The 230,852-nt window shown below is 50.7% G+C and overlaps 3 protein-coding genes across 11 annotated transcripts; 2 read left to right on the top strand and 1 right to left on the bottom strand.

Annotated features, from left to right (window-relative positions):
- Window positions 1–8,819: 8,819 nt before the first annotated feature.
- On the bottom strand, window positions 8,820–107,822 carry OPHN1 (oligophrenin 1). 5 transcript variants are annotated; one of them, XM_057404829.1, is made up of 25 exons: window positions 107,819–107,822; window positions 71,286–71,447; window positions 52,301–52,396; window positions 47,944–48,005; window positions 45,208–45,279; window positions 36,862–36,963; window positions 35,747–35,857; window positions 34,938–35,042; window positions 33,836–33,965; window positions 32,427–32,527; window positions 30,291–30,382; window positions 30,087–30,165; window positions 28,962–28,995; window positions 26,552–26,614; window positions 25,490–25,564; window positions 23,461–23,545; window positions 23,157–23,215; window positions 21,620–21,725; window positions 20,073–20,232; window positions 15,877–16,024; window positions 13,413–13,712; window positions 11,813–11,978; window positions 10,679–10,729; window positions 9,846–9,896; window positions 8,820–9,529 (listed from the first exon to the last, which is right to left on the bottom strand). In XM_057404829.1, exons 2-24 carry the CDS (start codon window positions 71,437–71,439, stop codon window positions 9,854–9,856), a joined length of 2,394 nt encoding a protein of 797 aa, XP_057260812.1. In that variant the 5' UTR covers window positions 71,440–71,447; window positions 107,819–107,822; the 3' UTR covers window positions 8,820–9,529; window positions 9,846–9,853. The 5 variants fall into 5 exon arrangements, with proteins under 5 accessions (XP_057260812.1, XP_057260811.1, XP_057260814.1 ...); XM_057404828.1 differs by lacking the exon at window positions 107,819–107,822 and having other exon boundaries at window positions 71,286–71,453; XM_057404831.1 differs by lacking the exon at window positions 107,819–107,822 and having other exon boundaries at window positions 13,413–13,709; window positions 71,286–71,453.
- YIPF6 (Yip1 domain family member 6) lies at window positions 71,968–77,283 on the top strand. The gene is made up of 6 exons (XM_057404837.1): window positions 71,968–72,279; window positions 72,796–72,874; window positions 73,280–73,322; window positions 74,303–74,428; window positions 74,537–74,694; window positions 75,290–77,283. Exons 1-6 carry the CDS (start codon window positions 72,079–72,081, stop codon window positions 75,406–75,408), a joined length of 726 nt encoding a protein of 241 aa, XP_057260820.1. The 5' UTR covers window positions 71,968–72,078; the 3' UTR covers window positions 75,409–77,283.
- On the top strand, window positions 92,087–147,303 carry STARD8 (StAR related lipid transfer domain containing 8). 5 transcript variants are annotated; one of them, XM_057404824.1, is made up of 15 exons: window positions 92,087–92,438; window positions 95,801–95,834; window positions 133,996–134,067; window positions 136,248–136,329; window positions 138,656–138,719; window positions 139,591–140,960; window positions 141,948–142,121; window positions 142,601–142,760; window positions 143,071–143,269; window positions 143,397–143,607; window positions 143,849–143,963; window positions 144,314–144,529; window positions 144,942–145,159; window positions 145,328–145,504; window positions 146,084–147,303. In XM_057404824.1, the coding sequence occupies exons 1-15, from the start codon at window positions 92,394–92,396 to the stop codon at window positions 146,199–146,201; spliced, it is 3,255 nt and encodes a 1,084-aa protein (XP_057260807.1). In that variant the 5' UTR covers window positions 92,087–92,393; the 3' UTR covers window positions 146,202–147,303. The 5 variants fall into 5 exon arrangements, with proteins under 5 accessions (XP_057260807.1, XP_057260806.1, XP_057260810.1 ...); XM_057404827.1 differs by lacking the exons at window positions 92,087–92,438; window positions 95,801–95,834 and adding an exon at window positions 124,874–125,150 and having other exon boundaries at window positions 139,591–139,671; window positions 139,800–140,960; XM_057404823.1 differs by lacking the exons at window positions 92,087–92,438; window positions 95,801–95,834 and adding an exon at window positions 101,886–102,022.
- The last annotated feature ends 83,549 nt before the right edge of the window (window positions 147,304–230,852 follow it).

Raw genomic sequence — 230,852 nt, 5'->3', positions numbered from 1 at the left:
GTCAGGTTTGATGTGTGATGGGGCAGGAGCTTGGGTGAGGTGCCCCCGGCCAGTGGGCAGGAGCCAGCCAGGCTGTCACCAGTGAGCACCCCAGGGCTCCACTGTTCTCGGGTGGGCACCGGCCTTACGTTCTTTGTCTCTTCAGCATCAAAGCAATCTTCTGCAGCTTTTACATTCTGAAGTTGACTTCTTATGACATCGTTAGAGTGGTGACTGGAGGGTTCAGGAACTGGGATCGGGAGCAACTGTGCGTGTTTGCAGGGGGAGTTAACACTTCCCTTGTTTGTTTTCATGGACTGCTGCAGGAACTGCATCAAAATGAGGCTTAAGAAATACCAAAGTCCAGATCCTGTCATCTATCTGTACTTTATGTTCTCTTCTGCATTTTCTTGTCTTCTTTTGCTTTAATAAAGCAATGAAAATTTCACCATCCTCACAATCATGTCAGTGCTGTCCCTGAGGCTTCCCTTGGGATGGCAGAACCCCTGGAGGGGGGACCCCTTTGGCCTCGCTGATTCCAAATCCCACCTCAGATTCACCGAGGTAGATACCAAGTGAGTCGGCCCTGCGGAGGGGAGGCAGGATGCTCGCCACCTTCACCACCCCGTGCTCCTTTTGTTGCTCTGTTGGGGTCATTGCCAGTGTCTGCAGGGATGCTGAGGTGGTACCTGAGGTGACCACTGCCTCCCATCAGCTGGGCTCACTGCCCTCCCCTGCCACGTCACCACCAGCACAGGTCCCTGCAGCAACCTGTTCCATCAGCTGCTGCTCCGCTTGCTGAGCTCTCTCCCTAGATGTTTCAATGCCATATGTTAAATGTACATATATACTAAAATAAAAGCATGCCCCACTTTATATTGCTAAAGAGATCTATTTAATATAATGCTCTAAGGGAGTTTCTTTTCTGATTGCACACTGCAACTAACCACTCTTCAGGAGACGAGTCAGTGTATGCCAGTAATAATGGAAACATTCAATTTAATGTTTTTTCTGGTTAGGTATTGCCCAGTTTTCAAAGGTCCATCTGTTCATGGCAGGAATGGGGCATACACTGGTGTAGTCTGGTGTCGGTATCTGCTTCTCCAGCTTTCTTGTAGCTGAGACAGGCGTAGTGTTTGCACTTGAGGGACAACAGAGTGTCCTTTGTTTCTGCCCTCTTTGACTGCACAGGGTCTTTGCACTTTTGGGCAGAATCCTGGAATTACGGCGTGGTAGCTGTTTTCTCACTCTTTCAAAGTAGACTTCTGGAGGCGCAGAAAGCCTTTCACGTGCCGTAAGGACGGGCCAGGTTGTGCTCAGCACTGTCATGACCCAGTGCCCAGCCTCAAATGACACGGAGTTCCTGGAGAATGGCTGTTGGGCAAGATGCCCCTGTGTCTGAGGGACAGGCAGAGGTCACCAGTGCTGCCTGCTGGGATCCGGGGCAGGTTGTGGTGTGGCAGCATGGAGCTGGAGCTGCTCTGCACCCACCTACTCCCATGCAACACGGAGGGGCTTATGCTCATTCCCTTTAGAAATGGCAGGGGAACCTGCATTTGTGATTCAGAAAGTAAACATCTGCACCACACATAAAACCACGGCAAATCTATAGTGAGCTGCTCTCTGTGCTGGATATTTTGTGTTCTGTGGCAATTTTGTGCTGGTTTTATTTGTTAACACGTCTGTAATGAAAAGAGTTCTCTATATTGATATATTTTATTTTCTTTGTAATAAGCCAAAAAAGCTCATTGCTGGTGCCTTTTTGCCTGGGGAGGACTCCCAGCCCACAGCTATATTCATGAATGTAACAAAGCATAATGTCTCTGCAATTGCTTGTTTCACCATAGCTGAGTAGAGTCATGGAGCAAACACTGCAGGATTACCAAAAGAAAAAGCTCAAGTAGCCTACAGAATGGGCAGAAAGACTCTTCAGCTACAATAAGGGTTATTTCCCCAGGCATGGTTCCAAGGCGAGGGCTGAGCTTTCAGCTTCCTCCTGTGTGTGACACAGAAGTCTGTGCCCTGGTGGGACATTGCTGCGTTGCGAACCTTTAGCCTCTGCAAGTAATGCAGTGAGGCCAAAGCATACACATATCACTTTATTGCGGCTGCAGCCATATTACGGTTGCAGCGTTTTTTCAGTCACCTTTCAGAAATGGCAGGATTTTGCCCAAATCAGTGGCGTCTGAGGCCAAATTCTGCTTCTAGAGAAGGACGGTAGTTGGACTGTTGCCTCTGTTTTGTTTTGTTTTTTAAATTGGAACTGAATGCTTTGAATAAGGCAAATGGAGACTTACAACGTTACGTTGGCAAGAGTGGAGAGCAGTGATGTCGCTGCCTTGGCCAGCGAGGTGTGTTGGAGGATGCCCAGGAGATGACCGTGACTCAGAAGTCACCATATGGGACTGAGGGACGTTTATTCTCATAGCCAGAGGGAAACCTGCCTGGCATCCGGGATAAAGACAACACCAGTTACGCTAGGGGAGATGAAAACATTCACTTTTTGACTGGTTTACTCCATGCTTGGGTCCCACGTGAGCCCTCACCCTGTGCTGTACCACAGAGCAGACCTGCACGCTTGGTGTTCCGCTCTTTTTGTAATCTTAAAATCTGTTGTTGTTCTAAGTACAATAAAGGCAGAATCTTGTTTCTTGGAACGCTGCTCAATGTGTGGTTTTTGGCTTTTGTTACGGTTAATGTGCATGAAAACCGTTACCCAGTGTGACAAATACTAGCTGTTGAAGACGCCAGGAGAAAGCAGGTTATTTTTCAGTGGGTGAGGCTGCATGTTGGGGCATTCATAGGTTGGTTTTCACAGTCAGATTTTGCTATTAATCACATATCTGAACTGTTAATTCATTTACATATCAATTGATTAATCCTTTCATATGTGCCTCTTTGGGTCTTTTAAATTGAATTTCGTTTGATTATTGTATTTCTCAAAGCAAGCAGCTAATAAAGGCCAGTGTCCTCCTCCTCTTGTTGTTATTTTCACTATCTTTACGAGCAGTTGTAAATCCATTGTGCTGGAACTTCATAAAATTAACCTATGTTCTCCCAAGTAATAAAAAAAGACTGCCTGCTTTTTAATTCAAGGCACAGATGTGAATGCTGCACAGGGTCAAGATTCTGTTCACTGTGAGACGAACCAAAGAGCTTGGGAAAAAAAATAATACCTCATTAGTCCACAAATAGCTGGCAATGTCTAGTGTGTAATTGCGCAGCAGCGGTACACGTACCAGTGCCCTGCAGCCTGAAAGCAGAGTGTACCGAGTGGTACAAAAAGCCTTGCCCACGTGGAGTAGCATCCTGTTTAGTCATCTGCAGAGAATCTGGTCCCATGCCTCTATCTGAGTCGGTTGCCTATGAATGTCTGTTCTCAACATTCACCCTTAACTGACATGGAGAAACCCATGGCCGTTCATGGGCTGTGGTGCTGTCTCAGATACCTGTCACCATGTTCACCCCACTGTCCCCCATCAAGCTTTTACTTGGCCACCAGTGTCACCTAGGGCATTCGGGAGCTGCTGGTCCAACACATGAGCTCTCTGTTGCTGGTGCTGGCAGGGCTGCCCCATCTCTGCCCCACAACATCACCACAAGCTGAGGACAGGACGCTTGGTGCCACCCAAGCAGGGGCCAGGGACCATGTTCTGGGCACAACCAGGCTGTCAAGTGTCTCCATTGCCGCTGTGACTGCAGAAGAGCAGAGCCCAAGCTGCCAACCCCACTGTGCAGCAGAGCCAGGGGCAGCCCAAAGTCCTGACCTGGGGGAGACCCTCTCCATTCCAGCAGAGACAGGAGCTCAGGGGCCTCAGTGCAGCTCAGGGGGAAGGGAGAAATGCTCAGGCCAAGTGCTCTGTCCTTGGCAGTGGACACAAACCTGCATGATGTCCATAATAACCATTCAGCTTAGAAGCAACACCCCGCAGGAGGAAGGAGGACTTGCTGGGGGGCCCGAGAGGGCTGCAGAGCTCTGCTGCACGCTGCCAGGTCTCTGCTCTGGGCTCTAACCCTGCTGGCCCGGTTGGCAAATAGCCTCTGTCCCAGGCAGGCTGCCAGGTGCCTTTACTGGACCTTTGTGATAAGGATGCAGCTGGAACCTTTTTCTGACCAACTCCATCAGATGGGGCTGCTCGGAGCCTGGGCAGCACTTGGGATGCAGGAGGCTGGACTGAGGCTATCTTCTGTGAGGGGGACTGGAATGGCAGAAACTGAATCAATCTTACTTTGTTTTGGGGTTTTTCTTGGCTGAAAAGATCTCAAGCGGACCTAAAATGGTTCCGTGCTTTAAAGCAGTTTGTTTGCCTTTGTCCTTAGAACAGCCAGTGGGAACACTTTAAAACAAAAAAATTGCTCCATTTCCTAACCCAATAATGACTTGCTTTAAACACACATTTCGACAGTGGTTTTACCCCCCCAGGGCCCCAGGAGCACTGTTCACACTGATACAGCTGCACTGGCAACCGGTTCCCTGCAGCCTTCTGGCTCTATCAGCCTTGGGGTTGCACTGACCCTCAAGCTGCGCCAGCACAAGCCGGGGAAAGGAAATGCTCTGCATGTCCTGCTTGTTCAGATGTGAATGAACCATAGCCCAAAGCATGCCAACAGTGGGGACCCCCTGCAGGACACCCGCCTGCAGCCACCCATGCCCCACATTGGCAGCATTCACCTCCTCCTCCTCTGGCCGCAGGCAGTCTCCCCTACCCACTGGTCCTTTCTCCATTGAGTGAAGGATGGTGGTGAGCCATGCTACCGACAGGCTGGTGCCTGCACGTGTCATGTCTCTGCATTGCTCAAAGGGTTCAGAATCCGGCCACTGAACTGTCCTGTGACTGACCCGATATCTTACCCAGTCAAGGAACGGAAACAGGACCAGGAGCCACCAGAGCACCAGCTTTTCACAGGTCTAAAACTGCCCGTAGAGTACTTAAAGCAGTTGCAGACAATGCGTGGGACTACAAACCAGACGTGAAGGATTCCCAGCCTTGAGATGTGACAGGGCCTGGTCATGAGCAAATTAACTGCTTATTATGAAAGTCCTTTAAATTTAGGTTAGTTTCTCCAGGTTGTGTAACACAAGTTTTTGCAGCTCCCTCTGAGACAGACTAACCAGAACACCAGGCTTCATCTGGAGCCCTCATCCAAAGTGGGAATGCTGGCATCCCACTGCCCTGCACCAGTACTGCAGCTGTGGTCAGGGCTGGGAGAGGCACCGGGAGCTGCTCTGCCCTCCCCATGCAGCCGCAGCCCTCAGCAGGGTCACGCTGACCCGCGTGCTCTTGACACGAGGAACATCGGCCAGCTCTGGGGTTTGCATTCCTGCCGCCTCCCACCGCAGCCAGCAGGGAGATGCCAAGGAGAGGGCGAGCAGAGCCCTGTGTGCCCTTGTCCTCACCAAGGCAGGGTGACAGCAGGGGCATGGCATGGCAGCGCAGTGCCGGGATGGCAGAGGCACAGAGCAAAGGATGCCTGACCTGCAGGAGGACAAAGGTCCTGGGGGCAATGCCTCAGGGAGAGGACTGTATTTCCCTAAGCCTCCATGGGAATGGCAACACTACATATATGGATTCAAGCATCTCCAGAACTGCCTTTTAGGAGCGCTCGGAGAGTCCGACAAAGGCTGTGAAAGCACTTCTTCCAGAAGGAAAACAGAGAACACTGCCGCATTCCCTGGTTCAGAGCATCTCCTGACTTTTTAAGCCAATTGCAGGATTTTTTTTTCTGGTGGTCTGACTCTGTATGGATGCATAGGCCAAGTAATGCTGCTGATGGCTGCCAAGAAAATGTCTGGTGTAGAAGGCTCTGATCTTGCAAAAAGCCCTGTGTGGGTGGATTCCTGAGCCATCGTGGGTCTCTGCGCAGCACATAAATTCAAGATGTCTGTGCTCCACTAAGCACATTTCAATGCTAAATTTATCATACAGATGTGTCTACTGAAGTTCACCCTTAACCTCTCCAGATTCTTCTTCCTCTGGGAAGTCCTCACTGGGGCCCAGTCTCAAGCTTCGAAACGTCTGGTTGTGCTGTCTTTTCTCGTATACAAACCTACAAGGTTTTGCTTATGCTGAAGAAGATTTCTTTCTTGCTCAGTTAGATCAAAACATTCTCCACTACAAAATAAACCACGCACCTGTAGGCGGGGACACCAGAATTGTTGGGATAGTGCCCTGTTGCATATTCCAATTTGTAGTCATTTAATGTGAGGGCTAATGGGAAAACAATTTTTTTCTCGCTGTCATTTTGAAGACATCCATCCCTGGAAAAATTATAGCCCCCAAAGGAAACCTTTCAGAGAAACAAAAACAGAGTGGAAAAAAACCCAAAAAGCTCTCAAGTTGCTGCTTGCCATCACAGAATGGGATGGATTTGAAGCTCACGCAGTTCCAACCCCCCTGCCACAGGCAGGACCATGCTCGGCAGGAGCGATGCTTGCTCAGGGACTGCAGCCAGGGCAAGCCACAAGCCTGCAAACCTGGATTCATGCTGCAAAGCTCAGCAGCCTTATACTAGGGCTGGGATGGTGTGAAACAATTGCACAAGGACACGGAGAAGGACACCAGGCCCAGCCAAAGACCCTCACCGACAACCAGAGCTGAATTCATCCCTCTCAAACCACTGGAGCAGTTCCTGATCTGCAGGTTTGCCCAGCTACACGATATTAGGTTAAAAACATCAAATAAATTCCCCAACAAAGCAGTGAGCACTTTATAAGTAGAAAGATGTTTGTGCTGGAAGCGGCAGCTGAACGATCTGGGGAATCCAAACCACACAGTGGAGCTGTGGCTGCAGATGCTGGCAGTGAGGAGGGCTCCGTCAGCCCCAAGGACACACAGCCTTGCCTTGCCGTGTCCCTGCAGTGCTGGGACAGGTCCTGTGCCGCCCATGGGACCAGAGCAGTGGGACCTGCGCAGCAGAGGATGCCTGCAGTGTGGCAACACTTGAGCATTGCTTAAAGATGGAAAGAAGCACGCTTGGGCTTTTTTTTTTTTTACTTCATGGAAATTTTATAAACACTTGAAGTAAACTATGCTTTTACACGACAAACCGGCTCCGGGGGCGGATGCGTGGGGGCCCTGCCACGCTGCACAGGGTGAATGCCGTGTTCCTGGCTGTGTCGCTCCTGTGGCGATGGCAGCAGGGATCGTGCCCCACAGCTCTCCACCAGCACAACCCAGCACCCTGTTACTGCTCCGCTGCTGGTCCCAGCCTTCAGCTGCTCTCACAGAGGAGGAAAAACCAGCACAGACACTCATGTGACAAATGCCTAAAATTACACAATGGAATACGTTTCTAATAAGCTGCTTCCCTCCATTGTTCACAACACCAGACTTAAAACCAAAGTCCCTTGGTTCTTTTTCTTTCCACAGCCCCAGCTCTGTCCCACAGGGTCTGCGCTGGGTGGTGAGCATGAGGCTGCCTGTACACCAGCAGTGTAGGAGATGCAACAACCATTGTTTCCAGGTCCATATGCAGAGGAACCACCAGAGACACCCATGTCTATGCAAGTCCGTGTGCTTCCCAAGCCAAGAGCCTCAAGGAGTTCTCAAAGCACAGCCCAGAGAGTGAAATGCTGGCCTTCTGTGGATGAGCCCCTGGCCTGACACCTCTGGGACAGCCATCCCAAGAATGAAGCCACCAAAGGGCAGGCTCAGGCACCAGTGCTGCCTACAGCGGGATACCTGGGACTGGTTTCTCTGCTGGGTGGCTGGAGAGGATTCCCAGCCATCTGGGCTGGTCAGAGCACCTCTCCCCTGGCTTGCAGCTCCATCTTAACTGCTCTCTTAGATACCTGATCAGAAAAACACAATGATGTGCTTTGTTTCAGCACTGCTCACACCTCCCAGCCACTTGCCAGAGGGTGCAGCACAAAGGGTTCACCGCAGCTTTGAAAAGCCCTGAGATGCCAGAGTGTGTAACACAGTCCAGATGTTGATACCACTGGGGTTTCTGTCTTTTAAAGCCACTTTTACGTGCCACTGTTCAAAGCACGGAGGGGTACAGGAGTGAGCGGCTGGGGCACCACCAAAGCCCAAGGGAGCAGAAGCACCATTGACACAATACATGTGTGTCCAGTGAACACCAGAATTACATTCAGCAACAGAACAGACAGACACTAGCTATACGCACAAGGCAAGGTCAGGAGGCAGCACGGGGAGGACCATGGCAGCATCCCACTGGCAAACCTGCGCCAGGTAGGACACAAAGTGCACTCAAGAGGACGGAGGGCCCGGGAAGCAGCTAATGGGAATGTTTGGTCACTGGTTTGGGAATGCTCCCAGCACCCAAGGAAAATAATTCAGAACAGGGAAGTCACCTTTGGGCTGGTGAGAGGAAGCAGGGAAACTGCTCATTGCCTATTTACAGCTGAGGAACTGAGCCCGGGCGTCAACTGGAACCACAAACAAGCTTTTGCTGTTAACAGGGGTACCAGGTGTGGTCCTGGCTAGAAGAAACCTTCCAGAATGAAGGGCATCATCTACAGAGCCACTGCTGAGGAAAAGAGACTGGACATCTCTTGCACTGGAAATTAATATAACAAGCAAACAAGAAATTGGGTGCCTGTTAGGAAAATGATGGGCTTTGGCCCATATTCAGCAAGTATCAGTTCCTCACCACCTGTAGATCTGGTGGGATAATGGCTCACATTGGAGGAGGAAGAGGAAGAGGAGGAGGAGGAGCACCGCCTGCTGCCTCCTTCTCCCAGCTGTGCTCTTGGAGGCTGCTGACCTGACCAGTGCTGACTGGAACGATGTGATCAGCACCAACTGGAATGATGTGATCAGCACCAACTGGAATGCCAATGCACAGGCAGGGGATGAGGCAGGCAAAGCCCCCCTGGCACAGCCGTCTGCCAGCACAGTTTTCCAGGACAGGGGCAGGCTGATGCCAGGGAGGAGATAAAGAGATGTCCTGCAGAGCTAAGGATGATGGTCCCCCCAATTCCTGTCCTGCCTGCCTTAGCACGGCAGCATTTCCAGTAACAGATGCTGCTCTCCTACACACTGAAAAACACACTATAGCACACTATAGCTTATTGAGCAAAAAAACATAACATAAAGGGAAGGAGCTTCTTGAGGCAAGGGGCCAACCCAAACTCCAGTTCTCTACCCTTGCATCCAAGCCTGAGAAGTTAGTCCCTTGTGTTTTGACTCCAACATCTGTCTAAGGTCACCCTTGCCAAGGTACATTTCCCCAAAAGTGAGCAGGTAAATAGCCACTCTAGTCCAGGCTGTGTTTCCACAGCCCTGCCAACACTGCTGAACACCTGTAAGGCCACACATGAGCATCCTTCACAGCCTGCGGGAGAGGACAGGTGGAAGGGCTGGAACAGTTCAACACAGATGTGTGGGTAAGGTCTTGTCTCCATCGTTGTCTCCCTCTCTTCTAATTTCTTGAGCCACTTATGACAGCATGCTCTGAAATTATCGTCCGGTAAGATAGCTGCTCTCCAGGGACACTGGAACTGGAAAAGTCTTAGCTGTGACACGTCCATTTCACAACCACAGAAAATCTCCTGGGTCCAGCTGGGCTGAGACGGCTACGAAGTCTAGAAGAAGATAACAAGCATGTTCTATACAGCAGTGTAAATTCATCAGCGATTGCAAAACCACAACCAGAGCAAGCCCAGATCTTGGCACCACCAGCTGATTTACTCCACCCTGCCATAATACCCCTCGAGCATGGGCCACTTCCAGTCACTACCTTTCCTTCTGCAAGGTTCTCCTACAGGAAGGACGTTTCTCCTGATCTCTCTTTTGAGATTCCCATAGCCTCCACTGGACTCCCACCACCCTATACATGCCAAATTTGGCTTACATGTGTGCTTTGGGTTTATTACTTGGTTTGTTGCCACAAACACTTACCTTTAGTCTCAGCTCTCATCACCTGGGATCCTGCCTTGTGGTGATGAAGAACTGTACAGAAGGAAGTAGAAGAATATAGAAAAAAGTATTAATGCAATAAGCAAGCTCAAACTCAGACCCAAACCTAAATCAAGGGCTGGGTAACAGTCATGTCAGGGATGTATTCTGCAATATAGCAAGTGAACTCAACATTTATCAGACTTACACACAAACCTGCTTGCACTTTTGGCAGAAGCTGGTGATCTTTAATGGCAGGAAGCTGAAGCTTATTTGAGTAGGTATCATTACAAATGAAATTTGCTGCCACAAAGCACAATGCTCACAATCCAAAGCTCCCCATCCCAGCCTAGCCCAAGGGCATCCATGCCCAAGCTGTCACTCCATTCCACCATACCTGTGGTGGAGCTATGCCTGTACATACAGTGTGTAGGACCAACCACCCTCTGGTCACGCATCTCTGATCAGCTGCTTTGATCTAACCAGCCCTCTTCATCTCTCCCATGATCTTATCTCTGCTCTTTGCAAAGGCTGAGAAGTACACTGTGCACTCTACTGCTTAAATGCACACACACGATAAAAGGAATCCATAGATGTATTTATCACTTAGCTGATTTACATTTAACTTCTCAGGTCTGTATCTGGATTCCCATTTTACACTTAGTGCTCTTTGTTTAGTTCCAGCACGTTGGCTGAGACCCATCTTCTGCCCATGAGTAAAAGGCAAGAAAGGTGGGTCTGGGACTTCCTGAGCTGACTTGCTTTGCCTTGGAGGGAGCACCCCATGCAGTGGGGCTGCAGTTATTTACACGCCAGCTTCTCCATGCCACGCTTACTTGCTTGTTCTTCGGGAAGCTGTCTCAAAGAACTTTGTCCTAGAGGCCACCCTGCAAAAAGAACAAAAGAGGTCACTCCAGTTATCTGATAAGACGAGTTGCTAATTAGATCTCATCTATGCTAGGGAAAAGAGCAGTAGCATTAGCAGACACAGAAGATGATCACCTTTGACCGAGGTCTTTTCTGCTGAGGCAGATCCTGTGCTCCTTATGCTGCCAGCTCCATTCCCCTCTATCTTCCCACCGCCCTGGCCTTGCAGACCTTCATCACTTTTGGCTAGACTGCTTATTTCCGTGCTCTTGCTTATATTCCTACATGCTGGTTTATAAATCTGCATTTATCACCTTTTATGGCCTCTCCTTCAGTTTTTCTGTACTCCATCCCTGCTGGGATGGCAGAGGAATGGAATGTGTGTCTTTGCTGGATGTGCAGCAGCAGAGAGCTCCTCAGTGGACCCAGGTTACAGCCTCCCCACCAGCCAGTCCTGGCTGCTGGGCTGAGATCCCTGTGTATTTAGTCACCCTTTTTCTTTATTTTTTTTTTCTTTTGATTCTCATTGAAGCTAGCAAAGTTTCTGTCTCTTTAAAATCTGAAAGAAATCTGATGGAGCTGAACTTCATACAATTTCCTTAAGAGAGACCCAAGCTGGATCTTGTCCTTCCCAGGGAAGCATCTCCTTTGAGAGGCTTGCTCAGAGTCAGGCAGAGAGGGATTTTCCAGCTTCACCACAGGAGAGAAGGTGATGGTCCAAAGCTCAGTCCCAGGGCTGTACTTGAGAAGGTTCAGAGCTTTGTTTTTGCTGCATGTGCTTGTCTTTGCTGTGACCATGGCTCCCCTCCCAGGTTGTGCCCTCTGCACAGCTTTCCAACGTGTCATTCAGACTGCACTCGCATGGGTGTTGGAGGGGATGTCCACAGGCTCCAGCTATTGTACATCACCAGCACTGGAAACCACTGTGGTATTTCTTGTCCTCCTCTCCTAAAATTGCCATTAAGTGATGCCAGCTTCTACTCCTGCTGCCTGGGCTGATCTCATCCCCCTGCATGTTCCCCAAGCCCACTGGGGTCGGCAGCTCCCTTGGGCTGAGCTGCCCACCCCAGGTACCACACGCTCACCAGGGGCTGCTGACTTACACAGATGAAGGCATCTCTTCTGCTGTTCCCCCTATCAGATCTGGCCTCTGCTCCAGCTTTGGAGGGACAGGAGTCCTGCATGGTGGATCTGGAGGTCTCACCGGGGGACGCATTATCACGGGCTTATCGCCATGGGATCGTGGCTTAGGGACACCGTCGCACTCCCCTGCAAGTTTGAAGTTTACGAACACTGAGTATGAAGCTTTGGTAGAGGGCTAGATGTTTATGTAGAGGCATTAAACAAGGTAGCGGGCTTAATTCTGTCTGTCTATCTGTCTGCCCCAACACCATCACTCTGATAGTGGCTAATAGCCAGAATTTAGGGAAAGAGTCCCAGAAAAAGGCAGTTCCCATTCTGCCCACCCCAGTACAGCCTTCCTGGCACTAGAAAGAGGGCCTGATGCTGAACCTTGTGATGACAAACTTGATACAGTTGCTGATTGCAAAGATGATATTGCCTGGGAATGACAAGCTTTCTTAATCAAAACCTGTGCAGTGCTGCTCTTCAGAAGCAAGAGGAACAGCACAAATTGCTGATCCCTGCAGTCCAGGGCCGCTGCTCCCCTGAGTTTTTATCTCAGACAGTGGCACTACCTGTCCTCTCCCCCAGCCTTCTGTTCTGCTCGCAGGAGCTCCTGCCTCAATGCTTGTCTTCCCCAAGATTCAGCCAACCCCGTTTTCACTTCACCCTTGGAGACTTTCAAGGGTTAAGCAAAAAAGGAATAAATGTCACCCCTGGTGACCCAACACCTTCCCTCCAGTGCCTGAGTATTTTATAAAGCTCAGCATCAAATACCTGCTGTTACGGCAATGTGTGCTGTCCTGCAGACAGCTCCCCGGTGTCTCTATAAAGCTTATTAGAATACAAATAATAAGTATTTGTATTTAACACCAATGGGTGAATCATGAAAATAAACATTCCCAGTAAGGCCTCAATAAACCAGAAACTGCGTCACAGGCAGCCTGACAGACACAGCCCTTAGAAATTAAAATGTGAAAGTGACTTTTGCCATTTTCCTCATCCTGCTGAGGAAAGCACTGGCAATCCAGAGTGCTTATAGCTAGTTAGACTGGATACAAACTGCTTTGGGTTTAATGGTCTTTATATCACCATTTGAGCCTCAATTTTATGAGTCCACTGAGCTAGGTTGAGCTTAGCACAAGAACCTCAGCTACTGTACAGAAAGCCTGACTTCATCTGATGCTGGTGGCATCTAATGGGCTCAGCAGGGATGGCACAGCACCAGCACCAGCACCAGCTCTGAAGGCTGCCTCGAAACCTGGCAGCAGCTGCATCCGCAGTAAGCAACACAACAAAGGTACCCACTGTCTGGAATCAACTAGGACAAGCCAGGAGGCCAAGACCTGATCAAACCCTGGGGCTGTGGGGCCTGTGCCCACATCTCAAGCTGTTCCTGTGCCCCGATCCCTCTTGCTGAGCTACATCAAGAGGACTCAAGGTGAGAAGCCCCCCACACGTCCTGGTCAATCCAGCGCATGATGTGCAATGGGGAAGGCTGGTTTGGGTGCCTCGGGATTTCCCCAGGAGAACGGCATCCCTTGTGCCTTGCCTCAGCTAGGACCACAGCCCCAGGCTCACCCTCTCTGCCGCATATTCCTGGTCGGGGAGCAGGTCTCTTGGCCTGGAGTGTGGAGGTCCTCAGGGCAGGGCTGGCCACCACGCCGTTGGCTGCCTTACTGGCCGACTTCACTCCTCCATCCTGCAGCCTGGCCACCATCTTCCCCACCTCTGCCTCGGCGCGCGGGTAAGGCCGGCCCTCGGTAGGGGAACGCCCCGGCTCATCTCCCCCCAGCCGGGGGGCAGGCAGGCGGCTGCGGTGCAGTGGCTTGGGGACCTCCGTGCTGCTACTGCCATTGGGGGTCTGACTGTGCCGGTCTGCTGTGGAGCCAACAGGACAGACAGACACTGGGTTAGGAAGCAGCATGGAGGCATGGTGGTCTGCCCCAGAGCCACAAAGCTCCTGTGGTACCAAGGGACAAGCATGTGTGTGTGTGGGGATGGACAGACCCTCACCCTGAGTGAAACACAAACAGCGAGAGGCTCACACGAATGCTGAGGCATGCAGAAAGCTGAAACAATATTACAGAATATACTTACGGGTTTCTTTTAAATTTCCAGTGCTCTTGCTCATGACAAGTTGTGTACCATGCTTTTACATCCCTCCAGAAATGATTCAACTCATCCCTTTTGCTGTGCTAGAGGCTCAGGCAGGGGATGCAGAAGCAGTGCTGTGAAACCAATGGCACCCTGCAGCCTTGGAGCATTAAATACTAATGCTTCTGCTCCCAGTTTGGAGAAACATTTAAATGTAAGGCCATCTCTCACTACATGAGCAGTCTTGTGATTTCCATGAGCAATCTGCATCAATCATGTTTTGCCAGTGCCAGAAAGTACACTTGTAGCATTAGGCCTAAAATATCATCAAAGCTCTGAAAACTGTAACAGAGGAAAAGACTTTGTCTCTGATGATGTGATCAAGGGCACAGCATGCGACGACAACTACAGAAAATCAGGTGCAGAGAGAAGCATGGTGTGCCCTTCAATATGATAACAAGGGCCTCAGTATTTCCTTACAATCAAATGAATTTAACAGCTGAGTTGTACTTGGTCTAAAAAATACTATCACTGGGTCCTGAAGAAGTTCTTGCTCCAGATGTACAACCAGCAGGGGCAGAGCTGGCCCTGCCATTCCTCTCAGGACTGCCATGGTCTACTGGGACAGGGCTCCAGCAGCAAACAGCCTCCACTCATTCCACCACCCCTGCTCCTTGGCTGCATTTACGTCAGCGGTCGATGTTGGGACCAATCCTGTTCAACATCTTTGTCGCTGCCATGGACAGTGGGATTGAGTGCGCCCTCAGCAAGTTTGCCGATGACACCAAGCTGTGTGGTTCAGTTGATACCCTGGAGGGAAGGAATGGCATCCAGAGGGACCTTGACACGCTTCTGAGGTGGGCTGATGCCAACCTCATGGGGTTTAACCATGGCAAGTGCAAGGGCCTGCACCTGAGTCGGAGCAATCCCAGGCACAGCTACAGGTTGGGCAGAGAAGAGATTCAGAGCAGCCCAAGGAGAAGGATTTGAGGGTGCTGGTCGATGAGAAAATGAACATGAGCCGGCTTCAGTGTGCGCTTGCAGCCCAGAAAGCAACCGTATCCTGGGCTGCATCAAAAGGAGCGTGACCAGCAGGTCCAAGGAGGGGATCCTGCCCCTCTGCTCTGCTCTTGTGAGACCTCACCTGGAGCATTGTGTGCAGTTCTGGTGTCCTCAACATAAAAGGGACATGGAACTGTTGGAACAAGTCCAGAGGAGGCCACGAGGATGATCAGGGGCTGGAGCACCTCCTGTATGAAGACAGGCTGAGGAAGTTGGGGCTGTTCAGCCTGGAGAAGAGAAGGCTGCATGGAGACCTCATAGCAGCCTTCCAGTATCTGAAGGGGGCCTATAGGGATGCTGGGAGGGACTGATCATTAGGGACTGTAGTGACAGGACAAGGGGTGATGGGTTCAAACTTAAACAGGGGAAGTTTAGATTGGATATAAGGAGGAAATTCTTTCCTGTGAGGGTGGTGAGGCACTGGAATGGGTTGCCCAGGGAGGTTGGGTTGTGAATGCTCCATCCCTGGCAGTGTTCAAGACCAGGTTGGACGAGGCCTTGGGTGATATGATTTAGCGTAAGGTGTCCCTGCCCATGACAGGGGGGCTGGAACTGGATGATCTTAAGGTCCCTTCCAACCCTAACTATTCTATGATTCTATGATTCTATGCATTTTTGCCTCTGAAGCAAAACCTCTTAGTTTAGCTAATGGAGAATGCTGCAAGTAATGGGGAAAAAAAGTTCCCAAGGAGTTTGAGTTGTGAGATGATGCAGCCTATGTGTGAGGGGTTTTTTGCTTTCTTTACTCACTGAACAACAAACCTCACTTCCCTTATGGCCTGGGAAGTGCAGTCCTGCGATTGATATCTCCATTGCTCCCTGAAAGGTGCTAAAAGAAACAGGAGGGATGAAAGGCAGTAAGGCACCAGTGAACAGCTGGACTGACCTCCACTTTCTTCCACAGAAGCACCGAAGAAGATGGGTCTTTCCCTCAGAGGACGTTTGGAAATGGTGATGGGTTTATGCCGCCGGGCAGCTACTCTTGGAGGAGGCACCGGTGGGGCCGTGGTGTCTTCTGGTGGGCCAGAGTAGATCTGTAAAGGCAGATACGTTTATATGGCCTGACCTGAAGGGGCTGGTGCTGCACCTCCAGCCAAAGGTCCGCCTGCCAGCACAGAGAGGGATGGTGGCCACCCTGGACACCTTCCCCATGTCCCCGTAGCTCCAGCAGTGCATGGTTCAGACCCCCCTCCCCAGCCAAGCACCATGCCATGCCGGGCAGCTCTCTGAGGACAGCACACCACACCAGGCACAAAGACCCAGCTCCTGCCTCGCAAGTGCCCACCCACTGCCTATGTCAAGGGCTGCCCCAATCCTCTCTGCTCTGCAGCACGCATAGAAGCGGTCTGTGGCTTGATTCAGCCCTGGCTGACCCCAGAGGGCTGGAGAAGCTGCTCCAAACCACACTGACCAGCCACAGCCCACAAGAACCTGGAAGGGCCCTCACACCCGTTTACTCCAGCCCTGTGAGTCTCTCTGGAGGGGGACAGACAGTGCCCACCAGCTGCCCTCAAAGGTCAGCAGCACCCAGGAGAGCCCCGGCTGCTGGGGCTGAAGCAGAGCCGGTGCTTTAGTCACAGATCCATACATGTGTCCCACTGTTGGCATTCCTCCAGTGAGGCTGCGTGCTCTGCACCTTGCACACCTCCTGCAGCACTGAACTAATGAATGCAGCAAAATCACCAATACAGACAAAATGTGTAGGAGCAAATTATCCTGGAAGAGAAGAAGGGAGCTTGGAAGCTGACAGTTTCTGAGAAACATCAAGATTTCCACATCAGTGAGGCGATACAATCTATGGAAAGCACCCAAACAAATTGGTTTAGATTTAATGCTAAAAACCCTTCAGCTCTTGGCTTACAATGAAGTGTGTGGCACTATGAAGTTATCTTGGATGAAATACTTGCATAAAAACAATGCTGCCAAGGAGTTTCATCTTTTTCTCACTGGTGCTACGGTACCTATTTGGTTGGGTTTAATTGTCAGTGCTTTTTTTAAGAGATGAAAAAGAATTAAGCTTCCAGGCAGTTTCCTGAAGATCTGAACCACCACATTAAAGACCCAACCCAACTGCTCTTGTGTTTTTCCCATGAATATTAATTGAATTTATATCAGGTTTAGAGTGAGTTACTACAGATGGGGTGGCATGAGTTGTTGAGACCAGAGGCTGCACAGTCCATCTTGGAAGAACGTGGAGCTGGTCCCTTCCTGCTGTCGGCAGGAGATGGCTCAAGTTCAGAGGACAAGCATGAGTGCTAGTCCCACCGACAAGCAGGGTTGCTGCTCTCTCAGTGCACGCTTTGTTGTGGAAGAACAATTTTATTATGTCACTTGTAAAGATTTTAAACTGCAGAAATTCAAGGTTCTGATTTGATTGAGCATGACATTTTTGTAACTCCAATTGAAAGCAAACTTTCTTCTCCCAGCCAAAAAGCAGTTCTGGGAAACCAAAATGGGGATGAGAGAGAAAAACACGACCCATTTTAACCTTCTTGATCTTGAAGACCAGGGACCTGGTGTACTGTGGTGAGGGTGGGCACTGGCCTCCTCACCTGGGGAAGGGCAGACCTGAACTGCACCCAGCCTGGTCTGCACAGGCTCCCCCTCAGCAGGCTCGGTACAAATACCAGATGCTGATAGTCAGGCTTCTCTCCTGACTTACTCTGCCTGAACAGAGGAGGAACAACACATCCAGGGCAAAGACCCAGCTGACCCCAAATGGGTCATTTCAGCTGCTTTTCTTTCCCTATTTGGTGACACATGGTGGCTGCTGATGCTTAATGCCAAGAGGGGCTCTGCCCTTTGCAGGGGTAGTACATTTTCTCGGCTCCAGAACACAAGGTCAGGTGCATTCCCCCTGCCTGGATTCAGAGGAATCTGCTGTGACAGAAACAGCTCATGATTTAAAAGCAGCAGCTCGTGTATTATTAAAATAGCAAATGATACCTGCAGCAGGGCCATTTTTTTCGAAACATCAACCTCAATCCTATATATTGACAAGAATCCAATATTGTTTTGTAAAGAAAAAGAGTAAGTACGTTCCTCAAGGATGGTTATAAAGATATCACAGAATGCTGCTTTCACAAGATGCTTTTCCACATCTGAAACCTGTGTTAAACCCCACTGCAAACTACTCTTTTTAAGATGTGGCTGCAGCCTCTGCTTTGCTTCTGCCTCCTAAATGAAAATCCAACTTAAAAAACTTGAAAGTACAAAGATATTGACAGATCCTCATATTCAGAAGGTTTGTACAGCGAAGAAGGTATTTCCAGAATCATCAACTTCTTTAATTTAACTGAAATATGAGCTGTGGAAACAATAATTACCCACAAAGACTTCACGAATAGTTACTTTGTCCTTAGAGTCTTCATATCACACCATATAAACCATATTCCCCTCTTCCTTCAGACTCATTTAAAGTGTTTGCTCATGTGTGAGCTGAAGACACTTTCAGCTGTGAAGCTGAACTTACAAGCTCAATCTAATAAATGTTACTAACTTAACCTTATCGTTGAAGAAATTAAAAGCAAGCAAAGAGGCATCTGGCTTAATTAAAGATTTAATTCCATCTCTTAGAGGCGGCAATATAGATGATGATGTGTTGACTCAGCCTGCACCGTGGCTGTACAAGAGGGAAGGCAGAGGCTCAGCTCTCAGCAAGTTGTGTGAGGATCCCAGCACACAAACAATTCACTGTTTTGCTGTGGGAACTTATTAAAAACATTAACAAAGATCTACAAAGAAACTGGCTTGTGTTTTCCATGAGTTTCTTGTGTGGATGCTCAAAAGTCTCTCCTAGTTCTTTCATCCCATTTATCTCATTTCAATCCTCAGCACCACAACCAAATCCCACACCAGCCATCTGGTCCTTGGTTGGTTGTTCCAAATCCACATCTCCTTTTGCAAGAACCTTGCTCTTTCAGTTTCAGCCTCCTCTTCCCAAAAAGGGAGCTTCACCTCTGTAGATGTGCTGCCCTGTCTGCTGAGAGCGCTACCCCAACCTCCTCACAACAAACAACATCCTTTAAAGGATGGCTTCAAACTTTCCCTACTCTAAGACATAAATGTTTGGACATTCTGTAAAGTATTACAAAAAGCTGAAGGACCAAACTCACTCCTTTGAACCTAGCATTGTTACCAGGAAAGAAATCTGGAATGCAAATCCTGCTCAAGTTTTTAAATCTTAACATACAGCTCTATCATCCTCCAGCCACCCTGAAAACCCAAAGTGATTGTATCAGATAGTACAAGGAGGAAGCACTAAAACAGGAGACAGCAGAAAACTCTGCTTTGCATCAGGAAACAAAACGCCACACAATAAAGCAGCTGTTGTCTATACTTAAGTCTTCAGCACCCACCACAGCACACTAAGCCAGGCTGTGCATTCAGGCAATGCTCTCACACAAAAATGTTTAGCAAAGGTCTCATGGAAGGCAAATGCTGCTGGAGCCTCACTGGGGTGCATTGCCCCATGCTGAGCACTGCCCCACACAACAGGACCTGCTCAAGTCTTTCTGATAGCTCCACCTCAGGCAGCAGCTCCTCTCCCCAGGACCTGTTGCCTGGATCTCAGGAGATCGTAGGCACTGCCGAGTTATTTTCATCAACCTTTCAATACTTGTCTGCTTTGGATTTTTCTCCCCTGTATTGCAGAGTGTCTCAACTTGGACTGTGCCTGTTGAAACCCGTTATGCGCAGTTCTAGCTCCTGTCTTCAGAAAAGGAAAGCATAAGGTCCTGAAATGTCCAGATATAGAACAGGTTTTGGGGGGTTTTTAGTTTTTTTGTTTGTTTTAGTTTGTTTTTTTTTAAGTAAAGATTCCTCTTATTTAAAAAGAAAAGATCCTAGACTCAGGGTTTCCTTCAGAACTAGCTAAAGGCAATAGCAAGAAACATACCTGCTACACTTTGTTTCCTTCTGAAGCGTTTCTGAACAGTGCATTACATAAAACCATCCCAGCCCCTAAGGAGACTCCAGAAGAAGGAGCCAGAGCTCTACATCGTTGCCACAGCAACAGCTTGCATGAACAGGATGGAGCAGCCAGGAGCTCTGTGGCGCTGCTCCCGGGACTGCTGCCTGTACCTTCCCGAAGTGCTCAATGAGGATCTCAACCACTATGTTTTGGAACTTGATGTTCATCATCGCTGCTACGGTGTCCTCCTGTGCACGCATGAGGGTAGGTCCAAATATCACCCCCATGTTAGACGGTGACATCAGGTTCTCTCGGCTGTGCTCACATATGCTGCAGAGAGGAGGAAAAGAAGGAATAGGGTTTAGTTTGGTTGGTTGGTCTATTTTTTTTCAAACAGATCTTACTCCAACCAATTAAAAAATGACACAGTAAGAATCAGTCGCTCAATTTTCTTCATTTTGTTTTAGGAGAATTTGTTTCCCAACCCTTCAGAGGCAAATCAAGTCTTTAGTTCTGACATGCACATTTGGCCAGGACAACAGTCTGGAAGAACAACATGCTGACAGCACTTTTATTTGATCCTTTCCCATTCCCAGCTCCTCTGTTAGGTCTGCAATCAAAAGTCATCTGTGCAACATACACACAAATGGAGTAATTTAAATTGGAATATCCTATTTATCCAGAGCTGACTTTTGCTTTACTTTTCCTACTCTCTGAAGGAGAAGGGCTGAATGCAGGGAGCACACTTTGGAGTTTTGCAGTAAATCTCTACACAGCAACTTCTTCTCTGAGGGAACCACTGTTTTCACAGAGCAGAGCTCTCTCTGGCCAGGACTGTGAACACCTGCAGAGCAGCACCAATCACTGACTGAAATACTGACCACTTAGGTGAGTACTTCCTGTTTCCAGAAGTAGATCAAAGGAGAGAGACTCTGATGCTGACACGGAATGAATTCTGAGTTTAATTCTGGGTTTGCCCTGCAGCTCTGGTGTTAAAGAAGTTTCTGTCAGCATGAGAGGAGAGGGATCAGAATTTAAGCATAAACACTTGAATGAATAAACACAGCGACCACAAGCACAGTGTTAGCTTCATCAGACCGCAGCTCTGCCATTTACACCAGGTTTCTGAAAACCACACAAACATGGGCACAAAAGGCTGGAACCAGGATCCCCAGCCAGGTCTCCTTGCCCCAAAGACAAGGCATGGCACTGACAGCCAAGCACTTACCTTTGAGTTTCAGGTTGTGACAACCCCAGATCACTCCTGCTTATTTCTGAAACAGTCCCATTTGGAAAACAACTCCAAAAGTCCCAAGCAAGCCCTGTTATACAAAAGTCATTGATTCTGCAAGCCCTGGCCCTTTCTCACCTACACACAGATTCCTCCCTTGCTTTTGAGCTTGAGACCTAATGTTTGTATTAACAAGAGTGAGAGATAACAATTTATAGTTATGCTGTCAAAGGGTATTTTCACGCTAAAATAATTTCCTGCTTGGTGTGTGTCAGAAAGGGGATGAAAGTGGCAATTAGGAAGAAAAGCATCACTTAATGCAGCAGGCCTCAAAGGTAACCATGCCATCTGTGCAGTCCAAAAGTAAACTCCTAAAGGGACTGTGGTGGATACAATTTTGTAAAGCTGACACAGAAAAAAAAAGGGCTTGTTCTGCTGAATCCATTACTCCCCTTGCTCTGGCTTTAGAGAATAACTTCTGCTTACTTGACAAGATGCTGTATGAGGAGCTCTAACATCTCTCTGTTCTTGTCAGGTAGCTTATAGACCAGCGCATGAATGGCTCCCAGCCTGTAATCCAGGTTCTCAGATTCTGGAAAGGTAACACAAAAAAAAGTTTGTGCCCACCACTTTCAAAGTAAGTACATAAGACAGATAAAGTCAAAACCAAAGAAAATCCATGGGAGCTGTTCTTTCTTCAGCATACAGCTGCTTGGCCAAACGCAGCAATAGGAGACAGAAAGAAAGTGCGATTACATAGCAACAGGGTAAATCATTGTGAGAAACAAAATGAAGTGGATAGTGGAAGAAACAAAACTTGAGAATGGAAGAAAAGAAGCCAGTGTGGCTGGGGAAACAGGCTGGGCATGGCTGGGACCTGCCCTTCGCACCCTCACCCCACACACCAGCACACCTGGGGAATGCACAGTCTTATCAGCCCAGAGAGCTGTGATGCTGAACAACATGGTAAAATGTCTTGCAGGGAAAAAAAATGAGTTCCTGACTCGAAGAGTTCACCCTTAGAAGCATCAATAATCAAGAAACAATAAAATACTCAGTATGAAAAGAGTAGTGTGGGATCTCAGTAGCTGGGAATCTTAATGGAGAGAGTTTCTGAGGGAGGGTAGAGAAGGGATTATGGTTTTGCACATACCCAGGCACCACTGGTTTAACCAGTAATGAAACTACTAAATCTTGGACTTGAGCATAACCAATAGTGGTGGAAAATTTTCCTTACCAAGAAAGAGTGTTATTAATTCTCTAGAGGTCCAAGCTTAGGAGAGGTGGGCACTCTCCTACCTTCCTGGTGAGTTCAAGGAGGCATGGGGGTGCGAAGGATGCTTTAATCCAAAGTGTTTCCAAGTGTGCCATGAATTTCCAAACACCAGTACTCTCATGCTGAGGGAGATGACCAATTCCCTGTATCCCTCTAGTCTCCATCCCATCACACTGGCTCCAAAGATGCAACTAGTTCATAATTATTATGGCTTATTTGAAATGGCCATAACAACAGGACAGCCAAGGACTGGCCAGTTCCACACATACTACTTGGCTAACCTCTGTTAATAGTGGTAGTGGCTCAGTCCCAAGAGCTGCAGCAGAAAAATGTCTTTCATATACTGGTAGAAACTTTGGATTCCACATTCCAGGATAAATTTCACAACCTAAATGGTGAACCTATCTATCTGTATGGCAACAGCACATCCCATTCCCTCACAGGTTTTAAAGTAAATACATTAATACTATTGAGAAACAATTCTTCTGGGGCACTTGTGCTGATTTCATGTTAGTTGACATGCCCTGGCTCTCCCAACCCTCCATGAAACCCTGTTGGAGGGAAGAGCACTGCAACAACAGCGAAGGGAAGAAATACCACAGTTAAACGCTTGAAAGAGAGTTTCTACAGGGGAAAGTAGCCAGACACCCAGTGCTGGGCTGGCAGAGCTCTGTCAAATGACTTTGATGGACACTGGTCAAGGAGGGCAGGGCTAGGGACTGGCGGCAGGGCGGCGGCGGGACTTACTGGCAGCCAGGACCAACTCTTTGTGGAGCTTGTACGTCATGACGGGTTCTGACAGGTTCCTGCAATAACCAGAAAGAAAACAGCTCTGGCAGGGCAATGTGACCCACTCCTGACTGAGCCTGAAGGACCGACAGGCAAACCTGCTCACTGCCCAGCACCACCAGTTCCCCGTGGCATCTTGATTTGTCACTTCTCTACCCCTCCCAACAGCCAGGTGTTAACATCTGGCAGTTCACTCCGCTTTTCACCACATCAACCCCAAGTTCCTTTGCCAACTTGGGGCAGGTGAGACCTGCAGGACTACCTGAGATAAAACTTCAGTGAGCTGGTAATTGTCTTGATGTCCCAATCACCACTTTGGAGGTCCACATCCCCTGGACATTTTGGATCTGAGGGAAGAACAAAATGGCTTTAAAGTAAGGTCTGTCCTGAGGCTGTTAATAAATAGCATGTTTTCAGGGAGGGAATGCTTTTGAGACAAACGAAGCCACAGCATCACAGTAAGAAAACTGCTGATTCTCATGGCTGAAGAAGCAGAACAGCAGTACCACTGTTGGTATTTTGGAAAGCCTGGGGAGCAGTGCTAAGTAAGGACACAGGAAGAAGCAGGAGGTAAACTTTAAGCAGCGGTGAAAAGTTAGTGAGGGAATATTTTCTACAGTTTGTTTTTTCCCCACCACAGCCAAGCCTGGCAGAATAAAACATTTCCACAGATCCAAGACAAGCTTTCTAGTATCCAAAATAACCTAAGTGTCCAGCTCTAATCCCTCCTTCACAGCTGCTGCCCTGAAGGCTTTTCTGGAAACATCCCCTCTTGCTGCCTGGAGAGGAAGTAGCTTAGAGAAGGAGGCATGGAGGTACCTGTTGCTCCTACCTACCCTCACCAAACAGCCACATAATTTCTGTGATATGACGAAGGACATGGGTGGAGGATGGGGGTGGCTGGACTAAGGAAAAAAACTGCATGAGTTATTTTAAAAAGAAATAGGACTGAAGAGAAAAGAAATATCTATCTCCTTCCTGAAGCTCAGGATGAAAGCCTTCCACAGCAGTTACTTCTGTGGCGTTGGGCTTTCCATCCTGAGCTCATACACAATGGGGTGGCAAGTGGTTAACCGGACCAATGCATATAAATGAAATGGAAAAGCCACTCACTGGTGGGGTTCAGAGGAGAAAACCACAAAGCTACTCACAGGGAGGGTGAGAATCAAGAAGCAATAAAAACTCAGCCTTAAAGTAATTAGTCATCAGGCAAGCATAACCAAAAGCTGTCTGAAATATGGCTCCATGGGAATCAGCACAGCTATACATCAGCACAAACCACAGTTTTAATAAACAACAACAATAGTAAAAGCAATAGTAAACAATAGTGAAAAACAATAGTTTACAGAATATATCAATGTGAGGTGTCTGTGCAGGGAGCTGGCATGAGCATGAGGAACACGTATCAATGTGAACCTGCTTTCTGCCCTGTGCTCCAGCCCTGTGGGGCTCATGTATGGCTCCCCGCCTGTCTGAGTCTGTGGGAACCATGAGCAGGATGGTCTTAGCCAGATTCCAGCCCAGGAGCACCATGTCCCCACACACAGCAACGCTGCTGAGCCCCACAACCTGCTGCAGGGAGTTTAACCATCTCTGCTATAAAGAATACCCTCCAATCTACCTGCTTGTATGAAATACAGGACTCAGTGCACAGAAGGGCTTACAGCAGAAAGCCATACCTTGCCTTAGTAACATGTACATTGCTTATGGTGAGGTATCCCAGTCCTTCCAGGTGAAAACCTCAAACCACAGGAAAGGCCTCTCTGCAGAGGCCACCATCCCATGGGGTATCTCCATGATACCCCATGGAGGAAAAGGCTAACCTGTATGCCAGACCCATGGGACATGGCAGCCCCCCACAAACAGCCAGGCAAGTCCCCAGCACTGCAGGAGGGGCAGCAGGGCACAGGGCAAGGGCCAGGGCTCATCTCTCCTTGGCCAATATCCTGCATCACAAGCCTGCAACAGGAATGTGTCCCCAGCATGCAATTCCAAAATGCCTGGATATTTTTAGTACACGATGGAAGAAGGCTTGTGACCATTGCTCCAGGGTCACTGACTCCCTTTACCTTGCTGCTGCTGACTTAACTTTAAACACAGGTTGCACCACAAACAAATAAATGCAGTTGCAGCAAAAAGCCCAGAAAAGAAGGGAAAGATGTGCATCGAGAGGCCACAGGGACCAAAAACCACAGTGGACATTTCTCACTATAAAACCCAATTCTCTGTCAATACAAACCAATACAAACCCAGGATAATCTAATTGTGCAGAATAATTAATTAGTTCTTACCAAAAAAGGTGTTCAGCAACTTCTGCACCTGAATATTGCTGCCAACAGTCCGGTAGATGCCCTCTGTAGTAATTCCTAAGCAGGAGAAAGCCAAAGTGTTAGGAAGGGTCTTCCCCAGCTAGTGGGAAGTCCAAAGGCCCCATCTAGTGGAACTCCTGTCCTGGCTGTCGGGTGCTGGCTCAGCAGAACCGCAGATACACCCTGAACTGCCCCAGGATATTCCCCACACACTGCCCAATGGGGTGCTGTGGGGCACAGCCGTTCATGCAGCAGGACTCAGACCTTCCACCGGATCACATCATGGTCAGGGGAGCCCAGCCAACGAGCAGAACATGTGCTTGAGCTGGCAAGTTCTACCTGCCAAAAGGTGCCACTTCTGGAGGGTGCTGCTTGACACAAACTTGTTCAAATTGTCACAAAAGGCAAACACGTTTAAGCAGATTCTTTGAAAATATGAGCCAATGTTAGGAAAGACAGAAGTGCTGGATTTGCCTGGCTCTGAGAGGCCGGTCTCATTGCCCTGCTCCTCCCCACCTCAGCAGAGCTTGGCTGGTCACATTTTCCAAAGTTCTGGACATTAAACCAGGCACCTTTCCCTGTGGCAGCCTGGACATCCAGTTGTTCTGGAGTGATCTTTGTCCTTCAGCCTTTGCTGGCCATGTGTGCTGGTACGGGTTTCTTTCATGAAAGACCAGCGGTGAGCTGTCAACCATCAGCCTGCTTCTGTTCTGCTACTTCTAACAAAATGGGTCTGTACCCCAGGTATCCCCTGCCTGTGCCCCAGTACAGGCAGAATTCCAGAGCTATCTGTTTTCTAAAGCCAAAGATAAGAGAGCAATTAATGAAAACAGCATAAAGGTGGAAATTCAATCCTAACCAAATGTGGTACATTCTGGACCACACAAGATTTCTGCTCCTCTGGCAGGCATTCTTCAGCTAAAAGTCAGAGTCTCATTTCTTGGACTAACACCACTACAACTGCTGAAAACACAAAACAACTCAAGGCCACGGGAAGCAATGCCAGCACAGCAGCACCCCCGGATGCCAGGGCGAGCAGCTTACCTTTTGTTTCCACAGCATTGATGCACTTCCGCACAAACTTGAAGCCGACCTCATTCAGCTCCACTGTTTCAAAGAAGGGAAGCAGCGTTACCTGCCTGAACACCAGCATGGAAACCCCCATGGAAAACTGCTGGAAAAGCCCCTTCCCGGGACGCTGTTCAGCACACAAAGCTCAGGGCCCCCACATGCAGCCAGGTTCACACACACATTTGCATCCCATGCGTCCCTTCAGGAAAACACAGGCATTCTTTAAAACCTGACAAGGAATTATTAGTTCTGTACGCTGGCCAATTTTCCTTGAATTCACTTTGAGTCACAGCACTGCTCCTTATCCTCTTTCTGTCTTTAATTATAAAAGCATAAATCAGAGTCCAGTCACATGTGAATTTGTGTCTGATAAGGAGCTGATTAATATTTCCAGAGTGCTGCAAAATCTGCAGTTAAAGCTCACCACATCATAGGATCGTGTAATTTATGCTTATCTACTTGACTAGATTAAAAAGCAAAACCAGTACAGCTGGACGGACTGAGTAAAGCAGAACACTGGCTTTTGTTCCACCAATTAACCCCAGGCTGTCTTCGTGCCTGCCATGCAGGCATCATGAAGCATGTAGGAAGTCAGGATTTTTTTCTAGATGCAAATGCCAACTTCTGTAATCACACTACTACTTCTGCTAATTTTTCTGGGATACCCGGAAGGACTGTTCAAGCCACACTGTGAAATATCTTCCTGTTCAGTGCCAGCATTTATACTGAATTTCTCGTAAATGACTATGCTGTTGATGGTTTGGAATTCTGGGGGGTTGAGTTATTGGGGGGGGGGGGTGTTTGTGGTGGTTTTTTTAATTGTTTTAACATAAAATAACATTTTATTGGAAGAAACAGCCACAAGACACATCTGGACTAACTTCAGCACAGTTGTCACAGCACAGGCCATGCTGGTGAATCCTATGAAATCACTGTATTTTCAGCAAGATGTTTATAACAGATCTCTCTTCTATGAGCAATGGCAATGAAAAGCTCTAACACAACAATGAGTAAAGGCACCATCAAGCACAGACCCACTTGGTACTTGATACTGAGTGGTATGATACAACTAAAGTAAGTATGATAAGCCTTTCTAGCTGTAATCTATTAAAAACAGCATATTTACTCTTGTGAAACACTGAGTCACATTCCTTCCAAGCGTGTAATGCAAAGTCAAACGACAGGTTTCATGCCTATGCTTCTGATAACACTACCTCTGTGCTCATTAAAGTCAGCAAATTTATGTGTTGGTAAAAGTAAGCTCTAATATAGGGAACCCTAATGAAGCCCCAGTGTTTCCCACAGCAGCACGTGCAGCCACACCAGTACATGCTTGGCCTTGCCAGGGCTGTGGCACAGTGGGCAGGGTGCACCCTGCTTGCAAAAGGAAAAGTATGGGATGAGGCAGTGGGATGGGAGCTTGAGGGAACTGAATGCCACCTCTATTTTTCTCTTATAGTATTTGCTAAAAGAAACAAGACATTAGGCAGAAGCTCTTCCCTGTGAGGGTGCTGAGGCAGTGGCTCAGGGTGCTCAGAGAAGCTGTGGCTGCCCCATCCCTGGCTGTGTTCAAGGCCAGGTTGGACACAGGGGCTTGGAGCAGCCTGCTCTAGTGGAAGGTGTCCCTGCCTGTGGCAGGGGGTTGGAATTGGATGAGCTTTAAGGCCCCATCCAACACAAACCATTCCATGATTCTTTGAGACGTCCTCAGAATCTCCTGCTGATCTTTTCTTCCGTCTGTTACTTTGGGGTTTAGAGGTGCACATTGAACTCTGCATCCTGCTAGTTCTGGCTAAATAAAAACTGCACATTACAATCGATAATCGATAATGCTGCATGGAGACCTCAGAGCAGCCTTCCAGTATCTGAAGGGGGCCTATAAGGGTGCTGGGGAGGGACTCTTCATTAGGGACTGTAGTGACACGACAAGGGGTAATGGGTTAAAACTTAAACAAGGGAAGTTTAGATTGGATATAAGGAAGAAGTTCTTTCCTGTGAGGGTGGTGAGGCACTGGAATGGGTTGCCCAAGGAAGTTGTGAATGCTCCATCCCTGGCGGTGTTCAAGGCCAGGTTGGACAGAGCCTTGGGTGACATGGTTTAGTGCGAGGTGTCCCTACTCATGGCAGGGGGCCTGGAACTAGGTGATCTTAAGGTCTTTTCCAATCCTAACTATTCTATGATTCTATGATAACTTTTAGCATTCGCAACTCATTATTATCTGGCCTCAGTATCAGACACTGCAATGGAAAGGAAAGGAGTTCCACAGAGAGAACACACAACCTATTCAGGAGAAATTGAGGACGAGTGTATCTGCAAGGAAAACCACTGCCCAACCTCCAGACAGCTTCAACAGCTTAGGGAACAGCAACAGAAATTACTCACTTTCTTCCTGTTTTGTGATGGGACTGTGGTAGATCTGAAAAGGGGGAGGGAATGGAAGAGGAAGAAAAAAAAACAAACATGCAATGTTATTCAGTATTTATTTTCTAAAGAAAATACAGCATCCCATAAATCACCTGAAGCCAATCACAAACAGTAAGACAACATCCCAAAGAAATGACATTTTATAATTAGGCAAGGTACCATTACCTACACAATAAACTATTCTTTTCTGACTTTCTACATTTCACTGGAGCACCTGAACTGGAAACTTTGTCTTTCAGATGCCCTGTAAAGAGGGAAGCTGGACAGCCTGGCACACAGGGCTTGTGGGCTTTCTGTTTGTTTGCTCGCTTTTAAAAATTCAAGTGTCAAGACATTCCTTCATGCCATACAAAAATACATCTTGCATTCCTTAATAATCAACAGTGAGTGCCATTCTTGATAGAAAATCAAAAATCCTTTATACGCAATAACACGCTGTGCAAGCTGAATGAGTCCCAGACACCCTGAAGTGACTGACTGTCCAGCACGAGCACACTGACCCTTCCCGCTCTCCCATGTCCTGTCATGTTTAAATGAGCAGGAGAAAAGTGCTGTGGAGTGTGCCTGAAGACAAGGGGAGCTGCCAGAAATGGTTTTCCCACACTGCACATCATGCTGCCCATTTAGAGGAAGACTGATAAAGTGTGAAGGCCAGTGCTTTGTTTAGATTGAGGGAAGGAAACACCAGTAGGCACAGAAAGGTGGTGAACATGGGGCAGGGTGGCTGCTTCCACCTTTCCAAACGCTGCTTAGAGTGGGGACAGAAAAAGGTTGGAGAGTGAATTGTGAGCAACACAAATACAGAGCATTCCTGACTCTATACGGCCATAGTATTTAGGCAGCCTAGCACAGCCACAGTTGTACCAGAGCTTTAAAGGAGGAAAACCAAAACCCCCATTGCCAGCTGTGCCCAAAGAGCAGCACAATGCCCTGTTTCAGATGTGCAGTGGCTGAACTAACGACTGAATTATGGGTAAGTGGGAGCTGTACCAAAGACCCTGCTGTTGAGCTGTCCCAGCCCAAAACCCGCCGGCAGAGGACACTGCTCGGCAGCGTATGGGCAGCAGCTCCTGGAACACTTACCGGCTCCTTCCCGTCCATGGCTTCCATCCACAGCCTTCGATTGGCTTCCGAGAGGGCCTGCAGTGTGATGGTCCCAGACCTGTGCAAAGTTCACCCGGGGAGAGGCAGGAAAATGAGGCAAAATTTGGTTTTAATAGACAGCAAGGAGCGATTTCATCCAGGTTTGCAAGGTTTGGAGGCCATTTGAACACTAAAGCACCTCACCTTTCATTAGTTTCAATGTCGAAACAAAACCTTTTGTCTATAGAGTCAGTCTTTCTCCTCACACAGGATTTCAGTGTCAGGTCTAAGGTGCCCTAGGAGAGAAAATGAAAGCTAAGGTTAGAGGAAAGAAACACAGGAGAAGATTTCAGGTTCCTCAGCACCTTTAGGTTGCAGCCTAGCCTAGCACTGCCCACAGAGCACCAGGCACCCAGAGGTGCCCTGCAATCCCATGGCACTGGTACCAGGAGCAGAGACAGTCCTTCCCACCATCAACAGAGATTAAAGGCTCTGTAAGCCTGGCTTCCTCTCCTCAGCCACAAATTGTTCTAGATGTCACAGAACTCTCCTGCAAACAAGTGCTAAATATCCCAGTGACGAGCAGTATGCTTCCACAGAGCAAGAGCTCTACTATAAACAAACCTCACCAGGTAGCCACTTGGTCTTTGAGGCCAGGACCCTGCTTGTCTGCTATCTGACACAGCTAGGTCCTAGTTTTCACCAGTGCTGATCAGTTATCCATAGCATTCATGGTCCAGAGCTTTGCACGAAATACCTTGTAGGAAAGGAATACTAACTGGATAAATCTGGAGTAGGTGCACCCTGAAGAGAGGCCAGTGCTGTGGGACTGAGCTCCGGCCCTTCGTATTCATGCCCCATACTCCACATCAGAGTCACTGCAATGTGACCACGAGGTCTCCATGACTTTGTAGGAGTCTGTGCAGCCAAGCAGCCCCCAGGATGAGTGTGCAAGCCTGGAACGTGTTAATCACCCTGACCCTCACTGCTGCTGCGTCTGCAAGACCTCCAGCAGAAGTGGATCAGGCAGAGCATGGAGCAAGAACGGCCTCCGACAAGATTACCTACAGTTTACATGCCGTGATGATAATCTCCTGGCTGTACTTTGTGTTGGTTGGTTGGTATTTTTAAGAGAACTGCCTGTAATCGCAGCATTTAAAGCTGTGCGGCCAAAGGTGCAGATTTCCAGATTACAAGAGTTTGAGAAAGGGACTAATTTACATTTTTACAAGCCCCTACTTTCATTAATTTGCCCTACCAGACATGTTTATGGCAGAGATGAGAACAGATCCCCTCAGTCAATAGTTTGGATGTTTCTTTGCCAAGGTCTCTGCCAAGGGCTTCCAAAAAATACATTTTATTTTATTGCTGCAGCATGCAGAGGGCTGGCAAAGAACAGACCATGAGATCACAAACTGGAGAACAGCACGCCTGACTGGGAGTCCCCAGGGGATGTTACTCCAAGGCAGAGGGGGCGGGTGGACTCAGCTGGATGCACTTGCTGTGCTCTGTCATCTGTGCCTGCATCTTACCCCTGCTCTATCATGCTGAAGAACTGCAGGGAACTCCCAGACACAGTGGTAAAATCCTAAGCATTTTGCCCAAGAAGCCATTCCCAGACCCCCAGATTCCCCAGCCATTCCCCTTACTGCAGTTTAGAGCTGCAGTGCTGCCCTCTCCTACTCTCCTAACGCTGGTCCCACTCCCATGTAACCAGTTCCAAGAATAGAAAATCACAAACCAGTGACTGTGCCAACACGCAAAGACAGAGAAATACCCCTTTTGGAAGCACTTATCTATGACTCGAGTGATTCAAGTACTTGAAATTACTGCCAGAGGGCTAGGGGCAAACCAGGCTGCAGGTTCACTGCCCATGTGCATGGATAAATATAAAAATTAGCTTGTCTGGAAAGGCAGAAATTTCACACTAGACCAATTTGCAAGCCATCACTTTCCAAATACTGCTCATGTTACACAAACCTGCATCTTTGCTGCCAAACCCTGCAGGTCTTCAGGCTAATTTTGGGAGAGAGCGAGGTGAAACTTCTCTTCACAGAGGTGTCTTTCAGGTTGCACCAAGCCCCCTGCCTGTGTGACCAGGCAGGAAGGGGACATGATGCTCTGCTCCATGGCCAGGAGTCCTTCCACAGCTGCAGGCTCAGGACCTAGCCCACTGGTGCTGCCAGACAACTGCTCTGACAGCAGGGCTGGCCTGTACTGCTCTGGACATGGCACCTGTTCATCTGTTTGCTTATGGAAAGAGATGATGTGGGCAGACTGAAGGTGAGACCTGATGGCTAGGTCAGTGTTTGCAGACATCCCTTCAAGAAACCAACTCACTTGCTTAGCTCCAGGCTTCTGGTCCATGGGTGTCATCCGTAAGGTTTTCGCCTCTTTCTCGTACTGGCAGTAATATTTCACCCAGGAGATGCCCAGTGCCCCTGCAGAAACACACAGGAACCTGGAGTCAGAGACAGTGCCTCAGTTGGATGCAGCCAGCAAGGCATGGCCCACATTACCCACATGTCCACACTTCTCTGGGACCAGACACTGCTGGCCCCATGGGGACAACTCCCTTGCCAGCATCTCCACTGGGAAAAGCCAGGAGAAGCAGGAGGAGGAGTGAGGCTGCAGCTGCCTCCAGTGGCCTCCCAAAATGCTGCTGGTGAAAGCGCATTTGTGGTACTTTGGTTGGAAGCCAAGCTGGTTTGGCCAAGTCCAGCCAAGACTGGCAGGATCCTGTGTGGCTGGAATGCTTGCTTCACACAGACACCACTAGTTTTTCCTGTTGATGAAAACTTGGTAGTAAAAACAACAGCCTCTTTAAAACACTGAAGCTTAGCTCCTCCGTATATCATGCTAGATTTATCAGCACTTTTCTTTGTTGTCACCCCTTTATATGAAATACTTCAAATAGCATTTTTTTCTGTGATTTGTTTTTAACTTGCAGTTGTCAGGAGGAACAACTGTCTTCATATTCAATTTATAGAGGAAACATAAATAGAGACAGCAAACAGCATTCAGGAAAATGTAACATCTGTGGTCTAAAATTACTGTCTGTGTGTCTTCTTTTAAAAGCAGGATAAACACACATATGAACATCAGTATAAATGCATTTGTATCGATAATCCAAAAATGTGCGCTAAGTAAGTTGTTTGTGGACCCAGAGGCTACAGCTCTGCACAAAGGTTTTTGTCCCCTGAGCTTGCATGGCCATGGAAAGCTACAGCAAGTATTTGCAAAAGACTGAATTTGGTTTGATTTGATACTGCACAGAATGGCAACAAGTTTCTCTCTCAGCAGTTTAACTCTGAGAGCTGGTTAATGCTTCAGTTGTGCTCGAATGCCCTCAGAGACAGGGCGAGAGGGAAGCTGCGCAGGACACCAGATTTGTTCTGATAAAATGCAGCCAAGGTGCAATCTGCCAGAGCTCTGGTCTCCCCAGCAGTACAACAGAGTAATAAATCTCATCCAATTTGAGGGCAGGGCAATTAGCTCCTTGCTTGCATGGCTCATGAAACCCAGAGAAAGCTCCGTGCCACAGCTGAGAAAGCTGGCAGCTGAAGCTGCTGGTGATTCCCTGTGCACTGGCAGTCAGTGACACCCTGTGCAGCATCGCTCACAGCGCTGCCATGACTAAATTGGCCTGGACACAGCAGCCGAGTGCAGCCCCCACCACGGGGCCATGAGCACAGCAACCCAGGCTACTATGTGTTTTAACACATTCATGTGCATATAAAAGACATTACATTTCTCTTGAGTGTACAGATAGCCCTCAATGGTTGGCTGCCCAGGTAACTTGCAGGTTAGGGGGGCTTCCTTCATCCTCTTCTTCAGGTCTTCCAGCTCCTCCCGCGTGCTGGAAAAATGATTCCTTGTCTGTTGAGAGAAAGCAAAACCAAGCACATTTGAACATAAGCGAAGAGTGAGCTTCAAGTATTCCTGGTCAAACTTTTAAGTGCTTTGGCAGAAATGAATCAGTCCCCAAAGTACTAAATGGGGAATATTATATATTCACATGAAAACTCCAGCTATAGAAACAAGTGGACTCTCAAAGATGATTGAAGAGACACGGTTTAACATATCATGCGTGGAAATGGTGTTGAGGAGTCATGTCTGGGAGAGACACTTGTTCTTTCAATAAAAGAAACTTAGCACATTTTAAAGCTAGGTGCAGCTGAAGGAAGTACCTGAACTACTCTTTGCACCGTTGTTTAGGTAATGGGTGCATTCTTCTACAAAACTTTCTCAAAAGATCATGCTACACTGCTTGGTAGGAGAGTCATTTTAAAGAGTCATGTCAACACAGGGTACAAAATCAAGGTATTTTTATGGAACACAATTAACGAGCTACCAGCAAACTCAGCTTGGCACAGATTTATGTCTGTTGTTCCATGGGAATGTGGGCCAACCATGGAAGATGGAGTATTAACAAAGCAGGACATAGATATTTTACCCCATGAGTATACTTAGCCAGCACAGGAGCTTACCAAAGCATGTAGTAAGCTGATACCATAAAGATCAAGATCGGAGGCCTTTTTAGAAGATGTGTACCATTTCTCATGAAGTTGGGAGAAATCCTGAGGCTTGTTTATGCACAGCATTAAATGACATAATTGCAATTGCCCCTTCTAGACAAAGAGAGCCACTATAATAGCACCTGCAGACTCTCTCATGTAGGAGAGGAGAAAATACATGTGAACTGAGAAGGAAATAACTTTATCTGCACCTTCTACAAGGCAAACACAAACAGTCTGTTTTGCAGGGAAAAGCCTTGCCAGGAGAGGTATTTAAATACAAATGAGAATAGAAGTCACATGTGAAAAATACTTGAGCTGGGCAGGAACTCACATTCTGCAGGCTGAGCTGAAGCTGCTGTTTATAAGGGAGGAAATCCTGCGTGAGCTCAACTGTCAGGTTGTTGTAAGTAAAGAGGCTGTGGAGAAAAGCCAACACCTGGAAAAGGAGGGAAAGGACACAGGTTAAACTCCTCTTCTATATTTCTAACCAGAGGGAAAATAGAAAGTGGGGTTTCAGAAATTACATATACAAATTCTTTTTTTTCTTCCAATGTCGAAATGATGCAAGTCTTAGTATGACTTATCCACCACAGTGTCCCTAAAGCCCAGGTCTACCACCCATACAAACACACCCAAAATGAAAGACCCTGCTGGGAGAACAAGAACAGATCTGCAGATTGCTCGTCCACAAGATCTACATGATCCCACATTCAAGCACACCCAGCTCCAGGGCAGAGCCACTCGTCCAGGGCAGGGTCCCTGTACACAGACATGAGCTGGTACCTCTGCAGCCTGTGCCGTGACAGGTAAACAGACCAGATAACAACTCTCTTCCTTTGAAGGCAGCTAAGACTTATCAAACACAAGGTGTCCAGGACAATTCATAACAAGACCTACAGCATCCAGCCTATTCTCAGGATCAACTTACAGACATGAGAAAAGAGTCTGTGGTTTCATGGTACTCTGGCAAGCACTACTAAGGCTGTTAAACTGCAGCAATCCACGTGTGCAAGGTTAACTCCATCACAAGACTTCCCAGGACCAAATCCAGCCTGGTAACCCATCCCTTCCTGTGACTGTCAGAAAATTAGCACATTTGAGCATCAAACAGCAAGGCCAGGAAGAAAAGGGAGCTCCTACCGGTTCAACAATACTGAATTTCTTGCTTTCCTGTACTTCCTGGATCTGGTACACATACTCAAGGGAAGACTCAAAGAAATTGTGTCTCTCTTTGTCAACCTGAAGGTCAGCCTGGAAGAAAGAGGGAGAGGAGGAAACAGAAAATACATCGCATCTAGCTTGACAATATTTGACTAGCATGTCTTGTCAGCCCACAAACAGTCCTGTCTTTGCTTAAGAAAGGCCTATGAAAAGTGTCCAGCTCAGGCTTTAAGCACTTGGCACAGAACCAGATGACTGGAACACTGGCTTGTCTTCTCAGGTCTGCCCTTTTCTAGCTCCCTTTCACATATGGATCCAGAAACTCCCTCCACTCTGCAAGGCTTTCCCAAAGCCTATTTGTTATTTCAGCATAAGCACTGTTTCTACCCACAGCCCTGCATTGATGAGGACAAGGCAAGGCCATTGTCATGATCCTCTTGCCTGACTCCAGCTGCAACCCAAAACCAGCAATTCCAGAGCTGCAGCACCAGGTAGGACAACGCAGCATTGATGTGTTATCACAATAACTTCCACAGATTTTGCCTTGCAAAGATGCTTGATCTGACAACTGGTTTGACAGATTTGATTTCATCCAGCTCCTATGATGTGGGCTGGAGCAGCTGGGGCTTGTTGCAACATGCTTGGCAGCAACAGGGCTGGAAGGGGCACCTCCTCTGCCTGCTGCTCATGGCCACTGTGGTCCTGCTGCCACAGCTATCCCTGCAAATACAGGAGCTAGATAGGAAGCTGTGCTGGCAAAACAATAGTAATAACTAGTTCTTTTTCAGCCAGATCAGTTCCCTGAGCCAGGTGAAAGGGAGGCCAGTCCCCAGAGGTGCCAGTGTAACTGGCCCTGTACCATAAGGGTAAGCAGCTCTGACAATGCATAAAGTCATTGCTACTGTTCAACACACTAAGGAGAACCATGATATTGATTTTCCTGGTTTCATCCAGAGAATCTAGGCTTTAGTAGATTTAACTGCGTATCAATTTTAATCAGTTACTGAAAGGGATGACTTTTGTCCCTTTTTTAAGATCTAAAGCAGCTGGTGATGTTGCTTCTGGACCCACTCTGAAGAAAACTCCATACATACCTCCTGCAATTGGGATTCCTTCTTCTTCGAAGACAGATGCAAATGGCGATCCAGCATAGAATAAAACTTCTCACCATCCTTCTCAAACTTTTTCTTTCTTTCCTGCAGGAGTTGAAGCAGAACCAGTTATTGGCATTTTCCAGATAAGAACATTCAACAAGGCCAAGATCTTTTGTATAGTTCACGTTTCCCATGGAAAAACTCTAGTCAACACAACCAGAACAGAGGGCCCCTTTCCAATTGCTCTGATTTCACAGTCCATTCTAGTTCCAACTAAAGACCAAGCTCTGGCAATATTCTGTAGCACAGGCACTTGAAGTATTTTGTTATGTTAGAATCATGGTGAAAGCCTCATCAATGAGGTATTGCACCCCTTCTCAATCTCTTCAATGTCAAGTAAAACCGAGACATACTAGTACACCAAAAACCTATTCACCATTTGTTCACATAGTTCAGAAACAACTGGGCAGATACTTCAATGTCAAAGACACGTCTGGGATAAGAAAAGATCCGTTAGGAGTTCGGCATTTCTCTGTTTTGAGGCTTTTGCCGTGTGTTTCTGAGAAGTATTAGAACAAAAGCAGAAAACTGGAAGCACAAGACATGGAGAGAAGTTGTCATCTCTGTATCACGGGTGGTGGAAGGAGAGACTGCAAGCCTTGCAGGCAAAACTTACACAAGCTTTACTGCAGAGCGCCCAGCCTGAATACAACCCAGAGGAACACTGCCTAAAACACAGATGGTTTACAACACACACCAAGAAGACTTCACCTCTTGGAGGTCCCCTGCGGATGGTCTGGTTCTTTCTGACCTACTGTACGTCTCAGACATGCCTACCACAGGCATGCAAACATGAAGCACAGACTGATTTGTTAAGACAAAAAAGACTTTGTGAAGGAACCACTGTAATAGAAAAGAGTTGTTTGCACTGGAAAACCTGAAAGAATTAATGTCTCTTTTTTTCTCATTCTAGACATTAAAGAATAAAACTCCACAAGAATGCAGGGAGACGACAAGCTGAGGACCAGGCTGTTTGCTTATGCCTTACAATAAGTGTGAAGCCACGGAGGACTGTGGCAGTCAAGAAATGATGATTAGAAGCCAGGCTGACAAATATTCACATCAGATGTTAACAGACATCAGTGACTGCTGAGAGGCAGCTAAATTGCTAAAAGAAGAAAATCCCAGCCTGGCAGCAGGCTCAGCACCAGGTCCAAGCAGCTGAGGACTGGTGTATGCACACTACAGAGTATGTACAGGTTGCCCAGATTCTTTGTTTAGTTTCTGAAAGCTCAAGAAAGTGGAAAGTGAAGTAAGAGAATCTCAGACTCCTGTGGAATTAATGATCTCTTTCAACAACTACCCCGTAAGACCCCTGAAATCCTGTTCTTTTGCCTCAATTCAGAAATTCATGAATAAGCAAACACACACCAACGCCACCACAAAACAGAGCAGATGGACTCTGCCAGACTGGTCGAGGTGCTATTTCCTCATGAGATCAGTAGCAACTGCAAATTTTGAAGCTGTGTTTCCTGAATAAAGTCCTTTCTTTTTAGTTGGTTCTCCTGCTATGAAGTTTTGCTTCCCTATTCCAGTTCCACTGACTATTCAGCCTGTCTAATGGAGTGTCCTACACAGCAGGATGCCTGGGGGTTCCCAAGCTGGTACTTTAGATAACCATGGTTAGCCCCTGCCTGACAGTCTCCCTTCTTCTGGCCCCTTGCTCACAGCAGCTACTAATGCATTGCCTCTGGAAGAAGAAAGGTTATTTTCTGGTGGCGCACAGGGAGACTCTCGTAGGTTGTTTAGTGGAACACATGAAGCTCTTACAGGTCCCCTCCTTACACACTGTCAGTAGCACAGGCTCTCATGTTCCTTGGCCTTTAAGCAAGGAGCAGCTTGCCATCAGCACCCAGACTCACGCTGGTGGACACCGGTTCCTTACAGGCACCTCGGACAAAGGGCAGACAAGCTACCTCCCTACAAAAAGGATTTCTCACCCCACCAGAGTCCTGTTTCTCTAATCCTTGCACACTGCTATTGGGAAAGCACAGTTACCATGGAAAAATGCAGAAGAGACACAAACTCGAATATCCCTGTTTATATTTAACTGGCTTAGACCTGCAAGCCTTTATACCCCAGTAATTACACCTACTGCCCTACAGAGACCCTGTAGTTACAGGACCTTTGAAGGGAAGTATATCTTCTGGCATCATCCTCTTCAATACCATGATATGAGAAATCTGTATTAGCAAATTCATGTTTCAGAATAAAAAAGAGATCCACATCAAATCCAGAAGAGCAGAGAGACCTCCAAGGGTGAAGCCTAAATTAAGCAGCACTGCAGCTGCAGAGCAGATGCCAGGAAAGACTGTCAAAACAAAACACCACCCTTGTGACTAACACCCCGATAAGAAAATCCAAACTCAGAATCAAAAGCATTTGAGAAGCAGCAGTTATCATGTCCGTAAGGTCACACTTCTGGATTGTTTGCTTGTGCCATTAGATGCCACATCTAAGGCAATCAGGACCCTAGGCTTGTTTTCATTTCTGTAAATGAGGAGTCACCAAACCTCAAGGCCACAAAGGGGGAGTGAAACACACCTGCAAGCCCACACCTCTCCTGCTTCTGGCTTCTTGCATCTCAGAGAGGGCTATGCCAGCAGGAGGTCCCAAAATCCCCCAGTGAGGGAAAGCTGGCTTGAACCTAACCATCTCTCCCCAAAGAGGTGGCACACAGAGGTGGCAAGGGACAGTGCCAGCCACATTCCCTGGGAGAGCCTGCAGGGCGACACGGCCCGTTCTCCAGCAGAGGATTATCTCTGCAGTAGAAAAGATAGATGAAAAGAAAGAAAATGCCTGGGCAAGCAATGGGACAGTTTTTACTACAGCAGGAACCCAGAGGCCAGCAGCAAATCCTTAAGGGAGTGCCACCTCCTCTGCCAGCACCCGCTGCGGAGCACTAAGCCCTCCCTGGGGATCAAAGGGATTGGGAATGACATCTGAGATGGACACCAGTGTGTGAAACACGGCTTGCTCCTGCAGAACTGCTGCCATACGGAAACAAACACAGCGCAGAACACCATTTTTGGCCACCAAGGGAGTTTGCCAATCATTTCCCACTCGGGTTAATTGACATAGAACTGAAAAGCAGAAGGATGAACTACAAATCCCTCCTGATTGTCAAGCCAAGGCTTCTAACAGCTTGTTGGCTGCTGAACAGAGCAAGCTGAGACATAAAAAAAAAACAACACAAAAAACCACCCAGACTGGAAACATGAGCACAAATTAGTTCCTCATGAATATTCAGCAAAAGACAGCATTACCTTCCCAATAAGATTTGCCAAGTCCAAGAGCCACCCAACTTACTTGCTCACCGAGAGACACCGAGGTGATTTCACCTGAGTGCAGGCAGAGCCACAGAGCAGTGAAGGAGGGTGCTCTGCTCTCCAAGCTTCAGCAGATGCTGCTTTAACCAGAAATGATCAGGAGTCCTTGGGAAAGCACAGTGGCCCAGCCCAGCATCTGATGCATTGGAAGCATTGGCTCACTCTGCCTGTGAGGGGTCCTGCACTGCACACTGGCTGCTGCTGCCAGAAGCAGGGCAAAGCTGGAGTCCCTCAGCAATGACTCAGACCCGGCTTGAGCAAGAGATGGAGCATCCAAAGCCTACAGGGGAAAGGGGGCAAATGGACTTGCCAAAACTCTCCCTTAACCATTAGTTGCTAACCAGCATCTTCTGACATGGCCATCCTAAAAAGGGGCAGTGAGCTGCAAGTGAGGAGCTCAGCTCACATGGCTGCTTCTCTTTAAGAAAAATGAAACAAAACACACACTTTACTTGCTGGGAGCCTCCACTTTGGAGCACACCTGCAGGAGCTTCACAGGAGAATCAGCACCCAGCAGGATGTGCAGCCGGCCATCAACAGGAGATGGCTTCATAGCAGCCTTCCAGTATCTGAAGGGGGCCTACAAGGATGCTGGGGAGGGACTCTTCATTAGGGACTGTAGTGACACAACAAGGAGTAACGGATTAAAACTTAAATGGGAAGTTCAGGTTAGATATAAGGAAGAAGTTCTTTACTGTGAAGGTGGTGAGGCACTGGAATGGATTGCCCAAGGAAGCTGTGAATGCTCCATCCCTGGCAGTGTTCAAGGCCAGGCTGGACAGAGCCTTGGGTGACATGGTTTAGTGTGAGGTGTCCCTGGCCGTGGCAGGGGGGTTGCAACTGGATGATCTTAAGGTCCTTTCCAACCCTATCTATGATTATACGATTCTATGATTTTATGATTCTATGATTCTAGGGGCATGCAGCCAATGCCGGGTGCTTCCGGGCTCCCCACTGCCTTTCTATTCCCGCACATACCTGGCCCTGCTGACTCCTCCAAGCAAAGCTGCAACATGGCCCCAAGCAGAGCTTGGGCAACACTGCAAGTTGAAAGCCTGTAAATATTAAATGCCTCTGTTTTCACTGCATTTCCCACCCCGTTTTGATGAAAGCAACAATACTGCTGAAATTGCTGCAAAGCTACTGTGCTCACAACACAGGTGCCCAGTAACAAAGACAAATGGTGATGTGCTCACTGTCACTTGATAAAGAAGACAGCACTGAAAAACTTCAAACCCCAAATCAGCTTGAGGAAATGGCAAGCTGTGGCTGGAAAGGAACTGAAGGCACAAAATAGGAGGCAGGTTCTGTTTCAACTGGCAGCCTCATCCGGCAAACAGCAGAGGGATAAATGGGAAAAAGAGAAACATGTTCATACAGAAAAAAAATGCTTCATGCCTGAGTTTCACTAACTTGTATAAAGCATCAGCATTTATACAGAAAAAAAAGGTAATTTATAAAAGGAAAAATGCTGTTGAAGGCTGTAGAAAGAATATTTCTGTAAAACCACACTCAGTTTAACCTGGGCTCTTTCTTTCACCCCCTGTGTTCTCTCAAATGCTCCTTCGATCTTACTCCCACAGAGATGAAAGCAAGTAGAAGTTACTGTCCTTCCTTTCTTTTAAAATTATTCTTAATGTAATAACAGAATTAACTAAGTGCTTTTAGGAATACATGTTACCTGCTTTGTAAGAACTTTTTGAGAAATGCTGCATTTATTCAGCATCCCAGGACATAGTAAAAGTTCCTCCCGCAGCTTACAATGAGTCCAAACAAATTTCCCCCCCTCTGGCTTTTTTGTTTTGCTTTGTGTTTTCATTTTTGTTTTGGTTTTCTTCTTAAAAAAAAAAAAAAAAAAAAGAAAAACCAACCAAACAACTTTCTCCTTCCAAGTGGAATTGGAACAAAACTTTTCCTATACAAATCCTACTAAACATAATGACTGCAGCAAGGCTCTTAACAACAGCCCCCCAGTCCCAGAGCAGGGCTCGCCCACAGTGTGAGCCAAAAGCCAAGGGCGTTGCTGCGAAGGACAGGCACCTCCTTGTGCGAGGCCCCAGCACCCTGAGCTCCACGGGTCTGTCCTGTGTGAGGGCAAGCAGACGCTTCCTCAGGCTGCTGCAAGGCTGCAAAGCACACGCTGCTCTGCCTCACAGCGCTGTAGATCAAGAGAAACTTGCACCATTTAGAGCTTCAGGCCACAACTGGTCCTACCATGCTGCTTTGCTTTCCCATTATCAGCAGGCACATCCCTCTAATTACCCCCTGCTAATCAAGAACTCCACCAGCCCATGTGCTACTCTGCTCATTTTCAAACCTGACAGTCAGTCACGGCTTCACCAAGCACACCTGGGTCTCAGATTGCTTCTGCCAAAGAGATGGCACAAAATCCACAGGGTCCACAGACTACATGGACCGAGCACACCAGCCCTGCAGCTTCCGATCAGAGCAAGGTGCCAGTGCCAGGGCTGAGAAATGGGTCAGCTCAGGCAATCCAGGATCCTCCACTTTTCTCCTTGATGTCCACACACACAAACATTTACCGACAAGTCAAGGGAAGTGCAATGATCCCATAGGTCTGGGGTTAGCAAGAGAAAGTGGCTGGAGGGGGGCAGCTGCGGTGGGTCCCAGTGACACCCAGGGGCTCCCCTATGTGGGAGCACACCATCTGAGTGAGGAGACTCCATTCAGCCCCGGGAAAACGGGTTAATGCAGACTCAGATGTCTTAGTCAGACTGACTGGCTGCTCTCCAGCCAGAGTCACCACAAAGCCTCAATTCAAAGGCTCTTCCTATCTGGCTTCAGCATCTTGCAAAGAGAACAGAAAACATCTCATAGAAGGCGGCTCTGCCAAAATCTGGGAAATGAAGCAGAGGGCACAAATTCTCTGTGTCATGTCACTGGGCTGCTCCACAGCCTGGCCCCAGCCTCTCTCCCCTGGTGTAAATCAGGAAGGATCACAGGGTGATGCCAGTTAGTAGAGGCACAGCAGCAATGGAGAGGGACCCCCTTACTGACAGAGCACCATTGTGAGGAGTCCTCATTTGTATTTCATGCCTTCTGCAGACGGATGTGAATGACCCGGAGCAGCTCTGCAGGCTGGCAAGTGAAGGAGGGCTTTGTGCCCAAGGAGATATTCAGTGTCCACAGCCCAGTGGCGCAGTGTCAGCTCCTCTCAGAAAGCTTCAGAGGTGATGGCAAGGGTCTGGAGCAGGGTGGGGCTTGCTCTGAACCTCAGACCCACTCCAGGCTGCAGAGTGGTGTCAGAGAAAGCGTTATCTTCCTATGCATCCCCTGTCAGTGTGGACACAACCTGCAACACAGCGGGATGCAATATGCCCTGCTGCAAGCTCCTTGTGCAAGCACTTCTGCTGAGCCACACAGAGCCCCCTGAGGTGCCACTGACACCTCTGCAGTTTGTGCTTCTCATCAGAAACAAAATCCAAAGCCAAACCATAAAGACCTCTAAGCCACCTGCAATGAATCCTTACTTTCTGCAGCCTCTTAACTGCTTCTGAACAGCATTCTGCCACCGCCCGATGCCTCCACCTGGGGTACCCGCCCCACCAGTGGGGACTAAGAGGGGCTGCAAGCTGCCAGGTAAATCTGTGTCAGTGCTTGGAGCTCCCTGCTGCTGGGACTGTGGAACCAACCAGGCACCAGCCAGCTCCAGAGCAGGAGGCATGCTATGGGACCCATGGGTAGGAGGTGGCATGTGGCACGGCTCTCAGAGCAGAGCACGCTCCGGCCTGTAGACAAAGTAATCCTTACACACCTGAAGAGCTATCCAAGAAGAAAACAGCCTAAAGGATGCTTTAATACTGTAATCTTAACATTTGCAGACTGTTGCCCTCTTGACTTAAGTGTTCCATAAACACAGAGGAGAAAATCAGCTTGACCTTATCCCCATGACTCCTTCCCCACGACACTTTTCTAAACATGTGCTGGCCCTATGGTTAATACAGGCAAATCCATCAGGAGGAAGTTTTCTCTCAGCCCTGGGCACATCCACATGCTTGTAACACCAAGGCCTGTTGCAAAACCTGCTGCCGGGGAGGCTTCACCCCTGTGCCTGTTCACCAGCATGAGGCCAACAGCCACGGCGCTGCCTTCACCACGCTCACACTGCTGTGGCTGCTCCGAGGCGTTCTGCACACATGTTGTACTGGGGGATTCTGAAGGGCAGGACGGTGATCAAGTATCTTTGCTCAAATCCTGTATTTATTAAACGTCACAGACTCCAGATGGGCTGGGCGGAATCCAAGCCCCAAGTGTTCTCCAAAACATCTCCATTTCTGAGCTGGTTCAGAGCCAGCCCCATTTCAAGCTGCCACCGAGTAATGTGGAACCTGGACTTCTCGATAGTGGACAAGGGAAAAATAATATTTCCTGCTCAGCTTGTGCAGGATTTGCTTTCTATAGTGTGTTTCTTTAAAAGTTTGGTCCATCTGAAAGACTCGTTAGATGCTTTACGTAAATATTTCATAACAAAAGGCCTGTGACTTTAGTGAAGTTCTGACTGCCAAACTCTGCTGCTCTCTCCCTCTCCTGCTCTAACACTCACTTAGCTGAAGAAAGTGTTTTATTCCCAATAGCACTGAATGGACAAAGGGGAGAGGAGAGAAAGAAGCAAGGATCACTGGTTGTAACAAGCACTCCTTGCTCAGGATGGAGAAAGTGCTGGAATTAGGCCAGAAGAGAACCCAAAGAATTCAGGAAAAGGTTTTGGAGCCTCTTATGATTGAAAAATCAGACTAAAAGTCACAGCACAGGCTCTCTTGTGCCAGCAGCTGAAAGCCATCATTAAATAGGGAAGCTTCTGAAAGCATGAAGTTGAAACATTGTACAATGATTGTTTAACCTTCAAAAGCAACAACGACAAAAGGTAGAAAAAAAATGCATTAAAATATAGTAACAGAAAGCAAGTATGTTTAAATTTAAAACAAACAAGCTTTACCTTGGTGAACCCTATTTGTTCCTTCCGAAAGTTTTCCAAAGGTTTGATCAGCAAATCACTAGCGTTCTGTACCTATGGCACAAAGAAAGAAACAGTTTAATTGCAGGATACAGATTGTCTCCTAAATAGAGGCTGAATAGGATTAGAAGCCAAGAACTCTTAGATTTCAATGTCTTTGACTGCAAACTTGTCCTCCGTCTGTAGGTAAAGCTGCTTAACCACCCATACCCACTTTTCCCTATCTGTAATACACAGAAAACCCGAATCACAGGACACAAAGCTTTGGGGACACCCTGTAGATGACAGATGGGTTTCGCCCAGCCCACCACCTTCCCTGCACAGTGAGCCATTGCCCTCTGCCTGGAATGCTGCATTGCTGCCACCAAACCCCAAGCACCAGCCCGCTGGAGCAGCAGCCCTCCAGGACACCAGTTCCCCTATCCTGTCTGTGCCAATGCAGGCTTCGCTCCTGCCGGCCTCTCCAGCTTCAGCATAATGTTAGGCTTGCCCCTCACAGGCTACAGCACTGTCACTGCACAGCCCTGGCCACCCAGCCCAGCCCTGCATAGCTGGCATGCTGGAGCAAGCTCCCAGGGCAGCACAGCCTGTGTGGCCCCTGTAACACATGCTGTGTCAGGCTGGATGATCCCGATCCCATTGGTAACAGCACTTGCCAGCCATCCCATTTTAAGAGAATCACTGTCCCTCTCTAACACAGGAAGAGCCGAGAAAGTTGATGCTCCACTAGCACTAGCAGCAGCCCCAGGAGGCAAGGCTGTTTGCTTATCTCTCTGAGAAGCACAAACCAGAACCAAATATATTCTCAAAGCCCACTGGGGACTGCTACTTACTTGTCAGCTCAGTTGGGTCCCTGCCTGCAGTGAGCTGCTCTGTCTGCTCAAACAGCAGGGAAGGGAGCAGAGAAGATGTGCTCCTGCAGCTGCTTCCCCTCTGCCACTGCTGCTGGCCCCTCTGCTCCAGACATCCCAGCCGCACTCCCTCCTGCCACCTGGGCACAGCACCATACTAGCCGTGCCTTCCACAATGCATCCACCTTTGTCTTCAATGTAAAGCCGTGACGGGTAAGATCTGAGGGGCAGGGATGTGTGGAGTCACTAGCATCTCCCAGCAAACACAGCAGATGTTGGTGCTGGTGAGTGCACTGCCAGAAAGTGGCTGCTGCAGCATTGAAAGGAGCTTTTTTCCAATGCAAAACATCTCTTAAGAGCTCAGCAAGGCTGCAATGGGTAGGAGCTGCTTCTCAGAGAAGGTGTGAGGAATAACCCAATCTCACATGAGCAGAAGGCAGGACTGGGGATGGCTCCCTGCCATGGCTTTCTCATGGCATGGCATTTCTCACCACAGACAGCACTAGGCTTGATGGCTCTGACAACATGGCTCTCAAATAAATGACGGACTTTCCTTCTCCTTAAATCCAGACAGAAGAGGAATGACAGCTGGTTATCTGTCACAGCAGGAGAGTAACGATAACAGCTATGGAAAAAGGAGAGTCTGCACATGGCTCTTCCAGTCTTGCAGATGTCTGAAAGATGTTTTCCTGGGACATGCTCTGCACTGCCTCTCCATGAATCCAGAGGCAAATTCACCCCACTTTGCACTACTGAATCCAGCTCCACCCTGCCAGTGGAACACAACCTGCCATCTCTTCCTGTCCCCACTTGTGCTGTGACAGGCTCTCTCCCCAGCTCCAGAGAAGGGAGAGGGGAGAGAACGGGTTATGACGCTACACTGCCACAGCTCTTTCAGGTAATCTAAAGCTGATGAACATAGACAAAGCATGAAACGTTCTGAGCAAGCCACTGTTAATAACTGATCCTTCAAGCAGAGCAGGGGGAAAATAAATAGTAAAAATTTAGAGGAGCTGGAGAGGATCCCTAAAAGCATCCATGATCCCTGAAATGATCCCCTCCACCCACTTACCCACCGCCAAAGGAGCCGTTGTACCTGGATGGAATTAACAAAGAACTGTCATACTGCTTTCCTCCCATTCCCTCCCTGCTTGCGGCCCCACAGAACAGTCTGTGGTGTCCCGCCGGCGCAGTCACCGCTGCAGCATTGGCCTAGCCGGCAGCCTGGCATGAGCTCTCACTGCTGCACGAGGCAGAGGAAAGCAGAGCCAAGCAGCACATTCCTGGCATGCTGTAAAAGCTCTCCACCGAGCCTAACCTTCGTGTTTTTCCTGGACATAGGAGTGAGATGGAAAGCCAGCACTTGCTCTGGAGGAGCTCTGAAGAGGCAAAGCGCACGCCACAGCAGGAGGCTGAAGGCAGCACATCACTCTGCAGGAGCTGTGCTGGCAAGGGCAGGGCACAGGAGGACCCACATGCTCTCACCCGGCAAAAACGAAGCTAAAAATACGTTTGGCTGCTTATCCTTTAATAATTTGTTATATCACAAAACCAGTTTGTTACAAGACACACCTGGCTTTGCAGAGCAGATCTGCTGCAGAGGGCCGGGTCCTGTGGCTCTATGACTGCCTGGCATGCAGGAGAGATGTCACACACTGCCTGGGACAAGCTGTCCCCATCCATCCCTGACCAGCGCCTCCCCTCTGCTGCTAAGCGCCCACAGCAATGGACAAGATATGGTACAAACCACAACGTTCCTGGGGCTCCCAGCTTCCTTCTGATGGTACATGGTGCTGCTTGGCTGTGATTTAGCATTTAAATTTACGACAAGGCGATAATTATGACAGCACAGTTTAGATCATCTTACCATCATGGACCTCTCCAGCTCTACTTCATGGAGCAGCTCTGCAAACTCCTTAAAGGACTCAGCTGTGAAAAAAGAAGAGGCTGGTCAGTGGGGCTAGGATGTGGCATAGGAGCATGGGGCACATGCCAGGGTACCCGAATCTGTCTGCACCCCCAGCATCGCTGTCTAAAGGCTTGCCAAAAACCAGAGAAAAGGTGGTCTCTATGTCAGAAACTTGAGTGAGGCCAGGGCACCAGTAAAGGCTGGCCATGAGGGGTATTTATTTGCGCAGCAGAGAGGGACTCCTGCCCGAAGCAACGCTGGAGGCAACACCCTGGGAAGGGAAGGCAACATTAACCAACTTCTATTAGGAATTGTAGTACAAAGCCAGTAAGGCAGGTGGCAGGGAAGGGGCAACCACCAGCACCAGGGACCACAGCAGGATGTGCTCTGCCACAGTAGGGCTGCCTGTCCTACCTCGCTGCCTGCCAGCAGCACCAGAATCGGCCCAGCACCTCTGCCTGAGCTGGGAACTACTGCAAGTGCATTCTAGGACCAAGACAAGCCTGTACAATCAAAACAGTCTGGAATGACAGAGATTATGTTCAGTGACAAGAAGCACAAAGTCCATGTACCTACAAAGGAAAGGCAGCAGATGCAGAAACAGTCACAGACATTGACACCATTCCCCAAAATGTTAAAAATTAAAGACATCTCATTGATCAGCACTTTTCTTGGAGTCCAACTTCAACAAAAATCACACGAAACCTTTCCTTTAACAAACTGAAACAACAAGGTTTATTTAACCTGGGGAAAAAAGACTAGGTGAGAATAGCTGGCTCTCTCACACCAACAGTGTTACCACCAAAAGGGAACACTCTGCCCCTCTCTGCACCCACCGAAGAAGAACATGGGAAGGGGCTGAATCTGTAGCAAGGGTAAAAACCCTCTCACCAATAGAACGGAACAAGGAGCACTGCAAATGCCTCTGCTCTCCAGGAGGCTGTCAGACAGGGCTGGGCACACATCTGGCTAGCATGCTGCATGGCTGTGCGCTACATGCCTGCAGGGCATAATCCAATTGCCTCAGTGTACCTGGGAACTACCTGGGAGCTAGCTGGGAAAGGTTCCCACAGTGCCACTCATCACTTTCCAGCAGTGGGAGCCGCACCCTGCTGGGAGCAGTGTTTGAGACAGGTCTGGCAGCCTCACTTGGAAGTACAGAACAGCTTTGTAAAACCTACAGGAGTCCTTGTGCTTGCAGTTCAGACCCTCCACTCGCTGTGAAGCGTGTGGAGGCTCTTGATCTCTGCCTGAGAATGAATGAAAGACCAACAGAAGTGCCTGGCTGACACCAGAGCTCGTGAGCAGGGCAGTATCCAGAGCTTGAGTACACCAGGCTTGGCAGGGGTAACGCAGGAGGGAACACAGCAGGCCTATAGGAAGGAGCATAAAGGAATTGCTCGTCCCACAGATAAGGGGAGAGGATGAATTTCTGTTCCATGCGCAAGCTGAGTGCCCTCTCCCCTCATCCACAGGCAGTACCTAGAACTACCTGCCCTGCTAAAAAAACGCTGTAATGCTGCCACACAGCCAGCAAGTAGGAGCTTCCACTGTTACAGGATTCTCTCTGCAGTTGCTAAGAAAGACACAAAAAGGAAAAACCACAGCCTCGTGACACAGTCCCTCAGCTGGCATCATCAAAACATAACCTTCTTGATGAGTCAGTAACTTCTGAGTTCTCTTCCAGAGCAAGAGCTTCAGAGCCCAGCACATGCAATGTCCTAATAGTTTATTATGCTTGACCACAGGGCCAACACACTGACTTTCACTGTGGTTTCTCAGGACAATGTGAAACCTGAAGTGCACACAAACATCAGGAGACGAAGCCAGAAAAGGAATTATCAAGGGTAGAAATAGAGTCCAGCCCTGAACTTACAGGGAAAATGCCACTGCTGAAAATTGTCACTAGATGTTTTTTTCCTTGCTCTACAGGAAAAGCCCAGACGCACCATTTCCTGGCTGCAGTTACACTGAACTTGTCCCTGCACCACAAGCACGTGGCTCAGGCTATACCGTGCTGCCAGACCATCAGTGTCTGGGAGCACTGGGGTGGATCCGTGCTACCGGCCTGGGTAAAATGCTTGCAGAGCAGAGCAGGGAGGCTGCAGATGGAGACTGCCAAGCCACACCTGCGAACTACCCCGGAATGACTCAGCTGGCCGGCTAGAAACACACCAGGAATGTCAGCAGCTTACAGCCAGAGGATTTCAGGTGCCCATGCCTAGGAGAGAGGAACACACCATCCCATTTCACTGCTCCATTCATCTCTGATGGAGCCGTTGATTCAGGTCCCACCCAGGTGACCCGTGGAGGGATAGCAGCCAGTGTGTAACGCAGATATTAACATCCTAGAGGGAAGCGCTGCTCCTGACAGAAAACATCAACCCAGCATCTGTATCCTGACTCACGCTTGCAGAGTTCAAAGCTACCACCTCACGTGCAGGGGTGTCAGCCTCCTGTCTGCCTACACAAACAGAAAGATGTGCGCCATCAGCTATATTTACAGATCAAACATGTTCCCTGAAGTACGATAAGAAGTGTTTGTGAATGTTTTGCTTCATTCCCATATCCTGCACTTCAAATGAGCTCCTATGCTCCCACGCAGATCTCTGGCACCCTTGCAGGAGATGGAAGCTGCTATGGAGATGTCAACGCCCTGCTGCTGTTTCAGGAATAAGGGAGCAGTGCAAAGAGGCTCAGCCCCAGCCCGCACCACAGGGATTGGTGTAGTAGAAGGAACATAGCACAGGCTTTTTCACAGGGGAAACCAGGGACCTCTTCTTGAAAAAGCAAAACAAATATTCGTCAACAAAAACAGATAGTAGGGAATGCACTCCTTTCACCATGGAGTGTTCTACATTTGCTGTGATCTCTTCTTGCTCTCCTCCACCCACCATCTCCCCATTCAACCTCTGCCATTCCTAGCAGCCTTCCTCGCCCACCAAGCGCCATGGACTCACCACCCCACCCCACTGCAGGCAGGCTCTGCTCCCCTCCCACAGCCAGCACACAGAGGCAGGCAAAGAGGCAGCACAGGGATATGGGACATCAGAGCTTTGTCCCTTCCAGCTGAGAGAAGGGACACTCCTTTCCTTGGGCAGCTGCTCACTTCAGATCCCTCTGCTCCCAGAAGGGGCACTTATAAGGCAATGTTTTCCCCTCCCTTTTCAGATGTGTTTGGAAATTTAGCACCCCTACTGCCATAGGAGGCTGACTCATTTCCAGTGGGTTTCACCTAGAGACTTTCCATAAAGGAAAACAGATTTTGAATGGTAAGCTGCAATCTGCTTTAAATCGCTTTAAATAAAATAAACCAAAGAACAGGCTTTACTTCCTTCCCCTTTCAGCGATGGCTGAGAGACCTGACATCAGCAATGTCACACTTTCAGTTGCTCTTCAACATCAGCCTGGCAGAAGCTTTTGCTTTTTTGTTCTTTTTTCTACATCCAGCCCCTAGGAGCAGCCTGGCTTACGCCCTGAGACCCCCAACAAGGCAGCGCATCCCCTCAGCCCAGGGTTTTGTCCCATGGGCCAGGGTCAGACCCATCCCTCCTGCCAAGTGCCACCCCTGCAGCACCATACCCCTGCACCAGCCATTCAACAGCGCTCACTAAACCAACAGAAGGATTAATTTGAAACGCACTGGATTTAGGGCATTTAGGCCACTAGGTTTAGCTCCCCGGGTGCAGCTGACACTTGTGTAATCTCCACAGTTGCACCAGGCTGGCTGGGATGGAAAACGGCTTCAGGATTGCTAATCCTGAAACAGATGTGCAGGGAGTACTACAACAGTTGTGCCACAGGCAGAGACGGGCGATTATTTTCTATACAACACCACATCCAGCACTTCCTTTCTCCCAGCAGCTTGCAGCCTGGTTCCTTTTCCAGGGCAGTGTGGGACTGCTTTGTTTTCATAAGGCGTTTTCAGCAGAGCAAAAGCAGCTTTGGGAGCAGCACCTGCCTGCATTGGGATACATGGCTGATGCTCAGCACCGAACACACTCCCCCTCCACCTGCAGCACTGGGAACAGGACATGCTAGGAGGCTCAGCACTGCACCACCATCCCCTCCAGTGCCTGGCAGCACAGAGCAGGGCTGGAGCTGTGGAAAACCCCCACAAATTATCCACTAAATTGGGAATGTGAAATTCTACCCGTGAAAGTTGAACTTTGTAGAATAGGTTATGGAATAGCTGACTGGTATCTGAGGAACCTGCTCCTGATGCTGTTTAAAAAATACCAGCGCAAAGAAATTCCTAGAGAAGGAAAGGCTTTCTCAGTTACTGAAAGATGGCATCAAAAAGAAGAAAACTTACCAATATTGATCTCATCATCTGTTAGCGTGTCACCAATAAAGTCGAATTGAAAGGACTGCAAAGTCTGGGAGAACTTCTGTACTGCCGATGAGTAACCTGGAAAAGGACAGAGCGGTAAGGCTGAGTATGTCTGCAACCATTACACAGAAGCGGCAAGACAGCCATTTAGCCTGAATGGAACAAAACTATAGTGAGGCAGTTAGCAAAATCCATAGGCATCAGGAATTCCAGCACTTGAGAAAATGCTGCAGTTGTAATAACAAAGCTGATAATAACAGCTGATCAATAGCCTCTTATTCTGCTGTGCACAGGAAGAGCAAGGAGGCTGTCAGGCTTGCCGCTGTTCAAAGTGGTTTTTTTCATTATATACAAGAAAAATCTGTAAAGTCGGAAAATAAATGTGGGGAAAAAACAAAGGACTCAAAATAATTGCCCCTCTTCAGGGGGTCACAGACACAACCAGGCTCTAAGGAAGTAGGACAGTGCTGCAGCTGAGCGCAGGGAGCCAGAGGGCTCAAGCTGCGCTCCTCAGTGTGTCTGCAGATGGCCCTGGGACCTGCTCCTGCCCCGCTGGGGGAGAAACAATCAGTCTTGAAGCAAAGACACTTCCTGATGGTGGTTGGTAGCTCAGCCCGAATTATTTTTGGACTTTCCAGAGAAACTTCTAGCCAAAGGATCCTTTGTGTCTCTGCATCCTGTGTGCCTGATTCGCAGCTCCATCAGTGGCTCCACTGTGGGAAGGTGTCTGCTGACACTGGCAGAGAAGTTGCAGCCGGGATGGGGACACAACAACACAGCACACCCTGACGCCAAAATCACCCACTCATGACAGCTGTGATAGCCACAGGAAACACTTCACCACAGGAGAGACCAAGTCCTTCCTTACTGGCAGAGCACAAGAGGCAGATGTGGTGGGTTTGGCAGCCTCACATCAACCATACCTTCCTGCCCAGAGATATGCTTTTTAGGAGGTTAGTCTTTCTCCAGGTACTTGAGTTACAAACAGGAGGCTGAACTTGCCTGACCTTAGGGAATAGGATGTGGACAATAAAACAAAAGCAAAGGAACCATTTTATGCTCTGATTTAGATTGCTGTTTCCCTAATTCTGGACCCAGGTTGGATTCCTTTGAGGGGGTGCACCAGAGATAGTGCTTTCTGAAATTCAGGAAGCTGCAAGTGTGGAATACATGACGACATGGATGTTAACATGCAACCAGCTCACACAGCCCTGCTTTGCCAAACCAGGGAAAGGACTGCTGTAACAGAGCAACTCTGTTTATGTGGGTGGTGTTTTTTTGTGGGTTTTCTTTTCATTTGTCTGTTTAAGAAAATAAGACATGCACAATTACCTTTGGCAGCAGTTTTTAAAATCTGGAGGAGATAACAGCCAAAAAGGAAGTGTGAATTAGTGAGGAATTGTCTCTACACAGTATTGACTACCCCCCTTCATTTCTAGCCTGAGGAAAATGGTGATCTGGGTGTATTCTTGTTTGTTCTTTTCCACAGCACATTCAGTGATAAAAAACCTTATCACCACAGTGGCAAACATGGGTTTTTCTGAAATGCTGCTACAAAGGGGAAAGAAAAATTGGACAGCACTAAATTGGACATTGGGAAAAGAAAGCAAGCAGCAGGTCCCCAGACAGCTCTGCTTCCTCTGGCCCTATGTCAGGAGCACCCTGGGATGCTCCGGCTCTCCCCAAGGCCCCTGAATAACAGTGGCATGTGGGGACAGCCAGGTCCTTGGCTGGGGAAGAGAGCAGCCTCGAAGTGCAGACAGTCCCCACTCTCCCCTCAAAAGCCTTGCTCAGCAGTTTCCTCCAACGGGTCAAACCTTTGCTCCTGAATGGGCAGATTCAGGCCTGAATGTCGCTATTTAAGCACAGCTGCTGGAGGGGGCTGAGAGCACGTAAATGGGTGAACTCTAGCAGAGAACGATGTCATTGATTTGATGGAAAACCTCAGCAAGTAATTCACTCTCGGTACTCACAGCATTCGCTTCAGGCTGGGGTGGGAGGCTTTCATTCAGTTGTCTCTCAGGGGAATCTTTCTTTGTTCCCCTGAAAACCCTCCCCATCTTCCCTGGATGCTGCTGACACGCCCTGCCAACCCCTCCTTGCTCCTCAACTACATTTGTTAGTGGGTAAACTTCAATCATTCAATTTAAACACCCATCTGACCCAGCACTGGGTTGCTGAGCAGCTGCTCTGAAAGCCAGCAGCACCCTTACCAGCATCCCATCCATCCATCCATCCATCCATCCATCCATCCATCCATCCGTGTGCACTGGCTGGGGGACAGGGATGAGGCCTCAGCTGGCTCTGGCTGCGTGTGTCCCTGTGAGCCAGGAGCACGCACAACCCTGTTTTGGGACAGAGGGCTTCATACACTGGTTTTCCATTGCGTCTGTCAGTACAGTGTTTAGCCCCAGCATCAGAGAAATGGTCCTTGGCGAGCTGCTTGCCTTTTTATTTTTATAGAAACAGGGGGTAAGGCAATAGCAGAGAAAAAGCCAAACACAATATATTTTCACCAGAAAAAAAGAAAGGGTATAGCTGATTTAAATTACATTTTCCTTTCAAAACGTCTGGCCTGAACATTTATTTGCCAATTATCTATCTGAAGGAAATCGAAATGGAAGTGCTATAAACCACATCTCACATTAGCTTAACAGTGAAAAAAACAAAATGAGCACCCTTTAATTAGTCCCGTGCTGTTTGGTTTCGCTCGGGACAAGGAATTTTTTTCATAATAGGGAGCCATCCTCATCCTCACTTTCAGCCAAGTTGGTGTAGGAAGCCCACATCATGCTGCCCTGCTGCACAGGGCTAACACTGTCTGAAGGTGGGCAGCCATCCCCCTGTGCCATGCCACAGTGGTGGGGTGGCTGGGAGCTGCTCAGCACCACACATGGACTCATCCATAGAATAACAACTGTGGAAGATGCAGGGTTAGGGAAGGAGAGGACAAGCCAGAAGGAGAGCCAGTGCTGTGAACGCCTGGCATGGGTCCTGAGGAGCACTTAATGGGAACCAGACTCCTGCGGACCAGTGTGACTCGTCCTTATACACGTACAGAGCCTTGGCTGAACACTGGCTTCTGACAAGCCCTATACACTCACGCAGGACGGACAGCTTTGGGTACTGCTGTGGTATTATGGGTGCTGTTATGATGGTGGGGTGTTTATCGGCAAATTAACATTGGGGTGACTCTGGCAGCTGCTCCTGCCACCGCAGCGCCCACTGGCACCAGCCACTATGGGATGAGGAGATGCTCACACCTGGGGGCTGAGCCTCTGTGGGGTCCAGGGCCAGGACTCAATGCAAAGCATCACCATGCACTGCTCAGAGGTATCTTCGGCACCCAAACAGTGGCTTATGACACCAGGGGATGGTGCAGGGAGGGGGGGATGGGGAGAAAGGGATGAGCCACAGCCACAGGAAAGTGCCTTGACAGCAGGAAGGGGCCACCATGGTCAGCAGCTGGAGCAGGACAGGAAGAGATCAGCTGTGTGGAACAACTGGGCTAAGCTCATGCGAGAATACAGACACTTAGAAACCTTTTCCTTCCTGATACAACCACACAGCTACTGAATGCCCCCCAGCTTTGCACACCCCAAGCCTGCCAGGAGGGAGAAGGGTGCAGGCTGGAGAGCTGTAGCTGGCAGGGTCTTGCCCTGCTCACACAGGGACGCATGCAGAGAGCCAGGCTGTGCTTCCAAAGCAGGGAGATCACTGCAATCAACGTGCCAAGTCCCACCCGCTAGCAATCCCGAAGGACCCAGCCTGCTCTTGTACAGCTCAGCCCGTTTCAATGGAAACGCACCAAAGCGAATTCGATCAGGATTCCTCTAGGACTCTTCCTTGCAGCATTCAGTAAGCAGTGCCAACTCTCACAATTTGTGGTCACAATAATTTACTCTCCTAGTGAAAATCAAGTCCCATCTCTCCGCTCAGGAAAGCTCCAGCCAAGCTGCGCCTGGCAGGAGAGAGAGAAGCAATGCCAGCTCCAGCCACAGCCTTAGGAGCTACACAAAGAACTTTCTGGTTGTATTTATGTATATGTAACACACTTCCAGAGACTGCAGCTAGTGAAGGATGTGTCCCACAGCCCGCTCAGCAAAGTCCTAGCAGGGATTCCCATTTCAGCCTTTCACAGCAACCACAGGTAACCGAAGACCACAAACAAAAAAATCTTGCTGTCTTTGCAAAAGCCACAGGCCTCTGAAAAAGCACAGATTATACCCAGGGGCCCTAAACCAGTTTGTGGTTCTGCTTTCTGCCCCCCAGTGCTTGCAATTTAAAGTGGAAGGAAACCACCAGCTGCAGGACAGACCCCATGGGGGCCACAGAGGTGCCACTCAAGGGTCCATGAAGCTCGAGGTGTCGCAGATGCACATCTTTAGGGAGCCCTGCATGCACTCCTCACGGGAGGGTCACACTTCTCTAAGTCTCTGGTGACTGCAGTGGTCCTCTCTTGCTGGGAGAGGAAACAGTGTTCCTGAGAACACGGAAATGGAAGTGCCAGTGACTTGTGCACATGCTTGGACCACCTCATTTAAAACCACAGAGACCCAATGTGACGTCGCGTGTAACAGAGCTTCAGAGACAGCAGAGTGATTTTTAGAAAGAAACGCTTTAAAAAACAACAAAAAACCTCCGACAGGGTAAAAGAACAGGTCTTTGGCTAATCCTCAGTCACACCCTGCTCCCTGTGCATCGTACTGCAAACTAAGGGGAAAAAACAAACAAGCAAACAAACCAAACCAACCAAATAAAAAAATACACCTCATCACCACAGCAGTCATGGGCCAGGGACATTTCTTGAGCAAACAAAGTCCTTAATTTAACTTGACTCCAACTGGGTAGGTACAGCAAGGCATGAACAGCTGATCCGAGATCAGCTCCCATCCTGACCCTGGGAACCGTGCAGGATGCCTACGTGGGAAGGTGAGAAGCAACTTTAGCATGCCAGCACATGGGCTGCAAGGGGAAGAGCATCCCCAGAGACTTCCATGGCAGAAGGAGCCACTCGGAAGCCTCTGCATTTGCCTGCAGCATGGAAGTGCTGCAGGGAGCCACTTAGCAACACCATCAACAATCCAAAAGCAAAACCCAAACTGATTTTGAGCTAAGTCAATGCAAATAAACAGATCCAATGTAAGGAGGAGCTCCATGTTTGTGCTTTGCTTTCTTCCTCTCCAGCTTGAAAACAGAAATATCAAAACCAGCCACACACTTTTTTTTTTTTTTTTTCCAAATAAGCAAACAAAAGACAATAAAAGTTCATCCTGTACTTAAATAAGAGCATTCTAAGCCAAGGACAAATTTTTAGGGTTAGGATCTAAACTCTGGAAATACTTCTTTTTTCAGGGAAACATTGCAAGACTCTGAGGATTCACCTAAATTTCTTCACAGTGCTTGGTCAGTATGGAACATTTTCTGCTTCCTCATGGACAGCTGTGCAATGGGACATGCAGAACATGAGAAATACCAGCTTTCCTCCAACATGCAAAAGAGAGGGCTGTGGTCCCTGGAGGCAGAAGAATGTGCCCATTGTTACCAGCTCCCATGGAAGAATTTCCCAGGGACCTGCGTCATGAAGGAGACGCAGTTCAGTTCATCCATGCTGCTACCCCGAGATGAGATTCTGGATGCAGGACACGACCCACGGCTTCCAGGAGATTTCTCTGCGCTTGCAGCAAAGCTTTAAAAGTGTTCGGCCAAGAGGCTGGATTCTTCTCTGAGCTGTTGTATTTACGCAGTATGCACTAACTGCATGCAGTCCCCAAACATTGTCCCACCAAAATACCTCGACTCTGAAATCAATGAAGCTGCCCCAGCTGAGCCCAGATGTGCATTAGGAACGTGAGTAATGAGTCCTGACTCACCGAACACTCCTAAATACTCTACAGCTGCTCCAACACAAAAACATCTCGATTCTTTCAGATGAGGGGAAACAATCATCTAGGGGGTAGCCTTCCAGGTAATCCCAAATCTACAGACATCGTGCAAGGAGAACGGCACTCCTGGAACTCCATAAAGAGATGCTTACTATGAGGCAATTAAAACTGGCCCAGTGCAGCAGAGAGTGCTCGGCATTAACCCCTGGCAAGCTGTTCCCAAGTGTCCCAAAGGCTTTCTGGATGCTGTGGGGATTCAGAAATACTGACACATTTTACAAAGGCCATTTTTCACACACTGACACAGGTTTTCCACTTGCCAGGAGTAAACGGCCAGCACGAACTTCTAAAAATAACATGCTATATTTAGCTGTGCTTCACAAATCTCTTGCAAAGGAATTTACTGAATGTCTAATACTTCTGTTACACATTTATCTTTTCTAATCAGTTCTTTATTGACAGAGTCTTTCATAAACTGCCATTTCATTAGCCCAGTTGATCCAGCACAGGCTCCAGGGAGAAAAGCAGGGCTCTGGTTCAAGTACAAATACATTTTTCAGTAACTCTCTCTACCTGGAAGCCTTTTGCTTTGCAAGCTGGGTATCTACCCTCTGTACCATTACCTTAACTTACACATCACCTTTCCACTTTTCTTGCTGTCCTAAACCTAATTTTTTCTTCTCATAAATTCTCCTTGCTTGAGCAACCTTCTGGTAAGTGCACAAACTCGCTCCACAGGCTTATTTAATTAATTAAAATACATACATATATAAAAGACCAACACAGCAATTCTTCACATTTATGATACATTCCTTACGCTTGTCTTATCTTCCTTATTCACTGATGGAAACATGCTAGATATACTGTCCTGTCGTACTTGAGCAAAGCTGGCAAGCCTTATTACACTGGATTGACGATCAAGGAAGTTGAATGCACAGAGAGGCTTTTCTGGCTGCCATGAACAGAAGGAGACTGCAGGTCTCCTCACCAGCAACTCAGAAGTTGGGCAACATATCAGCTCCGAAAAACAACCAAACCAAAAAGCAAGCAAGGCTGAAAGGAGAACAACGTTTGGGGTGCACTGGTCTGGGAGTGAGGCAGGTTACAGCTTCTGGGGAGATCGATGCACTCTCCCCCCACCTCTCATTGAGTGAACCCTCATTATCCAGTCTAACTTTTCTTCCTTGGACTTTCACAGTGACAGATACCACGGATAAGGAAGACAAGCACGTAAGAAAGCCATGTTTTAAAGCAAAGACAAGGACATATCATTCTCCCAGTGACTTGTACTGGCTTGTACTGATTTCCTGAAGAGTGGCACTTGAGGCCACGTTTTTTATGGTTTTATAAAGGACAACATAGAGATTCATTTTTAAGGATTTTTGCTTGTGAAATGCCAGGACAACCATGATCTGAAGTTCCCATAAAGGGCAGGATCCTCAGCACAGCCTCATGCCCAACAGGGACAGCCCACACAGGGATATCTGCACTCTCACGATGAACAGCACCATGTCAAAACTACCACTGGCATCAGTGCTTCACCTAATGCTCTTCATGATGAGCAAGAGGTAAAACTACACTTTGAATGCCTGAACTCTTCAAAGGACAGTTTTTCACCTCTGGCATTTTTGGGGACTTTCAAACTAATCTTGCAGCCCTGCAAAGCTGAAGGAGTTCCTTCAGCAAAACTGGAAAAAGACAAGAGGCAGGGAGCCCAGAACATGTGGCTGGCTGAGATGGAAGCTAAAAAGAGATTAGCAGCCCTAGAAATCAGCAGAAGTGTTCAAATGCACTTTAAGAAATAATACAAGTATAATTTCTCTCAATCATGTATGTCCTGACATCCATCCACTATGTCAGGATCAAGGAATCATAGAACACACCAGGTTGGAAAAGACCTTTAAGATCATCGAGCCCACCACTAAACCATGTCACTAAGGGCAAAGTGATCTCCCCTCATGATCTTCAGTCACAGCCACCCCTCATCTGCTACCTCACAGTGGCCCCACACTATATAGCTGCTGCCCCTACCCCTCCTGGCCACCCCTCATCTCCCCTCAAGGTCTCCCTTCATGGCCACCCCTCACAGCCCATGGCTGCCCCTGCTCTCAGCTATTTCCCCTCACAACTGCCCCACCACTCCTCTCATGATCCCATCACGATCTCCCCTCTCCCCCTCCCACAGACCAAGTATTCTCCATTCATTAATTTTAACTCCAGGTTTACAGGCAAGTTGTCTTGAAGAAGAATCCCCCACCACCCCAGCAGACCAAAAGGGCTGCCAAGCACCCCTCTGCCAGCAGTACGGCTGCAGCCAGCCCATCTCACACACGACTTCACCCCAAACTCCACAACAGGAATTCCTTCATTTGTGATTCAGCTCCCAGCAAAGCCTGACCGTTTAGGAAATTGCTATTTTTTGTACTCCGGTTGAGTTAAGGTGATGCAGAGGAAAACACATTTCATGAAGACCACTTGACCACAGGACCCAAAGGTGCCAGGAAGTGATGCCTGTGAGCGCTGTGCTCTGCACGGCTCTAGGACAGGGGTAACACATTGTGGCCGCTGATGCCAATGGATGCAGGGATGGCAGTGCCTGGTGAGCCATGGCTGTGGCAACTGAGCATCACTGCCAGGACCGGGACTGTAATTCAAGCAGGTGGCCAGATGGAAGTAGGGTGAGGCTCTGTCTGCTGCACCAGTTCTGTACCTCTTCCCCATGGAGGCCAGCCATGTCTTCTACCAGCCTTCCCCAATCCTGGGGACAGAGCTTAAGGTTGTTGAATAAAGGACAGACTGTCTGCGAAATAAAACCACCACTAAGATGAGCCACGCGCAGCAAATGCATTTTCTCCTCCCTCAGGAGGAGCAAGCTGTTGAGGAGGGGTAGAGCAGCCCATCTGCTGGGGTGATCAGGACAGCCTCGGCCAAAGCAGCTGGTTGGTAAAGACAGGGCAGAGCTGCACAAGTCCTTGTGGTGCTTCAGGCCACCCGGAGCTCCCCGGCTTTGTGAGCAGCCAAGCAAGATTTTGGCACGGCTGCTTTGGTGTAAGCGGCAGGAGAGGGTGTGCTCCAAGAGCCGCGGCTCCCTGCTGTACAAGCAGTACGAACACAGGCAAAACAAACACGAAAACAACAGACTCTTATCCGGGGCAGAGCATTAGCAATCTCCACAGAGATATCTTATGATCTGCAGAGCTGTCAGATGCATCTCATTTCAGCTTTCCAGCAGCCACCCTTCCCAGGGTGAGGGAAAAGCAACCGCTTTTGCAGGCGGCTTCAGGGAGTGAGCGGAGCCAGCAGCTCGCTCGCTCCCCCAGCACGCGATGATTTCAGAGTTTCCTTCGATAAGGGCGCAGGGAAGGAGGCAGGAGGCCAGATGAGTCACACACGGTGCAGGGGGAACACTTGTGAGCAGCTTACAAGCGATCTGAAGCAGTTCAGCACGGGGAGGAACATGCATCCCTCCTGTTCCAGGGCTGGGAGCCACTGCCAGCATGGACATGGCCCATCCACTGGGAGCCTCCCAGGCACCTCAAATCCAACCAGCATCCTGTGGAGCACTGTCAGTAGGGTTTGCCAAGAGCTACTGCCCCTCTGGGAGCTTCTGCAAGATCCCCACCCCATGAGTGCTTCCACTTCAGAGGGTTCCCCGATGCCCTGCAGGTCTCCAGTTCAGGCACAGGAATAGGTCATGTCTCTGTCTCCATTTTCACAGCTAAATGTTTGGTAAGATTAATGAAATTACTCTTGCTTTAAAAATACCTTACCTCAGCACTTCATAACCAGTCTCGGCTAGAGGAACAGGATAAAAGATAGAAGACTGCAGAGAGCATCCTGAATTCTGGGCTTTATTTATAAACTTTATCTCAGGCTGTTCAGCTGCTCTTATCATCATTTGAACATGTGACTGCACATTCACCTGCACAGAGAACTCAGTGACAAAAAAGAACACCAGCCACAAAGGCAGTGTTGGAATGTGTCCCAGAAAGGAAAAGCCAGCACGACCTCGGGATTGTCACTCCTGAAGGAGAAGCTCAGTATGGAGTCTGCAAGGCAAAACAAGAACCAATGTGGAAAAGTCACCATCACCAAAAGAAAACTGAGAAGCTTCCACAAGCTTTTTCCTTCATGTGTGTCAGAAACTCAAATACAAGGTTTACACATTTGAAGCATTTATTTAATGCTTAGTAAGAAAAGTAACTGCCTCCTGCTGTATTTCACCAGCACTTCCAAAAAAGATTTTGTTTTGGCATGTTCAGCATCTGTAAAACAGCCCTGCTTCTTCTCAGGAAAGAAGTTCGTCCTTTTTTTCTGACAGTTCTTCAAAGTGCACAAGAACTCTGTACTTATGATAGCCAGTGCTGATGGCAGTGCTCCTGGCAGTGCAGGTACCAGCTCCTTCTGTAGCACAGAGTATCCACAGCATGTTCTTGCCCCTTTTCCCTCCAGGAACAGGACATCTTGGCACTTTAGCTCTTCCTTGAAGACTCGATCCATGGCCAGGCAGCCAGAGATTGGCCATGGAGCCATGTTCTCCAGGCAGGTACAACACAGCAGATGGCTGAGGAGCAGCATGGTGAGGGTTGTGCCACGGGGAGGTTTCTGGCTGCATGTCATGGCCCTGCTCCACAGTGATGGGCTAAACACAGCAGGGCAGAAAGCACCCATGAAAAGCTTGTGGTTGACCGTGGGATGCCACATCTGTAGTTACCAATGCGCCACCAACAGAATTAATAAATAAAATATTCAAACAATTTCTCAAGAAAAAAAGCCAGAAAAGCTGAGTCTTCACTTGGTGACTCAAGAGGAAACTTTGGTCAGCAGCCACACTGCTGTGAGCCCTTGGGCTGTCAGACACATTACAAAACATGGATAACACCCACATCCTCTCAGGGAAGGAGCCAGGAAAGGCAACAGAAGATGGATGAAAAGCTCTCTGCATGTCTCATGCCTGGCAGAAGAAAAAATCTACTTACACACATGAAAACAACCTCTTGATATGGCCCGTTGTGCCATTGCATGCAGCTGAGTACTTGGGAAGCACATCAGGGTGCTGACACACAGGGTGAGAGAATTGCTCCAGCCTGCAGCAAAATCTAACACACACACATCAACGAGCCCTGAAACCAGGCATAAGATATTCACTACTGGAGTAGAAAGATACTGTGCATTCTCCTTGGTTTTTCTGCCTGCATCTGCAGATATGGCTTGAGCTGTGGGCAGGGTTGGCTTTTTGGAAGTTTTTTTGTTCTGTTTAGGGTTGTTTTTTTTAGCTGTTGTTTTTTAGCTTCTGGTTAAAGCATGTCTGGTTTAGATTTGCACCAGCTTGGGGCTCTAGATTCTGTGTACAGGACCTACAGCCCAGGAAAATGAGCTCCTCTGATGGATGCAAAGAGGCCTCCCTCTTCTTACCTGTGCTGAGAACACCCGCAGAGGGTGAATGCTGGCCAGGGAAAGCAGCACTAGCAACACGTGAGCTGAAGTTCACTGTGTTTACATACACAGAAACAGATTTGAAAGGTGAGCATCACTTTGGAGCTGCTGCAGTGGACAGGGAATTTAATTGCCACACAGAGACACAGGCCCATACAGGGGAAAAATGGCTGTGTGATATTTTCAATGGAAAGAATCCCATTTGGCAGATATCATTATGCACATCCTATTAGGTCAATGATGCCAGAGTAATTCCAGTATCAGTTCTGTAAATGGTATTGTGTGTTACCAGCACTGCAGAACACCATGGTCTCTCCCACATGCAGATGCACACATACAGTTTATCTACTCAAGGCCTCCCCGGGGCTCTGTTGTGAACAGCTTCCAGATGTTCCCATTATCGCCTTGCCATAAGATGGTGCAAAACACAGCCCACAGTGCTATGCAACAGTGATACTCAGGAGCACATAGGTCTCCAAATCCTCAAGAAGACGTTTTCATTCTATTAATCCATGCTTCTCTTTTGCAGAGGATTGTGGTTCCTGGCTAAATTACCATGTCCCTAATGTCTTTACCTTACCGACTGTAACTGGTTTAGGAGGTGTCTCAATCCATACAACATCACCCTAAAGCAACTGATTGTTTTTAAGCTGGATATAGGTCTGATGTCTCCTCAGACAACTGGAGCTGAGAATTTAGGAGAAAATTTTTAAAGTTATCAGCAGTAACTGAAGCCCTTACTGGATGAAACCCCCCATCAAGGACCAGCAAGGAGCAGACAAGTACAGGGAGAATACATTATTGCTAGAGGGGAATGACGTATTTTCCAGTAAGTCATTTTTCCCCTGCTGAAGTCCAGAAACAGCTTAACACTAGCTGCTATAGTATAACGTGCTCCAGGAGAGAGGGGGAAGGTGTCCTGCAGCAGTAAGCCATGCCCTTCTGGAGAGCCAGCCTGAGGCAGCTCCTCCAAGCACCACCAGCATGGGTGGAAAACCAGGTCCTCAGTGAAATGAAAGACTTCAGTGACGTTTCAGTGGGAAAGCATCAGGAGACAGCCCACAGATCTGTGTCTGTGTTTCTTTCCCCAACATCCTTCATTGGAAGGTGACTGACAAGGCAGTGGGGCTGGCACCTGGCTGAACTTGTCCATGCTCTGGGCAGGAGTGTTCAGTTACTTGCTCCATCTGCAGCTCCGAGCCCCCTAAGCTGGTGCAATGATAAACACCATCTCCAAGTGCAGGGACAACAGGTTGGCCAAGCTAATGAGGCCACTGAGACCTTGTTCAGCTGATTACACCTCACCAGGGACGATTCTTTGTTCTGACTGCTGTGCCTGCTCATACAGGGTCTGATCCTGAATCCATTCAAGTCAAGGCTCAGGCACTTACTGTTGCTGGGGTGCAGCACCAGGAGAGTGCAAGGATACAACCAGAGGAGAAGGAAAAGGACAGACCAATTTTTAAGAAGTCAGGTCTTTTCCAGCAGCTGATGACCCAGGCGCACAAGCAGCCTCTTCACACTCACCTGGCCAGTGGCACCAGAGGAAATGCTTACACAAGTCTTGTTTGGACCCTAGATTCCCCTGGTTATCCTGGGTGGTTTAATAAGTGACTTTCCATGAGACAGAAGGCCACTGTGCATCCACACAGATGATTTCTATGCACATCTTCATTAATGTGCCATGTGCTGGCTCACAACTAAGCTGTCTTTGTGAGACAGGATATTTTTAATGCAGGTGCCTGAATGTCAAGCTCTGCCGAAGTGCAGAGAGAATGTTTGCCTGGAGAGCTGCAGCCTTTCCTGTGCCAGCAGAAGGGCACATGCGGGACAGACTTATTCTTCTTCCCCCTTTTCCAGAGGAGCTTTAGGTCTGTTCTGACACAGGAAAAAAACACTATCTGGCTGTAACACACTGTAGTAGCAGATTCAAGCTTTTGTATCTGCAGACTTCACATGACCAGCACATGGGGCTTCTGTAGGGACTGGGAAGGCAGGCCACTGCAGGGCTGCTCTAATCTCATTAAACTACTGCATTCTGTTGACACTCTTGGTTTCTAAACTCTGAAGCATTAAAACCTCAAGCACCACTCTAACAGCACAGAAACTTGTCGAGAGCAGGTCTGTCACGCTGAGGACTGCAGTGCTGGACCTGCAGGGAGGGTAACAGCAGGACCTTGCCTGGATCCCCCATTCAACCCTGTTCCTGGAGAAAAGCCTACCCAGTCCCTTTCGCTCAAGACTGCTGTGTGCTTTGCAGGCATACATGCCTCTACACATTCCTTCATAATGTTATCTTTCCAGGATAAAACACTCGCACTGCCTGGGGAGGCTGGTTAACTGACATGCAAAGTCAGAGGCAACCTGTGAAGCTTTACACAGTACAGAAATCAAGTTCAAAACCACATTTGCAACACCGCATGAGAACTCAAAGCTCTTCCAACTTCAAAGGAGAGTTTACACCATTGCAGCGCTCATACATTAATAAAAAGAGCCTCAACCTGACATTTCTCAAACTTCATTTGAAATATAATTGCGAGAGAAGATCAAAGACTGGGGGAAATAGATGGGTTTGCATTACCACACACACAGCAGAGCACAGTGAGCAGGAGAGATTAAAAAAAAAACCAAAACCCAACATATTGAGACACAGAAAGAAAATGCTGTAAAGAAGTCATTCCTACAACTATGATGCTACGCAGTCATTTACTTCTGACATCCCTGCTTGCAGCCTCGAGCAGCCTGCAGCAAGTCTTGTCTGCAACAAGGCGGGTGCTGACCACCATGGGATGGGCTTGTGAGCTCTGAGACACAAACAAGCTGTCCCCATGCCGGGCCGAGGGGATGGGTGCCAGCCTGGTCTGCTCCAAGCAAGGCAGACCTTGCAGTTGCCACAGAGGCCACAAGTTCTGAGCTTGGCTCTCATGGGCAAGTGAAGCAGCCCCAGAACAGCACTGAGGAACAAGCAAAGACACCAGCCAGGCAGCCCAGCCCCAGGGAGCAAGGCTAACCTGCCAGCCCCTCTCCCTTCCCAGCTAGGGCCAGGCCATGGTGGGCTTCAACACCTTATGGGACCAACGTATGGGATCAGCATCATCACTTGGCCCTGCCAGAGACTGCATATTCCTGGCACGAAAATGAAAGCATGCAGCCAACTTTACAGTAAAAATAACTCACAGTTCTGACTCAAAGTAACTTGTTTGTTATCATTGACTTTCACACCCAAGATTATTATAAGTGAACAATATTTTTCTCTGCTTTAAGTCAGTGCAATTCCTCATTTGGCACAACCTTATACTTTGTCATCTTACGGTGTCCCACGTATAGTCATCTGTCATAGACAGTCGACTATACATCAGCTGACAGTCAACTGTCAGTCAGCAAGAGAAAAAAGTCCCGCACTTAAAGGAAGCAAGTTTGTGACTGCAGTTGCATGAGGACCCACATCAGAACATGGGGAGATACATGGCACTCAGGGGGGCTTTACACGCTGTATTTTATGTATTTCAGCTACTAACATGTTAGAGTTGTGTGGATGAGGTGGAACCAGTTTCTCTTAATCCCTTAAAGGTCAAGAGCGGTTTAAAGCACCCAAGTTTACTCCTCATTCAGCTAACCACTCCCTGCTTCAGACAAAGCCCCAAAGCACTACCTGCTCTGCAGAAGGAGAAATTGAGGCACGCAGGAGACTAAGGGGAGCTGAAGTCCCCCTTCCTGCCTCCCTCCTCCAGTGCTGGCCCCTGAACAACTGCGCCAGGCAGAGTACTCCCCCATGCTTCTCTCTGCAGAGCAAGGGGTGGGGAAGCCCTGCTGCCTGGGAAAGCACTCACCCATGGCTCCAGTCTCAACCTGGGATGGGGAAGGGAAGTTCAGCTTTTCATTAGAAACATGCAGGGAAGATGAAGTCAGCAGAGGGGCAGCACCTCGGAAGTGGATAAATTTCTTGACCAAGGCCCACATCCCCCTTGCTGTGGGTCGTCCCTACTGCCCTTTTGTCCCCCTCTGGGAGCTCATGAGTGGCAATTTCAGCTCAGTATCTAGCAGAAGCAATGCTCCTGAGCTGTGCTGACAAATGGACTCCCAGGTAGAGACAATCCCTGGCAGATTTCCACCTCACGATACCTCCTGTGGGAAGCAGGGACTCTCCTCTCTTCCTCTCCAGGACAGCAATGAGCACCCATGAGCAGGGTCCTCTCCAAGCCTTCACTATTCTCCAAGAGAAAGCGCCGCACACATGCACGCAAACACATGCCACACATGGGAATCACTTAGGGAAAGGGATTGAACAACACTTCATCCAGATCAACAGGAATTCTCCTCTGAGGAAGGGTCTGGGTGACAGCAAACCACAAGACTGCTGGGTATAACCACTGTGAATAAGTCTGGAGTAAAGACGTGGCTGCCTTAAAACAGCTCCCGCAGCCCATCACAGCCAAGTCACACTTGCAGTGATTCACCACTCACCGTCTCCACGGATAGGATGGAGTGAGTGGGTTTGAAACTGGGAAATGGAAGAGAGTATGTGCATTTGTAAAACAAGCAATCCATTCAATTAAAACAGCACACCTACCAGCCAGGCACACACCGCTGGAAGCATTTAGTATTCTGCATTTATAACCCCATGCTATTTGAAAGACTCATTTAAAAAATTTGCACTCAAGTTCATGTATCAATTTGCTACAAATACAATTGTGGTGAATTAAACTAGCAGTAAAAGAGCTCAAAAAAAAAACATCAAAAGATACCCAAAAATCTCCAACAGAAGTCCCAGAAATAGCACTTACTAGAGGTAGGATGCCTACATTGTGCTGCTGACACAATAAAGTGATACCAAGTGGGGGAGTGGGGGGGTGGGTTGTGGTGCTTGTTTTTAGGCTCTAAAGGCTCCGCTGGAACACTCCTAATATTTTACTACCCAGCAGGTAGGTTGAGACAACCTTAACTGGCCAGACGCTTTCAGCAAGAACATTGCCAGCAACCAAGAAAAGAACAACGTACATGTTCCTCATACCACAGACAACTCAAAATCACCCAGCATGTGAACTGCAGGACCTGTGGACTCCATGTAAAGTCACACTCACTTTTTTTCCCTATTACTGGCCAAAGGGAAAATAAAGACAACTTTGAGCAGTCTCAGGCTTTCAAGCCTCTGTGGCCTGGTTTTACAGCAGATCACATAAAGCCCAGCAGACCCTATCTTCCCGCAGTGGGGAACTGCACTCCTTTTCCTGGTAGCCTGCATGAGTATTGCTGCGCTCGCATAATTCACTTGACTGCGTGTGCTGTATGCAGACAGTCCGTGCTGCACACGAGTCTTTTGTTTCCATCACCCTGTCAGGCTGAGGAGCCCGCCAGCTGGAGACAGCAGGTGCTTGACGTTCCGATAAGCCTCAGCAAAACAGGGATTGATTTGCTTTCAATTTTACATTGGTGTGTACTCATTCATTAATAGGCAAACACGTAGAAAATATATACTTCTGTAAAGTCATCAGAGGGCTGGACTCAGTGCAGTGAATCAATGCTCTAGGACAGTTTGGCCAAAGGTTTACCTGGGAGGGTGCCTCACCCACTAAAGGGGTAGGGTGGAGGACAACACCTCTGGACAGGTAAGAGACAGGTCTGGTCAGAACAGTCACCATATTTAACCCTCTCTCCTTAAAGAGAACTCTCTCCTGGTGAGACTACCACCAGCTGTGTGTCACAGCAGCCAAGGGACACATCCAGCGTGCTGTCAAGTGGCAGAAACAAAACCAACGAGGGAGCAGGATTTACCAGCCACCAGCCCAAGGTGTTTAGGCAAGGGACCATGAGTAGCCCCAGATTCATGTCCACAGTTCCATATGGACAGGATTCTGAGAGGAGAGCTTAAAATTTCTTTAAAGTTATCTGTAAACTAAATGGGAGGGGGTGAATGCCAGGAGCTGATGGAAGCCCAGGCGGGTATCAGCTGCAACACCCTCCCCAGCCATGCTGGTTCAGACACACTCCTAAAAAAGATAACAGCACAAAACACCCCACAGCATATCAGGCAAGAAATGTAGGGTTTCTTCAGCTCTGGGGGGTTATCTCTGCTGTTCGGGTGTACTCAGTTTCCTTCTAGTTCTTCCCTTCCTCTTTGGCCAGTCTCACTGGTATGGGCCTGCTGATCCAGCAAAATCCCCTCACATCCCTACTCCAAGTACAGCATTAGGGTTTACAAAGACTAAAAAGGGAAATGGCTTAGACCAAAGTGATGAAGAAAACCCAAAGCATTTACATGAACAAGCAGGCTTGTTAAAATCCCTTTGATTTTTTATTTTTTTTCTCCTGGACTAAGCAGAGATTTGGGGTTGGTATTTTTTTAGGGTTGGTATTTTTTCAGGGTCTTGCAGCCCTGTGACGTCTGCGGGTTCAGTCCCATTAGCTTTTGTCTTCACTGTTTTCCAGACAGGCAAACACAGGCTATTCCAGCCACGGCCTTGATAACAAGGAAGCTCTGAATTATTCTTAACAAAAGGGCAGCAGCTAAACCTATTAATACTAACCGAAAACCCACCAGCTGGCAAGAAAAACAGTGTGTGATCAGAGTCTGCCCCGCTGGCTTTGTATTTGTCTTCACTTGGCCTGATGCAAGCGCAGTGCTTGTAGCTGCTGCATTCTCCTACACTTTTGGCCATATTTTAATGCACATTTATAAAACCAGAGAATATGTGAGAGACGACACAGGGAAATCGTATCTGAAGCTCTTGGAGGTAAATCAAATTCTAAACAAGCAGGTCAGTAAAGCGTTACACACGTTGGACTTCCTGGTTTCAGGTGACACAACCTGGTCCAGGGACTCGATGGTCTCAGTCACTACTTTAGAACAAGTAACTCCCTCAAAGCCAACACTGAAATTGACATTTAAGTGGAAAAAAAATCCCAACATTACTAAGAGAAAGAATAAAACACGCACAACAAATGCAGGTCTAAAGCCTGTTTCTGGACGGAGCCCTCTCGTTCTCGCTGCAGACCACCCTAGGGAAGCAGGTGAAGAGGTGACCGTTCTGTCCAGCCAAACTCCAACTGCACTTTAGTGAAGCAAAATAACCAAGCACCTTCCCCAAAGGCGAGATGAAACAAAGGCAATGCTTGGGAGAGCTCAGCCGGCTGAACAGCCGGAGCCCTGCAACGTCGGCAGTGCCAGCCCAGCTTACCGGGACAACGGATGATAAAGGATGAAGGATGGAGGCCGACCTGTCACCGAACAGGGCCAGCCGTGGACAGATGTCCAGGCATGGCAGGCGGCAGAGTTCGTTGCCCATTGCCTGCCAGCCCACCCCAAAACGATGCCAGCGACGAATGCAGCTGCCAAGCGCCGCGCTACGGGGCCATGAGGCTGGGTGGGGTGGGAGCAAGCCGAAAGCGGGCTGCAGGAACACGTCTGCAGGGGGGATGCTCGAGAAGGAGACATCCCGCTCGGCCGAGGCGAGAGCCGCTGCCTGCTCCCCTGCTCCCGCTGTAGCCCCGGAGCGACTCCGTGCCCGGACCACCTCCGGCACCGCCGTACCAAACCGCACATCGCCAGCACAGGCGGTGAACGGCTCGACAGGGCCCTCGGCCCCTTCCCGCCCCTTGGCGCTCCCCTTGGGCTGCATGCTGCCGCCGCCCCCCGCCGCTCCGCTCACCCCGTATGGCGGCGATGAGCGCGTTGCCGTCCTTGATCACCTCCTTGATGAACTTGTTGGTCCGCTCCAGCTCCTGCTCGTAGCACTTGAGCCGCTCTCGGAAGTCGGGGCTATCCAGGTAGCAGTCGCTGAACTCCAGCGGCGGGTGCCCCATGGCTCCGCGGCGGTGGCTGCGGGGCCGGGCTTGCGGCAGGGCCGGGCGGGGGGAGGCGCAGTGGCGCCGGGGCAGCTCCGGGGCGCTGAAGCAGTGGCAGGCCGCCGCTGAGGTGCGGGGCGCTGGGAGGCCGCCGCGTCGCTGGAGAGCAGGGACGGGGGGTTGGAGCCGTCGGGCTCCTCCGTGCCGCGTACCGCCTGCCCGGTCTGCCTCCGAATTTACTGCCGAGCTGGTGGGGCAGTTCTGTTTGCATCCGTCTCCGGGTGAGCGCTTTAAGCTCGGGTGGAGGAGATCAGTTCTGTTGACAGTGCCTTGACGCCGTGCTTGGGCGGTCGATATCTGTTCCATTTGTCATGCGTTGTTTGCCCTTGGAGCCCGTGGAAAGCAGTGTACTCGGGTGCATCCGTATAGCTGTACGGCTGTCGGGCATTACATCACAACACAGAGAAGCTTTTTACTTCCGTTAGTTGCTGCTGCCTAAATAAGATAGAGTGCAGGTTACAGGGAGTTACTGAAGAAATGCTTTGCTTATACTACTGCAAAATGCTTAAATCAGGCAGGCAGCAGCTGAACCCTACTGTTGTGACTGCGTGATTAAGTGTTGTATCTGTGAATTCTGAGCTTTCGCCCTAAACTCAGATGAAAAACATTCGAAGTGAATGTGAACTGGTTTGTATTTATTTCTTTCTAAAGGTTTTAAAACCTATTCAGTTTGCAGGTCTTGCAGATGTGTCAATATCCGGAGATATCCCAGTGGAAGGGGAGATTACTGTTCCTGTCGGATCTCGCTCTCCTGACGAAGACTACTCCACATTGGACGAGCCTGTTAAGGATACAATTGTGAGTCTGTGCCTCTGCCTAATGCGAAACACATGTTTTGCTGGTATCTTTGGCTAGCTGTTATGCAAAACCTGTATTTTTGCATAGCTTGACTTCATTGTAAGTTTGGGGATTTTATTTTTTTGAACTACCCATGTAAAACAAATCCTTGCAGCTCAAGAAATAACCTGAATTACAGCCGGAAAGTTTCTCTGTTGATCTTGAAATCTGCAAAGGTGACAGATGGACCTTGGGAGAAAACTCTCGTAACTAATGGGATTTTTCATTAATTTTCTTTCCTAGAGGAGCAAATTAACTGTTGTTCTTAATTGGGTGTTATTAAATGTATAAAATATTGTGGTTGTTAAGGAATGCACAAAAAAGTAGGCAGTGCTTGTTGTGAAGGATGCTGCAGTGATTTTTGGGTTGGATGCTATTTAGATTTACCACCAGTACTCCTTTTCTTCTGTCTTTCTGGTTTTAGTTTTGAACTGTAATTGTTATGGAAGGATAAATTAAAGAACTTCTTTGTTTCAGATGAGAGATCTCAAGGCTGTTGGGAAGAAATTTGTCCATGTCATGTATCCAAAGAAGAGTAGTGCACTCCTCAGAGACTGTACGTATAAAACGACATTCAGAATCTTCAAAGGATGTTTTGCCAGCAGGCTTTGCCTGCGTGGGAAGAGTTTAGTGGAACAGAGATTCAGAAGTGTCTGTTCCATGTTTTCTGTTGTTGTAGAATGTTGAATAGCAAATACGAAAATTCAGAGTGTTACCAAAACTCTTAAAAGTGTGCCACAATAAGCAGGGCAGTTTTCTTCAGCAGCTGGCGTATTGATTCATATAGTATTTGTATAAATTATATTGTAGAATATGGCATGCTAAATAAGAAAATGATAAGGAAGTGTGATATGGAAAATGGCACACTGGGAGTTGGAAAAGGTATTTCATTGCTCCCAGCAAAATGAAATGGAGTGTCATGCTATGATACTTATAACTTTATTTTTTCCTTTACTTACAGGGGATCTTTGGGGCCCTTTAGTGCTTTGTGTCTCACTTGCACTGTAAGTATTTATTGTGTGTGGATTTGGGTTTTTGTAGTTTTTCACATTTGAGAAATGAGAAATTAAAAATTCTGATTACATATGTGAAATTAAGTTCATCTGATCCTTTTTTGATCTTCTGCTAACAGCCAGTTTAGATTTTCTTATAAAACATGTTTGTGATGCTTTAAGCCTGTTAGGGACCTCCCATCTTTAAGATTAGGATTTAAGGGTGAACTCTTCCTAGTTCCCTGTCTTAAGAATGCCTGTCCTGAAAGGTACCCCTTCCAGTTCACATTGTCCTTGGTTCTAATGCATTTGGCTGACTTTGACCCTAACCTGCAGGCCAAACCCTTTGTCTCAGAGCTGCAGTGTGCGTGCTAAGAGGAGAGGCTATTGTAGTAGTTTGTAGATGGGGAGTGATGGTGACTTCACTGGAACATATGTGTGCAGGTCTGCCTGGGGTGGGAGGGAAGTCCTGGTGAGATCTGTCAGCTAACTGCAGCACACTTTTGTACCCCAGGTACAGAAACCATGCAGTAAAATGTTGGTAAAGCTTTAGCAGACATAAAGGGTGTAATTTAAATATTCAAGTCTGTGTGTGCTCACTTGTCCAGGCTTTGTGTTGCTCATATCTGGTAGTTACTACAAGCTTTCTGTAAGGCTTGTGGGTTTTATCATGTACTACACTGCCTGGTTTGAGAGGTTACCAAACTTTTGGTACTTCAGTTTCATCTTCTATTCTGTTCCCTATTTTTATTCCCTATACTTTTACACAGTCCTCAAATTAAAAAAATGGACTGAAATGCCCTCAGCTGAGCCACAGTCATCTTTCTTTCCTATACAAAATTGAAGATATTACTGAAAATAAGAAAACAAATAATGATTGGTCTGCAGCCTAACTGGGGATTAATATTTTGAGCTCATGTTAATCTACTCCAGGCCTATGAAAACTCAGTTACTGATGACAAGTGGCTCCTTTTATCTGTTACCTACAACAGGATGCTTCAGGGTGGATCAGCAGATAGTAAAGATGATGGAGGGCCCCAGTTTGCTGAGGTCTTTGTCATCATCTGGTTTGGTGCAGTTGTCATCACACTAAACTCAAAGCTGCTTGGAGGAACTATGTGAGTACTGGTGTATTTAGTAGCAGTTAAAATGCTCCCACACAGGGAGTTTCTGCAGTGCTTTGGCTTGACCATTTTTTTTTCCCCATTTCTGTCGCTCTTTTCCAGATCCTTTTTTCAGAGCCTGTGTGTTCTGGGTTACTGCATCATGCCCCTGACGGTAGCAATGCTGGTGTGCAGGCTGGTGCTGCTGGCAGGGTCTGGGACCATCAGCTTCATTATTCGTCTTATTGTAGTAGTGGCTATGTTTGGTTGGTCAACATTAGGTGAGTACTTTTGTGTGTTATAATGCCGTTGTGCATACTGGGTAGTGTGACACTTAAAGGGGTAGATCTGCATGCATTCTGTTGGGTAAAGCTAGTGGATATTGTAGTTCAAAGTGTTACTTAGGCTGCTGAAGCATTGCAGAAATAGTTCTTCCAGTTCTTGTGCTGGCAGAGATTCAGCCTTTGGCTGTGCTTCTGTTGATTTTCATGGTCATATGCAGATTGCCTTTGGCAGAAAGATGATAATTTACTATTAAACCACATGTGAGACTCCTGGGTGTTTTATTCTGTGATCTATATTATAAATACTATTGGAAAATGCTTATTTCATGCAGATGCATTTGCATTATTTTTCCGGCTCTTAATCTGTTACGTCTTAATTTTTGTAGAGTGTTAATCCGCATTTGTCTTTCTATATGATAAAGGAAATTTTAATTGGGGTTTATAGACCCGTTGGTATTGAGCAATGGATGACTCTTTTCTCTTGCAACATAACTGTAATGCAGATCCTAATTCAAAATTGTTAACATTTGCAGGGATCTTGGGCTTCTAGTTTTATGCTGCTTACATTTCAAGTATTTTTCTTTCTCTCCAGCATCTACAGCTTTCCTGGCAGACAGTCAGCCTCCAAACCGCAAAGGTCTTGTTGTGTATCCCATCTTCCTCTTCTACTTTGTTATCAGCTGGATGATTCTCACCTTTACACCTCAGTGATCTCCTGTCAGAAGAGACTGTGTAACACAGACTGGAGTTTTTTTCATGAACGCTGCAGTTAATCATTGGCTTTATCTCTTTCTAATTTATATATACAGAGAGATATTGTAAAAAGGCAGGTTATGGGATAAAGCCAGAGAACTGCAAAAATTGGTCATTTGTATGTCCCTCCTTTTGAAAGATACAGAGGTCCAGCTGCTAAGGGTTTTTTTATTTAGCCCTGCTCTTCAGTTGTGTTAAATAAAAAGTGTCCACTGTGACAGGGATTATTCCGCCTGAGGAACAGAGCGGGAGATCCTGAAATTTCAAGATGTTGGATAGATGAAGATGAAGTCATAGGATCATGCAACTTGGCAGAATTCTTGCTTGTGCTTGGATTCTCACTGAAGATGAATATGCCTTATGAAATAATAGACCTTCATTGCCGTTACATGTTGGCTAGGGCAGCAGTGTGACACCTTTTCCATTCACTTCTAGACTGCTGAAATGTATATAAAGGGCATCATAGGACTGAGCTTTCAATTTGAAATTAGATTTCAGCAAAAAATGTTGGATCCTTTTTGCAGTCAATTGGAGCTGGGCAAAGGGAACTGCCTTTGCTTGTATTCATGTGTTGTCTATTTGTTTTATCCCTTCATACACCAAGAAACAGTGTTTCAGCCAAATGCCTTCAACACCATAGTTACGCTGACTAATCCATGTATCTCGTGAGAGGGAGAGTATTTACACTGGACAGTTACAAATCTTTTTGTGTGACCATAGATTAGAGAGTTAGAAATCCTGGAGAACAGTCAGAACTGGTTTGCAGCAGGGACATGGTAATCACTCTGCAGGGAAGGTTGTCTGCAGAGCACCAAGCAAAGCATGTGTACACAGAGTACATGTTAAAGACTTGTGTGAAGTTGAGGTTTTGATACAGAAGATGTTTGGGTGCTAGCACACCACACCAGGAGTTACATGTCCTAAAGTTTTGAAATGGGTAGGAGGAAGGAAAGCAAATGATGATGAAACTGGTGGCTCCTTGAAGCAGGATATGAATTCTGGTCTCAGCTGCTTGTACGTGACTTTTATTGGGTGGTTTACATGGACAGCAGTTCACCATGAATGTGTACAAATTTGCATATTGTTTCTTTGTACTTACAATGAGATGTGAGAAACTTTTTTATAATTTGGGGTTGGTTGGTTTGCTTGGTTTTGCTTAACACTTTCTAAAAGGGAAGGAGGCTTTCTTCTTCCCCAGTTCCCTGCAGGCACACTTCTGTACCTTACCTGGCGAATTGCACTGGTGTGCAAGTGTGTCATTTGTATTTCAGTGTAGGGATTGAGACCTGGAGAATGGCTTTTTGAAAACTGTATAGAAATTATTTATGTTGTCCATTATTTTCATTAAGCAGCCCAAGGGGAGATCTTTGAGACATCTGGGGGTGAAAAAGCTGCTGTTAAAATGTCACTTTTCCTAACAAGGACATTTCTTTTTTCGTGTAGTAATTCAGATAGGCCCAAGATTGATGTATGTGGGTCCAGCTGAGGTGTAAATATGCCTAATTTATATTTATATATATAAAAGTGCAGTTTCTGCTCTGAACACTTCAGGTATTGGGTAGTTGGGATGGAAGTGTCTAAATGCGCAGATTAAAAGTACAGTTTTGCATTTCTGGGACTATGAAGAGGGAAAGAAACATCAGCTGCTCTCGGCAGGGAACTGGCTTTGCTGGTTGTTACCAGCAAGTGTGTGTGAACCTGAGGGCAGCATCGTCCCTAGACTTTCCTCCGTGGCCGTTCTGGGGTGCTGCAAAAGGAGCTGTAGAGTTTCACAAACTTGGCGATACAATGGAAATGGGGAATTTTAAAAATTCTATTAAATTATTACCAGTATGGAATGTGATTTTTCTTTAAAATGTGCAGTTTTCCATTCATTTAAACTTTTAGGTATCCATTAAATTCCATTTAATTTCCGTTAAATAGTTAAAATAGTTTAGCTTTATGAAGCTGAAAAGAAATATTCAAGGGAAGTAGATCTAAAGCTGTTGATGGCTACAGTGGGATTCTTTTGAGTCACATCTTTCCTACAAGAAGTCAACTGTGCTTTAGAGGAATCCTTGGAATTCTATCTCTCTGTCTTGTGACTTAAGTGGATAGTATGTCTGAAAGACAATCGGAGTAATATTTCATTGATTCGGTATCTTTTTGGAAAGAAGGGAAACAATTTTTAAGATAAATTCCAGCTTTTTCCTTTCTTGTTTATGACTTGGGTACAAGCCTTGTGATGGTTTGTTCTGTATCACTGCTCTTGGTTTACACAGGAGAGAGGAAAATTATTTTTATACTGGCTAGATTTCAGCTGGTGTTTGAAGATTTTTAGTTGAGAGGTGGTTTTAATCTGAAAGAATAGGCAGAAATACACCAGTCAGATGGTGAAGGTGAATTTTCTTTGGGGGGGGGATTTGGTTTATTTGGTGATATTTTGGGGGAGGTTGGGTTGTTTGTTTTTTTTTTTTTATTCATGGCAATCCTTTAGTGTGGCAGCCATCATCTAAGCTGTAAAATCTTTTAAGTGGGTCTATATCACTAGTTTGCCCTAAGGTTTCAGCTGGCAGGATGCAGGTAATTTTCATGAGTTTTCATGTCTCCGGTTGAATAAAGTTTTCTGTCTTATCAGCAGTGGGGGTTTTTAATCATTATTTCCTCTGGCAGAGAGTAGAGGATGTTAATGTCCTCAGCAAGGGATTTTGGCTGTTGTAGCTTATTGTCTGATTCACCTTCCCATAGCTTTTTGTCATGTGAGATCTGCTTGATGCTGGTACACTTAAAAGCATGTTGCATTATCTTAAAAAATAATTATTTCCCCACCACAATGTTACAGTTGGTTCTGGAAGAGCCTCACAAAAAGAGTTATTTGGGCTTTCGACTTTAAGGATGGTTATTGAAAAAGCCCTCTTTAAGTAGAGTGTAATTGATTGGGAAGGCAGAGAGCACCAGTGGAAATGAGCATCAGACTGATTTGTTGAAGATGAATGGTCTTGGGTGACTTGAGAAGCCAAAACTGGACTTTGTTCCTCTGCCAAGCCTTGATGTTCTGTACAGGCACCACTTCTCCTGGTCTGGCTTGTCCCTCAGCAAACAGGCACTTCCCAAAGCAAACTGCCCATGGGCACAGGAGAGCACAACTGAAAAGTTCCGTGTTTGGGCAAGCAAAATACCTTGAGCTTATTTGATGTTTGCAGGCTGCCTAGAATAAATGCCAGTGGTAGTCCTTTAAAATAATGCTATTCCCTGCAAGCGCTTGTTGGTTGAGTGCTGCGTCAGCTTGTTAAGCCTGCTCTGTAGCATGCACACCATGAACACGTGCAGGTGAGTAATCCTGCTAACAGCAGCATGTTTTAATCTGGTTTGAAAAGGTGCAAAAAAGCTTTCAAAAGGGAAAGAGTCTCTTCTTCCTTGCTGAAGGCCAGCCGAGGGAAAAATGGTAAGGGGAAAAGAAGATGTCCTGCCTTTAATGAAGTGTCTTAACTTTTCTGTAGAGAAAGCAGATTTTCGGATGCATAAACCAGGCTTTCTTTCCTACTAAGATATTACTTTAATGCTGTTTATCAGCTGAAGTTGTTCTGTGTGTTTGAATCTGAATTTAATTTTGATCCATTTAATACCAGTGAAAAGAAAATTAATTTAACTTCAAAACTTATAAATTAAAACACCAAAAGGCGCATGGGCAATCTGATGTGTGAATTTAAAGTATTGTGCACACTGTACTTGTGGCTGACCATGGTGGCAGAGTGTTGGTCCATGGGATCTCCCCAGACCTGGCTGCACTGGTGGGAGGCAGTACCCTAAGCCAATGGAACCTCACTATAGGAATCCTGCTAGCACTCAGAGAAAGGCTTTTTATACAGCCTGTGAGTTTGGAGCATATTAAAAGATGTTTTTTTCACAGCTGAATTCTCCTTTGCTGATGGAATGCTTTAGACATTTGATTTGTGTGTCTGCATCTCTGAGATAAGATGTTGGTGGAAGCACCCCGGTGAGGTACAAATCATTTTTCCCACCTCTGCTAGAAGAGTGTCACTGCTATTACACATACATGTCAGTGCTGCTCACATGTTCTAGCCAGTCATGCTGATGTTTTCTTGGTGCAAGGACTGGAGCAAGGATTTGGTGTGGGTACGCTGAGCCATTGCTATAGGGGATCAGCGCTCTTCAGTTCTGTAGAGGTAATGAACGGCCTTGAATTTCTTGTTACAGGTCCACAACAGAGATGACCAAGTGCAGAAAGATTCTGCAAGGATGAGACCACACTCGTTACCCATGCCCTGGGTAATTACCAGGGAAGCTATGCATGGGTAACAGCAATGATGTGGAGGGGAAAGCTTCCCCAGGCCCCTACCCATAGCAGGGCACATGCCAGAACTCATCAAAGCTGAGTCAAAGCATCAGTTTGCTCATGTTTTGATTTTGCCTGTAGTCCCGTCTGGTCATAGGCTTTGCTATGAGAAATGAGCAGCTGTGCTGGTTTACCCTGAGATTGGTGTTTATGTGGGCAAGCCCTCTCTGGTTTCCTTAACCACCTCATCAACACAAGTCTGCCCAAGTGGTGCTTACTGGGACTCTGTGATTCAGATACAAGGAGACTACATAAGGCATGGCTAAAAGAGTGGCACTGGCTTGGTAGGAAGGTGGCCTAATCAATGCATGGCAATTAGAAACCATCCCCGACCGGTACTGAAATTCACATTATGTCCTTGCTCCTGTAGTGTACCGGCAGAGACTCCTCAGCAGCAGCCTGGCACCGCAGTTGGGGAGCCTGAGCTAGGGCTGGGGGCAGCAGGAACAGGGATAATGCTCCATGGCCCTCTCTTCTTCTGTTGGAGAAGGTCAAAATGTCCCTGTGGTCACCAGAGGGCGGCACGACCTTGCAGTCCCTTACAGCTTGGCTTTGTCGCTCCTGATTTACTTTGCCCCCTTTGGCTTTTCCTGCTCCACCGAAGGAGATCTGGGCTGCAGCAGCTTGTTTTTCGGGTCCTGTTCAGAGAGAGCAAGGAGCCTGGAGAGCTGAGCTCTGAGCATCCGACCTCAGCCACCACCAGTGTGCAAGGAGGCTCGCATCACTGTGCCTGGCCTGCTCCTGCTGTGAGGTCTCCGCGTGGTCTGCCTCTTACGGAGCGCTTCTGCAATTCTGAGCAAGATTACTTTCAACAAGGGAGTAAGTCCATTTAGAACTATGATAGGAAATCACTAAAGCCTTCTGGATTGTTTCTATCTATTAGTCAATTAATGAATTTACACTCTGAAGCATCCTCTTATGCTTCTGCGTGTCACAGAGCAATTCCTCAGTGATATGCAGTTTGTTTTACATTTGCTCAAGTTATAGATGGATGGGATACATTAAGGCTTGTTAAAAGCTTAGCATTTTAAAATTGGTCTTACATGACTGCATAGCAAATTTTACCATAGTCTTGCTTTGGTGTGGTGCTGATGTAACCAGAGTAGCTTGCCTTGCACATTAGTAAAAGAGATGTTATCAAGGGGCTCAAAAGAGCCAAAAAGCTTGACCTTTTTGCAGAAGCAGTGTTTTGCAATCTGTTCAGCTTTGCTCTTGGAAGCAAAATTGTTGCACCTGAAAGAATTGGAGAGAGGCCACCCTGGCTCATCAGCAGTTTGCACATTGTCCATTGCTGATGCTTATTGAGCAGATGGACTGTGGCTTCCTCCTCCTCTTCCATAGCCTGCCTGCTCTATCCTGACTTGGTGCCATGGGGAGGACACTTAGCAAAAAGAAGAGTGTAGCTTAAACACAAGTGCAGACTGACTAGTAATAAAGTCTGAAAAATACTAAGATTTTGCCATTGGCTAAAGCAATGTGTTTCCTGTGTGGTTTGGGTTTATTTTCTGGAAACTCTGTATATCGTTATTGTTGGTCAAAATTAACTTTTTTGGGAAAAGTTACTACAGACAAAATTACTTTGCTCTTAATGTGAACTTTAAGAATTGTGAGCAATTTAAAGTCACAAATCCCATTTGTTAATCGGACTCTTCAATCAATCAGATAATCTGAATGTTGCCCTCTGTTTCTTTGTTTTGGTGTGTTTTTTTGTTGTTTTTTTTTTCTTCTCAACTAATGGGTCCAAATGTTCTGAAATGCAAATTCATGGCCCAGAAATGAAATGAAAGAAATGGGGTTTGTTCTGTTTTTGTCCCTTGAGAGATGCTGTATCTGGATAAAGCTTGAACTCTCCTCCCTCCCCCAGCTAATCTTTTAAGGCTAATATTCTGTGTGCTGGATTGTGCGTTAGGGCAAGTGAACGGTGCAGGTAACAGTCATAGGAAACGCTTTCCCAGTGACTTCAGGGAGTAACTCACGCAGCAAACCCATTGACTGTTGGTACAGTGAACCCGTGATTCCTGACCTTTGGCTTTCTTGACAGACTGCAGGACCTGGAAGTGAAGCTGGAGATTGCTAAACCCTCACATCGCTTGTACTCTACTGTGTGCAGGGAGGTTTGGCTCTTTGACATGCTCCCTACCCCCAGAGCCCTTTGCAGGAGCAGGAGGAGCTGGACAGGACGTGCTGCACAGAGCAGGGTGATCTCAGTGGAAGGTAACATCCCTGAAGGTACAGTGTGGCAAGGAGCTGGCACATGCGGGGTTGCCAGTGTTGACAGATGTGAGAGTCACTGCATTGCTCTGCTGTCACCTTGTCCCAGGGTTGATGCCTGTGCTGCTCAGGGCCTGGCATGTGCATGGCAGGGAATGGGTCCCTGAGAGATGGGAGTAAAGATTTAACCTGGATTCTGTTCTCACTTCTAGTGAGAATATAAAGCTATAAAAACCTGCGCTTGCCAATGTGGGAAGGATAGCTTAATTATTTCCATCTTGATCATTTTCCTTGAACCTTGTCATCCTTGGCCCACATTTCAGAGTTCAAAGTGATTCACTCACCCAGGAAAGTGAGCAGGAGTGGTTCTGTTCAGCGTGTTTGGTAAGCTGCTGTTTGTGTTGTAGTCTGAAGTGAGGGAGCCGAAAGTCAATAGGAACCGCAGGGACAGTGAGGCAGACTCCTGCCACCCTGATGCTCTGTTCTTGCCATAGCAGGAGGATGAGTTCTCCCAGTGCTGCTGTCATGCCCAGGTGGCAGGAGATGGACAGATCACCGTTTGTCTCTGCTGAACTCCTCCTGCACATGCTTCTCCTGAGAGGCCTGAGACAGCAACTCCTGCCCTGCTTGAAACAAACCTTCAGACAGCACCTGCATGCATCATATCTCAACAAGACCCCTCCAAAGCCTTCCGCTTTCCCCAGTGCTATGTTGCTGGCAGTGGGAAGGGCATGATGTGAAGCACAGGTTCTGAAAGCATAAAAGAACTTCTCCATTTTAAGAGAGAAATTAATACAAAACAAAGTGGGGGAAAGGCTGAGTAGTGGTCACAGTGTGATTGCACAGATAGCAAGCATCTTTTGTAGGAGGTGTGTTAGTGAATGACATACAGGGAACTGCTACAGGATGGGCAGCTATAGCTGATCAGTGTTGCAGTGTGTATGAGGTATTTTAAACCACCTCTTGACCTGACTGAAGGTTGGGCTCGCTGAGTTTTACAGCACGCTGCAACCTCAGAAATGAATGGAGCAGGATCTACATGCTCCAGTGAGTAAAGCAGGTGCATACCTGGAGTAAGAACCATTACATCCCTTTCTAAACAAATGCAACTTAAAGGAAAACAGGGAAAAGAAAAATAAATGTTGTCTTCTGTGTTGCTCTTGCTAAGAAGTCATTGCCAGTTTTCCCTTCTGTAATGGTGGTTTCTGTGCATGGGCAGTGGAGATGAGAAGTGCTGAACGCTGAGCAAAGCCACCCGCATCTCCAGGCTGGTGGGATGAGTTTCTGACCTGAGGATCTTCAGTTGACAAGGAAGATGAGGAAGGTGTCTGTGGCTTCTTCTGTCTGGAGCACTGCACGCAGTCCCGAGGATGAGCCTGACTGTGCACTGACAGATGATGACTCCTCCCAGGGTCAGTCTTTCCCCAGAACAAAGCACCATGCAAGATTTATCAGCCTCACAGAGGATTGTGCAGGGCACAGAGGGAATGTCACGGGCAAGAATCATTTTTTAGGCAGTGGTGAAGTGTTGGCCTTTGAACATCCTCAGAGAAGGCATAGGCATGTGCTTGAGCATGGTGAAACAGATGCAGTGTGGTCTCTCCTGGAGAAACACCAGGACATCCTGGACTGGGAGGAAGATGAGATCAATGCCTTCTTTCTGCCTCCTGGGGAAATGAACACATGGTTCAGCCGGCTGGTAAGCGCATCTGTGTTTCAGGTGTATTCACAACCAGAGCCAAGGCACTTCAGAGCAGCTGGTCCTGAGGCTGGGATGCTCTGGCAGATATTGGGTGTCTTTGTCTTCTCTATACCCTTAACTCCTGCTTCGGGCTGGTGAAGTGCCATTCAGTGCATGAAGTTGACTTTGTACCCCTTAACAATTAGTCTTATGCCCTGGGGGGTTTCTACCCAAATAGGAACCAGATTTCTACTCACCCTTGTGGGGTGGATGAGAGGAGCAGCGAGCCATTGAAATAAGTGTATGTGTGTATGTATGTATGTGCCCTGCTTCATTCTTTGCTTAAGCAAGACAGGTGCTTCAGATGAAAATCTTCAGGGTAATTAGATTTAAATTTGGATTTAACAGATCCTGACCTAGACCTGCTGCTTCTCCACCTGACTGGCACAAGGCTATGGTCCCTTGCATGGTCCCAGGGGTCCCTATAAACTGCTTAAGCCCACACAGGCTGAAGCTTAACACGTATCTCAGTGCTTCTCCCCCTGTTGCTGATGCTGCCTGATGCAAGGCAGGAGTCTGTGATGAGCTCATTAGTTTCTACAAGAAAAAGGAAGAGGGTAAGTACCAGAGCTCTGCAGGAACTGCTGGTTTTTACTTGGATTGCATTTTCTGGTTCTTCTCAAGTCTTATTCTGGCATTTTGTTTTGCTGTCTCAGGATCATAAACAGATGGTGCAATTATTTATGCCATGCACTGATTTAAAACCTGCCTCTCCCTGTAATTCAGTCCTCCCTTAGCAAAAAAAAGACACTGCTAAGAGCTGGGATGGGGTTGCTGCCTCTCTTTTTCAGGGCTTCTGGATTCTTCACAGCAGCCACAACAGAAGCCTGAGATGGCGCAGCCCTGCGCTCAGTGTGAGGGCAGTCTGATGTGTCCTGGTGTAACAGGCATTGGGATGGGGACCTGGTGAGTGCAGAGATGGGGCAGAGGTTGCTAGCTCCTAGAAGTAGGCTCAGGCTCAACCACCTCAGGCATCTTTGTAATTTGGAAAGGAAGGACAAGTGCTTTTGTTCTGATGTTGTGCTTTAGGGGACTTGTACACTATGAAAGTTTGGGTTTGGATGTTTCCAAGTGGGTGAGTTTGGACCCAAGAAGCAAGTCTGTGTTGCTACAGCTCCTGGAGTCCTCTCCCTGGCTGGCAGATGGGCAGGCAACCATGTAGGCTCTATGCTTTCTGCCTGGAGTAGCACGGCCAGCTCCTTCCCTAAGCTGTCAGGACATACATCCTGCTCGTTTAATCTTTGCTTCCTTCGCTTTTCCTCTTGTACTGTTGATTCACTTTGGAGCGGGGAACACATTACTCCAGCTCAGCCCTTCAGCATGGGCTGAGGACAGGAGGCTGTTGCCAGGACCAGCCTGGCAGCCCCTGTGACTGTGGGGAGCTGGGGGAAGGAAAGAATTTGCTGTCAAATAATAATGCTTTTGTGCGTGCAAGGGTTGGCACAAAGGGTTTTCTGAAGCTGCCTGAGTTTTCCTGGCACCCCCAAAGGAGGTTTGCAGCAGCATGTGTGGCTCCCCTCCAGCCCTGGAAGCACCCCTGGGGCTGCAGAGCCTGTGGGCAGGGGACAGGCATTTGCTGTCCCTGAGCAAGAAGTGTCTTTCCTTATGCAGTCAATGGCCTAAAGAAAGGCCATCGTTGTGGCAATGATTTTGACTGAAAGGGTGCCAAGAGAAGCTCTGCCTGGTGCTCCTTTGTTTTAAATGTCTTCTACGATGCCCCTGAATGGGAAGAGCACCATGCTGGTGCCACTGCCCTCCTTAGTGCTTGTCTGACCTGGCTGCCTTCTCTTCTGGGACCCTCTCAGCTTTGATGTGTTCTGCTGTTGGGATGCTTGCAGGATCAGCCCAGCTCTGGTGGGGTTTGACTGCAGCTGCTTGCAGCAAACCTGGGCTCTTCAGGACAACTTCTCTAGGCCTCTTTTGTGTCTCTGGCTGCAAGGCTTTGCACTGTGGTCCTCTCACCTCAGCAAGCTTTGCTTGGCCAGGCTGTGGGTCAGGCACAGCCCTTGTCTTGTGATGGCAACCCTCCAGAGACCCCAGAGTGCTGGAGAGTGACAGTGGAGCCCTGTAAGCCAAAGTGGGCACAGGCTGGCTTGCCTTTGGGTACTGTCACCTTCATGCTCCCACCTGCATCCCAGAGATGCACACCTTGATGCTTGAAGCCATTAGGGAATTTGGCTCCTGTCTCCCACAAGCAGGGAGAAGCTGTGCTGGACAGGGTTTGCCTCTGAATTCGAGTGTGGAGAACTCAGTATGTGAATTGTCTAACCCCGTGCAAGTGAGAGGAGCCTATGTGCACATTTGTCTTGCAGGGTTAAACTTGCAAAGACCTGTCCTTGCTTGCAGGGAGCAGAGCACTGCACCTGATGGAGATTCCTCTGTCTTATTAATTAATCCCAAGCCTAGGCCAGAATTAGGGTTGGGATCTCCCCCAGACAACAGTTGTCACTAGAACTTGTGTGCAAAAATACATGAGGAGGTCAAATGCAGCCTATTAAATGGCATTTAATAGGGCGAGCCTGACAGACTCATGTGTCTCTGTTGCCTGTGGTGATTTTTACTTTTTAGCTGCTGAGCATGTTGGCTGTTGAGGACAGGTAGCTGGGCACCAGTAGGAGCATGCCCCTTACATCCAACCAGTTCTCACCTCTATATGTATGTATGTGCATTTCTGCATTGCCAGCCCTTCCCATGCTGCAGAGGGACTCTTCATCAGGGACAGTAGTGACAGGACAAGGGGTGATGGGTTCAAACTGAAACAGGGGAAGTTTAGACCAGATATAAGGAAGAATTTCTTTACTGTGAGGGTGGTGAGGCACTGGCACAGGCTGCCCAGGGAAGCTGTGAATGCTCCATCCCTGGCAGTGTTCAAGGCCAGCTTGGACAGAGTCTTGGGTGACATGGTTTAGTGCAAGGTGTCCCTACCTACGGCAGAGGGTTGGAACTAGATGATCTTAAGATCCTTTCCAACCCTAACCGTTCTATGATCCCGTGCTGCTCCTGGACAGGATTCAGCTTTGGCAGGAGGGGTTTGATCTGCTTTTCTGCACAGTGCAGGCAGGAGAGGCTGCTATGAAGGGGAAGAGCTTCCAAGCAGCTGCCTGCTAAACCAGCTGTGGTTTTGGGAGAACACGGGCCCTTGAGGCTCTCTCCATCCACCCTGGGACAGCCAGGCCGTGCCCCTAGCTGTTAATAGCACAGCTCTTTGCTTTCCTATACATTTGCCATAGGAGACTCCCTGCTCTTGCTAATAATAAGAGATGCTCGCAATTCCTCGTGCTGGTCTGGCGCCTGCCTTCGTGGCATGGGATTAGTGTCCCAGCCAGGCTCTTGTAGCTCAGCGATATTCCCGTGGGAAGGGAAGGCTGCTTTTTGAGCATTCAGCTTATGCCACTCTTTCATATGTAAAAATGCAGCCCATTTTGTATTTCTTTTCATTTTCAAGATGCCGATATGAGAACTGCAGCAACTTTGCTGGAGGTTTTGCAAGAGCTCAGCCCTGCTTGTGCAGCAGAAATTCCACAGAAACATCCCTGACTAATGTTGTCGGTGATTTCATCTCTTTGTTTAGTGACATTGAGGAGTTTTGTGAGTCTGTGAGGACTAATTACCTGAGAAGTTTATTTGTCTTTTGTATGTTTGCTAAACAAATCGGTACTTGTAACCGCATTCACTGGTATTCACAAAACAGACCATCCTTTGGAGGGAAATGCACTGGTTCAGCCTTTGCCAGGACCTCCGAGGGGGCTGGAAAGGATAGGGGAGCTTCTTGGAGCTGTGGATAAGGCAAGGGGCCCTTGGGTCGTGTGAGGGAGTCCAGTGTGCATCTGGGTTAGGGAAAAATGTAATTGGTGTTGAAAGGTGAAGCATTAGCTGGACAGGAATGCCACAGGCATTGGGAGTGGGTGTCCCAGAGGCAAGGGCTGGGGCATTTCCCCACGTCCTGGTCACAGCACCAGCCTGATGGTATATTCATAGCTTGTCTGTCGTGCCTCAAAGTAGAAGCAGCAACTGCCCTGCTGGAAATAACTCTCCTTTATCATTAAATAGCCTCTTTGTGCGAGTACGTGTGTTAAGGCTCATCGCATTGGGTGGTGTCTTTTGTAATCGAGCCTGCATTGGTCAAAGCTGGTCTCTCCCTGATCACCAGCAACATTCCCAGTGCCCTGTTCCGGGGCTGACCTGCTCCCCAGGGTGGATGTGTGGTACAGCTGTGGGTCCCAGCCAGGGATGCTGCCAGGCAGATGTTTGGCAACGTCCGGTTGAGCAGCAAAGGCCAGGAGCCCTGTTACAAGTGACAGAATCAGATACCCATTTCCAGAGATGATGACTTCTGTTTGAATGGTTTGTTTTCAAAATCAAACCCGAGCAGTTTAGACTCTCAAAGAAAAACAGTAGTGCAGATCTTAAGTTATCTCATGTTCCCTAATGCACTATTGGAGATTGGATTATTTTTTACGAGAAACTTCCAAAGGGAAAAGCAGTGGTGACAGGCAGGCATGGGGCAGCTGTGGGACAGCGGGAGGTTGGGGAATGTCTTCGACATTCGTGTACTTCAGTAGGCTTTGCGTGGTGCTTGGTGCCTCCTCAAATGCAGGGCACAAAGCCCAGCAGAGACCGCTGGCTGGAGCCCAGCACCAAGATCCATCCTTGGTAATGGCATCACAGCCCGAGCCCTGGTGTGGGGTGCCATTGCCAGACCTCCCAGGGGTGAGCACCATGTGGGCATGGGAGGGCTGCTTGAGCGAAGGAGGTTAATCCCATCCTTGGAAAGCCACTGTCCCTGCAGCCTCTTTGGTACCATTTCCTGTGGGCAGCAGGTTTCTACATCTTCCCTATGGCTTTCTCCCTGGCCACCCACAGGGTGTCACAGCCCCAGCCCCGGCAGCACCCGCCCAGCAATTCAGCGTTATTGAAAGAAAAGGGTCTCTGTTCCCGCTATGCTAATAGAGCAAGCGCCTGCTCTGCAGTAGCTGCTCCCTTCCTGACCTCAGGGAAATGCCTGCACACAGCAGCAAGTGGAAAATCACTGCATGCTAATGGCTGGCAGGGGCTACTCCCTGGCAAGGCGCAGCTTGCCCCCTGCTTGCACCTCTTCAGGAGCCCCATGTTTTCCAGCAGAAGTGGGGCCAGCCCTCAGGGTTGGTACCAGCAGTATTGGTGGGTTCTTTTGCCTGTGCTGATGTCATCTGCCAGCTTTTAGCTGTTATTAACTGCCCAGTGCCACTGAGTGACCGCCGTGACAGCAATAGCTCATCAATGGGACAGGAATAGCACCCGGCCACAGGCATTTGGGGAGGTGACATGGGATCCTCTGGGGCATGATATGTTGTGAGAAGAGGCTGTACCTGTCCTCCAAAATACCAGCCCTGTCCCATGACTTACAGAGAAAGCACGATGTTTGTCGTAGTGCTGGGTCAGGCTGGTGTCTGTCCCATCTCCAGGGCAGCAGATGGGGCAGCGCTGGCACTCCCCATGTGGAGAGCTGTCAGTGAGTGTGTACAGTGGGGATTTTGCCTTAGAATCAGCCTTTTAAAATTAACTCAAGTTTAAGATGGGTTCTCATGTAAGTCTGACAAGTGATAGCGATAGGTATTATAGACAGAAAGAGGGAAGGAATTAATAGAAATTGCTTTTATTTTTCCTGTAAATGTCTGTGGAGCAGGTATGTTAGAAATGTTGGGAAGAGACAAATGCAGCAGTGGAACCTGTGTTCTGCCATCACTTGGCATAAATACCCAATTGGCATGTGTGTCAGCCACTCCACAGTGGATCCAGTCCCCAGGACCTCTTCTTACAGAGGATGGTATCCTGGTCTGCTGAAGAAGGATCCTAGATTTAAAATTACTTGAATGCTTTTGGGATGACTGGATAGGAAGAAGCTACACAAGTATGTAGATGTCTCTGTGGTTTGTCTCCCGGGCCCTGGGAAGGAGACAGCTTTCTTCTATTTGCATTAACTTTGGGATTTTTTTGCTTCTGGAGGAAGTGGGAGAAGGACTGAATGCTGCCGGAGTGAGCCATGAAGCAAGGTGCTGGTGGGGTAGTTTCTCTGGTGGCGCCTTTCTGGTACAGCTGTAGTTAAAGCTGTGGGGCTGCTCCTTTTCCACAACAACTTCCCCAGTTCTGTCAGGACAGACCCATCTCCATCAGTCTTTTGTGATCCCCCTGTGGAGGTCTGATTGCACCTCATGTGCTTCCTATGCACAGTCCCTCTGGTGAAAGCTGCCTTCAGAGCATCCCATCCCTGGCAAAGGTGGCAAGGAAGGAGCGTGTCTCCCGCACCAAACCAGGCTGAGGGCAGGAGATCTGGGTATGCTCTGCCTCATGCACACACGTGTGCCCTTGCACACTTCCTGGGGCTCCACAGCCAGCTCTGTCCTGCTCCAAGGGAAATGCCTGCACTTCTGCATTGAGAACCAGCAGTGGCAGTGACTGGGAGGATTTTCTGCCAGGATCCTGCAGTGGCAATGCCTTGAGGTGGCAGCTTCAACATGATGGTAGCAGTGTTTGGTGAATGGGGACATCTGGAAATGGGTACTCATCCCAGCTGCCTCTGTCCATGGAGGGGAATTATTTGCAAGTCCTTGGAATAAAAAAATGCAGCCCTGAAGGCAGTGGTGAGTGATTTATGGAGGGGGTTGCTCACTGTCAGTCAGCAGCATCTGGCCTTAACTCCTCTGTGCACCCTCCTGTGAGTAAAACGCTTGCTAGGAAAGGTGACCCCGGGCACGTGTGCCACAGAAGTGAGACTGTCTTCCTGGTCCCAGGCATTTAAAGGAGGCAAGAAGAGGCTGGTTCACAAAGTTTGTGCTGTGCTTTGGTGCCCCCAGCCCCACTGCACTGGCTCACTAATGCAGGGGACACGGTGGAGGAGCTGCGGCTGGTGCCAAGCCCAGGAGCGGTGCCAAAACTCTCTGAGGAATGAGTGAGGGGGAGATGGAAGGAGGCAGCTGGAGCCGGCGCCGGGACGGACACCGCCTGCGTGCTGCTGCTGGGGCCGGGCCGCTGCTGTCCTGTGGATCCACGGGCCCGAGTGCAGGATGCTGCAGGGGTGGCGGTGCCTGACACCATCATCTCCACGCGGGTGCAGCTTCTCCAGCTCTGCTGTGTCATGGTCTTCCACACTCCTGTCCTTGCCTTGTCCCTCGAGCTGTGACTGCTCTCTCTGCTTTGCTGCAGAGAGCACCAGTGAGGCTGGCGCTGATCCCCCTCTATTGGAGATTTGGTATGCGAGTGTGCTCCTTTGGCTCAGCAGTGGAGGTGGCTTGGGAGAGGCACCGCATCCCTGCGGTGTCCTGTGCTTACACTGCTACTGACCAGGGTCCTGCCCACCCTGTCCCCTTAGTGCTTTGCTCACTCTGCTCATCTCCCTGCTGTTCCTGCCTTCCCTGGCACTGGGGCAGACAGGGAAATGTGGCAGAGGCGGTCCCAGGACAGCAGCAGTGTTATGCTTAGACACCAGTGCTGCTTTGGGGGGCCCAGCACTGCGTCGTGGTCTGTCCTTGCTGACATTTGGCAGCGGGCTCAGCTGCCGCATGCACCAGCTGCTGGGGTATCACACTACAAATGGCACCTTGTCCTGGGGCAGAGCCACGGCATTCCTACATGTCACCCACCTGAAGGGGCCCTGGGCTTTGTGTGGGAAGGATCGTCCCCCGGGACACACGGGGTAGGCAGGAGCAGTGCTGCTGGCTTGCTGGGCATCCATCAAGTGTCCTGTGGGAGCGTGGTTGCTGATCAATTTGCCATTGCTTATTCTGAAATAATCACATAAATGACCAGTTGATGAGGTTTTCTTGTGTGCCTGAGGGAAGGCTTCTAGCCTGGAGGACTGTGGGCCTGTGCATCCAATGGCTTGCACAAAAGTTCGTGGCATTGCCTTTTATTATGGTCCTTCTTGTGAGCAAATGCTAAGCTTGCAGTAATGTTTGTGGAAGGAAGATAAGGAGCTGTGAATGGAGTTGGAGTGAATGGCTGGGCCACATCTGATGACTAGGGGTGTTTTTCCCCTCTTTTTCTCTCTGCTGGGGTCCCACTGAAGGATTGCCCGCAGCTCTGGGATGAGGCTGGCGGCAGAGGAGGCAGAGCGATGTGATTATGTGGGCACAGCTTGTCCCTCAGAGGTGAGAGCGTTGGGAGCCCTCTCGATTGCATCTGTGACCGCTGCTGGTGAGCTGGAGCAGGGACTGTAGCAGAAATCCAAACTGTCTGGGGTTTGGGTTTCCAATGTCCCACATGTGCCTTTGACAGCCAAACTCACAGTTATTCTGCTCTAGGGGGTGTTTCTTTCCCCTTTCTCCTTCCCGCTGCCTGGGAACCGAGGAGGGGAGCGCTGCTCAGTGTCTTCAAGGCAGGAAGGAAAGCCTGGAGCTGTTTAAAACTCGCAATCTTCAGGGAATTTCAGTCGCCGTCCAAGCCTGTTCGCAACCAACTGAATAACGGTGCAGGGTTTGAATCGCTGGCCCGCCTCCGCAGGCAGCGCTGCCTCCTCCCTCCGTCCTCCCTGCCTGTACCGAGCTCCTGCCCGCACTGGGGCTCTGCCCGGCGCTGTCTGCCGCAGGCAGCAGCCATGGGGGTGCCGGGGGGGGCCCTCCCCAGGGCTTACACTGCGGTCTAGGGGGGCTCCATGCCTGCCCCCCCACCCGGTCCATCATGCCATTGCTGGATTTCTTCTGGGCTTGCTTCAAAAGAGCCAAGGTAAGGGATTGTCTGTTTAATAGTGTGTCCTTCTGACACCCTCCCAGTTTCAGGAGAAGCTGTCAAGGGGTGGCGAGGGAGGCGTTTTTAGCAGGGCTGGGGCTTGCTCGTGGTGCTTGACATCTGCTCTGGAGGGATGTCATGCCGGTGCCCCACACGCATGTGAAAGGTTCATTGCGAAGGGGCTGCATGCGGGTGTGTTGGTCAGCATCAGCCAAGTACCCACGTCCCATAGCCAGGGCACGTAGGGTGCTGTGCTCGGCTGAACGCAGGCAGCATGGGCATAATGGATGTGGCACTGGTGAACAGGGCAGTCAGTGGGCTTTGTGTGTGTGTGTGCGTGCACTATCACCCCCAGCACGGTCTGCCCATGCCTGGGCTGAGGACCCCTGTGCACATCAGGGCATGGCAATGGGGACACGTTTGGCTTTGCCGACCTGTGGCAGCTGGAAGTGGGATGACAAAGGAACAGTGAGACTGGAGGCCTTGAGTTTTTAATTTCCTGCAGCAGTGGTTCTCATGGCATCTGGTATTTTTCATTTGGGTTTAATTCCTCATCTGTTGCCTTAATAACATGCAACTCCCTCTCTGGCTGCCTGTTTGTTTGATTTATTGTACCACAGCCTGTACTGTGAGGTGGTAGGTGTGCTGGGTAGGTTTTGGAGGTATTGTCAGCATGGATTTCAAGAGCTTTGGATTGGAAAAAGCAGTAAAATCCCTTTACAACCAGTGCTGTTCACCAAGCTGCGTCAAGCGAGTGGATCTGCCGTGGTGAAATGAATGCGGAATGCGCACTGTTCCCCCGGGGCTTCAATGGATAGCTCAAAATAGTTGAGTCTAAAAATGACATTTGTGAAATTCATTAATAATATTAGTAGCTGTCTTGTCCCTGCTGTCTCCAGAGAGCTTAACACATCCTTGTTAACCCTCCTTGTCCCTGTGAGCTGTGTGTTGTCATCGCCATTGTACTCAAGGTGGTGCAGAGATGGAAGCCGGGTCCCACATCCCCTCTTGCAGTGCTGCAGCTACCAAAGGGCCCTACTGCCATGGACTCCAGCAAAGTTGAAAGCAACCAGTAGATAATGGCACCATCACCTCGAGCCCGTCAAAGGCTCCGGTGGCCCCAGTGGCATGGGTGGGAGAAGGTGGCTCCTGTCCTCACTGTCCCCAGCTCCCCCGGCAGCAGCTGCTCCTCTGGCTGTGGCCCCAGGCAGTGCGCAGGGCTTCTCTCACCCTGGTGCATTCCTGGCCCATCTCACTGTTTGAGGACACCTTCCCAACACCCACCGGTTTTACTGATTATGCCAGTATTTGTGTCTCCTTCTTGCCTAAGGAACGCTTTGCAGGCTGCCTGGAGCAGTGTGGCGCCTGAGCACGGGGAAAAGTTGTTTATGGGTCTGGGAGTAAATTTTTTTCCTTGGTTCTGGGGCTCTTTCTCCCCATTGTCACCCCTGGGCACTAAGGAGTCATGGCCAGGGACCTGTGCATGGGCCCATGATAAGGGCTTTGGTGTCAGCCAGGTGCTGGGAGGCTGAAGGCATGGGGACATCACCCTTCTGCTTGGCAAGCACTGATGGCCTCATGTGGGGCTGAGGCTTCTGCCTGGTTTCCTGCTTTCCTCCCTGAGCCGGTGTTGCTCAGTTACTCATCATGAACAGCAAAGGAATCTCTTGAAGAGGGAGAAATGTGCCCGGCTCTGCCTGTGGGATTAACGCTTTCTGGGTTAAATGAAATAGAGCTGTGGCTGGTGGAAAAATTTGTGGGGAAAAAAGAAGGTGCTAGGGCCAGGACATGACAGCCAGGGAGAGGAGGCTCCCCAGAGCTGCCTTAGCACCAGGACCAGCTTTCCCTGCCCTTGCCATGGCCTGGGAGAGCAGCCCTACCTCATCACCCACTCTATGGGCATCTGCTACACGTGCCAGCTGCAAGGCTGATTGACGGCTGCAGAGCTTGTGATAACAGACATGATCACATCCCAGTGATCATCTCCCTGTCCAAATGCTTTCAGCTCTGACGCTCTCCAGCTGCCCACACACTGCCAGATCAGGGCCTGGGCATCCGTGCAGGCTCTCCCTGAGGAGGAGAGAGCTGAGCATGCAGCAGCTCCCAGGGCTTCCCTGCAGTGCAACACATTCATCAGTACCAAATGCGCTAGTGGACCATGGTGACCTTCCCACTGCAAACACAGGCACGCTGTGAGGCTGAGAGCTTCGGCCCCGCTGATGGGCATCTCTTGGGCAGGCGCTGCCATGAGAAGCCCAGCAGCAGGGAGATGGTTAAACCCATCTCCACCTGGGTCATCCCCGCCCCTGCGGCTCTGGCAGGAAGAGGGGTCCCGGGTGGCCCGTGGGAAAGGCCGGCTCAGCAGCGCACTGCATTCCTGCAGTGAGCCTCTCCAGCACCTCTGGCCCTGCTCAGTGGGGCCGGGATGCACTGGGGGGGGGGGGGGCTTGCCTGTGCCTGGAGAGGGACCTGGGAGTTTCCTGTGCTCTGTGCTCACCACAGGATCCAGGCAGTGCTGGGTCCCTCCTGCTTCTCCACCTCCATGCTCTGCTGTCTGTAAATCCCCTTGCTTTATCCCTGCAGAATTCCAGCCATAGATAAGGATCAGACCCTGTGCATGGTGCTGGTGGCCCCTTCCCCATCCCGTGTGTTGTGCCGGTGGAGAGACTTGGGGAGCTACAGTCCAGCCTGCTTTCAGCTTTCCTTTATTGTTCTCTTCCTTTCTTTATTGTCGGCTTTCCGTGCCTGCAGCCACCATTGTACGCTCTGCCTCCAGACCTACTAATGCAATTAAAATGTGGACATCTCCACTGCCATCTGTGCAGCCACAGAGGTACCAAGGGATGTGTTCAGGGGGACCTCAGCCTGGTTCCCTTGCTGGTTTGATCCCTTGCTGTGATCTGTTAGCTCTTGCCTCCCTCGCTGTCTCCTCTCTAGCAATTTTGCAGCATCCTTGTCAAGCAGAAAGGCCAGACTCTCCAGACATCCCTTTTTCCCTGGCTCTGTTGTCTGCACTGTGGATGCAGAGCCCCTGGTCCTGGCTACTGCTGCTCCTCTGATGGCTTCCAGCGGGCTGGGAGCCACAGTGTTGGGCACGTGCTGGGCACACCGTGCTTGCCCAGTGCTCTGGGCTGTGTTTGGCTTGGTGGTTTAAAGCCAGTGGGGCTGATGCATTTGGGACAAGCCTTTGCTAGAGCAATGCTTGTGCTCAGAGCTGGAGCAGGCAGCGCTGGTCCCAGCTCCTTTCCTGGCAAAGAGGGGGGCTGAACTGGGGCCTGAGCTCAAACAAGCAGTAGGAGTCCATGAGCATGACAATCACAAAGATAACAAAATGATTTCTCTTATCTTTCTTTTCACAGCGCTTCACTTTGCTAGAAGATAAAAAAGATGCAGGTAAGCTGTGACAATGTTTTTGGGGCAAGAATGCCCTTGCTGTGGGATGGGCAGAGATTACAAGTACCCTCCTCTTGCTGAGCTGCTGATTTCTTCTGCCAGCAGTATGATGTCCCCCCAACTGTATTGTTCAAAGGGGTAGCAAAGGCAACCAGCATGAGGCAGTGCCAGCCAGGCTGAGCCCTAGCAGTACAGGAGGGACCCCAAGACATGTCCAGCCCCTCCTTCCCCCCATCCTTTGCTCCATCCTTTCCCCACCCTGGCTGCAAGCGTGGCTTGGCTGCGTGTTGCAGTTATCACCAGTGACATCCTGCCACTGTGTGCATAGAGTCCCCCCCTGCAAAGAGGCACAAGTCCCCTCTTGGTGTGTGTGTGCTGCTGTAGCTGTGCCCGTCAACCAGCACAGACTGGCAGCAGCTCTGCTCCTTTCTGTTTCCTTTTCGATCCCTCTCTTCCTTATGGTGAACGACTTTGTGCTTTGCAGACAAGCTCATAGGACCTCCACAGACTTGAAGCTGCTGTGCCACAGGAAGGAGGGTCGCCCCCAGCTTGCAGCCCCTCAGCTGTGTGTGATTGAGATGTCTTGCCAGTGACAGCCAGGCAGGAGGGAATCGCGGTGCAGCTCTGACTGAGCCACGGTTCTTGTGTGCATGTTCATGGGCTGCTTCTGCCCAAACTGTCCCTCTGCAAAGGCAGGGGGAGAGGTTAGGGGTCAGAGCCACTCTGCCATTGAGGGGGTCATGAGGGCTGGGGAGGCCAGAAGCTGGTGGTGGGCTGGAGGAGGAGGAGGTGTGCCCCTCGGGAATGGTGATCATGGGGTTATAGGCTCCTAGATGGGGCATGGCCAGCTGCTTGTTCTAAGAACAGGTCCCTGCTGCCAGAACTGTCTGAAATAGTGTTCTGATCCTGGCTGCTGCTTTGCTGACTGTGAAGGAATGCTCTGATCTCACTTTGGCCTCATGTTCCATCCCAGGGAAACAGCCCCACTGCCAAGCATGGTCCAGCTCATGGGCAAGATGGGTAAAAATCATTTCACTGGTTGGTGCAAGGGAGGCTTTTTGCAGGGAGGGAAACAGCCTTACAGGGAGTCCATGGGATGTGCCTGGGGATCTCCCAGCAGTTCCACTAACTGGAGGGCAATGACCTGGCCTCTTGTTTTCCATCCACATAAGGGTTAGGTGAGCCTAAACCCAGGGGAGCAAGAGCCCAGGAGCAAGGAAAGCTCTGGACAACAAAAGGGGCTTTGTGAATGGAGCTCCAGAGGTAATCCTGGGTGGTCTTTCTTGCCCTTTCACAGGAGAGATTAAGAACATGAATATCAAGAGCTTGTTAAGAAGGGTTAAAGAGCCCCGGGTAAGGGAAGGGGCAGAGAAGACTCCTACAGAACACATCTGTGGCTAGGACTTTGGGGGCAAGAATATTTCTAGGGTATTTTCCTTTGGGTAAAACTGCCTGTAAAGTCCAAGTCTCAGCAACATTCACGACAAACCCAGCCAACACCTTCCTGGACACGTCCACATATCACCCTGACAAGCTCTATGCTGCTGGAGGGATGCTCAGCCACCACAGTGTCATGTTTGTGGAGGGATCTGAGGGCTGGAGCCCTCACATACAGGAGCAGCTATGGTGTCATACCAAAGGATTTGTCCCCTGGATTCTATGCACCATCTGGAGCCGTTGTGGCATCACTGCATCCTGCAGCAGCATGGTGCCCAGTGGGGGCATGGCTGAAGCTCTCCCTTTCATGGACTTGGAGCAAGCCTGAAGTCAGTTCATACCCTCTGCTGGGGTTTTTAGAGCTCTGAGAAGAGGCTGGTGCAGTTGCTTTGCTGCCCTCTCAGCTGATAGTCCCCAGAAGGTGCTCGGACAAATGGGGTCACTTAAGGAAGCATTCAGATGATGGTCTCAGGAGACTCTGTGTCCCTTCCCTGATGATTTTCTGGCCAAGAGAACCCAAGCTCTGGAGACAACAGCATGAGGCAGGGTTGAGCTGCTTCTGCGTTTGTCCTGGGAACGGTTGGGAACGTGTCTCCTGTAGCTCTTCCATTGCTTTCTGGAGCTGTCCCTGACCCCGCATACAGCACTGCTGCTCTCCCAGCACACACAGCAAACTCCCCGAGCTGCTTCCCAAAGTGCAGCCACGCTCATTCCTGATTCCCAGGCCCCATCCCTGCCTGTGAGCATCTGGGAGCCAAGGCTGTGCTGCCGTCGTCCCTTCCTTGAATGCCGACTGTACAAACCCACTGCTGCTTCCCACTGTCATTAAAATAGATGGGCATGCTGCGCTCAGCTCCCTCGGCAGCAGTGGTGGAAAACAACTTGGATTTCACTGTCTCAGGGGCAACCTTTCAGCAGGAGCATGCAGGGACTCGGTCTGGGGGGACATTGCTGGCGCTTGAGCCAGAATCGAGTGCTGAGGAAGACAGTGAACGGTCATCACAGATAGCCACCTCCATAGGCAGTCACTGGCTCAGTTTGGATTGAAGGCAAATGGCCCAGAACTTTGATTGACCAGCTCAAACTATGTGGTGTGCTACCCGGGGGAAAGAGCCCGGTCTGAGTCCTCCCATCCTGTGGCATAAGCAGGTAGCCTGTGTCCCTGCCATGGCACTCATTACCCTGACCAGCAGCAGAGCCCCAGCTCGCATGGCTATGGGGTCCCCAGCCCCAAGCCATCCTGCTGGAGCTGTGCCCACCAGGGCCCAGCTCTCATGGATTTCCTAACCCTCTGCTTCCCCTCCTACATTCACTTCCCTTGTATTGTTCTGGACAAAGCTAAAAGGAAACGCTCGCAGACCAGCCATCACGTGAAAACTTCATCCTCCAAACCAATTCCTGATGCTAGCAGCATCGGGCCTCTCCAGAGGTAGGATGGGGAGCACACTCTGCAAATGTCATTAAGCAGTGGCCTCCTCTGACTGCTGAGAGATGGGGATTGTGCTCGCAGCTTCCTTCATGCAGCCAGGCAGTGATGGCATTACGGGATTTCAAAAGTGGGCCTCTGTGACTGGACGTGGTGAAATAATAGAGAAAAGAAGCATGAGGGACTCTGCTGAACTTTTGCCCCTGCATGAAATAATAAGGTTGTATTTACCCAGCATCTGGATCTCTGAAAATAACCTGCTAAATTTAGCTGTTGTTGATATGTTGTCACAGCTGAGCTATTCTTCTTCTCTCTTTACATGAAAATCTCTTGCGCTGGTTCTGCTGGTTTGAAGCATGAGCCGTTCGTTCCTCGCCTGGCACGTGTGTGTATGTTCAGTGCCCTGTTTTGGGGTGAAAAGATGGAGATTGGGATCTGTTTTTCTCTCATTGCCTGAATTGGGTGAAAGGGAGAGAGTCAGGGCTCGTGGGGTGCTGCTGTACCCTGAGCACCAGGCTGCGCTCTGGTTGCAGCACCAGTGTAAGGGAGGGAACTGGAGCTGATCCATGGCTTGAAGGAGTGAGTGGGATGCTGGATATTGCTGCAGTGACCTGTTTCTGGGGCCTTTTGCAACTCCCTTAGAAATTGCTGCCTGTTACATGGTGGAAAATGTGGTCACGGGTCTGGATCCCAACTGAAGAGGTGGGAAGTAGAAAAGATGAACTGAATGTGATTATGAGTGGATTTGGTGTGACATGTGATGGAAGTGACTCGGTGCTGGTGCTACTCCTTCCTCTTCTCTGTCCACCCATGGGCTGTCTTGGGCTTGGCTACTGAATTATGCTGATATGCTGATTTCCCTCCTAAATAAACTTCAGGTCCCGCTGGGACCTGGGCCATCCCAGGAGCCCCACTGGTGCTGGCCTGGGAGCAGTGGCACCCAGCCCATGCTTGGATGTCATGTGCTTTTGGGTATTTTTCATGAAGGGAGAGGGTCGATTCCCAAATACTCTCTTTCCTTCTGTTAAAGCCCCTGTTGCCTTACTGCTGGGCATTCTCTTGTCACTGAGGATTGACCCTGTGCCTGGCTAGTGTAAAATGCTCTGTGATTAGCTCTTAGTAGTAAAAAAGCTTTTTACAAAACTAAAAAGATAATTGTTAAATGAGAATCCACGCACTAAAAATCACCCCGCCAAGGCAGCTTCAAAGCAAGCAGTTTATGCTTCTTTCCGTCATATGTTTTCTCAGGAGCTGGGACAGCATCTCCTGAGGCTTGAGGCACAATCTCCAGCGTTTCCTTTTCAGACTTCTCAGCTTATTTTTGATCCACTGAGCTCTTTGATACCTATTTATCCATACTGGTTTAATTTCCCCAATAAGGTAGGCTGGTGCTGAGGCCTCTGGGCAGAGCCAAGGTTGCACTGTCTGCCTTTTCCTGCCTGTCCCTGGGGTCACTGCCTGGGGATATTTATGGGTGGGTCAGTGCCTTCAGCGTTTCAATAAACCCTTTTGTCTGGGCCAAGTGCTGCCATCCCCATCAGTGCCTTGTAACACCCAAGTGCTTTCTACAAGCTGCTATCTTCCTGCTGCTGCTTCTCTGCAAACCGCAGAGAGCTGCTTGCAGGGAAGGTGGCTCCCGTAGAAATCCACAGAGCTAGGCATGTAATTACATCCTTGGTTAATTAACACGAACCACCATGGGGTGATACTGGCTTGCAAAGGACTCCTGTTAATATCTTGGCTTACAGCTATTTTAAACACTTTCGGCTTGTTCTCACGTCACCTTTCTGCTCTTCAGGACAAAAGCAGGCTGCTGGGTGAGACCCCCTCCCCGGGCTGAGTGCTGAAAACGTGAAACGGGGAAAAATGCTTTAAAGGAAAATCAAAACCAACTTGGCCCCTCTTTGGTTTTTCCAATAAACGATTGTGGGGAAACTCTTTGTCAGAGGCAAGAGGCCCTTCCAGCCCCTCCACAGAACGAGGCCATTTCTTGTCCTTGTTCCCCCCATAAAAATCTCTGTAACTCTGAGACCTGGCTGCTGCTGCCGTGACTGATCCCCATCCCCCAGCACATCTCCCTGCTCCTTCTGGGGCTTTAATTTCAGGGTCTGGAAGTTTTTCTGTTTCCTGTAGTTAACAAAATGCAGATTTCCCCCCCCCTCCGAACAGCAGGATCCTATCATGAACCGGGCGATTTTCTTTGAAGGCCAAAAAGGAAGAGCCTTGGTTAGAGAGCAGGATTGTCGGCTAGGCTGCGGGGCACTTGGGAAGTGCCAGGCACGAGCTGGGAAAAGGTCCCTTTGGCTGCTTTGTGCCTATCCTGTCGCCAAGTGTTTCCCATGGCAGCAAGGAACAATTGAGGCAGAGTGGAGAGAAACTTCAGGCAAGAAAGTACATTTATATCTGCATCCTCTGTGTGGTTTGCATGAGACCAAAAGGGTCAAGAGGGAAGCTTTGAGTTGAGAAAATGCATTGAGGGCTTGTGGAAAGGTTTCGCAGTGTAGTTTCTTTGGTAAAAGGGTTGACATCTGAGCTGCATTAAAAAGAAAGAGAGGAAACATTGCTGCAAAGAAAGGCGATGCTTCCTGTGTTGGAAATAACCTGTCTGTATTTCTGGAGAGACTTTGCTGTAGACGGAGGAGGGACTGGGCTGTGCGAGCAAACACGGCCTTTGTGGTGCTTTGTAACACTCCTGTGGTTTTCTTTTCAAAGCAGGAGAGGTCAGATGGGGAAAATAAAAGCAGGTGTGAGGTGTTTGCAGGCCAGTCTGATCATGTTAACTCCTTCTCTTCTTAATGAAGAGACTGAATCCTGCCCGAAATATCCGCGGCGCTTGGAACAGCAGCCCCGTTCGAGAGCGGGGTGCGGGCATTCCCCAGTGCACCGGCGCCGGGGTGGCTCAGTTGATGAGACTGAAATGCCTCAGGAACACCTGAATCGCCACCTCATTGACCCGGCACGGTGGGAGCGGGGCCGGTTCGCACGCAGCACGCTCCGGGATGCTGCGGTCCCTGAGCAGAGCAGCGCGGCCGCCGCGCAGCACCAGAAGGGAGCAGGAGCCTTCCCCGGGGCGAGCGGCTTCCTCCGAGGAAACCAGGCGGCCTGTGAGCCTCGTCGGGGGAAGGAAGCGGGCGGGAGAGGCCGGGGGCAGGCGGCCGCCGGCGGGGGAGGAGCCGCGGCCGCTCTCCCGTTCCTCCGCGGAGCGCAGCGATGGGCGGCCGCCGGGCCGCGGTCGGGGGCTGTGGCTCCGGGCGGTCCCTCGGGCGGCGGCTCCGCCGGGCTGCGGCTCCGGGTCCCTGCGGGTGGGGACGGCGCGGGCGGGCAGGTGAGTGCCGGCAGGACCGGGGCCATTCGGCCGCTCCCCCCGCGCTCTGCCCCGGCTCCGGGGGAGGGGGGGGGGGGGCAGCGGGAACCTGGGGGCTTCCCTAGGACGGAGGAGCCCTAGGGCGATGCTGCCCTGCAGTCCCGAACGGAGCGAGCGCGGCGGTCACGGTGTCCCCTAGAACGGGGCGGCACGGGTCGTGTCTGCTGGTGCCGCCGAGGGAGGCTGCAGCGCGGGGTGGGGGCTGCCGGTGCGTCAGCAATGGCTCGGAAGATGTTTGCATCGGGTGGAGCCTTGAGCCCCGTCACTGCAACGCGCTAGGGACTGCGTGTCTGCGTGCTCAGGTGTGGCAGCGGGGATGCCACAATGCTACTGCGGCTCTTTGCAGCTGGAAACAGCAGGGAGTGATGGAGGGAAAAGACCCCCCCGTTTGCATAAACGAAAAGCGCGTTATTTTGTATCTGATAATGTCAAAATGATGTTTGTATTAGTCTTTGTATTAAGACTGTTAAGATGTTTAAGAATTTTTGTTCACTTGGAGCTTGAGTGCTAAAGCTAGTTTGATGTGGCTTTTAAAGATGAATTTGATTAGCAGCATGTGGTAATGATCTTGAAAGCAATTTATTTTGGGTTGTGTGAAAGAGGAACCACTGTGGCTTGGTTTTTCGGTCAGCTGCGATGCTCAGTGAAGAATTACACCTACCTGCCCCTGAGATTTGTGTTGAAGACTCAGTATTCCTGCTGTTAAGCAATCCCTTTGGGAATGGCCCAGAATGTATCTGATGGACATGGGTTATTCCTCAGGGATGGGGAGGTCAGCTTGGTTTGTTGTAGACGAGGAGAAAACGGTTTTCCCAAGAGCTCCCATGTCCAGACTCCACTGTTCCCTTCCAGGGTGAGTGTAGCCAGGGGCTTTTGGCCCAGCGAGGCAGGGAATGGAGGGGGCAGGACACTGTTTTGGGATGGTCCACACAGGACTGGGAGCACAGCAACAAATCCTTTCTGGGGGCCTCCCAGAGGGTCCATAGCTACTCCTGGGAGCCAACTGTGCCAGCAAGACTTCCGAGAGGTTAATTAGTGTCTTATCTCTTTCTATTGATCTTGGTAAACCCTATACGTGCTTCCTAAGGTTGGACCAGAATGGAAACCACTTTCTTAGTCTTGCAAACCACCACTGTTATCTCTGGAACCACAAACCTTCCTGTTTGTTGCACTCCCAGTGCAGACCTGCAGTGGTTAGCATTGCCTGTGAGCCCTGATGGCATGGACAGTGCCATCCCTTCTGCCAGGCTGCTCGTCTCTCTGCCTGCCATGGCAAACCCTTGCCTGGATTGGAGGACCTGGTCCTTCACGGTCACCTTGGTGGTACTGTTTGCATGGAGCAAGGACTAGCAGCAGTATCCCCCCCCCCCGCCAGTGTAACAGGAATGGCTCAGGCATGAGTGGGTGAAGCAGAACAGTTGGTGTGATTGAGCTGGTTGCTGCTTCTCGTTGCTCGCCAATGTGTTTACCTTCAGGAGCTAAAGGCTTTTTGCTCTGGTTCAGCAGTGGCCACATAATCCAGATTCCTCAGATAAATTCCCGCTGTTCCTCTGAGATCTGTGGCTGCTGTTTTAATTGCCTAGAGCTCTGGGCCAGACACAGGACCCTTGTTGCACAAAATCAGCTCCCATGAATGATGCTGTTGTGCTTATGCCTCTGAGTTTCTCTTTTCCTCCCTCTTGCCCTCTTCCCGTGGAAGCTGGGGAATTTGGTATTGATGGAATCCTGCCTGCTGTTCTCATGCAGCTGGTGATACTGGCTCCATCTGCCATTTCATGTAAGCCAGTTAACTTCTTTGCCCTGGTTTTCCACTCACAAACTAGGATATCAAAGCCATCCTCCTCCTGGGTGACCTGCAGAGAGGCCCTACAGTGGGCAGATGGTTGCCATGTGGATCTGCTCTGCATGGGCACAACCCTGGTGAGACCTCAGCAGTGACAGTGGGTGGGTTTGATGCTTGCATGTAGTTGGTGGGATGCTCTGCTGGGCCTGGGGCTCCTCATGGGATTCTTTTGGGGATCTGAAGGGATGCAGTGACAGCGTGGGGGTGACTGCTCCTAGAGTGAGGGACTGGGAAACGCGAACAAGCATTGAGTGGCTGGACAGGGAAGTAAAACAGGCACCCTGAGGTGGGTGAGGGCAGCAAGCGCAGGCCCTGCTCTGGCACGAGGTCAGCTCCGAGTGAAGCTACTTCATGTGAGTGTCCTGAGCTTTTGTTCTCCGCATTGAAGAGGAGGGAGCATGACTAACACTGGCATTAGGAAAGCAAGAAGACCCGAGCACACGCTTGTGAATGTGTTCACCCCAGGGCACCCACTCCTGGCTTGTTTGTTTCTGTGGTCAGTTTTTATTTATACACCTGAGAGCAAACGTTAACTTTTTCCTCCTTTCCCTGTTTATTTTGGTTGTTAGCAGAAGAGAAGCAGTGGCCATCGCGGGGCTGCTCGGGATGTGCGTTCCTGCGGGTGCACGGGTCTCCCTTTCGCGCTGGGTGGTCAGCTGGAGCAGAGATCGTTTTCCCAGGAATTCGTGGGATTTGTTTCACCTTCCCTTTCCCCGGTTCTGGTTTTTCGGGGTCGTTGTCATGTGCCCGGAGCTCGGTGCTGCTCGCCGTGGCCAGCAGGGGGCTCTCTGCCCCGCTCCGCCGCTGTGGGGACGTCCCGAACGCTCCGGCGGCATCCGCGGCTCATCCCACGGGAGCCTCCGGATGGAGCCCCCGGGGGTCTGGTGAGACCGGGGCAGGCAGAGCAGCGAAGCACAGCGTGTCCCGGAGTGCCCTTGCCAGCCCCGATCTGTGGCGAGTCCTGCTGGAGGCTGGGGAAGCACCTCCTTCCCCTCCAGCTGTGTGCCCCTGTGTCACATCTGGAGGTGCTCAGTCCTCAGAGGCTGGGGAATGTCTGATCCATGCAACTGCGAATCCAACCTAAATAATCCATCTTTTTAGCATCGGTGTTGTCCGAGCTTCTCAGCCATGGAAGAGGTGTTCAGCGTGCATGTTGGTGTGATCTGTCCCTTGGGATGCGCCTTTGTCTATAGCTGCTGTGTGCCTCAGCCAGTTTTCCTGCTGGACCTTGCCCAGAGCAAGAAAGGGTTCTGGGTGTTGGCAGGTGAGGAGGCAGCAGGAGCCAGGCTGCAGTGTGGGCAGCATGGACAGATTACCCCAAAATGCCTCAACTTCATGTGTGTAGCTTGTGCTGAGCTGCAGCCGCATGCTGCTCTGTGTAGGGGAGGGGGTCAGCATTCAGCCCAGCTTCTCCTTAGGTGTGCGTGTCTGAGGTGGCCCTGCTTACCCAGCCCTGGCTGCCTGCTGAGCTTGGGCTGTGCTGAGGTGAGCACAGCTCTTCTGAGATTCCATCCATGGTCCCCTCTAAGGTCTGTGGTCCCCTTTGAGCCTGTTACTGGAGCTTTCCTGGGCTTAGCACTGTGTGTCCCAAGCAGCTGGGGGTGCCCAGCTGGAAAGAAGAGGGAGATGGCAATTTCCCAGCCTGGTCACCCTTCCTGACATTTTTTCCTAGTATCCATTCATCCTAAAAGGGCCTTTGTAGGATTTTTTTCCTATCCCTTCTTAGCAACATCCTTTGGACCACTCTCCCCTTGCTGGTGGTTATCAGGGCGCTAGGCAGTGTGCTGCACTGTGTTCCTCCCTGCCCTGCTCCGGGCTGTTCTGTTCCTCTGCACACTGCAGGCTGTGTTAACCCCTTTGCTGCATGCCCCCCGTGAGCTCAAGCGTGTGCACACCAAGTGCCTCATGCTGGCGGTGGGGTGGCCCTCGGGCACTCCACCATTCCTCGGCCATATGCAGGGAACTATTAATATCACCGGGTGTGAATGCGGCCCATTCACGGGGTGGTGTGGGGGGGAGTGTGCGGTATGTGCCAGCCCTGCTCCTCCCAGCATCTGCCTCAGCTTTCCCTGGGCAAGCGGGGTCTGTTTGGGACCAGCTGCTTTGGTCCTGCCCTCTGTGCCGCCTGCTCATAGCTCAGTGTCTCCGGGAGGTTTCCTGCCTCTCTGCCCCCACGCCCTCCCCGGTCTGCTTAGCACGAGGAAATGAGTGGAAATCCTCCTCTGAGCTGAGTGCTTTTTCCAGTGGCCATCCATGTGCTGCTGGTGACTGGCTGACCCAGCATGGTGTCTGGTGAGAGCTGAGCCGCAGAGCTCTGCCTGTGAGCTCTGCCCTGCCCTGCCCCAGCTGTGCTCCCCACGCTGGGAATGGTGCTGTGTCTTTCTGCCACTTTCCCACTTACATGGCCAGAATGAAGCATCTGCCATGGCTGTGCCCTGGTAGTCAGCACCCCAAGGCTTTGCACACATCATGTGTTCGCAGAGGGTTTGGTCACTCTCCATCCCTTTCTTTCGCCCTTCCCAGGAGCTGAGGAGCTGTGCTTTGTGGATGGTGATACTTCGTGGGGGTCAGGGCTTTGCTGGGCTCCTCGTTCCTTGACTCCCCAGCTGCCCTCTGTAGAGGAGTGCTCACAGCCTTCACCGCTCACTGGTCTCCACTACTGCAGATGAGCAGCCTCTGCCTGTTCTGTGGCTGACCGCAGGGGTGGCACTGGCTCTGTGCTCTCCAGCAGCAGGACCCCTGGGCCCCTGCCCACCCCTGGCCCCATCTGGCAAGAGGCTCCTTCGCACAAAGCTGTGTGAAGGCTTTCAAGTCAACAACAGCCTCATTGAGGGGCCGGTTGCTCAGAGCCTGTCTCCTGGGGTGAGGGCTGTGGCACATGGGGGGCTGCTGTGGGGCTGTGGTGAGGGAGCAGGGAGGCTGGTGGGAGGAGGGTCAGAAGCCTGGGGCTAGGGAAGGAAGGAAGGAGATGTGCATCAAAAGCCTCTCAGACTGTGAAAACAATGGAAAAAGGCAGAGCTTTTTCCTTGTTCCTTGCATGTTAGGGTGCTTGGACAACTCTCCAAACAGTAATTTCAAGAGAAAAGCTTGTTTGTGGAATTCCTGCAACATACCTGGTCTCTCTCCTGCTTTTCTGGTCATCCCATACCAAATTACTGCATGTGTTCCCGTGTGCTGCATCTGTGCTCTGTGTCTGCTATCAACTCTCTTGCCCAGTGTTCTGTAACCTCCATCTCTTCTGCTGCCTCCTCTCCTTCTCCTTCCACACTCATGCTGGTGCTTCCTGACCTCCAGCCCTCTTGCCTCACGTTTCTCTATAAACCTTGCTCCTTCAAATCCACTTTAAACATTGGTCTTTTTTACTCTTAGCTGCTGCATCCCAGACCCTATTACCTATCTTCTCCTTCCTGCAAACAGTTTGTGGCCTGCCTCTCTTTTGGTGTGACACGGATTTGGGATCCCAAAGCCGGGTTTGAGATGCGTGTGCTGTGGAGAGGATCTTCCTTACCCTGTGTTGTCGGAGCAGTAACAACCGAGCAAGCAAAATCCCCTGCAGCGCCAGAGGGACTTTGGGGAAGTGAGGCGGGTGAGAGCAGCCTCTGCGCACCCCTGTGTGCTTTGCAGTGGCTCTCACCCCCCTTTCGCCATCTGCTCGGTTTGATGGGCAGGGAGAGCTGGGGACAGCGAGAATGTCTTGCAGCGTCCCGGGGCTCTTTGCGGGGAGCAGCCCGGCGGGGGGTGTGCAGCTGCTCGGCGTCCCTGTGCCGGAGCTCCCGGAGCTGCGGGTGCTGCCGCCGGGCTGGGAGCGGAGGGAGGGAGGGAGAGGGGCGGTTGAAGGGAGCGGGGCCGGGGGGCAGCGGCAAGGAGCGGCCCCTTCCCCGGCTGCGGCCGGGGCGTGCGGGTGCCGACCCCTCCGCTCCCGCTCGGCTCCGGCGCTGCCGGGCGGGTCCGGGGGGCGGGCCCCGGGGGCGGGCGGGCTCCTCGGCGCAGCCCCGCACCTGCCGCGGCCGCGCTCACACTGACAACAGCCGGAGCCGCGGCTGGCACTGCCCCGAGCCCGCCCGAACGAGGGTCCTGCATCCCCTCCCTCCTGCTGCTGCTCCGCGCCGGGACGCGCGGTGTGAGGGGGCGCACCCGGCCTGAAGGTAAAGGAGCAGCCGGGGGGGGGGGGGTGCCGGAGGGGTGGGAGGGCGGGTTTCAGAGGGCTGCGAGCTGCAGCCGGGGAGGAGGAGGAGGACCCCAGCCGGAGCTGCTGCTGGATCCCCGTCCTTCCCGGGCTGTCACAGCCGTGCATAGGGCAGGAATCTGCTGCTTCCATCGCGGCCCGTGGCTGAGCTGCTCCCTGCCAGCGCGGCCGATGCTGAATTAACGGGGGATGTGAACGGCTTGGCTGTGAGGATGGGGCTGCCCAGGTTTTCTCAGGGCTCCCCTTCACCCTTCCTCTAGCTGGGATTGCTGACAGTTAAACCGGTGGATGAGGAAGCACGGATTTGCCTCCCGATCCTGAGAGTCGTCGAGGTCATGGAAAAGCTGCGTTGACGTCAGGAGGCTTCGGCTCAGGCTCTCGCGGGGGAAGGTTGGGCTTGGATTCTGGCTTTTGGTGCTGTGGGTACGTGTTTCCAGTTGATTGTCTCTTTTGGAGACCTCTGTCTTCGGTACAAACGGTCAGGTTTGGTGTGTGCGCGTAGTTTGTCACATTGTGAGCTAGCACTAATCTGTCCGAACGTGCTGCCAAGGTGAGAGGCTGTTTTTTCCAAGGGTTGTTTGATCGTGCCTAACTTAAACACCGGCTCTTTGTGCGTTTGGTTTTGTGGTTTGTATTTTGGAACGGCTCCATGGTGCAGAGGGCAGGGAGCCGCCTCTTTTCAAGACCCCCGTACAGTCCCAGGGTGTCACAGCACGTATCGTGATGTTATTGGCAGGAGCCTGCATTCTTTTCCACGTGCATACTTGAATTCTTATCAATGAATGTGCTTTTTGCTGTTTACCTTTTCCCTGGAGCACAGCGCAGGGTGGTAGCAGTGCTGCTGGAGCGGGCACAGCAGCCCCTTGCTGCATGCGTGCTAGTGGGCTCCACACCTCGCTGAGAGCTGTGCAGGGAGCACCGCTCTGCTCAAACCCCATCAGTGCCCCCCCCCATCAACAATCAGCTCCCACTCTTATGCCAAAACCTCATCAATAATTTCCTTATGTGCAAAAACAGCAAGTCCTAGTGCAGAGCAGGTATCAAACCTGGCTTCAGAGGAGGCGCTCGCATTCACTAATGTACTCGTGCTTCCTCTGAGAAATACTTTTCTAATAAAAGACCCACTGAGTAAATCCAATCGCACTTCTGTTAAGCATTCCTTGTCTGCGTTGCCTCAAATGTCCAAACCTGAGCCTATGCATGGAACAGGCTGCCAGCAATTTAGTTTCGTAAGAGAACAAAATATGGTCGTGCCTGGGGCACTTCAGTACTTCCCTTTTGGTTTTGTACTAATTTCAAAAAGATTTGAAGGTTCTCAAAGTCAATTGAAATCGGGTAGGGGAAGGAAAGGTTGCCCTCTCCCTGAGGGCATAGCAGAGGTTGCTGCGTGACTTTGCAGCGAAGGAGCAGGCTGGCAAGTTGGCTGGCACTGGGTGCTGGTGGTGGGGAGCGCTGAGGGCAGGTCAACTGGTCCTTCTGTGCTGCAGCAGAGCCTGGCAGGAGGGAGCTGCTGGCACCAGCACTGCCGTGGCTCTGCCCTCCTGGGAACAGGGTAAATCATCCCCCAGTGGAGAGGAGAACCGGGTCTCCTTCCCTAAACTGTTCATTCCTAAGAGCCTGAGACTGATTGCCTGTTGCAGGGGCTTGCAGATTTGGTTTGCAGTTTGCATGGCTCTGGAAGGGCTCTTGCATTCAGATGTATGTGGGAGGTTAATTCTCCAGTTCTTGCAGTGTGCTGGAGGCAGGAAATGCTTTCTGGAGCTGTTGCCGAAGCCCTGGCCTGGGCTCCCCTCCCTGGCACAGCATGCATCCCACAACACAGGCACCTCCTTCTATCTCCACCAGCCTGGTGATCGAGACATTGCTCGATCCCTCTGCCCACTGGAATTGGTGGAGCGGATGGCCAGAGCCCAGGCATGACAGCTGAGCTGTTTTTTTGCTTGTAAAAGGCTTTCAGGGGCAGCATGCAGGCTGCAAAGGCAGGGATGCTGTTGCTCTTGCAAAACCTCCTACCCCATGCGGTGCTGTGCCGGTCCTGCTGTGGCACTCCAAGAGGAGCACCCTGAACCGTGGGTGCTGTCGGCACTGCTTGGGGTGAGCTGAGGTGGGAGCAGAGGCACTCATAGCAGGGGAATGTCTGTGTAGAAGTCAGGTCTTCTCATCCCTCAGCCTTCCTTCGTCTGCATGCTTCTCCAGCCTCACCACGAGATTTGAAGGAGGTGCTTGGTTGGACTTAAGCACTGGAAGAGAGGCTGTGCTGGAAAGCAGCTGGAGCCTTCCTGAGGCCGGTGGCCATGGCAGAGGAGCCGTCCGTTAACCTTTGTGCAGAGCTCCCGTGTGCTCCAGAGAGGACCGGCAGCACATTCCAGTAAGGCCGGGGGTCTCTCACCCAGTTAATGATTGAGCCACAATAACCCTTCTTGTGTGAGCCTTTCTGAAAGTCACCTCTGCATAATTATATTAACTTTTCCAGGCTGCCGGGGCCGGGTGTGGGAATTTGAAGAGACAGGATCTGTTCCTGCATTTCCAGCAAGAAATTCTTTCTTAGGTGCAGGAAGGGCGGCTCGCAGGTTTTCATTTGCTTTCTGATTAAACTGGCACTTTACTTGCCCAAGGGATTGTCAGCGGTGTGGAGCTGTGCTGGTCTCGCTCTGCTCTGCTACATGCTCATTCCTCCACTGTCCCACTGGGGGTGATCCTGGCTGCTAGACCCCAGCCCACTGGGTCCTGGGGTGTCCGGCTCCCATCTCTGGTTGCTCGGCCGTGACGCCCGTCTCACCGGCCCGCTGCTCTTCCCTCTGTTGCTCTGTTAATCATTGACAGGGTTGCCGTGCCACATGGGCACGCTGGCCCAGCGCGCAGCGGCGGAGCTGTTTGTTGAGCTGGTGGAGGATCCCTTATCAGAAAAAGACACTTGTCACCCAGTGCCAGTTACAGGCGGAGTTAATGTTAACGGCTGGCACTGGGAACGGGCCTTAGCAAGTGCAGCAGCTTGGGGGACCTTCCCCATCGGCTCAGCTATCTTGTGTCCTGCTGCACGGAGCCACATATCCAGATGGAGTTCCTTGTGCTGTCCCACGGCCGTGCTCAGCCATCCCCTTCTGTGGCTTCCCCGGTGTCCATTCTGCTGAGGTGTCCTGGTCTGTGTCATGGGTTGCTGCTGCTGGTCGGGGGGCTGCCAAAACCCCTTGGCCAGGCTGCATTTTGGTGGCATACCCCATGCATGGGAGATGCAGCTGAGGTGCCAGCTGGGTCCTGGACCCCCTTTAAGCTGGGTCCAACAATCCCGTGGAGTATGGAACCTAAGCCAGGCAGAAGATACTCACTGCTGTGGCTGTGATTGCGGTGCTTGGAGCAGGGAAGGCGGTGGGATCTTGGGGCTGTCATCGGGATAGATGTGATGACTACCACTCAATGACCTGTGTGTGTGGGAAGAGCAAAGGGGCAGCAGCAGCAGAATAGGGGTTCCCTGCTCTGTCCCTCCATGCTACCTGCCTTGGACGAACTCAGGCAGAGATGTGCAGTGTCACAGCCCAGGGTACCACAGGAGGGGACAAGCCTTCAGCAGGGTGTGTTTGTGCTCTGCCATTTCTTTGCCCCCCATCTGTCCAATGTGATGAGAGCACCTGGGCTGACAGAGCAGTCAGCATCATTCCCAGGACAGCCAGCTCCTGGTGCAGGCCAGAGGGCAGCACAGTCCTGGGGTGAGCACCTGGATTTCCTTGGACCCTTCAGCCAAGGCTTGGGCATCCCATTCCTTAATTGGGAGCAGGAGTTTGCTTGGTGGCTCCTCCTGGGATGGCATGTTGCTGAACCCAAGGGGCTCAGTGCACCGGAGGCTGGGTGTGCTGGGGGATTTCCTGCCCTTTATCTAGGAGTGAAAAGCATCTGACTGCAACACGTGCACATGGGACTCACAGTGAGCCTGTGCCTTCCAGGCCAGCACAGCCTCACTGTGCCCTTCAGGAGTGGGGCCGACTGGCTGTGTTCAGAACTTGCAGGGGCACAGAAGTTACCCAGGGAAGCTGTGGATGCCCCATCCCTGGCAGTGTTCAAGGCCAGGTTGAACACAGGGGCTTGGAGCAAGCTGCTCTAGTGGAAGGTGTCCCTGCCCATGGCAGGGGTTGGAACTGGAAGAGCTTTAAGGTCCCTTCCAACCCAAACCAGTCTGGCATTCTATGATTAAAACTGTTAAGGACTCCGTGCTGCCAGCACTGTCCATGCAGGCATGTGCTGGTGGCAGCGGGAGAGGGTGCTTCTGTCCCACAGCTGTGTCGCTGCTCAAGTACACTCCATCTGCAAAGCTACATGATGGGTTTCTATTCTCTTTCTCCCCACCATGAATTTTACAGGGATATTTTTGCTGCTGTCAAGGGCACAAGTTCAGTGTCTGAATGCTCTTTTGTCTGGTGCAGCACAGAGGAGTCACATTCTCCTCCCATTCCTTCTAGGAATGGCAACAAAACGCTTCCGCTGCACCCCTTGCTGGGTGCTGCTGCACGATCTGGGGGGGGAATGAGGTCACACCAACGGCCCCCAGCTGGAAAGAGGGTGATGGTAGAGCCAGGGCAATAAATCTGCATGCATGGAAGGACCTGTCTTTGAGCTGCAAGGCTCTCCTATGATTGCGGGCTGTGCAGGAGGGACCCAGGGCCCCATGCCTGTAGAGTTGGGTGGCTGGCAGCCGGCGGCTCAGCCTGGGGCTGGGGGAGGACAAGAGAGCAAGAGTTTAAAGAAAAAAGGAAGGAAGAAAAGGACCAAACAGGAGGATGCTCTGCTGCAAGCACTAGGCTAAAGGCTGGGCTTGAGGCAGCGGGTCAGGCTGGGGAGGGAGGTGGAGTGGTTCTGGGGCTGCAGACCACTGAGCTGCAGCTCGGGGTGGGGGTGTGTGTGTGTGTGTCATTCCCTCTGCTGCTCACAGTGAAGCTGGAAATGGCCATGACAGTGGTGTCATGAGGCTGTGGGACGGTGACGCTGAGCCGCGACCTCGTTTCATCAGTGTCATTGGGCAAGAGCGGGATAATGGGCTGTCAGGGCTGGCGTTCCAGCTGCGTTTTCCCATACAGAGAATTGCCCTGTTGTTGCTGGACACCTTCCTTATGAGTGTTGGTTTCATGGGCCACAGCAAGCCCCTTATGGTTTGTCCCCTCCCTTTTACTTCATTCAGCATCCTTGTGCGCATCTCTAAATCTCTTTGTCTTCTGTCAGAAATGTTGCTTATTCTGATCTTTTGTTGGTAGTCTGAAGCAGGGAATGTTTCTTGACAGGCAGTTAAACGTCCTCATTAGTTTCTGTGGTGCATAAACCTCTGTTGTGATGTGTATCCCAGGCACAGTGCAGCGGTGGGAGCACCAAGTAATGTCCAGCAGACATTACTGCAGACTTCAGCTGCTGGAAACATCCATCCTTGACTGATGGATCTGCTGCATGGCTTGCTCTTCCTTAGCACTTTTCCATGTGGTCGTCTCCACAGGTTTTAGGGACCAAAATGATCCCTGGATTTCCTTGTACAGCTTGTCTCATCAGAGCCAAAGGAGCAAACCAACCTCTTGGGCCCTGCTTGGCTACTGAAGAAGCATCCTTATGCTCTGGAGCTCTCTGAAGACTTGTTACCGCTCTCCAGGATAAGTGCCAGCTTGTGCAGGCTCTTCTCCTGCAGGGACCAGGGCTGTTTGCACTGGGCACCTCTATGCACCAGGCAAAACATCACGGACTGGGCAGAAATTGCCTCTGTTTTCGGGAGGCAGGCGTGATCTCCTGCTGAACCCTTGACCTATGCTCCGGATGGACACTTGCTTTCCAGCCAAGTGGCAGCTGAGCCCGCTGCTTTCCTTCCCCACGCCTGGGCCCTGTGCACGCCTCTGCAGCACAGCTTTTCCATTGCTGCTGCTGGTCAACAAGAAAAAACGGTAACAAGTATTTTTGGCGTTTTGCAGCAGCAGCTGCATTGTATCAGGGTACTTTGTGTGTCTGAGACTTAAAGCCCTGAGTATACATTTTTTAAGGGGCATGGTTAGGGAGGCATTGCTGTCCGGTGACAAAGGAAGAGCTTTTGTGAATGCAGGGAGCTGGGCTGTGCTCTTGGCTTTGCTCCTGACTCCGCTTCAGGAGAGGCTTTCTCCTCTGTAGAAGAGAGATAACAGGTTATATATTGTGACCTGTGACTGCAGGGGGGCACTGCTGAATCTTGACACCGAGTTTGTTTAACGGTCCTGCCCCGTTACTGATCTCTCCAGCAGTGCCTGTGCTCTTGGCAGTGCCATGGAGGGCTCTCTGATGGTGCTCCATGTACTGTGGTGCTGCTTCAGGTCCTGGGAAGGACTGCCGAGGGAGAGCTCTCCTTTTCCTGTGCTGGGTGGTTTGCATTGGAGCCTCCTTGTTTTGAGGCAGCTGCCTCCCCGTGTCTGGGAGTTCCTGGATTTCTCCTTTCTTGTGTGCTGTGTAGAGACGTTGGTATGAAACCAGCATTTGTACTTCCCAAGCCCGCGTGTCGCTTTACTCCCTGGTGGGAGCAGAGGCAGTGCTGTGCAGGGAGCTCCTGGGTTAGGGGTCCTATTGCCAGGGTAGGGGGTGTAGTTTGGGACGCGCTGCTTTGCCTTCCTCATTGCTGCTTTCTAATGGCACTTTCCACACGGGAACCCTGTCCCTGCGCTTCGCAGGAAGCTTGGGAACTGCATTTCTAGCTGCAGGGCGGCATGGCACAGCTCCTTAGGGAGCATGGTAGGGGAGGCAGGACTAACGTGCTCTTGGAGACAGGCTGCGGTAGGAGGTGGGTGCAGGTGCAGCTGTGTGGAGTGGTGCAGGACCTTTAGTAATGCAAACAGCCGTGTGAAGTCCTCCTCTGCCCAGCAGCGTTGGGAATGGAGCCTGCATTTATGCAAAATTAAGAGCGGGTGCCAGGTTATGAGCCTGTTTTCAGGGTCTGGTGCTTTCCTTATCAGAGAGTTTGCATTTGGATTATGGATTTTGGACCATTTTTGCTCAAGACCTGATGATGCTGCAAGGACACAGGGACTTCTGGCAGGAGGCGTCTCTTGCATCACCACTCCAGAGCATAGGAACTTGCTGGAATTCCCTGAGGGCCTGAGGCATGCGCATGGCAGTTTGCAGCAGGGACTGAAAGGGTTAAAGCTGCTTTGCAGTGTGATTTAACAGGAAGAAAAAAAAGGGGGAAAAAAAAAGCCATTTCCTTCATGTCCAGAGACAGTTTATTTTCTGGGCATTCTTCAGGACTCAGGGAGGTGCCTTTTCTTTAAGGCATTTCCTGTAAGCAAGTTTATATTTGGACTGGGGTGGGTGGGGAGAGGAGGTGGGCTCTGGGGAGGGGTCCAGCAGCCCGAGCCGAATGACCTCAGCTTTTGGCTCCTTGTCCTAAATTGTTGGAGATGGCAGCTACGGGAGCAGTGGCCATGGGATCGGATGAGGGATGAGGTGCAGGGTCCTGAGGGGCTCAGCCGTGTGCATGGGTGTCGGGGACCCCAAATACCCCTTTGCACAGGTGGGTCAGAGCAAGCAGGAGGGTGTGAAGCTGTCAGTGCTCTGGAAGAAGAGTTGGTGTTAGGATTCGGGTCAGCCTCACTGCTGTGGGAGTTCACATTGTGCTGGGTCAGAGCAGCTGCCTTGGGCTTGGAGCTGATCTTCCCTCTCGTTGCTTCTCCTTGCTAAGTAGTGACCCACTAAGACACCAGTAAGTCCTTCTCTGGTATCTGTAGGGTTTTCAGGTTAGCACTAGGAATTTAAGGAGCAGGCAGGTTTATCATCACCATAGTTCTGCACTGCAAACATCAGACAATAGCTGACTTTCTTTGCCCAAGATGCAGTCAATGCTAAGAGAAGGTGATCTGTCATCCCCTTCTGCTCTTCAAGGCCATTCCTTCCATTACCTTTAAGGTGATGAAGATAAGTGCTGCTGGACCCCACATTCTGACCTCTGTCTAAATCTATTCTCTCCCCCAGGATAGCTTTTATTTCATTTAAAACAAACCCAATAAAGGAAACATGGTAAAATATGAGGTCATCAAAACTTATTGTGCTCCCAATGTCCATCGTGCAGATTTAACTCTTTTCCTGTTGATACTTCATCAGACTTTAGTTCTTGTGCAAGGTTCTTGGAGCTGGCAGGCCCCTGGGTGAGACGCAGCAGGCTGGGCTCACCTCCGCTGTCACTCAGGCAATTCTTCCCTTGTTCCCCACGCCAAGTTTTTTCTCCCCCATTTTGTTTTCTTTTTATTAGTGTGATTTCCTAACATCGGAAGAGGCGAGTTATGAAACTGGAGTTATCCAAACACGTCTTGTTTGAAGATAGCGTTTCATCCAGCAGATGCAGCTTCCTGCTCTGTAAATGGCTTTCATTGTTTCGCATTGGCTCCTGGCCCTGTTTCTACCGGGGCCATGGGCAGTGCTGCTCGGCTCTGGCAACCCTGGGAGCGGTGGTCCCAGCCACGACTTGCTGCTGGCTGTGAGGTGATGTGAAGAGGCTGAACTGGGAGCACTGGTGTTCCATAGGCAGCCTCCAAAAGCATTTGGGAGGCTCGCTGGATGCTCAGGGTTTTCCAGTATGTGTCCACTCTTCCAACAAGACTGTCTGAAGAGGCCAGTTGGTGCCATTTCTGCTTGATCACACCCTGAGTGTGTGCCTCGCATAGCCTCCTTGCTGACTGCTGCCCATGGGATGCCATCTGTTGAATGGGATTCAGCCCATGGGGCCTGTGGCCTGATGCCTGCTGTTGAAATGGGGCTGACGCACGGCATGGAGAGCAGCTACAAAATGCAACTGTTATCAGCACGGCTCTGTCAGGGCTCGGGTGCAAACCAGGCTTGTCATGTGCTGGGTGATGTACCGCGATAGCCACCGGTTGAATGGTTGACATCCAGATTGCAGACGAGGAAGGAACTAGGGAAGAGAGGGTAAATAAAATAAGGTGGTGATGAGGATTATTGTCAGCACAAAAGAAGCTGTGTGAGTTTTAAACCTTTCTCAGGCACCACAGAGAAAGGGGGGTTTGGAGATGCATCCTTGCATGCTGCCAAGGAAGAGAGCTGTGGCTGCGGCTGCTATGTCCTGGCCAGGACTTGTGTTGTCGTCAGGCATGTGTATTCCTTGCAGTGGTGCAGGATGTTTCTGCCAAATGTGATATAGAAAACACTGGGAAGGGTTAAAGTGATTTTGTTTAAAGATCATAGAATCACAGAATGGTTCGGGTTGGAAGGGACCTTAAAGCTCATCCAGTTCCAACCCCTGCCACAGGCAGGGACCCCTTCCACTAGAGCAGCTTGCTCCGAGCCCCTGAGTCCAACTTGGCCTTGAACACTTCCAGGGATGGGGCAGCCACAGCTTCTCTGGGCACCCTGTGCCAGCGCCTCAGCACGCTCATGGTAAAGAATTTCTTCTTAAAGTATAACCTAAATCTCCCCTCTCTCAGTTTAAAGAGGGTAGATTTCCTCTTTAAAACAGGATGTTTGTTTATCACCTGGAATCAGGGCCATGAAGCTGTGTTTGCTGGGAAGCTATCGAGCCCATGGTCAGTTACCTGCCATGAAGGAACAGGAGGAAGAAGAGCCTTCAGAGCACATGATGCTCTGTGTTTGCTCAGAACCACTTAATCTGGGGCAGCATGAGCAGTGCCAAAGCCTTCCCTGTGTCAGATTGAAAAGGATTTGGCTTTGGCAGTGTGTGCGCCCCCGCCTTTTTCCCCTTAGGCTCTGCATCTGTCAGGTTTCTTTGGCTATAAGTGCTGCAGACTGCTGTTGGCCAGATTTATAGCTCTACAAGCACTCGTACCAGGACCATGTCTCTTTGGTAACTGGAAAAGTGCCAGCTGATTGGTAGCTCTGATTTTAAGCCTTTGATCTGGAAAGCAAATAAAGAATGAATTAATTTTTCATAGCAAATAGGAAATGTGGCTGAAGAAAAGGCTGATCTGCTGCTTGAATGGCTGCGATACATGTGCCAGATGTGTTTACTGGTGAAACAGGAGACTGGTCTTACTTCCCACTCCTGCCTGCTAAGATGGGTTCTGGGTGGAATCTGTTTTGATTTTGAAAAGCTGGAAGCTTTGCAGCACAGATGTGGATGCTGGGTCAGGGAAAGCATCTGTCCCCCATCCCCTTCACTGGTACAGTCACCGTGTTTGCTGTTCTCTGAGATCACCACATATGAAAACAAACCTGCACTGCTGGGTTTATTAATTCTCTAAAGTATGTTTTTTGTTCTGCCTTTTGGAGATGTGAGACGTGGTCCCCAGCGTGAGGACACCTGCCTTGGGAGGCAAGTGCCTTTCCATTCTTCCTAGTTCAGGCTCCCTGGTTGTGGGGCAGCACAGTGGTGTCCATGTGAGGTGGCTGGGGTGTCTCCCAAAACCATCTGGTTCCTGTGCAGATGGCTTGGCCCTGGGAGCACCATATCATAGAGAGCTTTAGAGAGAGAAGAGCTGCAGGTGCTGGTCTAGTGCTCCTCCCTGTCTGCTTGCAGCCACAGGTGGGAGTGAATCCTGGTCTGCATGGTCCTCTGCTCTTCCATGGCTCTCTTCTGGGTGCCTCCTTAACTTGAATGACACTGAGATGAAGCTGGAGTTCTTTGTGCATCTGAAGGGCTTGGGTGATGATGTGTTTGTATCTGTGAGGTGCGTGTGTTGTTCCCTGTTGTGTCCTCCCTAACCAGTCCTCAGCTGCTGGGAGAGATCCCTGTGGTGGTGGCAGGACACATAGTGTGGGATTAAAGGAGTGATCAAGAAGGAGGAAGGTTGGAGCTTGCTGGTAAGCAGAAGCTTTTGTGCCTCACGCTCCATGCCCTGGCCACAGGGATGCTCTTAGCTGTGACCTTGCTATAAAGCGGTGCAGGCAGGGACTTGACTGAAGGTGGGTTTTTGGTGGACTGCCTTTCTCTGTCAATGGAGCCTGTTTGGGGAGGAGCTGGGTGTGCCCCAGACCTCTTCCTCCAGCGCAGGAAGCCGTGGCGGGGGTCACACTGTCCCTGGAGCTCGGGCACAGCCATCCTGCGGCAGCCCATGCTGGTGGTGCCTTGCCTCTCCTGCTCCTCTGCTCCACGGCATTCCCACCTGCTCCAGAAGCAGGGATTCGTTCTGATGGGTTTTACGTTTTGCACAAGCGGAGCGTGGTTTTGTCGGTGTTTTGATGGGATGTGAAGCCGCAGATTTTTCCCCATTAATTGAGTTCCGCAGAGCTGCTGCCGGAAGCGGCGCCGAACGCTTGGCAGAGCTCTGCGCTCTGACGTTTTTCCTTCCTGCCCCCTTCCCCGAGCGAGCCCTTCCCTCTGCGATGGCAGCCCCTAACTCAGCCTCTTCCGCCCTCCTCCCACGGAGCTGCATTCTGGGGTGGCACCGCTCGTTTTGGGGTGGTTGGGCTTAGGTCCCACAGGCGGCATCCTGCGAAAGGAGTCCATGGCTTGCCACAGTGGTCAGAGGAGACAGGGGATAATGAAGTCTCTGTGGTTAGTATTTGATGAGGTTCACTGGCATTTTATCTCGTCTCAATGGAGCGGAGGAAAACGCAACTAAGAACTTGTCTTGGCGAGGCCAGCCCTACCAGAGTACTCAGCTCTGCGTCAGGATGGGACCTGAAACCTCTTGAGATCCCAATGCCCTTACTGTAGAATTCTCTTGGAATTCAGTCCTTGGAATTCTCTTTGGCTGTGCTGGCAGAGCCGGTCACCTGCCCAACTGCTTCACCTGGAGAAGTTACCTGCTCTGTGGTGCTGCATGTGCTCCTTGAACAGGAGCTGTGCTCCTAAATGGTTCCTGGCAGCATGGGGATGGCATGGATAGATAGATAACCTGATGTTGCACAAGTCCGTGTTTTGCAGATTATTGAAGAACTCTTGTGTCTTGGCCAGGCTTCTGAGCCCCTCTGGGTACTGAATGATGGGCTGGTGGCTTTGACGTGCTGATGTTAATCCCCTTTTGCCCATCTCCAGCTTTGCCTGGGGCACTGAACTTGCTATTTTCTTGGACTAAAGCAAGGTACAGCCTGTCTGGGATGGGGCTGGCTAGGGAACAGCTGTGGTGGCTGGAGGGCTGGTGCTGCTCGCCCCTTGAAGATGCTGATGTTGCCCAGGACCGCTGGTGCTCTAGGCTAGCCCTTTGCAAAGGGAAGGGAATAGAGGCTTTCACAGGCTGCCATTTCCAAGCAGCTCAGTGCTCATTCTAATCACTTGTGAAAGCAGAGTGTTAATTAAGGGCTTTAAGTTCCTTCAGAAAACATGCATGTGTGAGTCAAAAATTAGTGACTCAAAAATAGACACAGATGAGTTTTAAAAGGATGTGAGCTGATTGATTTACCACAGATGACGTTAGCCCGCAGCTCTAAGGTAGAAGTTTTTTGAGGCAAAGGTTTCCTTAGAAACATCAACAGGAGAACTGCTGCACACTAGCGAGGCTGAAAGGTAATGCTTGCTTGAGAAGAGACAAACACTTTAAAGGTGTGTTCTGAAGCATGCAAAAATGACTGCTGGGGAAGTTTACTTGTGTAAGATACTGCTCTGCAAAGCACCTGAGTATGGGGCCCAGCCATGGGGTGGGCAGCCCCTGAGATGCAGCGACAGGGGATGGTGCTGCTGAGGTCCCTCGCCCTGCAATATGTGGTTGTATGGGCTTCAAGCTCTTTGGAGGACTCTTCCCGCCTGGTTTCCTGCTGTTCAAGGAGACCCAGCTGAGCACTGTGACAGCCTTTGCTTTGGTCCTTCTGCCCCAAAACAGTGGCCACTGCAGCAGAGTTGAAGTTTCCTCCATGTATGATCGCAGGTGGATATTTCAGTGTGACTGTCTTCAGGACAAAGTTCTCTCAGTGTAAACTGGAAAGCATCAGATGCAGGCTGGGGTCTTCATCAGCCCTGTGCCAGTCACGAGGGGAAATGGTTTCCCAGTAGCAGCAGACTCGTCCTCGCTGTGTCTGGCTGTGAGCACAAGTGAGACCATTGTGCTGTTGGGGCAATACTCAGGCAGGGAAGAAAACCCTGAGTAGGTCTTGCTGTGACAAATCTTTTACTTACACAGGGGCTTTCACAAGAAAGGGAAACTGGAAAAAAAACATGTCTGTTCCTGCCAAAAAGCACTGCTCTGCCAGTAACTGGCCTCTGTTTTCTAGTGCTGCTCCTGTAAATAGTTGGTGTGTTGAATTAGAGCTTCCTGCTGTCCTCTAACCCATGGGCTTCTCCTTGCCCTGACCCTAGGGAGGTCTTCCTCTGCTTCTGACCTTGCTGTCTGCAGCCACAGCACTGACTCCAGGGTGTTCAGTATTATAACTTCCCTTGAGCCAGTATAGCTGTGCAGGGGGGTGTGAGCTCATGTGCTTGTGCATCCCTAGGAAGGCTGGGAAGTACTTGGTTTGTTAACAGAAAACTGAAGAGAGAGCGATTTTAACCATCTCAGAGAAGTGTTTTGCAATGCTTACAGCACAGGTCTAAATTTCAGGGCTATCCTTTGGCTATGGACCAGTCCAGTTCCCTCTGTGCATCCTCAGATCCTCCCTCTGCTGAAATGTGAACAGGCTCTTCGGCCACGTGCCACGAGGCTTTGCTTGCTTCAGCTCCTCAGAAAATGCCATGTTATACATAAAGGGCCACGTTTTAGGCTGTGTCTTGGTTGTGTCTGTGGGGGTGTGGGGTGCGGGGCTGGCTGGTAAAGATGGCTGTGCTGGCTGCTTTGGTGGGAGAGAGCAGATGGGACCAGGACAGGTAAACCAAGTCTGCCATTCCCATGGTTTGTCTTCCATTAGGATTCAGCATCTTGACTGTCAGGCCAGCATATGAGCCTGTGACATTGCTTGAGGCCAGGTTTTGCATCCTGTTTTGTAATATTCCCTGACGTTCCCCACATTCCTGGCAAGGAGACTTCTGTATTTTTTTGAAATATTCCTTTGTCTCTTTGCAGAAGTGTGACATCCTTTAAAAGCACTTCTCAAAGAGTCTGTTGGCCTGCTCTCTCCAGCAGCTCCTGTTAACTTCATAAAGAAAAGGAACCCTTGAGCTTCCACTCCAGCCCCAACACTGTCTCCTTCCAGTGGGAAGGGGAAAAGGAGAGAGAGGAAGGGCCGTAGGCTTTGCTCAGGTCACCTCCATAAGCCTCAGGTCCATGCTATGTGGTTTCACCCTTGTTCTCAGGTTTTGCTCTGACCTCCAGGTTTTTGTGATGGTTATGGGCTCACTAGCTGTGCTGGACAGCACAGTCTGGAGGGTCCTGGGTTCAGAGGAGAGCTTTGGAGAAGGCAGAAGCCACCACAGTGGTCTTTGGGTTGGTGTCTTGCCTCTAGCAATGGCCTCTTCTGTCCTACCTACCAGGATGTACGGAGGTAAGCTGAGGGTTGGGTGGGATATTTTGCAATGCTGAATCCCTTGGTAGGGGATGAGAAACCTATCATGTTTCCCACGATGAACTGGTAACACAGTGAGAAAGGAATAACCTGGTGTTGAAGCCCACGGTGTGACCTAGCGGAGGGATGGACTGGAATCAGTACAGCTTTTACCAGCGGCATCAGGATATGTTGGATGAACACATTAGCCCTCTTTCTAGCCGGATGTCAGAGAGACTGGGAGAAGACCAGCTGGAGAAGGAGACGCAACAAGCCAACACACAGGTCCCCATGCTGGATGTTCTCCTGCCGCTGGGGCCCCCTTCCCTCATTTCTCTGGGCAGCAGCTCCCCAAGACATGCAGGCAGCCCTCGGATGCGCTGTGCCAACTCCCCCTTTCTCCCACAGGTGAAGGGGACAATGGCACCAGGATCTCCTCTGTGTCCCAGAAGGAGCTGTAGGTTCAGGGACCCCCTCAGCCTCCTACCCCAGGCAGCATTTCAGGATGAGAGGACGCTTGGTGGCCTCTCCTGTTGCTTTGGAGCCAGCAAAGCTGCTCTTCTCCCTTCTCACCCACCTACAGATGTTGGCTCACTGGAGACACTGTAGGCAGCTGCTGCTCTTTTGGTGCAGCTGGAAATTACAGTCTGGTTTCCTTCTGTGACGCCATGGTAGCATTAATGACAGAAAGGCCTGGCCGGGGGGAGTGGTGGAAGAGGCTTTTCCTGAGGAGAACTGGACCAAAATTCCCGTTGCAGTGGGCAGGACGTGTGTATGGCACCCTCCTGTGCCTCCCTGCACACTTCTGGATGACCGGGTTCCAATGCTGCCATGGGCATGGGTGGCACATGTCCCCTTGGAGAGCCAGCCTCTCCCACCAGCACCTCCAGCAGCCACCTGCACCGTCACTGGGGTTTGGTGTCTGCTGCCATGTGTGCACGGAAAGGTTTTTTTCACTGTATGATACAGTGGTGGTTATTATTTGTTATCAGTTGGCTAAATCCACTGCTGGCTTTCAGCCTCTTTGCAAGGAAAGCGCTTTCTTTCAGTCCCGAGAGGATCAAAGACCTCTTGGTTCAGGGATTTTATTAACCTCCTATGTCAAAATAGCTTTTTGGGATCCCTGAGCAGCTTTAGTGGAGTGTGTGTTGTGAGCTGGACCGGGCAGCCGCCAAGGCACCCTCAGCTGAGGCACGCAGCCGGGCAGCAGCACTGTTGTCTCTGAGGCCCGGCACTTCCCTGCATTGCTGGGATGTGAGATCACATTTGGAAGTGGCTCTCGACTCCTCCTGCGTTGGTGGAAATGGTGCACATGGTGGCTGGTAACGCGGATGGCCGCTGAAACGCTCCCCATCTGCGAGGCGATGGCTGCTGGCAGCCGGACGCACTTGCTGTCACGCGTGCGGGTGTTTTCAAGCTGCTCCTCTCCAAGGTTTGCTTGCAGATGTATTTACCAGCCCTCTCCTCTCAGCTGTCCCCCTCTGCACTTTGGACCTGGGATCTCCCCTGCCAGGTCCCTCTCAGCTGAGGGGATCTCACAGCTCATTCTGTAAGCTATTTATGCCAAAAAGCATCGACTCACGGAAGTGCAGTTGCACAGAATGTGCTTTTCATTACGGAGATTAATTCCATGTCAACCAGAACCTTCTCATTTGGACCGTGCTGTTTCCCTCTGCTTTGGTCTGCCTGAAAAGGTCAGTCGAATCCTGCCTGTGTGGAGGGAAGGAGCACTCCCAGGCAAGGTAAAACACTGATTCTACTTTCTGCTAATTCATTAGAATTAGTATTCATTAGAAAGTAGAAAGAGCACGAATTAGTAGAAAGTCAGGCAACCAAGTCTAGATATCTTGGATAACAGGTGCTTGTGTTGCTGTCCCTGAGCCATCTGCCAAAGCTTTTGGTCCTCTTTGGTGTTTTGAGGGACTGAGAAATTCCTGGTGGCTCAGCCTTTGCTTTCCTGTGCATGGGAAAGGCTGCATTCACGTGTGCTGTGAGCGGTGTCAGCTCTGCACTCCGCAAACAGCCAACCGAGAGGAGCCCTGAAGCTGAGGTTTATGGTCACTGCTTTGGCTAATCGACATCTGATTGGATGAGAAAGGGGGTTTTGGTGGTATCCATCACTCCCCTCCCATTGGTCCTGCTTCCAGCTCCTTGTGCCAGCAAAATGCAGCCTCGTGGGAAGTTTCACACTGGAGCCATCTCAGTACCTAATTTTCCCACTTGCAGTTGAAAGCCACAACCCACCTGGCTGGAACTGTCATCCGTGGGCCAGGACAAGGATGGGAATGCCCCAACCACAGGCACAGCTGCTCAGGAGGGGGACTCAATCCCATCCTGCCTCTCGGGCAGGGCTTACGGAGAGCTGGAAACAGTTAAGCAGCGTGTCTGCGTGCTTGTGCGCTCTCGGGCTTCCTCCCGCGCTCCCCACCAGCTCCCACCCCTGCTGTTCCGACAGTTCAGCCCTTTGCACGCCCGGGATGTCCTGTTTGCTGCTGAATGAGAAGCTAGATGGTTGTCCCTGCAGGCAGGGTCAGAGAGGGCAGGTTTGATTAGCTGGGTACAGCCGGACTGCGCGGAAAAATCAGGGATCTCCAGCTGACTGCCTGTGGGAAGGTCTTTGGCCAGGAGCGCTCTCGCCTCCGTGGATGGTGCTTGGGGTGGGGGATCGAGGAGGGCAGTTGTCATGCTGATATTTTTCTCTGCATTTAATCCACGTTTTCCAATGAACAAAGCCAGGATTAACGGCTTCTGCCATGGTGAGTCTGCTTGTGTCCCAGCTTTGTATTTGTATCAGGAGACTTCAGCCAGCGAGCGCGTTCTCAGGGGAGATGGGAAAGTCTGTAAAGTGACCTCTTTTTTCTTGTTGGAGATTTCTTGAAAACAGCGTTTCCTTTGCAGCAAGTTCAGTTCGCTTTGGCTCTTGTGCAGCAGGGTGAAGGAAGGGTTAGGGGGTGTAATTTGTTCGAAGTTTTTTTTCCTTTTCTTGAAAAACAGACCAGACTTTCCTTTACCTTTGTTTTTACTTCCTTGCAATGATCTGTAGCTCCTGCCCTGACAGAAGCATTGCCTGCTTGGAGAGGGGCTGCAGCGGGGCACGCTGTGAGCCCTGAGCCCCTGCTGCAGTACAGCACTGCTGGTATTGAGTGTGAGGCTGTGTGTGGTAGGAAGGAGAAGGGAAATGGATGCGACAAAGTACAGGCTGGGTTCAGTCGCATTGTGTGTGGCTTTTCTTTCAAGCCCCTCTGCTCCCCGCTTAAGATGCAGAAGGTGTAAGAGATCTGCAGCCTTTTTAATATTTGGGCTTATTTCTCACAGAGTCAGCCAAGCCGGTGAAAGCGTGGTGGCCCCACGGCATGCCAGCTCCTCCTAAGCTTTGGTTGTTTCCTGAGCCCAAGCCAAAATGCCTTTCCATGAGCCTGACCCCTGCCTCCTGCCAGGCAGCAAGGGCGGCTGGGGTGGCAGCACTGGTGGGGAGTCACGGAGCGTGGTGATGCTGGTGCCAGCCATGCCCAGGATGTGGCATTGCCTGCCGATGCTGATTTACTTAAAAGCAGTTATAAGTGAGAGGAAACGAGGGCATGGGGAGGAGGGGAGGGAGCTTCAGGGCTGTGAAGGGCAAACTGCTGGATGGGGAGGACAATGTTCCCCGGGAGCTTCTGGCTGCTGCGCTGGGAGCAGTGCGAGAGCAGTGCTGGTGGGTGCAGCAGAAGGGACTTGTGGCTTCATACTGAGCCCTTCAGTGGTGGGAGAGATCCCATGGGCAGGGTGCAAATCCTGTCCCCATGTACGCAGACCTGTGTTTGCATGAGAAATATTACTGTTGGTTTTTTAAACTTAGGTTTGGTTTTTTTGTTGTTGTTGTTTTATGCCTTGATTTGTCGTTATCTTTGGGAGGACTGCAGGGAGATGTCCCCATCGGGTAGGAGGCTCTGTGCAGAGCACAAGGGCTGTTCTATAAATGTACCCTCAGTGTGCTGTTTGCAGGTACTGTGGTCACCTGCACATGCAGGACTTTGTGGTGTTAAAAACCAGGGTTTTGCAGAGGTCTTTCTGACATGGGATGGGATTTTCACACATTTGATGGTGAGTGTGTGCAGGTGTCAGTGCAGAAGTGCTTTGCTCGCACAGCTCCCCTGACCAGCTGCAGATGCAGGGACCAAGATAGAGCCCGACCAAAGCAAATGCCACTATGCCGTCCTGGAATTGGATGGGTTTATAATTCTGTACAGCATGGAAAAAGCTGCAGAAAGACCACAAGGAAAGGCTGCCCCATGGAGTTCCTCTGGTAACATACACCTGTGTGTATTCTAAGTAAATGCATAAATGTAGGAGGAAATTCCCTTATGTATTAAGCAAGTCATTATTTAAGCAAGTCTAGATTTAAAAGTAGGAGCTGAGGGTAGCTCCTAAGTGTGCAGCATGTAGTGCAGGAGAGAAACTGCATCTGGTTGCATTGACTGGAGATGCAAATGTGTCAGCTGCAAGTGTTGGTTTATGGAATTCAGAGCTCTCTGCAAACATGAGAGCTGCTGCTGATTCTGGCTTTTTAGCAAAACTATTGCCATTTTCCCTTGTCTTGACCTTCTTTGCCCTTCAATGATGGCTTGTGTTGGGTCTCTCATTGCTTGTGGTGTAAGTGCTGAGGCAGAAGCAGCACTGCGATGCAGCTCTCTGGGCTTCAACCTTGCAACATGCTGGAGGCGAGAATAGGCTAACTGGGCATCATTTTGTTGGTGCTGGGCCTGACGCTCTTCCAAGCAATGGGAAAATGGGCTCCTGTTGTGCATGTAAAGAAATGCACAATGTCATCCCTCCTCGTGAGGGAGGTGCGGTTTTGGCCTGTGCCATTGCAGATGGTGAATGCTGTGCCCCGGCGCTACTGGGGCGGTCAGGTGCAGAGCTTGGGCTGGCCCGGCAGGACGGCGTCTGCTAGTCCAAACAAAGTGTGTGTGTGTGAGATCCAGGGGATGATCAACAGGAAAACAGCAGTGCAGCTTTAGAGAGGGTGGGATACAGCATGGGCAAGATGGATTAATTTTCTTCAGCATCTGAGCAGCTGTTTGCATCTTGCTTCTCGACGCTTCTCTTCTGGGTTTCCAGTAGCAGAAATGAGAGCACCATGCCACCACAGCCACCTGAGCACTGAAAATGCGTGTAACATCTGCCAACGTACATTCAGTGCTCTTTGTGCCCACAGCAATTGTGTTTGGGGCAGGCTGCCTGTTTCTCTGTGAGTGCTGCTCGCTGGCTGCAGGCACAGGGCTGGTGGAGCATGAGTGCAGGGAAGGGGGAGCTCAGGCGGACCTGCAAAGCTCTGCCTTTCCATCCCATGGTTGGGTGCCATCTCTTTCTTTCAGCTGTTTGGGGTTGTGCTGGGGTTTTGTGGTGTTCTTCACTGTTCCTGCTGGGCGCTTCATCATGCAATCTCCTTCTTTTAACCAGTATTTCCATTGGGAAGCTTCTCATTGTCCCATGCAGACAGATGGACATTTATAGAGATACAGGCAGCTCAGCACGGTAAATGTCTGAAATGAATAACTGGTGCCAAAGAAAGATGGTAACTTCACCCCAAGTCTGTGTCTGGGTAGAGGCCGTGCCCGCACTGACAGACCTTCTCGGGGTGGTGCTTAGGGAGGGCTGGAGCCGGAGGCCCTCTCTCCCCTGAGCTTGCTTTGCCATTGCCTTCTTCAGCTGTGGAAACTGTGCTTGCTGCTGGGCTCCCGGGTCACAGGAGCGGATGAGTTCCTGCCCTGTCTGTTGTTCCTGTGGGGTCAGAGCAGATGCAGAAATGCAGGTGGGGGAGGCTAGGAACACAGATCAGGGTCTTCACCTTCCTGGTCCTTTGTTTCTGTTCCTATCGGTGCCCTTTGCATCCCCTTGTTCCCATCAGACATCTGCTCTGCAGCTGCAGTGCTCAAATGCAGGACACTTAACCCCTGAGCTACCGCCATGCTCGTGTTCCTGGGGCAGCATGAAGCTGAGGGCCAGCAGGAGGGGTCCCGAGGTGGCCAAAGGTGCTGCAAGACTCTGAGGGGCAGAGGTGCCTCTGGGAAGCAGCCATGTCCAGCAGACACCGTCCCTCCAGCAGCAGGTTCACCCATGCTCTTGGGCATGGGTGTCAGTTGTTCAGTGCTGCCTTACTGGGTCCAAAGTAACACCACGGAGGAGAGAAGGAGATCCTTCACTGCTGCAGGAGGTGGGCACTGGCTTCTCTGGAGGTGGCTGTGAGGCTCTGTTGTCACAGAGGAAGGAAAGGAGGAGCGTTTTCCCCTTTCAAAGTAAAGAAGGTAACAAATGTGTTTGCATTTTGCGAAGGTACAGTGAAGCCTAATTCATCTGGGGCTGATGTGGTTACTTCAGTGCTGTCTTGCAATTTTTATTAAGGACAGAAAAGGTTGCAAACATGAATTTAAGTTGCTCCAAGCAATGTTTGTGGCTGTGGTGCTGTTCCCTGTGCAGATGGGATGAAGCTCCTGTGTCCAGCCTGGAAAGGGAGAAGCAACTTTTTGGCAGGGCTGGCTGCACTGCCAAGCTCTGGCATTGCCCTGGGCTTCATTGTGCTCTTATGTCATGTTTCTGCACTGCAAAACACAAGGTTATGCTCGCTTTGGGTGCAAAGAGCTGTTTTAACTTTATTTAGAACAGATGCAAGACTACTGTTAGGCTCGTTTGCAGGAGAGGAAACCAAAGCTGTTGCTTGCAGTTGATAACCGTGGTTACATGCAGCCCTGGGGCTGAGCCGAGATGCGAGCAGGGCAGAGATAAGGCAGGGGACTCAGCTCCAAAACAGGGGGCCATCCGCTGGAGTGGAGCCTGTTTTCTTTACCTGGAAACTTCACTTGGGCAATAGAGCAGCAACTTGTCCAGTATCCTAGGGCCCTTCCTTACTCTCTGCTGTCCACACTGAGGGGTTGCTGAGGTTTCCAGCCTTGCTGCCGTCTGGGGCACAGCACACCAAGCAGGACACTGAGCATCAGCCGCAGCCAGGTACTGTCCAGGGGCGAAGGAGGGAAAGTCACTGGGCTGGTGGCCACAGGGTGTCTGGGAGCAGAGGAGCTTGCGGTGACATATGAGGGTGGTGCATGAGGTATTCAGGAACCCAATGGCTTTGGTCTCCTTGCCCCATGGGTGGCCAGATGGCTTCCTCCACAGGTTGTACCAGCCCGTGCTTGGGTACCCACACAGACACTAGCTTACAGTTCGCATGCTACCTGTAGGCTGGATTTTACCCTCAGATGTCCCTTGCCTTCATCCACACCATACACTGGCTGTCTGGGGCATGAACAGGGTGGCTGGGCTGTCACCCCCTGCATGGTGCTGTCCCAGGGAAGCGATGCCCTTGGGAGCAGGCAAGGCATTTTGGAGCTGGAGGTGTGAAGGCATTTGAACAATTCCTTGTTGGCGATGTATCAGTTCCCCAAACTTGTGAGACTTATTTACTGCATGAAGGATAATTATGGAAACCTACTGCATCTGGGCTAGTGTCCAACAGCATTTCTCATTCCTATCTGTGTGCCCTGTCCATGCTGGTGGGTTTGAAATCTCTGCGGTTTGCTGAATGGTGCTGGGAGCTGGCCGGGCTGGAAGCAGATAACTGGTATTTATGGGTGCTGTGTGCCAAACCATGTGTGGAGGGAGGATGCCCATGGCTGTGTGAAACACAGTGTGCCTCTCCTGCTGTGAAAGCCCAGGTTGGTGCAAGCAGCAGCTTCAGCACAGCATGGGAGCTTCCTCTGGGTGCCTCTGCTAAGCATCCTGGAAGGGGAGAGGTGCCTTTAGTCAGGTCCAAACTTGGCTCTCAATGTATTTGGGTGATGCCCCTTTCAGAGAGGCAACCCTGATTTCTGTAAGCACCCTGTATTGCAAGCAGAACTTATTCCTCTTTCACTGGCAATGCCCTGGCCCCAGTAACTTCAACAGTAGTAGGATATGTGTTTCCCATGGAAACTTGTTTCAGCTCCTCGCTTTTTCAAGCAATGAAGGCACAGACCCCTGGGTTTGGGAGATGTGTCAGGACTTTCTATCGTTTCTGTAAAAAGCAGGCAACTCCTTCTGTTTACAGACTGGGAAGGGAAGCGGGGCACGCTTCTGCATAGTGACTGCTGTAAGCAAGTTTATTTTAAGGCAGGATGGAAAGAAAACACACCAAAAAGAAAAGAAAAAAAAAAAAAGCATTCCCTGTGGCAGCTGGAGGTTGGGAGCTCCCGCCCACATCTGCCGGGCAGCTGGAATCACGGCTTTCCATTAGGTAACGCAGGGGCGATTTTATGATGTGGTTTTCTTTTCTCACACTAATTGGCTGTGTGGGACTTTTTAATGGGGAATTTGGAAGCTTGCTGTGAGAAGCTGGGATCCTGGGGTGTGACTGCTCCTTTTTTTATTCTTGGTTTCTAAAACAAAAGTGCAGAGCTGGGGTTCTGGGAAGTGGCTTTCCTGCCTGTAACTGCGCTGGCCTCCGGTGTTCAGCTTGCTCGTTTTAGAGCTTTTATTGCCTCTCTGGGGCTTTTCCCCATCCACGCCTGTTCCAGGTCAGGGGTGAGGTAGATGTAGCCCCAAAGGCATTTGAGGGAGGGATGTCAGGCTCCAGACATCCCATGGCCAGGAGCCATTCCCATCAGAGCCACCGCAAACCCGGTGCAGATCTCACTTCCCCCCACACTGATGTGTTACGGTTCAGTGACTGTGCAGGGCGATGACTGGGGGAATTTTGCCCTCTTTTTCCACTTTCATGTTGAGTTTCACCCTTTGCTTCCACTTTCACTGGCAAAATGAGAACCTGTCTGTCTGGCACAGGTGACTCACGCTGCTGCCGGCTGGCTCCATGGCTGCCCATGAGCAGGGGATCTTTGGGCTCCTCTGAGCTTGGGTTTGGTGTGTGGTGAGAAGGTGGCTTTGTGGAATTTATTCTTGTTTCTTAGGGAAGCGTGGGCTCCGTGCATGTTTATGTGCCTGTCTGCTGGTGTCTGTGTGCCTGCTCCTCCCACAACACAACTGGAATGGGATCATTTCCGTCATGTTTAAACTACAAATCTCAAAGATATTGAGGATAGAAGCTTGTGAAAATTGTTTGCTGTCCAGACCCTCTTCCTGGCCTGGCTGAGGGTGGGTGTAGCATGCAATGAGCCTTTATTAGACACCAGAGAATCCGTATGCCTGGAAACACACGCATTTTCCAGTTGGACATATGGGTTTCCCAGTTAGAAACCCATCTCTGTTGCTGCTGCTTGTGGTTTCTTGAGCCAGTGGAGGGTCTCCAGGCAATGGCCCTGGGGGCTTGGGCTGGATTTCCACACAGGCACTTGTGCTGCTGGCTGTTCAGTGTGGGTTTGGCCCCCCCCATTGCCCACTCCTGGCCATGGAGCTCCCCGAGAGGTGGCAGAGAGGTCTGGGGACCCCATGTAGAGCATCTGGACATGGCCCTGGTGTGCTTCACCACTCATTGGTGTGTTCAGTGGGAGTATTGCCTGCCCATCCTTTCCTGCACTTCCCTGGGAAAGCATGTCTGTGGGAAGGGCGGTGGGAGGAGGAAGCTGGCTGATGGCTCTGTCCAGGACGTGGACACTTGGAAACCTTTTCTGTGCCAGGGCTGTGACATAGGGAGGGCTCCTGCCTGGGCTGGGCAGAGCCCGCTGCGCTCGGTGGGTTCTGTCCCTGCTCTGCAGGGCTCCAGGGAGATGCAGGGCTCGCTGCCGCGGTCAAAGCCTTGGACCCAGATCCAAAACAGGGGGAGGAGGGAGGTTCAGCCCCCCCGCCTGCCCCTGCGCCGGGAGGAGGTGGCAGTGGAGGGGAAGGAAATGTCGTGCTCTGACTCCTCATTTCCACCGGGGCCATGGGCAGCCGAGCTCGGTCCCGCACGGGAGCATCCTGCTGCCGGCTGCAGCCCTGGCTCCCGGCTGCTCCTCGGCCTGGCGCGGTGGCTGTGGTCACGCTGGGTGTCACAGGGGTGCCGCACGTCCCCCGGCCCTGCTCTTCTACCACTTCATCCCCTCCGCCGTCAGGGGTAAGCTTGGCACGCGGCTCTGGTTCTGGCTGCCCTCAGCTGCCCTCCGTGAGGGAGATGCCAGACCCATCCCTCCCTAGGGGTGGTGGGCAGCAGGGGGTCAGGACATCGTGGGGCAGTATTAGGGGGAGGTTGGTGTTTCTGTTCTTGGCTGGCGGCACCCTGAGCTGCAGCCCCATGGTCAGTGATTCCATTGTGAGTGACAGAGGAGGAGGAGGGGGTCTGGCAGGGTCTATCAGCAGGGGGGGCTGAGGGAGATGTCCATCCTTCAACCCTCCTTGTCCCAGAAGTGCCCTGCAGAGCTTTCTGACCATGAGTGTTGGTGCCATCCCAGCCGGACGTGTTCTCCTGCAGAGGTACACTGGAGGGATGTGGTGCTCCGTGGGGACTGCGCCGACCCAGCTGAGCTCCAGGGTTGAGGTTTCCATTGGTATTTTTGGGTTTCAGCCCTGTTGAGGGCCAGGGGGTCAGCCTCAGGATTTCACTGGGCTCAAGGCACAGCTAAGGACAGCTGCACAGTTTGGACCCAGATGCAGACGCTTATTCCAAAACGTCTTCGCAAAACTTCTGAAGTATTTGGGTCCAGGGCTTTGGCTTGGCCGTATCCTTAACTGAACTGCTTGTTTTGAGCCTTTTTTTCTTCCCTCTGCTGTAGCTTTGTAATTGGAAATGCAGCCAGAGCTCTCAGCTGAGGCTGTTGGTGGATGGTGATGAAATTGGGGTGTTTCACTGCGGTCTGCTCTGGGTGGATGCGGCCTCAGTCCAGTCTGTGCTGGGTGGTGCCTCCAAGAGGCACGGGTGAGACCCTGAAGCTGCTGTTGCAATTTCTGCAATTGAGGTCAAATGTTTGTCACCCTCAGAAGTATAAATCTCAGCAGAGCGATGGACTGCTGACACCAGGCAGCAGCTTGCTTTGGCTGCCTGAGCTATGGGCTGGTTTTTGCCTCAAGTTCTTTAAATTAGTGAAATTTCCCAGAAAATAGTGCTGGCTGTTGGATGTGTTTGAGCGATAGCTGAACCTTGTGTGAGGAATGGGAACTGGCCGGGGGGAATGCAGGAAACCATCAGGGTTTGGTGCCTGCCAGAATGAACACCAGCTTGAAAGAAGAGGTGGGGTGGTCTGGGGTGGTGGGAAGGAGGAGGGAGAAGGAAAGGCTTTTTTGGCAAGCTTTTCTGGAGGATGTTTGCAGAGGTGACCAGCCCTAAGCTTTGATGAGCTCTGAACTAATGATTAAAAACAAAGATCTTCCTCTCTTGCTTGGCAAAGGTCTGTACTTGGTTTGGTGGGTTCAGAAATTAAATGTTTCATGGAAAGGTTAAAATTATTGTGTCCTGTGATCCTCTCACTCCTCTTACCTCCTCCTCTTTGCCTTGTGCTGGTGGAAAGTCTAAAGCTGAGCAGCTTCTAATGCATTGGGCAGAGCCCCCCCTGCACTCCACATAGGGACCCTTGGGACCCATTAGTGCCGGGTATTTCCTCCTCTGTGGGTATATCCCACATACACCATGGGATGGGCACCATGGGAGCTGGAAGGAGCAGGTGGTTGCTGCTCTGGGGAGCACTGGCAGGATGCTCAGGCTGGCTCTTTGCTTTCTTTCAGAAACTGAAGCCAAGAAAGCTTGTGACTGGCTGCGAGCGGCGGGGTTCCCCCAGTATGCCCAGCTTTACGAAGGTGAGAGCTGCTGATCCCAGTCCCTGCTCCGTACGTGGTCTCATATCCTGTATCTCCACTACTTGATACTACAACCAAGTACCAAAGGTGGCTGTGGGGAGAGCCCATATTGCTCTGGGGGAGGATGGAGTGGATTGTTTACTAATTAAATGATCAAGTGTTAAAACTTCTAAGCCCCAGACGTGGACATGGCCTGGAGAACAAGCCACACTGTTCACTTTCCTGCATTCCCAAGCTTTTCCCCTTTGGGCAGGGCTGCGAGGAGTCCCCGGGGTGGCTGCTGAGGTTGAGGGCTGGCAGGCTGTGGAGAGCCATCTGCTCTTCTGTAGTTCAGGGAGTGTTTGCAGTGGGTGTGAGCACAGAGGCAGCCAAGGTAGGTAATGTGGAGGATGAGCATTTCCTCCCTTCCTCTCCATTGACATACTCTGCGGGCTCCTGCCCTGCCCCAGTACGCTCTTTGGCAGCAAGGTCTGCACTTGCTGAGCTTACAGCAACCCGTGCTTGGAGCAGAGTGGGTCCTTGGCCCCAGGGTGCAGGGGATGAGCAGCCCCCCAACAGCCCAGCTCCCACCTCCTCTACCACAGGAGGGTTTAGGGTGCTGGGTCTGAGCTGTGTTCACTTCAAACCCATGGTGGGACTCTGGTCTCTGCCAGGGGGGCCGGTGCAAGGAGTGGTGGCTGCAGCCAGCCCTGCTGGCCGGGACAATAGTGGGAAGCCAGGTCTCCGGGGGGCTGTGGCCATGGCTATTGTTCAGCCGAGCGCTTCCACTGCCCCCCACAACACGTGCACGCTCTTGCCCCCCTGGTGATGGCTGGCTGCCTGTTTGCTTCTGGTTGCTATTTTAGGGGGCAGGCTCCTCGCATGGCCACGTGCAAGGACTGGCCAGGTTCCTGCAGGGGAGACCCAGACCCAGGTGTCAGCCCCAAGTAATGCTTACAGCCCGGGGCGGTGGGTGCTGGGTGCTGGAGCTGTGAATAAAACAACCCCGGCCTCTGAGCAAAACTTTCCACATCCTCCAAGTGTTTCATTCTGTTTTTCTCCCCAGCTGGCAGGGCTCAGCATCCCCTTGGTAATTGTACTTGATAGCTTCATTAACAGCTGCTTAGACACTTGTGGTTAATGGTCCAGGTCCTACATAGCTGATCCCAGCAGAGTTGTCTCCGAGTGCATGGAGAGAAGCAGGGAGCTGGATGGAGGCGTTTGGCCACCTCACTGCCCTCAACTAATTTACCTAGAAAGGACACTGCCCAAAGTCCCAGGACATGGACTACCTCTGGGTCATCCTCCAGCTTCTGCCCCAAGACCATCAAGCCTATCTGCCTGTGGAGAGCTGGCCTATGGCCTTTGAGGTGTGTGTGGGGATTGAATGATCTACTACTAGATCTACTGTACCACCGTACCAGTACAGCTTTCTTGTCCCCTGGGGACCTCCTAGCAGCTTCTGAGCCTCCCTAGGGGAGCAGGGAGGCTTTCTTGACCCTGGAGGATCAATGGGAGAAGGGAATCATTGATCAGTGCTCAATGCAAGCGTAATGTATTGCCTTATGGAATGCCAGAATGTGTCTTGGGCAGAGTTAGGGAGATGGCTCCTCTCTAAAAAACACCATGAGGTGCTGAGAGCTCTTTATCCCCCCCCGCATTGTGTGGAGCCCAGGCTCCAGATGTGCTCAGCTGGGAGCAGCAATGTGCTGGTGGGGCTTGTTTTTGTCCCTCTCCTTTGCCTGACTCATCCCTCCCACCTCCCCACTTGGGGCTTGTGCTCGCTCCCAAGGCACCAGTGCATCCCAGGCCTTTCCACACCTGCTTCATCTCTGTCTTGCGCTTTGCTGGCTTCCTACTGGAGCTGTGGGCAAAGAGTGGTCCTTTGGGAGGAGCAGCTGCCAGGGGCCTGGGTCAAGTCCTGCTTGCAGGGAGCTGTTTCCCCTCTCTGATGGTTCCCCTCCTGCAGCCACGGCTGTCACGGGTGGCAGCTCTCGGTGCAGTGTGATGCCCCAGCCATTTCCTGCCTTCTTCCAACTCATGGCCCAGAGCCTCCCACACCTTTCCCCTCACTGCTCTTCTGCTTCGCCATCTCTCCATCCTTGGTGTCTCCTCCTCCTTGGCTCCCTGCTGGCATTTGTGCCTGGTAGAGCAGCTGGCTTGGGAACAGCCACCGATTTTCCTCTTGCTTTCCTCCCCAGACTCACTATTCCCCCTTGACATCAGTGCTGTGAAGAAGGACCACAGCTTCCTGGACCAGGACTCCCTCAAATCCCTGTGCAGGTAACACTCCCTCACTCCCTGACGGCAGCTCGTCCCTCCCTCTGCAGGAAGGAGCCTGGATGCATTGGTCTTTTGAGTTGGCTGCTTCTGGGTGGTGCTAGAGAACAAGACAGCATGTTTCATTTTGAACATGCAGAGCTCCTGGTGAACAGAAACATTCCCCAGGAATAATTCTTCTCTTTGTGTGGCTTCCAGGCTGTGTTTTAATTTCAAGCTTGGGTAACTCCAGCTTGTAGAACTTGATTAAAAATGGATTGGTCAGAGCTGAACTCTCAAATTGAACATAGGCACAAAGAAACACCCAGTTTTGCTGTCCCACTGCTCGTGCTCTCCCTGCCCCACTCCTGCTGCCTCGCAGGTTGTGGTCCTTGGGCAGGGAGCTGTGTCTGCCCAGTGTGTTAGATGCTGCTTTATTTTGCAGGGATGCTCCATAACATCTCCAAGAACAAAATACAGTTTGGAAACCATGTGTCTGCACCAGAAATTGTGTCCTTGGATAAGGTTTCACTTGGTCATCAGGCAGTGAGGGATTTGCTGAGCAGAGGTGCAGTGTGAGGGGCTCCATGGAAGTCGTATGCTGCTGGTTAGCACTGGCACGAGTTGTTAGGAGCTGTGGGTGCTCACTGCAGGGTTCAGGAGCTCTTGGTTTGCACTGTGATTTGTGTAGGTGAGGTCTGTGCTGACGGGTCCCTCCTCTTCCTGGAACGACTGCTCTGTCCCAGGGTTTCTGCATTCACAAGTGCCCGTGTGACGTTAGTCATCCGGTGCTTGGCAACACAGCCCTGCTGTACATTTTCCACCAGGACACGATACCCCTTGCAGCAGCAGCGCTGAAAATAGCTCTGGGGCATGCCACGAGTGTGTTGCTGTGGGGAGGCAGCCAGTGTTTGGGGTGGAACTCTCCCAGTGATTGCAGCTAACGCCTGAAACTAGGGCCCCCCTACCCCAAGGGCTGTCTGTCTGTCCTGACAGGCTGTGTGTCATCTGATGCTGTGGGTGACTCAGCCCTGCCTTGGCTTTCGGGCCACATCATCCTACCCATGCTGAGAAACCAGAGCGGCCTCTTGCCGTTCCTCCCACATGTGCTGCTGCCCAGCAGAGCAGAGAAGGAAAAGGGAAATGGGAGCGGGGAAAATGGGAAAAGGGTCTCTTATTTGTTTTCCCAACAAAGAGGCTGCTGTGCTGGGCAGGAGGGGATCCCCAGTGCCACTTCCCGGTGAGCTCCTGGTTTTCCCTGCTGGTGGTGGTAGCCGGGCAAGAGGCAATGAGAAGTCTCTGGCTGATTAACCCTGTCTGAGCTTTCAAGTCCCTTAGTCGCTTCCTGGCTTCTGAGATTGCTAATTGCTGATAGCCCAGAGCCAGTCATCCCTGCCACGCGTGGGACTGGTGTGGCTGGGTGGGCCATACGGGGCAGGAATGTGTGGAGCCCCTCCCAGGCTGTCTCTGGGGTGGCCTCATGCAACATTTGCCTACCAAAGGTCTAGATGGACACTGGCAAATGCAGCTTTTCCAACACAATCAATCCCCTGGATGTGTTCTCTTTCCCCCCAGCACATGTGTTTTCTCATCTTGCTCCCTCTGCCAGACTTCATGCATTTAATCCTGCCACAGGATACGTGGCAGGACCATGTTGTTTTTCAGCAGGTCAGTGGGGTTTCAAAAGGGTATTAAGTCAGATTTTTGGTAATACATCCCTGAGGTTTGTTTTACAGCTCTGCAGACATGGTAGTTGCACACCGGAACAGAAGTGCTTGTAGTAGCATTCATGAAGGTGCTAATTAAAGTGAATTAACTAGAGATTCATTCACTTGTGTAAAGAAAAAGAAACAGGACTTGAAGCTGTAGGCTAAAGAAAGGTGAAGTGCCTGCTGGCATGGCCAAAGCAAGCCCTCAACAGGCAGAGGGAGCTGAAACACCCGCTGCATGGCTCGGAGCAGTGGGAGAGGGGCATCCTTCAATGCTGTGTGAGAGCAAACACTGGGTGCTGGGATATCTGCAGGCATTTAGGTACAGCCAGGACATGCTAGTACCTTCATGGAGGGAGCAGAGTGCCCCTCCGATGGCTATGCTCACAAAATCCCTGCTGGCGCACAACCAAGGGCTTATGCCACTTGTGCACTCGAGCAGTTTCACCCCTTGGCTGGAGCAGGCTTGGAGCTGTGCTGGGCTCCGCGTGTCCCTGCAATCCCTGGAATCACAGTTGCTGTGGGACAGGTGACAGTGCACAAGAAGGGCTCTCAAACAGAAGCAGCATAAAACGGAAAAGCAAGCCCTGCAGCCCCAGCAGGAGCCAGGACCGGGTCAAACCTCTCTCGGTTTCTTGCAGGAGGCTGATGACCCTGAACACATGTGCCTCCATGAAGCTGGAAGTTCACTTTCAGCGTAAACAGGTAAGTCCTGGGCATGCATGGGCTGAGGGGTATGTGTGCTCCCTGGTGGGGCAGCGACCCCGAGTTCAGAGCTGATGTGAGTGTGCGCTGGGACTGTCCCTGGGCACCGCTATTCATTCCTTTCACTGTCTCCCAGGACGGACAGGGCCCGGGGGTGCCTGGTTGGATTAGCAGGCACCTGTGTTTGCCTGGTGTCCCCACACCATTCTGAGGTGCTGGCACAGCAGCCATACCACAGGCTGGGACACCCGTGGTGGTCTGTGCAGGACTGCGTGCCTGCAGCATTGCCCTCGGGGTCTCTGCTGATCCCCCCCCAGCAACGCATCTCAAGGAGGAAGCCTGACCCTGGAGGGATGGGTAAAACCAGTCTGTGTGTCCCAAACAACGATAAATATTGGGATATTAATAGTGAAACCTTTTATATTTCCCTTAATGAATAATACATGTAAAATGCACACCTTGTTGGTGTTAAGAATATGGAAATAATTTCTGGATGTATCCTAGTTGTTCTGACTGTCCTGATTTTGGCCTGGGAAGGGATTCTACCCCACATCCCTTACTGCACTGCTGTGTGTGGCCGAGGGTTTGCGGGGAGGCTTCACAGGGATGTCCCAGCTGCCTGGGAGCCATCAGAGGTAGCCTGGAAGCTGCAGCTTCCCTTCCCTAGTGCAGCATGGCCCCCGGGCATGGCAAAATGATGCCTGTGTCTCCTGGAGCCCCCCGTTGCCAAATGGGACCAAAACTGGTTTAAAGGTGTGTGCTGGTGGCTGTGCCCTCTTCTGAGTGATTGTCCTGGGAGAAAGAGGTGGGGGTGTGTGCTGACCCTCCACAGTTCCAAACAGTTGATCATCCCCTTTTCTCGACCACACAGAATGAAGACTCTGAGGAAGAAGACCTGTGTGCCATCAGCAACCGGTGGGCTTTTCAGAGGGACAGCAAGAGGTGGTCCCGGGTAGGCTCTGTCGATGTCCTCTCGCAGGGCTCCGAGGTGCTGAGCTCTGCCATGCGGCTGGCATCCAGCCACGAGAGCGTCCTCACGGACCTCAGCACCACCAACCTGGAGGCTGTGTCCCTGCACAGCAGCGGCAGCGCAGGCGGCACGCTGGGCACTGGGGCTGTGCCGCCAGAACCCCCGTCCCCTATCCATGCCGCCACCACCCTCGCCACCTCCAGCCGCAGCCTGAGCGAGCGCTCCTTGCCCGAGCAGCCCTCGAGCCGTGGTGAGGGTTCCAAGGAGAAGCTGAAGAAGCGACGGTCTCGCAGCTTCCTGAAGAGGATCGAGTCTCTCCGAAGGAAGGACAAAGACAAAGCCAGCCCAGACGAGAAGGTGGCCCCACACGGCAGCATCACGGCTGCACCAGGATGGGGCTCCCTGAAGAGTAATGGGGACATTGTGGCCGCTAAAGCCAACTCCTCTAAAAGAGGGATGTCTTCCTCTTTCCATGGCAAAAAACGCTTCTTCTCCATATCGTACAGGACTAACCGCTTGCTAGGCTCAGCTGGGAGCAAGGTGAGCTCTGACCCAAAACGCAGTGGAGTCTATCTGGAGGACTATGAAATGGCTGTGACAGCCAGCAGCAACTGGGCCGCTGGAGAGTGCCAGCACCGGCAGGCACTGCAGGGGAACTGCCTGGTCTACATCCCCCAGGACCACAAGCCAGGCACCTTCCCCAAATCCCTCTCTATTGAGAGCTTGTGTCCCTTGGGCGGCAGCTCCCTGACCCACTGGAAACACGGGAATGCCCCCGTTGGGCTGCTGGGAGGTGGCAGGGGCGGCAGCAGCAGCAGCATGGAGGGCGCATCCTCCCCGCGGGGCTTTGCCTGCCGCCGGCGGCGCGGCTCCTGCAGCTCCCTGGGCAGCAGGGTCAGTGTGTACGACAACGTGCCGGAGTTCGGCAGCAGCGAGGATTTTTGTAAGGGGGACGGGGAGGTGACCTATGAGAACCTCGACGACATATTACAGCACATGTGGGGGCTGCAGCAGAAGGTGGAGCTCTGGTATAAAGCCATCTCCCCCGACCTGGCTGGGGAGGAAGTGGGCGAGGAGGAGGATGAGGAAGAGGAGTCGGACTCAGGAGGGGAACCCTCCAACATGCACTTCGAAGAGCGGTCCATGTCGGATGTTGGCACCTCTGCCAGTGACTTTGATAGCACGGGCAACTCCCTCAATGAGGCTGAAGAGATTGAGATGCGGGAGCGCCGGGACTCGGGGGTGGGAGCATCGCTCACCAGGCCTTGCAGGTAAGCACAGGCTGGTGCTAAGGCTGCATCTCTTCTCTCCTCCATCGTGCCTGGGAAACTCGGTCCTGGACCGCTGTGAGCTCATTCCCATTTTATGAGTGCTTTTGCAAACAGGGATGCCCACGAGAGGAGAGCAAGCAGGGTGATGCTGTTGTAGCACATCGTGGGTAGCTGGTGCACCCTGGTGGCTGCAAGCCGTGGCTGCCAGCCCTGCTGTCTGCTGGGTACAGGCAGCGACCTGTCTGCCTGCATAGACCTGTAATAAAATGGTTTTTCATTTACTAACAACAGGAGGAACTTGTTTCCAGTGTGCTTAGTGATCCCTTGTGCTTTCCCTAGGAAAGCTCCAGCAGCTGCCAAATTCAGTGATTTTTCTAGCCCCTGGTAGGCGCATGTGCCTGTGGGCAGGCTCTGAGTAGTGTAGAGGAATGTGTTTTTTTCTTAGCTGGAAAATGTCCTTGTGCCCTTCTGGGCTTGAGGATGCACCAGAACAACTTGACAGAGCAACATGGGTTTGGGAAGGGTTTTAGCAGCTCCTAAGAGAGCACTGTCTCTTTGGGGAGTCTTTTCATCTTGAGAAAGCGGGTGTTGGAGTTGTCCCCGTTGAGTGGTGTGTGTTGTCCCCTACAGGTGTGTGTTGTCCTGAGCACCGAGCTCTCCCCAGGTGTCTTGGCAAAGCTGCAGTGCAGCACAGCCCTTGGGTGTTGGTGCAGTGAGCCTGGAGTGCAAGGGGAGAGGATGCTGGTCGTTTCAGGAGAGCCTGGGGGAGGGAGCAGACCTTTAAGGCAAGAGCAGATGTCTCTTCTGCTCTCTCTGGCACCCTATTCCGGGGCAAGAAAGCACCACTCGTGGCACTGGGGCTGGTGTTGGGATCCCTGGGCTCAGCCCTGTTGTGCCCTCACCTTCCCCCGAAGCAGTGGGTGCCGTGGGACAGGGACAGGCTCTTCCCCGGGGTCTCCAGCTCTCACCACCAGCCTTTCCCCACAGAAAGCTGCGCTGGCACAGTTTCCAGAACTCACACCGGCCCAGCCTGAACTCTGCCTCCCTGGAGATCAACCGTCAGTCCTCTGCCCAGCTCAACCTGCTCCAGAAGTGCTCCCTGCTCCGTCTCACCGCCATCATGGAGAAGTACTCTGTGCCCCACAAACAGGCCTGGACATGGTGAGCTGGTGGGGAGGGGTACCGGGATGATGCCCATGTGGTGTAGCTCTGTGGGTGCTGCTTCTCAGCACAGGTCGTGCAGCCTAGAGCAGCTTCAGTGCGTTAAAGTGGTGGAGAGGGAGGGGATAAAGCTGAAACTAAAACTGATTTTACTCTGTGTGGCTATGGGCATCCTTTCAAGCATGAGCTGGGGGTTAATACCTGGCTCCCAGCATCATCTGCATCCAGGAAGGCAGCAGAGATTTGTGGGGTATTAAAAGGCTGCAGCAACACAAGAGAGTGACAGCGGTTTTGTAGCCAGGTATAGAAGCATTTCTGGCTCAATAAAAGGTGCCCCAGAAGCTGCCTTGCTTATGTTAAACACACTTCTATATGGCAGAATCCTGTGTATTTGTGCTACCTGTAGTCCTACTCCCCTCTGTCAGGTGGTGCCAAGGGACCTATTCATTGCACTGACGTCTGTCTGTTCCACCCTGCAGGACTGTGCCCAAGTTCATGAAGAGGAGTAAAGTCCCCAACTACAGGGACAAGATGGTCTTTGGGGTGCCACCCATCATCAACGTGCAGCGGACGGGGCAGCCCCTGCCACAGAGCATCCAGCAGGCGATGCGCTACATCCGCAGCCAGTGCCTGGACCAGGTGATGCTGCGACCACTGGCAATGGCTGTGGGGTGGCTCTGAGCCTGCTGCTCTGCACCAGCACGTGATGTGGGGGAAAACCAGCTTTCAGGGGTCCTTTTCAGTCACCTTTTGTGGTGCTTGGTTGTGGTGAAGTGGGAGGGTGAGACTGTGGGACTCCTCTGGTGCCTCTTTGGCCATCCCTCACTCAGGATTCTCTGGGTTGCAGGAGTGAGGTCTTTGGGGAAAGGCTTCACTTGCTTGTCCCATGGGAGCCCACTGGGATGGTGCCTGCTCTGTGCTCGAGCACCGACCTGCTGTTCCCCGGCAGGTTGGCATTTTCCGGAAGTCAGGGGTGAAGTCCCGGATTCAGGCGCTCCGGCACATGAATGAAACCAGCCCTGACCACGTCAACTACGACGGGCAGTCAGCGTACGACGTGGCTGACCTGCTGAAGCAGTATTTCCGTGACCTGCCCGAGCCCATCTTCACCAGCAAGCTGACGGAAACCTTCCTGCAGATCTACCAGTGTAAGCACTGGGCCGGGGATGAAAGTTGGGGTATCCCAGCGGGGAGGCATCTCTCTGTTCATTAGAACAGAGGTGGTGGCCTGCAGGGATGGACCTGCTGACCACCAGCTGTGCCCTGTGCTCGCAGTCGTGTCGAAGGAGCAGCGGCTGCAGGCGGTGCAGGCGGCTGTTATCCTCATGCCCGATGAGAACCGGGAGGTGCTGCAGACCCTCCTCTACTTCCTGAGCGACATCGCCTCTGCGGAGGAGAACCAGATGACGGCTGGGAACCTGGCCGTGTGCCTCGCTCCCTCCATCTTCCACCTCAACGTGTCCAAGAAGGAAAGCACCTCCCCAAGGTAAGAGTTGGACTAGCTCTGGCCTCCCCAGCCTTCCCGCAGCCCTCATGCCCCCATCATCCCTTCCCTGTCCATCATGGGAGACCAGTGGTCTAGGGTAACGAGTAGTGGGAACATGTGTATTCTCAGCACAGCTTTGTGAAGGAGGGGTCTGTTGCTCTGTGACACAAAGCAGAGCAATGGCGAGGATAGGGGTGAGTGGGATGCCAGCCCAGTCCCAGCAATACCTGCATTCCCACAGGGTGATCCACAAGAGGGGCACCATGGGGAAGCCTGACCAGAAGGACCTCAATGAGAACATGGCTGCAACACAAGGACTCTCCCACATGATCACTGACTGCAAGAAGCTCTTCCAGGTGAGTGGCTGCAGCATGTCCAGCCCAGCATTGCCCTTCCGTGATGCTACAGCAGAAGATGGGGCCTCACCAGCAGGTGCTGGTCTGTGGCAGTGAGGGGTGATACAAGGGCACCCATCCATCAGCAGGGCAGCTGCCACTGGTCAGTTAACCCCGGGGAGCAAAGCCCACCTGCATCTTGGGCAACTGCAGGTTGCAAGCTGCAGGACTTATGTCCAGGGAGGCTGTGTCTGTCCTTCTCTGCCTTGGTGGGATGAGGAGTTATGGCTTTCTAGCTGCCAAGCACCACTCACAAGATCCACATAGGTTCTCTCTGTCTTTCTGAAGATCTGTATGCTCTTGCCTTGTAGGTCTCCCATGACATCTTACTGCAGCTGAGCAGCTCCTATATGGCAGCAGATGCTTACCCCCATCCCCTGACCGACTTTGTGTGTCAGGGGAAAAGCAAGGATTTACACTCCTTCTTTGAGCAGAGTGTCCAGAACCTGCTCAAAGAGTCGTCAGAGAAATTCAAGGGGTGGCTGAGCACCCCAGGGCCCCTGAACACAGAGCTCTCCTGCAAAAAGGTAAGAGCCAGTGTGTGGAGGGGAGCTTGGGGTCACGTGGGGGAATCCGTACAGGATGAATGCTGGGTCTTGCGGGCATCTGCTACCAACCCTTCGGTGCTTGTTCTGTTATGCAAGGAGGGATCAGCAACTCCTTCCTTGGCCAGAGCAGGGGCTGAGAGATGGGCAGCTCCGGGATGGAGGGTGCTCTGTGCCCAGCAGAGAGCCCATCACTTTGTTGTTAGCAGAGGAGCTGGCTGCCGGTGTCCAGTGCCTCTCTAGCAGCCAGAGCAGTTCCTGTCCCACCCCATCCCACACTAGACAGCAGATGTCACTGGCTGCCCCATGGCAGTGGGAACCATCAGTGAAGCTGTCTGGGGATGAGCACTGTGGGGATCCCATAGCTTGCCTAACCCTTGCCTCGGCCCATCAGGTTGGGGACGGGCACCCTCTGCGCTTGTGGAAGGTCTCCACGGACGTCGAGGCCCCTCCTGCCACAGTGCTGCACCGGGTGCTTCGGGAACGTCACCTCTGGGACGAGGATCTGCTGCAGAGCAAAGTGGTGGAAGCCCTGGACAAGAACATGGAGGTCTACCACTACGTCACGGACAGCATGGCACCCCATCCGCACAGGGACTGCATGGTGCTCCGGTGAGGGCAGCGAAGGGTTTGGTTTCAGTTTGGTGGAACCCATCTGACCCCAGCCCTGGCTGCTCCCCTCTGGGCTGTGCAGGCTCCTGATGGGGACCCTGAGGTCCAGGCAGGGGCTGCCTGTGAGTGGGCTCACAGTGACAGGAGCTGATCCGCTCTGTCCTGCAGGCGCTGGTGCACGGACCTGCCGCGTGGTGCCTGCCTGCTCATCTCCATCTCGGTGGAGCACGACAAGCTGCCCGTGGAGGGAGGCGTCAAAGCCATCGTGCTGACATCCCAGTACCTCATCGAGCCCAGTGCCATGGGCCGCTCCAGGGTGACCCACATCTGCAGAGCTGACCTCAGGTAACGGGGGCCCTTGGTGCCGCCACATCAGCTGCCGTGGAGGTTGATGGGGCAGCGGGTAGGGGTCTAGTGCAGAAGCTGCTTGTCCCTCTGGTTGCCCAGCCTGGCAGTGCTGCAGCTCATGCACCATGGTGCCTGCCTAGGACCTGTTTTTAGCTGCCAGATGATTACTGGGAAAGGAGCCATCAGCTTGGTGTTGCAGTGCTGGCAGGTCCTCTGGTGGCTCTGAGTGTAGCAGCAAGTCCCTTAAATCTTCTGCAGAAACCATGAGGTCCCTGGTGGGTCTGAAACACAGCACTGGTGCTCTCCTCACTCTGGTAAGCTGTGCTGGGGTGTAGTGGTGTACGGGTGGGCTGATGAGCTGCTGCAAGCCCAGCTTGGTCACAGATACTCCCCCGTTTTGCTGCATGGCGGGGAGTGAGGGAGGCAGGTTGCCTTTTTTGTCATGCAGTGCTGGTCATTGTCCCCTAGTTGATCACAGCCAGAGCTACACTGAGTGCCAGTCCCCAAGCAAGAAACAATGTGCTGCTTCTTGGCACTTTTGCCTGCTCACCTCCTCCTGCCTCTTCCCTTCTTCAGGGGCCGGTCTCCCGAGTGGTACAACAAGGTCTTTGGCCACCTCTGTGCCATGGAGCTGGTGAGGATCCGAGACTCCTTCCCAGTCCTGAGTCCCAGTGGCCCCGAGACGAAGATCTGAGGCACCAGGAAGATGCTCTGTCCTGTGTGATGTGGACTTGCCAGTGGATCCGGGCTGGGGCTTGCAGAGGGAGCATGGGATGGGCAGCCAAAGGTCGGCATGCTCACGGGAACATATTTATAAGCATCTTTTTATCCTGTGCTGGGCATTCCCCATCCCCCTGTCCTGCTGCTGCTTTGGCAGCCTCCCAAGCAGAGATGAAGCTGTGTGGCCCATGGTCTCCACAGGAATGGTTGGTGAGCAGAGGGCAAGAGAGGGGCTGTGGCAGATCCATGGCCAGGGCTGGTGAGCAGCAGGGTCCCCCCTGTGAGCCAGGAGCAGCCACAGTGGTGAAGGTGTATGGAACAAAGCACAAGTGAGCTGGGAGGATGCTGCCGCATCCGTAGGTCGCAGCGCTGTGTTGGGAAGTGAAGGGAGGGCAGCAAGGGGTGGGTTGTGTGTGCGGTGTCACCCGGTGGGGACAGCCAGGGAGTCACTGTGGGAACCTGTTTGGTAGTGGAAGAGGCTGCTGTGCTAGGAGGAGGTATAGAGGTATGCCTCAAGGGCCAGCCCTTGAGTGCAGAAGGAACCTGTTGCACCTTTGGTGCTGAATTTCATAGATGACAAAGCCCTTTAGTCCTGTGCCCTGCTCTTACACAGCTAAAAGTCCTCCGTTGTGCACTAGGTTTCAATGGGGATTGCATAACTGCATGGATTATGTTCCAAGCCATTCTATCCTTTGAAGCCAGCCTACCTATTTGGAGAGGACAGAATGTCTAGAGCAGCAGAACTGCTGCCCCTGTAGTTGGCTGCAGGCTGGGAAAGGGTAATATCCCCTACAAACTACAAGGAGGCATGAGGAGCAGGAGGAAGCCGAGCAGCCATAGTAGCACCAGCTGAAGGCTTTGACCAGGGCAGCAAGAGCAGACTGAAGGGCTGCGCTCATCCCAGCTAACAAGGGGACAATACGTGCAAAGCATGGGCCAAACATGCACCAAGCTCTGCCCCATCCTGGCTGCTGCAGTAAAGTGAGGTGGCAGCTGGGAGCTGGTGATAGCTTGGATTCACCCTTCTTTGGACAGCTATATGTGCCAGAGCCCATGCCCCTCCTGGGTGCTGAGCCATCTCCCTACTCCTACTCCCTGCAGTGACAACTGTTCCCCTTCCTTTCCTCCATGGAGGAACTGGCCACCATAGCTAACAGCACCCAGGAGCTGACCTGGTTTCTCCATTCAGGCAGGGACCCAAATTAACCAGACATCGTTCCAACTGGAAAGCAACATGACCCATGCACGGGGGTGATTCCCAGTGTCAGTTTTGATGTAACCCATCTTATCTGTCTCTCTTTTGGTGAAACAAACAAATAACTGGGCCTCTAGTCTGTGTTTTTATATATATATATAATTTTTATATATATATATATAAAAAAATAACTAACATTTGGGGGAATGATTTTTCTCCTAATATTTTTAGGATTTTTTTTTCTATCTATAAATACTTGTACAGTTGGAATATTAATATATAACTACGGCAGAAGAGCTCAGCGCCAGGTGATGCTCACTTAAAAGACATGTATTTTGTATTTAAAGGACTGTTGTTTTGTATCATATGCAACCGCAGCAGATTGTTTGACTTGGATGGGGACTGCTCTTCCCATCTGTGTAATTAATAAAGTACTAACAGTTTCTGCTGGCTGATGAGGAAACCTTCATGCTTAGTGATTCTCCAACACAGGAGCATCCCAGAGCAATACCCTACATCAAGGTGCTCCCCACCCAGGGACTCACAGTGGGCTCTGTTTCAAGGCCTTGCCTGGGCTGTAGGTTCACCTGGTATTTCCACCTGCAGCAGGGAATGCAGCTTGGGGAGGAAATGTGTGTATCCAGCAGAGATCATTGGTGAAGATGATGAAGAACAGCTGCTTTGTGATGGCAGCTTCCCAAGAGAAGACGCCTTGCTCTTCCATTGTGGATGCAGTGACGTGGATAGAGTAGAACCAGGATAGGTGAAGATGATGGTGATGAAGGCTGCGAGATTCAAGCCTGGAGAGGAAGAACTCTCACTCTGAGCATAGCTGAAGCGCCGATATATGGTGAGCCAGGATCAGCATCCCATAGCAGCAGAACTGCTTTTATCACTAGAGTGGGCAAAGACATCTCGGGAGCCCTGGCTGGATCTGAACCCACCCAGCCCTAGCCCAGTGGTGCCAATGGCTATGGCCAGCTCTGGGGTGAGTCTGGGAACAGCACCAGGCTGGAGCAGGGACCTTCCCCACACCAGGACGGAGGGCAGTGCTGACACACTCCATCCTACAGGGTCCCAGCAGGATGGCAGCACCCATTAAGTCAGATTTTTGTTCAACATCTTCGTCGCTGCCATGGACAGTGGGATTGAGTGTGCCCTCAGCAAGTTTGCCGATGACACCAAGCTGTGTGGTTCGGTTGATACCCTGGAGGGAAGGAATGGCATCCAGAGGGACCCTGACATGCTTGTGAGGTGGGCTGATGCCAACCTCATGGGGTTTAACCATGCCAAGTGCAAGGTCCTACACCTGGGTCGGAGCAATCCCAGGCACAGCTACAGGTTGGGCAGAGAAGAGATTCAGAGCAGCCCTGTGGAGAAGGACTTGGGGGTGTTGGTGGATGAGAAAATGAACATGAGCCGGCTTCAGTGTGCGCTCACAGCCCAAAAAGCAACCGTATCCTGGGCTGCATCAAAAGGAGCGTGACCAGCAGGTTGAAGGAGGTGATCCTGCCCCTCTGCTCTGCTCTCGTGAGACCTCACCTGGAGCATTGTGTGCAGTTCTGGTGTCCTCAACATAAAAAGGACATGGAACTGTTGGAACAAGTCCAGAGGAGGGCCACGAGGATGATCAGGGGACTGGAGCACCTCCTGTATGAAGATAGGCTGAGAAAGTTGGGGCTGTTCAGCCTGGAGAAGAGAAGGCTGCATGGAGACCTCAGAGCAGCCTTCCAGTATCTGAAGGGGGCCTATAGGGATGCTGGGGAGGGACTCTTCATTAGGGACTGTAGTGACAGGACAAGGGGTAACGGGTTAAAACTTAAACAGGGGAAGTTTAGATTGGATCTAAGGAGGAAATTCTTTCCTGTTAGAGTGGTGAGGCACTGGAATGGGTTGCTCAGGGAAGCTGTGAATGCTCCATCCCTGGCAGTGTTCAAGCCCAACTTGGACAGAGCCTTGGGTGATATGGTTTAGTGTGAGGTGTCCTTGCCCATGGCAGGGGGGGTTGGAACTGGATGATCTTATGGTCCTTTCCAACCCTAACTGTTCTATGATTCTATACCCTGCTAATGCAGGCAGGGTGGGCTTTCAAAGCACTCAGAGCAAAGCCTATCCTGCCCCACTCTCCCCATTCCTGGGTCCCAAATCCCGAGGTGGCCATAGCAAGGTAGATGGTAGTAGAACAGCCCCAGTTGGACTGCAGTGGGAAGCACACCTGCTCCCCCCATAGTAGTTCCCAACTCCTTACACCATCTGGGACAGTGCTGAGGGAAAAGCCCAGAAGCTTTTGGATCATGTAGCACAGCCACACTCTTAAATCTGCCACTATTCAGCACCATCAAGAGATAAAACCAGGAGCGTCTTTTCTTCCAGCCCATCATTCTCTTGAACATTTAAAAATCAATCCCTTATTCAAATCCTTCAAGTTCCATTAGCAGGGATTCACATTTTTCCGCTGCATATTATTTCAGATTAATCTTTTCAAGTCTTATGAAAGCCAACCCGTATAAGCTTAGCAGAATTCTACATTAGAAAATGGCTACAAAACTGCTGTGTGAAGCTCACTTCTGCTTAATTATAGATAAAAGGAGAGAAAATGATTGCTTATTAGCAAGTCAGGTAGAAAATGTACCATATTGATGGTGCAAACAGACCAATTACGAAAGGAAGATGTACAGTTGTCTTTCATTACAGATACTTTAAAATGTGCATTTGGAGAAAATTAATGACTTTTTTTCTCCTTCCAAAGAGCAGCTGAAGCACTCACAGCTGCCTGCACGGTCCCATTTCCACCCATGTGCGATGTGTGTCCAGCCTATCCACACATCTCTGATCATTATCTTAAATCCAAGCTAAAGGATCTCTAATGGCATTACTCAACCACAGTTTTCAGCACACAGCTTCACAGGGTGCGACCCCCTGGGAGAGTGGCTTGGATCTCTGTCCCACTCCTGCTCACTTACCATCACCCTGTGGCAGTGGATAGCCTTGTGATCAGGGATAACGCTCTGTGGAGCCCAGCTGTCCTGTCCTTGTCTCCTGGGGCCCAAGGGGGTGTATGTATCTACATGTACATGCAGAAAAAACAGACCCTGGAAGAGACCTGTGCATTCTAGCAAATCCTTTGTTAGCTTTGCAAGAGCACAGGCGCAAGAGCTCAGCCTTGGAGTCAGGTGGGAATGGGGCAGGAGCTGGCTCCAAGCAGGAGTGGAGTAGATGGAGCTTGACATGAAGAGAGGCAGCTCACAAGCTTTGGTCTTCCTCAGGGATATTTTTAGGGAGTTGGGATGCCAGCAGAAGGGTCTGGATTGGCTGCAAGCTCTGGTACTCACATACCATGGGGAGCTTTATCCATCCTCTGTCCTGCCTCTGTGTACCTCCTCAAGAGGGTCCCCATTCAATTCGGGCAGCTCCCATGGGCAAGTGACAGGGATAAGCCCATCAGCAGGGTTATCCATTCTCCAGCCAAGAGTTGCTGGAAAAGGCTCTGGTGGCCCTGAGCAAGTCCCTACAAATACATATAAAATTCATGAAGTTGACTGCTCTATTACTGATGTGTACAAACATGGGCTGAAAGCATTAAATGTGAGACAGCAGCCCCTTACCTGCCCCAGAGCAGCAGGAAATAGGGGGACCAACCAAGTGCTGACTCTCTCCCCTCCTCCCTCCCACAGTGGAACCAGGTCTACACCAGCAAGCAGAGACCACCACCGGACCCCCGATGTACTCATAGCCCTCCTGGAAGACAGCCCCATCCACCACCCGTATCCTACTTCCTTCCAGCTCCCTATAGAAAGGCAATCATGACTACTGCTTCCCCAGGCTCACCCCTACATCCCCACTGTGTTTGGGGTCTGCCAAGTGTGACCCCTCACCTCCTGCTTGCCCCCATTCCCATCTGCTGTGGGATGATTCCAGCCCTTTCTCTGCTCCAGGAGCCCATCTAGAAGTGGGGGCAGCACTTGCAGCAGCCCCCCAGGCAGCCAGGATACTCACAGCCTGCTGAGCTTCAGCATCTCTGCAGAAGGAGCATGTACCTGGTTGGCAGGCAATAAGGAAAGAACAAGGTCACAGTGCTGTATATCTGCCCAGGACACAACCCTGTGCATAGATGTGGTCCTGCTGCTGCTCCTGCAGCATGCAGTGTTTCACAAGAGCCTCACCTGCGGGGGGACGACGACATGTAAGGGATGCTCATGGTGCCACCAGGCTGCAGCTGCACCAGCACATCCCAGCAGCATGAAGCCAGAGAGCAAGTTCAGCTGCCACCAGCACAGACAAGGGTCTGGCACATGAGGCTGTGAGGAGCTTCATTCACCTTCTTTGGGATAGACATAGAAGTAATGATACAGGGCGCATTTAGTGGCTATAGGAGATGCTCTCCAGTGGGCTGTGACAGGCACATCACCAGGAGACTGGTGCCTGAAAGCGGCAGCAAGCGGCTCTGGAGTGACAAACAGTAAAGGCAAATTCAGAGCCTGAACTCCTGCTGGTGTTTTTCCCAGCAGTTCTGCCCGTGCCTGTGCGCAGCGCTCCTCACTGCGCGTTTCACAACCACACGTTTTGTTTATTTGGTTTGCTAAAAGGGAAAATAAACAACCTTGCAAGGGATAGGAGTGTGTCACTGAGCAGAGCACACTGCTGCTGCAATGTGGGAATGTGTGGCTGAGGGACTTCCATCCCACCACAGCCTCAACGGCTCCTCCTCCAGGGACACTGCTGTGGACACTAAGTGCTACCTGTGCTTTGCAGAGGAGCAAAATCCTAGGCACAGGCCATGGCCATTGCAGGTGTACAGCCAGGGAATATGGCTAAAAATGCAGTCACACACGTACAGGGTTTTCCGCCGTAACAGGCAAAACTTCTCCCCTAATGCTGACTCCAAGATGCTGCCAAGGTTTCGGATCTGTATTCTGGACTACAGAGAAGGCGCTAAAGTCAACTTACAGTGATTACAAAATTCTCTTCATGGTAGTTAAAACAAATTCATTACCCTGTGCTTCCATCTTGGAAATGGCTGGACCTTAAAAACTCCTTGGCTCAAGGTGAGCTGGTGTGATGATACCCAGAGGGGAAAGCACCAGATCCCATTTGCGGTCACTGACTTGAGGAAAGCAGTTGGTGATGCAAACTACAGGCACTGCTACTCATCCTGCTCATCAGCGAGGGCTCCCAAACCCCATGGGAGGGCTGCCCCTGCTCCCACTTACAGGAAATACAGCAACTTCAGCCCTGCAGATGTCAGGACAATCTGGGCAATCCTGCTGCTGTCCAGCATCGTGGAAGGAGAAGGGGAGAAAAGTGAGAGTAGGTCACCCAGAGGGGGGTGAGGAGGTAGCAGGATTCTCCCAGCAGTAAAGCCCCTGCATTAAGCACTCCATCTGTCCTGGCTCCGTCCCTTCCTCTCTGCAAGCTTCCATGGACACCCATCCTGGGGCAGCTGAGGCATTACATCCCACTGCAGAGTCTGGAGTCCTTCACAGCCAGGGTCTGTTGGTTCTTTCCTCTCTTCTACTGTGAAATAAAGATAAATTAGAAACCACTTGTGGAATTCAGGGCTATGCTTGGATTCTCAGATGTCCCCTAGCTTGTCTGCAGTGCAGACCACCCTCTGTGAACTGCTCATCCTCTGTTTGCCCTCTTTAAGAAATAACTGCACTGGTCCTACAGCAACTAAGAGGAGGGAAGCTTGGGGGTGGCAGACCTGCCCAAGCTGCTCCTGCAAATGCAGAAGGAGAATGAAGCACATCCTAAAGTGGCCTTTATGGTTTCTCTTCTGTAGCGATACACTTATAAGCTCCATGTGTAAAACCATGTACCACATGGGCCCACATCAAACAGAACCTTTGAGGATAAACAGAAGGGAAGGATATTAGCTTGAGCATGCATTTTTCAAGGTGATGGAGCTGAAAGTCTTTGTGTTTAATAATGCCTGTTAAAGCCTGTTATACACAGGGCTCAGTGTTCCAGCCCAGGAACAGAGGATGTCTCCACATGAAGCCCATCACTGCACCCTGCCATCACCACCAGCAAGTGGGGCATGGCATAGTGGGACCATAATGAGAGTTCAGACAAGACCACTGATGGTCTGTGCTAAACCTGGTCTCAGTAACAGAGGAAGGAAGCTCAAAAAGGAGCTTCATAGAAGAACTGCAGCAGAAGCCAGTTGTGCCCTAGTCCCCGGGGCTGGTGGGGAAGATGGAGAGGTGACAGCAGTCAGGCATTATGCCCATTGGTACAACAGCCATGCTAGCACAGACACCCTGCAAACACCATGCTCACTTCCCTCCCGACACCCCTTCAAGGAAATGACATTATGGTAAATGTGAGGAAGAGTCAGGGTCAGTCACATCTGAGACTGGAGGAGGAACCCACAGCCACTTGAGGCAATGCAGGTCCTCAAAACCCTGGGGATTCAGCTATGCTGTCCTCTTGTGGCTGAGGAACTTGGAACCAGCACAGAGAATGATCTTCAGGCACCCCTGCACATTAAACCTGCTTTTGTTGAAGCTGTTTTTCCTAGGCTGCCTATGGTCAGTAACACCATCTCCTACAGCCTGGCCCCACCGCTGCAGACCTGTGCATCCACCACTCTCCCCTTCCATTGCAAGCAAGGCAGAACAGGATAAAGGTGGTGATACTCACAACCTCTCCAGACTCCTATGCCTGGCAAACTGATTGTTTGGCAGAAAACAGATTTTCTTTAGGTTCCTAAAAGGAAAACAGAAGGGAAAAAAATGATCAAACCTAGGGCTGGCAGACTAGGGCAGAGGAGGAGCCTTTATCAAAGCACAACAGTGAAGACTAAACCTCCTCTTCTTGTGCAACACAAACAAAATGCAAGGCAGCTGCTCTTCAGTACCACTACATTGTTAATCACCCTCCCAATCTGCAAGCATTGTTTGCTACAGATGAGGGTTTCTGCACCTTCCTCCCTCCTCAGCCCTTGCTCTGTGCATGCAAAGGCATCCAAGGCTTCAACCCTTCTGACAGCCTCCTACACCATGCACCTGAAGGCTTGGCTTGAAGGCAGCCTCCCCAGTCCCAAGCCTGGTCCACATCCACGTGTTCTTGCTCCCAGCTCAGCGCTGCTGTGGGAGGGCTGCAGCAAGCAGCTGAGGCTCAGCACAGAGCGATGGATGGGCAGGTGAGAGCAGAGACCTGGGGACTCACGGTCCCACCACTGTCACTGTGCCCACCTTGATTCAGAGGCACAGGAGGGGATGCAGCTCGTTACAGCCAGGTGTACATATAGAAAAAGCTCTCTTTACTTGCTTTGCAGGAGGGCACGTAGCATCTCCCTCCTGCCCCAAGCATAGCCCTGGTGCCATGGACATGGTGCCACTGTGCCTTCTCTCACCCACTCACCTCCTTCACAGCCACGGCCCTCTCCTGCAACAGGGGTGCACGGGCAGCATCTGCCTTTGTCACAACAGTCAGTCCGGATTGCTCGGGTGAGATTGTTAGTTTGGAGCCATTACTGGGTTTGTTCACCCATCTAACGGCAGTCACAGCCTGCCACCTTGCTCCCAGCCTGAGAAGCAGGGTGCTGAGCTCAGCAGAACAGGCGTGGTTCAGTGTTGCAAGAGAAATACACTCAGCAGCTGGAGAAGTTGCCTCTGGAGGACAGGGTTGAGGCAGATGTGAAGCTGATCCATCTTTCCTGAAGTCAGAAGACTCTTCTCATCCTTGTGCCCATGCTCACCCTCCTGCTGAAGGGGCAGGCAGGTCTTCCCCTCCCATCCAAACCTCAGCACACCAGAGCCAGCAGTAGCTCTGTGCCTGAACCACAGGTGAATAGCTGCTGAGCAGTCATCAGTCTGTGGGTATAATGTCTGGTGCTGCCCAGCATCTCCCTCTCTCCCTCTCTTCCTCTCCTACCAGCCAGGGGCAGGTACAGGCTCTGCTCCCACCTCTGGAGGATGGACCATCCACAATGCCAGCTTGTGCTGACAGCCGTTCTGCACAACTGACCTCAGACAGACCAAAACACCTGCAGGAATGAGGTAGGGCTGGCAAGACCTGAAGGAAATGAAGTGTGCATTTATGTCCTGATTAAATGGCACAGCCCTCTGTGGTCCTCCCACCCAGTGCAGCAGTCACATCAACAGGCAGGATGGTTTCAGCATCCCTGCTGAACAGACATCATCCTGTTCACACACAAGAAGGAAATTCAGGCATCTTTAACTCTTGACCCCAGCTGCAGGGTGTTATTGCTGAATGTGTTCTTTTACAGACAAAAGAAGTGCTGTGAACTTGGTGGTGCTCCCTGACCCACCAGCACTGCATCAATGCCCTTAACGGACACCTCTCCTTCCAAGCTGGGCTACTGCACCCAGCTTGGAGAAGGGCTTGCTGCACGCCCCATAGGACAGTGAGTGACAGCAGTGTCCTGAGGATCAGCCCACTTAAAAACACAGATTATCCATCTGCAGCTTCCAGTAGGGCAGCACCTTGGTGGGTCTCTGCATTCCTCTTCTACACTCAGATCTGACCCTCCAAGGCAGAAAGGAGACAAAGAGGTCAAATCAGAGAAAATACAGCTTCAGCTGGGGCTTTGAAAGGTGAAACATACACCTGAGCGAAGTTCATCCCTTTATCAATCATATTCACAGTGAAGAGGAGCTAGAAGCAGTGAACTTGAAAACACCTTCCTCCAAAAAGTTCATTTATTATCCAGCAGGAAAGGACAGGGAAGAAGAAGGTTACAGATCTGAGATCCTGCCAAGTAACATGCAAATGGGCAGGAGAAACCTTTCCCTATTGAACTATATGAAAACTGTAATAATTATCAATGCACACACTTGTACACAATCTCCCCCCTGTGCAGTCCATCCACACACACATCACCTTGTCTGCTTCTCTAGGATGAACAGGTAACAGCTCCCACAAAAAACTCTGGGTCAGAGAACTGGAAATTAAGGGCTTCAGATGAAGCTGCAAAGGGAGAACCAGGGGCAGCATCCAATCCCCCCAAGGAACAGGGGCAGCAGGGAGGTTGCCACTCCTGTCTCTGAAAAGCTGGTCTGTGATGAAATACTGCAACCTGCAGTTGCTGTGATTCACCTGTAAATAGGTCCTGCTCCCTCCTGACCCCCAAAGATGCCATGCCCTGGACTTTCTTTCCTAACCATGGCATGCCTGGCACAGCTGAATTTGCCTCGTCTGCCTACCACTAGCTGTCCCCCAAGCCTGGGGGCTGCCTTTGAAGCCAGGAGGAAGCACAAGAACCTACCACCATCAGACTGGTGTTCCCAGAGCTGGGCAGAAACATGGTCACAGGCAACAAAGCTATAAATATTGGAGTGGAATAATTACCCCACTCATTTACAGTTTGAACCCTGGGAGGAACAGAACCAGTTTCACCAGTGACCAAGCAGGGCAGGGTGCAGTAGCCTGTAACCACACTGGGCTATGCCATGGTTTGGAAGGACAAGTGGAACAAATTGTTGAAGCTCTTTCAGCTGTCATACTCAGCAGTTTCTTTCATAATCTGCAAACTTGCACGCTTTTTACTTCTGCAGATCACCGCAGAAAAAGTCACAGGTAAATATTCAGGTCTTTGCTTCTCAGTCAACAGGGCAGCTACTCCTGCTTTAAACAGCCAGAGGAGTCTGTTTGGCTGTAAACGAACATCCCAGGGATGGAGAGATGTTCTTCCTTGCCTCTGTTCCCCCAACACCCCTCTTCTTTTCTGTGTTTCTTCCCAAACCGCTCAGGGTTTTTGCTGTCCAATTCTGTCAATCATTAAACCTCTATTTATCACCTGGCATAAGCTTATCACCTTAATTATTTTATCTATATGACCAGAAAAATCTAACAGCGTTGCAAACATCATCTCTGGCTGCTGTATCTCTGCAGAAAAAAGCACTTGCTTGTATAACCTGCTTCTCCCAGAAACTATATTCAGCAATCACAGCCCTGACTCCACATGCAGAAGCAGCTCTTGCAATAATAGTCAAATGTTTAGCAAACTTCATTAGAACTAACTTGCCAATGAGTAAAAATAATTATCAGATAATTGCTTTATGGACAGCCAAGCAGGGAAATTAGGAATAGTATTTTCTCTGTTAAACAGGGAGACACAACTAGGGAAACAGAAGCATGGAAGGACAAAAGGAGTTGGTTAAGGCCACACAGAGGAAGAGAAATGTACAGTCTGATCTGAACCCAAATAACCTGCTGCTTGGTTGACTTCGTGCTGTGAGCTGAAATCCATCTCCAGGCACCTCAGCATCCCTAACGTCAGGGATGCCGAGCCACCCTGCTGTGTCACCCTGCTCTTTTCCTGGAGTCTTACCCACAGCCCAGGACCATATTACCCCTAGATCTTTACTCATAAGCATGACACTGACACCAGGCTGCTCCTAGGGCCTTTTGTAGCATGTGCCCCCAGCAACCCCAGGCTCCAGACGAGGAGTGGCCTGGTGCTGATATGTTCACCATCTAACCCAGGTGATGGTATTTTATTCACTTCACCTGCAGTCTCCCCCAGCTTGCAGAAAGAAAGCCAGGACTTTTTCTCCCCTTCCCCACCGATCTGCCACCTTCCCTCCCTGCACACACCCAGCTCTGCGGGGCTCCAGCCTTGGCTTGGCTCTGCCTGGGGAAATGGTACCCAAAATCAGCTGGTGGAAGTATTTGGGCACTGCGGGTAGCACATTATGCAAATGAGGCCATCCGCTTTAATGGCATTCCAAGATTTTTAGTCAAATTTAATTACCTTCCTCCTCTCCCCTCTCTGCGCTCGTCCCTGATCAAATTAAAACAAACAACCCCCAGCAGAGTGTTTGTGACAGGAATCGTGTTTGAGACTAATTAAAACCTGATGATCGTCGCCGAGCTGAGCCTGGCAGGCGGCTGTGCGGGGCGGCGCGGAGGACGCGTGGCACACTTGGCACTGGATCCCAACAGCAGCTAATTAGTGCATGCTCCTGATCCTTTGTAACGCTGCATCCTCCTGCCCGTGCTACGGCCGGTGGGGAGGGAGCTGGAGGGGGAACGTGTGGGTCTCAATTAGCTGCAACAATAATTTAATGGACTAATTAATAAACCCATGCGGCATATTCTCTAGGATGATGCTGGTCTGGGCAGGGAGAGGTGCAGGCAGGATCTGCCATCTGCCTTTGGGCAAGGAAAGCTGGGGAGTATGAAGGCAGCTCCTTTGGACGCCCTGAGTGCATGGCTGCGAGCAGAAGCCGCGTGGTACTCAACATGTGCTGCTTAGGCTGGCCCTGGGCAGCTCTCCATGCATGGCTCCTCAGCCCTGCCGCAGCTTCTCCTCTCAAACACCTCTGGGTTTGACCTCAGTGAGGAGCGACCTCAGCTGTCTCCTCTTGGGAACTGTCATTCACCCCTTCGCAAAGCCCTGACAACCTGGCTGCAGCATCCCCTGCGGTCTCCTGGTCCAGTTGCAGCATCCCCTGTGGTCCTCTGGTCCTGCTGCAGCATCCCCTATGCTCCCCTGGTCCCCAGCCTGCAGCACCTGGGCATTGCCTCCCACAGAAGCAGGCTTTGAGCCCTGGATTACGATGTCTCAGCAACCTGCCTGGTGAGGAGTGGCCCAGGGGAGCCTTAACGTCTGCTTGTCATTGTATTTGCTAATGGAAAATTAGGGCAGAGGCTTCAGGGTGGATTATGGAAAGGCTGCTCAGGAGGCTTTGCAGGTCAGGCATCTGTCAGTGTGAAAGCACAGGGCCAGAACCATTCCTGCACCCATTTCCTTCTGCCCACTGCCACCTCCCTCCCTGGTGCCCAGGGCTGGGCAGGATGAGACCCAGAACTGCATCACCGACCACAGGCAGCACTGGCTCCTTGAAGCCCTCTCCTTTAAACCAGTGCTGCCTCTGCCTGCATTGCAGCTGCTGCGTTTTTTGCTCGCAGTGGGGAGATGAGTCCCCAGGTCTGGGGTTTAGGGCTCTGTCTGCCTTCCCTGCCTGCTGCCTGGAAAGTGGTCATCCTTCGAGCTCAGCGGGCAGGTACCAGGGAGCAGTGTTGATCTGCCCCAGGCTGGGCTTTCCCCTTTGGGGAGATGGTGTCTGTGGGTGCAGATATGTGCCATGGGAACAGAGAGCTGCGTGCTTGCCCAGTCTCTGCTGCCACCCCAGCGCTGTCTCTGCACTGGGACTACCTATGGCTCCCCTTACCCTTGGTCCTCACGCACCGTCACACTGCTATGTTTGCATGCATGGCTCTGTGGCTCCTTCCTGGCACACCTTGCTTTGCACGATTCCAATGGTGAGCCCATGCTGAAGTCTTTCCTCCATTCCTTTTCCTGTGGTTATTTCAGGTGGGCTGCAAGCCTCCTTTCAACACATCTTCCCTGGCTTCCAGCAATTCCTCTGTGCTTTCACACAGCAGCTCTCCTGGACTGCTTTTACTGACCTGAGCAAAGCAGTAAGCACCTTCCAAATCACAGGTGCTATTTTTTCCCCTTGGAGGACAATTGTTCTTTCCTGTTGTTTCCAGGGCCAGTGTACCCTGATACCTGCTGGGAGCAAGCCAGTGGCTTTAAACTAGAAGTGGGTAGATTTTGGTTTGATATTAGGAAGAAATTTCAATTAGACATTACGAAGAAGTCCTTCACTGTGAGGGTGGTGAGGTCCTGGAACAGGTTGCCCGGAGAAGTTGTGGATACCCCCATCCCTGGAAGTGTTCAAGAAAAGGCTGGATGAGGCTTTGAGCCTGTGACCCACTCCCTAGCATCCTTTCCCACCCTCAGGGATGTCCTTGTTCAGGCATCAATGAAGTTACTGAATTATTCCACTTTCATATTGCTGCAAATCAATAGGTCCTGGTGCTGTCATATACGAAAGGCTGGTTTCAGTGTTTCAGTGGGGAGAGTCCTCAAGGGGAGTTGGGCTCATTAATTAAATGCATTTAATCAATCTGGCCTACAAGGGCACTGGTTATTTATTCATCAGAGGCTGCACAGTGCAAACTGGGTGATCTGAAAGGCAGTAAATAAACACACAAATGAAAAGCTGAGACAGCAGAGCTTTTTGTGCCTGGGAGATTTCAGAGCTGGGTCAGATAATATGGGATCATATGTTTAATTTATCAAAATTCAATAAAAAGTGTACCCTGGAATGAACAACACCCCTGGGACAGTGGATGCAGCCGGGGGCCCCATGTGCCTCAGGGTCTGTGTATGCTGGCTCCTGCTCTCTCCTGACAACCCACCTATGTCCTGCTGGACACAAAAGTAGGGAGACACTGGGAAGAGGGAAGCAGCATCACCCCATGCCTGGGCTCTTGCCATTGCTCAGGTGTTGTTGCAGCATGCTCCCTGTTTCCTGCAGGCTGGTCTGGTTGTTGCCTCCGCTGCTGAGCAGCTTGCAGTATCATGTTGCTCACTTGTTCCTGTGAAGTTAATTGCAACAAGAAGGGTCTTTCAGGACACAGGGAAGAGGAAGATTTCAGCTAATGGAAGTGAAAACAAAGGAGGGTGAATATGTCACTTCTCAGCTGGTTCTTTGCAGAATTTGCTTTGCTCTTCTCAGAAATGTCATGGGAGCCTATCTGGCCAGGAAGCAGACGAGTTTCCTCCAGGTCTGCCTAAGCTCTGGTTTTACCATTGCTGGAAACTAGAGTAATTTCAGTATAATTTTGAATGCAAAGACTTGCAAATTAGTGCTGAATAAAACATTGATGGCCCAAGTGGGGCATTTCTGAATCCTCAATCCAATGGGCTTGCTGCATCTCACAGTCTTGAAGAGCTTACATATTCCTTCTCTCATTTCAGTTTTCACTTACAAGAAGATGGATTAACCCCCACAGCTCTGGGATTGCCAGAGAATATTTCTGAACCAAAGATAGGGAATTCCTGGGGCTAGAGGGCAGTGGGCAATGCCCTTACAGCACCTTTCGCTAACTGGAACCAGCCCCTTGGGATGCTCAAGCTGCTGCTGGCACACTGAGCAGTGCCCATGCAACTCGTGGCTGCCCCTCATGGCACAGCCAAGGGGCAAGAGGTGGCTCCTTGCAGGGAGGATGAGAGGAAGATGAGATGCTATTTTGCCTGGCATGCCCATGCAAACAGAGATGCTTTTGCACATCTCTAGGGGCTGGGGAAGAAGGGTGCTTGGACGAGGAAGATGTGGACAACTTGCCAGATAGGGGGCATGGGAAGAACTGAGGAAGAATGTGGCAAGGGCGCAACTGTGTGGAGACAAAAGAGCAGAGAGAAGCCTACACTGGGTTGTCTGGATTTGAGGATGAGTTTCCCCAAGCAGCTGAGTGTTTGGAGCTGGGGTTTTGCTCCCAGATGAATTTGGCACCCAGGGGTGATGTGTGAAGGAAGGCAGCTCGTGGGAGACAGGGAGGGCAGGGGGATAAGAGGAAACTGGCAATACTGTGGGTGGTCCAAAGAGCCAGACTTTGCAGGGAAAAAGGTAATTTGAAGCGCAGATTGATGTTGTCAGAGCACAGGGAGCAGCACTGGATTAGCCTGTTCATCGTAATAATGAATATGCAAAGCTGTGGAGGAGGGTTTTTCCCTCTGTAACTGTCTTTCTCTGTCAGAACCCCTCTGACTCAGGTGTCACCCCTCCACTGAGCTGTTTCCCCAAAGTCCCCAGACACGTGTAACGTGGAAACCTTCTGCAAATGGATGTTCTTCCTGTGTTTCAGGACTTCCCTGCCCACTGACTGCCCCTTGAGGAGCAAAAAGCCTTTGAGAACTGATGCTGCAGAGGTGAGTGGTGGAGGAGAATGGGGCCCCAGCCTCTTCCTCCTCCAGCCCCTGTCAGCTGGTGATGCTGCTGGTGGCTCAGGACAGGTCCCTACTGAGCGCCTATATCCCCTGGGCTGGGGTGGATTCTGCTGTACCTGGGGTTTCCCCTTGCATTTTCTTGGAAGCTTGAAATGGAAAACTAATGTGAAGAATATAAACTGCTAAACAGTTTCGACCCTAAAGATAAAAAAAAAAGGGTTCAGTTCCAGGTTTTGGCCTTATCTAGTATTTTTCCAAGCTGGTTTCTACCCCCACATCCCAGACTCCCAGCGATTCCCAGCGACCTCATTACTTTCGAGTTAACACAACAAACTTGGCTGCTAGTTGATGGTTTATTAATGCTGGACTTGTTCCCATGAAGATGTGCTCTATCTAGAAAGAATATGTTTTTATCATATGTCCCAGGGTTCTGGCCAACCCATTCAACCTCTAAGCTTGAAAGTGTGAGAGCACAAGGAACAATAAATACCCTAATTTATGCATTTTTTCCCCCAAGGATCTCAAAGCACACATACCCCTCCTTGAAAGATGCCCCTGGCAGTGAATGTGGAGGATCGTCCAGCTGTCTGTGGCATGCAGCAAAGCACGGGCCCATGGGCCCATGGGCACCTGTAACCACAGCAAAGTGCAGCAGCTACATCCCATTATGGAGACGAACAAACCATATTCCCCTAATGTAGCGCATTCCCGAAACACCTGAACAGAAAATCCATACGCTTGGAAATGAAAGCATTTGTCCTTTTGCTGTCTTCACTGTTAGCTGAAGGAGCGTGCATCTTCTCCAGGGGTTGTATGTGGGAAGACAGATGGTAAGAGTAACTCCAGTTGTCAGTCCCTGGGGATGTGCAGAGGAATCAGTATTTGGCATCTGATTTAGCTCTGCTGCCTCCTTGAGTCACCACTGTCCCAGGCACTGAAAGATGTATGGGCTTCTGAGATGGTTAAATTAAACTTCACTAAACAGAGGGGTATGTGATCACCCCGTCTGAAATGTCAGCTGGCAGCTCGTAATGAAGATCCAATGAATCTGTGCTCGCTGCCTTGAATCTGAATGTCTTTCTCCCTCCTCTCTGCAGGTCAGCAGTAGACGGGCCCTGGAGAGGATGGTGGCTCTGGTGCCTGCAGCAAGCCCTTTGCGGGCAGAGCTGGGGCCAGCAGCTCTCTCCTTTCACATCTCAAATGATGACCAAGGTTCGTCACATCCCAAGCTGTTTCCTCACTGCAGCTTACCCCTGCCAAGGTGGTTTGGCTTTCCACTCCAGCTCTGCTGTCAATGGGATGAAGGCCCTCTTCCAGGTAGAGCTGAGACCCCTCTCTGCAGGTGCAGCCTCCAGGTGGGCTGACAGTGTGGTCCAGCATGATCCCATCTATATTCTCCCCGAGGGGTGTGAGCTCACGCCTAGGGACGTGTCCAGGGAAGGGACACAGTTCCTGCAGCCTGTGTGACAGAGGGCAGCAGAGCCAGTGCTGGGGCACGTGTTACAGGTGGACCTCTGGAGCTGGGCATGAGCCAAGGGAGCCCCGCTTCGGGGACTGCATTGTTTCCTGGGCAAGGGACACCTGAGAAGCAGAAACACTAGAAAGGAGGAGGAGGAGGAGGCAGACATTCCAGGAGAATCCACATCTGTGAGGAAACGGAGTGGGGTCCAAGGCTGTAATACATCCCAGATGAGGCTGGGGAAAGTGCTCTAGCAGAGCATGAGTCATTGCAAGTGGAGGGGAGAGCAACAGCTCTTTGATAAGAGGCAAAGCAACTTTACTTGGCTCTTTAATCTTCGTTCTCTGACTCTGCCAGTTGAGTGCCTTGCACAAGGGTCCCCTGGGGACCCCGGCATGCAAACCCCTCTCTGGGCTGCTGGGCCAGTCTTTGTGTCCTTTCTGGAGCATGCAGTGGGGTTCTGGTGCTCACAGGCTTCTCAGGGTGAGGGGCAGGCAGAGATGACAGCGCCCTGCAGGGCTGGGCCCGGCCAAGGCCAAATCTGGTTCTGTTCTCACCATGGGTCAGACCCATCTCATCCATACTGGCATGAAGAGCTGAAGTCAGAAAGTTAAAGGACCTGGGCTGATGTCAGGGTGGTATGAGCCCCAGAGCTTGTGTCTAAGATGATTATGTTTCCTCTGCAGCCTTCTCCTTTGAGTTAATCTCCCCTAACAGTTCAGCATTTCCTTCAGATCCCTCTTACCCTTCACCTCTGGCCTTCTCTCCATCTTTCTCAGACTGCTGTGCTCCAAACTGCTCTTCCTGACATATTTCCAGGGTGAAGTGGAGGGGAGCCTATACCCAGCATATCTCAGAAATGCTGCTGCTCTCTAGGAACCCAGGGCAATGTTTGACTTCCAGGGTGGTGTGGTGGCTCGTGATCAGCTTTAGGTCCACTGCAATCCCTGAAGCCTGCCTTGCCAGCCAGACCTCCTCCCATTTCTGTGCATTTGATCAGTGCTAAGGGCAGAACATCTCATCTAGTCTTGTTGAACCGTGCTTCACTTTCCCCCCAAGACCATTTCCCCTATTTCTTAAGGTAATTTCAAATTCAAATCCTGTTCCTGTGTCCTTCTTGCTCCATCACATATGCAGAATAGGCAGACATTCTATCAACCAACCCATTAATGAATGCATGAGCCCAGAGACAGCCCTTCTGGAATCCTGCTCCATGCATGCTCACAGTGAGCACTGAGTAACTTCTCTGCTACTGCAAGTTTCAGGCAGGGAGCACCCAGTTCCTAATCATTTCAGTTTTTCTCCCCCTTGCTTACAAGTGTGTCACCAGAGACAACATCAAAAGGCACGAAAGGCAAAATATAGGACAACTCCTGCTTCTCTCTATCCATGAGGCTGTTACTCTGTCATAAAAAGAAGCGCTGGTTCGGTTTGACATGATTTGTTCTTGAGAAAGCCATGCTGACTGCTTTCCTTGCCTGGTTACCTTCTCACTGCTTACAAGCTGTCGGGAGAACACGTCCCTGTGTTTTCCCATAACGGCGTGTCCAGCCAGGATCCTCACCACCGCCTCACCCCTTGTGCAGTGCCAGCACCTTCCTAGGGGTGTTGAGGGAGGCTTGGGGACCACCCGCACACCTCCGTGTGTGTGTGTGTGTGTGTGTGTGTGTGTTAATGGCACTGGAACCAGTGGATGCAAAGCCAAAGGAGCTCTCCGTTAGGGCCCCCGGCTGCTGCTGCAGCGTGGGAATCGGGGTGCACCCCGTGGGAAGCGGGGAACTGCCCTGGCCGAGGTCACCTCACCGGCTCCTCGGGAGGATGCGGGTCCCGGTGTGGATGCCCGCTGCTGCCGCGCGGGGGCAGGCGCAGACCGCGGGAGGCGGGTGCCCGGTCCGGAGGGGCTCGCAGCGCTCCGGCTCCGCTGCAGCTCCGCGGCAGGGGCTGGGGAAGAGAGGGGTCAGCGCCGCTCGGGAGGGGGGGTCTCGGGGATCGAAAGTGGGTTCTGAAATCAAACCGGTACGGGGTGAAAAGGGACAACCCCCACCGCGGATGGACGGACTCCGGACTGATTTCAAAGGGGTGAACGCAGGGCTTGGTGAGGGAGGCCCAAGGGGAGGATGGGCACGTCAGGATGGGAGAGCAGGAGCGGGTGCAGAGGTGAACCTGCAGCAGGTCACCAAACCATACCCCAAATCCCTCTCTTTAGAGCTTCTCTGCTTGGCTCCTTCCTTTTAAATTGCATATGAGGAAAAATTTATTCACCGAAAGGGTGCTCAGGAATTGGAATAGGATGCCCGGGACAGTGCTGGAGTCACTGTCCCTGGAACTGTTCACACACTGTAGATGCCCTTAGTGACATGGTTTAGTGGTGGACTTGGCAGTCCTGGGGTAAAGGTTGGACTTGTTGATCTTAACGGTCTTTTCCAGCCTGGTTGATTCTGTTATTCTATGATACCCAGAGCTAGAGTGGGGCTGCCCATGGTTGCGGGTTGGTGGGGCAGGCACCTCCAGAGCTCAGACTCATTGGTGCTGCCTGGGTTCAGTGCCTGCGGATGCCAAGGGCATCCTCTTTGGAAGCCGCTTTGCTCCCATCTCGCATTTGCTTCTCACCCTCTTTCCTCTCTCCCTCCTGTCTGTGCCACAGGAGGCACTCACTGGAGTGGGGTCTTTGTTCTGGGGCTCACCCCACCTGCAGCCACATCCCTGCCTGGGACTCGCCATGGTTGCCGGGGCGATGGTTCTGATGTGATAAACAGAGGGAAATGGTGATGACGCCAGCTGGGAAAGGGCAGAGTGAATTTTATTTCACTTTCATTGAAGCACAAATTACCATAAGAAACAACTTCCTCGTGTGCAAACAAGGGAAACTGAGACCCTTTGGCTGCATGGGTTCTCTCTGGGCTCAGAAAACATACTTTCAGAAACCATCCCTGCCCTGCTGTCTGAACTGAGCTGTGGGTTTTCCATGGAAATGTCTGTTTACATTTGGAGACAGCTATCAGGGTGTTTGGGAAGGCTCTTTTGGCAAGTGTAGTATGGAGGTGACCACAGCAGGATGCTCAACCTGTGTAGGCAGACATCTGTCCTCTTCAGGGCGCCCTGACCGGAGCTTCATGGAGGTAGGGAAGGAGTCAGTGACCCCATGGAGGAACAGGAAAGGGCTGTATCCCCTGACTGAACTGAACATGAGCAGGCTCTCAGAAAAGGTCCAAAATTTGCCTTAGCATTCATCAGGCATCTTGCTTCCCCCTGGCACCATCCCTTCCCCTCCTTCCTTGCCTGCACTGTCTGGCTTTGGGGTGCTGCTGGCCGGGTTGTGGTGCTCAGTGACAAGGCTGCCCTATAGCTCCAGTGAAGACCCCTCTAGGTCAGGAGCAGGTGAGGGCAAAATGCTTGCTGCAAAGGCAAACCAGAGCAATCTGCTCCAGTTCCTCTGGAAGAGGCCTGGCGAATGAGTTTACAGAAGAGCAAGTACCTCTGAGATGAATTTCCATCTATAGCTATAAGTATCCACCGCGGGCCCCTTCCCTCTGCACATTCCATCGGAGCCCCAGCGGCAGCGGGCAGCCTCCGGCAGGAGCTGCAGCTCAGGAGTGGGGAGGATCTAACAAAGGTAATATTAGACTTGCCTGCAGATGGAATTGCATTTACTGATTTTCAAAACCAGGAGGGACCGTATATAATTATCTAGTCTGATCTGCAGGGCAGGGAGGGCTGCTCACAGTGGAAAGGCCAGTGGAAAAATTAGCCGAGAAATGCTGATTAGTGCAAAGCCTTCCCTCGTACCCTGTTCTGCACGGTTCCTACTATCTTGTTCTCAGGCCATCCCACTGAGGGTGAAATGAAGAAACCCTCAAGGAAATTTGAAGTGGCTGCAGGAAATACCTGAAGCTTTCTGCAGCAGGAAATGAAAGTGGAGAAGGTTGAGTAGCAGCGAGGGGCTGGGACACTCACCCAGGGAGCAACCTCTGTCTGAAAGGGCTGGACATGAAGGGAAGGTGATCATCCACAGCTCGTGGAAGAAGGGAAAAAGATTTCCCTTTAAGACATGGGAAAAGATCCTCTACACGCACTCACAAAATGCCTGTTCAGATAAATCCCTGATGAGAGGAGGAACTTGCTGCTAGTTGCGGATGTGAATCATTTACAGATGAAATTATCAGTCCTCTGTGTTTCAGCTCATCTGGAAGGGACCAGACATCCATTGAGAAACTGAGGAAGAGTGCAGAAGACATGATTATGCACTGTTTCCCTCTACCCCACTTTATACATCTTTTCCCCTAGTATTCCAAACCCAGTTGTTCTTTCCCCCCCTGCACCCCATCTTAATGGATGGATGAGCATGGAAGTGGTTCATCCCTGCCCCAGGGCATGTCTGGTGGGCTCCAGCCTCTGTCCAGCTCTTCTGCCCCTGACACATTACAGGCCCTCGAGGGAGAAGAGATGAGGGTGTCTTGGGTTAGGGTTAGGTGCCTTGGGAGAAGGAGGAGGAAGATGAGGAAAAGGAGGGCTGTTGCTTGCCAGGCCTGGGGAGGACGTGGCATTGGCAATCCAGAGCCTGTTAGGAGCTGAGCATCACCCGCTCTCCCCTCTGCTCTCCTCATCAGTGGCGAACACATGCACAAAGGGCCACCGCAATGAAATATATATTTATAACAATCATAATTATTATTCTTTCACCAATTTTCTCTTCCGTGGATGGAGCCTGGCAGAGACTACAGAGCAGGCAAAACTGCTAAAGCAGAAAGTAATGGTGCCCCTAGGACGAATAAAAAGCGTACTTCAAACCAGCAGATGCTGCTGAAAGACCCAGCACAGGAAATATCTGCAGAATGAATCGGGAGCTTTATGGAGCTTGGTTTGCAGGTCTTGTAAGAAAGTTTCACCAGCCCAGAAGGAGAAGAGAAACGAGGACCAGGGGCTGGCAGCTCGAGGTGGCCGGCTGGCACCTTGAGACATGGGTTCTAGTACAGGAGGTTATCCCCTGGAGATCTGTGCGTCTGTCATGGGACATGATAAGAAACACAGACTGCTCTTCTATTCCCAAAATGGCTTGGAAAGTGGCCTGGGAACAGACAAGGGCTGCATTGCACTGAGGGGTGCAGGAGGGCTCTTGTGGGGATGATCTGCCCTGGGGAAGGAAGGAGAGGGCTCTTACAGGAGGAAGGGATAAGATCTGAGGAGCAGTAAGAGTAGACAGCATCTTTGGTGTGAAAAAGGAGGGCCTTGCCCCACAGCCCTCGTCACACCTTTGGGCTCAGTCTGTACACACACTTCAGTCCTCATGTGTGCCTCTGGTCTGAGGAGTCTTGGGCAGCGGTGCAGGAGACAGGACACCAACAAGCTGCATGTAGATGACAGATTGCATCACTGGCTATGGATAGCCATGACTGCTTCTGCTTCCTGATGCTGGGAAAAAAATACATCAAGAAAACAAGGTTCCTGTCCTGAAAAGCCTTCAAACTATGCTGGGAGGAACTCAGGCAGTCTAGCAACAGCTGGAACAAAGGCATTCCTGCATGTGCTGTTGAGGTTTGGCACGTGTCTTGTCGTTCCAGGATTTTATTTTTTTTATAGTGCGTCATAAAATAATGTTCTATATTCTATATATTTTTATGGCCAGCAGGAGAGCAGTAGAGGGCAGGGAGAGGCAGAAGGCTGGCCAGCAGCAGGGAAGGAGTAGGGAAGGAGTCTCCAGAGGAGCATCCTAAGGCAGCAGGTACCCTGGGACCAGGGTTCAGCCTGGTGCTGAGTGGGGCAGGAGTGGGTGAAGCACCCAGACGTCTGCAAGAGGGATGAGTCAGGGTGAAGAGCACCAGAGCAGACATGGGGGAAAAGGGGGGCAACTGAAGCAGACGAACTGCCCCAATTAGATTTGCCCAGGAGGGATGTGTGAAGGAAATCCCTGTGCTGTGGGTCTGGAAAAGGCAGTCCCCTCCTGCAGCAAGACCAAATACATCTGAGGTCTTTTTTGTCCGCTCACTGCATGCTGCATTGTTAAGAGCAAGAGAAGCATAGAGTTATGAAGCATTTTGCAAACCGCTTTCAGCCAGGCCCTGGGGTCCCCTCTGTGCTGCCTGCAGGTTCTGCTGCTGCTACATTTCGGAGAGGGGCTGGCCTGGCTCTGCGGCAGTGAGGATGCAGGACACAAAGGTGTCTACAACACGGACAAGTCCTGAGCTTTAGTCTGGGGGTGCAGGCGAATGGCCTTACCAGGGAGCTACCCCTTCTCTCAGGTAGTGGTGAGAGGGAACGTAAGCCACTGGCAGCACAAGACATGAAAATGGATGTTCAGGGAATAAAATGTTTCTGGGATAAAAGAGCAAGGGGATCTGCTGAGTGAAGCACAGTATGAGGGCTCAGGTCACATCTTCTCCCTACAGGTCACATCTTCTCCCTACAGGTCACATCTTCTCAGGTCCCAAGTTCTCTGCAGTGTCCTCATGCATTCATTTGCCATCCAACCCATGGCAGTGTCCTGGGACCTGCTCCGTTCCCACCAAGGAGAGTGTGTTATGGGATTCAGCAGACAAGCCAAGCAGAGCTGTCTGCCGTTATGGGAAGGGCACGGTGCAGAGCCTGTGCCAAACTGGAACCAAGCCCTTGGCTTCAGGAGGGGGCTCATTAGATGCTTAATTTTTAAGATGTTCGCTAACTTTATGGATTCCTTTCTGGCCAAGCGTGGAAACTTGCCTGTGGTCTCTGGCGGCGTCTGTGGGCTCGGGCTGCCGGGGTGGGGATGGAGCACGGCATGCCAGGGCCTGCACCACCGTGGGTGGCTGGGTGGGAAGGCGGGTGGTAGCTGCGGGTTGCATGGAAGGGTGCCCACCCGCCTGCGCCAGGCATGTTCCTGCAGCCCTCGCTGGGCGATCCCGGCGGGAGCCCAGGTGATGGTTCCCTTTGGTCCCTGCCCCTGGGGCTGCTCCAAGCCTTTGATTTCAAGAGGCTTGTCAGGACACTTCAGCAGCCTCCAGAAGGTGCATGTAAACACGGTGATTAAAAAATACGGTTCCAGGGGCTGCGTTGAGGCTAAAAATGGCATTGAGGTAGCTGAGAGACAAAGAGAGAGGTGCCGCATCAGCAAATACTTTCCTTTTGAATCTCCTGGGAGCTACCAGCAATGGGGAAGGGGTCACAGCCTGGGAAGCGGGTGAAGTCCAGGAACGACTCACCCCCAGAAGAAGGTAGGAGAGTGGAATGTATTGCTGCTGGCTCTGTGGAAGATGCTTTGATTGTTCAGAGGGGAAGGAAGGAGCAAATTTTAGATAAAACGATAGGACGACCCAGACAACCACATTGTTTATTAGTGGGAAAGTTGGAGGATTTTAGAGGGAAAGCGTTATGAAGGTCATTTGTTATGGCTAGCTCTGCAGAACAGCACCTACGGGTCTCTGCAGCACACAGCTGCAGCCAAAGCAGCACTGGGGCTCACTCCCTTCTATTCCCGGCAGGTTTTTTAACAGCACATGGATTTTTTTCCCAGTAAAATACAGCTGGGCAAGAAAGGCCGCTTCTTAATGCCTTTAATTCCTGTTTCTCACCTTTTCCTCTCCACATTAGATGCGCCTTTCATTTTGTAATGTATTGAGAGGCACTGAAGTCGAGGCACAGCCAGGGAGAGGAAAGCCATTCTGGTCTGGTGTGCATGCTGAGCCGGCCCCTCCACCACGGGGCACATTTGTCACCACTGCATCGGTCACCCCTTGGTTGTCTTGCAGTAGAAGGTCTCACCAATGCTGCTCAGCTGAGCTCTAGATAACACACTCCTCACTCCATATTAGGGCTCAACAGACCTGCATGAGTAATGTGCATCTTCAGGCCCCATTCTGGCCCCTCCTCAGCCTCAGTCTTCCCCAGTGGTCTCCATTTCTGGGACTGTATTTATTGTTCAGCCTTTGAGAAGGAGCAGAGAGCAGTGGTTCTTGGTTTGCCAAGCACATGGCAGTGGCACAAAGCAAGCAGAAGCCCTTTCAAAGCCGGCTAGAGGAGAAAGAGCTGATTCTCTGAGTGCTCAGGGTATCCTGCTCCATCCCTTGAACTGATAGGCTGTGGCCAGAAGTTAATATTCCTCTGGCGTGGTGCCCTGCCCGGGGAGGGTGGCAGGCTCTTGCATTTAATAACTTATTTATCTTTCTTTATTGCAGGAATGATGACAGTTTTCATTATTAAGCTGCTAGGTAATAGTCTAGCCTGTGGTAGGAGCTGAATCATCATCCCCTCTCTGCTGACAGTTTGATTCAATTACTCAGGAGAGGTGTGACAGGGGAGGAGGACATGCAGTGCCCATCGCTGCTGCAGTGCTCAGTGCCAGGGGACTTCAACCACCCTGACTTCTGTTGGAGGGACCGTACAGCCCTGGATTGCACAAGCAATCCAGGAGGTTCCTTGATTGTGTGAAGACAACTTCCTTCTGCAAGCAATAGAGGAGCCGACAAGGAGAGGTGCCATGCTTGACCTCGTGCTCACCAACAGGGAAGGGCTCATTGGAAATGTGACCTTCCAGGGCAGCCTTGGATGCAGTGATCATGAGATGGTCGGATTCGAGATCCTCAGGACAGTGAGGAGAGTGTGCAGCAAGCTCACTGCCCTGGACTTCAAAAGAGCAGACTTTGGCCTTTTCAGGAACCTCCTTAGTAAGGTTCCATGGGATATAGCCCTAGAGGGCAGGGAGCCCAAGACTGTTGGTTGATATTCAAGGATCACCTACTACAGGCTCAGGAGTGTTGCATCCCAACCAGAAGGAAGTGCAGCAGGAGGGCCAGGAGACCTCCTTGGATGGATAAGGAACTGCTGAGGAAAATTTGAAGGAAAAAAGAGGTTTATAAAAGGTGGAAGCAAGGACAGGCAGCCTGGGAAGAGTACAGGGATGTTGCCCGGAAGCTAGGGACCAGGTTAGGAAAGCTAAGGCCCAGTTAGAATTAAACTTGGCTAGGGATGTTAAGGATAACAGGAAGGGATTCTGTATGTACGTAGTGAATAAAAGACAGTGCTAGTGAGAACATAGGCCCCCTTTGGAAGCTCTTGGGAGAGCTGGCTACACCGGATTTGGAGAAGGCTGAGGTTCTTAGTGACTTCTTTGCCTCAGTCTTCACTGGCAAATGCTCTGACCACACCACCCAAGTCTTGGAAGGCAGCTGCAGGGACTGTGAGAATGAAGACCTTGGGCCCACTGTAGGAGAGGATCTGGTCTGAAACCATCTTAAGAACCTGAATGTACACAAGTCCACAGGATCTGATGAAATCCATTTGCAAGTCCTGAAGAAACGGGCAAATGAAGTTGCTAAGCCACTGGCCATCATATTTGAAAAATCATGGCAGTCAGGTGAAGTTCCTGACGACTGGAAAAAGGGAAATATAACCCCCATTTTTGAGAAGGGGAAAATGGATGACCCGGGGAATTACAGAGCAGTCAGTTTCACCTCTGTGCCTGGCAACATCTTGGAGCAGATTCTCCTGGAAGGCATGCTAAGGCACATGAAAACCAACAAGGTGCTTGGTGACAGCCAGCAGGGCTTCACTAAGGGGAAATCCTGCCTGACCAATTTGGTGGCCTTCTATGATGGGGCTACAGAACTGATGGACAGGGGTAGAGCAGTTGATGGCATCTGGAATTGCGCAAAGCGTTCAACAGTGTCCCACACGACATCCTTGTCTCTAAATTGGAGAGACATCAATTTGATGGATGGACCACTGGGTGAATAAAGAACTGGCTGGATGGCTGCACACAAAGAGTTGTGGTCAATGGCTCCATGTCCGGCTGGAGACCAGTAACGAGTGGTGTCCCTCAGGGATCGGTGTCGGGACCGGTCTTGTTCAACATCTTTGTCGCTGCCATGGACAGTGGGATTGAGTGCGCCCTCAGCAAGTTTGCCGATGACACCAAGCTGTGTGGTTCGGTTGATACCCTGGAGGGAAGGAATGCCATCCAGAGGGACCTCGACACGCTTGTGAGGTGGGCTGATGCCAACCTCATGGGGTTTAACCATGCCAAGTGCAAGGTCCTACACCTGGGTCGGAGCAATCCCAAGCACAGCTACAGGCTGGGCAGAGAAGAGATTCAGAGCAGCCCTGTGAAGAAGGACTTGGGGGTGTTGGTTGATGAGAAAATGAACATGAGCCGGCTTCAGTGTGCGCTCATAGCCCAAAAAGCAACCGTATCCTGGGCTGCATCCAAAGGAGCGTGACCAGCAGGTGGAAGGAGGTGATCCTGCCCCTCTGCTCTGCTCTCGTGAGACCTCACCTGGAGCATTGTGTGCAGTTCTGGTGTCCTCAACATAAAAAGACATGGAACTGTTGGAACAAGTCCAGAGGAGGGCCACGAGGATGATCAGGGACTGGAGCACCTCCTGTATGAAGACAGGCTGAGAAAGTTGGGGCTTTTCAGCCTGGAGAAGAGAAGGCTGCATGGAGACCTCATAGCAGCCTTCCAGTATCTGAAAGGAGGCTATAGGGATGGTGGGGATGAGCTATTCACTAGGGACTGTAGTGATGGGACAAGGGATAATGGGTTAAAACTTAAACAGGGGAGGTTTAGATTGGATATAACAAAGAAGTTCTTTACTGTGAGGGTGGTGAGGCACTGGAATGAGTTGCCCAGGGATGTTGTGAATGCTCCATCCCTGGCGGTGTTCAAGGCCAGGTTGGACAGAGCCTTGGGTGACATGGTTTAGTGTGAGGTGTCCCTGCCCATGGCAGGGGGTTGGAACTGGATGATGTTAAGGTCCTTTCCAAACCTAACTATTCTATGAGTCTATGATTCCATATGCCAGGCAAGGCTTGGGCTCTCCATCAATGGCTGGGGTGGTGGCTGTTCTCCAGCAATGCTTTCTGCTGTCTGCCCATGCTCCCTCTGTTCCTGCAGCAGGACATGTGCTGTGGAGCTTGTGGGAGCAGGGGATGTGCAGGGCACCCTGAAAAGGGATACAGGGAGTGCCACAGCCCCAACCCAGCCCCAGCACCCAGCTCAATGCCGATGCAGTGGTGGCAGGGACATGGGAGAGGGCTCTCCAGCTTCTGCCTTGCCTTAAAAATGGCTTTCTCCTCCCCAGCCCCTAGGGTTTTGGAAACCACCATCCCAGAGTGGTATTTTGTATGTGCATGATCATGAGAGAGAAGCCACAGAGCACCTGGCCAAACACCTCCCTCCTGCTGTTCCTGGATGCTCCGTGGACAGCAGCAGATGCCGCAGCCGGGTAGTGGGAGCTCCAAAGTCAGGGAACGCCAGGCAGCATGCGAACACTGCTGAAAAATGAGGATAAAGCAGAAAGAAACTGTCCAGGCCCTGGCAGTGTTCTGTGTCTGCGCCACAGCATGGGGAAGCGGCTTGGCGACTGCTGCTAGACCGTGCTCGCGGATGCAATGAGGCAGCGGTAATGATACATGCAATCAATTAAATATGACCAATTTTTAATTAGATGTATAAACATGCCTAAAGTTAAATGAGGTCTCTTTATAGAGAACAAATGCAGCATCTTAAATGAGAAACTCATGCACTTCCCAAATGGGAGCTTCCCAGATTCACACGTGGAGCCACCTTTGGTGACACAGCCTCTCTCCTTCTTCCCGGCAGAAGCAGGTTCCAGTAGCCAGGGGTGTCTGGGCATGGGGTGACACCACTGCTGGTGGGGCTGCCAAATGGGGGGCACCAAAACCCCACTCCTCTGGGAGCCTCCAAGCAGCTGGGATGAGTCCTTGCCTTTGCCCAGCTCCTGCTTCCATCTGTGCTTTGCAGCACCTCTCCCTCCTTGTCCTCCTCCTCCACAGCAGTCCCTCCAGGCCCCCTGCAGCTGGGCATGCTCTTGGCTGGGTGCTTTCCCTCCCCTCCCAGATGCACACCTTATTATAATGCTGCCCTTACAGAGGAAAAGCAGCAGCAGAAGAAAAGTGAACCGGTTTCTAATTATGCCTTGTTTGCTTTCATTTAGAGCTAATTCAGCCCACACAAAAGTTATTCTCCTTATTAAAAGAAATATATATTAAAAAAAAAAATCCCCCCACAAATGCATGGCTTCATTAAAAAAATTAAAATGTAGAAACTAAGTAGTGTCTATTTCCACCTTTCCCTCTCTGATTAAAAACTATTTGCATTTCAAAACAAACCATCATTAATATGGACCAAATGTTACTAGGGCTCTTCTTTCTAGTCGGGATAATTAAACATGTGGCATGGTGGTGAAGGCCCAGATTAGCTTCTTCCTCTGGGCTGAGGTGGTGACTCAGAGGGATGTGGAGCCTGGGGTTTGGAGCAGCTCATTGCAATGTATCTTGTAGCCCCGAGAGTGGGGTGATGCACCCCCTCTCATCTGCTGGCACCAGAGCTCATGGCTGCTGTGGGGTACCCTAGAGAAAAGGTATCCCAGAGGTGATGCCTGCGCTGAGCATGCACATCAAAAATTAAGGACGAGAAATCCCCCAGGGAAGCTTTCAGACCCAAACCAGTAATGATTCCTGCACAGACTTGGAGATCTGGCTGACAGCAGTGGTGTTCTGTGCAGGCACAAGGATCTGCCAGCACAAGCTGGAGGCCACAGTAGTTTGAGAAGAATAAAAAAGCCCCAGGAAATCCAGAGCTTATTTGCAGGAAACCCAAACACTAGGAAGAATGGAAAGGCACTGCTGAAGCTGAGCGATCTGCCTCCCTCCAGCCCCTGCCTGCACACCGCTCCTTCCCTCTCTCTGTTTCGCTAAAGCCTTGGAGGATGAGACCTGGGAGTGTGTTCACCTCTGTTCATGCACCTAGAGCAGAGCACAGCCTGCGTTTTCAGCCCAGCTTCCATTTTTCCCTTGCATCACTCTGGGTTCGATGTGCTGGACAATGCAGCATCTTTGGAGGCTGCTGGCTCTGAGCACTCATCACCTTGCACCCCCAGTCCTGGGCCGGGATGGTGAGTGGATGTGTTTGCTAAGCAATGGCCCAACAAGGGCCACCCCCCCTGAGATGGTGGGTGCCACCAAAGGGGTGCAGGAGCTGTGTGTGGGGACCTCACTGGCCGAGAGAATGGGGTGTAGTGCAGCAGGAGGGAAGGAGAGCAGGAGTTTTTCCTGCATCTGGAGCTGAAGGGTTGCAGGTGGCGAGCTCTGTGGGGCTGCTCTTCCACCATGGTCAGCTACTTGTCGTGGGCAAATTTGGGATTCCGTGCCCCGTGTGGAGCTGCTAGGTCAAGCAGCAAGTTTTAGTGCCTGTATCACAGCAGAGGATGGCCATGAGACAAGGTCCTGGATGATGGCACCTGTCGGAAGAGTCAGCGCAGCTGGAAAAGAAGAAAACTCGCAGGCTCACAAGCACTTCTACCCTTGGGCATCTGATCCTCTCCTGTTGCCCTGTGCCCCATTTGGAGGTGCTGGAGCTGGTAGTGCACTCTCCAATAAGCAGGGAAAGCAATTAGTAAAACACAAACCATGTTCCTGAGGTTTTGTCTCCTTCTCTAGCAGAGCTGGAGTCCAGGTTGTGCAGGCGGGTTGAAAGAAACCATGTTTACAGCCTTTGGTTTCTCCTAAATTCAAATTCAACCGGAATGACAGTTTATGGACTAATTACGGGGGGGGGGGGGGGGGAATTAAATACTCAGAGAATTACATGAAGAGTTTGGAAGAAAGCTGGAAGGTTGGTCAGGACTGAATGCCCAGCACCAGCACCCTCTGGGTATTTTATATTTTCCACACAGGGTGACTTATCCTGGGAGGCTGCAATGGGGGAAGGACGTCTGAGCTCACACAAACCTGGGTAGCCCAAGGAATTGTACCATGTAAGAGCTTCTCTGCTCATTTATGAATGAAAAGACTTCTCCTTCACTGCAATTGCCTGCTGTGTGTGCTTGCTGCTGGTTGTAAGCCCTGGCCAGGAGCTGGGGCACTCACCACCCCTGAGGCAGGGGACTGCTCTGCTCCCGTCCCCCAGCAACTCTGGCATCTGTTTTTCTGGGGGATATCAGCCAACATTCCTCTCAAATAACATTCCAGAGATATTTACAAGATATGTACAGAAAATAAATACACAAAAAGAGAATTTATTAAAAGTAATAAAACCAAGGAGCTGAGGAATGCCTTGCCTGCCCTGCTGATGCTGTGCAGCTGCCCTAGGGGCTGCATCCGGATGGATGGAGCAGCCCTGCAGAGGTTCTGGGAGCAGAATGGAGCCATTAGCTTTTAGCATGCCTCAAGCATTGGTATGACTTCGGTGTTGTCTCTCCAAGCAGGGCATGGTGCTCAGAGGAATCATCCTCACTGGGGTAACAGTGGATCAACTCACTCCAGTGTCACAGCTCATGCCTGGCTGGATCACCCACCCCCAGCACCCACTGCTGCTGCGCCTATCAAAGATGCTGTGCTCACAGCAGAGCCTGAAACAGCTCGGAAGTGCTGTTTCAGGAGGAGAAAAAAAGCAGACGATTAATTAACAGCAAATGTACAGTTAATGGGGCTTTTTTTCCCTTCCTAAACAATTCATCAAAATGATTTCATTGAAATTTAGCTGATGGGGCGCTAAATGCAGCTGGTCTGTCCTGCTCTGTTTTTTTTCTGTCCTGGCTAGAACAGCAAGCTGATATTGCAGCCTCAGATTTGGGATTAACTGCACACTTTGGGGATGGAGACAGTGGGAGTGAGTAAGTTAGTGCTTCTGCCCCTGCCAGAACTTAGAAGATATAGGGGCTGTAAGTAAAGGGGTTACAACACACAAAACTGACACAATACTCACCCGTTTCTTTATGCACACTCCTTTACTGCCTGCAAGTTCATTTAAATATGGAGCAGAAATTCCTATCGGGCCAGTTTAGGGACTGTAATAAAGCCAAGCTAGGGAGGAAGGCCAAGAAGAATATTGGTGATGCCATTACTGGATACGTCACACTGTTCCCAAGTATGCTTGACAGACCCCTGAAATGGCTTTGTTTAAAAAAAAAAAAGAACAACAACAAAACCCTCAAAAAAATTAGGTTGTTAAAATTTTTAGTGTTTTTTTAAGATTGCTCTTATATAGAAAGAGGGAAAACAGCTGTTTACTGCTTTAAAGGCTTGTTTTTTCCCTTAGAAGTCACAATTCTCTTGGAATTTAAGGGTACAGAGAAAGGCTACATGTAACCTAGGCTGTAACATGGGGTACGTGTAAGCTATAGGGCAGCAAACTGCCCAGTATTTCAAAGTGCTCATCTGCCCCCGCCTGGATGAACCCAGGTCCTGGCTGAGCAGCACCTTGGAGCACAGGCTTAGCTGTAAGCATACACTTAACATCCCCATCAAAGCTGCATACCAAAGCGCTGCGCTGAGCTGGCGTCGGGAGATGCTCCTGTATCTGCCTCCTGCACTCCACAACTGCTGTGAATTCATCCCAGAGCTCAGCCCTCTCCACCATTTGTAACTGCAGCGCTTTCCAGATGTGCCCTCTTGGGAAGCAGAGGATACACCACCACTCTGCTGGGTCAGATGGATGTCCTGAGAGGATGATGCACCGTGAGCTGAAGGCTTCCTGTAGCCCCAGAAGCCAGCCAAGCTCTCCCTTGAAACCCTCACATCCACCCAATCTGCCTGTGTTTCCAAAGACTTAGAAAGCTGCTAATCAGCAGCAGAATTTTATGATAATTTGGACTAGTATTTTCTGCTTTACAGTCTTCTCTTGCTTCTGCAGAGTAGATCGGGGCTGTGGGTACACTGGGTCCTGAAACAGGCGCTGTGCTCTGATCAGCACAACGATAGAATGGAACGGAACGGAACAGAACAGAGCAGAACATTTTCAATTGGAGGAAGCCTCCAACAGCCCAACTGACTGACCAAAACTTAAAGCATGTTATTACAAGCATTGTCCAAATGCCTCTTAAACCCTGACAAGCGTGGGGCATTGACTGCCTCTCCAGAAAGCTTATTCCAGAGATGCGGGGTGGGAGCTGCAGTCCAGGGAGACGGCGATGGACAAACAGGATCCAGCTGCCAGAGGAGCAAATCCTGGAGCCTCACAACTTTCCCATCCAGCCATGAAACAATCTGCTGATTTTATTGAAACCAGATCGCTGGCTTCATCCCGCAGTTGCTGCTTCAGCCAGTTTGTCACGTCCAGCAGCCCTCGGGAGCTGCCCGGCACTACGAGGGGAGCAGGAGAAGATGACAGAAGAGATGCAGGCTGGCCGAGTTCCCCCACCACAGCCTTGCCCACGCTCCCAACATGTACACATTTGGTTCTGAAAAAGGTGCATCAAGGCATTGCCAAGATCTGGAGGGGCTGGCTTGGAGGCTGCATGGCTCCCCTGAAGTTCTGCCCACCATACTTTCACCCTTTGGCTTGTCCTTTTCCCTGTAATATTCCAGTCGAGCCTTTCTTTTTATGCTTCTTCGGATCTTTTTTTTTGCAAAGAAGGGGGCTGGAACCCCCTTTCCTGGGTGGTGTGGGGTGTGGGAAGTGCCAGTGTGCCCAAGGCTCAGCCCAGACCAATGCCCATGTCCTGGCCAGTGCTGGTCCAGCTCCTGTGACCTGCTGGGCAGGAAAGGTTTCAACCCCCAAATCCAGGCTTGGCTGGCAACTGCAGTTCCTGTGATCAGGAATAGCTGCGGGTCTCAGCAAACCAGCCAAAATTGTCACTGTTGTTCCCATGTCCTCCATGGAAGCCCAACTTTATCCTCGAGGTCACAACTGAAATGGGTCCACAATGATTTCATGAGCAAAAATAACCAACACTGCTGTATCAAGCCTGGAAATGCTGATCTCTGTTGCGGTGGCACAGGGGGATGTGGTTGGCACTAGAGCATCCCTGGGCTGAGAGACCATAAAGGGGCAAAACCAAATTTCTACCAGCGATGCTTCATCGCCCCAAGATTTTGGACCTTTTAGTCAGTGACTAAGTGCTAGCAAGCTAATGAGGGACATGAGTGGTTCAGCACGGAGTCTTAGTGATTTTCACCCTTGCTGCTGTTGCTGAAAAGTCTTAATGGTAAAGACATGATTTCTTCCCAAATGTCAAAAATCTGGCCTTGTGTTTGAGCCTTGATTTGCTCAATGCGGAGTCAGGGTATCCAGAGGGATTTCCTGGGGTCCCTGAGGTGGCTCCTCTACCTCCACATATGGAGGGAGGTGGGTGGCTGGTTCCCCCTCACCTTAAAGATCATCCCTTAGTGCTTGTTTCAGAGATCTGCTGACTTCTGAGGGGAGAAACAGACAATGAAAATAACAAAAGATGGAACATGAAACCAGCTGGCCTGGAGTCACTGTCCTAAATGGGGGAAGAGCAAAACCCTAAACATGTGAGATGATTAAGCAACATATATGCTTTTGTTTCAAAATGCTACTTGTAGGGTGGTGTTTTCATTTCACAATCTTACTGAAAGGATATTGAATCATACAAAATCAAAATGTGATTTTGTATAAACCCTCTGAAGTCCAGAGCTGCACCAAGATGAGCATGGCCTGGCCTTTATAATGTCCTTCACTGCTGGTCTCATCCTGCTTCACCACGGTGTAAAACCCACTAAGCTGCTTTAGGGCACTGCTGAGTTGCCCTTCCTTGCCCTGAGGCTGATGTAAAGAAATGTGAACAGCAGTAAGTGTGGCTTTGACCGATTTATAGAATTTAAATAAATACATGTGAGAAATAAAGCACATCCTTGCCTGGCTGGCCTTGCTCCAGACGCCAAGCTTGAATGTAGCAAAAGGAGTGGGAGATAGGGGCTGGGAGATCATAGTGGGACCCTACAAGTCACTGCAGGCAGAGGGTCCCATGTCATTCGCAGGAGGACACCCCTCATGTACCCCTACGGGTGCTACTGCCAGGGCAGGCATGCAAAGGATGCTTTAACAGGAACACCAGGGTATCATCTCCCGCGTGCAATTCCAGGAATGGAAAGCAGCAGCCCATTAGGGTTGCTAAGAAACTCTAGCGATCACCCAGCTCACCCAAACAAAACAAGCCTGTGGCTGGTACTTGAAAATCAAGAGTGCCTTCAAACATCACACACCTGCCTCTGCCTCTGATTGCACATTGAAATGCTTGGGAGCGGCAGTGAGAGGGTGGCTGGTGCTGGGACCCCAGCCCTCCTCACCTGGAAAGCATCTCTGTGTCACCATACGAGGAGGACTTGGCACCCAAAGACACCTGAGGTTTGCTCCTATGGGTTCATTCATTTCTCTCTGGCAGTTCTGCCGCAGGGCGAGGGACTCTCTCCCACAGGACACATGGATCACCTCTGTCTATGCAAAGAGTTCACCCAGGCATATTGCAGTAACACTCCTCACAGGATAAGGACTTAATCCCGGCTGCTTCTTGCCATCCAGGAAAATATCCCAAATGTTTTAACAAGGCGGTATGTTATCCGCCCCTCCCCGCCTCCCTCCCCTCTCGGCTCAGAGAAGCCATTCCCAAATTATCATGGGGATATAAGTGAAGTAATAACCCAGGATGACAGGCTAAACTCAAGGACCATTTGGCTGCAGCTTAGTTAAACATCTATTTTTGGCACTTTTTTCCCCAAAGCCTGATTTCTTTGAAACAGAGAAAATTAACAAAACCCGGAGCTAGCTGATTTCAACAAAGTGTTTTGATGAATAATATGCCATAATGGGCCAAAACAAGATAGGGAGTTTATCTCATCCCCCTGCACATCACATTTCATGCTTGCATCCGCTCGTTTCCAGCCTTCCTGCCTGGGCTCTGATTGGAGAGTCTGTTTTCTTTCATAATCTGCTTCAACTTCTCCAAAATGGAACATTTCGAGGGTTCTAGAGAAAAATGTTGGTTTTTTCTTCCGTCAGTGCCATTCTGTCAAGAGCCTTCTGCAGGAAGTTGAGGACAGTCAACATGTGAAGTTGGGAAATCGTCTCAAAATGCAAGTATCGTCCCTCCAGCACCCCAGTGTTAAACACCAATGCAGTGCAGGTCACAGAGGGGAAGAGGCAAATGCAGCCCCATGTATCTGCACCTTCCCAAACACCTGAGCTGCTTTGGGAACAGACTGATCATGTCGTTACATATTTATTAAGATCATCTCTCCTTAGTGTGTTGGCTAGAAAAACAAGTGCAAATTGAATGAATGATTGATCATTAAAGCCATGCTCCATTTCATTTATATATATGGAAGAAAACCACAAGCCCTTAACCCCATCTTCTCTCTGATGCCTGGATAATAGAGTTAAAATAAGAAGCAAGGAATGCGTGTGGATCTGTTTGTGGGACCAGTCCCTGCTCCCCAGTCCTGACCCACAGCCGAGGATGCCTGGGGCAGGAGCGGTGTCCTAGGACACCTGGATCAGCTGCAGCCCTCTGCTCCCTCGGGCAGTGCAGCCATGTGTTTCCATTTATAAATTAATTACATTTCATATTAGATCCACTTGAGGATTTTGTGTGCTCACTGCCTGTCTGGGGAAGCTGTGCCAAGGCACCGCTGGTTAGAAACCCCCCAGCTTCTGATCCTCAGCACTACAGGAGTGCGTACAGGGAAAGAAGCCTGGAGGAGACCTGGAGTCAACACTGGCCTTTATCTAATGTTTCTTTTGGGTGGTCAGATTCAGAGAAGGAGCTACATGAAGGCTGTCTGCAGTTTGAAGAAGCACGGCCGCTCTCCAAACCTGTGCTTTCAGTATCTTACTGAGCACAGTGATGTTTTCAGGTCAGTCTGGTTTAGACGGTGCCTCACTACAGCAGACAACCTACTGCAAATCCCGACTTGTTTGGCTTGGTGCAGTAACATCCTTACCCAGCAGGTTAACCTGCTTTCCCTTGGGTAGCAGCAGGATCCAGCTGCTGGGAGCAGAGAGCTCACTGACCACTGCTTGGGCTCCAGGCAGGGTTGTGCAGGGACAAGTGAGCGTTAGTGAGCACAGAGCTGACAGTCCTGGCTGGGCGAGCAGCAGGACAGGGTGGCAAGGCAGCCAGAGGAGCTCTGTCCCACCCACAACAGTGTGAGAAGATCCCTTTGCCCTTTTGGGGCTCTCCTGGCAGTCTGGGCTGTAGCAGCAAGCAGAGTCAGCTTGCTGGCATAGATTATTGATAGTCGGTGCAATGGGTTTTGCTGCTAATAGGACTGTGGGGCTGTGGTACAAGCATGGGCTGGAGTGGTCTCTTGCCTAGGGCAGTAATGGAGGATGCTGCAGTGCTTGCCAAGCTGCTGGACCTCTGAGAACTTGGTGAGAAGCTCCTCTGCTCTGCCTGCCCGGGGAAAATGCAGTTGACTACTGCAGGACTCAGCCAGGCTGCTCTCAGAACATGCCCCAGAGCATATCTCTTGTGTTGCCATGTTGCTTGGGCAGTGCCAATGTTAAATATAAAATAGTGCTGGTCAAGAGGGTGATGCCAGGGAAGGCTGCTCTGCTCTGTGATTCAGCTCAACTGGAATACATGAAAGATAAAGGAGGAGTGGAGGATCTACTACCCTTCCAGGAGAGTCTAAAAGACAGTCTGGGGACAAAATATGATACCAGAGTGGCTTTTGCTTACACATCTCTTCCTCGGAGCTAGGGGTGGTAAGGGAGGTGGAAATGAGAATGTGAAATGAGATGCTCTGGTACGAGAAACCTGCAAAGCACACCGTGCAGGGGCTGGATGCTCAGCACCTCGCCATGCCTCTCCAAAAAGAGTGGAGGGAAAAAATAAGTGAAATAAACCCCCAAATCAACTAAGCAGCCAGACACATTTGCTTCAAGAGCATTTGTTCAAAAGCTGTAAGTAATGTACTCCCCTAGACTCTAGTGATCAATGCTACTTACCCACACTGCAATTAATCAGACATTTGGTCACTTGGCTCTGGTCCACGCTGGCTTTTTAGCATTGTACTTTCCCAGCCCAGTACATCACTACAGCCCTGACTGCTCCACAGCAACCTGTGTCAGAGCAGCCTGCACTCTTAGTAGGTCCTCACTGGGATCAGAGGGCATGGAGGGAGACTTTCTCTTGCTCTTCCTTGGCTCCTGGGGAGCCCACATGTCCACACGGGTGGCTCAGGAGATGCACTGGTGGAAGAGCACTGGGAAGGCTGCCCAACCACTGCAGCGTCCCACGCGCACCTCTTAAAGCAGATGTTTTACTCAAAATGCTTTTATTTATGGAGATGCCTGGAGTTGTGCACATGTGGTCACATTCCCATGTGCAAAAGTGTTGTGTGTAAATAACTTTCAAAGAGAGAGATATCTCGTGATCACTTTGCACAAGCAGCCACGTAAGAGAGCTAATGGGATGTACCACCTAGTAGACAGGGAATATGTCTGATCCTCTGGGAAGAGAACCAGATGCTTTTAAGTCTGGGGATCTGAGTTTTTAGTGCCATTTCTACTTGTTTTTCTTTGTGAAGCCTCTAGACCTCAGAGGCTTATTTTAGCCCAGAGCCAGGATCACTCCCCTGCTGACAAAGGACAGCCTGAGCCATTTGGGGCTTCACAGCCCCTTATCCTCCATGTTAACATCCTCCCAGCATCTGCTCAGGAGCAGCATCCGCATCCCAGGCTACACTGCCCTGACACCCAGCACTTGAAGGCCACCCATGGCAAAGCTCACCATGGGGCTCTGAATGGCTGCAAACCAAGCCACAACCTGGCAAAAATCACTGTGGGGTCATGAGCAATTTGCCTGCAGGAGGTTTCCAAGCGGTAATTCACTGCTCAAGTGGTGGCCAAGGGGTGAGGAGCTCTTAATCTCCCTGCCAGTGTCTACAGCAGCACTGTTGCCCATTTCTCTAATCTATGGACAAAGAATCCAAAGCAGCAGCAGTGCCTGGGGAATAAGCGAGATTTATTTTGGGCTAATAGGAATGCTGTTGTGCAGCACTGGGATGTTTAACCTTGGCCAGGAGGAATGATCTTGCTATTGTATAGCAGATAATTAATTGTTACCAAACCCTTGAGAGATCAGACAAACAGAGGGCAACTCTGAGGTGAATTGCCAGATTTCCACAGTGCCTTGAGACACCTCCATCGCCACTGTCCGACAGAGCTGTGTCCAGCTCTGGTGCTCAGTGTGCATGGTGCTGTGTGCTGAGTGGGCAATTTAAGGCAAATTGCAAGGTCCAAGGGCCAGCTCCAAACCACGACATCAAAAGTGCCTGGGAGGGTTATTGTGTGATATACCTTGAAGGGGGGTTCAACATCTCATCTTTCCCAAATAACTGCATCAGGGCCCAGTATTTCATGTCATAGAATCACAGAATGATCTGAGTTGGAAAGATCATCTAGTTCCAACCCCATGTCTGCAGGTTCCTGCAGTCAGAGACCTGCACCTTCTCCCTGAGGCACTGACAGGCAGTGGTGGGTCCTCCACCTCTGCCAGGGGATGGTGAGGTTGCCCTGGGTCTGTAGCTGCTAGCAGGAGCAGGCAGTGCCGGTGCCTTGGTGCCCTTGCCTGCCTCACTTACCGCATTTCCGACTGTGGGGGGACAAATCAGCTTTTTGTGTAAATCTGTAGCAAGAAGTCAGCGAGTTTCCCTAAGTGAGTTTTTCTTGTATTTTTAATAAAGGTCACTCTGTGTTTACTGGCAAAGGCAATCAATATTGGTTCATTATTTATAAAGGATCCCACTGGTCTGTAACGACCTGCGGTCGGAGGATGCAGCAAGTTTCTGTTGCAGCCTCTTCCATCCCTCAGAGGGTCCCGCTGCCTTCTGCCTCTGCCCAGCCTGAAGGTTGCCTGGTTTTAAGCCGTTCCTCTCTCCTGCACAACCGGAGTGATGAGACTTGGTTTCCCCAGGGGGAACACTGCTGAGTCCTCTGCAGTAGCTGTCCCTTGCTCCAGCTCCACAACCTCACATCACCTTTTGCTTTCTTCTCAGAGCTGAGCTGCAGCCGTGGCTGCATGGAAAGCTGTGCTGTGGTGAGGGGAGAGAAGGGAGAAAGAGAGAGAAAGAGACTGGTGCCTTAATAAATTTGATTTCAGAGCAAATGAGATGGCTGCTGTTACACAGCACTGCTATGTTAACCTGGTTTTACATTACCGGCTGAGATGGGAAGCACGGATATTTTTAGTCTCTTAATACCAGTGGAGGAAAAGAAAGAGGAGGAGAAGAAAGAAGAAGGAAGTATATACCTCACAGTGAATAACCTGGGCCTGGGTGGGACTAGGGTGAGCTGTGAGGGCACATCTGGACCTGCTCTCCCTGGTGAACTCCCATCTGAGGTCCAGCCATGGGGGTCCACGCACCCAAGTCTCAGGCTGGTTCCTCTCACAGGATGGGGCTTGGGACATGTCTCAGGGCTAGGTGAGTAACTGGAGTGCTTGGAAGTGTCCAGCCCACGGAAGCATACACTAGTGTCACACAGGAACTCAAGCTCAGTGATGGCCTGGATGCAACCCCATTATTCATGCTGGACACTCAGGGTGCATGGGTACTGCAGCCTGCCTGTCCCCTGCTGCCCTCCCATTACACAAGTCCTGCCTCACATCCCACAGGTGGGCTGTCCTGCTCCTCATCCTCCCAGTCCTGGTCCATGTCTCCATGGCAAAGAAGCTGCTGTCGCCAAGGGGAGCTCCAGGATAGAGGTGGCAAGAGAAGCGCAACTCAGGAAGAATAAGGGACGTCCAGAGAGGCAAAGCCTTACAGTGAGCTCCTGATGCAGAGCTATTCACTAGAGGAACCTCCCTGCCTTTGCCTTTGTGCTAATGAGCCGGAGATAATTAGAGCAGATTCACATCTGGCCGCAGTGTGTGGTTACCTCCTGCTTGAAAGGCCCTTGTAAGGGCAGGTCCCAGCCCAGGTGCTCCCCTCCAGAGGCAGTAGAGTCTGAAAGGGAGATTTTTTTCACTTATACTAAGACAGTTAACAGCAGGGACAGCTTGTCCCCGCTTTTGGCAGGGCAGGCATGTTGCTGGCACTACAAAACCAAGGGGACCTGCAAGCAGCTCTCTCCCAACTTGGGCTGGCCCTGGTTTTGGAATGCACAGAGAGGCATCCCTTCCTGCTATGCCTGCTGCTACTGCTGCAGCTCAGCTGCCTGCTTTCCTATTGCAACAAATACCCAGGCCAAAAGCCTGGGTCTTCCCCAGGCAGCGACCAAGGAAGTGTTTGTTTCATGACTTGCATCATATGTCATTCAGGCACGATTGAACACTATTCCAACAGCAAGTAAGAAGTTCCTTCTGACTTTTAATATTATTGCTGTTATAATTTGAAGGATAAAATAAAATAGAAGGGAGAGCAGAAGGCATGACCATTTCAAGTGGAAAAAAAAATGATTCTCTTAAAAACATGGGGAAAGACTGTTTCATCTCCCTCTCTTTCCCATGAAGAGTAAGGAAAAGCTGAAAACAATCCCATAGACACATGGAGGTTGCTGAACTTACTTTTTCTAGGGATAAACCTGTGCAAGTAGAGGAGGTGAGCTGCGACAGAGCAGGTCAGTGAGCGGCTGTGGCTAATTTGACCTGAAATCAAAAAGGAAAAGAGATTTTAAATCGATGTTCCAGCAAGCTTCATTGGTAGTGTGGGGAGCTGCACAAGATCATGGAGGGTAGGGATAAACCATCCTGATGATGTCAAAGCTCTAAACATGACCCCATCCTGCTGATGGGATTTGAGACCACGAAGTGAGCAGGGAGCTGTCTGGAATTACTGTCTGTGGGAAGGAGCTCTGCTGATGACCCTGAACATCAATTTGAAATAATCAACTCACTTCCCCCTCAGAAAACAAGGTCCTGGGAGGTTTGCAACAGGGAGATGGATTAATAGCCCAGAACTGTATGTCGGGCCAAGCATGTTGCTCTGTCTGAAGTAAAGGCCAAACTCAGGAGCAGTGACCGAGGCTGGGTTTCCCAAAGAGCCCCCAGCATTGCTGGAGATGCTCAGCGCTGGACTGTGGGTCCTTGAGTGCTGCAGCTCAGGCTGCACAGCTGGACTACCTAAATCCCTCACAGGGAGAGGGAATGCTTTCACCCATTCAGGAAACCCCCCCCCCCCAGGGCCATTTACATCACTGGGTTTTATTCCAGTTGGATTTTGGCAGAACGAACCCCATATGAGCCTGGGAAATGCTTCTGGTGCATGGCATTGGGCTCTGATGGACTGCCCCCTAGCAGAGAGCTAGAAGGCAAAAGCTGCAACATAAATCAGGTGGCCATTACAGAAACAGACAATTTCTGACAAAATATTATTCAACCCAAGCTGCCTTTGAACCTGCTGTTAATTACTCCTTGGCCAAGTCTGTGATTGTGTTTCCCAAATGCCAACGTAAGACTGTATTTGCACAGCATAAACCTGATCTGTATTGACATTTTCTCCTTTACGTTTTGGTCCCATTTCCCCAGGACTTGAGGTTTGAAAAGTTCACACCTGAGAAGGCTTTGTCTCCACCCTGGGCAAAACCTCCAGCTCTCTGTCTGCTGATCCCTGCCTTTTAGTCAGGGGAGCCTCATCCTTCCTGCTCCTCAGTGAGGTCTTCTCCTTTCCCAGCCTCTTCCTCTGAGCAAGAGATCTTTACAAAGGCACAAACAACATTTTTACAGCTCTATTACATGGTGATTTTTCCCACCACAAAGCACTCCTCTCAGCTCAGGCCCATTGGATGTTGCTTCCTCTTCACTGCAGGGCTGAGACACCAGCCAATTCCAGCAACACCAGCGACAAAACCACTTTAATCCTTCTTTCTGCCTTGCTCCTGCTTGTCTATCCCAAGCCTGCTTTCATGAATTAGGAGTGAAAAATAGCAATCATTAAAACTGCTCTTCATCTAACTGTACTTTTTCCTTCTGTCCTTCTTGCCTAGTACCACTCCATCTTTTGTATGAAGAGTCCCTTTGCATCCCTCCGACCTCAAACCCCTGACCAGGTCCTCTCCCTGCAGCAGAGCAGGGGACACGGGGGTTTGCCCAGCTCCAAACACAATCACCAAAATCAGGTGGAAGTAGGGCTGAGCAGCCAGGCATGACAGGAATGTGCCCAGCAGTCAGGCCCCTCTGGGGAGCTGAGATAGGCTTTGCTGAGTGCTGATTCTGTTTCCAGTTCAATATCAAAGGTGTGCACCCTTGGCACAGCAGCGTAATCCACCGAGTCTTGGCTGGAGCGTAAGCCCCTTTCTATAGAGTGGGTTGGAGGGATGGCAGTAGAAAGAACAAGGAAAGGATGTATATCTGAAAAACTCTGCCTGAGCTGTGAAGAGGCAGATTCACATCCTGTTATCCCCCTCAGTGCCCAGAGCTGGCCCTGGTGGCACCGTCCCGGTTCCTGGTTGGCACTATGCTGCCTCCAGGCAGCCCTTTGTTCAGAATGCTCAAGCTAGTGACACTCACCCATGAGACTGTGTTACAAAACAATACTACTAGTAATACTAACAGGAATAATACAATAGAGCTTCCCTAATTTACACTAAATGACTGGGAGACCCATTGCCAGTTAATGAAATCTACAGCTTAGCAACCAATGGAACAAATACCATTTTGCATAGCCAGGGTAATTCATCACCGGATGCACTTTTTTTACCCATTTTGACAATTGTGGTTTATTTTTAATTATTGATGCTATCTCATAATGTCCAGTAAATATATGGAAGTGAGATTTGTAGAAGTAATGCGGTATCTAATATGAAGCTTAAGAAATGCTGGGAAGTCTTTGGGGTGGGTGACAGTGCCTGAGCCCCTCAGGACTGGTGCTTGAGCTGGGCAGAGGGTACCCAACACTACAGATCCCTGTGATGGCGATGGGTCACCCTGAGCAGAAGCTGCTACCTGCCCTTATTTACCTCTGCAATATTGAGCAGGTCTTTTATGAGCAAACCATTCTCCTCCCAGGCACAAATTGCCTTTGTCCCGTCTCAGCCCCCCTCTCCACAGCTCCCTCCTGCCCACACCATGCCCAGGGTCCCTCTGACCAGCCCCACATCCCTTCCTCCCTGCTCATGAGCCAGAGGTATTTTGCAAACACAAATGCATTAACAAGCTGGCAAGAGCCCCCATGAATATTTCATGTTTAACATGCCCTCGTTTCCTTCTGTTTAATGGATGCTCTCCCCATTATGTCTCCGCTTGTTTGAGCAGGGTACCTTTTCAACGGAACATAAAAGCCGCTCCCCGGTGAGGTGGAGAGGAAACCACTTAGCTCTGTGATTCAATAGCCCCAGATGCAGGCGGGTCCTGCCGCCCGCCCTGGTGTGGTCGGCAGATTGGATTTCCTTTAACAGCTTCTACTGCTCTTCTTTCCTTCTATCAGCCCCCCTTCTTTTCCCCAGTGATTTTTGCTAGCACGTGTGTCCGGGAAGCCGTGTGTTTCCCCCAGCTGCTTTCAGGCAGTTGTTTGCTGCAGGACAGCAGATGAGACCAGAAACCATCCCTCCGGGTTGTGAGAAATGCCCTAGGTGATGTGCGGTGGTGGTACCCAACCTCTGCTTCCTTCCAGCCGATGCCTGGTCACCAGGGATGGAATGAGGGACCTTGGCATAGAGCGGGTTCCTGAGCTGTGGGGCTGTTTCCTGCCCTACCCTGATATGAGGGAGGAACAATGCCAAGGGAACGGGCAGGTTTTCTCCCTCTATGGGCTGTCTGAAAGGGAGCTGCACCACGCAGGAAGCGTAACAGCCCTGGGAGCAGCAGGATCTCATGTATGAAGAGGTGCTGAGGGCACCGTCAGCAAGTCGCTGCTGACCAGGTCGGACATGTCATCATTGTGGCAGTGAATGGGCTGCATCAGTGTAATACCATGCTCTGCAAAATTGGAGAGGGGAGATGCACTATCTGCAATAAAGGCCAAGAAACGAGGGGAAAAAATGAATTAATGTGACAAGAGGTTTAAAACTTTAAACAGTGGCTGCCTGTGGAGATGGGTACCCTGCTGAGGCGCTGTCCTGCCATCAAGAACCCTGAGCTAGGGTCCAGCTTCCATCAGCGAGCTGTGATTTTAGTGTGCAACTTCATCTTTCAACAGCAAACCTAGATGCTCAGGGCTTGGCTTCCCAGGCTCAAGCCACATTGCCTGAGATGCCAAATAACTTGGCTCCCCGGAGCTTCCTCATGCTGGGATGTTTCAGGCAGGGCAGAGGAGCCTCAGTGAAAGCTGCTGCTGGAAAAGACTCAGTCTTAGGGAATCAGAAAGTGAAAAAGGAATTGATCCAGGTTTAATGAAATGTTACATTTTGCTTGCAGGGAAATAATTTGTTTTGTTCTAGAGCATTAAGTTTTCAAAAGTAAAATTGAAGGGTGTTTTAAAAGTGAAGGATTTTGGAGGGAAAAATCGACACATTTCATTGTTGAAATGTCAAAGGAAGGTTCTTAACCGGAGAAAAGAAAATTTAATTTCAAGATCTCAGGGTGGCCAAAATGAATTCAGAAAGTGCAGAACTGGTGTGTTTGGCTGAGAAAAACTTGTACTCAGTCAGAATAATGTCACATTTCAGGGGCTTCACCCTCAGCTCAAGGTCTGTGTCACCTCAAGATCCCAAAGCACGTCCAACCCTGGTGGGCAGAGAGACCCCATCCCTGCCCCAGGCATGATGTTCTCTCTACACCCCAGCATGGGATGAGCCCTCTGGAATCCCGCCGCTGCCAGGGACTGGGATAGCAGAGGGCACAGACCAGGACAGCAACTGCAATTAGTTCTTCAGTTTTGATACAATTATAAATTACATGGAGTAGTAATGAAAACAAAGTCCTGGCCAACAGCCTGTTCCTGCCAAGCCATCACTGAGGGACTCCGGCTCGAATTAGATTTCCTCTGGTGACAGGGTGTTGATAGACCCCGTTTGTGTGTGTACACGATGGGAGGGCTACAGAGAACCTGCACGAGCCAGCAGCACGGTGGGATTGCGCCGGGGTCTCTCCAGCTCAGCCACAACGTCCCGGGCACGAGGATGCAGTAGCGCTGGCGAGTCCCAGGACACACATTTGAGCCAGATAGCTTGACTCAAACACTAGCCTCATGCTGCATGGTGACACAATTCACTGGAAGACAAACCCTGCTCCAGCTCCCACACCGTCCTCATCCTCAGAGCTTCGTCGGTGCCTGGTATTCCAAAATGCCTCAAAAGGTGTCACTGCTGCAGGTCACGGCTTATCACCTGTGGGAAACCTCTGATAAAATGCATGTGAAGGCTCTACAGGTATCCTGGAGTGCAAGATCAAACCCTTCGTGCTACGATTTACACACGGACCCTTCCAGGCTTGATTCAGGGTCCCATGCAAATGGACCAGCTTCTTGGTGTGAGTGCATTTTCGGGCATGCTGTCCTTGAATACAACCAGTGTGGCTCCAGTGAGGAGCTAGGCAGAGCCTGGGAGAGGACAATTCAGATCTCGGGCATTGCAGCAAGGTGGGGTTGTGACACCTCTCTCTGGCTATCCCCAGGGCTTGCTGACTGACGGTACATGTATTTCCCCATACCCAAAGCACCAGCTTGATGCCAGTGGAGACATCCTGGTGTCACCCATCCCCAGGCTGAAACAAGCCACTTGTCTGCAGAGGCTCCTCCAACCCAGGTATTGATCAGAGCAGCTCTCACATGGGGAGCGGTGCAGCTGGGGTGTCCCAGCCCAGTCCTGGTCTTTGGGTGCTGGGGAGGGAAGGGGTCCCCATCTCCCTGCATAGCCAGCCACTTCTCCACTCAGCCCATTGACAGCCAGACTTCAGGGCCCCTCTTAGTCCCTGTCCTCCTCTCTTGGTTCCCCTCCATGCCTGTTCCGCACCCCCCCCCCCCCCCAAACCCTTTTCTTTTACATGCAGAATTTTAATCTAATTTTCTCAATGCAAATCTTAACAGGGAAAAACCTTGAAATCGAATCTGCAGAAGTCTCCTTTCACAGTTCAGAGATTTGATTAAATTGCAAGCTTTGTTAATATTTGGTGCAACAGGGGGGAGAGACAGGAGGTGGGGAGGGAAAAGGGGAGAGGAGCGAGTGGATCTGTCTGAGGGGCAGCCGGAGCCTTTTCAAATAATCTGTTTACCCCTGCAGCTAAGGAGCCCATTAGCAAGTGTTCTCGTTTCTAATTTCCCATCGTGCCGTGTCCCGCAGACCTCGCTGTGTTTATTTGGAGAAGCAGAACAAAATTGTTTGTATAATTAGATCTGCTACAAGGGCTGCCCTTGAAGGGTCCCCAGCAGGAAGCTTTCGATTGCGAAGGGCTCCCGTTGCCTCAGACCCCCAGCCCCAGCCTGTGGCATGGCCAGAGCCATGCGGGGCAGCCAACAACAACATGATCCCACTGGGTTGGGCTTTGGGGCCTCTGTGGGTCTTGCCTGTGTTCTTGCCCACTGCCTGCCCATGATTGCACTGCCCTGCATTGTTCTGGGGTGCCCCAGTGAGCGATGGAAGCTGCAGATCCAGCTAAGGCTAAAGCTAAAGCAAAGGGCCGGTCTGGCTGCCCGCTCTTGTCCCCTGCCTGCCAGGAGGATGTCAGGGCTGTGGTACCAAGGGCAGGACCAAGCTCCAGGGAAATAGCCATTAGCCACCCATCTCCCCATGCATCCCATCGGCTGGCAGGCAGCTTCCCAACAGCATGGCCCCAGAATGGGATTTTTCCAGCTGTGTCAGTGTGGGGACCTTTCCTCCTTCACTAGCTGCCTCCCTATAACAATGGGTCCCAGCAGAGGTGACCTGCCCCCATCATGGAGCTCTGGATGCTCTCACTGATTCCCTGGCTGGGTCTGGTGGCACTACGATGAGCGAGAACTGCTGCTACATGTTCCCAGCATCACGAGGATGCTTGACAGGTTCCTTGTGATCCCATCACAAGCTGCAGAAAATGGTTGGTTTTGTAGAAGCAGTGAGTGGTGGATAGGCAAATCAGTTCTTAAGGAGGCAGGCTCGGGGCCAGGCATCCCAAGAAGAGGTATAAGATCTACTTACGTTTCTTATTCAAAAAGTATTTTACTGAAAAAAGAAAGTTGTTTTTTATTTACTTTTATGTTGCCAAAAATTTCAGTGTGCTTTTTAGTAAATGAAAGCAAGTTCATGAAAAAACATATTTTGAGAAAAGCTTTGGCATTTTAAAACACCTGGTTAGAAAAACATGATAATGAACAATATCTTCACTGAAAGCAATAGAAGCTTTTTCCCAAGAAACAATTACTTAAATAATACACACACACACACACATTTTTATTCTCTATGGGATGGGAAAAAAACAGCCCTTGTGCCCAGCATTAACAGCTCTTCAGGCTGCTTGCTGAGGGCTGCTGTAAACCTCCCTGAGATGCCATCCAGGTGCACGCTGCTGGCCCATCTGCCTCTGTAAAGTGGGGACAGGAATGCTGCAGACACAGAAGACAACTGGGGCAGGGTTTTGCCCCAGGTAACTTCTTTTCCTCTGGAAATGTTGCTGACTGCCCTGCTATAAGCTTACCTATTTAACCACATCATCTCAGACCACCTGACTTCAAATACTTCCTAAATAACCCAAATAAATACAAAGGATCACTGGGCTCAGTGTGGATGATGAGTTATAGCATTAACACTGCTTAGAAGCTCAAAGCATGCCATGTCCAATGTGAGCTTCCCCATGGCCATGGCAGGGAACGGCTGCCACATCCCAGCTTGCCCACTGCAGAGGCTGAGGGTTCTCAGTGGGTGCAGGCTCTGTCTCTCAGAGCTAATCCCACCCCGGAGCATCATGTGTGGGAGCTGCCATTCCCACTCACAGGGATGTCCCAGAGGTACTGGCAGGGATGGGGCTGATGGGGACATGGAGCACCAAGCACCTTGAGGGCAGCAGATGTGACTGAAGGGAGCAAAAGCCCTTCATGAGCAAACCTCTCCCATTTGTTCTCCTCCCTTGAGGTGAGTGGAAAGCAGAGGCCACATGAGCAACTTAATGGAGCAGAACTTGGCTTTAATCTGTTCCCATAAATGTTTATGATCCCCTAATTATTAACATTTAATGCTGTGTTAATCCATTGATAGGCTTTCATTTTTGTTTTTAATGGCTCGTCAATTTCTGCTCTCTCCCTTTGCTCTTTTGCTCTTGAAAGGAAGAAGAAAAGGCAGCACGCGGCAGGGTATGACGGGACAGGATGGCTCCTCTTCCAGGGACAAAGGGCCTTGGGGTCCCACAGCCACTCTCTCACACCAGGAAGAAGGGCTGGGTGAGGGGAAGGACCCTGCAGCAGTGGCAAGGGTCCCCTCGGCTGCCGCCCCCCCCTTGCTGATGGAGCAAAACGGTGTTGGAAATGCTTGCAAGCTTCAGGCCAGGCTGAAGGCATGGTGGGAATTGTGGAGGGGGAATCTCAGAGGAAACCCCCTGGGATGGAGAGCACGCATGTTTTTTTAAATGTTGTTTATTTGAAGTGTCCTGCTGAAATGCTTCCAGCATTGCCCAGCTCACACACCTCCCTCCTGCCGCCCGCCCATTGCTCTGCTGGCTGAGATGTTTATTTAAGTGTCCTGAAAACTTTATCTGGAAATCAGTTCCCTTCTCTTCCCCTTGTCCGCCTTTCCACTCTCTTTTCCTTCCATTCATCACTTTGAAAAATGACCCGGTTTCTCTCCCTCCTTGGATTCCTCCTCCTCATCCCTGTGCTGCCCGCGGCCACCGGGCAATGCTCTGACAGCGAGGGCTGCTGGTAATTAATGGTGCTTCTCAGGGGAAGTCACAACTACATCCCCGGGGGGCAGGTGGGGGTGACAGATGGTCCTGCTCACGCTAGAGCATACTGTGATCCCTGGGGCGTTGCTGTGGTGTGGGGCAGCTGGGGATGGTGGAGGGACCTGTGCTGTCCTGCCCATCCCATGGGGACCACAGCAATGGAGGAGACATGAGAGACCGGCTTGCAGAAGACCCTGGTCTGAGGTTTCACCCATCCTGGGCTGGGGTGCTGCTCTTGAATGAGCATCCTCTCAGCTGGCTGGCTGCTCCAGCTTCCCACATGGTGAGAATTTGCCGGGGAAAAGAAAACCTAAAAAATGAAATCAGTTAACTAAACCAAACCCTGACACAACTATTTGTCCACTTCCCAGCCTCACTTGGGAAACATAAAAATGCACACTTCTTTTTCAGGCTGACGTGTGAATGCACATGCTGTCTGCGTTTCCATGACTGATTTCATCTGCACACAGAAGCCCCCTCCTCTTTACTCTTTCCCACCTACATCTGTTCCCCACACTCCGGGCCTGGCCAGAAAAAGCAGGGAAAAACAGCCAGAAAAAAAAAAAAAGAGAGAATTATGGGGAAATACACAAAAACTGTGGAAAAAAATGTGTGACGGGTGTTGGAAATTTCATTTTCTAGCTAAGGCTCTGTCACCTCCGAGTGTCAACCCAGCTCTGCAAAGCCGGGCTTAACAGCTCTGGTGTGCTGGAGCTGGCCCGAGCCTTGCTGGACTGCCCCCAGCCACCACCTCAGCACCTTACTCTGCCATGGTCTTCCAAATTCACGTCTTAGCCTTGAATGCTGGGTGCTGTGGTAGTGCACAGAGCATCTCCTTGTTGCTCCTCTGGGGTTTGCCTGGAAAAACGTGCCATAGAAGCTGATGAAGCCTGTGCCCAGTCCATTGCCTTGCGCTGTGCCATGGGAGGTACTGCCACCAGCAGTCCCTGCCCTCAGCAACACCTTTCAGCCCGGCTTGCCAAGCCCTGATCCCACATGGGTCTGTTTTCATGCCTCGGTCCTAGAGGGCAATGGAAGACAGCGAAACCCTGGAAGCCCTCGGTGTCCTGTCTAATCTTCACTCGCTTTCCTTTGTGATTGGCCCAAAAATGAGGAGGTTCCCTGCTCGCATCCTTGCTCTTCCATGAAGAGCCCAGGTATTCATTTTCACAATGAAGAGCACACATCCTTTGCCCCAGCCTTCACTTTGCTTTCTGTCCTCCCTGGGCTGATCCTGAGAGCCATCTGCATGTCTCCACTAAACCTCTCTTCCAGGCATGTACTTCATTAGCTATAACCACATCCCACTGTGTTGGCAAGATGCTCAGGAAGGAGGGGTACCGGAAACATTTAATTCCCTTAGTAAGCTCCTAAATTGTATAAAATAATAGAGACCAACAGAATTATTCTTAAAAAGCTGTGAAATGGCCCTGTGAATTGCTGTTGCATTTGAAAGGGAGCAGGGGTGGACTATCAGGGCACAGGCTGCTGGGCATCTGCCCAGTGATGGGCTCAGATGAGTGCTTTGCCTCAGGGACTAGGGATGAAGGCTGGGACAAGGACCAGGAATGGGAGCAAGGCAATGGACAGCCCCTGCATCACAGCCACATTCAGGCATGGGCATGCTCAAGCACAGTCATGCCCCAGCCCAGGGCTCCATGTCAGGGTGAGGTTTCCTCCTTCTCCTCCCTGCACTCCGGCAGCTCCCCATCCATCAGCAGTCATTTCTGGAACACAGCCTCCCTGAGGCTGGCTGCTCCTGGGACTTTCAGTAAATAAAGGCAAAGGCGCAGCCATCAAGATGAGGGGCAATGTCAGATCCCTGCCAAAGATACCCTGTGCTTGGACATGGTTTCCTTTCCCTTGGTCATACTTTGATTCTTTAACTGTGTTCTTCCTGCAGTTTTTCTTTATGTCAGCAATTAATCTATTGCTCCTAATAAAGAAGTATGACTTTCCTTGGGAAGAAAGTTAATAGGTTATGTTGAAAGCAAATTGGTCAGGAGCACACGTGGGATGCAAGGGGCTGGTAGGCTGGAGCTTTGCTGGGCACACAGGGAGGATGCCCCCCAGCACAGAAACCACTTGTGGGATGGATGTGACCACAGCGGTTGTGAGTTGGCATTATGCAGCAGGTTTCTAGGAATGCAGCTAGCTACCTACATAGTTGCACACCTCTTAGTGCCATTATGTTAATGTATATTTGTAGCTATTTATTAAACAGGCCACTACAGACAGAGAAGTTTTAGGACTCCTGGCAGCCACTGTCACCCTGTGCAGACACATTTGCAGAATGCCCTGGTAGGGAAGGCTGCTGTGGTGTCTGGGCCTCTCCAGCTGCTTTCTTTACAGTTTAAAAAACCAATTTTAGTTGCCCTTAAGCAAAGTTTGATGGAGGGCAGCAGGGAACTCTCTGCTTTATCTGTTTCATCCCTGCAGTTCCCACCCCGGCAGTCAGTCACAGGGCAGCGAAGGACAGCATGACAAGACCTCTCAGCTGCCCAGCCCAGAGAGACTCAGCCATTCTCATCTCTATCATTGAGCAGATAGATTTACCTGTGCTGTCCACACCTCCTTCCTCTTCCTTTCTAGTCTTGGTTACTATTATCTCTGCCTGGTTTTGTCTCCCTTGGCAGACCTTGGCTTTCCAGCTCTGACTTGCCTAAGCTATCCACCCCAGTACGGAGGTGGGTTAAAGAGGAGGTAGAGTGTGGCTGGTTTGCAAGAGCTCAAATCTGTGACTGCTGATGGGGAAGGGTTTCCATTGCCTCCCTCCTGAACGCTTCTGTGAAGGTACATGTGTTCAGTACAGCCCTGAGAGCCTCACCTGGGATGAGCTCTGCTGCATGGAAAGGAAAGCTCTGGTGGCTGCACATGGAAGACGCCTTGGATGAGGAGAGAGTGTGGTGCTTAGAGACATGGTGCTTGAATAAAATCAGCTCCGTTACAGAGAAGCTCTGGAAATCAGAACTCAGCCTTTGCTTAAGTGAAAAATTCCCATCACTGAGATCCTCACAAAGGTAGAAGACACACAGTGAGCGCTCAGTGAGGACAGCAGACTTCCCTGTCCTTCCCTCCCCAAGAATGAACAGGTTACATCTCCACGGACTGAAGAAAGCCTCAAGCAGAGGGGGATTGGAACAAGGAAACCATGTGCTGGTGTGGGCTCGCCTGCCAGCTTCCTGGCATCCCTGCCTGCCCAGGCAGTGCTGGGCTGTGAGAAGCAGATGCAGCCACTTGACACACGAAACCCAGCTCTTTCAGCCGCCGCGCAAACCCTCACTGAAAAATGCTGATACCAAGTCTGATACCAAGTCGGCTTTAATGGGAAGATTATTTTCAAGTCTCCTCCTGGCAGCAACAACAGCAGCAGCAGTAGCAACAACAACAGCCTCTCTGCAAAGAGCTGAAAAGCTGCCAGGCAGATTTTCAAGTGAAAAGATGCCAATAAAAGGAAATTCGCCATTTCACGGCCCCCTCTGTGTCTCACCAAGCAGCTGCAGTGAATCCTGGTGCTCTTGCTTTTATCTTTGCAGAGCTCTGTGCCCGTTTCTTGTATCCTGAGTCCACCACCTCTTAATTATCCTTCAAAGCTGCAGCAGTGGGGAGGGACAGCAGCTGGGATCCCTCCTCCGAGTCATATTCCAGCACGTGGATGGGGAGCAGAATCGGATGTGACGAGAGCCGCAGAGAGTGGAGGAGATCGGAGCAAACCCGCTCACCACAGGCATTAGACCCCTCTTCCTATGTGCGTGAAAAGCTCTGCCTTTGCTTTATTGTCAGAGTAAACATGTTCTCATCTCTCTAGCTCACTGCTTTCATCGAGCGTTAAGGTCCTTGCAGTGATTGAATCATGAAAACTAACAAGCCCTCCCACTGAAGTAAGAGGAGAACAGTTAATAAATTAGACATGCTTAAGAGCAGTGGGTGGGATTGAAGTATGGTTTTACCTCTGTCTTTTATGGGAAAGCAGAAGGATGCTATCTGCTCCCACAGGCAAGTAAGGTGTCCCCTGGGGAAGGCAAATCGCAGGGAGGGAGGAATGGGAATGGGAAGGACACTGCCAGGTGCAGCACAGCCCCTTTCCTTCCTTGGGACAGGTTGTTTTCCCAGGAAAACCCATAAAGGGACAAGTTTGCTTGAGTAACTATGCAATGAGGCCTCCCGTGCTTTGCTCAGATGGTGGTACCAGTCACCAGTGGAAGAGGGCAGCTGGGGAAACTCCTCTGGTTTCCAGGAGAGCACTCCCCTGCCTGTAGTGCCCCTTTGCCTCCCTGGTGTGAGCTGAGCTGCTCACCTCAGTTGCAGCATTTACCTGACAAGACCTGCTCTTCAGTGACTGTTTGCAACCTGCCACAATGTGCTCGGTGAGGGGAACACAGCACACGCATACAATGTCCTGGAGGCTTCAGAAAATAGAAATACTTAAATTAAGTGCACCAGTCCTTATCTTTCATTGTGATGTAAAAACAAGGGAAGGGTGTCCGGGGAGCATTTAGGAGGGTGAAAGACATACGTGCTAACAGAAAACACTTCCTGTATAGGACAGAATTTACATGGGCAGCTTGGCGTGTGAGCAAGATGGGGAGCACAGCAGAAATCATGGGGGCATGAGTGGCTTACAGGGGTGATGAGAGGGTGTGCAGGAGGGGGAACCTGCCTTTCCCTGGTGGGGAAACTCCATTATTTTAGCTTCTGGTTTTGTCTTGAATATGGTGTGCTGGGAAGTTGCTTTTCAGAAACACTAAAGCATCAGTGAGGACACTTCAGCATTCCTCTAGCACAGCGTTTTAGTTTGTTTAGTTCTTCCTCTGCTGCCTGGGGTGGACAGAGATGCTGGCATGGTGCTGCTTTGATACAGGCCTTTCTGTGCTGTTACTGAGCGAGCTGATCCTGGTCAGGTCACTCAGTCAGATGCAAGAGACTGACCCCACTCTCTGCTCATAGCGTGGCTGGGCCGTGGCTCCACAAACCTGGCATCCCTCTCTCACAGGTCATCCTCTGGGAAAAGGTACCCACAACTCTGCTGCAGCATCACAGCACTGCTCCCAGCTGCCGGAGCAGCTCCTTCCCACGAGCCTTGGTTATTTCCAGGCAGATCCATCTTCTGGTAAGCTGGTTAGCATCCCTACGCTGGAAGTGGGGTGATTCGATAAAGAAGCACTGAAAGTGAACCCAGTTCAAATGAAAGAGCTTATAGCCATGAACCTGGCAAACAGCATTTGGAGCTCTGGAGCAAAAACAAAACAGACCCAGACGGCACATATTTTCTTTCCTTTGAAAGGGAAAACACAAAGTTAAAGGATTTAAATCCCTTTTCTTTTTTTTTTTTTTTTTTTTTTTTTTTTTTTTTTTTTTTTTTTCCAGAGGAATTAAAACAAAAATTCACATCTGGAATGACAACTACTAACCCTATCCCATACCCCCCCAATTAATCAGGCCCTGTAATGGAAATGCTGACAGACTCATAACTCCAACCTTTCAAACACAGATCTGGTATTAAACTGCCCCTGCAGCCCTTGAAGGAGCGGTGCTCTGGTGACAGCATTTTGCATGCGCTGAAGGAGGTGCGGGCAGAGCAGTGTGGAGCTGGGGGGGAAGCTCACCCCCTCTGCCCATTCTGGGCCACCGCCTGCTCCTTCTCCAGCACAGGGCTGCTCCTTTGCATGCTCTGATCCCACAGCACTGGGTGTGCAGGGCTCAGCACATGCTGACTGCACTAAACCTGACTTGTTGTTTCCCTTCAAAGCTGCTGGTCCCTTGCAATTGTTTAAACTTTGGTAGCATTAACGTACAAGCTGTAAAAATAGAGCCTGATGCCAAGAGACCCATCTAACACGTCTTTGAACTTTATGTCAGCGTGCCGGCAGCTGCAGGTCTCCCCCTCTGTTGCTTCCCAGAGCAGCTCCATCCTCAGTGACCCAGCCAGCATGGGGAGTGGGGGCTCAGCAGGACATGTGAGGATGGGGACATGGGTTCAGGCATCTGCAGCTTGCAACGCACCTCAAAGAGAGGCAGGTGAAGGTGAGCACAGCACAGGGCATCCTTCCCATATCCAGGAGCTGGTTTCAGGACAGATCTGGGGCAGGAGGGAAGGGAGGATGTCTGGGGAAGTAGGTTACAGGAGGGCTGGGACTGAGCAAAAGCTGGTTGCATGGATGCTCCAGCAAACAGCATGGCTTTCACCATACCAACAGGGGCCCTCTCTCCTGTGATGGATGGGTGGGGAAAGTGCAGTAGGTGGGGGATCAGGTTTTACCTCTCTCCCTCGAACAGGCTCCTGACAGTGCTGGCAGCACCTGATGTGTTTGTGATGGTTAGTGTGAGTGTCCTGGTCACAGCTTGGGGGGAAAATGTGGGCATCTGCCAGTGGACAAGCCCGGGGCTTCATGCGTGCCAGTGGTGCCAGGAGCTCCTCCTGCAGTGAGGTGGTGCAGACAGTGCCTGGGCACCATGGGCTTGCAGCACCATCCTTCCCCATGCACTTAGCTCTAGGCTAGGCTGGAACAGCCCCAGCTTCCCGCTGACTGAACGGGGGCTGGGGTGTAATGTGCCTTTCTCACCTTCTTCTCAGTAACATGGGACTTTGCCAAGCGGTCCTGGTGACTGGAGCCAGCGTGGTCACATCATTGCCTGTGGCTGCGGGGAGACCCGGGGTCCCTGCATGCGCGGAGCAGCCCATGGGAATGCTGCCCAGCCCACGACAGGGGCTGGAAACAGAAAGCTCTATTGTTTTCCCACCTGTCCGAGTTACAAAGGGCCAAATGGATTTTCATGAAACGTTATTAAAAAATAAAAAGGGTTTGGCTTCCGGGCCGAGGCCCCGTTTGCCAAATCAGCCCCAGGCGAGGTTTTATGACTAAGTATGTAATAAAACCCTTTGAAAGAGGGGCTTATAACCCAAGTCTCCACAGACCTTCTCCACTCAAGGGCAGCACATGGTAGATTGTTATGTGCTCATATCCTGCTCAGTCCTCTTCTGAAGGGAATTTTCCACGACAGGGACAAAATTACCCTCTAGACACTCACAGTGGTTCCTGTGGCATCACAGCTCTGCTTTCACCAATTGCATCGTGCTGGGAGGTGCTGTGGTGGGTTCCTAAGCAGGCAGGGACCCTTCCTCCCTGTGGCAGCCTCGAAGGACCATGACAGAGGAGACAAAGCCCCAGACACATGCCAGGACAGACCGGCTCCAAGCAAGACCTGTGCCTGGGGTGTGGGAAAGGAGCCTGTGTGCCCTGCAGCTGGCTGTGATGGTACCATGGAGCATCAGGAAACAGCATGCTAGCCACTGTATAAGCCTCCAGAGGGCTGAACACCCCTTCGGAAGAGTTTGTCTGAGGGTTGGAAGGGTGTAAGCATCAACTGGTCCAGGAAGTTCTTTGGGGAGTGAACTCAAACAGGGCCAGCTGAATAATAGAGTGATGTGAGGGTCATACGCATTGTGTACAGCACACACATGGTCCCCATACACGTTCTCCATCTATACAGATTTTTTGTGTGCAAATCTTAGCTTTGAATAATTTGTAAATAATGTTCTCATTATTTTTCTAGCTGTAATTAGGACAAAGGAGAAAGAAGTAAAGTATTTAGGCTGACTTCCAGGGAAACTTCACAGAGCAGAGCAACTTCATAGACTTCAGAACAGTGTCCTAAAGGGAGCGATGGAAACCCTGAGCTGTGTAAATTTAGACTGAAGGAAGCCCTGGAGGTTAATGCACAGGCTGTATTTGCCCATGGAGGGTAAGTGAGAAGATAAAAAGGCCTTTTTTCATTTCTCTCCATGGCATTGCAGTGAAGGACTACAGAGAAGGCTGCAGATTGCTCTTCCCTGTGATACATTGCTCCTCAGGCTGGAATCTGGTGCTCCACTCTTTTGTGATCAGGGTTTAAATTGGCATTTAACAATATCACTACAGCAGATTAATGAGACATCACTTTAGTGCTACAAATACCAATCTGCAGCTAAAAACTTCACGTGTCAATTGATGGCTTTGTTTCCACAGTTGTCTTGTTAGATGTCAATCACAGGGCTAAGCAAGCCTTTCAAACAGATAGATGTTAGTGTGAGGGGTGTAAGTGTGAGTGAGTGGGTTATGTGTGTTATTTGAAGTTAATAACAGCAGGAGAATGACAGGAGCTGGTGTTGGAGAACATGCCCAAGAGTGAACCCCTCAGGAGCCATCGGAAGCCAAAGGGCAGATCTGGGCAAACCTCCTGAGTGAAGGCTGGCTGGGGACAGGAGACACAGACCTGGGCCCCGTGGGGTTCCTCAGGTCCTGGCTGGGCTCCACCAAGTTGCACTTTGCTCCTTGGAGCCGGTCAGATAAACCTCATGAGGTTTGGCTTCTGCACGGTGTCTAATGAGTGAATCCTCTTCTTCTCTTAACTTCTCCCTCGCCTGCAGAAGTAACCAGGTACTGGGTGGCAAAAGTAGCCATGAAGGAATGAAACCCTTGTGCCCTGCAGACAATGGGCTCTGAGAGGGGTAACTGCAAACCCCAGGGCAGATGGAGAGGAGCAAAGCCACACATAGGATGCTGGTGAATGTTTGACATTGCCAAGCTGGTGGAAAGGCTGGTGATAGCCTGATAGATGGGGCTTACCTTTCTTATCCACGCCCATTTCAGCAGACATCCTTTTAGCACTGTGTTGTATGACGGCTGAGTGCTGGGTGTGCCGAAGGTCTGGGGATGAGGCAGGGAAGGGATATAGGGACGAGGCAGGAGTGCAATTCAAGGCAATAGAGAGGCTTTAGCTCACCACTAAATGGTGGTGGGGCAAGAAGAGCCACAAATGGACTCCCATGGGGGGAACTCAGGGGGCTTGTGGATGCTCTGCACCAGCCTTCCCCAAGGAAAAGGGCACAGCTAAGGCTGATCTCAAAATGGAAATACATTCCCATGAAATATGCACTGCTTTTCTACTAGCGGAACACATTCCTCAAGTGGGGTGACACATCACCGGTTTCCTCCACATTCCCCAACTTTCAGTGACTTAGGAGGACCAGGTAATCTGTAACAAGTCTTGCCCAGGCTGTGGGGAACCGTCGACATGTGGCATTTATTTAGTTATTGTAAGGGAAGGCAGGGAATTTAAGGTTTGCTGCTAACAATTCACCACGCATGAATGCCTGGAAAAAAATCCAGCCCAACTTCCCATTCAGAAGTCTGGAAAATGTAGTCCAAGAGCCCTGCCCTGCACTCAGCTGGAAGAGCCCTTGGAGTGAGGCTGCGTCACAAGGGTTTTGAGCTGCAGTTCTTCAGGCTGCTCAGTGAACACAAACTCCTGAAGCCCTCCAGCATTTAACAAAAATATCGCACATAAATGCTCTGACTGAGCACTTTGTCTCCTGCACCAGCTCTCTTGACCTAAGTGCTGCTGCAGATCTTGACTGACTTTTGGGTAGACGCATGTGGGAAAAGTCAAATGTGGTCTCTCCTCTTTCTCTTCCTTCTTTTTCTTCTTTCTTCCTTTTTCCTTCTCCTTCTCCTTCTCCTCCTCCTTCTCCTTCTCCTTCCCCTTTTACTTTTCCTTCCCCTTCTCCTTCTCCTTCTACTTTTCCCTCTGCTTTTCCTTTTTCCCCTCCACCTTCTTCCTTCTCCTACTTTTTCCCTAACACAGTGAAAAGAGCTTTGGTGTAGGGCTGGAAAATCCTGTGGATGACCAGACGATGGATCCTAGGGCTGAATTGAAGGTGGATGCTATTGATGACCTGATGGTGGATCCTATGCATGAGCTGATGGCTGTGCTTCTGAAAGCAACTATGTGTGTTCAGTGTGCAGGAGGGCGGCTGCGTTGTCCAGCCAGCCCCAGTAAACATCTGCAGAAGAGAGTCTATGGGATGGAATAAGTCTTCCTCCAGCTCTGCTCTCTCATCCCTGGGTTTGCACACGCAGAGGTGGGATGATTCCTGCGAGGTGCCCAGCCGGAGCCTCTGGTGCTGCCTCCTGCCGTGGCCAGCCCCATGCTCAGAGCACAAATTCCACGGGCAGCTTGGCAGGCCCTGGCCCCGGGGGCAGTTCCAGGCTGGCACATCCATTTGTCACTGCTGGAAAAGATTTATTGCCTATTTTTCAGAGATGTCACTGCACAGTCCCAGGAATGAAAGGAGTGGAAATTCAGCAAATGTGCTGGCCAGAAAAACACCCAAACCCCCAAAACCCTGTGCTAAACAATGAGTGCATTTCTTAGAACCAGCTGATTGCTTTGGCAGGATTCTTGAAGGACTTTCGGGCCTGCCTGAGAAGTCCATTGTGCAGCTCGAAGGAGATGTTCCCCTTGTCTGGGACCTCAGGCTCCTTAGGCAACCACTTGGCGCTTCCCATATGTGATGTGTCCCTGTGAAAATGTTTCAAGAAGCAGCAGCAAGAGACTTCATTTTTCTAACCCCAAAAATACATGGAAAGAAATTATTGTTATGATCAAACTGGCAGGGGATGGCAATTCTGCTTCTTGACAATTTCAAGAGCTTGAAATTGATTGTTTTTTCTGCTGGAAACAAAATCTGACCTCCTGGAAGGCCTTACTGAATGGCATGATGTTGAAACATCCATTTCCAAATCAGAAAAATTGGGGTTTTGATTTGAGAGCATCTGCCTCCCACTCTCTGTTCAGAGGTGACTGCAGAGTCCTTGACCTAACCTATTGAAAACAGCACTGGAATCAATGTGCCTTCACCAGAGTGCTCACTTCCCTTGAAATCCTGTGTTTAGACAAAAATAGACTTGATCAAGAAATGCTCCCACCAGTTTGTCTGCTCTTCCAGCCCTGCTGAGGCAACTGAAAGACCACAGAGGAGCAAGGATGTGACATCCCATTCTAACAGGCGAAGGGATGACTTTGGTTTCCTTGTGCTAGGGCAGGCAGGAAGGACAAATCTCTGCCCCATGGGGTTCACTAAGAGCATGGACACGGGCCTGCATCAGCGTGCACGAGTGCTGCTGTGCATGTGCACTTTCTGACAGTGCTTCATGCTCCCCAGGGAACAGGCTGTGACAAAGAGCAGCCGTGAGCAAAGAGGACCCTTGGGGCCATTGGTACTGAATGGCACTTGCTCCTTCACCCCATCAGAGGATGTGGCAAGAGCAAGTCAGGGCGATGGCTAGGGCAGGGTGGGTGGGTGGTGCGAAGCTGGTGATGCTGATGGGGATGGATGGGTCATGAAAGGGACCTGTGCTATAAGCAACTGGCACCCCTGCAGCCCCATCACCAGGAGGGGAGGCAAGTCTGAAGGAGGGATGGGTAATTCCTCCGGTTCTTGTATCCCTGAGGAGGGATGCAGGTGGAGGCACATGGGCCTGGACATACTGGGGCACGCAGTCCTGCTCCTTGAGTTGCAGGAGAAGGGAAGCGAGTGTTTGGGATTGTTTGGCGCAGAAGGGAATGAGCTGAAGACAATGTCAAGCTCTGTAAATATTTATCAGATGAATGAGAGCAGGGGTTTGAAACGTTAGACAGCTGAGAAATGGCTGTTTTAATAATTCTCCCGATAAATTAAAACTTAGGGCGGGGGGGTGGGGAGCAGGTCAGGGGAAGGAGGGAGTTGTTTAGAGATTCAGGGCTTGAGAAGCCATCCTGGGCTGAGATGGGGCTGCAGCCAGCAAGCCCAGGCCTTTGCCCTTGTGGCCAAGGATGAGGAGCAAAGTGCTTCTTGCCTACAGGGATCCCAGGGCAGCCCTGCAGGAGCTGGGCACCAGGCTGACTCTGCTGTTTCCCATGGTCACAGGGTGCGCAAGGGCTGATTTTAGGGAGGACGTGAGAGGTGGGGGCAGAGCAGGCAAGAAATGGCAGGAGAAGAGCAGAAGCATGAGCTGACTGGCAACCACGGACCAGCTTGCTGATCCCCCTCCTCCCTTCACCACTTTTCTTCAGACTTAGGGATGCATAAGGGAAAAAGACCTAATCCTCATTGTTCAGACCTCAAATCCATCCTGCAGTCAAGCACAGTGGCAGACTGCAAACAGGGTTCTTGTTCTGTCACTCCTGATATTCATCTCTCCCCATTGCCCATCTAAAGCTCTGTGCTGAAGGAATGCAGGACCAGACTAGCCCCTGCCTCGCAATCCTCCCTCTGTATCTACTTGGAGCGGTGCTGGGCCCAGGACACGGGTCTGACTCACTGCTTCCAGTGAGGCACAATCAGCTTCTGGCAGGGAATACCCGAAATTGTAGTGCTGGGGCTTGGCAGGTGAAGGGGGGGAAGCTAAACTTCAAGTAGTTTGCTTTCAAATGTGTTTGCAAGTTTGGAGCCTGCACGTAGGGTGATTAATTGCTGAGGATCTTGGAAGGGTTGTTGTTTTTTTTTTTTTTAAATAGTGTTATTTTAAACAAAACTCTGCAGTTCCCCTTTAAAGGAGACATCTGGGCTCAATGTGGCAGGCAGGGAAGAGGCAGCAGGAGCAGAGATGATCACAGGGAGAAGTATGCACAGGAAAAACACTGTCACCGTGGGGAATTGAGGAGGCATCTCTCCTCTTCGCCAAGGCAGCATCTGTTGCAAGTCTCAGACCTGGCACTGGGCATGCCCACCTCCCGGCCTTCTGTGTCCCAGGCTCCTTTAGCCAGGGGTCTTGCCCCCTGTTCTGCTGCAGGGAGATGAGATCCTGCTTCTCTGTGGCTTCCAGATGAAAATGCTTCAGAGATAAAAACCCCTAATGGTTCTTATGAATCGCTGTGCTGTGGGCTCACTGGGGACATTTGTATTACTGCCGGGTAGGCAAACAGGAGAAAAATACTGGGGAGATTAACTTCCCTGTCTTAGCCCCTAAAGCATCCTCCAACTCCCTGGAGCTGGGAACAAATCCCTTCTCTGTGCAGGTTGCCCCATCAATGTTCTTTATGGGATCTCTCAGGCCTTTCCTGCAGCATCTCTTAGCAGGCATGAGGAGAGACAGGAGTTTGGACTAAGTGGAGCTCTGCTCTGGCCTTTATGGCAGCTCTTTGGCTCTTACATTACCTGGGCTTTGAGGCAAGTTGAAGCACAGCTGAGACAAAGGAATTAAGCAAGGCTTTTGTTGTTTATTTGTCTTTTAATGCTCTGCCATATTCACCTTTCAGGAAATTTCCGTCTGCCTCCAAGTGGGCAGCTTCTTTCTTGGGCTCTGCGCACCAGCTCCACATGGTTTCGTTTTCCTCACCAGCAATAATAAATCTGTTAGTGAAAGCATCTGCTGGAGGTGTCTGCTCTCTGATAGAAAAGCCTCCATCGCCTACACAGGATGTCCATGTCAACAGCTTACAAATCCTGCTCCTGCGCCGGACCGGGAAGCGAGGGGCTGGGCTCAGGGGCCCCTGGACGGGGCTGCCTTCCCTGCTGGGATGGCTGCTCAGATGCATTGGCAAAGGGTGCCCTTCAGGGGGTAAATCTCCTCAAATTCACTTTGTTAACACCCTTCAGGGGGAAACACTCCCCCAGTTATCTCTATTAACAGCCTGATCCGCGATGCCCAGGCTGCTGGGAGCAACACTGAGGGCTGGCGTTGCTCCGAGCCCGGGGATGGGGAGATGCTATCATTTAGGTACCGCAGGAGCAAGCATGAACCCGCACCCAGAACCACAGCTGAAAGCTTTCTTGAGAGCTAAAGCCAATTGCCTAACTGTGCACCACCAGCTGCAAGGCCTCCAAAGCCAGCCTCCCCCAAACTGGGGCCTTGGGAAGCAGGAAACGTTGCCAGGTCCTCCTCACTTGTGCTAACTTCTCAGCTCTAACAGTGAGAAATGTGTCTTTTCAGTTAATTGAAAGCTGAGAATAACCCATGACCCCATGGCTCTGGGAGATGGCACTTTAACAAAGCTGATAAATAAAAGCTGTCTGATAAAAATCACTTATTTTAAATGCAACACAATTGTTTTCCCTCCCTCCCTGTGGCCCCCAGGCTCAGGTGTAGCCTGAGAGTGCCTGAGGGCATAGATAGGTAATGAAACTAGTAGGTTTGTTGGTTTTTCCCGCAGCAGAAATTGCCTGTGATTTGCTCTGAGGCTGGCAGGTGCTCTGAATGGAGGTTCTGCCTTTAAAAAAGATTCCCTGGATTTGAAGAAAACACTGTTATGCTTTATTCATGTAGATCTTGTTGATATTTCATGAAAATTATTTTGGCTGTACTCATGGTTAAGCCTGGAAGTACTGATACATGAGGGCAAATGCTTTTCTCATGCCAAGAAAAGACTGGTAATCTTTGGCCTGCCAACCCCATCTCTGCGCTCCCTTATCCCCAGCCTCTGCCAAAGGCAGTGCAGAGGTTCACCAGGTGGGAATTGTGTTTTCCACATCAGCATCTCCAGCCCAGTAGGGCTTTGACGGGGTAGAAGGGAGGACCCTCCCACCCTGGTGATGGGGGTCCATGGCTGAGGTGCTCCACGTTAATACCAGCTCTGTGGGTGCTCTGCCTTGCGGTGCAGGATGCTGACAACCTGGCAGCTATGGATCTCCCATGGGAACGGGGAACGGGCTCCTCCTGGCTGCAGATTGAACCCAGAGCTCAGTGATACACAGCTCTTCATCCCCTTCTCTTCTTCCTCCTCTTCCTCTTCCCAGCTGCCTGCAGTTTTCTTCCCAACCACTGCTCTTTTCTCCAGGCTCTCCCAGCTGTCCCCTTTTCCATACCTACACTCTTTACAACTGAACTTCTTCTGGGTTGCTCACCAAGAGCTGCTTTACAAACCAGCCTGTGGCATTAACCTTTCCTCTCTCTGGGTTTTTATTCATCTTGTATAACCAGGGAGCTCTTCTGGGGAAAGGAGCAATTTTTATTTCACTTATACCAACCTGAGCTCGTTTCTGCGGGCATGAAACAAATTCCACGTGGAAGATGATTAATGTGGCACAAGAGCTGTGCCAGGAACCGTACGCTCACACCAAAGGAATGAGGCCATTGCCCTGAAGACACCTCAGAGTAGGAAAATGTTCACTGACAAGAAAAACCATCATCAGCAGTTTATAAAGGCATTTGTCCTGCTTTGTGGCAGGAGGAAGGGAAGAAGCAATATTACAAGGAACTATTTTAACCATCCTATCAGATACTCAGGATCACAGCTATATTCAGCAGCCCAGCTCCATAGAGTTGAACCCAGATAGGTGGGGATGAGCGGGGTGGTTGTTCCTGGGGACAAGAAGTCCCGCTGTCCATGTTCCCAGTGCCACCCCAGCAGAAAGATGAGCAGCAGATAGGAGAAGTTGTTTTCTAAATGCACAAATAAGTGTTTATTATAATGAAACGGAAAAACTGATATCAGGAAGGGTGATAATAACAAAAAAAAAACCAACCCACGAGTCTAAACTTATTATTTGTATGTATAGTCCAAGATGAAAAAAAAAAAAAAAGCCCAAACACAGCCTTTGTTGATTTCTTTTCCTTTGTAGAAACAGATTCCTCTGATATTCTCTCTTAGATTTTCCCAGGCACCCTGCTGAGGTTTTGATGTTTGAATTGCATCGAGAATATTGAGCATGAAATCTAAACATTACTTCTGGTGACAGCTGATGGAGACACAGAGTGAGGGATAATGGGGGGCATGAAGGGAACCCGTACCATACCCCAGGGAGAGCAGCAGCTCCTGCGCGAAGAACAGCAGCATGGGGACCAGGGAGACACAGAGCTGTGGGTACAATTGGGGGGAGCACAGCATCAAGATCCAGATCCACATTTGGAACTATCTCTGAGGTTGTCTTTTTTCACATTATTAGGGTTGCAAACATCAGAGGCCCAAGTCCTGGGCTGTGCTACCAGCTGAGGCAAGAGGGCTGCTGGTAGAGAATAGTTTTGGAGAGTGTTTCCAGCCTGTGGAAAGAACACCCCCAAAATCTAAGAGCCCATCAGAAACCTGAGCACCTTCTTAGCAGTGGTGGCTTCTCAGAGTGCAACTTCTCTAACAACATTCTCTGAACACACACAGACACACACACACGTTCAAAGAAGAATTACATGAAATCAATTGTTATGGTACACGTGAATCTTCTTGTAGGGTGGAGATGAGGGAGCATGTGTAGAGCTTTGCTTAATCAGCTACTGGAAGGCTCCGAGATGTGAGGGAAAAGGCAAGACTCTATGTGAGACCAGGCAGTGCTGTAAAGGACACCGCTGCATAGGAGGCAGCAATTTTCTGGGTAATCTGCTGGGGAGTATGGGGAACTCAGAGGCAGAAGGAATGAGGCAGCCCTGGGGACAGTGTTGTGGGAATGGGACTGAGCGGATGCTTGGTCCCCTGAGCTCTCGCTCTCCAAATTCCTGCTCTTTGCACCAGTTGATAGTGAGGGAAAGCAGGGACCTGTCAGGAAGGAGATGCCTGCTTAATAAGGTGAGCATCAATGAGAGCTGAAAGGTTTCGGATTAATCAATAAGTTAAATTACCGTTCATTAAATCTCCACAATTCTTGTCAGTCTGTAATGGCAACCATCACCTAATTGATTCTTCTGGGTACTGTACCTGGGGCTCTTCCTCTCTGTTCTCAGTTACACACTTGCTATCTTCTGTTGCCTGTCTTGTGTGCACTCATTTAGCCATGCCTGGCCTCTTCAGCAGCACTTCTGAAAATACATTTCCCCATCAGGAACCTCACAGCTAATCAAGCCTGGGATTTGGGTCTGACTCCAGGAACACGCTGATAAATGGCACTTTCAGATGAGTCAATTAGCCCCCCAAGTCATTACCTCACCTTCTCATCACTGTGCTCACTACTGGGCTCCTTCACTCCAGGGTGCTGGGATGGGTTTTCCCACCAGCCCCCTGGTCCCAGATTCTCTCCTGTTCAGATTTCCCAAACCTGCCACCTGTAACTGCACCTCGTGGCAGCACTTCTTCCTTTGCATATTTCATCCCCCTTCAATTTACTCTTCTGAAACGCTTTAAAGCTCCAAAGTTTGCTCCTTCAAAGAACTTGAAGCTTTCTTCTCAGAGATTAATTATAACTTCAAACACCTGCAGTAACTTTCTTCAATTACTGTATTCCTGCTCAGTAACTTCTTGAGGATTAAAAGTTCCCCTGCCTTTTGCTTGCATTGAGCTAGGCCCTCATTCCAGCTGAAAGCATCATAAAGTCAGGTTAATCTGATTAAAAGCCTGCACTGTGAAGAGAAGGGGTATTTTATTGTCTTGCAAGGGTCCTAGCCTGTGTATGAAAGGGTAATTGTCCTGCAATCTCAAAGTGGATCTGAAAGTCAAGTGCTTTATTCCTGCTCACACATCATCACTTAAGTGCCAAATTTTGCTCTTCATCCCATAAGTCACAGCCTCCTTGGGCCAGGCAGGATTGTGGCAGGAGGTAAATGGTTCAAGAATGTGAAAGTCAGTCTGGGGGCTTCTGCACTGGATGTTGATGGAAAGGTGCACAACACATCAGCATCATGGCACAGTCTCCTCCAGATGCTCTTCAGGGAAAAGTTGGCATTTATGTTTATTACAAAAGAGGATGCCACTGATCTGTCTGAGTGAGGCACAGCTTCATTGAGTTAGAAATCCCCCTTGTTATATGGTCCTTTATAGGTATCATTACGTGTATCATTCAGAGCTGTTCCTCCAGCTGACTGCAAGTCCCTCGGCATCCAGCTCCACAGTGAGCCAGAGCGGAGGTTTGAAAATCCAACTTTTCCCAAACCAGCTGTTTGCTTCCCCAGTAACAGTAGTAACTGCCAAGCTCTGTCCTGGGGAAGGAAGCAGGGGATGAAGTGAACCTACAAAGGTGAGCTCATGCCTGCCCATCCTCTCTTCATGGGGAGAGACCCTGCCCATCACAGAGAGGCTTCCCAGGCACAGCTGAAGCATGTGATTCAGTGGTGGACAGAGGAAGGACCCAATTCAAAGCAAAGCAGTCTGGCAAGAGATAGGAAAGAGGATGAAGAAGACTGCTTATGGTAATGAAATCCCCCTTTCATAGAGACCTGGGTTGTGAGGGAACCCAGACAGCCACCCATGAGTCAAAGTCTTCTCCCCTTGAGGCCAGGGCTCTGGACAAAATCCCATGGGAAGATGGATGAAGCCCAGAGTGCACCCTCACCTGGAGCCCACTCCCTGCTTTGGTGACTTTTTGCTTTCGCAGGAGTAAACCTGAAGTGCACAAACTTTTTCTTCCTCATCCAGGCACTGAAGGAGACCTAAAATTAATTGAATGGTATTTGCACAGATAGCAAGACAACAACATTGACTGACAAAAACCTTTTTCTCTCCCTCTTTTTTTGTTTTCTTCAAAGTTAATACAGTATTCAGTGAACTTTCCCCAGAGGATGAACCATTGAGTCATCTGGGGTGGGACTGTTTGGGCTGTGTGGCCCAGCACATGATTTGTGGACCCCCAAGCTGTTTCTGGTGAAGGGAGGATGAAATTCATATCATCCCAATGAACTGATGCTCTTATCTTCGTTGTCTGCTCAGCATCTAATGAACTAATGAAATATGCAACAATTCAGCTATAGAACAGACCTCACTTTTAAATTAGCACTAATTAGAGATAATTATCTTGGCTGGTTTGATGTTTCTATGTAATGAGCCTGGGTTTTCTTTTGTTAAGAATTGGTGTGGTCAAATAGATGAAACAGCACTCTGAATTTCCACAAGTGCCTTTTGTTCCTGATTTATTCTCCAAGATCTCCAAGAGGATCTCTCTCCCTTTCAATGCTGTTTCACTTGGCTGTCTTACTGATGCCCCTTCTTAACAGTGGGGAGGAATGCACTGTGTTTTATCTGTCTGTCTGTCTTGCTGCTGCCCCTGAATGCCCCATAACCATGTCCCTGTGCTGCTGCTACTGTCTGTATGGTTAATGTGTCATGGTGCTACCGCTGTATCTTTCAGTGAGCTTTTCTAAAGCAGCAAACACTGTAGTATCAAAGCAATCAATGACACACTTCCTATTTTGGCTGGGATGGAGCTCATTTTCATCATAGTAGCTGGTATGGGACAGTGTTTTGGGGTTGTGCTGAAAACAGCATGGATGTTACTGCAGGGCAAGACACCCTTCCCTCCCATTCCGTGCTCCCACAGCCAGGGGAGCTGTAGGGAATAGAAGGCAGGACAGCCCAGCATCACAGGGCCACCTAGTCAGCCCCAGGCTGCTGCCTGCTTCCTGCCAAATAATTCTGTCAGCGCCTGTTTTATGGGCCCAAAAAGGGGAAAAGTGAAAGGTGCTCTTTGCATTTCATTAGCGGTGAATAGGTATGAGCCGTTTTACAACTCACTTCTATTTCGTGCTAATGAGACCATGCATCTCCTCCGCAGGTCCCCCATACCCCACAGCACAGCACAGCCAGGGGGGCTATGTTTCCCTCCCCATCGTGGCACCGGAAGAGCAGCAAACACCTCGCGCTTCCCCATTGTTTAATTGGAGCGATGCCGCATGGTCCCCTGGCACCTGATGGCGGGCCGGCAGTGGCAGGCGGCCAAGGTAATTATGGCTGAACGGTCCTCTCCAAGTCCCCAAAGAGTCTTTACGAATCATCAGGAAATGGCTATAGTTCAAGAGAGCATGGTCTTAGGGGAGCTCATGTAATTACTGAGATGTTTAAGCCCTCTTTGGCAGTGCTTGGTCATGCTTCCCCTCACTGCCATGTCGATAGGGAAGGATGGCAGGCAGCGGGCAGCGACAGCTCCCTGCTCACGCACTGCTTGTACTGGGATGGCACAACCCATTCACCACCAGTGCTCCAGCTCAGACTGGGGCAGGAGGTTGAATGGGCTGCAAGGGCTGCAGCAGAGCAGCCCAGGAGCTCTTTGGGCCAGGAGAGAGTGGAGAGGAGGCAGCTTGAGCACCACCTCACACACCCCACCAGCACAGCAACACCTCCCCCTTTATTAACAGCAATTATTTCCTTTTCCCATTTATTATGATTAACACTTGGAGGTTGTGCTGGATCAAGTATTGGCTTCTGCAAAACATTTTTATAAACACTTAACTATGTGTCATTACACAAATATAGGAAGAGATCTTTCAGCGCACAAATACACTTTCCAGACTTACTTTCCAGCCCAGAACGGGCTCAACACAGAACCAGTACTCAGGGACCCAATGCTGCTAAATCGTGGCCAGTTGGAAGATCACAAAGCCAAGGGACTGGTTTCTCTGCTGGTAAAACAGAGCCAGTGGAGCTCCTGGTAATTTATATCCACTGGCCCTTCCTCTTGTGTTAGCTTGGCCCTGGGCTCCCTAAGGCACAAAACCATCTCATAAATTCCTAAAGCTGACAGAGGGCTGTTTGACTTCGCTGGATCCTGCTGAAACTAAATGTGCCATCTAAGGTAGTACTGCCTACCCCGTGGCTACAGAAAAATGATCTTGGCTGGGTTTCCAATAAACCAGTCAACAAGCAAGAGTGAGTGATCTGGGGCCATCCAGAGCCAGTTGCAGGGTGCTGGGAGGCAGCTGGGGCTCTGCAGGGCAGGTCTGCAAATGCATGTAAAAACGAGGATTTTGGAGCTTCTTACACTGCACAAACCAAGGGGAGGCTGCAGAACCCCAGGGACAGAGGGAGATGTCTTTGCTCACCTTAGAGGTGGGGAGGAGTCATCCATCACTGGGCATGTTTGTGCCAGCGGCATTTAACCTTTCACTGGGCATGTCCTGAGGACCCAAAGTCACCCGCCTTCAGAATAAGCTTCTCACCTCAGCTGATTTTCTAGAAGGAATGTGTCTCAACAGCTAAAGTGAAACACTGCTCAAAAACAGGTCGCTAAAACCTGATGGGGTCATATGGTGACAACTCAGGCAATGAGACTGACTGGGGATGGGACATCTCTTTCAGAGCATGAGTTTTACATTGCAGCGAGGATCCAAAGAATGATTCTTTTCCACAAACAAGTTCTTTTGGTCTCTGCCAGCTCCTCCATGCCCAAGCAGCCTCTTGCTGCAGTTGGCTGAGCAGATCTGGGCTCTAGGAGCCACCTGCCTGCTTTTCCCTCCTCTGATCAAAGCTACAAGTGTCACCTGCAGCCGTAACCAGTAGCAAATTGGCGCTGGCTTGTATACAGAACGGCTGTCTTGTACCGGCAGACACCACCGCTGCAGTCAGCTCCGGCGGGCCCCTTGTCAGGATTTGCATTTCAGAAGGAGCCCGCAGCCGGGTGCGATGTTGCACGTCTCCGCTTGTCACATTTGCATCCAGCTCACTGCAAGGAGCATCATCCCCATCCCTCCTGCCTGGTGGGCTTGGCCGGCTTGGCCTTGTGTCTTTGTGCCGTGCTGGTGCCTCACTGCTCCCTCACCTCATTTCCCAATGCCATTGAGCAGCAAGGGAGGGGAAAGTAACCCCTCCATGGCTTCATGCAAACTTGCAGTTTAACCGCTGGGTCCATCTTTGGTAGCAGGCAATAGGAACTGAATGTGACAGAGCACCTCCACGGCAGCATATTCATCTCAGTGCCTGCAGGTACCATTTAAGGCTGGCAAAGCAATAACTGATGGTGAGCAATGAAAATCCATCCCAGAGTTTTACTGGTGGAAAACAGCCGAAGCACAAACTTGGGCATGTGTTTCTCCTTGTCCTGTTGCTTTTTCTGCAAGGGAACGTTTCTAGAGGCTTTAATGCCTCCCACCTCCCCCAGCAGCTCCTTCCCCAGGCAGGAGCATCCCATCCGACACTGGTCTTCACCCAGCACAGCCTCTACAGTGCCAGGGCCACAGCTGCGGAGCACAGGTCCAGGGATCCCTCACCCTGCATTAAGGCATTGTAAACAAGCCTGCACTTCAGAGAAGAAAAATTGGCAGGTCTCCTGCTTTTAGTAAGCAAGCCGGCAGCTCCCCATGTCCCCCACCACATATGCTCCTCACTGCATCCATCTTCCCTGATTGCTTGGCACATTTTCTCCTAACCAAGGGGCGATTTGATTTTGTGGAAGGAGAGGGAACAGTTTTCTTAGGTGATTGTACCTCAAATAGAAATCTTCCCTTTGAGCTGGGCCATCCACAAGAATAATCTTACTGCCGCAGCCCTGCCTCGAGCAGCACAGCAATGCTATCCAGCAATTTCCTTTGGCATCAAAGTTGAAAGCGGGCACGTCACCCAGAGTTAACAACATCACAGCAGCATGGTTATTCACCTCTTGCAGAGTGATAGGAAGTGGAATTGATTGCAAGAGATCAGACACCGAGACTCTCATTAGCTTCTGCTAACACCTGAGCGGCTGACAGACACTTGCCTTTTTGGATTATCTTCTGCACATTTCCAGCCTGCGACCATGGGTCCTTTCCAGCCCCTGTTTACTTAATAACACACAACGTTACCAGCGCGGCAGCTCTGACCCATCTGCACCAGGCTCCCATCACAGCATCCAGCCCTGGAGCACACCTGAACAGCACTGCAGCACTGCAGATCCACGCCTCCCCCTGTGCCCTGCTCTCCATAGCACCAGGAAAAGGATGCTCTCCCCCCCACCCTCAGGGAACGTTTCCCTCTGAGCAGCTGGAAAAGCAGAGGCAGCCCAAACCCAGCTGTCCTGACGATGATGTCAGGCAGAATTTGCGCACAGCTGGTGGACGATCTCCAAGGCATGACCTTTCTGGACACACTGGAAGTATTACTGAAGTAATGCGTAAAACACCCACAGACAGCCGTGCCTTCTGCATGACCACCCTGCTGCAGGGGTAGTGCTGGTGATACACACCCGAGCAGAAGGGTGCTGAGGATGTGTGTTGCCAGGCTTCCACACAGCTTCCCACCTACGGGCCGGAGCCTGTGGACACTTACAGTGTCCAAACCCACAGGTTTCTCTGTCCGGGTCCTTCCTGGCTGGCTGTGAGCTGGTGCATCCTTTCAAGCCCACCTCACAGCTGCGAAGGCAGAGCTCAGGGCTACGGCACTCAAATGAGAGGGGGTGTTAGAGCATGGAGGAGGCATCACAAGCAGAGCAGGATGCAGGAGCACAGGCTTGGTGTGCACAAGGCCATGGCTGAGTGTGCAGGGAAGAGCACCCTGCTTCAGCCCCAGCACATGGCCAGCACAAGAGGCTATTTCCAGCTCTGCCGCACAGCTCCCTCCTGCCTCACCTCCAAGAGCCACAACACAACCTTTGGGGAGCCTGGCAGGGGCTCTTTCATCTCGCCCACTGACAGCACTGCTGACAAGAAGCTTTCTACTTCAAAACCCTTTGTGTTGTCTTTTGTTCTGTTAGGGTTTGATATCCCTCTCCACGCTGTCACAGCTGCTCCAGGCTGCTCTCCACCTGCCCAGTCACAGCCTCCGTCAAGAGGAGGAGGAGCAGCAGCAGCAGGTTAACCTCATTAAGAGGAGCAGTAGCAGGTTAACATCATTAAGAGACTCACACCTCCCTCCTTTCTGCAGCTATTCTGAAGCCAGGCTATGATTACAGGGCACCCTTGAAAGGTGAACTAATACAGCTCTGAGAAGAGGTAGATGCTCTGTGCATCCCTCTGAGCACGAATCTCCCAAAGATGCTGGTGCTGAAGACAGAGTATCCATATCCCTGGTGAGAATCCACCCTTCCATCCTCCCTCTGACCACACCAGAGGGATCAGCCAAGAGATGGAATTGCCCCACTTTTCATTGCCTATTTTTTCCCCCTTTTGCTTCCCCCCCCCCCCCCCCCCCATGCTGCTATTACTAACTCAGCAAAGGAACAAGCTTCCCCTGGGAGCTGCACCCTCCTGCCCACAAGCAAAAGCAAAACCACAGTGCAATGCTTTGCTGGCAGTGACAAGCCCACCGTGTTGCCTGGATTCCTGGGGACGACAGGGAGCAGCTTGGGGCACTGCAAGGAGATGAAGCTGCGGCAGCTGGTGCCACACATGCCTGCACCAGCGGCTCCGTGGGTCAGGAGTGGGGAAGGCTGGAGGAGGAAGAAAGCAAGAAAAGAAGAAGGTGCTGGAATATCAGAAGAGGACAACGGGTTTTCATTAGCCTAATGTAGAGATGCCTGCTTTTAAGAATAAAAGAAAAGCATCAAATTAGTATCTTTCAAACAACAGCAGAGAGGAGACATCTTGTTCACAACATCTGTCTCAGATCGTCCTGCTAATTTCAAGTTACTACAAACTCCTTTAATTCCCTGCCAGAGCTTTCAAATTCATATTTTTTTTTAAACCACAGGCTAGCCAGCTCCACAGCCTTGAATTAAACATGCAAGTGAGCAATGAGAACAGAAATGTTAAAAAAGGAGGGTCAGGCTGTGTTTCACAATGCACAAAACTACTGCTCAGCCGGAAGGCAGAGGGGAGACAGTCGCCTTGGTGGGAGCCTTGCCACAGCCACCCAAGCCATGTGGCATGGGACAACGGGACATGGGAGCACATGTGGAATAAGTGGTGAAAAGCCCACCTCATCTATCCTCCCCATCACAGCACCTGCTTGGCACAGTGAGGGAGGGGGAAACAGCTCCAGTGCAATGCAGCTCAGCATCAGAGATCATAGAATCATTTGGGTTAGAAGGGACCTTCAGGGGTCACCTTCAACTACAGCCGATTGTTCAGAACCACACCTAACCTGGCCTTGAATATCTCCAGGGATGGCACATCCACTTGGGCAACCTATTCCCATATTTAACCATCCTTATGCACCGGTCCTACCCAGGACAGCATAACTAAATGATCCCAGCCTTCCTTCTCTCCTGCAACTATTGCATCTGTCTGGGTCTCCCTTTTCCCAGAGACCCAATTTGCACCCACTCACCCATTAACAGTCCCAGCTGGTTCCAGGCTTGTCTCAGCAGGAAGTTTTAATCTCCTAATTGGCAAATCCCTATGGAAAAGCATTTAGAAAGATACTGGTGCTCTCAGGGGGTTTTCTCCCATGGAGGGAGCTGGAACTAGATGAGGGGGTTGGAACTAGATGATCTTAAAGTCCTTTCCAACCCTATCTATTCTATGAAAGGGTTCATGAAGGTGCATGTTCTGGCAGTTGCTGCGCTATCTGTGCAGTGGGGATCAGGCTGTCTGCACCCCTGCCAGTGGGGCTTGTCCTCAGCACGGCCCAGATCCCTGGGGACAGGGCACCTGAGGGCTGGTGTTAAGGGCTTTGAGAGGGATGAGCAGCAGTGGGTGGGGAAAATAGGATCCTGGTTTTATCCACAGGTAGCACAGAGCTGCAGTAATGCCAAGGACAGTGGTGAGGGGGACAGGAACTGAGATCAGGTGGAGTCTGGTGGAGTTTTCTTCCAGACATTCTCCAAATCCATGATAGTGGCTGAAAAACAGGACACAAAATGGGGAAATTACCAGCCTTTGGCAGCAAATGCACTTGCAGAATCATTCCCCCAGTCCCTGTACTCTGTCACTTGTCTGGCAGCAGAAGCAAAAGCTGGAAAATACAGGGGGACTCAAATCTCCTGTAAATCAGCATCATTGAATGGAGTAAATTTACCCTGATTTATGCCTGTGAAAGATCTGTCCAGAAAGGAAAAGATGCATTTTCTGTTTCTGGACAGGAACAAAATGAAGAAAAGCACAACCAGAAAAGCTAAGGTGGAACAACCAATGCTCTGAGGATCCCCTTCCTCATGCTCCCCATCATGCTCCAGATGAGGAGCCTCACAGAATTGCTCCCCATGGAAGCAGCAGCTCAGGTCCCAGCAAGCAGAGATCATCCTCCCCTCCACAGACCTCACATCCCTTCTTATATATGGGATCTGAGGCTTATATAAATATGTGACTATGTAAATAAATACGAAGTGTGGAGCTAGGGAGGCAGGTTAATGGCTGGGGAAGCCAGGCTTGACCTTTGTGACATTTCAAATTAGTTCTGCTGCACTGGGCTGGTGCTTGGAAGGGATTTGTGCTTGCGCTGGATATGGAAAGAAATGTTAAAATTCATTGTGTGAAGAGGGTCTTTGGAGCTTCCTTTCTCCTGGGGAGAGACCTCTACCTCCTCCAGCATCCTAGAATGAATGTCCAAGCCCAGGAGATGCTAGGGAAGGTGGCAGCTCAGTGGTGGGCACAGTTCCCAGGGATGTGGGGACAGGCAGGCAGGGAGCAGGCATGGAGCATTGTTCCCAGGACATCAGCCCTGTGGTGGCCACCAAGCTGGCACAGCTGGATCCTCTCCTGCCTTGGGTGAATCACTCAGGCATTTGGGGCAAGTGTGTAATATATCCACACATGCACGTTACATAAAGATAAACTTGCCTGCATATGTAATACATAGACATGTGCACGCACAGAGATAAAATTCATTAGAAGCGGGCAGAGAATATATTACTAGTGCTTAATACATGCACTGAAAGGCAAGTAGATGGCAGAAAAGAATGCATTACGAGAACAAAAGGGGTCATTTGTAAAGGTCTAATTCGGCCCTCTTGTAAGCATGTGTCATGATACAGGTTTTAATTACCCTAACCCATGCTGGCCTTCCCACAGGGTCACATCTCTGACAAGGGAGCAGCCTTCTGCCACGGCAGTCTTCAGCTTTCAAGCATGAGGCATATTAAAAGTTTCCCATTCACTCAGGGGAATGGCTGGAATTTTCCTGTGGAAGTTCAGCCCTGAGCAAGCAGTGTACCTGAGGAGTTTCAGCTGGTCCAGCTGCCTTGCTCCCTGTCTGGATGCCCAAGGTGATGAGGACCGCTATGAGGGGGGTGGCCACTGCCTCTGTCTGGGAAAGCTAAGCATGGCCATCTCCTCAGAGCCTGGCCCTTACAGGCACCCGCCGTGCTAAGGAGGATGCTGTAATGAGCGTGAAGCCAGATGGCATCACTGTGATCACGCAGGGAGTGCTGTCTGCAGGCAAATGAACCTGTTTATAACAGCCCCACACTGCCCATTGCCAGCTCGCCCTGTCCCCCTTCAGACCTTCCCTTCCTTGAGCCTGGACTTATTTATGTTTTCCTTCTTCATTAAGAGGCTCTCACCAGTGCCTGGTGAATGGAGAAACACTGGCAGGGCTTGTTTCTCTGGCATCATCCTGATGCAGAGCTGCTCCTTCAGCCTGCCAGGGACCAGTGCCACTGCTTGTCACCACGCTGGGCGGTGGGAGCAGGGGCACACAGTGAAAGGGTGCAAAAGGGAGACAGGAGGCTCTTTGTTCCTTCCACGTGAGGAAAACTTTCTGCCTGCTGTGAGTGGCCGTTCAGGAAGATGCTGCAGGACCTCAGGATGTGCGGGGTTTGGGATCCCAAGTTTCTCAGCCTCTGTGGAGGACTGGGGAGATGCATTCGGATAATTTTGGCTGGTATAGTGACTCAGCCTCCTGACAGCCCTCCAAGACCTTTGCCACTCTACCTAAACAGGGATTATTTCATCCTCTCGGAATGGTTTAAGCACTAATAAATTGCATTAAAAATTAATTTTCCACGCTGTCTGTTGGTGTTTCTTCCATCCCTGGAACGTGCTCAACAGGCAGAACTGATAAGCAAAACCCAGACAACATCCTCCATGCTAATGCCCCCCGTGCAGGCACTCTCCCCCCAGCCCAGCATTTATCATTAGGAGGTGACTGTGCAATTATTAGCATTCCATCTTTCTCCCTTTCTTAAAAAAAGGAAAGATTTTGTTGGCAGCTTGGTTATTTGCTACGGGTGTCAGGCCTGCTTCTCTCTCCTCATGTCAAACAACATATGCAAAGGAAATTTATACACACGCACACGACCATCACCGTATACAATGGTCCTCGGGACAAGACTCTTCCATCTTCTGATGGCCAGGAGGGAGGTTTCTGGGCTGTGAGCCACAGGGGAAAGGGGAAGCAAAAGAAGCAGGAGTAAAAGCAGGATCAGAGAGGAACTGCAGCCCAGCTGGGCTCAGCAGCTCAGCCTGGGGTTTTATTAGGGATGACGGCAACCTCTTGTTTGGGTCAGAAACTGTCTGAAAAGGACATTTTAACCCCTTCTGCTGGCTGACAGGGTCTTGGCTGCATCCTTAGCCATGGCCAGGTGGCTGTTGTCAGCCATCTAAGCAGAAAAGGCAGCACATGGACCCCAAAGTAACCTTGCAAACCAGTGCCTGGCCCTGCCTTGCTGCACAGACACTGGCCCAGTGGAACAGTAGAGCTGGATGCAGGGCAGAGCCTGTCTGTGGTATGGGGGACTGCTGGCCCACAGAGATGGGGGCACCGGTCCGGGAAAGGCACGGGTGCCCCATTCCCAGCCAGCACCACTGCTGCGCCTGCCTCATTCGCCTCGGATCCACCCAGTTACAGCTAATTAGCTTTTCTGCCATAAAACCCTAAGGAGACAATGGAGAAAAGCCTCCTGCTTTTGACAGTAATGAAGTTAAATAGATATTTATTTATCCTTTTATTAGACAAACCAATTATAATTTTACGCTTGAAATAGCTAATTTTTAAATGTGATGTCGAAGCATATGTATATACCAAAGTAATATATAGCCAGACCTGGCCTCTAACAATCCTGCCTCATTAACAGCATGGCTAAGTTGGTATTTAAATATACTCTAATGCACCCATTCATAAAATGGTAATTAAAAATACGCTGAAATACAGCTATTAAGACAGAGATCCTGGTTATTTATAGACTCTGTTTCCAGTTTCAAGTGATAAAATCCTGAGTAATTGCTTGGACTGGTGAAATTTTACTTCCCCCTGTGCTCTGACCCACCCTGGCTGGGAAAGCAGAGGCTGGCATTTCCCAGCGAGCATGCCATCCATCTGGGCAGCCATGGAAGGCCACGGAGGGACCCACAGAAGAGAGGAACTTGGCACATCACAGAAGCTCATGCATGCTTTCCCCCCTCCTGCAAGATGAGCAACGTCCATCAGGCCTCTCCAGAAAGTTTAAGTCAAACAACAGGAAGAGGAGAAAAGCTGCTGCAGATTGCAAAGCAAGCACCCGGGCACTGAGACTCCTACAGAAACACTGGAGAGGTGGATGTGCAGATCCCCACTGCCAGACCAGAGTGAGGAAGGGATTTACCCATTTCCAGACAGCTGGAAAGCGCAGAGCCAAGTGGCATGTCAGGCTCAGGGCTCTCCGAGCTGTTTGCCATCCATCCCTACTATTGCCTGTCCCTCTCCACTTGGACTCTCACGAGGGTTGCCAGCACACGCTGGTAACTGTGGCCCTGCCACCCCCATCTTTCCCAGCTGGAGGGGGCTCTGGTTTCCCTGCCTTTCCCTGCCATCTGGATGCGGGGCCAGGTGGCTGGAGCCCATCTGACTCCTCAGCCAAACGCTTGATACCGGAGATCATAGAGGGACTTTTAAAAAATTAATTTTGCCAGCTATAAAGCTCCAGAAAGTGCAATTCGGTGTTCGTCTCAGCTGGCCATGGCTCCGGGCAGGATCTACTGCAGCACCATGCAGCCCTGCAGCCTTTGGAGCCATCTGGCCCGGCAGCCCCAGCCCCAGCCCGGCATGGGTCCTGATGCTGCTGATCCTGCCCAGTCCTCTGGCTTGTCATCAACTCCCCTCTTCCCACAAAACTGAGGGCCTCCTGCTCACATTTCTAAATGCAGGCAAGAGTGATTTGGGAAATGAGAAATTTGCTTTAAAATGTGATTTCAGCCGTCTCACACCTACTCAGGAATTTCAGCTAATTCTGCTGAATACTTCTCGTTGGAGACATTTTTGCTTCAGGGCTAGAGGCACAGAGTGACCCTAGAGATGTTGGCAGCTTTGCACCCTGCAGCCCAGGGGTTGGGGAATAGGGTATAATCCCAAAGATACAGGAGACCCTTTTCCAGCCCATCCTCAATGTCTTATGGGAGTGGAGCTCTGCAAGGTGATGGCTGTGTTTTGGTGGAACAAAGCTGGTGGGCACCTTGGGGTGAGACCGTCTTTCCAAGGGCAGCATCTGGGGAGAAAACAAGGCGAGGGTTTTCTGAACCCTTCCACGGGAGCCTTTTTTCCTGGCAAAATGCAGGCATGGCACATGTTCAGCTGAATGTGGGGATTTAATGGGTTCTGGCCTGCTCCTCATCATTTTGTTGTGGCACATGCTTCCAGCAAGTGACTGAAAATTGGTTTCAGAGTTGTTCTAATCTCCATCCTGGTGGCACCCAGCCCTGGAAGCCCTTTTGTCCTCTCATGCCCGGAGCCCTCAGCCCACATTCTACAGAGTGGATGCAGGCTCACATCTGTTATGCACAAACCTGCCCTTCCCCAGCTCTGCGGCCTTGCTGCACCAGACCGAGCTGAAAGGGATAAGCAGAGGAACACATGGTCATGCTATGAGACTCTCCACTTCCAAACCCTATCAACTCTTTTGGAAGTCTTGCTCTTTTTATGGGCCCTAAAGGCTCCATGGGGAATGACACCGAACAGCTCAGCTTAATAGAGTAAAGCAGGAGGTCCAGCAGACCTGCTGGGCATTGCTCAGGGGTTTCCCAGGAGGGAGAGGATGCTGTGGCAGCATTTGGGGCAGAAAGCAGAAAAAAGTAGAAAATAACACTAACCCCTCATGAATGGTAGCCACAAGCACTGTCCCAGCCAGATCACAGAGATGAGCCCTGGGCTGCTGAAGATTTGGAAATGACAGCAGAAGATGGGGCTCCACCTGTGCTGGAGCTGCTGAGCCTGGTGGAGATGCAAGGCATTAGGAAGAAAGTATGCCGGCTGGGAAAGAGCCAGATGGCAGTGCTGGGGGGGAAGCAGATGGGAGATGTAAAACATCCTGCACATCCAAGAGATCTGAGCCCCCTGGTCCTCTGGCTCTACAGAGGGACACCCTGCAACCCCGAAAGCCAGGACAGAGATGCTAGGGCACAGGACCCTCACTACATCCACTGGGGTGTGAGTTCACTTCCACCCTGCAGTATTGGTGGTCCGCCCACAGCCTTCTCCAGCACCCTGCTGCTGTCTCCCTGTCAGGGCAGCCCTGACACCCCGGTGATGGCTGTAGCCCCTTTTGGGGGACACCACAGACTGGGGATTTGCTTGTTGGTTTAGCTGGGCTCGGTGGGGACATGGTGGGACCACATCCCCCGGGGCTGGGGATCATGCCACAGACAGAGAGGTGACTTCCACCCCTGCCTTCACGCAAGTGAAGCCCAGGGCTGGGGACACAGCACTGCCGGGGCTGTCCCCTCGCTGTCCCTGCTTGGGGCCGGGGCCGCTGCCCGCCGGCAGACACTGGATGGCACTCGCACTCCTTGGCACATCGGGGTTGTTTTCAGGGAGGAAAGCACATGGATCTGGGGGGGGGGGAGATTCAGCCGGGGGGCGTGGGTCGGTGTCCGGTGCAGGAGCAGCAGGGAGCGAAGTCAGAGCAGTCACACAGACCTCGGGGTCTCCTTTGCTTTGCGCTTGTGAAGCGTTGCCAAAGGCTGCGGGGATGAGCTGCATCAAGACCCTCGCTGCCAAGCACCAGACCCACCATGGAGCTCCCCCGTCCCAGTGCTGGGCAGCACTGGGGGTGCTGGGGCGGTGCTGAGCCTCAGCCAGACCCGCCGCAGCCCAGGAACCCCCGCACAGCACCGCCGGGCTCAGTGTGTGCGGGGGTCTCCGGCGGCTGGATCCATCTCTGCAGAGCACGGGTCCCCACACCTAGTGAGCTCGGTGGGAATTACAACACATCATTTATTAAAGGGTTGCTGTCAAGGTTGACAAGCCCCCAAATTAAGTAGCTTAAAAATTCCATTAGCTGAGGTCTTTCTGGTGCCATGTCCTATCTCACTTTTGTTTATCAACCTTCACGGCTCTGAATATCTAGTAGCTGCTCAGCTGTGTCCGTATGGTGGAGAGACGTGGCAGGGAGAATGGGAGAGTTGGGGGGGAGGGAAAAGCTCACCCGCATGCAGCACGTACAGGGCTCTCTATAAACGCACTCTGGAAGCCGGTCACAGCAGCCTGTAAACAAGTGGGGCCCAGGTTCATGTGTGTTTAGCACTCAGCAATGCGAAAGCAAAAACTTCACAGGGAGTAGAACAGGGCAGGAGACTGGCTTCACTTTTAAGGCTCTAAGACTCTGCTTCAGACCCCCTGCTGCCACTGCCAAGGTAAGGTGTCCTCTGCCCCTCTGCTCCCAAGCAGGGGCTGCTGCTCCTTGTGATGGGGACAGGAAAAACATCTGCATTTGTTTGAAGGAAGACGTGCCCGGGAGGTGCAGGTGTGGGCTTAGCAAGGGGACATGGAGACCTTTTTTCACTTCAGGTCATGCCCTGGCACCAGTTAAACAAGATGCTGTGGAGCTGCACAGCTCCATCCTCCCGTCCCCTCTGGAGCATGTGGCACAGAATCATAGAATGGTTGGGGTTGAAAAGGACCTTAAGATCATCCAGTTCCAGTCCCCTGCCATGGGCAGGGACACCTCACACTAAACCATGTCACCCAAGGCTCTGTCCAACCTGGCCTTGAACACTGCCAGGGTTGGAACACTCACAACAAGGCAGGACTTCAATGCTCCCAGGGAAAGGGGTCAGTCTTCCTAAGCAGGCATCTCTACAGACCAGGTTTCCCATCATTTCTAGCTCAGGAGTGGGCTTTTGCACTGCTAGAACACCCTATTCCTTCAAAAGAGAAGCTGGGGCAGCAAATGTCAGAGCAGCTCTGTCAGCGGCTGCGAGGGGCGGCCAGCAAGAGGGTTACTGAGTCTGGCACATGCCGCTTCTGGTTACCGGGATGTTGTTGTGTTGAGTTCCATCAGCATGTCCTTACCCATCTCTGTCTCATGCAGCTGCAGGGCTGGAGAGCATGGTGTGTGTGACGGAGACACAACTGCTGACGAGGTGACAGGGATGGGCCAGGCTGCAAAGCAGCCACAGCAGCACAGCCAGTGTTTAGCTGAGCTCAGGTGTGCCATCTCCTCCCCATTCTGTGACTGCCCAAACACTTGCACAGAAGCAGGAAACTGAGGTTCTGTGTCTGTAAGTCTGTCTGTGCTTGTTACACTCACTGTCCCTCTGGGCAAGATCACCATGGACGGCTCTAGCAGACAGCAGCGACCTCCCTAAGACAGGAGAGAAAACAGAAATTGCATCCTACTTTGTTCAAACAACCAGCCCGCAGCTCCAAGACTCCAGCTTAATCTGTCTGCAAAGCTGAAACTCCTTCCAGGGCTGAGCAATTAGGGCAAGTGCTGTCCTGAGGCTGTGTCATGTGGCTGTGCAAGCTATCTCATAGGCAGGGAGAAGCCCGCCATGGAGCAGCTGCTCTTTGGGAGGGAGATGCTCCAACGTGTTTTAAATAATCAACACAGGTCCCCATCCTGACACACTGCAGGGGTGGCTGTGAAGAGCTCAGTCCTTCTGCTTCTTGGTGTCAGCAGCAAGGAACACTCAGAGAAGGGTAACAATACAGATGACTCCTGGAAATAGCTGAAATGTCAGTTGGAGGATTGTTCTCCTGAAATCTCGGTCTGATTTGCAAGTCAAAGAGAATGGGATATATCAGGAGAATCAACCAAACTTCAGTAGACGTCTCCAAAACTCCATTTATTTTTGAGAACTGGGTATTGCACCTTTCTCTGCTTGATGAACACAGCCTGGCTATGCAAGCCCCTTGGCCTTAACTTGCAACAGGTTTACACACGGGGGTGCCTCTTTATTAAAGAACAAGAGTGAGGCCCTCATCCCCTTTGTGCCACATGCTGAGAGCCCCTTCAGCCTGGAGCAACATCTCAAACTGGACCCAGTGAAGATGGCAAACATTTATGTGCCAAAACCTGCTCTGTCAGCACTTGCGTGCCGATGTGGTGGTGTTGGCATGGAGGAGTGCGCCAGCACTTGACAGCGTGTGTGTGTGCAGGGACAGGCAAAGCCATGCACAAAATGCTCTCCTCACCCTTCTGTCTCCAGGAGCAATTACTGGGTGTGAGGGGAATGAGAAATCTGTGTGATAAATCTAGAAAAAGCAAACTGCTCCATTCCACCAGGAAGGAACCCAGCTATTTTTAAGTTCAGGGACGATGCACGCAGCCAGATAAAATATTCAGCTTTGTGCAAAAGAAAACAGGAGGAGACTAGAGCGATCCCAGCTCTGTCTGTCCCTTGAAGCCCTTTCCCACTGGCACGAGGGTCCTGAGACCCCACCCCAGCCCTATGATATCCACCTGGAGCTGGGAGGATTCAGACAGACGGACATGGGGCTGGGTGGCCAGTCCCTGTCAAACACTAAATATGTGCTGGGCCATCTCTAGGACACGCTTGCAAAACCCACTGACCCAAATACTCCCACTCAGAACACATCCCTGGCTGAGCAGGAGTTGTAATGAGATGAAGCAGTGGATGAATAGTTGGCAACGACCCCACTAGAGAAGCAATGCCGCTGGCCAAGAAGACAAGCAAAGGGCTTGGTTTACCCCTGTGAGCAGTGGGTTTCGTAACACAGCCCCTGTGCCAGCAAGGGGAGAGCACCCTGCCTCCACCCAGCCCATTATCCAAGGGTAGGGGCACGGGGGGTGCGCGGGGCTCGTGGCCCCTGGCTCGGAAGCGATGGTTCCTGACAAGCGCACGGCAGGAGCCGAGCAGCGTGAAAGCGACCTCATCGCCGCCGATCATGTCAGCGTGGGGAGCGGGACCCCCGCTGCTGACCTATTTACTGCTTAAAGGAGCAGCCTGGCGCCTTGCAGCGATGAGCTGGGGGGAGCCCTGGGGTCCCCAGGGACTCTGGACTGGCCATAGAGGCTGTTCTGCGAGGGTGTTGTGGAAGGCACCGATGCAGCATTCCCATGCTGTGATGGTAAAACTCCATGGATGCTAGCTCTTTCTAAAATGAAGCTGCTTTTCTCGCCCCTCAGTCGGCAGACCACTATAAATAATGGTGTCGAGCACAACAAAGTAAACACATGCTTTTTGCATTTAGTTGCTGGTTCCAATAACAACAACTATTGTTATTCACATTTACTCCAGTGCTGTTACAGCCTCGCAGAGCATAGCGTCTTGCTCGCCCAGGCAGAGGAAGGATGTCAAGGGCTGTTGTATGGCAGAGTGGATCCCTCTGTGCTCTCAGCCACTTAATGCAAGTATGAGAGGTGAACAAAA

Source organism: Pezoporus wallicus, unplaced genomic scaffold (assembly GCF_028554395.1).
Source record: "Pezoporus wallicus isolate ANWC-B61680 ecotype Strahan unplaced genomic scaffold, APGP_CSIRO_Pwel_v1 contig_5104, whole genome shotgun sequence".
Lineage (NCBI taxonomy): Eukaryota > Metazoa > Chordata > Aves > Psittaciformes > Psittacidae > Pezoporus > Pezoporus wallicus.
Note: the sequence above shows the minus strand (reverse complement) of the source record. Positions and strands in the feature narration are given on the sequence as shown.

Excerpts from the sequence above, each read along its gene's own strand:
- OPHN1 (XM_057404829.1), bottom strand. The coding sequence starts at position 71,439 with ATGGGGCACCCGCCGCTGGAGTTCAGCGACTGCTACCTGGATAGCCCC. Across the intron at positions 33,966-34,937 it reads TTCAGCTCAGCCTGCAGAAT|ACAAGGAATCATTTTTCCAG; the intron begins GTGAGTTCCTGC and ends TTCTCTCAACAG. Across the intron at positions 9,897-10,678 it reads GCTTCCCGAAGAACAAGCAA|TTCTTCATCACCACAAGGCA; the intron begins GTAAGCGTGGCA and ends CCTTCTGTACAG.
- YIPF6 (XM_057404837.1), top strand. The coding sequence starts at position 72,079 with ATGAAAAACATTCGAAGTGAATGTGAACTGGTTTGTATTTATTTCTTT. Across the intron at positions 73,323-74,302 it reads CTTTGTGTCTCACTTGCACT|GATGCTTCAGGGTGGATCAG; the intron begins GTAAGTATTTAT and ends TACCTACAACAG. Across the intron at positions 74,695-75,289 it reads GTTTGGTTGGTCAACATTAG|CATCTACAGCTTTCCTGGCA; the intron begins GTGAGTACTTTT and ends CTTTCTCTCCAG.
- STARD8 (XM_057404823.1), top strand. The coding sequence starts at position 101,908 with ATGGGCGGCCGCCGGGCCGCGGTCGGGGGCTGTGGCTCCGGGCGGTCC. Across the intron at positions 143,270-143,396 it reads CTTCCTGCAGATCTACCAGT|TCGTGTCGAAGGAGCAGCGG; the intron begins GTAAGCACTGGG and ends CTGTGCTCGCAG. Across the intron at positions 143,964-144,313 it reads ACTGCAAGAAGCTCTTCCAG|GTCTCCCATGACATCTTACT; the intron begins GTGAGTGGCTGC and ends CTTGCCTTGTAG.